Source organism: Xylaria bambusicola (genome assembly GCF_022495145.1).
Source record: "Xylaria bambusicola strain CBS 139988 unplaced genomic scaffold F5B22scaffold_68, whole genome shotgun sequence".
NCBI lineage: Eukaryota > Fungi > Ascomycota > Sordariomycetes > Xylariales > Xylariaceae > Xylaria > Xylaria bambusicola.
This window is the reverse complement of record NW_025953621.1, coordinates 1-222,581: the sequence shown is the minus strand read 5'-3', so window position 1 is coordinate 222,581 and position 222,581 is coordinate 1. Positions and strand designations below refer to the sequence as shown.

The 222,581-nt window shown below is 46.1% G+C and overlaps 61 protein-coding genes and 3 non-coding genes across 64 annotated transcripts; 33 read left to right on the top strand and 31 right to left on the bottom strand.

The window, feature by feature from the left end:
• Window positions 1-5,305: 5,305 nt before the first annotated feature.
• Window positions 5,306-5,404, top strand: F5B22DRAFT_t188. The gene has a single exon. It is a non-coding gene; the product is annotated as a tRNA-Leu (tRNA).
• Window positions 5,405-10,435: 5,031 nt separating this feature from the next.
• F5B22DRAFT_639731 (uncharacterized protein) lies at window positions 10,436-12,413 on the top strand (the record flags this gene model as incomplete). Its single annotated transcript, XM_047977756.1, has 3 exons — window positions 10,436-10,463; window positions 10,571-10,867; window positions 10,930-12,413. 3 exons carry the CDS (start codon window positions 10,436-10,438, stop codon window positions 12,411-12,413), a joined length of 1,809 nt encoding a protein of 602 aa, XP_047826014.1.
• Window positions 12,414-13,247: 834 nt separating this feature from the next.
• Window positions 13,248-14,532, top strand: F5B22DRAFT_496545 (Ser/Thr protein phosphatase superfamily). Its single transcript, XM_047972412.1, has 2 exons — window positions 13,248-14,400; window positions 14,462-14,532. The coding sequence occupies exon 1, from the start codon at window positions 13,383-13,385 to the stop codon at window positions 14,202-14,204; it is 822 nt and encodes a 273-aa protein (XP_047826013.1). The 5' UTR covers window positions 13,248-13,382; the 3' UTR covers window positions 14,205-14,400; window positions 14,462-14,532.
• On the top strand, window positions 14,533-16,261 carry F5B22DRAFT_496494 (Yip1 domain-containing protein). The gene is made up of 3 exons (XM_047972410.1): window positions 14,533-14,872; window positions 15,047-15,644; window positions 15,747-16,261. Exons 1-3 carry the CDS (start codon window positions 14,800-14,802, stop codon window positions 15,994-15,996), a joined length of 921 nt encoding a protein of 306 aa, XP_047826012.1. The 5' UTR covers window positions 14,533-14,799; the 3' UTR covers window positions 15,997-16,261.
• On the bottom strand, window positions 16,262-18,293 carry F5B22DRAFT_496767 (uncharacterized protein). Its single transcript, XM_047972414.1, has 2 exons — window positions 18,207-18,293; window positions 16,262-18,134 (listed from the first exon to the last, which is right to left on the bottom strand). The coding sequence occupies exon 2, from the start codon at window positions 18,096-18,098 to the stop codon at window positions 16,527-16,529; it is 1,572 nt and encodes a 523-aa protein (XP_047826011.1). The 5' UTR covers window positions 18,099-18,134; window positions 18,207-18,293; the 3' UTR covers window positions 16,262-16,526.
• Window positions 18,294-18,462: 169 nt separating this feature from the next.
• On the bottom strand, window positions 18,463-19,824 carry F5B22DRAFT_496536 (ETC complex I subunit conserved region-domain-containing protein). The gene is made up of 3 exons (XM_047972411.1): window positions 19,164-19,824; window positions 18,986-19,090; window positions 18,463-18,932 (listed from the first exon to the last, which is right to left on the bottom strand). Exons 1-3 carry the CDS (start codon window positions 19,724-19,726, stop codon window positions 18,866-18,868), a joined length of 735 nt encoding a protein of 244 aa, XP_047826010.1. The 5' UTR covers window positions 19,727-19,824; the 3' UTR covers window positions 18,463-18,865.
• Window positions 19,825-20,310: 486 nt separating this feature from the next.
• On the bottom strand, window positions 20,311-21,826 carry F5B22DRAFT_496578 (BAR domain-containing family protein). Its single transcript, XM_047972413.1, has 6 exons — window positions 21,678-21,826; window positions 21,503-21,584; window positions 21,357-21,439; window positions 20,688-21,288; window positions 20,493-20,624; window positions 20,311-20,432 (listed from the first exon to the last, which is right to left on the bottom strand). Exons 1-6 carry the CDS (start codon window positions 21,707-21,709, stop codon window positions 20,397-20,399), a joined length of 966 nt encoding a protein of 321 aa, XP_047826009.1. The 5' UTR covers window positions 21,710-21,826; the 3' UTR covers window positions 20,311-20,396.
• Window positions 21,827-23,148: 1,322 nt separating this feature from the next.
• On the bottom strand, window positions 23,149-27,423 carry F5B22DRAFT_496480 (uncharacterized protein). Its single transcript, XM_047972409.1, has 3 exons — window positions 27,207-27,423; window positions 26,520-27,006; window positions 23,149-26,461 (listed from the first exon to the last, which is right to left on the bottom strand). Exons 1-3 carry the CDS (start codon window positions 27,267-27,269, stop codon window positions 23,265-23,267), a joined length of 3,747 nt encoding a protein of 1,248 aa, XP_047826008.1. The 5' UTR covers window positions 27,270-27,423; the 3' UTR covers window positions 23,149-23,264.
• Window positions 27,424-27,771: 348 nt separating this feature from the next.
• F5B22DRAFT_626723 (mitochondrial F1-F0 ATP synthase subunit F of fungi-domain-containing protein) lies at window positions 27,772-29,237 on the bottom strand. Its single transcript, XM_047976270.1, has 5 exons — window positions 28,952-29,237; window positions 28,883-28,897; window positions 28,553-28,703; window positions 28,407-28,472; window positions 27,772-28,348 (listed from the first exon to the last, which is right to left on the bottom strand). Exons 1-5 carry the CDS (start codon window positions 28,997-28,999, stop codon window positions 28,323-28,325), a joined length of 306 nt encoding a protein of 101 aa, XP_047826007.1. The 5' UTR covers window positions 29,000-29,237; the 3' UTR covers window positions 27,772-28,322.
• Window positions 29,238-29,270: 33 nt separating this feature from the next.
• On the top strand, window positions 29,271-30,544 carry F5B22DRAFT_496441 (putative NADH-ubiquinone oxidoreductase 18 kDa subunit). The gene is made up of 3 exons (XM_047972408.1): window positions 29,271-29,621; window positions 29,678-29,788; window positions 29,850-30,544. The coding sequence occupies exons 1-3, from the start codon at window positions 29,416-29,418 to the stop codon at window positions 30,157-30,159; spliced, it is 627 nt and encodes a 208-aa protein (XP_047826006.1). The 5' UTR covers window positions 29,271-29,415; the 3' UTR covers window positions 30,160-30,544.
• F5B22DRAFT_626717 (ran binding protein in the microtubule-organising centre) lies at window positions 30,158-32,079 on the bottom strand. The gene is made up of 4 exons (XM_047976269.1): window positions 31,846-32,079; window positions 31,697-31,773; window positions 31,296-31,491; window positions 30,158-31,111 (listed from the first exon to the last, which is right to left on the bottom strand). Exons 1-4 carry the CDS (start codon window positions 31,885-31,887, stop codon window positions 30,632-30,634), a joined length of 795 nt encoding a protein of 264 aa, XP_047826005.1. The 5' UTR covers window positions 31,888-32,079; the 3' UTR covers window positions 30,158-30,631.
• Window positions 32,080-32,952: 873 nt separating this feature from the next.
• F5B22DRAFT_651445 (uridine kinase) lies at window positions 32,953-34,860 on the top strand (the record flags this gene model as incomplete). The annotated part of the gene is made up of 10 exons (XM_047979464.1): window positions 32,953-33,153; window positions 33,210-33,287; window positions 33,346-33,395; window positions 33,472-33,616; window positions 33,673-33,715; window positions 33,775-33,860; window positions 33,916-33,943; window positions 33,997-34,038; window positions 34,089-34,320; window positions 34,377-34,860. The coding sequence occupies 10 exons, from the start codon at window positions 32,953-32,955 to the stop codon at window positions 34,858-34,860; spliced, it is 1,389 nt and encodes a 462-aa protein (XP_047826004.1).
• A 274-nt stretch (window positions 34,861-35,134) lies between these two features.
• F5B22DRAFT_496330 (Alpha/beta hydrolase fold-1) lies at window positions 35,135-36,319 on the top strand. The gene has a single exon (XM_047972407.1). It carries the CDS (start codon window positions 35,409-35,411, stop codon window positions 36,177-36,179), a length of 771 nt encoding a protein of 256 aa, XP_047826003.1. The 5' UTR covers window positions 35,135-35,408; the 3' UTR covers window positions 36,180-36,319.
• A 5,450-nt stretch (window positions 36,320-41,769) lies between these two features.
• On the bottom strand, window positions 41,770-42,710 carry F5B22DRAFT_626705 (uncharacterized protein). The gene is made up of 2 exons (XM_047976268.1): window positions 42,682-42,710; window positions 41,770-42,611 (listed from the first exon to the last, which is right to left on the bottom strand). Exon 2 carries the CDS (start codon window positions 42,503-42,505, stop codon window positions 42,092-42,094), a length of 414 nt encoding a protein of 137 aa, XP_047826002.1. The 5' UTR covers window positions 42,506-42,611; window positions 42,682-42,710; the 3' UTR covers window positions 41,770-42,091.
• An 879-nt stretch (window positions 42,711-43,589) lies between these two features.
• F5B22DRAFT_651441 (NADH:flavin oxidoreductase/NADH oxidase) lies at window positions 43,590-44,977 on the top strand (the record flags this gene model as incomplete). Its single annotated transcript, XM_047979463.1, has 4 exons — window positions 43,590-43,761; window positions 43,817-44,481; window positions 44,539-44,889; window positions 44,936-44,977. The coding sequence occupies 4 exons, from the start codon at window positions 43,590-43,592 to the stop codon at window positions 44,975-44,977; spliced, it is 1,230 nt and encodes a 409-aa protein (XP_047826001.1).
• Window positions 44,978-46,037: 1,060 nt separating this feature from the next.
• Window positions 46,038-46,874, bottom strand: F5B22DRAFT_651440 (uncharacterized protein; the record flags this gene model as incomplete). Its single annotated transcript, XM_047979462.1, has 1 exon — window positions 46,038-46,874. One exon carries the CDS (start codon window positions 46,872-46,874, stop codon window positions 46,038-46,040), a length of 837 nt encoding a protein of 278 aa, XP_047826000.1.
• A 3,323-nt stretch (window positions 46,875-50,197) lies between these two features.
• On the top strand, window positions 50,198-50,710 carry F5B22DRAFT_639716 (uncharacterized protein; the record flags this gene model as incomplete). Its single annotated transcript, XM_047977755.1, has 2 exons — window positions 50,198-50,465; window positions 50,535-50,710. The coding sequence occupies 2 exons, from the start codon at window positions 50,198-50,200 to the stop codon at window positions 50,708-50,710; spliced, it is 444 nt and encodes a 147-aa protein (XP_047825999.1).
• A 1,174-nt stretch (window positions 50,711-51,884) lies between these two features.
• Window positions 51,885-53,350, top strand: F5B22DRAFT_496295 (uncharacterized protein). Its single transcript, XM_047972406.1, has 3 exons — window positions 51,885-52,342; window positions 52,402-53,043; window positions 53,144-53,350. The coding sequence occupies exons 1-3, from the start codon at window positions 52,065-52,067 to the stop codon at window positions 53,244-53,246; spliced, it is 1,023 nt and encodes a 340-aa protein (XP_047825998.1). The 5' UTR covers window positions 51,885-52,064; the 3' UTR covers window positions 53,247-53,350.
• Window positions 53,351-67,107: 13,757 nt separating this feature from the next.
• On the bottom strand, window positions 67,108-71,259 carry F5B22DRAFT_626700 (uncharacterized protein). Its single transcript, XM_047976267.1, has 3 exons — window positions 70,940-71,259; window positions 70,163-70,834; window positions 67,108-70,110 (listed from the first exon to the last, which is right to left on the bottom strand). Exons 1-3 carry the CDS (start codon window positions 71,213-71,215, stop codon window positions 67,252-67,254), a joined length of 3,807 nt encoding a protein of 1,268 aa, XP_047825997.1. The 5' UTR covers window positions 71,216-71,259; the 3' UTR covers window positions 67,108-67,251.
• A 149-nt stretch (window positions 71,260-71,408) lies between these two features.
• Window positions 71,409-75,184, bottom strand: F5B22DRAFT_626696 (uncharacterized protein). Its single transcript, XM_047976266.1, has 2 exons — window positions 72,164-75,184; window positions 71,409-72,081 (listed from the first exon to the last, which is right to left on the bottom strand). Exons 1-2 carry the CDS (start codon window positions 74,712-74,714, stop codon window positions 71,675-71,677), a joined length of 2,958 nt encoding a protein of 985 aa, XP_047825996.1. The 5' UTR covers window positions 74,715-75,184; the 3' UTR covers window positions 71,409-71,674.
• Window positions 75,185-78,209: 3,025 nt separating this feature from the next.
• F5B22DRAFT_661082 (WD40 repeat-like protein) lies at window positions 78,210-82,540 on the top strand. The gene is made up of 3 exons (XM_047980344.1): window positions 78,210-79,078; window positions 79,155-81,824; window positions 81,889-82,540. The coding sequence occupies exons 1-3, from the start codon at window positions 78,758-78,760 to the stop codon at window positions 81,994-81,996; spliced, it is 3,099 nt and encodes a 1,032-aa protein (XP_047825995.1). The 5' UTR covers window positions 78,210-78,757; the 3' UTR covers window positions 81,997-82,540.
• On the bottom strand, window positions 82,354-83,649 carry F5B22DRAFT_496164 (uncharacterized protein). Its single transcript, XM_047972405.1, has 2 exons — window positions 83,088-83,649; window positions 82,354-82,926 (listed from the first exon to the last, which is right to left on the bottom strand). Exons 1-2 carry the CDS (start codon window positions 83,522-83,524, stop codon window positions 82,788-82,790), a joined length of 576 nt encoding a protein of 191 aa, XP_047825994.1. The 5' UTR covers window positions 83,525-83,649; the 3' UTR covers window positions 82,354-82,787.
• Window positions 83,650-84,368: 719 nt separating this feature from the next.
• Window positions 84,369-84,979, bottom strand: F5B22DRAFT_661076 (uncharacterized protein; the record flags this gene model as incomplete). The annotated part of the gene is made up of 2 exons (XM_047980343.1): window positions 84,369-84,598; window positions 84,671-84,979. The coding sequence occupies 2 exons, from the start codon at window positions 84,977-84,979 to the stop codon at window positions 84,473-84,475; spliced, it is 435 nt and encodes a 144-aa protein (XP_047825993.1). The 3' UTR covers window positions 84,369-84,472.
• A 368-nt stretch (window positions 84,980-85,347) lies between these two features.
• F5B22DRAFT_496145 (uncharacterized protein) lies at window positions 85,348-88,204 on the bottom strand. The gene is made up of 2 exons (XM_047972404.1): window positions 87,641-88,204; window positions 85,348-87,584 (listed from the first exon to the last, which is right to left on the bottom strand). The coding sequence occupies exons 1-2, from the start codon at window positions 88,072-88,074 to the stop codon at window positions 85,403-85,405; spliced, it is 2,616 nt and encodes an 871-aa protein (XP_047825992.1). The 5' UTR covers window positions 88,075-88,204; the 3' UTR covers window positions 85,348-85,402.
• A 1,786-nt stretch (window positions 88,205-89,990) lies between these two features.
• F5B22DRAFT_496094 (uncharacterized protein) lies at window positions 89,991-93,507 on the bottom strand. Its single transcript, XM_047972402.1, has 3 exons — window positions 92,805-93,507; window positions 92,434-92,730; window positions 89,991-92,380 (listed from the first exon to the last, which is right to left on the bottom strand). Exons 1-3 carry the CDS (start codon window positions 93,207-93,209, stop codon window positions 90,167-90,169), a joined length of 2,916 nt encoding a protein of 971 aa, XP_047825991.1. The 5' UTR covers window positions 93,210-93,507; the 3' UTR covers window positions 89,991-90,166.
• A 1,405-nt stretch (window positions 93,508-94,912) lies between these two features.
• Window positions 94,913-95,005, top strand: F5B22DRAFT_t189. Its single transcript has one exon. It is a non-coding gene; the product is annotated as a tRNA-Trp (tRNA).
• A 1,705-nt stretch (window positions 95,006-96,710) lies between these two features.
• On the top strand, window positions 96,711-98,625 carry F5B22DRAFT_495813 (uncharacterized protein). Its single transcript, XM_047972400.1, has 2 exons — window positions 96,711-96,923; window positions 96,992-98,625. The coding sequence occupies exons 1-2, from the start codon at window positions 96,833-96,835 to the stop codon at window positions 98,488-98,490; spliced, it is 1,590 nt and encodes a 529-aa protein (XP_047825990.1). The 5' UTR covers window positions 96,711-96,832; the 3' UTR covers window positions 98,491-98,625.
• Window positions 98,626-99,865: 1,240 nt separating this feature from the next.
• Window positions 99,866-100,764, top strand: F5B22DRAFT_661070 (putative glutathione S-transferase; the record flags this gene model as incomplete). The annotated part of the gene is made up of 3 exons (XM_047980342.1): window positions 99,866-99,877; window positions 99,920-100,157; window positions 100,222-100,764. The coding sequence occupies 3 exons, from the start codon at window positions 99,866-99,868 to the stop codon at window positions 100,641-100,643; spliced, it is 672 nt and encodes a 223-aa protein (XP_047825989.1). The 3' UTR covers window positions 100,644-100,764.
• Window positions 100,765-101,323: 559 nt separating this feature from the next.
• Window positions 101,324-102,907, top strand: F5B22DRAFT_661066 (retinol dehydrogenase 12; the record flags this gene model as incomplete). The annotated part of the gene is made up of 2 exons (XM_047980341.1): window positions 101,324-102,234; window positions 102,303-102,907. The coding sequence occupies 2 exons, from the start codon at window positions 101,324-101,326 to the stop codon at window positions 102,421-102,423; spliced, it is 1,032 nt and encodes a 343-aa protein (XP_047825988.1). The 3' UTR covers window positions 102,424-102,907.
• A 54-nt stretch (window positions 102,908-102,961) lies between these two features.
• On the top strand, window positions 102,962-104,637 carry F5B22DRAFT_495820 (phosphoesterase family-domain-containing protein). Its single transcript, XM_047972401.1, has 3 exons — window positions 102,962-103,339; window positions 103,398-103,811; window positions 103,874-104,637. Exons 1-3 carry the CDS (start codon window positions 103,150-103,152, stop codon window positions 104,182-104,184), a joined length of 915 nt encoding a protein of 304 aa, XP_047825987.1. The 5' UTR covers window positions 102,962-103,149; the 3' UTR covers window positions 104,185-104,637.
• A 1,397-nt stretch (window positions 104,638-106,034) lies between these two features.
• On the top strand, window positions 106,035-108,178 carry F5B22DRAFT_651426 (general substrate transporter; the record flags this gene model as incomplete). The annotated part of the gene is made up of 9 exons (XM_047979461.1): window positions 106,035-106,369; window positions 106,444-106,547; window positions 106,607-106,646; window positions 106,718-106,805; window positions 106,863-106,883; window positions 106,940-107,380; window positions 107,445-107,591; window positions 107,656-107,916; window positions 107,978-108,178. 9 exons carry the CDS (start codon window positions 106,035-106,037, stop codon window positions 108,176-108,178), a joined length of 1,638 nt encoding a protein of 545 aa, XP_047825986.1.
• Window positions 108,179-109,688: 1,510 nt separating this feature from the next.
• Window positions 109,689-113,338, bottom strand: F5B22DRAFT_495743 (dynamin family protein). Its single transcript, XM_047972399.1, has 6 exons — window positions 112,958-113,338; window positions 112,258-112,908; window positions 111,435-112,094; window positions 110,919-111,365; window positions 110,232-110,817; window positions 109,689-110,084 (listed from the first exon to the last, which is right to left on the bottom strand). Exons 1-6 carry the CDS (start codon window positions 113,136-113,138, stop codon window positions 109,964-109,966), a joined length of 2,646 nt encoding a protein of 881 aa, XP_047825985.1. The 5' UTR covers window positions 113,139-113,338; the 3' UTR covers window positions 109,689-109,963.
• Window positions 113,339-114,307: 969 nt separating this feature from the next.
• F5B22DRAFT_651424 (PAP2 superfamily protein) lies at window positions 114,308-115,471 on the bottom strand (the record flags this gene model as incomplete). The annotated part of the gene is made up of 3 exons (XM_047979460.1): window positions 114,308-114,574; window positions 114,741-115,328; window positions 115,406-115,471. 3 exons carry the CDS (start codon window positions 115,469-115,471, stop codon window positions 114,308-114,310), a joined length of 921 nt encoding a protein of 306 aa, XP_047825984.1.
• A 392-nt stretch (window positions 115,472-115,863) lies between these two features.
• On the top strand, window positions 115,864-118,050 carry F5B22DRAFT_495694 (uncharacterized protein). The gene has a single exon (XM_047972398.1). The coding sequence runs from the start codon at window positions 116,079-116,081 to the stop codon at window positions 117,786-117,788; it is 1,710 nt and encodes a 569-aa protein (XP_047825983.1). The 5' UTR covers window positions 115,864-116,078; the 3' UTR covers window positions 117,789-118,050.
• F5B22DRAFT_639700 (dienelactone hydrolase) lies at window positions 117,992-118,890 on the bottom strand (the record flags this gene model as incomplete). The annotated part of the gene is made up of 3 exons (XM_047977754.1): window positions 117,992-118,312; window positions 118,382-118,766; window positions 118,841-118,890. The coding sequence occupies 3 exons, from the start codon at window positions 118,888-118,890 to the stop codon at window positions 117,992-117,994; spliced, it is 756 nt and encodes a 251-aa protein (XP_047825982.1).
• Window positions 118,891-121,523: 2,633 nt separating this feature from the next.
• On the top strand, window positions 121,524-121,901 carry F5B22DRAFT_651420 (uncharacterized protein; the record flags this gene model as incomplete). The annotated part of the gene is made up of 1 exon (XM_047979459.1): window positions 121,524-121,901. The coding sequence occupies one exon, from the start codon at window positions 121,524-121,526 to the stop codon at window positions 121,899-121,901; it is 378 nt and encodes a 125-aa protein (XP_047825981.1).
• Window positions 121,902-122,475: 574 nt separating this feature from the next.
• On the top strand, window positions 122,476-123,898 carry F5B22DRAFT_661058 (uncharacterized protein; the record flags this gene model as incomplete). The annotated part of the gene is made up of 3 exons (XM_047980340.1): window positions 122,476-123,216; window positions 123,314-123,490; window positions 123,582-123,898. The coding sequence occupies exons 1-3, from the start codon at window positions 122,931-122,933 to the stop codon at window positions 123,896-123,898; spliced, it is 780 nt and encodes a 259-aa protein (XP_047825980.1). The 5' UTR covers window positions 122,476-122,930.
• Window positions 123,899-125,652: 1,754 nt separating this feature from the next.
• On the top strand, window positions 125,653-127,833 carry F5B22DRAFT_495654 (uncharacterized protein). The gene is made up of 2 exons (XM_047972397.1): window positions 125,653-125,857; window positions 126,084-127,833. The coding sequence occupies exons 1-2, from the start codon at window positions 125,804-125,806 to the stop codon at window positions 127,719-127,721; spliced, it is 1,692 nt and encodes a 563-aa protein (XP_047825979.1). The 5' UTR covers window positions 125,653-125,803; the 3' UTR covers window positions 127,722-127,833.
• A 1,635-nt stretch (window positions 127,834-129,468) lies between these two features.
• F5B22DRAFT_626649 (Bestrophin, RFP-TM, chloride channel-domain-containing protein) lies at window positions 129,469-132,570 on the top strand. The gene is made up of 5 exons (XM_047976265.1): window positions 129,469-130,010; window positions 130,064-130,437; window positions 130,506-130,867; window positions 130,940-131,298; window positions 131,365-132,570. Exons 2-5 carry the CDS (start codon window positions 130,162-130,164, stop codon window positions 131,865-131,867), a joined length of 1,500 nt encoding a protein of 499 aa, XP_047825978.1. The 5' UTR covers window positions 129,469-130,010; window positions 130,064-130,161; the 3' UTR covers window positions 131,868-132,570.
• A 1,451-nt stretch (window positions 132,571-134,021) lies between these two features.
• On the bottom strand, window positions 134,022-135,442 carry F5B22DRAFT_495421 (uncharacterized protein). Its single transcript, XM_047972395.1, has one exon. It carries the CDS (start codon window positions 135,142-135,144, stop codon window positions 134,302-134,304), a length of 843 nt encoding a protein of 280 aa, XP_047825977.1. The 5' UTR covers window positions 135,145-135,442; the 3' UTR covers window positions 134,022-134,301.
• Window positions 135,443-135,844: 402 nt separating this feature from the next.
• On the bottom strand, window positions 135,845-137,201 carry F5B22DRAFT_495476 (uncharacterized protein). Its single transcript, XM_047972396.1, has 2 exons — window positions 136,930-137,201; window positions 135,845-136,869 (listed from the first exon to the last, which is right to left on the bottom strand). The coding sequence occupies exons 1-2, from the start codon at window positions 137,107-137,109 to the stop codon at window positions 136,048-136,050; spliced, it is 1,002 nt and encodes a 333-aa protein (XP_047825976.1). The 5' UTR covers window positions 137,110-137,201; the 3' UTR covers window positions 135,845-136,047.
• Window positions 137,202-139,631: 2,430 nt separating this feature from the next.
• Window positions 139,632-140,248, bottom strand: F5B22DRAFT_495277 (uncharacterized protein). Its single transcript, XM_047972394.1, has one exon. The coding sequence runs from the start codon at window positions 140,155-140,157 to the stop codon at window positions 139,762-139,764; it is 396 nt and encodes a 131-aa protein (XP_047825975.1). The 5' UTR covers window positions 140,158-140,248; the 3' UTR covers window positions 139,632-139,761.
• Window positions 140,249-141,478: 1,230 nt separating this feature from the next.
• F5B22DRAFT_639696 (importin beta-4) lies at window positions 141,479-145,051 on the bottom strand (the record flags this gene model as incomplete). The annotated part of the gene is made up of 4 exons (XM_047977753.1): window positions 141,479-141,621; window positions 141,682-142,418; window positions 142,632-144,903; window positions 145,006-145,051. The coding sequence occupies 4 exons, from the start codon at window positions 145,049-145,051 to the stop codon at window positions 141,479-141,481; spliced, it is 3,198 nt and encodes a 1,065-aa protein (XP_047825974.1).
• Window positions 145,052-146,123: 1,072 nt separating this feature from the next.
• Window positions 146,124-148,695, bottom strand: F5B22DRAFT_626635 (uncharacterized protein). The gene is made up of 5 exons (XM_047976264.1): window positions 148,231-148,695; window positions 147,746-148,162; window positions 147,011-147,650; window positions 146,812-146,902; window positions 146,124-146,683 (listed from the first exon to the last, which is right to left on the bottom strand). The coding sequence occupies exons 1-5, from the start codon at window positions 148,521-148,523 to the stop codon at window positions 146,409-146,411; spliced, it is 1,716 nt and encodes a 571-aa protein (XP_047825973.1). The 5' UTR covers window positions 148,524-148,695; the 3' UTR covers window positions 146,124-146,408.
• A 229-nt stretch (window positions 148,696-148,924) lies between these two features.
• Window positions 148,925-151,459, bottom strand: F5B22DRAFT_639694 (extracellular elastinolytic metallo proteinase; the record flags this gene model as incomplete). The annotated part of the gene is made up of 10 exons (XM_047977752.1): window positions 148,925-149,114; window positions 149,185-149,360; window positions 149,423-149,506; window positions 149,559-149,646; window positions 149,716-149,785; window positions 149,851-149,978; window positions 150,092-150,389; window positions 150,470-150,594; window positions 150,648-151,039; window positions 151,115-151,459. 10 exons carry the CDS (start codon window positions 151,457-151,459, stop codon window positions 148,925-148,927), a joined length of 1,896 nt encoding a protein of 631 aa, XP_047825972.1.
• Window positions 151,460-154,064: 2,605 nt separating this feature from the next.
• On the bottom strand, window positions 154,065-169,643 carry F5B22DRAFT_495112 (putative non-ribosomal peptide synthetase). The gene is made up of 7 exons (XM_047972391.1): window positions 168,342-169,643; window positions 165,553-168,288; window positions 165,121-165,500; window positions 162,936-165,064; window positions 162,810-162,880; window positions 154,439-162,749; window positions 154,065-154,387 (listed from the first exon to the last, which is right to left on the bottom strand). Exons 1-7 carry the CDS (start codon window positions 169,370-169,372, stop codon window positions 154,253-154,255), a joined length of 14,793 nt encoding a protein of 4,930 aa, XP_047825971.1. The 5' UTR covers window positions 169,373-169,643; the 3' UTR covers window positions 154,065-154,252.
• A 3,315-nt stretch (window positions 169,644-172,958) lies between these two features.
• On the top strand, window positions 172,959-174,696 carry F5B22DRAFT_651410 (L-lysine 6-monooxygenase (NADPH-requiring)-domain-containing protein; the record flags this gene model as incomplete). Its single annotated transcript, XM_047979458.1, has 3 exons — window positions 172,959-173,860; window positions 173,956-174,511; window positions 174,586-174,696. The coding sequence occupies 3 exons, from the start codon at window positions 172,959-172,961 to the stop codon at window positions 174,694-174,696; spliced, it is 1,569 nt and encodes a 522-aa protein (XP_047825970.1).
• A 1,027-nt stretch (window positions 174,697-175,723) lies between these two features.
• F5B22DRAFT_495152 (poly glycohydrolase-domain-containing protein) lies at window positions 175,724-177,870 on the bottom strand. Its single transcript, XM_047972392.1, has 2 exons — window positions 177,659-177,870; window positions 175,724-177,347 (listed from the first exon to the last, which is right to left on the bottom strand). Exon 2 carries the CDS (start codon window positions 177,241-177,243, stop codon window positions 175,855-175,857), a length of 1,389 nt encoding a protein of 462 aa, XP_047825969.1. The 5' UTR covers window positions 177,244-177,347; window positions 177,659-177,870; the 3' UTR covers window positions 175,724-175,854.
• A 1,726-nt stretch (window positions 177,871-179,596) lies between these two features.
• Window positions 179,597-181,048, top strand: F5B22DRAFT_639690 (uncharacterized protein; the record flags this gene model as incomplete). Its single annotated transcript, XM_047977751.1, has 5 exons — window positions 179,597-179,650; window positions 179,758-179,959; window positions 180,026-180,142; window positions 180,198-180,252; window positions 180,400-181,048. 5 exons carry the CDS (start codon window positions 179,597-179,599, stop codon window positions 181,046-181,048), a joined length of 1,077 nt encoding a protein of 358 aa, XP_047825968.1.
• Window positions 181,049-181,465: 417 nt separating this feature from the next.
• On the bottom strand, window positions 181,466-184,002 carry F5B22DRAFT_494797 (uncharacterized protein). Its single transcript, XM_047972389.1, has 4 exons — window positions 183,585-184,002; window positions 182,865-183,516; window positions 181,932-182,796; window positions 181,466-181,864 (listed from the first exon to the last, which is right to left on the bottom strand). The coding sequence occupies exons 1-4, from the start codon at window positions 183,838-183,840 to the stop codon at window positions 181,655-181,657; spliced, it is 1,983 nt and encodes a 660-aa protein (XP_047825967.1). The 5' UTR covers window positions 183,841-184,002; the 3' UTR covers window positions 181,466-181,654.
• Window positions 184,003-184,041: 39 nt separating this feature from the next.
• F5B22DRAFT_494677 (uncharacterized protein) lies at window positions 184,042-186,250 on the top strand. The gene is made up of 2 exons (XM_047972388.1): window positions 184,042-184,551; window positions 184,620-186,250. The coding sequence occupies exons 1-2, from the start codon at window positions 184,165-184,167 to the stop codon at window positions 186,045-186,047; spliced, it is 1,815 nt and encodes a 604-aa protein (XP_047825966.1). The 5' UTR covers window positions 184,042-184,164; the 3' UTR covers window positions 186,048-186,250.
• F5B22DRAFT_661040 (uncharacterized protein) lies at window positions 186,251-187,003 on the bottom strand (the record flags this gene model as incomplete). The annotated part of the gene is made up of 3 exons (XM_047980339.1): window positions 186,251-186,570; window positions 186,654-186,729; window positions 186,802-187,003. The coding sequence occupies 3 exons, from the start codon at window positions 187,001-187,003 to the stop codon at window positions 186,465-186,467; spliced, it is 384 nt and encodes a 127-aa protein (XP_047825965.1). The 3' UTR covers window positions 186,251-186,464.
• A 3,266-nt stretch (window positions 187,004-190,269) lies between these two features.
• F5B22DRAFT_494417 (uncharacterized protein) lies at window positions 190,270-191,494 on the top strand. Its single transcript, XM_047972387.1, has one exon. It carries the CDS (start codon window positions 190,514-190,516, stop codon window positions 191,156-191,158), a length of 645 nt encoding a protein of 214 aa, XP_047825964.1. The 5' UTR covers window positions 190,270-190,513; the 3' UTR covers window positions 191,159-191,494.
• Window positions 191,495-192,622: 1,128 nt separating this feature from the next.
• Window positions 192,623-193,606, top strand: F5B22DRAFT_639686 (peroxiredoxin; the record flags this gene model as incomplete). Its single annotated transcript, XM_047977750.1, has 1 exon — window positions 192,623-193,606. One exon carries the CDS (start codon window positions 192,623-192,625, stop codon window positions 193,604-193,606), a length of 984 nt encoding a protein of 327 aa, XP_047825963.1.
• Window positions 193,607-193,791: 185 nt separating this feature from the next.
• On the bottom strand, window positions 193,792-195,138 carry F5B22DRAFT_639685 (zinc-finger of the MIZ type in Nse subunit-domain-containing protein; the record flags this gene model as incomplete). The annotated part of the gene is made up of 2 exons (XM_047977749.1): window positions 193,792-194,037; window positions 194,143-195,138. The coding sequence occupies 2 exons, from the start codon at window positions 195,136-195,138 to the stop codon at window positions 193,792-193,794; spliced, it is 1,242 nt and encodes a 413-aa protein (XP_047825962.1).
• Window positions 195,139-196,999: 1,861 nt separating this feature from the next.
• F5B22DRAFT_494410 (uncharacterized protein) lies at window positions 197,000-198,383 on the top strand. The gene has a single exon (XM_047972386.1). The coding sequence runs from the start codon at window positions 197,106-197,108 to the stop codon at window positions 198,294-198,296; it is 1,191 nt and encodes a 396-aa protein (XP_047825961.1). The 5' UTR covers window positions 197,000-197,105; the 3' UTR covers window positions 198,297-198,383.
• Window positions 198,384-199,775: 1,392 nt separating this feature from the next.
• On the bottom strand, window positions 199,776-201,183 carry F5B22DRAFT_639683 (L-galactonate dehydratase; the record flags this gene model as incomplete). Its single annotated transcript, XM_047977748.1, has 2 exons — window positions 199,776-200,972; window positions 201,028-201,183. The coding sequence occupies 2 exons, from the start codon at window positions 201,181-201,183 to the stop codon at window positions 199,776-199,778; spliced, it is 1,353 nt and encodes a 450-aa protein (XP_047825960.1).
• Window positions 201,184-205,906: 4,723 nt separating this feature from the next.
• F5B22DRAFT_494391 (uncharacterized protein) lies at window positions 205,907-206,525 on the top strand. The gene is made up of 3 exons (XM_047972385.1): window positions 205,907-206,138; window positions 206,218-206,284; window positions 206,338-206,525. The coding sequence occupies exons 1-3, from the start codon at window positions 205,994-205,996 to the stop codon at window positions 206,453-206,455; spliced, it is 330 nt and encodes a 109-aa protein (XP_047825959.1). The 5' UTR covers window positions 205,907-205,993; the 3' UTR covers window positions 206,456-206,525.
• Window positions 206,526-206,915: 390 nt separating this feature from the next.
• F5B22DRAFT_t187 lies at window positions 206,916-207,006 on the bottom strand. Its single transcript has one exon. It is a non-coding gene; the product is annotated as a tRNA-Thr (tRNA).
• A 530-nt stretch (window positions 207,007-207,536) lies between these two features.
• Window positions 207,537-209,165, top strand: F5B22DRAFT_494384 (FAD dependent oxidoreductase). The gene is made up of 3 exons (XM_047972384.1): window positions 207,537-208,531; window positions 208,592-208,835; window positions 208,890-209,165. The coding sequence occupies exons 1-3, from the start codon at window positions 207,724-207,726 to the stop codon at window positions 209,158-209,160; spliced, it is 1,323 nt and encodes a 440-aa protein (XP_047825958.1). The 5' UTR covers window positions 207,537-207,723; the 3' UTR covers window positions 209,161-209,165.
• A 446-nt stretch (window positions 209,166-209,611) lies between these two features.
• F5B22DRAFT_639681 (Rieske [2Fe-2S] domain protein) lies at window positions 209,612-212,314 on the top strand (the record flags this gene model as incomplete). The annotated part of the gene is made up of 4 exons (XM_047977747.1): window positions 209,612-209,615; window positions 210,565-210,589; window positions 211,048-211,845; window positions 211,900-212,314. The coding sequence occupies 4 exons, from the start codon at window positions 209,612-209,614 to the stop codon at window positions 212,312-212,314; spliced, it is 1,242 nt and encodes a 413-aa protein (XP_047825957.1).
• Window positions 212,315-213,167: 853 nt separating this feature from the next.
• F5B22DRAFT_626571 (uncharacterized protein) lies at window positions 213,168-216,171 on the top strand. The gene is made up of 6 exons (XM_047976263.1): window positions 213,168-213,542; window positions 213,616-213,730; window positions 213,783-213,838; window positions 213,899-214,344; window positions 214,398-215,311; window positions 215,358-216,171. The coding sequence occupies exons 1-6, from the start codon at window positions 213,472-213,474 to the stop codon at window positions 215,892-215,894; spliced, it is 2,139 nt and encodes a 712-aa protein (XP_047825956.1). The 5' UTR covers window positions 213,168-213,471; the 3' UTR covers window positions 215,895-216,171.
• Window positions 216,172-216,948: 777 nt separating this feature from the next.
• F5B22DRAFT_626564 (Dimethylglycine oxidase) lies at window positions 216,949-219,958 on the top strand. Its single transcript, XM_047976262.1, has one exon. The coding sequence runs from the start codon at window positions 217,095-217,097 to the stop codon at window positions 219,651-219,653; it is 2,559 nt and encodes an 852-aa protein (XP_047825955.1). The 5' UTR covers window positions 216,949-217,094; the 3' UTR covers window positions 219,654-219,958.
• Window positions 219,959-220,228: 270 nt separating this feature from the next.
• On the bottom strand, window positions 220,229-221,218 carry F5B22DRAFT_626563 (S-glutathione synthase). Its single transcript, XM_047976261.1, has one exon. The coding sequence runs from the start codon at window positions 221,115-221,117 to the stop codon at window positions 220,539-220,541; it is 579 nt and encodes a 192-aa protein (XP_047825954.1). The 5' UTR covers window positions 221,118-221,218; the 3' UTR covers window positions 220,229-220,538.
• Window positions 221,219-222,581: the final 1,363 nt, after the last annotated feature.

The following is a 222,581-nucleotide window of genomic DNA, read 5'->3' as shown; positions in this document are numbered from 1 at the left end:
ATATTAAAATAACTTTTTTATATTTATTATTAAAAGGTTAAATTAAATTATATATAATATAATTAATATTATATATTATTTTATATTATTAAAAGGGAAGGTTAAAAGCTTTTATAAAGCAAATTATAAATTTAATAAATATTGCTATATAAAAAAAACTAAATTATAAAGTAAAGGATCTTTTACTATTAAAAATATTAAGGATTAAATAAAGGTATAGGGTATTTTTAAAGCAAAAAGTTGCGTTATACGTTAAGGTAATTGTTATATAAAAAGGAAGGAAACTTATACCTAGCATTGTAAGGCTTATAGTAAACCCAGCTATAATGTACGAACTTATAAAAATATTATAGAAACGTTTAATAATTTAGATTTAAATTAATTTAAATTAATTATACAAATAATTATTAAGATATTTTCAAATGCATATATAAAGGTTAAAAATGTGGCCAGGTTAATTAGGTGGCCAGGTTAAGTGGAAGATGCATTATTATAATTAACTAATATTAATAATAATGCTTTAAGGAAAATATAATAATAAATAAAGAAAACGTTATTAAATTTTATAATTATTTTAGTTTTATATTAAATTATATAGCTAATTATTCTATAAATATAACTTTTTATAAAAAAAACAATAATATTAATAAAATTAATTATATTATATTATTTATATTATAAGCTATATATAATTAATATAAAAAGCTTAATCTATTTAATATATTTAATTAAAAGTAATTATTTAAATAATTAACTTTACAGACCTTTAATTAATTAATATAATAATTAATGTTAATCACTTTTAATAATAATTAAGGTTTAATTACTTTTAATAATAATTAAGGTTTAATTGCTTTTAATAATAATTAAAGTTTAATTACTTTTAATAATAATTAAGGTTTAATTATTTTTAATAATAATTAAAGCTAAAACTTTAATTAATTTATAAAATAAATAACGTAAAATTCTAATTAACCTATAAAGTAAATAACATTAACCAATAATAATTAGGGTTAAAACTTTAACCAATTTAAAGATTAACCAGCTTTCGTTATAAAAAAGCTTAATTAAAATAAATAGTAATAATAATATACTAGCTTTATAATATATAACTTATATATAAAGAATTAATTAATTAATAATAAATAAGCTTTATATATATAATAGTTTTTATATTATAAAAATGTAATTTTTTTTTTAAAAGGGGGCATGTTGGGTTAGTAGGATAATGCTAGCAGTTACGTAATAACTCTAGTACCCTACTTCCATGCCAACTAGTACTTACCTTAGAGTAACCTTTTAGATAGAACAACCTTTACTTATTTAGATAGTTAATCCAGGTCTCTGCGTATTACACACAGAATTCAACACTCTGCTTCATTGCAACGTGTTAGGCTGTCTTGGGTGCCACCACACTGCTGGTGATTATATAACAAGGGCAGGTAAACTAGGCTTAGAACTGGGAATTCAGATTACAATGATCTACTAGGGCTGCAGTAGTCCTTGACCAACCAACTCCTTCTCAGCTGTTGGTGGCTTGACTTGACTCTATATACAATTGGTCTGCCAGCCTAGACCGCCTAGGTCTCTAAGGTCTGTTTCAAGAAGCGAAGTCTGTATAACCTCACTTTCCAATATTGCCCAATATTGCCTGCATGTCTTGAAAGGTCATGAACAGCCTGCAATGGTCCTTCGTACGGCCGAAGTGCAAGGCGAACTGCATATTTCAGCCGGTACAGAGGTTACACGTGTAACAGATTATCCCATTCCGCTGTTGTTGGATTCTGGAGTTTCTATATATATGGCCACATGGTATTGTACAGCTTTCATTTCTGTTGTTTCTATACTCTGTTCTTGCCGTGTGGGCTATCACATTCAAAAATGTCACCAGTACAAGATGAACATATCTACGTTTTGTAAGGTATCAGTCATTACGGATTCATATTCTAAACCTCATATCCATATACGCATATACAATTTTAGGAACCATCAGAGTAGTGGACTATTACGTATCTAGCGCTAACAACATCATTTCTTTTTCTTGCGTAACATGTCACCGAGTTTGGTATAAGTTATCAGATCCCTTGGATAAATCCAAACATGATAACTATATGTGGATTCCCTGTATCATTTCCGGTTTGTTATAGACCATTGACAATTTTCAAGCACTCGGAGTTTTAGCGCTGCTTGAACATCTGAATAATCTTGGAGTCTCGAGCTGAAGTCGGTGACATTTGCACAGCAGAGCTGCCATTTGCTGTCGAATGCACTGTGCTCGTTCCCAGTTATCCAGCAACAGTGAAAACCAACAGCATTGTCGCTTTGTGCTACATGGCCGATTTGCAATTCTAGAAGAAATCAAATAGGCTATTTGTCTTTAATCCAGGTAGGAGATGTAGTAGAACTACGTTTTGGGGACTAATCAAGACATACTGTCGCTAGCAACTCATGGGATGGAATTTGAGGCCCGTAAGTTCATATAGTATTAAGCACATTTGAGTGGGTATCGTGGTTGAGCTATATAATCTTCTGATAGTGGATGACTAAGGTCGCTGTGAAGGGCACGCTACATAGAAAGCTCAAGGTGATTGATTGACTTTGCAGAGAAGTGTTGAGCTATAGGAGAGCCCGTATGTCTGGACTCTATCGGCCTGGGCAAGTCTGATACAGCTCCATTGACGGTCCCGCTGAGTAACCAGCGTAAGATGGGAACTAAAGATAGGCATTCGGAGAGACAAACTCTCCGTTCTTCTTGTTGGCGGTCAGTCCAGTTCTATCATTATGCGAAGGGAGTGAGTAAGATGTATAATATTTTCTGATAGCAAGCCACTACTCCGAAGATTTTCCTCAGTAGTCTTCACCCTAGTCGAATAGTCATTTCTGTACAATTAGGAAAGGAGAATAGGAGAAAATATTACTTATCTCATTTATAAAAATAGAGATAATACGATTGGAAAGTTTTCTTAGAGGAATTAGAGCTAGTAACAATCTTGCTATGTCGATGTTATGGACAGTGGTTTAGATGAGTCTCGCATCTGACTGACTGATAAGATATAGTTTGCATTCCTATTGTGTCACTTAAATGCCGCAATTTTCAAGCTTATAGCGAGGACTATTTCTTAATATGCAAGTTTGCCGATACCTTCATCAATAAAATCCAGTTCACCGGCACCGGTGCCTGCGTTAAGCACTTTGTCGCCAATGACCAAGAAACAAGGCGGTTTTTCATGAATGAGACAATGCCAGATGACGCTTTGCAAGAGTTCCGCCTACAACCTTGTTAGACAGCATATAACCAAGTAAACGGCGAATCTTGCTTGACAGACGATCGTATACTCCAGGAAGTGCTTCGGAAGGGATGGGAATATGATGGTTTGGTCACGAGTGACTGGTTCGGTACGAACAATGATGTTCCATCACTTTCTGTAGGGTGAAGCTCTGCCAATATCATTCCATAAAATACCCGAAGTTCGAAACTAGACTAGATTTTATATGCCTAGGCCTATAAGAAGGCGAGGCAGGGTCTTGGTCGATGCGCATAGTCGGCGTCTTGTTGATACATAATTTATCGATGCTTTGGCTTCCAGAAGCTTGGGGCTGCTCATAAGATAGGAAGGTTTAAGACCCCAGGCTGGCAAGGAGGGCCGGACGCGGAATCCTGCTACAGGAGGTGAGGAATTCCGGCCTTCAGTTTGGTGAAATGTGAGCCGCGAGAGTGAACTGTTCCTCATCGAATATTGACTGAGTTCAATCCTTGTCTGCTACGATGGGTTACCCCTATGGGCTAACCAAGGAGAACGCTACTGCTACGGCGGCAAGTGCATCGTGACGCTCAAGACCATTGGCGTTTCCTAATTCTCGTCATTCACTTACGGTCCCGGTAAGCTCATCCTTGGTGGCAAAGGCGCCCATTGACGTCAAGAGAAGGTGATGGTCTTCCAAATCTGCTCTCTTCATGATCTACGATCCCCTTGAGAGGGCATCAAGGTTTACATGATAATCGTATTCGGGAGAACGTGACGTGGTGCACTATGGCGAGGAAATCTACGCTGGTTACAGGTCTACGACTACCGAAAGATCGAGTCTTTTTCCCTCTTCTTTGCCGAACTATTTACACAATGTTTAAGTACTTGAACGTACCACTCAGCATTGGTCGACGTGAAAACGCGGGCGATAGAGCTGGATTAAGATCAAGGCTGCTACGGGAGAGATGGCTATAGATGAGGCAGTGCTGGATCGTGTAGCCCACATGCTGGAACAACAACATGATTAGTTGGGTGATCGATGCGGACGCCACGTCGCGAGGGCCCCAAGGGACACCAGAATGAGATGAATAATAGCAAGATGGCTGATTAAGAGTTATCTATACTACCTCCTTTCTTACAAGCCTATATATGGACTTGTGTTCTTGGTCTTACATGCATGCGTATAGATCTGTCTGGATATTCCTGGACCCTGCTACCTAAACCACGTGGGACGAAGGCCTTACGGTATCATTCCAAGTCCATGGTTGCTATGTCGTGGGTATAATAGTGTGACAAACAACTTCGCAAGCCACGACTTGGAGTCGCCTAGAGGAGAGGCCAAAGTACTTTAGCGAATCTCACGCACGATTTATAGCATATACCTAGGGGATATTAGATATTACTGTTTATAGATCAGCTTTACATGAGACAGTGATACGAGATACCTTCATAACCAAAAGCGGGTTAATGGCCATAAGGACTCTCGCCATGGCATCCTCTTGCTTATAGGCACCTGTAGATATTCTATAAGACTAAACGAACAGAGAATCTCATGTGGTACGATGTTTCCGGCCGTTCGGCAATCTCTCAAATGACTTGGGTGCTATCTTTTCTCTAGCAGGACGAAATAGGCCAGGAGCAGAGTAGTTCATTGCTGACGCTTTTCGGATAGATCAATATCTTGTCTATTATTATGAAGACTTGCTGTAAAAATAACAAGTGTTCGCTCAGAAGGGAGGTAAGTAAAAGGATCTGGCTACTATAAGCGTTAGAAGCTGCTAACTGAGAATGCGATGGTGAATCGAAGTGTATGTAGATTTAAAGAGGATGACTTGTAAGGAACCTGTGCAATTTAGGTTCCAGGCGTTGATAAGTCGCCGGTCGTATATCTTAATGCAAGACAGCCAAGCTGGTTTTAGTATAAAGTCAAGGTTGTGTTGTTTAACTTCAGAGTTTTGATAAGTTGCTAGTTGTATAAACTGAGGCAAGATGTCTTGATTTAGTTTGCAATTTGGCGGAGCTGCATCAATAATCAATGCGCTGAGCTCAAGTTGTGTAATGGCAAGATGGCCGAGTTGGTTATGGCGTGAGGTTAAGGAGCACCTTAGCACGATTTCCTCATGGAGCAATCCGCGTGGGTTCAAGTCCCACTCTTGTCAGCTTTATCTTTTGCAAATTCAGGCAAGTGGTATATAAGTTTTCTGGTCATCTTGGTATAGGTTCCTCATGCAACGAATTCTCGTGGGGTCAAGTCCTGTCCTTCTCAAAGTTCCCTCTTCTGTTATTTTTTACATTACTCAAGGCCCTTAGCTTATATTGTTGCATATGGGCTTTATGAATGTTTCCTGGACAGGTAGATAATATTTAAGATAGCATTCAACATCTAAGCTTATAGGCATGTTGATAATGGAGTTTGAAAAGCCTATCTCTTTACTATGAACAGCCGATAATTGATGTTTTGATTGGAAGTGTACTCTGTACTGAATGTACTATTGCAAAGCTGAACTTGTAGAGTAACGGATGCCATATCTACCTAGCCTTTTAGGGCAGGTATACCCTGGACTTGTAGGCTATCTTTGTTAGGTGTACTTTGGGTTATTTCGGATGAACTGTTCAGCAACAATAAGCACGAATCTAAGCACGGACTATTTGTCCCGTCGTTCCTTATATGTAGGTAGGTAACAGAAAGAGGTATATAAGGTTACACAAGTGTAAGTTTAAACCAGCAAAGGCATTACAGCTCGCTGATAAGAAAAGCAGGGTAGCAAGCTAGTGATATATTTGAAAAAGGAAAGAAGTAACAATTAAGTAACAGTTGAGTAATATGAAAATGCAAGACGGGGACCATATCGTCTTGCTTTTTCTTGAGTACATTACTATTCATATATTGCAGCATCGGGCCGTTATAGTATGTTGGAAATGTCTGGTAAACCTGCATTGACTGTGGGCTCGGCCCCGTTTCCCTCGGGTAGTAATACTTCGTAAGCCACCCACTTCTCTCTTCTCCAAGCTATATGCGATCCCCATTCATCTTGGCAACCACTTAAATCGCCCTGGACATCGGTCAAGTTGGGGGCAGTTAGGGTTCGGATGAATGCTCAGCTTGCGTTCGCAAGGTCTACCTACTTTGGTATGCATGATGTATAATGGTGGGGATGACTATTATTATTATTATTAGAATCCTTCTCACTAGATAATCAACTCAGTTACCTACTTCGTATAGTAAACTCGAATGTTCATCCTTCACTTGTAAGTAAGTGTACTACTGTAAGGAGGTTGCTATTCTACGTGTAGTAGAAACGACCTACTTCGTATATCTAATACGAACTCTAACTCGATGCGATGCTATCCTTGAGCCAATCTGAAACGCTGTTAATGATCTACGATAGTATTATTGCCTTGGACTTATGCTAACATATATCTCCGGCTCCGGCAAGCTGTCCTCCGAGCAATACACCTTTATTGAAGTTATGATGACTATTACTACTGGAACCATCTACGATATCAAGTCCAAACGATTACCAGGAACTAGGAGAGTTATCTGATGACGGGAATCTGTACTGGCGATCAATTGTGCATAGGCAACGAATTGCAATGGCATGTCAGTAAGTACCTACATGGTCAGCACCCCTTGCTACCCGCTAGGTAGTCTAGGGCGTCTAGGGCACTGAAAACTGCCTGCGGATAATAGCTACTTACCTATACCTTACTATAGGCCCGGAACCATATGTAACCGATTGGAGCTAAGTATCAATACTACCGGGTCTGTTACTCGCTTCATACCGCGTATACATTATTTTTATACAGGTTGGTTCCGAGACCTAACGGACCTCACTCTATGCCTCTGAACTCGAAGTAACTTCCTAGTAACTTCTTAGTAACTTACTAGTAGGTACGTAGTATCTAGGGGGGTCTAATGAAGCTGCATGCAGGTAACACCCTGGCCAAAAGCAACGTATAGACGCAGTCAGTATTATCTCCAATATCCAATATACCGGTCTGCTGCTGGGGGAAGCTTGGAGGGGCTCTAACGGGAGACACATAACGGCTTTGATGGTGGGTACGAAAGCATTGACGAATGGCGTTTTTCTTCTTCTCTTTCTACCATTCTACCATGCCTCCATCCACTCCATCCATATGGGCCGGTGGACGGGGGGAGGGGTGCAGAAAGGCCGGGGGGTGGACAACGGGCAGCATGCAGTGTGCAGCGTGCATCTTTAAAACACACGTCAACACACGACAATGCGACGTTCCGATCTCTCTTGATATCCGTCTACACTCCTATCGTGGCTGGTTTCCCCCCTTCTCCTCTTGCTAGAACTATAGTACGCTGCTTTGGCGCTTTGAATCATGATATTTGGGGACCGTGTCTTGCCCATCGTTCAACTACGTCTGTCCGTCTTTTCCGTCGCGCCCGGGCTTACTGCGTGCTATCCATTCCACCCTGGACACTTGCTCTGACCATTCGTTCTTCAAGGTCGGCCGCTTACCTGCTTTTTCACAAACAACTCCCTCCCTGATACCAAGATCAGGTCTAGAACGCCGTCTCTATTTTTGAGTGGCTACCAAAGTCTGCGAATGTGGTCCTGCGCACCCACCAGTGCTAACCGTGCCACGCCCCACTGTTTTTCGGATTGCAGATTGCACACCTACTAAAGTAGGTGCTAGCCACCAAAATAACCAGTTAGCAAAATAACCACTTTTTTAACCTTTATAGCTAGAATCTACGTAAAAAGCGCCTATTTCTATCGTTAGAAATAATTAACACTAGCAATAGCCTATTAGTATACCTCTAATTGTGTACTATTTTAGCTATTTTTTTAAAGGTACGTTAAATGGTTTTTCTATAGCGTTCTTCTACAGCCTTAACAAGCCTTCGAACCTTCTTAAAGTTATTTTTAACCAATTATTTAACTATATAGCAACCTTTAGCTATAATTAGAACTCCGCTTAACTTTAAAGGGGTATTCTTTATCGATTTATGGGCTTAAAAGACCTTTTAGGCTAGTTAGGTCCTTAAAAGGTTAGCTTAAAGTTAAACCACTTTTATAACGTTTAAAATAAACCCTTTAATAAATTAGGTAATAGCACCAGTAAGGTTATAATTAAAACCTTTTATTCCCTTTAAAGCTTTAATAATATAATACATTACTTTATTAATATATCGTAAAGTTATAGGGGTTAGCGTAGGAAAACTAGATAATAGATTAGGGGTTATAAATTAAGGGGGTATTGCCTTACGGGGGATTCGTTATTCTAATAGTTAAAGGACTTCAAATAGATTAAAGGGGTAAATTCCAATTTTTTTAAAGGTTAAAAAGATTATTAAAGGTTTAAAGGCTTAAATTTTAACCTATTAAATATACCTTAGGAATTTTAACTTTATAATATTAATTATTCTATTTTAAATAATAATATTTAAAGCCTTTATATAATAATGCTTTAAAAGTTAAAAAACTGTTACATTTAATAGCTAAAGTATATAGGTTAAATAAAATAATAAGCTAAAAAGGATAATATTATAAAAGTTATAAAAAGCTATAAATTCCTTTATATAATAAAATTTATAGCTATTTAATATAAATAGCTATTTTTAATTAATTTATAATAGTATAATATACTTTTTAAAGTGTTTAATTTATTTAAAGCTTAATTAATCATTTAAATAATTTATTAAACTAATTATAATAGCTATTAATTTTAATATTTTAAAGGTTTAATATTATTAAGCTATATATATTTAGCTTATTAATATAAAAAAGCTAGGTATAACCTTTTTAATAACGGAAATAGCTTTAATATAAATAATTAACTTTTTATTTTTAAATAAAGTAAAATAATAAGCCTAAATTTATTTAGTAATAATAAATATATTATTAACTATTTTAATATAAAATCTAATTTTATTTATATTTTATATATCCTTTATAATAATATCTTTATTTTTTAATAGGTTTTATAGCTTTTAAAAGTATTTATTAATAACTTTTATATTTTTAAATGTTATATGGTTTAAATTAAGCTTTTTTTATAACCTTCGAAGGTAGCTATACCGTTAAATAAAGCGCCTTAGTTAAGATTAGTTAACTGTAGGTAGGTTAGGATTTTAAAGGTAAGCCTTTACCTTTAATACACGATTAGCAGCGTTAGAAATGAATTTAACGCGTATAGCTAGGTTTATTTAATTAAAGCGGTTAATATAATTATAAATAGCTTCTTCTTCAATAGGTTTAAGCTTTAAGTTCGAAGGTAACGGTCAATTAGGTCCGCTATAGCCTGCAAGGCGATTTCGAAAGATTATACGCATAATGCCGAAGGTTCGTACAATAACCATTATCTTTACAAATAGGAAGTCCCATAGGTAATCTAATACTTTCTAAATGTTAGATTCCATTTTAAAGCTTAAAAATCGACTGTAAGGGTGTTTTTTTAGTGTTAAAGGTGGAAAGGTTAAAAAAAGTGGTTATTTTGCTGACTGGTTATTTTGGTGGCTAGCACCTACTTTAATAGGTGTGCAATCTGCAATCCGAAAAACAGTGGGGCGTGGCACGGTTACTGCACCAAGCCGAGGGATACCTACTTACCTACTTACTTACCTACCTAACCTAACCTAACTTAAGGGAATTGCGGCCCCGCCACGACGCGCGCTGAGAAGTAGAAGCCTGCCTACCTATGTTCACACTCGCTCATTTATTCGTTCACTTGCTTGCTCGCTCACTCACTCACGCACGCTAGCTGTGACGCTCGTCATCCATACTACATAGTATAGTGCGCTCAAGCCAGCCACGTCTCTCCTCTTCCGCGTACCGGTATTCTGACGTTACACCACTTTGTGTGTGTGTGTGTGTGTGTGTGAGACTCATCACTTTCCCCGACGGCGAGAGAGGAGTGGGGGCCGTGTCCTACATTGCTCGGTTATTCAGAGACATCTCGTTCGCTCGTTTCGCCTGGCCCTTTGTGTGAACGGCCGATTCCCTGTCTCGTGCGACAAACACCACCGTCGGACTCTCCCACGCAATCGGCCCAGAATTGTCCATCTTGTTCGACGCCAAGAGACGCTTGGTGCCCTACGCTACTATAACTGTAGCTGTACGTGTATATGATTTGTAGCGGTTGGCATTTCGTCCAGATCGCACCTTGGTTTGCACTGGTTTGCCGTACAGTTGCAATAGGGCTGGACTATCAATCTCATGGAGCAGACGTTTATGACCATCCATAGTAAGTCTCAGTAGATCATCGTCTTAAGCAAACTAAGCTCCACCCGTCCGAGTCTATACCCTCTCCCCTTCAAGGGGTATCGTGGCTCGCAAGCTTACCCCTAGCAGACTTATCCTGCGACGCCAACATTCTCTTCTGTACGGAGTCGGTGGTTGATATTTTGGGCTATCAGCCTCACGAGATTCTGGGGAAATCCAGTTTCGACTATTTCCATCCCGATGAAGTGCCCTTCGCGCGCTCGGTGCATAATCGAGGTGTGCTGCTGGACAAGGCAGCAGTTCTGCATTATGCTCGCATCTTATCCAAAGATGGTCGGTGGGTAAGTTGCGAGTGCTGTTTTACGGTTGTTCACAACGTATTGGTGGCTTGCACAAGCATATATCGTCGTGGTGAGAAAAGTGAGAGTGCGTTACGAGACTATTCTGCCTTTCGCTTCTTTACCCTTACCCTGCTAATGCCCTGCTAGGACGGGCGATTGAGGCACCTCAGATACGAAGAATCTTCTCCTGTTCACCGAGGGACCCTCGCTACCATATGTTAGAACACCTATCACCCAAATTCAAAATGCAGCCTACAGAGCGGGAACCCCGCGCTGCCTTAATCTTAAATAGGTTTACCCGGACGTTGACCATCATGTTTGCGACGAATGCTGTATCCTTGATACTGGGTGTTGGGCCAGACGAACTGAAGGGCAAGAGTCTTTATGAATGTATTGCAGAGAACTGCTGGGGTGATGCCATCAGATGCCTCGAGAGCGCCAAGGCCAACGACTCTATTGCTTACCTTCGCTTCTGGTCACGAGATCCTCGAGTGCGACAGGACCCCGGAGAAAATGAGGGTGACATCGATATGGAGGATCAACAAGATACGGCATCGGAAAATGACTCTGATGGAGGTGTCTCGATACGTGACCAATCAGCCGAGTTCATCAAGAGGGAGACAACTAGCAGCCCTCAGCCTGTGGCTCCAGATCAGCTAAATGCTCAGCACCAGTTTTCAGCCGCACCTAGTAGCCGAGCTCAGGTGATAAGCCCCGAAGGCTCTCAACGACTCGAATCACAGCAGCAGCTACCAGCTCGAGGTCGCGAACCGATACCAACGCGTGAACTCGAGGCCGTCGTTTCTTGTACTTCAGATGGGTTGGTCATGGTTCTGAGAAGGGCGCGGCCACAGATACCGTCCCTTCGCCCGCCAATGCTCCCAACCAACTCTGAAAATGGGTTGTTTGCGGCACCCTGGAGCGAGCACCCGGTTCGTCCCAACTATCCGCCAGAACCACCATATAATTTCCAGCCACCTTATCTACCTCAATACATGCCTGTAAGAGAGGATGTAAAGGCAGCGGAAGGACCACCGAGCGATCAACTAATGAAATCAATTAGGGATGTAGCCGTCTTCGCATGGGGACTCGTTGGAATCAACGGGAATCTTGCTACCTACGCTCGTGGTAACCCAAGTGGCGAGTCTCAGCCTCCTGACGGGCTTCCAATTTGGGACCCTACTGCCTCCGAAAATTCCTACCTTGGACCTGAACCGCTATCTTCCTCAAGATATCGGCGCGATAGGCCCATGCAAGAGCGCCAAGCTGATACAATTCCTCCAAGGCATCTATCGGGGTTTGAACGGCAATATCGCACCCATACACACGATCCAGCCGATAGCGTGCATTCTAGCAGCTCGAATCCTTCCCAGTGGCGGGATCCAATGGTTATAAGGCCTTCACAGCAACTGCAACCTTGCTCTAGCTCCCAACAACAGCGTCAGCAACAGCAACCGTTCGCTGTGTCTGGGTACCAAAACAACTTCCACCCGCAGCAGTGGTCAGAACCGTCTGTCCCAGCCAATCGACTTGACGTGAATGAAGATCAAGGTTGCACCACACAAGCTACTGCCCATGGAAATTCGCCAGAGGATTTTAGTCAATTGGGAACAAGGAGATTGTTCGAATAGATGGTCTATGTTCGGATAATTTGAATTGTTTTTTGTGAGATGATTCGAGCAAGGCGTTCCCGGATAGGGTAATCCCAATGACGTTATTGGACTGGAAATAGCATGACTATGTCACTTTAAGAAGTCTCGTATATTGATGAGATAGGGATTTCCTTTGATTCTTTTCTCTCTTTAGAACAGGATATAAGTTGTCTGGCCGAAGGGCTAGGGGTGGAACAGCACTACATCTTCGACACCGGCTCAGAGAGAATATACTCTGTCTATACCCAAAAGTTAAGAGATATCCCAATGAATATATTATCGTTTTGTTATGCCGATGTAGGCATACGGAACTATCTGGTAATACTTTGAGACTTTATTCCTCGACTTTTCAACTTGAAAAATACTTTCGCCAGGCCGTTCATATTTATTGGGCGGAATATTGACGACCTACCATAACGGATATGAATAGATAGCTGTCTATCTACAGCCCTATGGGTAGCGGCGATGTCTCTAGACTCGTGGCTCAGGAAACTTCTAAACTAACGTTATGTGACAGTCCGGAGACTACGCCAATGCGGCTGACTTTGAATATCAGCCAAGCGATTCAAGGGGCAATTGGAGCCAGGAGGTATCTACACCAAGTCTATCAAGTTGAGATTGACCCGAAAATAACCAGTTTTGCTAGAGTACAACGAACACGAAGCCATTGTACATAAATAACCTATTAGGTATTGCAAGGGCACTAGCTTCACGCTAGATATGATGAAAGTATCAATATAGAGTTCTGTATAAACTTTTACTGAGAGTTCTCTCATGTAACTTGCACAAACTCTGGGCGGCGTGTGACTCATCCATTTTGAATGGGAGCAGTAACATTTCTGCTTCCTTATACCTGGTACTTTTCTTTCCTCGGAATAGTCCCTCCAGTTTTACATCTACCAACAATCCACTAATTCTCTGTCGATCTACGCGTACTGAAATACCACAATGGTCGCGATCCAGATTCTATCAGATTTGCACCTTGAAGGTTCCGAGACTTACAATACTTTCGATATCCCTGCCAAAGCACCCTACTTGGCGCTGCTGGGTGATATCGGCTACGCAAGCAAGCACGGCAGCGAGTACTGCGATTTCCTGAGGCGACAGCTGGCCAAGTTTCGAGTCGTATTCCTTGTACTTGGGAACCATGAACCGTGGTATTCGAACTGGGACAAGACAAGGCAGCTTATGCGTGCTTTCGAACAGACGATTCGCAGTCAGAGAGAAACGGCAGGCGCGAAACAGTGCGGCGAATTCGTTTTATTAGATCGGACGCGTTACGATATCCCAGCGTCCGAAAGCGAAGGAGAACCGGGGTTGACGATCCTCGGCTGTACGCTGTTTTCCCGTGTACCGCCCGAATCAATGAGAGATGTCAGTCGTAGCTTAGGCGACTTTGGGATCATTCGGAATTGGTTCATAGAGGATCATAGTGCACAGTTCGAAGAGGAGCTTGCATGGCTGAATAGCCAGGTCGACGCGCTCAGCAAAGAAGATAAGAAAATCGTTATTTTTACGCATTATAGCCCGACGACTGATGATCGAGCCGTTGACCCGAGACATCGAAATAGTTCAGTACAGTCGGGGTTTGTGACAGACCTTAGGGAGGAGGGGTGCTGGATGAGTCCGAATGTCAAGATGTGGGCGTTTGGTCACACCCATTTCAATTGTGACTTTGTTGATGGTCACAAACGAGTTCTGGCGCATCAGCGAGGATACTCCCTTGGCCAAGCCGATGCTTTTGAGGTTGGGAAGGTCTTTGATATCTGATCTTATACCTACCTATATAATACCATCGTCATGTTACATCACTCTTCGTTGTACTAAGCATCAATAAACCTCAACCCTTACATGATTCATCAGCGATAAACGACCAACATATAAGCTATGCTCCCATCCTTTCGTCGACAGCTAATATCAACGGTTCCAAGGAAACATATTCAAGTTGTTTGTACTTAGATACTTTGTAAGTCATCTCGTAGTCACCTGACTGATTGATGCTGGGACTGAGTTACATGTATGTAAAGCAGCGATCTGCACTAGTCCCAATATGGTAAAGTCTATAACCCAACAGGCAACCTCAATCGCCAGGTTGACATTTCCCAGCGCAACCTACCTACAGAATCGGGCGACGTACGTGTACACGGATGGATGCACGTATATACCGCCGCATGCAAGGCTTCCACAAACGAACACACGATCCGGTACGAGATTGAAGATACAGCTGTACGAGAGAGCAAGGAGTCGAGCAACACCTTCGCCAGTCGAGAGAGAGAGCGTGTGTGCCGTGGCGAGTACGAGGAAGCTTAAACAGCTAGCTATAGACGAGGACCGCTGAAGCTCCCGGCAGCTTCGTTTCATCAAGATGGCCTCTTCAAGCAATCCATACAACAACCCGCACATAGACGATGACGACGATCTCATCGACCCAGATGACGGTGAGTTTGATGATTGAAGTACTTCCAAGTAACCTTAAGATCTTGCGAGTATCGTGGCTTCTCCAGCTCCACGCAGGCAAGCTCTAAGCTAGCTAGCTGGGCCACGCGTGAAGGGTATCTAAGAAAGAAGGAGAACACCAGGCTAACGATTTGTCTTGCGCACCACTCCAACAGCCGACCTAAATGACTTCGACGACCCGTTATCCAACGCCGAATCCCAGCGTGCGCCCCTGACGGGCAACATCGGACAGAGCGGCGGCTCGTCGTCGTCGTCACGACCACTCAATGAGTCCTACCTCACGTCGCGGATCCCCGGCGACGACCGGCAGGCGCCGCAGAACACGATCGACGAGACGGTGTGGGAGACGGTGCGCCGCGACCTCCTGGCCGTGTGGTCCAAGATGCGCGAGGTGCTGTACCCACGGTATCTGTTCGGCGGCTCGATGATAGAAAGCGGCATGGCGAGCGGCGGGCTGCGGGGCGCGTACGCCAACCTCCGCGGCGCAGGGCTCTCGGGGGCCCGCGAAGAACTGCAGTCCCTTGCCGGCAGGGTCATGGACCCCGAGTCCTTGCTCAACCAGAACAACATGACACCCGGTCTCAGAGATTGGGATTTATGGGGTCCGCTTATCTTCTGTCTGGCGCTGGCCGTGCTGCTGAGTATCTGCGGCCAACCCACGCAGAAGGACGCCATCTTCTCGGGCGTCTTTGCGATTGTGTGGATTGGAGAGGCGATCGTCACGCTGCAGATCAAGCTGTTGGGCGGCAATATGTGAGTACTCTTACCACCCTTCGCGAGCTTCTTTGGAACATGGGGAAAAAACCCCGAGCTTGAGTCGTGGCCAAATTATCTGGTAGCTAACCTGGTTATTAGATCCTTTATGCAGAGCGTGTGCATCATCGGATACACCCTGTTCCCGCTCGTCATCGCCGCGCTGCTATCGGCGCTTGGGTTGCCCCCGATCCCCCGGATTCCCGTCTACCTCATACTCGTAGCCTGGGCTATGGCCGCAGGTGTTAGTATCCTCGGCGGCAGTGGAGTCGTCAGCAACCGTGTCGGAATCGCTGTGTACCCCTTATTTATATTCTACATTGGGCTGGGCTGTCTGTGTTTCATCAGTTAAGTGCTCAACTGCGCCACCCATGGGGCCTTTTTTATTGAGGGGAGCCGCTACTGTCGGGGATGGCTCCCGGCTTGAGTAATGATTAAATGGTGATCTGTAAGAGATGGACGGCGGCCATTTTGGAGGTTATCTGCCGTTTTCTCCATGTTTACCGATTGGACCTGTAATTCTAGCCGTTTCTTCACTTTCACTGCTTGACGAATGCAGGTGTAAAGGAATCAAATATTGGGATTTTGCAATCTATCTTTGTAGCACTTATCACTGAGGAACAGGAATTTACTTTTGAACGGAGCGCTCGTAGCTCTCGATGCGATGTGATGGCTTTCTGGCAAAGTGTTTATAGACGGGGTTAGAATCATTTCACAACTGCACATGCTGAGACGATCTATTCTGTTCTTAGGTATGGTAAGACGATATTAAGACGGTGACGCTGAAGGAAACGGTATCAGACCTCTCAAGCCATTGTAACAGTCACGATACAATATATTCCTCATGCTCAATCCTCTCCACCCACTCACCCCCCCCATTCTTCACTCCTCTTCCTCATCATCTTCGTCCAGGGACCGCAAAACCCAGTCTTCCAACCTCCCCTTAGCCTCCACAACACGTCTGAAGAACCCCCTGGCCCGTTCCTGCTCCTCGCCGCGTCTGGCCAGTGCCACGTGTTCCTCGGGGGTCTTGACGTGTGCCTTGAGCCGTCGCTCTGCTTGCCGCAGTGATATACCACCCGCACCACCCCCTTCATGCTGTTCGCGTCGTCGACATCGTTCAACGAAGCGCGAGGACAAGTGGAGATCTCCGATGAAAAGGGCTGCGTGGGCCCGCAGACGGAGGAGCTCTGGAAGCTTGCTGTACGGCGCGTTCTCGAGGATGGTGTCCATGCGCGATGTTATCTCGAGGGCGCCGCGCTGTGTCGCTGCGCGCAGGTCGTCGAGGGCAGCGTATCGGGTTGCCGATGCTTCTCCGTCTCCTCCTCCTTCTCGGTCTACCCCTCTCTCTTCCTCGTCGTAATCTATATCCATTCCATCGCTTTTGAAGCCATCCCTGTCGGGAGACGCAGACCGGGACGAAGAAGGGGAGGGAAAGCTGGTCTCTGTGTAGATCTGGTGCGTCGCGCTCTGCAGCTCGGCGTCGAGGTTGTACAGCTCGATCCCGAACAGCGCGGGCCAGAAGGTCACTGCCGTTGGCATCCGCGGACGGTGCGGGTCGTGCGGATACTGCTGGGCCAGGGTCTCGAAGTACAGCTTTACTTGCGCCATGTTGGCTGCGCTGCCCCAGCGTTGCGGTGGCCGAGGGGCTCTTTGTTCGGCGGAGCTTTCTTCTTCGTCTATCTCTTCTAATACTTCATCTTCCGTCTCTGCTATGGATGAATCCGAGTCGTCGTCATCGTCATCTAGAAGTTCTACATCTAAGTTCCCTCGTGATTTTCTCCGAGATGACGATGACGGCTTCTTAGCTTCGCTAGGTGGGCTTGTTCCTTCTTCATCTCTGGCTTCTTCTCCGTCGCGCATGAGAATCTCAGATCCGATAGCCCAGAGGTCATCGAGCCGTATGTCGACGTCCCTCGTTCGTAGAAGGAGCCCGAACGCTCTCTTCGCACGCGGGATGTCGCCGTCGCGGAGACAGCGGTGCATGATGGCTGCCATGGTGCTCAAGTGGCGCATGCGCTCTGTATGTCGCGCTGCATCGACAATTTTCTCCGGCTTCTTGGTTCGTTGGGAGGTGACGGTGGCATCGGTTTCCGTCCCACTTGTGGCACCGCCATCACTGTCAAATAGTGACACCGGTTCCTTGCGGTGTTTAGTTGAGCTTCTCGTTGGCAGTGGTTCATGAGGGAATCTTCTGTGTATTTGCGACGGCAGCTCATCCTCGGGTCTGAGCCCGGCTAGTGCCAGCTGACGTAGCGTATCCGGACTATGGCTGAGTGGATTTATAGTCTCTGAAGGTAGGCGTGACGTAGAAGAGATATGTGTTTCTACATCGGAGTCGGCGTGTGGCGATGGCGCCCTTGACAGTTCGTCTCGCTGTCTGGTGCCATGTAGCTGCTTGTGTGAGTGCACACCTAAACGGTTGGGCGGCACCGAGAGGGCGAATGGCCCCATTGGATCGAGAAAGATCAACGCTTCCCTATGTAATTACTATTGATGAATCAGTCCTATCGTCCTCATACCTGGCAAGGAATTGTTCAAAATGTGGTGATGTGAGCATACGATTTAGGATGAAGAAGCTATCATACAAAATTCTTTTGTAAGTTGAAAAGGTGGGTAGTGCGAGCATAACCTGACTGTCAAATACTGTACTTACCGTGTCAATGTCCTCCAAATTCACACCCCGCGTATAGCTAGATAGATAGCTATGAGAGAATTGGGAAAGGGATTGGGAATAGTCGTGGAAAATACATATCTTTACATTCTGAGAAGGTCTCACGGGCATGGCGGTTTGCATGATAGCTTCGCCCACCCCAACTAAAAAATGCTAGCTCAAGATCCAATTCTTTCATAACCGTATACACTCCTAACAAGTTAGTAGACTACTAGTTATGCTACGTCTATATGAAGTGAAAAGATTTATAGGCATGCTATACAGTTGAAATGACGGAACTTGCAAATCGACATCTTCATTCTGTGTGCCGATCATTTGTACATCAAGCTGCTCGCTCATACGCTTCAGCGCTCAAACCACTTTGAACAATTCGATGAAATTTGATGTGATGTATTACACACGCCATTTTGCGAAGACATGCGTAATGAATCCACAGTTCGTTTGTTTGTATGTACAAATGCCATCTAATGCACCCATCCTCTACTGGTACAACAGGTCTACTTTTCGGGGTTATACTCTCTTATCGTTCCGCCTGGGACGAGTATCTTTATGGTGCCACTCGCTCGAAGTACTCCCACTGACCTGCCGGCGGCTTCTCTTCTAAACTTTCCCATCTGCGTTTCGTTAGTTTCGTACCCGTACCTCCATGCACAATGGAATAACTTACACCTTTGCCTCGTACATGATATCGATGAGCTTCAATTCGCTCTCAGCCATCTGTACTACTTCTTCGATCAAGCCGGCGCCGATCTTATTCTCGATCTCCTCGACCCTAAGGGGAACCTCTTGTCAGCACCCATACGCATACATCTTTTGCTCATGGCGAAAGGGTGAGGTGAACGCACTGATCGGCAGTCATCTGGGGCTCAGCTTCCCACTCGACCTTGTCAGGAGACTCCAGTGGTTTCCTATCGTACACGGCGCTCAGACGGGGGTCTTCACGCTCCTCAGGACCACGTAGTCCCTCGTCTCCCTCAGTGATACGCTCGCCATCCCATTCCTCGTACCGTATGTCCTGGGGTTGGGGGTCGGTGCGATGGACAAAGACAGAGCCGCCGGATACGGCGGTGATAGCCCTAGCACCGTCGATTTTGGCACTGGTTGAGATGCTGAACTGGCCGGGGTTCTCCTTGACAGTCTTCTGTGCACGCTCTGCCCACTCTTGGTATCCCGGGGGTACGGCGGCCTCGACGATAGACATGCGATGTTTCGTCTGGGCCTCGACGGACTTGCGGTACAGCGACGACTCGGGGAACTTCTGCAGCTTGTCGAGTGTGTGGGAGTACAGGAACAGGAGTGACGAGCGCGGGGAGCTGTGGGTGTACAGGCCGGTCAGGCCGGTCGGGTTGCCCGCTTCGAGATAGCGAGCGGGCTTGATGTCGGCGAGGAGTCGCAGTGTCCGCCGCATTGTGGGTGACGGCGCTGTGGTGAATCAATTGCGTGGACGGGAGAGGATCGAACAGAGTCAATCAACTGCCTCAAGTTCGCTCGTCGACGACTAATGCCGGAGCTTAGGTAGAGCAGAGGTACTTCGTACCCGCTGTTCTGCGCTGTAGCTGGGGGTGCTGATCAGAGCTCAAAATCACGTGAGTGGGTCATGGACTGCGGGACCAACATGATGTAAACCAACCCATCCAGGACGTACGTGTATAAGTTGAGCAGGTATATATGGGGGTATATACCTACACGTTAAATCATTCTTATAATAGTGAAAAGGTAGTTATTTGTGAGTGTTTCTATATGCTGCGCAAGTAGTATTTACGAACACAAGGAGGTCTCGTCACCGATGATGCTGGAGCGAGACAACACAGGCATCCAAGGAAACAGGTACGACCGGCATATTTGGAGGCTTGTCCTCTCTCATCTACTATCGGCTGACTAAAATAAAACACCCTGAAGTGGGACATCAAGAAGAATCAATGAATACATATAGAAATATCCTTCACCACCTAGCCACCCACACACACTTGGACACCGCAGGAAACGGCAAGCATTATGTTCGAGGAACCGACACATTTCCCAGCATGATGACAGGTACCTTGCGTTGTCATGCTTTTCATGACGCTGAACCCCCTCGTCTACGAGGCGTTTTCGCGGCTCTTACGATAGTTTTCCTACAACACATCTAGTTAGCTAGTTGTCTCCCAACAGAGGGGATTTTCGCCATCACATACCTCTTGCTGAAGTTGGAGACCCTCGATGACAGGCGCGAGCTCATTCAGGATCTCATAAGCCTTCTTGTGGTACTCAACTTGGGCGGCGATTAGCTCGGCTAGGTTGCGGAGCGGCTCAGGAGTGTCGAGAACCTAGCAAGAATATTAGTTTAGATCATAAGCTTCCCAAACAACAACGCTGCAGATATGACGTACATTCTTCATCACACCAACTGCTTCTTCAGTCTGGGTAACAAATTCGTCCTCGGCCTTCTCAATCTCCTCTTGCGCCTCGACGGGTAGCTCCTCAGAGGTGGGATGCTCCTCGCGAGCTCCAATGCCTCCCATCTTCCAAGTTGTACCCTTGACTCGTGACTTGACAGAGTCTAGGGTTAGGCGAGCTTTCTCGACGGCTCTACGCGCGCGAGTGGCGAACGTCAAGTTGGTGTTCAAAGTGGTATTCCACCCAGCTAAAAACCTGCTCTGGATCTGCGCATCCTGTGCAAGACGAGCCTCACCGACACGCTCCTGAGCCAGCGCATACTTCTCCAGCGCGGTGGCCATGGGGTCTTCCCCAGCACCCGTATGTTGTTGGTGGAGAAGTTGGGAGCTGGCCAAACTGGCACGGGCTATAGCATGGTTGAATGTCTTTGGCTGGGGTTTGGCGGATGGGGGCGCGGTCAAAGCAGCCTGCGCTTCGGCGGGTGTCGATGCTGACGACAGGAGTTGGACCTTCTCACTGACAGTGCGTCCTAGATCCTGGAAGGTCTCCTTGATATTGGGTGGGTAGTCATAAGCTTCGTTGGAGTATTGAGAGCTAGGACGCGGCTGACATGTTAGTCCTCGGTTGCAGCCCCGTGATCTTTTTGTCGCTTCAAAACTCACGTTACAGCAAGTAATTTCTGGTGGACCTGTTTTAGGGCATCGACGCGTTTCTCAAGGTCGATGTAATCGGGGGGGAGCTGGGTCTATAAAGCACATGGCTGATTAACTACAGGCATCTGGACACAGAGCGGCCGTGAAGTGCTGACCTTATCCTCAGCCTGACCAAGCTGTTCTTTGGTATACTGAAAGGTACGAGAGATGGATGGGGTGAACTGAGACCCAAAGTTGCTACAAGGTAATGCGGATTAGCAACAAAGCGCTCTCTAACCTGATAACAAGATGATGCTCATATGATGATGAAGCCTGCTTGAAGCAACTCACCTGATGCTGTTGCCGAAAGACTTGAAGTCCATCTTGGGCAATTTGAGGCGGACTGAGGGATCGCGACAGAAGAGGAATGGCAGAGATTTGGGAGCGAGCAGAATGATGCGAGAGTTGGAACGGTTGGTGTAGAGAAACAGCTTGGGAAGAAGTTGGAATGCCTAGTTGAAGCTCTATAATCGCTCCTGTTTGGAGCCCACTCTGCACGCTGATGGTAAGTAAATGTACTGCAGGTCCAGGGCACGCTGTCAGGTGCTAGTGCGCTGCTAGTGGGCACTGGGCACTGGGCACAGTCCAACTACAGCACGTAAGGGACCTACACAGTACCTAGGTAGGTAGGCTACAGGGCTATAGGGCTCCGGGGTGAGACCACAGTGCATCATCATGCGCCAAGTGACCCCTACATGTAGGTACGTGAAGTACCTTCGTATCTCCGTATACTCTAGTAGGGGCTCAGCTCTGTTAGTCAATCCTTCCTCATGCGTAAGACCATCCAGAAGATGAAGCATGAAGCATGTAACACCTACTACAGATAGAACCCAACGGCCAGCCCTTAAGGTTTTTGTGAGTAGAAGATATACAGCACTTGAGGTGAAATTTACAGCCCAAGATTGTGGGCTACTTTATGAACGAAGCGCACGACGCTCAAAAGTCTGTTATAAGAAGATATTTGTTTGCGTTGTTCTTATTCTTGTAGTTGTTTGCTACCTGTCCGTCCCTCTGTCCAGAGTGCCACTATGGGTTCATCATTTAAACTAGCAGCATAGTCTCACAAGCTATCTGCTGCTGCTCCACTAGTCATGTTAATGTGTGGGCGCAACAAACATTGTTACTGGTGTTCCGTTGTTGTAAGGCAAAGGCGCAGAGCAAAGTGTTCGCGTCCCTACCAGGGGAGAAGAGCGTTGTCTGCGATGAATCCATCGTAATCACCAGTACCATTCCAACAATCATTACTATATCACGCACATTCGTCCGCCAAATGGGTGAAGAAAAGCTCTGCTCCCATTCGTTGTATTCCGTGCCATGGAAAAAAAGAAGTGTCCCTTTACACGTTGATTGTACGCGCCAACGTCATCCTAATCGTATTGTTAGGCGTGAATACACGTATTCGGTCGCCGCCGAGCTGGTTGTTTTCCTTTCGCCCCCTATCCTTGACCCGTCAACTCCAATTAGGACTCCGCATGACCGTCTGGAGGTTTGAGATATCACAACGGTGATGACAGAGAGCGTCTTTTCGCAAGCAGACGACAGATCAGAGCTGATTCCCTTATTCGTTACTATCGTTAAACTTGAAGGGTCAATTGGTGCGCAGGGACGGGTACAAGAATATGTAATGTGTAGCTTTGTCTGAAAATGTGCAGCACACTATACCAGGAACAAATGCTGAATGTATTACTTATACACACTGCTGATCCGAGTTTTGTTCGGATTCTATTGCAGGTAGAAAGCTGATAAGTGCCTGCGACATCATTGAATGAATAAGAAAGTAGTATATGCCGCATCGAAAAAAAAAATTACTCCTAGTGTTGTGGAAGTGTTTGCAGTCATCGGAGCTAATTCAAGCTGTGTTGTCAACTTGAGGTCCGATTAAGACTGTGCTGCAGACGTTGAAGGGGCATGTCTACCCCAGGGTTCTCCGCCACGAGGTCGGAATCTACGCTCTGTACGACTCGATACTGCGCGGCTGGAGGAAGAGGTCGTGCTATGATCACCAGCGTGATCTACTGGGTCTCGACCGCCCCGACGGCTAGGTCGAGCAGGATGGCGAGAACTTCCGGTACGGGGTCCCGCACGCCGAGGGTTGCTTCCTGACCGTGGATTGAGCAGAGGAGCATCCACAGTTTTAGCACCAGCCATGCCAGGAGCAGATATGCGAATAACACTCTTGTCTCCAACATAATCGAAACTAAACTTGAACGGCTCGCAACCACTAGGGGAGACACGTAGTTCGGTCGGGGTAGGAATCCAATTGGGCTTCACAGCTTGCCATGCTGCATCTGGTGTTTCCACTGGCAGAAGCACAGCGGGGAGAGACCCCATTTCTTGCTCCCCAAAACATTCCTCGGCCATCTCCTTCGTTGTAATCGCGCTGTCGTCTGTAGAGTCACTGCCGGCGGGGGAAAGAATAGGGACATCCATGTGATCATGTGAACGAGAGTACTCAAATGAGTCCGCCATTGAACCTATGGGTATATATTTGGCAGGAGAAGTGGACTTCTTTCCCATAAGATTATTAATCTTGCTTTGCCAATTTTCCTGCGAGGCGATCTCATGAGGCTTCTGGGGTATCCCATTAAAACCCCGCCCTCGGCTGACTGGGCGGCCAGTTACGCTCGTCTCGGATGACCTGGACAGTGTATTAGATGCAGTTGAGGCAGCCCCAGCGGCAGCTGCAGCGAATGTTACAGGCGCTGGTTTAGAAGGAGGCGCAATAGGACCGGGAGCAGCTGATTGAGCAGATGGTGGAAGCTTCACCCTCGGTCTCATGGGAGGAAGTGCAACGAGAGGCTTAGTAGCATCTCCGTCGTATACAGGGTGACCGTCGGCTGTTGGCGGAGGTGGCGTAGGCGACTTTGACCGCGGAATCGGCTGTGTAGAAAATGGTACCTCCTTTGAGGGGAAAAAGCGAGAACCAGTGCGAGTCTGTGCTGAAGGGCCTGTTGGTGGTGCAGGAGTTGAAGGAGGGCCAGCTGCCGGCCGTCCAACTTCTGACTGCGAAGCAGTTCTATCAACCTCTGGTAAATCGGCTGGAGGCTCTCTATGTGACTGGGCGTATGTTCCAACTGAGCTGCGTTTGCCCTCACCATTCAGATCTACCGAACGCCAGGTATCCGTGAATATAGGCCCCGAGGCTTTTTCAGCTAGCACCTCTCTCTGCTTAATTCTTTCCACTCGTCTTCGCTCATCATCGGCTTGGGCGTCGTAGGAATTCCAAGCATTCGCAGGATTAGGCTGTGCACGAGGGGGCCCAATAGGAGGGAGACGGTTCGATTGGGCTTCAGATTGCGATGCTTGAGTAGGTCGGGGTGGTGCTATGGGCGCGGGACGATGAATCAGATTGGTACCTGGGGCTACGTGGGAATCAGGTAGAGGTCCAATATCAGCGTTGAATGTTCCATTGCCTAGTGACCTGTCATTCCCAGGTGCACCCCACACATTTCTGGAAGTATTCTTGTGGCCACCAGTCCAGGCTGGAAACCGATCTGGTTGCTGAGACGCCTCAGACCATGATGTTGCGGATTGGCCATGCGTACTAGCTACTGACTGAGCTGAAGGCATTCGGGGTTGATCATAGTCCATGGGCGGCTTCGTAGGTCCATTTGTCACATGCGAGTCTGGTTCAGCGGCCTCCTTCGACGTACTATCGATTGCAGCAGGCTTGTCAACCTTAGCATCTGAATCGGTTCCATGAGGCATGGTATCGGTTGCGGATTTCGTGTCAGATGCAGTCTTGGATCGTACGGCAAGGGCTGCAGGGATTTCCGTTTTTTGAATAACACTAGGTATATCTTTCTTAGCACTTTTACGCTCGGGGGCTGGACCAAGAGCTTTGAGTTTCTCGGCGATACGTGCTTTTTTTGCAGCTTCCTCGCGTTCTTCCTGATCCAATCGCCGCCTTCTCGCCTCTTCTCGTTTCTGTTTCATGATCTCCTTTTGGAGTGTTTCCACGTCGGAACCAGCCTGTGGCGGCTCCTGGTTATATGTGTTTTGATATGGTACAGCGTGAGTTTGGTGAGGTGATAATAGTGGTTGATAAGGGGGTGGGTGTACGCGCTGATTCGGTGGGAGATTGTTAGCTGGAAATACTTGCGAAATGACGGGGCTTCCAACGCTGCCAGGAACCGATGCACCACTTGGCAAAGGCGCTGAACCTTGATTTAAGCCAAGTTCCACTGGAGGCGGCATGTCGTGAGGTTTCCCCCCAATTCGGTGCGCCAGATGACCACTTCCTCCGCTAACGTTAGAGGAACCCCGACGGCGACCATATGGTCCTTCTTGCACACTATTTCGGCTTGTCTGAAAAGCCGCTGACGGCTCTGCGGGCCCCTGCTGTTCGTTGTGACCCTGACGATGCAATAGAGCCGGCTGACGAGCATAAATATCATGCCGAGAACCCCTCCGGTCCGAAACAGGTTCGTAGCGGCCAGATTGAGAGTTAAAGAGCTCACGGTTAGTGTTGAACTGTGAATCACGATAGTTCCTGCTAAAATCGTCTGCTGCGATCTCTTTGGTAGGCGGCGGCGGCGTAGCGCTTTTAGCGTTTGATGCATCACGCAATGGGTATCGCGAAAGTGGCGCTTGACCCGGTAGCTCCATAACCACCGGAGACACCTTATCAACTGGTGGCAGTGTAGCCCACGGAGATTTTGCAGGACCGGTGGGTGCCGGTGGTTTCGCAACTAAAGTAGGCTTCTCTGGGGCACCTTTGAGAACAAGGCCCTTCCCCGAGGCTAGGACACCATGTTTGATGGAGGGAGATCCGGATGCGCTAGAGACAGGAGCGGGAGACTTCGATTTGGGGACAAGGATTGGATCTTTCTTGACTTTGTCAACGAGTGCTGGTTGGGCAACCGGGCTTGCTGTAACTTCATCGGCAGGCGGCAACGTAATCTTGGTGCCATCACCCCACGTTATGGTGTCTGGTGCCCATTCATCGTCATCGTCGATATCGGCCCAATTCGACTGACCCTTCAAATCCTCAGGGCCAAGGCGATCTGCCAGATGAATACCATCATGCTTCAGTTCTTCGTCGGAACGCTTCTTAGTGTCTGGTTGAACGGGTGCTAGAGGAATCATTAGATGTGGATACTTAGTATGAACAGATACAAGTGACTGGCATACCGCGATTGCGATTCCATACTAAACTAGGATCTGGTACACCAGACTTTCCGTTTACGCTCAGGGTCTTAGAAGCACCACCCAAATTACTACCGGATTTTGCAACTAGCTTCAGGCGCGAGGCAGATGACGAAACGGTAGGTTGAGGCGTCGTTGAGGTAGATCCAGCGGCAGACTCGGGGCGCGATGCTGAGCCCGTGGCACTCTTGGAGGCAAGAAATGTCCGATTTACCGAAACAGACTTGAAGCTTTGGGGCTTCTTTACGGTCGAGGAAGATCGAAGGTGACCCTTCTCGCTCGAAGATTTGGTAGGGTCGGCTTTGAATGCTTCAGTGTCCGAACCGTCACTAACGCTAGCCTCCGCAGAGTTGACAAGTTCATCAACAATTTCAGTAATCTGCTTGTTTTCGAGGTCGTCAACTGTTCGGCTGGCTGGAACATTTAATGGGCTGCCATTTTGAAGGCTCGATTCCGTTGAAGTAGGCTGGTTCTAAAGAAACCGCAAGTGTCAGCAGAGGACTCGTCTTCCCAAGGCATGCCGATGATGCCGACGCCGTTTTATCAACATTACTCAAAGGCAATCGAGGTAGCAAGACACTTAGAAAGATTGGCGCATGTGCCTATCACCTATGTGTTTTAGGCAGAACGTAGACGCAGGAAGCGAAGAGAGAATATTCGGCGGATACTCACAAGCGATGGCTCGTTCACAGATACATCGACAGGCCCTCCAACAGTGGCTTCAGTAGCCATCATCCGGGTGTAGACAGGCGTGATGCACACTTGAAATGTCCGGGGTAGATCACCAAAAGTGTGCGTGGGTGTATATGTGTCGGTACAAAACGTGTCTTTGTCGTCGAATGATCCGGAACTAACTCAGCGGAGTCAAAAATGGGTGTGTTGTAAGGTTTGTACTTGGCGTCAGTCGCGGGGGGCTAGGGTCGATGCGTCGCGCTCGCAAACAATGCGCCCGATTGACCGCGGAAAGGAAAAAACAAGCTCGCTACTCAATGTAGGAGACGTTATTGGTACAGAATGAAAATAGAAAGGGACAGCTAAAGGATTCAATGCATTTCCTTCAAAACGGGTGCAAAAGTTGCTATGTCCCAAGCTCTTGGTTGACAAGCAAAAAGTGGAGAAGAGCCTGGAAACGGGAGAGGCTGACGACAGCAGGTGCCAGCCGACCATTGTTGAGATGCCTGAGAAGTTAGTCCCACCCGAGCCACCATATTACGCCAAGTATATCTCATTGCCAGCAATGCGATTACTTATGAGTCATCCCAGTACAATCACTTAGGTATTAGATCCTCTTGGTACATATGTAATCGTGGAGGTGATTATATGTACACTTCAGGTATTTTATTGTATGTACTTTAGGCACCTTTGAGTCATACAGCATACAGCCAATTGGGTACAGTTATACCTATGTAGCACACATAACGTGAGACATGCGGTACACTTGCGTTTGTTCGTTTTACTTAAAACTGGTAGAGAGTGGCCATAGTCAAAATCAACAGATCTATATAATAATAGCAACGCAGGCAAGACATGGGAATCCAGAATGGATGACTGTAGTCAGCATATCCCAAAAATGCAGAGGTAATGCGACCAGTATCTTCAAGCTAGATCTAGATGGAACCAAGTTGGAGGGCTCGATAGCTAGTATAGACCGGAACAAAAGGAATCAATTTTGAGATGATGATATCTTAAGGGTCTTCCCGCTTTGCTAATACACGGCAACCTACAATGTGGCGCCAATCATCTTATATACAATGCCATGCTTGTACCCTTGTATTCCTTGCTCGAAATCTAGTGTGCGTTGTTCTTGTGGTGGCCTGTCTACGGTTAGCAATGGGTCTCATAATCAAGCTCGTCTCAATACTGTCGACTTACGGAGATGGAAGTAATAGGTCATGGGGTATCCCACTACCAGAATAAGAGCAATGGCATGGATAATGGCTGAGTTATTAGACGTCAGTACCAACAATATCGTCTGCCGAGATTGAAAACGGCGAAGGAGCTAAAAGTTTAGCACGTACGCTTTGCGGTTGGGTTTTTGCCGAAGTGTTTGGCCTGGTATCGGCCAAAGAGGCCTGTTGGCTTGATATCAGGAGCAGGGCCTCGCGGTAGCTTCTCGTAGAAGCTGACCACCCGCTTCATACGGACAGCATCGGGGGCAGCACCGATAGCCTAAGAAACTTGTCAGAAGCCCAACCTTGTCCCGATTCCATATCACAATGCATAGCCGAGAGTGTCGCAAGCGCGAGCCAGATAAAACTTTAGGTTTGTGCGTGCACAGTGTTCGAACCAAGGGTCAATCGGCCGGTAGGAATGATCGGGGATGAAGGGAAATATAGAGAACTACATACGCTAGGCGAGGCGACCTGAAGATATATATATTAGCACCAGGATAGACACAAGCGGCTGAGGCAACAAACCTTGGGGGGGATGAGGGTTGAAAGACCCCGACGAGCGACGAAACTCATGGTGGCGGACACTTAAGCTCGGCGCGAAACAAAGTGAAGAAAGTACAGATTCACACGGATCAATTGGCTGGCGACTACCGCACGCAATTGAAGCAGTGTGATGGGTGCGTCGTTTGATGAAGCGGACTTGGTTTGGTGGTGGTGATTCGGTCAGTAGCTCGATTTTGAGGTGAGCGCCTTGCAGAAAAGACCTCGCCCACTATTCGGCACCTACAGGCTGGTCTTGCCGTTACAGCCAATCATAGCTCCTTTTTTTGGCTTTAGTGACCCACCATCCCGACCTACCACCAAGCTTGCTCGACAATGCGTTGATGCTCAATCCACTCACCCGTACGTATCGCATCACTTTACACTTTACTTACCTCCTGTCGAAACCCGCCCATTGACACGCGAATCGAGCTGGCCGACTCGCGAACATGGCATCCCTAAGAGCGCACTCGGCTGCTCGGCTTCTGCGAGTCTCCAGCACGATGACAAGCCGATCAGCCTTTGCCACAGCCCAGGTGCGACTGAAATCCGACAACGCTTCGATCGCCCTTAGCCAAAACAATCTGCCCAGTCCCCCCGAAACCCGGCCTGCTAATGCTCCTGATTATAATGTTCACATCGACAAGGCGACCTCGTATGTTTGACTCAGCAACCAGGGGAAAGCAGACTATCGTGCTGATGAATTCGCAGGACGTATACCCCGGTACCTAAGTATGTTATGGATGGTAGCGAGGATACTGAAGTTGTTCCTGCTGCCGTTTTGTCGGGTGCGCCTATCGAGCTACAAGCAAGAACTGTCCGGTGTGTAACGCGAGACTCACATTCTTTCTTGCCTATTTCCACGTTCTGAACAGTGTTACAGCATCTATCAACCGTCCAAACCCGCTACACAGTCTGGCACCTGGGGCGCCCATCATTGGCGAATGGATTGGGATGTTTTAGCCAAGGGACACCGATGGGAGAACCCGTTAATGGGATGGCAGTCATCTGGAGATTTCATGCAAGGCACCAAACTCGAGTTCAAAACCAAGGAGGATGCCATTCGCTTTGCGGAAAAGCAAGGCTACGAATATTATGTGCAAGAGCCTAAACAGAGAGCTTTCACACCGAAGGCTTACGCCAACAACTTTTTGTATTCGCCGAAGAAGCTCAAGCTTGTCCGGGCCAAATAGTTCGAGACGCGGTTGCTCGTGACAGTACGCATAATTGTACATATATTTAGACGGTGGTTTCTTAGAAGTATCGCAAAAGGCAATGCCTGTCTCCGCTGAGTATCGTGAAGACCTTATCAAATGGTATTCGCCCCCCCCCGAACTCCATAACGAACGCCTCTTAAGCAAATACCCCGTACCAAAGAAAAGCTATCGTCTTTTCGTCAAATGCACTTTCAACGCCATACCCCCACGTTTCAAAACAAGAATAACAAGGCCATCATAATATGTAGCGAGCCATTTGACATCTACTAGACGCCAAAGTCGTAAGCCATAAACGCCATTTCATCATTCAACCCTGAAGACCTTGAGGTTGTCGAAGCGCCAGATCAAGTTTGTCCAAAGCCAAGGGGTTGAGGTGCATCCCATAATTAGAAGGGTATTTCTGCACCAAGCCATATCTTCCAAGCAATTCGTGCTTTGGAGAGATATATTAGGTTGTTATCATGGGCTCATGGCCGTTAGAAACAGCATCATGAGAACAGGAACCATCGCCATCTAGACCTAACTCGATCGTTTCAGGCAAATCCTTTTTAGTGTCTTTACGAGCAACCTCCTCACTCCAAACCCTCATCTGCACAAGCTGTCGAATGGCTGCTTCCTTGCGTTGCTGCTGATATTCAAGAATCGCTTGATTCACTTGATCAGCAACATCCCTCCTTAAGCTTGGCTGCAAGAGTGCCGACAATGATGGGTCTAAAGAATCATCCTGAGGGAAGACAAGTAAGGACATGGTTTTCTCTAGGTCTTCCAGAAACTCTGGTTTCGTTGTTGCCTTGGGCCCTAGTTTAGTTTGTGCAAATTTTAATGCAGCCGAAATATCACGATCGGGACTGTTATTACAGTCCCGAATTAGTTCTACTAGCTGCAAGCGTAGCAGTGCAAACAACAATGAGTCGTCATTATCTAGTATCTTTTCCAGAGTCAGTAGCAGGTTCTCGAGGATGAAGATGACAGCAATGCAACTAGTACGATATGCTCATAGTAAAGTGGTTGTTCCTCATCAGCGATCCGAAGACCAATATGAGTGGTGCATGTAAAACTCGTGTTCTAATCATAGCGAGATGGGTAAAGCAAGAGGATTGAGGTAGACCTACCGATGGAAATACTTGATTCAACTCCTGTAATGCATTTTCAATCTCTCCTCTATGTATGAATTTCTGAATCCTTAACCGCTGTTGTATCGCGGACGTTGGTTGTTGTGGCTGTAGGTTAGCCTCAGATGAGAATTTGGCGGCGGCATTAGGGTACCCAGCAACGGTGAGGTAGTCGAGGATGAGCGCGTTGATATCACTTGAGTGTCATTGTATGTTAGCCCAAGATATTGCTAAGAGAAAAGCGACTGAGGATTGTTGAGGGCCCAAGTTGGTTCAGAATAGAAGATAAAATCGATCTCCGCACGGTGTACTCAGAGAGATTCCCATTGATTATTTGTTACATCATGACAGGTAGGGACGCAATACCTCGAAGAAAATGAAATCAACTAGTATTTACTTACCTTTTCGGTGTCTTGACCTCTTCGACTTGCCGCGTGAATTCGTGCTTTGAAGGAGTAGCTGTAGACGTCGACGAGGTCTTCGCGCGGGGCAGAAGTCAGCACCATCCCATGCACTCAAGGTGTAGGCTCGAGGACGACGGCCAACGCACCATCATGTCAACCAGGGAGACGAGTTGCGACGCACTAAACATCCGGTAGAAGGTGGCAGGAAGAAGAGAGAAAGCAGCGAAGAAGCACGTTTATGTATGATCTAGCTGATCAGTGAAGAGATCTCGCCTTTTGCGCATCAGGTAGCGTGTGATGATTCTCGTCTCAAGACAGATGTAAGGCTGGAACGAGGACGAAGAGGAGACATAAGAGAAACAGATGATGAAGCTTAGAAGTCAAAATGGGTAGTTCCAGGGTGCAAAAAGAAAGAACTTGGATGCATATGTACCTAGTCTGGGTATGCACTGGTCCAAGCTCCTTGCATGTGGCTTTGCCCTCTATGGGGCTTGCCTGAGCACATAGTAGATACATACCTACAGTAGATAAGTACCTAGTGCAGCCCTTCAAAACACCACACATGTACGAAAACGGTGTAAGTAGATTCTGCTAATCTATTGATTAAATGAGCACAGCTTTTAGAGATGGTAAGAGAAAAGGAATATATATATATATATGTATCACAGAATGATACAAATTAGCATTTCTGGATTCTTTTTATAGTTGGGCGCGATATTTTTCTTCTCTTCTTTCCTGTACCTGGCTTGTCTACTTCGTATGTACCTAGGTATTTATTTTGACGCACTTGACCCTCCAGGGCCTAGCGTGGACCTACTGTTAAGGTTAGGTAGTGGCAGGCTCCAGCTGTGGCTGTGTTCGTCAGCAGCAAAGATCTTCCCACTTCAACTCACCCCTACACTAGATAAATCAGGACTAATTATCAAATAATGCAAATCTAGGTAGGTCGACTAATTCGGTGCGGATCAGGGAGGCATAAGCTCTTTTCTCTCTCTTTACATCGTAGTTTATTACATGCTTTTACTTAGACGTACTTTTCCTACGCTAGCTGTCATCGTTCTATGGACACTTTTTAGAGCCTTTCCTTTCTCACCTCTCTGTTTGTTCCTATCAGCTCCCATATAACCGGGCTGTCTTGGCGGGCATGTGACATTTAGCACCTGGTGGTGTGCAGATACCTATATTACCACTAGGATTGAACGCTTCATGTCTTCAAATTAGATTCTTCTCGGTTTCAGTATCAAGCAGTGACAATGGATCCTGGAAATCACCTGTTACCTGCTATAGCGGCCGATAGGAGCGCAGCCACACTGACCAAACGTGCACATTACAGCCCGCCATGGGCTGACCTTAGCATCATCGGCATTGCGGGTAGCTCCGGCTCAGGCAAATCAACACTTTCCCAGGCAATCGTAAGAAAGCTGAACCTCCCATGGGTCGTCATCTTATCAATGGTTGGTTACGTGTTCACGAGGCTACCACGGGCTGCACTTGTGCTAACCTCTGCTAGGATTCGTATTATAAACCTCTTGACGCTGAGTCGTCCAAGAAAGCCTTCATGAATGAATATGATTTTGACTCGCCCGATGTAAATACCAAATCCCGTGTTAAACCCTCTGTTCACTGTTGATGTGGCCTCTATATAGGCCATCGATTTCGATGCATTGCTTGAAACGCTCCGAGATTTAAAAGCTGGGTAGGTGCAACTACTAATGACCTTCGTCGGGATACACCCAGCCTATACCACATAACAAATACTGAGCCAACGCCAGCAAACGTGCCGAGGTTCCAGTGTACTCCTTCGAGAAGCATCAACGCCTGGAAGAAACGACAATTATCTATTCCCCCCATGTTCTAATTCTTGAAGGCATATTTGCGCTATATGACCCAAGAGTAATGGAGCTTATGGACATGAGGGTAAGAACAAGGCAGCGCAAATTTGGGCGTGAGAACTCGTGTTGATTCGATGGCAGATTTACTGTGAAGCGGACGCAGATACCTGCCTCTCTAGACGAAGTCAGTCCTCACACGATGACTGAGTATCAAGTCCTCATATTGATCGCCATCTCCTATAGTCTTGCGTGACGTTCGAGACCGTGGGCGGACGGTAGAGGGCTGTATCAAGCAGTGGTTCGGATTCGTAAAGCCGAATTACGAGAAAGTATGCTACTTTCATCTCAGACCCGGCCTCTCACTTAGCTAACCATGTCTTACAGTACGTCGTGCCCCAGCGGAACGAGGCCGGTATGTAGCGGATGAAGGGCAGCCTCCACTTCAACACGTACTAACGCATACAGATATTATCGTTCCCAGGGGAATTGAGAATCGGGTCGCTATGAGTAAGTTGGTATAATATCCGATTGTCTTGTACACCACTAATATAATCAAGCCATGGTTACCCAATACATAGAGAGGAAGTTGTTGGAGAAATCTACACATCACCGCGCAGCGCTGAAGAGCTTGGAAGCCGGCTTTGAGAGTGAACCGCTTTCGAAGCGTGTAGTAATCCTTCAGGAGACCCCTCAGCTCAAGGGAATGAACACACTAATACAGGATCTCGATACCTCTAGCGAAGACTTCATCTTCTACTTTGACAGGTTTTCCTGCCTTTTGATTGAGCAGTAAGCGCCTAATTGGAACACGTACGGTAACTTTAACCAGCTAATACTGAAGATAGGGCTCTGAATAATGTTCACTTCAAGGCATTGACGGTTGAGACTTCATCTGGAACACCATATCACGGTTTGGCCCCCAAGGGTGAAGTGAGCGCTGTATTGGTACTCAGAGGTGGCGCTGCGTTTGAAGCAGGATTGAGAAGAGTGATCCCAGATTGTCGCACTGGCCGGCTCTTGATCCAAAACAACCTGAGGACTGGGGAACCAGAATTGCACTACCTAAAGCTGCCCAAAGATATTAGCAAACATGAAAGTGTACTGCTCCTCGACTCGCAAATGTCGAGTGGCGGCTCTGGACTAATGGCTGTTCAAGTCTTGGTTGACCACGGCGTGCCACAAGACCGCATCGTCTTTGCGACATATTCTGCCGGACGTGTTGGCTTACATCGTCTAACGAAAGTGTTTCCAGAGATTGCAGTGGTGGTAGGGAACATGGTGTCAGATATGGAAGAGAGATGGGTCGAGAGCAGATACTTTCGCTGCTGACCATCTGAGTCAGCCGTCTACACCCAGCCATAGGATATACAAACACGTCACCTAACTACCTGGGTAGGTATGTAGGTCAACATCTGCATTTTCGGTAATAGCAGCATATCGCCTGGTTTCCATCGTTTATACAATTTTCCTCGTCGATTAAGGATAAATATCCGCTTATTGGTAAGCCGATGAGTCTCGGTGTCCCAGAGTTTAGAGTGAGAGGCGGGCAATTCCGTTTGGCCCCCCCAAGCTCGTATCGAATTGGCCAATCAGGATTTGGAGACTCAATGGCCCAAGCCCCTGCAGCTGAGTCGTGCAACGACAACTACTGACCAGTGACAATATGTGTAGAATCTCACAGGTAAAGTCAATTATCATGTTTGAAAGTATGAATTCAAAAGACATTATAAAGCTCAGTCTGTCTCTCTTTTCGCTCATTTCTTCTTTCTCTATATCCCACCATTCATTCTATCCCGTGTTCTCCTCGGCACTTTTTTCGCCCCACGATCCGCCTACACTCGAACAATAATTCAAAGTAAATATCACTTTCTTTCACAATGTCCGGGAAGAAACCAGTTCTAGTCTTCTGTCCTGGAGCGTGGTGTGACCCTGGATACTTCCGATTCACCATAGACATTCTCACGAAAGCTGGCTTCACTTGCTTGACGGTCTCTTTACCCAGTGTCGGCTCAGAACTAAGACCCAAAGATGCGCCCCCCATTACCCATGGCCTACAAACGGATGCGCAGGCCGTCCGAGATATCATCATCCCGCAGCTTGACGCCGGACATAACGTAGTAGCCGTCTGTCACAGCTACGGCGGCGTAGTGACGGCTGAAGCAGTCAAGGGCTTAGATGCTGCCTCGCGCGGTCCCAATGCCACCGCCGTCATTCGCATGATTTATGTCGCCGCGATCGTCTTAGATGTCGGTGGCAAGGTGTGGCCCGAAGATCCGCCACAAGAGGAATTTATCGCTGACGGTGATCTCTGCTGGCGTAACCCCGATGCTCCTGGTACCGAGGCCTGGGTCCCTGACTTCAACGAGGAGCAGACGAAGCTTCTCATGGCATCCATACGCAGCCATAGGCGGCAGTGTTTCTACGACGTCACGACGTACGTCGGCTGGCGCGACATTCCCAGCACTTATGTGAGAGCTACGAAAGATCTCATGCCTGACATGATTACCGCGGCCCCTGAAGGCCATAAGTTTGAGGAAATCCTGGAGATCGACACTGGTCACTTCTGTTTCACCAATGCGCCAGAACAGGTGGCCGACATTATCCAGAAGACCGCAGAGAAAGCAGCGGCCAGCGCGGCCGCCGAATAAAGGTGATTAATGACATTGGGGAAATCTAATTGATGCTGCTGCTATATGATTATTATGCATCCTAAGCTCTCTACTTACTATAAGATACTTGATGTATTAAAACTGTATACTATTATCTATATATACTACTGCCTGATGAGCCCGCTACTCTCCTTAAGTGATACGGCACAAGACAAGACATAGGAATATGCTCTACTATATAAAGGTTGAATGTGTCAGGACATTTCACCTAGACGTGTTAGAGTGTCTACTTTTGTAATACCGACGCATATATATCTGTGAATGGGATAAGGATGTTTGACCCCTAACTACTACCTTCCACTCATCAAACTAATGGCAATATTAGGCTAACTGCGGTTCTTGGCGCCCTTCGGCGTGTCACGTATTGCAAACTTGGCTTCGGCAGCGCCGCCCACCGACCAAGTATTATTTTGTTCGATTGCCAGATAACTTGACCAGTCAAAATAAGATAAGACCTTCTAAATTATTTTACAAACCAAAACAGATTTTTATACTTGACTCCTTCAATTGCAATTAATTGCAAGTAATCTTTTGATTTTTCTGATTTTTTTACAGGGTTTAGCCATTAGAAAGTTGTTGTTGAAGGCTTCGAAGGTTGGAAGGTTGTAGGTGACTGACCTGACCTAACCTGACCTAACCTGACCTAACCCCTGACCTGACCTGACCTGACCTAACCTACCACCTTAAGTGTAGTATGCGTTGCGTAAGGGGGCGTTAACGCGTAAGGGGGACGTTAACGCGTAAGGCGCCTGGGACATTTGGGTAGTTGGCACCGTTATCGTAAGATTAGTTATAAGGGTATACTATTTCCGTACTTTCCAAACTACTCCGTACGGGCTACTTAATGACGACCTATAAAGCTACTTCGGTTTATTTGGATTACTTGGTGACCAGTTACAGTCAAGCCAAATACAGATTCTAGCCAAGTAGGTCAAATAAGGCCAAAAATGGGCTCAAATCAGAGAAAACAAGATAAAGACAAATTGCTTAACTTGTTTTGACAGTGTTCAGCGCTGGGCTTCGGCTCATGAATCTCATCTAATGAGTCTCAACATGGCCACTTAGTGATTGCAGAGTGAGTAAATTCAACAGTTCTCTTGCATGGGCCCACAACCAGAATTAAACCAGTGTATCATAGGGGTAATAGGTAGGTACATATATATTATGTAACGGAGGAAAAACGATGCCGTTAATCCAACGTGTGGAATCAACGGTTTATATAGTACGTCACATATTACAAAAATTATTTTCCCCTTCGCGTTAGAAGAAGGCTGTTCTTGGCCTTGAGAATCAGGCTGGAATACACACGCAGTGATCAGGACACAGGGACATTTTCCTTTTCGAAAGATGTACTCCGTGTTGTATCTAGGGGTGTTCACTACGGGGCAGCAAAACCAAATTGCATTCTGGATCAGAGAAGAGTGGTCTCCTTTCACAGATAACCGAAGTATGGGCATGGGTAGGAATTGAGGTGAATCTGGGTTAACTAGTAATTATGGATAACCTGGTCACTGAAGCAGGTGCTCATGGGCATGGAATAGCTCGCATGTAGTCGAAGGTAGCTGTGTAATAGATTGCGCCCTTCTGAGCTATTCGTTTGCAGTAGATGTTTACACACGCTGAAAGCTACCAAAATATTCCTTGAGCCCATAGTACTCTCCGAATACAAAATGAATAAAAAGGAAGCAAATATAGAAATGGTAGTGACAGTTAATAGCTAGTTAGCATATATACGTGCGCATATAAATATCGAAGAGTTGGTATAGAAGCCTGCAAGATTGGAGTCGTAATGAGTGTATTGAAGTTAAATGCTGACTCTCTAGTTTTCTTGAGACACCCACAACCACATCAACAACGGCGGGGCAGACAGTGATTCCTCAATAGAGACAGCACAACTGCCCCTTTTCTCGTTCACAACCAGACGCGATACCGTAACCTGAAAAATCCAATTCTGATTCTGACAATCTGTTCGTCGCTTCTGCCGTTGGAATTCTCAGCCTGGCTTTACGCAAAGCTCCAGTGCATAACTAATCCCATGGGTCCGTAGTGCCGTTATAACCGAGATTCTGACCATGTGGGAGGTTACCGCTCGCGGTCATGTAGATGGTTTGAGTGCTCGAAGTGTCGTACTGGAAGACCTCCTCGCACCAGGCATCGTTGCCCGACTGAATATTGGCTCCAACTTTGTACAACTGCCCATCTTGGAACTCATCTTTATGGTCAGAGCTGCTGAGATCGATCATGATATGCCCGCCTATTTCCAGAACTTGTTAATCGTCTCATCCAGATATAGCGCATCAACAATTCAGCGTGCAGGGAAAAGATACGCACCGAGCAAGAGCTTCCACTTATTGCCGTTATCACGTGGGTTCCAAACAACCTTTCCTGTGGTCACATTCTGGATCATTGGCCAGCAGACGAAGCCTCCTAAATTCTTCATCTGCATAAATCGGAAGTGCTGAACCATTTTCGCCTGGGAGTCGAAGAAGCACCTTATCGAAGAGATGAACGAGTTTGATGATGATGATTGGGTAGCAAAATGCTGTACTGTTGAGAACGATGGGATATCTGGCGAGGAAAGGGGGAATTGCAGCTCTTTTATATTCCCCAAAGCTTCTGATCAACTATCTAGGCTCGGCGTATAAGTGTGATATGATGCTCGGCTTTTCTGTATTCCGGAGTAAAAGATCCGGCGAAAAGAATCCCACATGATCGTTAACTGTTTGCAAGGCAGCATTCTTGCAAGGCCTGGACTTTCAGCTCGAGCAAGGATGCGATTAAATTTTCGCCGTAACCATAACTTGATAACTGGTAGTAGCCTATTAAACTCCGATTCAGGATGAGGTGTCAGCTTCGTAGTTGGAGGATAATCATGAGTCTGGTGATAATATGCGAGCCATTGATTACGAGGATGACTACGATCCAGAGAAATTTTGTTATTATGGCGGCCATGTGATTCAATATCGTGGGCTGTGCTGGCGAGTTAGTAGCATTACCAAAGCAGCAATAGGTTGCGAGAAATAATTATATGCGCGATTACCGCTCGAAGTACTGATGCTAACAGCGAGCTTCTGTTGGGCTGAAGTAGCACGATAGGTCGGTTAAATGGTAAAGCTGAGAATGACCTTGCTATATTAGTCATGTTTTCTGTATGGCCCTAACATACACGATACGTGAATGACCCAGACAAGCGAGTGGTCTATCTGTATATTTCCTTGTAGGAACTTACTTTAAACAATATAGTAACAATAAATTTGATTTCATTTACAGCGTTCATAACCATTAAGGGGTTAAAAAAAAAAAAAAAAAAAAAAACACCTTCACTAAACAGCTTGTCATATAGTTAATTATAATTAATTATATTAAAGTTATAAATATATAACTACATATTTAATCTGCTTAGATTTTAATATTTAGTCTTTTTATAATTGAATTTATCATTAGATTATGCCCGGAGGGGTTTTTACTATTTTTTAAGTTGGAAACCTACCCCTTCGTAACTGGCAGCACTTTATAATGGTGATTAATTATATTTTTCATACCAGCTAGCCTTGGAGCAACTCTGCGTGTGTCTTACGTTAAAAATATACTAGGCTATTATAAACTCCTTCCAACTTGTAAGTTACGTGAATTCGTTGTGATATCGCGTAATGAAGGTGGGCTTTGTTTTCGACGGCTTAGTACTTTCTGATCTATTGAATAGATTTTTGCTGCAGCGTGGACACTTGAAGAGTCCCGATCTCATATCCTGGAGGGCTAAGACCAACTGAGTTTAATTACTTGATATTGCCGTTTCTCAAAAGAGAAAGTAATAATCAACAGGTCTCCAATACTCCAAACAAGAGTATCCCGCCTCAGTATGTTACGTAGCCTCCGAGTAGCCTTGGTACGCTGGCTATGTGACAACTATTCCGCCTTTTCCTATGTAGTTCGTCTATGAAGCAGGCATGTTCCAAGCCACATACGTTTGACCTTCAAGTGATCTGCAACATGACTTCCGCTGCAGGACTGCCAACCGCGCAGGTGCTACTGTACTACTTAATAGAACAAGGATTGCTATACCACTTGCAAGGCCTCGCTTAGCGCTGCTGGCTATTGAGGACCCTGGCTCCTCGCGGGGTAGCATTGTCGAGACGAAAGCGATTGGTCTGCCAGTCGCACGCGTACAGCACTTGTCAGCCAACGAAGGAATAACCAGAGAAAAGAGCCTGAGCTGAACTTTCGGCTATCGTTCCTAATGCCGGCGACTGGGGGCTTGGAGAATGATTTTTACGATGGTTAGCCCGTCAAGTGCTATGCAAATAACCAAAAGGTCCATAATACACTGAGACATGGGACACCTTTTGGTTCGGCTACTCCGAAAACGGGACGGGCTTTGCTGTCAGACTCACTATATCAATGTAGTATGCAGGTTTTTGTTTATCAAATCATCTCGAGTCAATATAATTCGTCGTAGTATCATTGCTGTAAAGTCTCCGTTGTCGCTGGTGTCTTCTAGACTTTGCCAAGCAAGCGCTTTATAGATCAGATAGGTGTCCCATCATTGACTACACTAGCCATCGGGCTCTTTATCATAGCAGGAAATTTCTTACGATGGTTTGAGGTGGTGTAGATTATTATTTTTAAATATGCAAATTTCTAGCTTTACACTCCGAGTTCTGATACCCGCCATCAATACACTCCATCTGTAATTGTAGCAAAGACCTATTTGATAGAAGCAAGGAGGTTATTTTCAGGCTCTGAATACGCTAGAATAACAAGGGCAGATGATTGGGCTTGGAACTTGATGCTATTCACAATATAATGATTAACTAGGGCTGCATGAGCCCTTGACCAACCAATTCTATCTTGGCCTTGGTGATTGAGCCTCCCATTATAAGTACTGGTGACCTAGTAGTAGAGCTGCACCGTCAGTGACCGCTAGAACCTCAGTTCAGATACGGTACTAGCTAGGCTTTAGGATTACTTGGAAGGAGGCCCTCGGGTCTGGGGACGCCCGGACTGAGGGATACCTTCCAAGAGTCCTAAGGTCGTCCGAGGTCGCACGGTGCTAGATGACGCCGGAAAGAAATACCCATGAATGCGAAAGCAGGGCGCGTTGTAGCTCAGGGACTTAGACACCTTAAGAGGCAAGGCGAATTACTTTTGTGGGTTTCCCCAGGTTTTATTCTAACTATAATTGTTCTTTCCTTCTCCTCTTCTCTTATAGAAGCTGCCTAGCTAGCCAGCTTTGATAAGGAAACCTTACTTTCAACTCGTTACTTATATTGGTAACTCTTCAGTAGTTACTTGGATTATTGGTAGGCTGATAGGTAGATGACAGTAATTTTCAGCGTATCGATATTTGATTTACCATGTTATGTAGAGGGATACAATAGGGTAAATATTTCCAACATCATATTACTTGTATCGAATGGGGTTGGGTAATGTAGCTTGAATATTCTAGGCATGTTGTTGCTATTGTCAGCCAATTGTACTGAATTCTAGGATAGCACGATCGTAAAAACACGTCTATCACAGTTGCCCCAAGATAGAGCTGCCAATTCTGTCAACTGATCACGCATAAGATCACAGATTATGTAACGAATAATTCATGCTACTGCAGATGTTGATCAATCGGGTCTGGAAAATTAACATAGAGCGACTCCATGTCATCAGTCAGGTCCGTCAACGACATACCTAGCTCAGTTCCAGTTAACCGATACCAGGACATCTCAGGTTGTTCATAATTTTCACCGTACTCGCGTTTCACCATCTCGACCCAGGCAGGTTGAATGCCCCAGGACACCTTCAGGAAGCCGCCTTCCCCCTCATCCTAGCGTGCTTGCGGTTGATCGATGATGACGAACCCACGCTGCCACTCGAGATCGCGGATTCGCGGGATGTGGAAGTCATAAGCTGTCTCTTCTGCGACAGAGTTTCGCGACGCGTTCCTCGTCGGACGCGTCGACCGGCAACGGCATACCCCAGACATCAAAGCGGTTGTACCAGCCGCCGGCGGTGTTATCCCGATCTTGGAGCGTCTCTCGGTGAAGTGTCTCAGCTAGGGCTCTGAGATGGTCACGGTTGTCTGATTGAGGGGTTGTGGCGTAGATCTGGATCGACCACATAGGCCGCTTGTCGTTAATTCTGAAGTCAGATACCTCCCATCTATCAGGAACTTGGATGATTTCGTCCCGCACCCAAGCAGTGATGCAAGGTGTGTTGTCATGGCTGGGTGCCTCCTCGACGATATAGTGCCCGATGATCTTAATTGGTGGCAGGCCGCCAGTTGATCGCCTTTGCGTTAGTATTGTCTCAGACATACCGAATATAATTGTTCCTAATATGAGTTGATTGAGTGAGAATTGCGTCAAATATGAGCTAGATCCCTGAGGGACAGAATTAAAAAACAATGTGCTATTGGTGTTTAGCGGATGCGCACATTGAGCGCAGGGGATCAAAGAACCACGTGTCTTGAACGAGTACCAATACATACCTATTTTTTTTTTTTTTTTTTTTTTTTTTTTCCAAATTATGAGTGATAATTCAGGCACAAGAAGCTATGCCTTCTTAGCGACTGTATCTAACTGCTATGTTCAGGTATATTGTGGCCTTTTGCGTCTTAGTCGTTACTGGATGAGACTCTAGACTACCTATGAGGCCACTTCACCCATCTACCTACGAAATGGAAAAGCCAAGCATGAATGGTTTCAGGTGCATGATATAATGTCAGGCATAAGTATGCGTCTATATACTAGTGGAACTAAGATCGCTAAGTATTGCGGCAGCAGGGTCGTAGATCTCGGAAATTAAGGGCACCAGCCTAGGTAGTTAAATGTATATATATCACTATAAGCGATATAATCAACTTTGTGACTTGAGGAACAGCCTGTCTAGGTGCGCGCGTTGATTTTCATTGAAGAAAAATCCGTAACAACACCCCATCTTTTCCAACATCTTTATACAAGGTTGCCTACACCCATCGCCTATGATTACGAGCAACTACCCACCTAGGGAGGTAGGGAAGGTTATTTAATCAGTGATGTTAGCCATACTCCTTCCCAAGTGATCGTGAGCCTAGCGCTCTTGGCATTGAGTAGAGCCTCTCAGCCCTACCGGGGCATTAATTCGTCCGACGGTAGAATATTTGTCGAGAGTTTTGAAAAGGGTAATTACTATCTGTCTCTATCATTAAATCTTCGTGGCCGATTACTCGACTCATGGCCTAGCGCTCTAATTTACGTAATGTTCCAACTTCCCGAGCCCGAATCAAGTTCTTCCATTTTCTCTCCGTGATTCCAGGTTGATTTGCATATAAAATGCCTGGCCTAGTCAATCTACTTGATTCTGCCACGTATGAAAGCCTCAAAAGCCAGTCGCGCAGCTCATAGTAATTATCTACACAACATGGAGCACATCTCCCAGCCACTCACCTTAAAATGTGGTCTCACGCTACCAAACCGCCTCGTCAAAGCAGCCATGTCAGAGAACATGGCAGATAAGAATAATCTTCCGGACAACAAATTTCATGTTGCATATGGCAAGTGGGCGGGCGGGGGTTGGGGTATGCTACTGACAGGTGAGACTTCAAGCCAAACGTTTTCGTTCGGAGTACACCTATTAAGATTGATCAGGTAATGTCCAAGTCGATGCGGCTTACCTAGGAAACTATAGAGAAACAGCGGTAGACCCCTCGCTTGAGACCCAATTGAAACAGGCGTGGAAAGAATGGGCTGCAGCTTGTAATCGCCACGGAACACCGACTGTTATGCAACTGAGCCATGCTGGAAGGCAATCGCCGATAGGAGCCGGAAGGCGAGGGCTATGCACCCAGACTCTGGCCCCGAGTTCCATCTCGCTGGATATGGGAGGAGGTTTGCTGGCAAAGGCTCTCACGCCACTCATTTTTGGGACACCCCGTGAGATGATGTTAGGTGACATCGACAGGGTGGTACAGCAGTTCACTTACGCCGCATGCCTGGCCGTCGACGCGGGGTTTCAAGGAATACAGATACATGCAGCACATGGCTATCTTTTATCTCAGTTTCTGTCCGCTAAGGCGAACAGAAGGACTGATGAGTACGGAGGCTCGCCTGCCAATCGTGCACGCTTAGTTGTGCGAGTTTTGCAAGCAGTTCGAGAGGCAGTCCCAGCGAGCTTTTGCGTAGGCATAAAGCTGAACTCGGTTGATCACCAGTCTTCTGATGAGCTCCAAAATTGTATTGAGCAGCTAAGATTAATTGTCACGGCCGGTGTAGACTTTGTTGAGATTAGCGGCGGAACATGGGAGGATCCAAAAGTACGTATTGAGGAAGAACGTTCTGAGGTGTTGTATAGAATTTAACCAATTCTGCAGATGATGTCAAACGCAGATCAGATGCCGAGAGAGAAATCAGATCGATCAAAGGCGCGAGAGGCTTTCTTCCTTGAGTTTGCCAAAGCGATTCGATACGAATTCCCTTCGGTGCCACTCCTGGTGACCGGCGGTTTCCGCACACGTTCAGGCATGCGGGAAGCGATAGACAGCGGAGACTGTGATTTGATTGGAATCGCTCGGCCGGCAGTCCTATCTCCTCAACTGCCTAATGATATCGTCTTTAACAAGAACATTCCTGATGAAGAGTCGACGTTGCAAACTCAATATATTAGAACCCCTCGGTTAGCTAAGATCACAGGTATTAAAGCAGTCAGCTCTGGTGCAGAAAGTGTAAGATTAACGTCCAATCAATTAGATCTGTGCTAACAGTGACTAGCGCTGGTACAGCTCGGAAATTTTGAAGATGGGTCAGAGCTAGCAGTATAACTTGAGGATTAACCGGATAATAAGAATCTATAACGATGGCAGAGATCTGTGCTTAGAACTTAATTTTATTCACAGAATAAATGATCTACTAGGGCTGCGAAAGTCCTTGAGTCAATTCCTTCTTGGCTTTGACTTGACTCTACATACAATTGCCTCATTTTAAATATTGCCTGCATATCTTCAAAGATCATGGCCAGCATCTTTGGTACGCCTGTAGCGCAAGGCGAACTGCATTTATCTTGCACGCGCGTAATAGTATGCATGGTGCAAGTATGCGTTCCTTTATAAACCAACATGCCGTCACGCTGAAGATGCTGTAGACTTTTTAAAAGCAGGCATAAGCGTCATCGGCAATCAAGCTACTCAGCACCTCCCTAATATGATATATGTTATCAGATCTCTCTAAGATTATGAAGTTTTGCTACAATGTTTAAAGAACTAGACAAGATTTTTAGATAGCAATGCTTCGGATTTATAAGGTCCTTGGTGGATGAGAGTAAAAATTGATCTGAGGCATCCACGGCTACAAAGATAAACAGAGTCTACACCCCTATAGATATTTCGGAATAGCTTCAAATACTGGGTAATATGTTGGTCAGGAGGAAAAGAACTTCATGTATTCGTTGAGAAGAGGGCGTGTCACAGCAACACGCCAAAACCATGAAGCCATCGCCATAAGGTCCTTTTTATTGTATAAGAAAGTTCCGAAACCTCAAAACTCCTAGGCCCCCTTGCTGACTACATCATCACCCCACACCCCTTTAAGGATAGACGATTGTATGGCGAAAGAAATCCTGCCACTAGTTAAATGGCAGCTATTTCTGAGAAAAGGCTTACCAACCCTCTCTACGGACAACACTGTAGGCATGTAGACGGGTCTTGGCATCTGCCGATTTTACAGTTGCCTTATGGCCTTACCACAGCGAGTAATATGGCCACAGTCTCTACGTGGACGGTAGTTCTCCCGGTGCAGCTACGAGTCGAAAGATAATTAGCAAATTTCAGTTTTCCCTTCTAATTTTGTGCATTGGGTGACAAACCTGTAGAGAATCTTATTTCGCCAGCTTCTCCTTTGGCCCAACCATTTCCGCTAAGGCAACAGATCCTCTTTGCGACTTTCCACGCCCGTGGAGCTCCCACAATCTCAACGCCGTGATAATAACCGTGGTGTTCCAGCGCTCTCCAAATGAAAGCCCACGGCCCACGAGCTTGAGATCGAAAGGGTGTTTGGGACTTGTCCAGAAAGACTTCCACTCTAGTATAGCCACGACCTCGTCCTTGGATGCGGCCGCGGAAGAAGTAGATGTACTCTGGCTACTACCACTCTCGCCCTGGTCGCTGCTATTGCGCCCACTGCCGCCTTTACCACTTGGTGTATTCTGGTCAAGTTCTGTCAAGAGAAATAGCCTGAAGCCGCCATGTTCTGTATTGTCTTCCCCCCTTTCGCTCCTATTGATATTCCTCCACTCAAATGGCTGGCGGTTCATTCTTTTGGAAGACATGATCTCAGTAGAGAATCGAAAAGCAGCATGCTTATCTTGGGTAAGATACGCACGCATAGTTTCTGTTACCAGTCCATTTGACTTGCGAGCTGGTATCCAGATTTGGCTATTATTGTTCACCGGTAAGCTGCTCAAAAGCGGAAAGTCATCACCAGCGGCAGCGAGGAGCGGGAATTTTGTTGTGGGCCCGTTATATAGGTATATACCTTGATTGACGTGTAGTGGTGCGCTCATGCTATAACCTGAGTGAACTTTTACCGCAAAAAGACGATCTCTTTGGTCTGCGCCGCATACATGGAATGTGTAGAACCCTTCCGAGTTCCACTGGTAGTAGATCTTCATTACAGGCGGAATTGGGCAGTACGGAAGGGAGGGTTCATCTGCCATGTTGAAATTGGCTCCTAGTGTCGATAAGATCAATTCAATGTCGGAAGAGGAGGATATGAGGGACAGGAGGTGGAAGCAATGGGCAACAAACAGTGGACGGCTCACGATGGTGATGGAGGCGGTGGTAGCTCGAAATATTATGTAGTCAAGAAAAGGAATAAAGCAGACATACTAAGCAAACAAGACGGACCTAAGAGAAAATTTTCATATTACGTACTTTGTTTTGAATAACATCAACCAACTTTACACGCCACCAGAATCAGTCATAATGATTATGTGTTTCAAAACATGCATTTCGCGTAATAAAAATATGCTCACTGGTAAGGTATGAAACGTTTGCTACTGGGTCGGTGGTCACATTTATGGTACTCTATGAAACATTTGCTATGCGGCTGGTGATCATATTTGTGGTACTCGGTGAATAGCAAATTAGACGATTAAGGCCATCAAGGGGGCTTCTTTTCTGGTTGTCTGCTGCTGACGACCAACAAATAGAAGTACGCCAGCTATCTGACATCATTTTCAGCTCTCTTGTTGAAGGTAGTCAACCAACAATCAAAAGTTCTTCAACTGCCTGACGTCATTTGCTGCATTATTATCGAATCAATCAACCAACAATTAGAAATCATTGCAAGCAGATGCGTACAATACAAGGTAAACAACCCTACATGACTACTGGGGCCTCCATGTTAATTCAGCTTGCAACAACCTGCTCCGTCCAGTTGGAGCCACACTTAACGAATGGTTCTGCTAGTTACCGATCTGAGAACACGTGGTCATCAAGCGAGAGTATGAAAATCGCTCGTTGTTGCTCTGTTTAGCGTTAGGGGACTAATTCCCACGTAGCAACTATCCATCTTTCGGACAGCATTAGAGACACGTTGAGTTATCAGTCTAATTGTAGTATTCAATTAATCTAACAGGGGCTGCCGTAAGGCTACTGAGTCTCCCCTGCTCCATTCTCCTGATTTACAAAGCCAATAACCGAAAATTAATTCGCAGTGGTTGATATTACCTTCTACCTCTGTTACACGCGTGCAAGCTGAACATGCAGCTCGTCTTATGCTCTGGCCGTACGAAAAACCATTGTAAGATATTCATAATCTTGAAAAATATGCATGCAATATAAAAAAGTAAGGTTCTATAGACTTCACTTTGAAATAAGCCAATGAGACCTAGGCGGTCAGATCTGCCAGACCAGTTATGTATAGAGTCGGGTCCAGCTACCAAGGCCAAAAAGGAATTGGTTGGTCAAGGATTCCTGCAGCCTTAGTTAACCATTGTAATCTGAATAGCTTCAATTCTAAGTCCAGTTGTCTGCCCTTATTATAACCTCCGCCTTTACCCTTAAAGTCTGCCACCTCCCATCTAATATTACTGTCTACTCCATCCTTCTTCTCGTTAACCCTCAGCGCATGATGATCACCATACCACGTAAAGGAGATTTTCTATAAATATCTATTGAAAATGATCATCTAGAACGGCTGCGAAACCCAGTCCTAGTGATTGTCACACTCCTGTCCACGACATGAATACTTTGAGGATCCAGTATAGGCCATCTTAGGGGCCAGATCGATTAATCCCCTATCCTGCCAAGCTATATATCAAAGGATATTGCCAGTTGGGACATAAACAGAAAAGTACAGCCAATACCCATATATATCCAAATCCTGTACTAAACCGATTCCTAGCATTAAGAAGTTGCCACCTCTTTAGCAGAGATGATTCAACCAATGTTTCCATCAAACAAATACAAAAGTTAGAGAGAAAGAAGCGAAGCTCAGATATCGTATATCCAGTGCCAAAGGTTAGCACGTTGATGGAGGTATGGCAAATTGCAGATAAGAAGAATATCCAAAGTGCCCGAAGTGCCTTCTTCTCGAAGCCTGGACGGGGTATATGATCCTTAGGTTGCCGCAATTTAATATTTGGATTTTGGTGGATCAGACAAGGAGGCATAAATAACTCAAATGAGGTGATATGAAGGCGATGCCAGAAAGTTCCCCAGAATCGTCGCAATGTATACGCTTCACCAACTTTGCCAAATAGGGGAGGCCATTCTTCTGGGGAATCCCAAGCAAGGACTGAAACAAAAATGATTGAGAAGATATTGTGGGAAGTTGCCAGGATGATGTACGTGTTCCAAACCCAACGAACAGAAAAGATCGCTCGCAAACATATCGCTTTCGTATCAAGGGGTGGCAGAAACCCTTGGCTGGCTGGCCCGAAGTCAGAAATATCAGTCCCAAGGGCTATGAGACTAGCCGTGACTAGCCTAGATGTAATTGTGTATGCTGAAACCAGGCAAAGGGCCCAGGACGATTTGATGATGGCATATCTGAACCTATTGTGGATGTGGGGAACATGGGTTTCATCGTCTAACAATTTTATGTTCCGAATGTTGATCCATAGTCTGGTAACAGCTCTCAGACGCTCACTGAGGGCCAAGGATTCATCTATTCGAACAACAGAACGCTTGATGAAGAGTACGGACGACGTGTACAGGGTGGCCCATACTATGAATTCTACCGATAAGAATGATCCAGAGTCTGGGAGATATAATTTATCAGTCAAGCATCCAATCATGCTTATCATGTAAGAAACACTGAAAAATATTCGTATAGGGCCGAATGGCTGTTGGACTGCAAAGAAGAATAATGCATAAGAGAGGGGAAATAGGACTAGTGAACACATGTTGGCTGTGAATGGCGTTTGAAGTGATGGCCATGAACTGTAGCATCTGATGGCATAGACAAATGTTTTTAATTACTGTCAGAAGGGCTGTACAAGGGATGAAGTAAGACTGTCATTATGACACAAGGTCTAAGAGATCAGAAATCTGAAGACATTCAGACTTCTCTGGCTATATACAGTGTATCTCTTTATTCCTCCATCCCAAGACCCCTGAAAATTATTTCATTTTATCAGCTATCGTTGTCGATGTTTTGAACCTTCAGGGTATATTGCCCAACTACTGAATTTTACCAGCCTCCCTGGCTAATTTGAACACATTAAAGGACCAAGCAAGCACCTAGGCAAACATCTTGCTTTTCCCTGTCCAAGCTGATCCTGTCTACATGGTGCATCTATCGATAAGTATTCCAAATTGGAGAGAACTGCATCAGAGATAATGAGCAGGTTCCGAATATATAAGTTTGGATATTTCCTTGAAGTTAAATCATTCTATCCTTTCTAAATAACCCAAACATTTAGTCACCATCTCGACTCCCCATTAACCTTTTGCACCCATTGTAAGCGATCAACACGATCCCTTTCTGCCCGGTTGTCATATTTGCATACATATTCTATCTCACCCTATCAATATGCCTATCGCAATTTTCGCAGACGTTGCCGTCCTTGGCATCCTCGGCGGTGCCGCCGGTGGCACTATTGGGAGCTGGTGCAGCGCCCACCCCAAGAACAAGGGTTGCGTTGGCAAGAAACGCGATATCCTCGGTACCGAAGCCGTTCCCAAAATGCGCATCGAGCGTCAAGATGTTGGTCCTTGCAACGTGGCCCAGTTCAACTTTGACCGCTGCCATGAACAGCTAGCCACTGTCACAGTGACCAGCTCACTTCCTGCTGCCGGAGGTAAGTACTCAACTTCCTGGAATCCTGCCCCAAGAAATATAAATTCGTGGTCTGACGATATCATTACAGAAGTCAAGTTTGACGGTGTTCCACCAGCTTGCATGGACCTCGCTGGTGTTTTGACGGGATCCTGCCCAGGTGGGAACGGCCCTATGATCACTGTTTGTGGTTCGGACTGCCTTCACTACACCGGCTTGACTGATGATCAGCTCGGAGCACTTTCCAAGGCACTCTCCACTTCATAAACAGACGGTGCCTTCGTTGAATACACCGGCCTTTTGTATGGTAGAGTGGAAGATATATAATTTGGTAATCGAAGCCTGGTGCTTCTGATTTATCGGTCTTCTTCATTCGTTTAGTCCCCTGTGCAGTTCTGGCCAGACTGTCACACAAACTATCATTATGAACTCATTGTTCAAAAATTTATCCAGTTCGTTCCCAGTACTTTTTACTCATGTTCTATGTGCTATAAACCTAAATGTGATAATTATAATGGAGCTCGTAATCTTGTGTTACACGTACGTACAGCTGAGTGTGCAGTTCGTCTGCGGCTACGGGCGTAATGAAGTCTCCTCATGACATTCGAGAGACCTGCAGGCAATACTGAAAGTTAGGGTATTATATTATAGACTTCACTTTATTGAGGAAAAATCTGAGATTTAGTCGGCTAGGATTGGCAGTCCAAGTGTTTATAAGAGTTAAAGTATACGTAGGTTGTGGTCGCAGATTTCCATCAGGCTTGGCACTATAAGCCAATACTAACGGTGATGGATATTTTGGACCCCAACCTACGTAATAAGGGCAGATAAACTGGGCTTAGAACTGAGGATTCTGATTACAATGATCTACTAGGGCTGCAGTAGTCCTTAACCAATAAACTCCTTTTCGCCTATTGGTAGCTTAAGATAATTCTATTGATAAAAACGAATGGGAAGTAATGGCGGAGTATATAATGGGCACTACTACTAACGACTTTAATAATAAGATCGTAGCTAATCCAGCTGCTTTCGTCCTGAAATAGCTGACGGCACATCGTAAGACTGTGAATGTATTGCGTACTCCTATGGGCTACATCTGCATAGGCTACGAAATGGAAAGCATAGATTTTCTGGGAGATGCTAACGGCGGTGCGGATGAAGCTGATGAAGCGGAATTGGTGTAGAGTACAGTGTTTCGTTAAAAGATGAAGGAGTGAGTAAGGCGCTAAAAGATGCTGCAATGCACAATGTAAATTGTCTCGGAGGTTATTAAGGATAAAGCTTAATAACTGCATATAGCATGCGCATAAGTGTAAGTGTAATGGATTAGTAGATAACGTAATAAGATAAGTACTTAAATCAATATTGATTAATGCTTTTATATATAGAAGGCTATATCATTAAGTGCATATGCATATGTATATATAAACTAACAAATTGACCATGGTTGACTTTGTTTTGTAGCCTAGTCTAAATCACTTAACCACCACCCAATACGCGTATTAAACTTGAATACGAGAACATATTCCAAGTTCTAAGTCTTGAAGTGTGGAAGCCTGTTACTTGTGATTGCGCAGCTTGAAATTACACCTAGGTATATAGGTACTACATTATTTATATCATGGGGCCTAGAACCACGCCAGCGGACAAGGAAAAACTAGTGCAAATGGACTCAATCTTTCGTGAGATCCAGACTATATACGATGCCGGTACCCCAATTTTCGCAAAAGAGAATATACGTCAAGTTGGCGAAGAGCTGCGCCGTTTTCAGGATGGTAAGCACAACGACGGCGGAAACATCACGATGAGGGGGGTTAATGGGGTCGATTATGAAGTATTTGTCCATCCCCCACGCCGCGGACCTCCGAGAGAGAATGAGGTTCCTGGCGGCTTAACCTGGTAAGATAACGTCGTTTAAAAGATATTATGCTATATATTTCCTAACATGTCGAGATAAGGATTATTCACTACCACGCCCTCGAATACCTTACCAGCTTTAAGTTATCGGATATAGCTGTATTTGATCTCCAGTCGGCCTACCTTCCCATGAAGATTGGAGCTATCATCAGGACACGGAACGAAAATGTTAAAGATACTCCTTTGCGTCCCGCTCCGCCGGAAGAGGACCTAACCACATATTGGGCCATCGAGCGAGAGTGGAAAACGAGCGAGCACTACGCGCAACTTCAGGAAGTGCTAGCTAACGTCGAGATACCCATTCCCTTAACCAAGGTTATCGCTGTTGCATCGGGCAGACCAGTCGTCCAGACGCAAGTGAATAAGCGCCGGGTTCTTCACCACTCGCTCATCTCCGACCTTCATTCAACCCTAGTTCGACGCGGCCTTTTTCTTCCTGCAGCGTCATCCACCAAGCCGTATATCCAGGATCCGGCCTATACGCAACGAGACAGAGATATTTTGCGCTCGGCCGAGTTCACCATCCTAGACGATCCGCAAGCATGGCTAGAGCTGGACGACTCTAGCGTGCTCGTGTGCATCAACGCTGACTTTCCAGTCGCCGACATCGTGGCCGATATATGCCGTCCGGCTTTAATAATTTGGGACAAGAAGCGAGGTCCTCATCCTTATTGGACTGTAACGTAAGCCTAAACGTGCTCTTATAAACTAGATATCATATCCCCCAGGCCCACGCCGTGATATCTCGATTCAAAATCTAACGTTGCTACCATTTATGTGTAGTCCAAGAGTAAAGGCGATGATTGAAAATGAGTATATCGAAACCAAGTTTCCCGATCATGAGTGTTTTGGAAATCTGGTCGTACTCGTCAGGAAGACCAGCTGATATCTAACGCCTCATTTAATGCCAAATGTCTTAGGATTAAGCAGACTGAGAGGGTTACAGAGGTAGGCAAGTTCAAAGCGGCCAGTGGGCGTTAGGACTTTCAGGGATTCAAGAGCATAAAGGCTGGGGAGAGGTTAGACAGCGATACGAGGATATTGCCAAGTACAGGAACACTCTGTGTAAGAACCCCGATGGTTGAGGAATCTATATGCCCTTCATTCGGCCCCTATCGACATACTACTATATCTACCAACCAGCCCCCGCTGATTCCGTGGTACTACCTGGCACACTAAACACCTGGACACCCGCGGGCTCTAATGTAGAAACGGCGACAAGACGCTTAACCCCCTATTGGGTTGTGGCAGCAGTACCAGAGCCTCACAAAAGGGAAGTTTCCCTCACGCCAGGCCCTCGTGTCAAACTGCCACAGGAGTAGAACACTACGAAGACCATATATGCCGATGATGGCGAAATGAGTGAGTATTCTAAGCGAGTGACTATCCTGTTCTATCTAAATAGAAAATGATCTTGCATCAGAGTATGCAACTATTTCAGGTGCTAGCTAGCAGCTTGCTGCCTATTAAGCACCAGCATGACATTCTGCCTGCCATCCTTGTGTATAGTCTCGATCCACGAGGAGCTAAACCGTAGAAATATCTGGGTTTCTGAACCCTAACGAAAATCAAATGAGTGACATGAGTTAACTCTAAGACTGTTCTCCTAGCTGACTAAGCTCCTTCCTCCGCCCCCTTCATAACTATCCTGCTTCTTCAAATTTAGACGCACATACGGCGAGAAGCTTAGAACATCTCATATGCCCTATAATCGCGAGTAGGAGGAAAGACAGCTTATGTTAGATGGCTCTCATCCCAATCATCTCCTTGCCCGAAATCCGTACTAGCTGTTTGGTGGTGGAGTCGTGTGCTCAAAACAAGGACGATGAATTTCGATGATTATGATGTCGACTTCGTCGCAAGGTGGATCACAGTGTCATGGAGGTATGTCCCGGAGTGAGTAGAAGGTCAGTCACAGTCAAGTAGGTAGGTAGAAGGGATAGTATAGGCGTCAATATTCATTGAATCCTGAACCCTCCAACCCTCGAAGGGGGGGCCAACACCCCTTTATATAGCCGGTAGGTCTAATACAGCCACCCCTAGGGTCTATGTGACTATATCACCTGACACACAGGTAGATACCCGTTCGGTATACGTGCATTAACACGTGTAATAATACTCGTTGGCAGTACACATAATTGATTGTTGCTTACTTGGTTACAAGGTGTCATGGGGGTTTGTTCCGGAGTGAGGCTAGATCACCAGTAGGTAGTACGTAGGAAGTAGATAGGTTAAAGGTATGGGTAAGGGTTTAATATTATTAATTCCTAACTCCCTAAATATAAAGAGGAAGCTTAAATACCTTTATATAGTTAACTTTTATACTATTTCTACCCTTTGGGGTAACTTTTACCCTAATGCTATAATGTTCCTTAATAAAGTACCCCCTCCTATAAATACCTTACTCTTAAGGTACTAATAAAAAGTAGCCTATAAAGAATACCGTTTAATATAGCTTAATAATAGGATTATAAATATATAAAAGATAGGTAATAGTTAAAAAAATATCCCTATTTATATATTTAAGTATTTAATAACTTTAAAGCTATTTATTTATTATATACCTTTTAATATATTATTAATCTTTTTAATGTTAATTTTTTCCTTTTTTTTTTCTTTTCCTTCTTTAGCTTTAACTTTACCTATTATTATAAATCCTATACTTTTATTAAAAGGCTTTTAATATTAATTATTTATTTTTTAAGTTTTTTAACTTTTATTCCTATAAATAAATATATTCTTTTATTTTTATTTTTAAATTAATTATTAATAATAGGTATATAATAGCTACTTTATTATAAATTTAATATTATATTTAAAGTTTAAACCTTTTATTAACTTTAAATAAAATAATAATAATAATAATAATAACTATAATAATAATAATGTTATATATTTTATTTAACTATTATATAATTATTACTTTATTATAAAGCTAATTTAAAGTAATTTAATATTTATATTATCCTTTATTATTATTACTTTAATACCTTAATAAAATAAAATATCCTTAAAGGAAAAAAAGAAAAGCCTATTTATATTAATAATAAATATAAATAAACTTATTACTTTATTATTAAATAATTAATATTAAAAATCTATATAATAATATTAATTAAATATATTTAATATAAATATAAATAAAAGCTATATATTTTTATATATTATTATACCTTTCCTTTTTTATAATTACTTTATAATTATTATATAATTATATTATAAGTTTTAACCTTTTTTAATTTATTAGCTTTTTTAAAATTTATAACTTTAAATTTATATACCTTTATTTTATTATTATTACCCTTATTAATATAAATATTAACTATTTATTAATTATTTATATATCTTCTTTTAAAAAATTATAAAATATTAAAAAGGTATAGTTAATTATTCTTTAAACTTTTTAAATTAAAAAAAATTATACTACCTTTCCTTCTATTATTACTATTATTACTATTATTAAAGCTATTATTAAATAATAGGAATATAAACTTTTAACCTTTAAATATATTATTACTATTATTAAAGCTATTATTAAAACCTTTACCAGGTTTTATAAAGAATATATAAAGGTTATAAATAAAAAAAAAATTTACCCTTAATTATATAACTATTAACCTCCTTTTATATAAAACTTTACTACTTTATAAGCCCCTTCTATTATTAATAATAATAAAAATAAAAATAAAGATAAAGATATTTAAACTCTAGCTTTTTTTTTTCTTTTATATAACTATTATTATACTATTATTATACCTTTTAACCATTATACCTTATTTTTTTAATTTTTTTTTTTAAATTATTAAATTAAACTTTATTTTTTCCCTTTTTATAATTATCCCTTATTCCTTTACCTATATCTTTTTATAATATTTAAAAATTATTTTTATTATTATACCTTTATTATTTAATTAAATATTATTTATTCTATAAGGACCCTTTATATATTAAAATTTCTTTAATTATAAAAATATTATCCCTTTATAATGCTATTAACTTTTAGCTTAATAATAATAAGGTTTTTTTTTTATATTTATAAAGCTTTAATATATTTATTAAAAAAGTATTATATATTTTATAAATTAAAGGTAGTTTTAATTAATAAATTAAAAAATAGGACTTTATTATTATAATTACTTTAAAAGGCCCTAAAAACTTATTAATTAATTTAAAACTTAACTATTATTAATTAATATTTTTTATTAATAGTATTATTAAATCTTTAACTTTAAATTTATAAAGGATTTACTTTTTATTATACTACTTTATATAAGCTTAATTACTATTATTTAATAGCTTTATTACTTTTTTATAGCTTTATTAAATTTATTATATATATTTCTTTATATTTTAAAAATTATATTATAGTTAAGTTTTAATTTAATTAAATAAGCCCTTTAATAAATAATTATATAATAGCTTTATAAATGCTTTATAATATATTATATAATTTAATATATTATAAACTTATTTAATTAAAATAAGCTTTTCCGTTTAATTATTTTATTTAAAATAGTTAAAGGTTTATAAATAATACTTTATTATTTAATTTTACCTTTTTATTTATTTATTAATTTATAAGTAAAAAGCTATATTTAACTTTTTTTTAATAATTAATTAATAATGTAATATTATTTAAAAGTAATTTATAAATAGAAACCTTTTATTCAATATAATACCTTTTAATAAATTATATTTAATAAATATTTTTTAAAATAATAAATCTATTAATTTCTTTATAATAAAAATATTTATAATAAGGAAATATATAAAATATTTAATTAATTAATCTATTATTATTAATATATTATTATATTTTTTATTAGATTATACTTTTAATTTTAATAACCTAATAATAAAGTTATATAAGATTTCTTTAAATAGGTATATTAATATTAATAATAAATTAAGCTTATTATAAGGTTAATATATTTTTACTTTTATTCTTTAATATATTATATAGGTTTTTATATACTCTTTAATATTTTTTATTAAACTATTTTAAAAGTAAATAGCTATTATTTTTTTTATTATTTTAAATACCCTTTAATATTTTAATAAAGCTATATTATAATAACTATTAAATAGCTTTTAAATTAATTAATATTTTTTAAGGATATATACCTTTATTTTATATTTTAATAATTTATCCTTTTTTATATACTATATTAACCTAATAATAAATTTTTTAATCTTTTATTACTTTTATATATTAAAGATAATAAGCTTATTAATTTATTAAGCTTTTTTAATAATATTTTCCAATATTGGATTTAAAGTTTTCTATATTATTATTATTAATAATAATAATATAGGGGGTTACAATTAACTATTTATTAACCTAATAAGTTTAGCGTAATAGTTTATTTATTTATTACCTTATATATCCTTAAAATTAGGTTTAAGCTTAATTTAATTTCCTTTATTTGGTAAATTAATATTAATTAACTATTTTTACCTAACTTTTTTAAAATTACCCCTTTAGCCTTTTTTAATTATTTTAATAGGTATTATATTTAAAGGCTTCCGTATAAATAAAGTTCTATACCCCTTAAACTATTAATAACCTTATATCCTTTTTATATTTACCCCCTTTCCTTTTTCTTTAATATTTTCTTTTTCCTTTAACCCTTAATAGCTTTAAACTTTTTTAAAAACTACAGTATTAATTTTTAACTTACCTTTTATTTAGCCCCTTTTATATAATAATTAGGTTATTAAAATAACCTATTTATTAAATTCCATTTCTTTAACCTATATTTTATTTTAAAATTAAATTCTATTAAAATTTATAATTAAAATACTTAATAGATATTTAACTATAGCTTTATAATTAAATAGTTATAATTTAAATAATTTATTAATATTAAAATTTAATATTAAAAATAATATAAGTAATATTATTAATAGTTTAATATTTAAAGTATTATAATATAATTTTACCCTTTATAACTTTTCAAAGTAATATATAATAAAATATTAATTTTTATTATATAATTATAAAATAATAGCTTTTATTATAAAGTTTAATATATTTATTTTAACTTTAAATAATAATAAAGGATTAAAGTACTTTAAAATAAAAGCCTTAATAAATAAAAGCTATAGTTTTTTAAAGGATAATTATTCTTCCTTTATAGGGTTAAAGGTACTTTATAATACTTCCTTTATTTTATTAATTAAAAGGGTTATAATCTTTATATACCCTTTAATAAACCTTTAATAAAACCTTATAAACTTTAAAAATATTTATATAATATAAATAATAATAGGTATTATTTATTATTTAATTATTTTTACTTTATTATAGTTTATATTAATACCCTTTAAAGTAATTATAAATTTAAAGAATAAAATATAATTAATAAATTAATTATACTTCTTTAAATTTATATAAAAGCTTTACTTTTTAAGCTTAATTAAGATATTATAAATATATTATAAATACTTTTTATAATTATTATTATAAATAATAATATTATTTAAATAAACTATATAAATATAATTTATTAATTTAATAAATATATAATTAATATATTATTAAAAAGTAATAAGTATATTAATAAAATTAAAAAGTATAATTAAATATTCAAAATAGTTATATTTTATTTAAAATATAATCTTTTATTTATTTCTTTTATAAATATATAATTAATAATAAATATCCTTTAAGTTTATTTTAATAAAGATTTTAATATAAATAAGCTTATTTAATATTTTTTTAATTAGGGGTAATAATATATAGTTCTTCTTAGTTAACTAGTTTAACCTTCTATAATTAATATAAAGTTATAACTTACCCCTTACCTTAAGTATAAAAAGGATAAAGGTATTAATTAAGCTATTTAAATAATAAATTTACCCCTTTATTAAAGTTTATTTAATATACTTTTATAATATTTCTTACTTTTTATTATTTAATAAATAAATAGGTTTAAATAGTAACTTTTTACTATTTTTTAATTTAATAAAATATTTTAAAAAATAGTATTTTAATAAAAGGCTAACTTATTTAAGGTCTTTTAAGTTTTTAAATTCTTTTAACTCCTTTAATATAACTATCCTATTATTAATTATTAATTATCCTTTTAAAATTATTATATTAACTATTATTAATATAATAGTTACTTTATAATCCTTTATAGCCTTTTATTATTCCTTTATATTTAATATAAAGGTAATATCCTTTTTTTATAAATAATATACCTATTTCTTTATAATTTAATTTAAGTTTAAATTTATTTATTTTTTTTTAAATTAATTTAAAGATTATATTATATAAAAAGTTTATTATAACTTTAAAGTTAATTAATATCCTTTTATTTATTTTAAAATTATTATATACTTTTATAAAAAAGTTAACTTATCCTTTTAATTATTTTTTTTTAAATATTCCTTTAATAAGTATATTACTATTATATAATTATAATTTAATTCTTTAAGGTAAGATTTATAGGTTAATTATATTATAATTCATTTTAAAATTAATTAATTTATTTAATATAACTTATTTCTCTTTTATTCTTAATTTTATTTAAACTTTAAAATAAATATAAAAGGTTAGGTTTTTTTAATAATTAAGGTTTAATAAAATTATTAATATATTTATAATATAATAAACGTATTAGATATATACTATACCGGAACATCGTACGCATTATGGAGGGACATTGTAGAAATATACGAAACCTATACCAATAAGGTCATATAACCCACAATAGCCGTTAATACGTATATATCTTTACATACGCTTATATTCTAATTTTATCTTTCCTTCCTTTTTTCCTTAGCTTAAAATCTTTATTTATAACATTAATATAGCTATGCTTTAAATTTCCAATTATAATACTATTTTAAGCTCCTTTTTTTCATTAATAAGCGTTATATAAATATATTACCTATATTTAATCGTTATTATCTATAATTTATAAATTAAACCTTTCCCTTTTATTATTATATTTTATATTTAATAATAAATAAATATAACTTTATAATAAACCTAATTAATAAAATTAAACCCTATACCCCTTAAAATTAAAAAAACCCCAATTAAAATAAATAACCTAAAATGATTTTAATAATTATTATTATATACTATATTTAATATTCCTATAATTAATAAATAATCGATTTAGAACTTTATCCTTTTTATTAAAAAAGAAAAAACCAATATTAAGTCCAAAAATAGCTTTTAAGACTTTTTAAATTTCGAATTAAAAGATATAACGCTTTTATTATTAAACCTTAATTTAAATAAAGGATTAATAAAACTACTTTAATTAATAAATAAGATAAATGTTATTAATTAAGCTACTTTAATTTAATAATTATAAAAATAGATTACTATTTTTTAAACTTAAATAAAAAGAAATAGTTTAACCTTAATATTATAAAAAAGTATAATTAAAAGTATCTTTAATAAAATTAACTTTAAATTAATTAATATAATTATTTAAACTATTTTCGAAATAATTAGCTTAATGGGTAACCCTATAAGCTTAAACTTAAAATATATAAAAAAAGTTAAAACCTATAAAGCTAATCCAGGTACCTTTTCCGAAAATAAAGATTTATTTAATAACTGGTTAAGAAAGTTAACTAATAAACTTAAAGAAGATATAATAATATACTATATAAAAAAAAGCTAAATATATTATATTATATCCCTTTTAAAGGAGGATATTAAAAAAGCGGTTAAAATTTACTTCCGTTCTATTACTTAACCGTATAGCAGTTTAGCTAAAATGGTATAAATGTTAGAAATAGCTTATTATAATTTAAATTAAACTATCTAAGTATAAAATACCTTAAATAAGTTTTACTTTAAGCTAGGTTTTAATATTTATTAATTTATTTTTTAATTTAATAACTTAATATTAAAGTTAAAGTTATTTAAGTTTAAATAGTTTTAATTTTTATAAAAATATATTAGCTTTAACTTTAAAATTAAAGTATTTAAAGCTAGTATTAATCTATTAATGCTATATAAATGCTTTTATAATAAAGTAATAAAAGTAATATATAATTATAATTATTATTATAATTATTAAAAGAAGAAATAAACTATTAATATTATTAATTATAATTTTAATAATAAAAGGAATATAAATAAAAGGAATATTATAATAAAGCTTAAAGGGATAAAGCTTTTAAAGAAAAAGAAAAAAACTTATTAGGAAAACGATACTTACTTTAATTATAGTAAAATAGGATACTATATTATAGATTACTTTAAAAAGAGTAAAAATATAGCTTAAATATAAAACGAAAAAAATAAAGAAGAGTTTATTAATTCCTTTTTTATTAAATTTAAGTTAAAAAATTAATTAAATTACTAAAAGACTTTTTAATAATTTATAAATTATCCTTAATTTATATAAAAAGTAATTAAAATATTATTCAATTTATATACCCCATTTAAATATAAATAAATAATTTTGGAATAAAAATTATTACACTATATAATATTAAAACTTAAATATATTTAATAATTAGTTATAAATTAACTTACTATATTAATTACTAATTAAAAGTTAAATTAATTATTTTAAAACGATTATAACAATTAAATAATTATTAAAGATAATTTATTAATATAGTTAATTAATACCTTATTATTACTTTAAAAGTAAATAGATAAAGGTTTAAAGATTAAACCTTTTAAATTATTAATATTAAATATAATATTATAATTAATTTAAAGTAGTTAATTAAAAATAAAGTTACTTTAAATTATACCTATTAAATATTATATTAATTAAAAGATTTATTTCCTTTTGCACTATTTTTATTTATAATTAAAATTGTATAGAAGTTTTTTAATAATTAATAAATTAACCCCACTATTTAATAGAATGTTAATCGGAAGGATATTATTTTAAAAAAGAAATATATTATTTTAAAGCGATTAGTTATATACCTTTAAGAAAATATTTAACCGGAAAGCTTAAAAATAAAGCAATTTCGAAATAAAAGGATTATTTAATAATTTATTAAAAAGATTAAATTAAACTTTAAATAAAAACAATAGAAGAAAAGGGTACTTTTAAATAAATTAATACTTATTAAATTTGTTAAAGTAACCTTAAAGGTAATTATAATAATATTAAAAAAGATTTAAAAAACCTTTAATAATAAATATATTTCTTTTTTATAAAACGAAGACTTTAAATATATTAAGCTAATCTATTACTTAATTCCTAAAAAGCTAACCTATTTAAAAGGGTTTTTTTTAAAAGTGGAAGTTAATAAGTTATTCCTATTATAACCGGAATATAATATAATCCTTAAAATTATTACTAATAACCTTTTAAATAGCCCCCTTTAATATTAAACTTTAATTTAATATTTATTATTAAAAAAAGAAGTAATAGATAAATTATTAATTTATAGCTTTATTAAACTTTATATAAAAGTAAATACTTCCTTTATCCTTTTTACCTTTAAACTAAATTTAATTAAAAAATAGTTTTATATTAATTATTAATAGAAAAATAAATATTTAAAAGATTATATTATTTTAACGCTAGATTTAAATAGTATTATATATAATAACTGGAAGGCTAAATGTTATATTAAGCTTAATATTATTAAAGCCTTTTATAGATTAAAAATAGCTTTAAAATCCTAATATTTAATAATATTCCGGATTTAATAAAAAGTGTTTTAATAGTTAGTCCTACCCTTTAAATTAAAAATTAGCTCCATTTAATAATAAAACTTTATTAATTCTTAATTATATAAATTATTTAACCTTTTTATTAATACTTATATTAATAATGTCCTAATATTTATAGATAATAAAAAAAAGCATTAGGAATAATATAAAAAGATAATATGTCGCTTTTATAATGCTAGGCTTTAAGGAGATATAAAAAAATCCCGCTTTAATATAACCTTTATAAATTACTTAAGTATAATTTTAAAAGCTAAATAAAATATCTAAATAAACTTTAAAAAGATAAATACTATTATTAATTAAAAATTTTAAGATTTAATTAATATTTAAGCTATCCGTTTATTTTTAAGGTTAAATAATTTTATTTAAATATTTATATATTATATTAACAATATAATTAAACCTTTAAACTATTTATTTAAAAAGGATATATTATTTAAAATAAATAATAAATAATAAAGAGCTTTTAAATTTATAAAGAAGTTAGCTTATAAAGTATTAATGTTAGCCTTTTTTTATTTTAGCTAATTTATTAAAATTAAAACCAATACTTTTTAAAATGCTATTAATAAAGCTATTTAATAATAATAAAAAGATAGCATTTAAAAGCCTATAGGATATTTTTTAAAAATTATATTATTAATTAAATAAACTTATCCTATATAAAATAAAAAATTATTAATTATAGTTTAAATTATAGAGTATAATTATTTAAAGCTATTAAATATAAAGTTCTTTATAATTATTAATTATTAAGCCTTATTATATTTTATTATTAAAAAAGTCCTTTTTATAAAATAAATAAAATAGGTAAACTTTTTATTTAATTTTAATATTACCTTTTAATATTAATTTAATTAAAAAAATATAGTAATAAATATATTATTTTAAAAGATAGTTAATCTATTAACCATTAAAGCTTATAAAGCTAAAGAATATAATATAGCTTTAATCTTATTTAAAGCTTTAGGAAGGCTAATAGTTATTATAGAAAAAGAGGTAATAATATTATATAGTTTTAACTTAGTAGACTTAATTTAATAAAAAAACGAAAAATAAAGTTTAGGATATAAAGATTATTAATTAATTATTTTAAAGTAAACCTTTAATTTAAAAGTTTATTTCTAAATAGCTTTAATTAAAAAAGCTTATTATTTAATAATTATTACTTATTTTAAATAAAATAAATATATTAAAATAATTAAATAGGATTATTATTAACCCTTATTAAAATAAAATATTTAAATATATATTTATAATTATTATAATTATTAATAAAATAAAATTCCTTAAAATAAAATATTTAAATTATTATACTTATTATTAATTCCTATAGCTATTTAGCATTATATTATAATTAATAGGAAGGATATACTTTTAAATAAATATAATTATAATTATATATAAGTATTTATTAATAAATTTAACTATTTATTAATTATAATACCTAATAAGAAAAATAATATAATAAAAAATATAATATATTAATATTATAAATATACTTATTATTTTTTAAGTTTTTTAAAGGTATAGATTTTAAATAATATAAAACCCTTTATTTTACGCTTTTTAATAAAGATTAATAAATTAACCTATATTAAATACCAATATAGAAATACCTTTTACCCTTAAATATAAAAAATTATAAAGTTTATAAATTAAAAGTTAAATTAATAATTATACTTTTATATTAATAAATATAAAAATAATTAAAGCTTTTATTTATTTATATTAAATTTTATATATAATACTTTTTAATATTTAGCTATTAATATAGTATTATTAAAGGTTTTAATAGGAATTAATATAAGGAACCCTTTATTATTACTTTTATTAAATATTATTAAAAAAATAATATTTAAAAGGCTAGCTTAATAATTAATATAATAAACCTATAAAGTATAAAAGGTAACTTATAAAGTAATAAAGGCTATATAAAAGAAATAAAAAGTATAGGTAAATAAGAAGTAATGCTTAATAAATTTTTATATAAAAGATAAAGTTTTCTTAAAAAAGAAAAGCTTTATAATTAATAGCTTAATTACTTAATTAAATTCCTAATAGGTTAAACCCTTTAAAATATTTAAAGAAAAAGGATATAGCTATATATTAAACTTTTTAAAATTAATAAAGATAATTAACCTTTTTTATATAAATCAATTATATAAAGTAAGTAAAAACCTATTATTTTAATAAACTTAACTATTATTAAAATTTAAAAATATTAAAGGAGAATTAAAGTAAAAAGTTAAATAGCTATTTAAGTTATAAGTAATAGGGTATAATAAAATATTATAATAACAAATTGCTTAAAAAGGTTATAATCCTAATAATACTTAATACCTAGTAAAGAATTTTAAAAATTTAATAATTAAAATATAAAAGTTTTATAAAAAATAACTTAATATATTAAAACTATTTAAACAGTTAAACAAATGGATAAGAGCTATAATAATTAATAAATTTATTATTAACTACCCTAACAATAACGTTACTATACAAAATAGCATTATAACTAAAACTAAACGCTATAAGTAATTTTTTAACCTATTTTACACTCGTATTTTAATTTTAATAGGGGAAAGTATAACAAATATATTAAATATATATTATACCGGAATATTATATATATTATAAAGGGACATTATAGAAATATATAAAACCTATATTAATAAGGTTACGTAACCTACAATAGCTATTAATATATATATATTTCTATATATACTTATATTTTAATTTTATCTTTCCTTCCTTTCTTCTTTAGCTTAAAATCTTCGTTTATAACATTAATATAGCTATGCTTTAAATTCCCGATCATAATATATAATATTATAATAAAGCTTTAATAATATAATATTAATAATATAGCTATAGTTTAAATATCCTTTAAAAAAGTATTTTATTTTTTTATAAATATAATAGGACCTTATTTTTTAAGGAAGCTTTTATAGGTATATAGTTATAATATAGCCCTTTTTTTTATAGGTATAATAAATAATAGGTTTTTAATTCCTTATCCTTATATTAATATAAGAGGTATTACTTTTCCTATATCCTTTATTCTTATAGGATAATTATTACTTAATAGTTAGGCTAAGCCTAACTTTAATAATAGGATAACTTTAACTAATTTTGTCCAATAAGGGTTAAAAGAGGGTTATTAAGGTATAAATCCTTATAGCTTTTATTAATAGCTTAATTTTCCTTATTATAATAATTAATTTATTATAGGTTTAAAGGATAGGTTCTTTAATAATTTTTATTTATAATTTATTATTTAACTTTATTAAAAGGTATATTATTTATATCCTATTTAATAAATTATTAAGGTCTTTTATTTTTACCTTTTTAAATTTTTTTAAAAAGTTATTAAAGGATTTATTATTTCCTTATATAAAAGTTTATAATATTAATATTATAATTAAACTATTAATAGTATTATTTAAAACATTAATATAAAATTATTATTAAAATACTTTTTAAAAAACCTAGGTAGGATTACTTTTATAATATATAAAAAGGAAGTTAATCCATTTCCTTTTAGTTAAATTTTTAAAGTTACTATTTATATAAAGTACTTTAGCTATTTTATCCTTTAACTTTACTTTAATAAAATAAATATAAAATTATAATATAATAAGGAAGGAAGAAAGTTTAACTTTAATCTTTCCTTTATATTTAAAAGTAAATAAGTTAATTTTAATAAAAACTTTACTTTATAATTTCTTTACAACTTATTTATTAATACTTTTTTTAAAAAAGGTAATAATTAAAACATTAACTTCCCTTTATAGGTTTTAAAGCTATTTTTATTTTTTTTTTTAAAATTAGCTTCTTTTTTATTATTATAATCTTAATATTTAATTATTAATTTAAAAAGGTATTAATATTTAATTTAGCATTTATAATTTTATTAAAGAAATTATTGGAGATATAGGAAAATATTATATTATCCAACTTTAATATAGCTATTTATAATAATTTAATAACGGTTAAGGAATAAAAGAAAAAATTAACTTATTATAGAAGTTTATCCTAAAGTAAAGCTAAATTACTAATAAGTAATATATAAAAAGTAAATAAGTTAAAAGTATAGGTAAAGGCTTAATATTATTAATTCCTAGCTCCTTAAATATAAAGAGGGAGCTTGGATACCTTTATATAGCTAACTTCTACGTTATCCCCACCCTTCGGGGTAACTTCTACCCTAGTGCTATAATGTTCCCTGACATATCCATTCTACTTGTTCGTTCAAAGCTATAGAGGCGTAGAGCCTAATCAGCGCGTCTGAATTTGCGGTAAGACTTTTAAGAGATGTTCTTATTTGAGGCAATATACTTGACTGTATGGCGATAGTTGTAGCGGCCTTCTGTCGAGTACAAGGGTCTGGTGCATTTTCCAACATCTGTACGAGAATTTCAACAATCCGCACTGGCAAGTTTGTATGTTTATGCAAAGCGTCAAGGGCACACCAACGCGACTTCTGATCATGATTGACTTGGAGCGTTCTTATAATATATGCGGCAAATTCGTCTGAAAAATGGGATCCCCTCGCTAGAATTGTTACGGCATCATCCGAAACGTCGTAGTCTGCGGATCCGAGTAATCTGTGAAGAATAATAATGGATTCTTTTGGAAAGCTTGATGTGCCATTCAAGGCAAAAAAGATGGCATCGTAAAGCTGTCTGTCGCTGCACTGTCCACTGCTTATCTTCTCAAGAAAAGTTAGCAGTATTGTGACATTCCCCCTTAAGTCTGATCGATGACTCAGGGCACGAGAAGCGAGTTTCCTCCTAAACATATCACCACCTTGGACTAACTCCATTAACTCTTTGGTAATTTTTGGGCGCAAGGTCAACTGCATCCCTATGGTATCGGCAATTAGAGACGAAATTTTCCTGTACTGAGGCTCTCTTCTCATTCGCTTGGACTCTTCTTCTTGGGTCACATCCCAATATGACAAAATATAGTCGAGAATATCTTGTGGTAGATTCGATTGATTTTTTAGGGTGCAAAAGATAAAGTATCTCTCACCATACCTATTGTATCTTAATAGCCCTTTCACATCTTTGATTTTGACTCCCGATAGGTATGTTCCATGAAACTGAAGCGCTTTAAGGATATCCATCCGCTGAATGATGGTACCTTTCTTCAGAGCTTCTGATAGAGACCTTTCAGGAAATGATTCAGTGATCAGTGGCGAATAATGTAGAGGATTGAACAACCCGGATGCTGGTGCAGGGCGTGAAAGCAATCGCAACACACGTATCAAGTCACATTCAAGAAGTAGCCACTCTGATAGTTTGGCTTCCAAATCTTGTCTGATATCTTGGCATTTACTGGTATTCGCCTCACTCAAGCAATTCATAACCAATCTTTGGTGTACTGGCCCCACAAGATCGAGAGGACTTTTGTCCATTTCTTCAAAGAAATCGGATACCCTTGGAGAATCAAGCAAGCCCGCAGTAAAGCGCCATACCATATCGTAGTGTGCACTGTATTTGTGTTCTCGAAATAGGCCCACAGCCCTCAGACCGTTGGTATTCTCATCGCCTTCGTAAGTTTGGCCTCCGCAGTACATCCAATTATTCCCATTGACATACTGCCGTACGAAATACTTTGCTGCAAAGTATTCTTGATAGGTTAGATGTATGAAATGATACTTTCTGTTATTGGCACTTTGAGATGGGTCTGAGGTGCGTAGGAAAGATAGATGCGGAACAGTCCTATCGAACAAGAGGCCTGAATGTTTCAGGGCATCATTTAGATGCCTCTTGTTGAATTCAATAATACCATGGTAAAGTCCAGCAGAGGCCAGGCGCTCAAGGAATAACTCTTCTTCCTCAATGTAAGGCTCAAGTTCTTGCCAGCCAGATGACTCTAGATGGCCAGGAGCTACGAGCTCACCTTCGTGCCTCTTTCCCAGTCGTAGAATATCTCTTTTCCACAGACCCAGTTCAATGGCCTGGTATACATCTGTCATAGTTTTGACGGTCTTCAAATTTGAGTTGTCTTTTGCCCAGAGGAAGCAGAAAGCATCGAGTTGAATTGGGATCCTCATAAGACTGTGCATGAGTGGATGGCTTCGAAAGAATAGCTGCATCTGGTTGGCTTCCTGTTCGCCCAGACTTGCTTGCATATACTGAGTTATTTGATTTGGATAAAATCCAATGGTTTCTAACTCAAGATGTATGTTGTCAGGCAGACGTGGATATGGCCGCGATGTGATTATTACATTCGGCATCTTTAACAGCTGTTCGCGAAGCATAGTGCTCATAGCATCGTTGCTACTCAAGTCTTGAGCCACCTCATCTAAACCGTCAAGGAGAAACAAAGTCTTTCCAGCCGCGAGAGAGTCGATTAATGCTTCAGCAAGGTCCTCTCTGGCCCCTTTCGAGAAAAACTCATCATAAAAGAGATCTTTTAAACCGTATCCCCTTACTCGACGCTCTGAGAGTTTCAGATTACGCAGCGGTATCCAAAGAACGCGGTCAAATAACTGGTTCCATTCAGGCCATTGACCATCCCGAAATTCGGACACAATCTTCTTGCATAACGTAGTCTTCCCTATGCCGGCGCGCCCATGAATGAGTATTCGTTTCGGCATGATATTCGTACCGTCTGTAAATTCATGGGGGCTGAAGAGAGTCGCCAAGTCAGCCTGGTTACCTTTTTCCGGCGTTTCGACCTCGAGGCGACTCTGACGTGTGAATTGGGATATTTGGAATAGTGTGTCACGATTGTTGCCTCTATCTGGGAAGGCACTTTCGGCGTGGCTAGGTCTTTCCACGATAGCCAGATTGATATAACAGTCCTTCATTGGGAGTAAATCTCCAGAGAGCCGCTCAATCTGAAGCTTCTCGTCGTTGTAGTGCCGACTATTGAGCCATTTATCCACCTGCTGCAGGGGCGTACCTGCTCGGATGGCGGCAAGTATGCAACGGATTCGATGAACAACAGCTCTGTAATCTTTACAATTGTGATTCTCGAACTTATTCATATCTCTATGCTTACGACGTAGCTCCAAAGGTTCGGGAACAAAGTCTAAGCTTGCTGAAGACTTAGTGACCAGCTGCCAAGAGTTAGCTTATCCTTGACTTCAAAGCTCTTTTTCAGTTCCTTACCACCTCGTTGACAGAGAGCAACCTGGGAAGCCATCTGGAATACCATCTCCCCGAAGGGAGCATGGTTTTCTTCGTTTCGTAGCATGTTGATATAATGTAGGGGAAATCTCGGTCTTGACAGATTCCCGTAAACTTCCATAGAAGTTCCTCTAAGCTGGATTTCTTGACATTGTTGAAAAGATTGTTGACGCGTTTACTTTGAAAATTAGCCAAGGCCTCTAGACACGGCATGGCCCAAGGAGCTATTTTCCCAAATGATGTTCCTCTGAAGGGCGTTGCTAAAAAAATAATTCCGCGAGTAGCTTCTCGAATATGACGGTAGTTACTTCCGATATCATTCGCATCCACGAGAGCCTGCGCCAGGATGATACCGCCTAAACACGATGCGATGAAGAAAAGGGGCCGACTAGTTTTTCTTGTGTCGTCTGCATGCGAGAGATGCTGTTGAATACCATCCAAAAGACGTCGGCCGTGGACCTGAAGTGTAGCTTGAACTATATCAGATGGTTCAAATCGGTCGGCGGGCCAGTCACATGTGAAGATCCGGGCTGGACCTACTTGACTCGGAAGCATCTCCACCTCCTTTAGCCAGTTGGTCCCATCTTTCCAGGTCCACGTGGTAGCCGATGTTGTATCGAGACCATGGATGGCGATGATATCAATGTCGGTGTTCTGTAACATATTAGAGTCAATAATTTCCAGATAGGAAAGGGGTTTAGCCCATGTTGTGAGAGTATGCAGAAGCAATGAGGCCTGGGGCAGCCCAAGGGAACTAACCTCTTCCGTCATTTCCGGATTCACCTGAACAAGGTTAACGCCTCCTTTTTGAGAAATTCGTTTTATGGGTCGTATGTTAATATCTTGTTTCATGGGGGACCTGGGTCGGTATAGGTGAAATACCCATAACACCCCAAGCACAATGGAACAGAGTGTGAGGAATACGATCCAGATCATAGTAAGACTAGGCGAGGTAAATGTGTTTTGTGCGACTGCTGGCGATGTTTTCATTACAATGTGCTGATTAGTTACAGACAACCATGAATTAACTGTCATTAATCATGCGTAGAGCAGTTCAGACGTGGAGAAGAATAGCCCAGAGTAGTGTGTTGTCATATCGGGGTTACACAACCTGCAGGCTGTGCTGATACGTATGGATGAAGAGGGGGTGGCTTGGGCTACATCTGCCGCGAATGTCGCTGCGAATAATAATAGCCTTTTCCCTCTTTCTCCTTCTGAGGCGTGGCAGCTAGTGTAGCACAGCGTGTGGAAAGGGGCTTAGCAGACTCTGCTCATCGGTTTAATTCGTTATCGCAGTTTAGCATTTTACTGTCTGCCCGTCATTCACAAGTCGTACACACCTTTAACAAAGCTGCTAAGCAAGCACATCTTAGCCTTTCTGCATAAAGACATATACGCTCCTCAGCTTAACCACACTTTAAAGGGGTTACTGAACTGATTTATACACTTTAAACAACTACACGTAGCATCGAACTCTATAAACCCTCTCTCAATCTACTCTACTGCCCTCCATCGCTGCTCTAGTTGCTGAACAGTATTATTATACCCACCATTCAGGATTCCCATCATGACGGCCGTGGCCTGCTGCCCATACTGCGCACCCTGCAATAAGTCGCGGTTCGCATAGCCGTATCCGACGCCTGGCGCGCCGTGCGTAGTCCCGTAGTTGATCTGGTTGATGGACCCCATGAAGTTGTGGTGGCTGCTGAGGACGTTCAGCATCTTCTGCTGCTCGAGCGCTCTGTTCGCCTCGGCTAGGAGATGGCGTATCTGTGGCACCGTCTCGATGTACACTTGTCGCCGCTGTGCTGAGAATTCTAGTAGGTTTTGCAGTTTGGGAGGGCTGGCGTTGCCGCATTCTGTGTATAGGTTGCGCATTCGTGTGCTGTACATTTCGCACACTTGGGGGGAAAGGTTAGTCAAGTCCTGGGATTGATCGAGTCAAGGGGTGTAAAAGAAGAGAAGGTATCAAGAACTACTCACCCGTGTTTCCTGCTATTTCTGTATTACGGTATTCCATCAATTTATCCAGCGGGCTATCTCGCGCAAAGTCCTGATAACACTCCGGACAAATAGTACAATCTCCCCAGCCATACCAGCGCAGGTTCGGCTTATCTTCATCGCGCATACACGGCGCAATCGACGCGTAAACAGATGCATATTCGTCGAGCGGCCTCGGGTTCTTCGTGTACCACATCTCGAGCAAGCCCGGGATGAAGTTCTTGAATCTCGGATGATTGAAATTAAAGCAACAAAGCAACTTCGCGCCGGGCGGGACATCCGTCCTGCGCTTCCAGAAGCGCGCAATATCCAACGGCTCGAGGATCCCGACGCAGCAGGCGCCGCAGACGCCGAATTCCTTCGGGTTTGAGGCGAGCGTGTACCAAACGCCGTCTACGATACCGTCGCCTTCGCACGGCTTCTCGGCATAGAGGCGATGGACAGTATCCCAAAACATAGCGTAGTCTTTCGTCTCTGCGGCCTTCGCCATCAGGATCCGGCAATTGAACCGGCCGCGTGCGCAGCGCACGTCTGCGCCGATCGGGAAGTCGGGCGCGGCTTCCCATTTGCTGTCCTCGCCTGTGCCGATGACCTGGTCGCAGTAGCACGCAAAACATAAGATGAGATCTTGTGGTCCGGCCCTGGGAACGAACCATTTCCGCCCATAGCCTCTGATACTGGCGCTCCCGGGACAAGGCCGTCCCGTGAGCCGGGCTTGCGCTTCGGCTACGAAGCCCTCCCAGTCGTTCTGCTTGGCCTTCTGCTCGTATTCCCTCTCGATAAACGGCACGGCAATATCGCAGGACCAGACATCGTCCGCTCCTTGGGAATCGGTGTGCACGCTGAGATTATGCGCGAATTGGTTCGTCAGGACCATGTCCTCGTAGCAAGCCTCGCAGGACAGGAACCCGGGGAGATCGCGCGCCATGTACCATACGATGCCATCTGCGGATTTCCCTTTGACGCCTTCGACGCCCTTGCAGTCGACAATCGAAGACCGCTTCTGCATCCACTCTACGGCTTTTCGTAGAAATCCTGAGGCGAGCGCCTCTTTGAAGATGTGGTCTTTCATCCGTGGCTTGTTGAAGCGGCATAAGCGCGGCTTGCCGTCGTCGAATCGGCTGCGGTGAAAAGTATCCTGGAATTTGGTGCCGTGGATGTGGTCTACGTAGCATCTGGAACAGATGAGATATTTGGATGCTTCCGGGTGGTAGTACCAATCTGTGGTGAACGTCACGAGCGTGTCGATACATGATGCGACTGCTTTAGGCTTTGGGAGTGCTAATGGCGGCGGTGAATATGGCTTTGGCTGAGCATTGGGCGGTGATGGAGCGGGTTTGGCAGAGTAATCTTGAGGTGGATTTGTCTGGGGTGAATAGACGTATGGCCTGTAACCTGAGAATGTGGCTGAGGAAGAAGCAGCTTGTTCGCCAGGTTGATTCTGAGTCGAGCTCGGAGCTGGAGGGACGTACGGCCTATAGCCTGAGAATGTCGCCGAAGAAGAAGCGGCTTGTCCACCGAGTTGATTCTCAGCGGAGCTTGGAGCTAGAGGAGCCTTGGGAGGGACAGGTGGTCCTGAGTTCAAGTGTAGAGACTGAAACGATGCTTCAAGGGGCTCTTGCGTAGATTGAGGTATCTGCGAAGGAGCTACGCTGGGAATAACCCCAGAGGACTCGGCAGTGGAGTTGGAACTCTCCGTTGAAGGCGCTTCCGAAGAAATTGGATTGGCGTATTCATTCCGTGAAGCTTTTTCCTGGGGGTATAAAACTGAAGCCCCATGAGATGATCCTGCATTGCTGCTAGACGACTGATATATAGGAGGATTTTCATCCGAAGACGTGGAGATGTGAAAGCCATTAGACGGTGGGGTGTAGAAGTCATTAGATGATGGAGTGTGGAAGTTATTAGACGGGGGGACGTGAAAGTCATTGCTGGGAGTCTGACCAGAGTCGGGTGTAATGTTATGGTGCTGAGCGGGCTGGATAGGGGACTGTGAGGATGGGTATCCAGCTGCAGGTCCCGCTGCACTTAGAGGGCGAGAGGGAGCAGGCGAATATTGAGGAATGCCAGGGGAAGGGTGAGGGCTTGGCTGGGGAGGGGGCCCAGGGGGCGGTGGTGGGAACGTTGTCAACACACTCGGACTCGTGGCTCCCGGAACCGGCCCTGGATGTAATGCGTGTTGAGGTGTAGAGGCATCTACCGGAAAAGCCGAGTAGGGGGGCGGTGGCGGCAGTGGAAAAGGAGGGCCGGCCTGGCTATGAGGACTAGGCGGAGCATGGCCAGCGGAGGGCGAGTAGGTGAGCGGAGTGCTAGGGTTACTTGGAGTTCTGATCTCATAACCCGCTGGTCTTGGCGGAAGCGGTGGAGGGGGACCAACGGGGCTCGACACGTAACCCGAATGCCCTGACGGCAGACGCCGCGGGGGAGGTGGGAAACTCGGGCCGGGATGTTGAGGCGAGGGGGCAAATCCAGTGACCGGAGGTCTTGGGCTCCGAGGCGGGAGCGGAGGCGGTTGCTGGTTAGAATACGACATGACGAATATTGTGCTAGTCTAACCTCAGCTGCCTACCTCTGACAACAAATTTCAAATATAACCCAAGAGTTTAGAAAAGGGTCGATTCTATCTAATTCGATGCTGACACGGTGAGCCTTCACTAGGTACTATCAAAACGACGGCGTCCAGTTGTCATACCTGTTTGGGCAATTCAGGAGCGTAATGACATGAAATCAGAAAATGCAACTAGATAGGTAGTTTCTCGGTCATGGCTTGGCGTTGTCGTAGCGTATCTACATAATGGATGATGCCTACGATGGTGCCGGATTAGGTATTACTTAAGAATTCGAGTGGCGTTTGGCTGCGCATCAATCCTGCTCGGGTCTCCATACCCGAGCTGAACAAAGGGGTGCCATGACCAAGCCCTAATGAAGCTAAGCGAACGAATCCGGTAGCAATTTACATTCGACGAGCAGAGGCTCCGTTTATATGAGAAGACGCGTTCCTCGTTTTAAAGCGATGACTTCTTATATGCTTGATTATTGAGGCATTAGACATTTGTATTGTCGCGATGCTGATGACAAATATCATCACGTGCCAAGAAGGCGAGTAAGTACACTAGACTTCATACCCACCAGGCTTCGTCTGACCTGATTGCTCGGTGTTGCAAGATGTGCGGTAGGGGTAGGTCTCCGAATAGAAACCACTTGAGTCTCTTTTAGGATGGTTTAGGGAGATCCCTACAGTACTGCGTATGATCATCCAAACTCTTGTGCGCAGCATTCGAAATCTGCTCGAAAACCACAACCTTGGCACGCCTGCGTCTTCCTTTCCCTAGTACACACGAATGCAGGTGAAATAGATGCGATTGGTAGGATGGACCTTAGGGGTGGCTTGTGAGGCTAGCGAGTTGTCCAACCATCCATACGTGGCTTGGATTGGCATCTGATTTGTGTTGGGGACTTGGGGAATTCACCTGCTGGAGCAAGCGAACCAACGATTAGTAAGGGCGAAAACGATTAACGCAACCGCGTGACTGTTCTACTTAGCAAGGTGGACACAGCACAGGAAAGCCGTGCAAGTTGTCAGCCTACCTACAGTAGGGAAGGTTGCTTTGATTGGCGCATCGGCTGTGGTGCGACGTTTGAGCAGCCCGGAGCATGGTCAAATCTATCCTCATTCCCGTTGCCGACTGCATAATAAGTACCTATCCATTCTCTCTGGCTCGATGGCCGTGTTTGCAAGCTCACTTCTGGAAATGACGGACATGTGATGGTGATGAACTTTGGGTCGAGCATGCTTCGGTGACCGAAGGATCGGCTCCCAGGCAATAAACCTTCTATGGCGGCGGCTTTTGGCGTTTTCCACAAACAAACTCCAAATGACAATATTCAGGTACTGCGTGGTGGCCTGGTAGCTTGATAGCCTGGACATCTGCCAACGCAAGTACCTACCTATTCCATGTGTGCGTCATCGTGACTCTCTATATGGCCCATAGCTAGGTATCTATCAAACGGCTGGAGTTTGCCGTTTGCTAAACAGATGCCGCCTCCCTACTTCGTAGATGCTCAGTAGGCTGTTTAGGTAGTAAACGGTTGGCTTACAGACGTGCGGCGGCATTGTCTGGGATTGATAACTCGTCTGTCATCCGGCATTGGTTGGAGCGCGCACCCAATCTGGCATGGACGGTGGTTCAGAAAAACCTCGACCTCGCCCGCGCCCCTCGGGACCGTGTGCCAATGCCAATGTCTCTGCATACACCCCGCATGCGCATATATTGTGTACGACGGCGCGTGAACTGCGGCACCAGGAGAATCCTATGAGGACTGGCCTAGGCAGCTACGGCATCTACGGCATCTACGGTACAGCCGTGTCATCTTCACCATGATTATCGTCATCTGATGGAAAATTCTCATCATGGTGGCCTATGCCCCCAACAAGACAGACCTCTGCCCCCGCCTCTACCAACTCTACCAGAGCATCGGTACCTACCTATGCTAGGATCAATAACCTTTCCGCTCGGGTTCCTGATAGATCTGCCTAGACCAATGCCCAAACCTCACGGTTCGCTCAAGATGATGACCGTTATTCACATTGAGGGGGGACCTCGACATTCATGGCTGGAAAGTGCGAGACATGGGCTCCTATGTGCGGATCACGAAGCCTTGTGCTCCTCACAGATGAAGATGAGAATATGACAGCGGTACTGTAAGAACACACACCACTTTTGCTTAAGTGCAAGTGCTTACATGCGCATGTTAGTTGGCGATACCTATAGGTATGTAGGTACAGATCAGAATGGTGATGCAACGTTGGGTGGCATAGGCATACTACCTACATGCTGTATGTTTGTAGGTACCTCTGGGTATGTACGGTATGTACAGCGTAAGTATAGCAGACGGTAGATACGTGATGTTGAACAGCCAGCGACTTCCTAGGAAGTCGGTGGCGCGCGCTATCACGTCTTTACTGCCGTGTAGATACCTACTCAGGTACCTACATACACATGGTTTACGTAGGTAGGTAGGTTGATACCTACAGAGGAGCACTACGTTGCTAGCACCAACTATTTAACTTGCTGAGTAAATGCAGCAGCCTCAATGGTATCACCGATCGCAAAAGCGTGCTAAAAGTAGAATCTACAGTACCGCGCGAGTGTAGTATTTAGGTACGGTACTTACCTAGGTTAGGTACTTACTTACTCACCAAGCCAACAGCCGCGGGTAGTGCGCTCCTCCCGCAAACCACAAACTACTGGCGCTAGCCGCAAGTCTTGAGAGTCAAAACAGAGACTCTAGTGCCCAGTTCACACTTACTAGCCATCTGCCAGCCTCTGTTAACTATGACATAAGCCCACTCACTTCCTTATTAAGTACCTACAGTACCGGTATATAGTTCTCTAGATGCCAAAGGCCCCTTATCCCGAAAGCCTTGCCAGTCAGGATAGCGCCTACCAAGTATACTGTTTGTTTCTATGGCTCAGGTTTGGGTGTTGGGACCTACAGTACGATGGAGCTGGTGTAGATATCCTAGGTAAAGTTCTGCCTATCTGTGCATACCTTAGTGGAAGGGCTCCTAAACACGTAATTAAGTACGTAGTATGTAAGTACAAGTAGGGATGTGTGTTGCCGTTACAGTGTGTATTTACAGTCAGTTCACTGTATTATCACGAAAGATTTGAATGATGAATGGCCAGAGCCTGAGGAGGTACAATATACTAGACGGTACTTACTCCCTACCCTCCTGCGATGTGAATAGGCGTGCACTGCCTTCGTCTATGCTGGTATGGGCAAGTATCGACTAGGTCCTGCCTACATGCAGCACGTACTTACCAAGTACCTATGTAGGTATCGCCCATATGCAGTTAGCCTGCGTGGCCATGCCTTGATACATGTTGCAATGGGGCCTGCTTACCCACTACCTACCTGATTTATAGTGGGTGGTAGGGGATAGGCTCGATAGGTAAGTATGTGCTCAGTGCCCACGCTCACTTAATGGGTACACTAACTCGTAGTAATTGAACCGCTTGTATGGGCCACATACAGTGCGCCCTCCTTCTGCCACACCAGGCGAGGTACTTGGGCTTTTCCCTCGCCTCTTCGAGTCGACCTCCTCCGTTTTTCCCTGCCCGCCCAGTCACCGCACTCATCATCACCACCTTCGTTCACAACCCCCAGCCTCTTGCCTGCCTGGTTCTGACTGTTAGTCCTTGGTTTTAACTCGCAGCTCGTGCATCCTCCTCGGTAGGCGCTTCCTCTGGTTCAAGGTCACTACAAAAGTACGAGCATTGTTTGGTATTTTGCTGTTATCTGTCGCCACGACTGAACCCTGGGCTGGCCTCGTGTGGCCTCGTCTTCCCCCAGTCTTCCTCCTGCTCAGTTAAAGGAGGTTCCTGACTACACGTTCCACGATCTCACCATTTCGCTCCAAGGCCCGACCGACGAGACTGTTACACGACAACCTTATCATTTTCATATCGCGTTACGCACCGCCTCGATTTTCACGAAACCTGTCATTTTTGCGTGCATAGATGATTTCTTTGCAGTAGCCGTGTCGTGAACCTGCGGATTTCAGCCGCCGGCATGGAAACCAAACGCCCTCGTTCGAGCCAGACCACCGTGTCGGTTAAGTACGATGATCCCGACTCTCTTTCACCACATCCCAGGATAAAATTTAGCGCCGAGTGCATAGAGACAAAGATAGTCACCACCACCACAACTACCAAACGAACCTATCCGCCGCTCCAAGTCCACGAGTCGAGACCGCTATTTTCACTCGATGCCAAGGAATACCCCCTCGCCCGAAAGCCAACACCTCCTGAACTCGCCCACTTCGCCTTTAGTGTCGAGAACCATGACCCCCTTCTCTTGTCCACTGAGGACGACAGTCTAACCCATCAAGAAGTATGTTAAGCCTCCCTCTCGTCGACTCCCTCGACTGGCCCTCCCTCCCTATGCCTTTGTCTTACACACATTCCAGTCCCAGCAAACCACCGGCGATGACTCTACACAGACAACCAAGGCAAGTACTGCTTTGGACGATTCATTTACGGAACTGCATTCGCCCTCGTCCAAACCTCAATCTCCATCTTCACAGGTATCATCACGGAAACCTCTTGGAACAGCTGCCAGATCAGTCTCACCTACCACAGTAGGCCCTGTGAAGAAGAACTCAGGGCGTTTATCCGTTCGATCACAAACTACATCCTATTCGAATGCCATGACTAGCAAGCTGCGACGTGGTTTATCCCGCAGCTCCCGAAACCTCGAGACTGATGGCGAGGCAAACACAAGTGAATTTAGCAGCGTTTTCCCAGTCACGCCTAACACCACTGATCCTCCTTCGAGCATTCTTAGCCAGCCACCCAAGCTTCGGCGCACGAATCTTGACTCGTTCGAGACCCCCCAGTCCGAACCAAGCCAGCAGCCGTCCTTTTTTGACATCTCTAGTCCGACCGGTAGTGATACTCACACCGCCTTCGGTAACGTGGCTACTCCCCCGGTTACCGACGCGGATGTGGAAGCCGAGCCATTTGTTGATGCCGACGAATCTCTCCAGCGATCCATCCGAGCTCTGCATCATCCACGGCCGATCAACACCATTGTAGCCCAAGATGCCAGCCTACCTAGTCCACGGCTGTCTCCGACTCTTCAAGCAGCTCAGTTACATACCTTGGGTCACGACGAAGACGGCATCCATGCTGAAGATGAGCCATCTGCCACTTTGAGTGAGGAGAGTCAGATCCCAAACGCATTAGATGATGATTCCGACCCCTCATCTATACTAGCTGAAAATGAGTCCATGGCCATAACTCGTTATGATGGGTCCCAGGGGAGCCAGGCGACGTTTATGAACAGCCGCTCCATGCTTGAATCATTCGACGCGATGCCACCAGAAATGCAGTCCTTCATGATGTATCAGTTTCTTAGACGATGTTCCAGGAAAACTCTACATGTCGTTGCTAATGCTGTCAATCCCGCATTGAATTGCGACATTCTGCAGTTCCTCCCCTTGGAACTAACTCTTCATGTTCTCTCCTATCTTGACCACCGAGACCTTTGCCGTGCTGCACAAGTTTCCAAGTGCTGGCGAGGCATCATCGACAGTAATGAAACTGGTTGGAAGGAATTATTCGACCGCGACGGATTTGTTTTGGGTATCGGTGAACTGGATAGAGCCATCCGTGAGGGCTGGGGTTGGCAAGATCCTGTTGGGCCTGAGGGCTGCGAACGAGATTTCAGTCTACAAAACCGATTAACCTCAACGGAAAACGAACTTCGTTCATCCAAACCCGACCCTCCATTACAGAAACTACGATCTTCGAAGCGAAAGAGAGCATTGAATAACTTCAGTTCCGACCGATCGAAACGCCGGGCTAGTAACCAAGATAATGTCAAAGATGATAGGACATATACAGGCAGCAAAATCAATAAGTCTGAAGGTCCCATTTCCGCCGCCAATGCTGCCGCGATTGCGGTACCTGATCCGCATGTTGGTCTACCAAGCTTGAGGAAACTCCATTTGTTCAAGTCTTTGTATAGGCGTCATTACATGATCCGTAAGAGTTGGACAAGTGGAAAAGTCAGACCTGGACATGTTGCCTTTGCAGCCCATCCGCGACATGTCATTACCTGCTTGCAGTTTGACGATGACAAGATCATTACCGGTAGCGACGACATGTTAATACACGTCTATGATACCAAAACCGGAAAGCTACGAAAGCGACTGGAGGGCCATGAGGGTGGTGTCTGGGCTCTGCAATATGAAGGCAACGTTTTGGTATCTGGCTCGACCGATCGTTCAGTTCGCGTATGGGATATCGAGAAAGGTCTCTGCACACAGGTCTTTTATGGACACACCAGCACTGTCCGATGTCTACAAATATTGATGCCTACCAAAACCGGCAAGGTGGAAAACGGCCAGGATGTGATGATGCCCCAGAAGCCATTAATAATAACTGGCTCCCGTGATAGCCAACTGCGCGTGTGGCGTCTACCCGAGGCGGGCTCTAGAAGATATATACAAACTGGCCCGCCTGCCAACGACGCCGATTGCCCCTATTTCATTCGCACGCTACAAGGTCACACCCATTCCGTACGTGCGATTGCTGCCCATACAGACACTTTGGTGAGTGGGAGCTACGATAATACTGTCCGTGTGTGGCGCATCAGCACAGGAGAGACTGTCCATGTCCTACAAGGACATACCCAGAAAGTGTACAGCGTTGTACTGGACGTTAAACGCAATCGCTGCATATCAGGGAGTATGGATAGCTTTGTGAAGATTTGGGATCTGGAAACGGGTTCCTGCCTGCATACACTAGAAGGCCACTCTCTACTTGTTGGCTTACTCGATCTCCGGGATGAGCGACTAGTGTCTGCCGCTGCTGATAGCACCCTCCGTATCTGGGATCCGGAACAAGGCCGTTGTCAAGCTACCTTGACAGCGCATACGGGTGCCATCACATGCTTTCAGCATGATGGGCGCAAAGTTATAAGTGGCAGTGATCGGAATCTGAAGATGTGGGACACACGTACGGGCGAATGTCTTCAAGATCTCCTCACAGACCTTAGTGGGGTCTGGCAGGTCAGATTTGATGAACGTCGCTGTGTTGCAGCTGTCCAGAGGGACCACTTGACATACGTCGAGGTAGGTGATCATGTTTCCTCGATTATGTCAACGATAATAAGGCTAACACTTATCTCACGTCTAGGTCCTCGATTTTGGCGCTATTCGGGACGGTAAAAAACCTGAGGAACTCGGTAAACGCATTCTTCTCAACGCACCCGAAGTACAGCGCATTATGGAAGAAGAAGCTTAGAAACTCTATCACACATCGATCGAATAGCATTCAACTGAAAGATATCTCCGGACAACCATGAATGGGCTTTGTGGACTTTGGCCGCTTTCGTTAACGGTACCCCACAATTCCACCGATGTAAACAGCCATATAAAAGCCTGCAAGAGTCCTGTCCAAAATTAGCTAGGAGCGGCTGCTCCTAGTACACAAGAAAGAAAAACGAGGGAAGAAAACCACACCATCCAAAGTTGAATACTAGCCACAACCGGCTAGTTCAGGCTGGACATATTGTTACTACGACAAAAGACGTGGCACCCTTACCATCTCTGTTCAGCTTCTCAGCAAAGGGGAGCTAACAATTGCATTGTTTGCCTCTATTCAACATGCTTCGCATATATGCTCGCATCATCGTTTTTTTGAGCTAGGAGAGTTACCTCGAGCTTATGGTCCTATCTGCCACCAAAACTTTCTAATACAGAGGGAAGCATGTCGCTTGTTTTGTTGAAGCATCCATTTGTTAGTCTGGCATCATTCATGGCGAGCATTAATGACGCTCATGAAAGGCGTTCCTGGTGGCTTTAGTCCAGAGAAACAGAAAAAAGCATATTCAAGGCGTAATTGTCATTTCTGGGGGGGTCAGAGCCGCCTAGGCAGGGGCGCGGCGTTATATTCGTGTTTACTTAGCTTTTGAAAGTAGCTGATGGGTATTGACACGACATTCTGCCTACGCCAAGGCATATATACCAAGGCATTCTAGCCGATCTCATATTTCCTATTTTGTAATTCTGATATCAATCCATTGTGCCAATGTCCTACAATATTGTGCTCTCGTGTGACGTTGTCGAAACGACAACATCGGGTGCCTCACATGACTTGATGTTTTGCCAGCTTGTTGTAGTCACGCTGCAGGTTGGCGTCAGCGTCAAGGCGGCAAATTGACTGACCGTTGTACTGTGCATTGCATGCATTAGCCTCGAACTCGTCGGCGATATGCCAGAGGACGTTCTTTGTTTTGACTCTTCTTGTCTTTACTACGTTCTAGATGTCTGGAGCCTCTCGCCTCTCTCCCTCCTTTTCTATGCATGTTCCCCCTTTCGTCCCCGCTCACTTACCTATCATCACAAGCCCACGTCTGGTTCACAGCGACCCGCCACTCGTCCCAGATCACATGGGCGCGCGTCCTCACGGCCCGCTGGACGCCGTCCGCACCCGTCACCGCGCGATCCACGCACTGGTACCACACACGGCTGTCGTCGGCCCAGTTCCCGTCGCCGTCCATCATGTTCTGGATCGCGCACCCCGTGCTCACGCCCGTGCTCGCGTTCTCGAGGACGAAGACGAGCTGGGTTGTGTTGGGCTGTGGGGCCGGGGGCATCGGGTTGTCGCTGGTTGTGTACCGGAGGTACGCGAAGGAGCTGAATGTGAAGGAGTTAGGGGCCGATGGGTCTGGACATTGGGATGGTGAGAGGTTGGGAGCTTGGTGTACGGGGTGAGGTTTTGCGATCGTGAGGGGGATGAGGGCGATGATGAGGGATGTGAGAATATGCATTTTCACGATCGAGAGGGAGGATTTTCTAAGATGAGGAGATTGTTGGATCTTGGGGAATAGCACAGCAGCGCTTCATAACTGTTCGAGACCTTGTATTTATTTCGTTTCTACTGCTTTAGAAACCAAAGGTGCTGCTTACTCACCTACTGGAGCCGGATAAAGTCCACGAAAGAATCACCCATGCTTTTCCTGAACTTGGGTCTCCGTGTTGCATTCAGACTACGTGACGTGTTTACTAGGACGAAAGTGTATGGCAGAGGTGGGATTAAGCTTTCCATCGGTCGGGTTGAGTAGTATCCCGTGTTCTTTATCCATATCGCTACACCACAATGCTCAACTAGCATTACTGTTCATGAGACATGCTAGCTCGGTTGGTTGTGTGCGCACGGTTCTTCTCACTTTTAGTAGTTTTAGGATACCTCCTCAGTACAAATCTATTCGACTAGGTCGCGTTGGCTATTTTTGGGTCAACACGTGGTAATATAATGTATTTGTAGACACGTAAGGTAAGTAGGATACCATATGTTGCCATTTTCATACCCATTTACAATCATGCTACCTGTTCAGTTTTGTACATTTCGGCAGCCAATATTCATTTTCCTCAAGTATGAAACCTTATGTAAAGATCCCAGTGGTGACCTGTAATGGTGTCAACCTTAGTTTTATCAAGTGCCAAAGACATAGCCAGACGATGAGACACATCTGTTCTCTAACTTGACTACAACCTCCTAGCACAGTCTATAAGCAACTGCTAGTGTGTTTTCTCAGACCAGTGACACAAATTCTCTATATAGTTCATATAGTGAGAGTACTGCGATTCTAGAGAAGAACAACATTGGGAACAGCAGCACCCAGAAGGAGAGATATCGTTCGAATTCCAAGTTACTGGAAAGAAGAAGCATGGCAATGATAATGTTCCCAAAGGTTGAGAAAAGGAACATGAAGAGCTCAGCCACGTATTTCAATCCCCGCCGCTTTGAGAAATTCTCTTCTCTGGTCAAGCTGCAACTGGGCTGCGACGCGCCATTGTGAGTTGGAGGGTCGCGGGCCCTCAGTCTTAGCAGGTTCAATATCCTGTCATGCTATATCGGTAGTCTCCATTAGCAGGTCGACTCGTTTAGCAAAGGTTACAACGGTCATCCTCACCCTCAAGGTATTCTCTCTACTACCTAAAGTGGGGCAATAGATGGCCTCTCGAGTGAACGGGGATTGACACATCGGATAACGCGTCAAGGTCTCTAGACACTGCAGAAGGTCAAGAGTCAGCCAGCCCTCATCCTGGACAAGGGACGCTTCATGAGTTGTTAAAGATACCTTCTTGCAAAAAGTATGTCCCCATGGGCAACCTGTGCGAGGCTCATCCATAACATCAAGACAGATGGCACACGTGAACTCGTCGACCAGAGCGTCGAGGATGACAGAGTCTGTCATGACGAGCTGCTTGCTTGGTTCCATGATGTAGCATCTCTTCCGGCGCCCATCAATCAGGGATTTCAGTCGATCTTAAATTATTCGGAATTTGCGAAGACGGGGCAAGTTGAGCCAGAGTCTGCCAGATACTATCTCTGCCGTCTCAGAATAGCCCTGCTTCAAGTATACTCGTTCGGAGACCGGCCCAAGGCAGTTTGGTCACTTCGATGGTATGTCTAATAATGAGAACTTGATCCTTCTATCAGTGCGATTATTCTTTAAACCCCTAGACCTTGCAGTAGCTGCGATTCATGCCATTGATAAGTTTCTCTACACCATGTATCTAGGGCTGTACGGCAACATTCATGGTATGAGAAACAATTTAACTATATTTCTTTAACTTTAAAAGACACCGTTGATTCTTGCTAGTTAAGGTTCAAGTACTATTACTCATGTGTAGTTAGTAAGCTATAGCCTATCGAACACTCTAGCCAACTTTGATAGAATCCCCCGTATGCGATATGTAGGGGGTGAAGGCAGCGCGGGAGACATATCGTGTGTTCCCACATCCACTGGAGTATCTTCTTCAAATGAGCCAGCACATCCTACCAGACGGCCAACCCGCCAATCGTCCTCTTCATTGCACAAGAGCTGTCGCACACCAACTTCAAAGTCTGAATCTCGTCTAATCTCCAACAAATCCTTCCATTTAGGGGCGAGTGTGTCCAATTCACGCTTGGTACACTGCGGGACTTTGTGGCCAATATACGCCGCAAGGTCACATTTGCATGCCAGCTCTAAAAAGGAGGTGATCCCTGCAATATCCAAGACGCAATCTACAGCATGGGAAAAGTCCCACCTACTAAAGGCTTTCGTGATAATAGACTCGAGCTCGTCTAATACGTCGACTTCAGCGTTTCCAGAAAGTGTCTCGCTCTGGTGAGCATAATACAGAGTTCCTAGCACCCACTGCTTAAGATATGGTTTTATATATGTATAGCGATGGAGGTGCATCAAAGACCGTGCCTGACCCAGGTTCGCTCTAAGTAGAATCCTCACAGGATCGAAGTCGCCACCAGCGATTCCCAGCAGCTTTTGTTTGATTTTAGATGTTTGAAGAAAGTCAACGACCGTACGGTGGAGGAAGCCTACTCGCTCTGCGAATAGAACCGGCGCGTCGGGATCAGGTGTAATGCATATCAGATCCTTACAACGTGCAATCAATTGTCTTTTCTTCGTGCCGAAAGCTTCTGCCTCATCAAAGTTCACATAAGGCCACGTCCTCAGGAACGGGAGCGGCTCCGCAGAGAGCGGCTCGTCTCCGAAATCCAGGAAGTAGAACGTGATCACTGGGAACGAGGTTCGGGCATAACTCATCGTAAGGAACAGACGCAATACCCTCTTAATGTATACCCCTTCGATGGTGCTGAGCATTCGGTCGAAATAATCATGCAAATCGCTCGGAAGTTCTCGAAGTCGACGTTGGAGGTCCAAAATTGTGTCCTCGTTACCCAGCCCGCGTAGGATAGACTGCACGACCAAGAAGACCCAGAGGAACACGCCATCAGCTCGCTTAGTTATTTCGAGGACCAGCTCACCCGCTTCACGCCTGTTGCGCTGTTGGAGGTTATTAAATCTCGTGCTTTGCTGTAGGTTATCTTGAATAAATTGCCGAATATCCCCATAGGTAAGATCCTGCAAACAAAGCTTCGAGGGGTTAACCTCGAACGCATCCGAGAAGTCAAGCCAGGGCCGACTAGATGCGCAGATCTTGATGCTTTTCAAAGCACCTATTCTGCGGATCACGGTGACTAGCTCTGCGTGGTCCCCATCATATTCGTCAAGCCCATCGATGAAGAGGCAAATTTTGCAACCTGTTTGTCCCGAAGCGCCTACAGCATCCTCAAGAGTTCTTACCAGCTCGGCGTGACTCCAGGGGCTGAAGCTGTCTGAGTATTGGGCATTCCACCGATTGGCACAGGCAACTTGAACCAAGTCCGTCCGCTGAGTTAGAATTTGGAGAAGAAGGGCTCGGAATAGGCCCTCCTGGGACTTCTGAAGATAGGTACCAGAGCTCCAGAAAAAGTGTTTGGCAATGACAAGTGAATTTTGGCCTGCCCATTCTTTTAAGTAGCGAATTGTTAATGGATGAGTCGCCAGAAACTTCATAAGGGTCGACTTCCCCGATCCTGCCTTGCCGGAAATCCAATATATGCTGTTGTCCTCGCGTAGCCATTCGACAAAATTCGCACTCTCCTGCTTGAAGACCCATTCCATCGTGTTCTTGTGTGTCTCGGCGATAGCAAACTCGCGATCTTTTAGCTGACTAAAGTACAAACTCTTTAGTATAGAGTTATGCTTCTTTTCAGCCCAATCTTCTACGCGCCGTACGTAGTCGATGAAATGATCCCACTCAGGTCTTCGTTTAGTCAATTTTCGATGCTTGGCAGTCTGCTGCACTTTAGCCTTATTACGTTTGTCCTTTCGAGAGCGCTTAACACGACCTATGGTCTGTTCCTCGTCTACATGCTTAGATATTCTTTCCAGGTAGTCGATTATTTGTTGGAGGTCGTTTTCTGTCGTTATTCGGAGTTCCTCGCCAGCGGCGGTAAGGGTTCTCAACGTCACATGGATCTCTTGTTGTTGCTGTCTGTAAACAGTCAGAAATAGAATTACTAACCGGAAGTCACCTATGAACAACCTGACCTTATTAGTATAATTAGGTGCGCGGAGACCTGGCCGCGAAGGTCGTATAGCCTCTCGGAAAGTTGTTTTAACTTGGATGATTTCAGTAGGGTTCTGGACACCATCTCGATGGCTTGGATAATAGTAATCCCAGAAGTGTTAACCTGGAGACTGTTGGTGATGGTCATGATCTCATCAGATACCGCTAGGCATCTTTTTGTAAGGCCATCAAGTGTCTTGTCCGACGCAGCTCCATCCTGAGCCTTCGGGTTTGATATGGAGATGCTACAAAATGACTGTTGCACATCGAGAACAATGGTTTCCAGCTCGTTCGTCTCCATGAAAGTGTGGTTGGGACTGTTAAGAATTTCCGGTATTCTCGTCACTAGAATAATGGCGTATTCGAGAAACTGAGCAACATTGCCTGCAAGCGCCACTGCTGCCAACGCCTCCATTGCAAAATGGGCAGAGAGCGCACCCCGCAGACCTCACGTAGAGACGGGTCAACCTGTAGACGGTTCATAGGACATCAATCTCATACCTGACATGAAATAGCCTTGCGAACTTTGAGGTAGTTATTGCATGGTAGAAACTATGGACCCCACTGCTATTGTAGAAGAGAATGCGCCTGGCTGATATATTAGCGTGAATAAGGCGACGAGGCAACTAGACAGACCGGCTGGCAGTCGCCTATCTTTGCTGCTGAGAGATTTGGATCAATAGAGTGTGCTATTAGCGGGCGGCGGGGGGTTTGGAGAAAAAAGGTGTTGCAACAGTTGGAGTACTGTAGGTGATACGAGAGGAGGCTTATATGGACAAAGAGGGTGGGTGTAATTGGGGGCCGACTTTTGGGTAAGGGGCAAGAGCTGGCAGTGAGACCGCAGCAATAAAGTGAAAACCCGCAATGGGTTGTATTTTATTGCCCCTCGCTTAATCACGTGAAGCTGTCGAGGATTATAGAGATTTGAGTCTTTTTCCTCTTCAAGGTGAAATAATAACTCGTCCAGCAAAGCCAGATGAGTTGGCATACTGGCTGCTGATCGGAACACAAAGTGGATGGATGCATACATAATAAGCCTGTCTGGTGGGTGACATGGATGTCGCTGTTACTCTACCCATTCTATATGCCTGGGATGAAATCTTCGAACTTCTGTTTTCCGAGAGAGTGAGAAAGAGGCAAAGAGGCTTGTTCAACTTCTGCTAGGCGGTATCGAGCTCATCGGCAACTTAATGGGAACTTTGCGCAGTTCTCCGTTATCAGTCAGGTTGTCTATTACTCACCCTTCATGTTAACGGATTGCCTAATCCGATAAAATATTACATTCATTTATCACACTTGCCGGTTACCTTTTATAGTATTTATTAGGATATATATGCAATTACCTAAGCAAACCTGTATGACCTCCGAGATTCGGAACTGAGTAATTATGTGGAAAGACTGAAGGCCTCCGGCTTGTTACGGAGCGTGTAGGCATGTTGGAACCTGTCAGCTTATTGGGGCGAAGCCCATGCTTGTGAATGGTAGGGCCGAGGCGGCATGGCATATTTGTCTTCATGCCCCTCCATTATGTTTAAAGCGTTTTACGATCAAACTTCACACCGTATCTCCAACGATGGTGTGCGAGATCAAGTGAAAGACAGTGCAGCATAATGTACATTTGCAAGCCAGGCCTACGCTCGCCGCAGCGATTATTTGATGGTCGTCTGGGCTCAGATCCTTCAAGTGTATACTATTAGTTTGAAAGCTGTCTGGCTATTCGTCGCAGACAGTCTAACGGCGTAGCATTTTACGTGCACGTTCATTAAGTCTTTCTAGCTAGCAACATGAATCCACCTGCCCATGGCACAACATCCTTGGTCGTGTTTCGGACCCATTCGTTCTGCCGTGCTAACACTTCTTCCAAATGCCTTTCTCTTTCATTCAGTCGTGGAAAGGGAAGGTCGGGGACGTCTTTTCCTAAAAACGCACACAATGGAGTGGAGATAGTTCAAATAGTCGAGTATATAAGGAGAGGAAGGCCCCCTCTTAGTATGAGAAAAGGCAGGAATCAATATCATTGAGTCCTTACCCCTACATTCTACCTATCTGCTATCTACTTGCTACCTACTTGCTACCCAGCTTCACTGAAGGGGTACTAACTCCTGACACTAACACAATCATTCGCATTTGCGTAAACGCGGTCTTGGAGAGTTGAAAATAATGGCTTAATGCACAGGCATTAATTCAAGCCATATTTTCCTCACACTAAGTTAGGATCTAGCCAGGGATTCGAGATCATGTAAGTACTTCATTCCTCAGGTGTCCCTACTCTACAAACGGAGCTTATATGCATGCTGCTAAATCGCTTCATCTCAGGAATCGAAAGAATAGCTAACTCATTCATATCTTAAAGTTCACCTAATTAAATATATCTAATATAATAAAAAATAATTAAGAGACCGTTGAGGTATTTATGTTCAAGATAGCGCCACTCTCAGAAAACATGGGTAAAGAATAAAATATTCAATCCGTCGCTAGCTTTACTCTGTTCACCCCTCAATATCTTGTTATCTACGTGGCGTATGCAAATGATCACTGAAAACATTGTAGTCGATGGACACAAAGCCAGATTTATCGACACTAAGCGGAAAATGGTGATTGGGCCGTGCGGTCGGATTGGCCCCCGATACATATCGAGTATTTCGGTCGTCCTGCGAGTTTAAATCTATTAGTTTTTGCCTAGGCATGTTAATTGCGCGGCCGATGGCGTTATGCCCCTCGTCGTCATCCAGATCCTGGATCTCGTCAAAATCATGATCATATTCCTCATCACTTTCTAACGTGAAGCGCCGCGGTTCAAGGTGGTACATTTTGATGAAAAAGTCCTGTATCTCGTCATCGTTCATGCCGACGGTAGGAAAAGGGTTGTTTTTATCATGCCAGCCCAGCCTAGTCCAGACACTGAACCCTGGAAACTTGGGGTGGCACAGGTTGTGGTAATAGGGAATATTATGCGGGTCGATATGATCGGCGACCACAACGAAGTGGACGAACCATGCCGTGGATACGTACTCGATGAGTACGCCCTCATCATTAGACAAGACGTGGTTTTGGGAGGCTACCTGCCCCATCAGATACAAGTAAGTCACACAAAGGTCGAGGAGAAGGGCGTGGCATGACTGGTGAGAAAAAGTATATTGCCAATCACAGCTTGTTGGACCTTGGATGACGTTCCAGTCATTATCGGCAGGCGCTATCTCCTCTGAATGGAGACCTTTCACTTCTTCTTCCAGCAGGAACTCCCGGGCCGTCTCATGGACAAAATATACTTCGTTGCAAATTATTCGGACGAAATGGCCGCCAAGAGATCGTATGTTATTCTCGAATGGATATACGATGTCATTTGCTAACTTCTTGATGCTTTGCAGCCCAGGTCGAAACGGCTTGGTTGGCTTGCTTAGGGCACTATGTTCTGCCGTCAATGCCAGGGCGACACTCAGCTCTCCGACCGTCAAAGGACGTGCGGCAGCGAGCAGAATACTGAACATTTTTCTTGTCTTCGGGTAATCTGGTCGTTTCCTGAGTATCTCGGCGAAGATCTGGTCGACCGTTCGACTTTGCAGAATTCTATCCAGTTCGCTTTTAGATGCTCCAGACTCAACCTTTTCTTTAAGTAGATCGATTATCAGAGTAATCCAGATGAAGGTTCTGTCAGCACGTGCAATGAGTTGCTTCTGTATATCGTAAAGAAGAAGCTCCGGAAACCCCTGATCTACCAGATCGGCTATTGCGGCTCGGACAACCAGAGAGATATCGGCGCTAATCAAGTCAGACTCGTCTTCACCCTTTAGGCGGATAGCACAATATTGAGTAGCTGGTTCATCCTGATTCAGCTGTTGCCGGCCAGTATTATGCACAGACGGGTTGAGTCGGTCGAAGACGACTTTAATCCAGTTCTCCGGTCGACTGGCAATGAGAATCTTCATAAACCCTCGTTTCAGAGTTATAGGTTTGGATTCTCGATCAAGTCGTTCAAGTTCTCGAAAATACGAACGAAAGAGCAATAGTAACTCTTCCTTTGCATCAGCCTCACATTCGTCTAGACCATCGATTAGACAGATTGTTGTATGGCGAACAGGAGGTGTATAGCTTCGGTCATCATCATCTTCTGCCGACGGCGCCTGCACGGCGTGTATCAGGAGTTCCCAGACGTCCTGAAGCGTATCCATGCTTTTGTCTTTTGCTGCGGCTTGAACTGTCGGTATAATACTACGACGCGTCACGAGCAGTTGGCGTAGTATTCCACGAAGAGCGAAAATTGCGCCCCTCTGCCGCTGATTGTCGGATTTAAAGAACCAATAACATAGGTGGACATGTTTCGACACGACAGTTGATTGAAAGTGGTCAATCAGAAAAGACATCATGACAGACTTGCCGCATCCTGGATTAGCTGATAACCACAGCAGTGCTGGCCCCTTTGATTCGTGCCAGCGTAGGAACTCGGGGTGGCTTAGAGCCCAAGAACATGTCCCCTGCGTTGGAGATGGGTTCCGATCTTTATGTAATAGATAGTCCGGTGCCCCTAGGCCTTCAAGCAACTCCCGTTCTCCAAATTCTTGATTGAGCCCTTTCCAGTGCTTCAGCATTCGTCTGAGATTCTCCAGTACAACGGGCATGCGGGAATCACTGCTTGTGAACCTGCATATCGAGCGATGGTTGCCGTTAATGGGAACCACTGTCTCTCCTTCAATACCCAGAACAGCAGAATGGCGATCTACGACCTATCTCGTCATTAGATAAGTTCTGTCGAGTGATTCGCTCCGATATTTCTTACCACTGAGCTCATAAAGTCCATCTTGTCGGTTTCATAGAAGCTACATATTTTAAAATCATATTTACGATTCGCATAAGTGGTTGTTATGTCGTCGAGTACTGGTGAACCTCTCTCAAGCTCTTTCAGTAGTTGTGTGTTTGTGTTAGTGCCGAATGAAGCAGCCTTTAACACGCGACTCAACACAGTCCCCAGAGATGCAATGCTAGATCCTCGATGAGGGGTTCCGAAAAATGCCACACCTGCGACGGCCACGAGCAAACGGTTGTAACAGTCCTTCTGGTAGGCTCGGTTACATGCCTAGAGAGAGACACAATTGTTATGAGCGGTGTTTGCTTAGTACCAGCATCGATCATGATACGATAGTGACTTACCTGCTTAAATACAATGCCGCCCAGGCTATGACAGACGAAGAGCATTGGCCTATCTTGCTCTACTTCACTGATCCGTTTCGCCGCAAGGCTCTCCAATAGCTGCCCGGCGAAATCTGCGACGCTGGAAACCGATTTACTGAACTGAACGGATGAGTTATAAGAAAAAGACATAACACGTGCGGTCTTCAGATGCTTGGGGATGTAATCCCGCAGCCAGTTGGTCCCCGTTGCTTCATCTGTCCATGTCGTTTTCCAATGGCCGTTGAGACCATGGATCGCTATGATGTCAATAGCCTCAGTATCGTGCGCCTCTTTATCAACTAGAATGTGCATGCCCCATTCTGAAGGATCTGCGGGCTCAAACACCTTCGCCCAGGATAGGCCAAAGCGAGACCCACGACTCATGGTATCATCGCTTCGCGTTCTCAATTGTTCGAATCTTCTACACTTCGATCAAAGACACTAATTAGCGGGTTAAGCAAGGTTTTTGGAGATGCCGCAACTGGCTGACGGCGTTCAACGATGAAAATAACTGATACAAGATGATTTCATGACAAGCGACAAACCGCATTGCTGCGCCCCGCTCGACATCTAAGCCTACCTACGCACCAACCAATGCACAGCCCGTATGTACGCCACATAGTCTTCAGCTTACCTCTGACATACGTTCTAATTCGTTAAGCGATTGGGGGCCAAGGACGCGTCGGTTGTGAAGATGACAGAGCTTTCTTCGCTTCAATTTCCACTTAAGCTTGTCGCATATCACCGGTTCCTAATACCAATCAGAGTCCACCGGCAAATGGCGGACCCCCTCTTGATCACTGCTAGTATCGCCGGCTTGGCATCTTGAATAGTCGCATACATGCTATATTCATCGAGATGAACTAACAGTTGATGCTGGTGATGCGAACATGAGATACGGTATGCATTATGCTTTGTTGGCTAGGTAGGTAGGTCAAGCCGATCCAGGGTCAGGCAATTTCTGTCTGTCGTAGGAATGGATGCGTCGATGCCAGATACATCGCTCGCTTTTGCCTCGAGATCGGACTCAAAATATTCTTCGAACATGGCTGGTAGATTCTCGAGATTATATTGGCAAGAGAGCTGAATACGGTGCGCTGCAGCGTTTCGTCTATTTCCATCATCAAGGCTGCTCGACTTTGGGACCGACATCGAGGTCGGGGGATCCTCACGCTGTTCATGCGGCTAGACGCCCAGATCCCGTGCGCCGACCGAGACGGCGCGCAGCGGAGCGCGCTGACGGCGGCATGGGCATCTCGGTGTGTCGTGCACTAGGTACCTGATCGCCTCACGGTTCTGCGACGGACATCCGCTTGCCAGCGGGCCCACAAGTACGTAGATTCGTGTGGCTGAGTACTATGCGTCCTCGGCGGACCGGTCGGCCTGGAGCGGTTACGAAGTTTTGAGAATGTGAAAAGACTAATTCGCGAAGCCATGATTGATCTACGAGTCCAAATGACTCACCTTATGGGTTGAGACACGGTGATGCGGAAACCGGCTCAGAGGTTGTCCGAGCCCTTATAGCAGCGGATGATGATGAGGTCCGTGACGAGAGATTCCTTGGAATCATGAGATTACCGAGGATTTCTTCAAGCTTGCGAAGCCAAAGACTATGCAACTGGAACATTTAGAGAGGAAAGTCAAGCTAGTAACCTGCGCTATGCTCAATTAAACTAATAGTTATGACAGTATCCATAACCATAAGCGTAGTAGTGGTGTAGAACGGCTAAGTGCCACCTTGACTATAACCAAGGGGTGAGCTTGAATTCAATGCTACCAATCTGCCTATTAACAAGATCTCAACTGCTGTTTTTGGGATGTATCAAGGTATTGAGATTGAGAATCTGCCATGGTGAATATGTGTGACTCAGCCAGCGGTTCAACTTGAAGCTAAATGGTTTCGATCTGCTGACTTATCGCGACAGTTCAACGGATCTGCCGCTTCTGACCGCCTTTTCAGAGGAAAGTCTAAGCGAGTCTAGGTAACCTAAACCCCATTTCCCTAGCGAACTAAGTTTTTTCTCCCCTTCACTAAGCTGCGTGGCGTAGGATGTTAAGAAATCATAATTAGCCAACCTGTCATCACTGGACCCATAGCTCAGCGGTAGAGCATCTGATTCCAGCTTGCAAGTTCATCAACTGCCTCCAGAAGGTCATCCGTTCAAATCGGGTTGGGTTCAATTCCTAATAATGACTATCTTTCCTTCGATGGAATGTTATCTTTTGTGTGTTTTGTTTTATTGATTCCCTTTCCCTAGAAGCGAATGCCATCTTTTTTGTTTGTCAGCCAGTGCAATGTTAGCGCGTCGTACTCTGGTCCGGAGGTCAATCATGAATCGGGCCAGCTTCATTTCCCCCCTATTTGTCACTATACATACATGTAGTAATCGACGGAAAAAAGATCTCAAGGTGATTGCTGTACACTAGTTATCGTATAGCGCACTACATCCCTTACGCCAGAAGGAAGAATAACTTCATCGGTTGAGGTCTGGTTACATCTGCGGGCTTAGGGTGTGTAGGACTAAGTAGCAGTATATATCGCAAACCCTCATCTTGCCGACGTAAACACTAGGTTTCAGAAGCCTATGCATCAGCGCTTTTGTGCAAGACGCGGGGTTCGTAAGAAACGCAACCAAGTGATAAGGAAGTTGAGGACCAACTCCGAGGAAGAGCTCCGACCTTGGTATACTTCGCAACATGAATACCTATAATAAGTAATACAGCCAGCCTACGAATGCCAATGGAGTACAGTTCTTTATATGTAATAGGCAATACAGTGATATACTTTATATAGTTGCTCCGCCTTTATCTCTCAATGCCGTCAATTGATTAGCCTCTTTTGGTTTATATCTAGTTGCGGAAGGCTTCTGGCATATGCTCCCACTTTGAACTTTTGATGGAACCTCATGTAATAGTTTATTTGTAGTTTTTCTACTAGTAAATCCTTAACCCAGGTGTTACACGCACAACCGCTGTGCCTGCTGAATATGCAGTACGCCTTACGCTTCGGCCGTACGGAGGATCATTGCAGGCTGTTCATGATCTAACAGAGACATGCAGGCAATATTGGGCAATATTGGAAAGTGAGGTTGTACAGACTTCGCTTCTTGAAACAGACCCCAGAGACCTAGGTGGTCTAGGCTGGCAGACCAGTTGTATATAGAGTCGAGTCAAGGACTTGTGCAGCCCTAGTTGATCATTGTAATCTGAATTCTCAGTTCCAAGCCCAGTATCTACTGCCCTTGTTATACCAGGCTTGGGTGTACACTTTGAGCTTGCCTCTCTAGTAGTCAGTATTTATCAATAGTCTTACTTTTGTATATACTCCCTGGCATGCTGTGATGAGTGAGAAAAACATATATCTATCTTCCTATCTAGGAACTTACTCATTAGGTACGGCCTTCTCCTTGAGTTACCAGCAATTGTATGACAAGTCTCTTCAGAATACCGGGCTTTGAGTTTCGGTACCTCGTGCCTCTTATTTTAGTTTATTAGTTATCGGTGCTCTAATATTCCCCTATCTAATTTTCCTGATGACCATCAATTCGCTGTCCGCCCTGCAGTCCTTCAGGTGCTCGTTGATATCAGCCTCCCTTTCAAAAGTATACAATCATTCAGTTTCATACTTCTTCTCAGAATTCTCGCTTACACTGCTACACCGTTTCTGCTCCCTTTACCCCTTCCCCCACAATCACACTATGCTACGCGTTTAACATTGATACCACTCAAGCATCGTATATCGCTAAAGGTTTCCCAAACCGCTGTGTGTCACGGACGGGCTCCACATTAAGCCTAGCTCCCGTGTAGTTGGTGCCACCCGGTATATCACGGGTACATCCCTAGGTACACAAGGCAAACAACCTGCCATCAACATTGTCATTGATAGCCAATCGCTCCTAACCGCCAGTGCGATATATGACCCGCGTTCTGTCTTACAATTCGATCAGCAAATACACTCAACTCTTCCTGTTCAACCGCTATCTCTCTATAGATAGGTACCCACGACCATGGACGGAAGAGTCTCTAAGTCTCGTCGAACTCGTGTAAAGCTATCCAGGGCTTTACAAGAGCAGCTACTAGACGCTATCGCGAAGAAAGGTATGGGTATACCCATCTATAACTTCCGTCGACATGAGCAAGGATAGCTCGCCTAACAGTCTCTCTAGATACTGAGGTTTCAAAGGCACCCATCCAAAAAGACTCCATCAGTGAAGGTTGCCTACGAAACCCACCTAAACGACGGTTTGACCAGATTTCTGAGACTGATGATCTTGGACCGGTACCCACGAAGCGAGCTCGGCTCGCAGAGATAGAAGTTCAACAGCCCCGGCCCCTGCGAGCGAAGAGCCCATACGTTTCATTTCTTCAAGACTTCATAGATCCCATCCCTAATATCCATACGGGATCTGTCTTTGTATCTGAATGGTTGGAGTCAGTTGGATCAGATCGACAGACACATTGTAGATCAGATAGCCAACTCTATTATTCCGCCAAATCATCCATCTCGCCAAGGTCCACAAGCTCAGTGCCAGATATGGGCACTAAGCGGGATGCAGATGGGTTCGTCGTTCCACCCACACCAGACTCTACCATATCCCCATATTCTCAAGAAGACGAAGGAGAGAACAACTATGCGTCATGCAATGAGCCATCTCTTGATGCATACACATCGTCACGCATTACTAGAGACAGCCAGATCTCAAAAACATCATCTGGAAGGGGTCTCATAGAGAGTCCGTCATATCGTTGGCAGAATCTAGCTGACAACAACATCTATCTACACCACCCATGCGATCCACTGCCTGAACACATTGTCAAATTGATCAAGATGATCCGTCAAGACCATGGATCGACAAGTCTGTCGTTAGACGATTTGAAAAAAGATCGGGGCCTATATGATCTCCAGTTGGGTGCGACAGAACCGGAAGTAGAATTGTATCTTCGTCAGAATATGTTCCCTAGGCCCGGACCCCGAGACATCTTGATGCGCGCTCTCAGGCAGCCCATGGTCAGGCAACTTGTCCCAAACGCAGGTTTCAAATCGAAAGTTAGCACTCCGGTGCCTGATATACTCTACGGATACAACTTCGCAAAGGCATTCGTTAACAAACGATCTCAGCTTCTTGCTTCAGGGGTTGCAGTAATACCAGCTAATCACCAAGGTGTGATATACCCGTTCTTTGTTGTCGAGTTCAAAGGCGAAACCTGTGGATCTGGAAGCTTATGGGCAGCAACGAACCAATGTCTCGGAGGATCGGCATCTTGTGTCAACTGTTCCGAATTCCTGAACCGTCAGCTAAGAGAGTCTCGAAGCATTAGCGACAAGTGCGAGCCCATGGACACGGCAGCATTCAGTGTTGCTACAAACGGAACAGAAGCGCGACTTCATGTGTCGTGGAAGGACAACGAGCAGGGATATTCTATGGCAATTGTCGATAGCTTCTTGCTTCAGAGACCTGAAGATTTTCTGGAGCTGCGCAAGTGCGTTTTGAATATCATAGACTGGGGCATGGGAAAGAGACTGGAACACATCCGGGCTCACTTAGATACTCTCATCGAAGGCAGCAGACAGCGAACTCCGGAGACAGCTCAGTCACACTCACCACTAATGCCGACTGGTACTCCTGCTTCCACAGGCAGTCGCAAGAAGCGCAGGACTTCGTAGCGATAAGACAACATAGCCATGGTTAGGTTGAGCATATCTGTTGGCTAGGCACATATTCTCTCTGCTGCCAACATCTTCTTTTGGCGTTTTTCTTTACTTTTTGTTTGCTGTTAAACTTTCACTCCTACTCTTCGCCCGGCACCTTCCCATTTGTATTCTTGTCCTTTCATTTCCTTGTTCTTCAGTATTTCCATTGATTTCATTTTTCAAACTCTTCTCGCATTATTACTACACATAATATGGGGCCCTTATAGCTTTCGTGAAAGCTTATGGGATTAACAAGGTTATTGATTGCTGAAAGGGAATCCCCCCTTTGTCAACGCCCTGGGGATGTTGAGTTCAAGGGCCAGCTATGTTACTCCATGTCTTATCGATACTCACTGGCGTCTCAGCCCATTGGTTATCTTATACTGGCAATTGATTCATTTTCATTTTCTTGGAATGGTGTTGTGGTAGAGGCTTGCTGGCGTGCAAAGGGTTAGACTATCTAGACTGACATGCCTTCTTCTCCCTCACAAGATGCGGGCACCAATCATCAATTCATTGTCTTTTCGCCCTTACTTGTAAAGCTTCTTGGACCTCCAATGTGAAATTTTACCTACCTGCGACTAGGTATGGCTGAGCTACCTATACGTAACGGGGCTGGTTGCTGGTTTATAGTCGGAGCCGAGTGGTTCGCTTGGCACTGGGATGCAAGCCGGAGAATATAAGGTGTGTCTGCGTAGCATGACGTTGCTTTTGCAATGAATTACTACCAAAAAGGTCGCATGATTTTTATTTTCTTCGGCTATTACTTACCTTCTGACAGGTATGTGCCCGTCTAAATTCGCTAAGGAAGCCTGTAATGATGATCATCTACTTTACTCTAACCAGTCCAGAGCAGGGGTCCGGTTACGTTGACCGCTTGTCAAAGAGTCATAGGTCCAAAAAGACCCTAGAAGTACCTATTGGGAGTCATAGTAAGATGTATCAAATGAGACATTGTGGCTGGCATCCCCATCCCTAGTGTAGTCCCGACACAGTGGTGATGGATGAGTCACCGGACTTATCGGGCTATCAGATCCGGCGGATGCCAACGGCGTTCTATTCAATTCAACTACTACATGCTCATCCGATTGCTAGCCTCATGTTGTTGGGGAATGGGATTGCGCTGCACTAAAGTCCGAGTGCTTCCAAGAACCGGCCCCCTGTGATCTTCGGCAGCCTCGGTACGTAGCTTTAAAAAAGGGTCCGACGAGTGTATATAGGTGTGAGGCATCACCTGTCTTCCAAGGTGTCATTCGTCAACATCGCTCATGATTAGTTGATCAAACTTTCACATCGAAAGACCACAATAGCACCGTCTCCAAGATTTACAACTAGGGAGGTCTTCGCTATGACGCTTATCGTGCACCACCTCGGCATCTCCCAATCGGATCGCGTTGTTTAGCTCTGTGAGGAGCTAGGCATCGAGTACGATTTGAGGAAATACAACAGATCCCCATTACTCGCTCCTCCCGAGTTCAAGACGCTGCATCCCTTAGGGTCTGCCCCTGTGATCGAAGATGGGGAGGTGAAACTAGCCGAGTCAGGCGCCTGCGTTGAGTACATTGCTCAGACACATGGTAAAGGGCGACTTGTCATCGCGCCGGGCCACAAAGACTACGCGCAGTATCTATACTGGTTTCGTAAGACAGGCTTGAGACTTTTTCCGCTATCAGGGTGATGAACGAACACTAACTCATGGGTTAGACTTTGCGAACGCTAGCTTGCAATCCGCATTGATGAGAGACCTAGCGCTGAAGATAGCTGGTGGCACCAGCGATGGAACGGGGAGGAGCAGTGACATATCAAAGCGGTTCAAAGAGAAGCTATCCATTATGCTGACCATGATGGACGATCGATTAGCGACAGTACCCTGGCTCGCAGGTGACCAATTCAGTGCCGCTGATATCATGGTGGTGTGCTGTCTCACAACGATGCGCTGCTTCAATCCATACGACCTAGGCGAATATGAAAACATTTTGGCGTATCTTGCACGTGTGTCAGCACGAGATGGCTACCGCCAGGCCAGACAAAAGGGGGATCCCGAACTTGATATCGGCCTTTTGGCGGGGGCTGCACCACCTCCAAGTCCGCAACCCACGCTGGTTCATGCGACACAGGACCAATAAGATGAAGACCGATGAAACGAAACTGGATTGATGACATTCCCGGCACACCTTGACGGCTGGAAGTCTAGACCTACCCGACTTTACTCGGCTGCACTTGATACAGAAGTGATGCCACTCTATCTTGACCTATACACTCAACTCAGTCCTATCAATTAGCCTCATTCATCATTCAATTAGATACATAAGTCATGAAATAAGGAGTTGAGAAATATTAGTAATAGCAATGGTTTTCTTTAATTGCAATGCGTCATCTCTCGCCCTGTGCGCCGCCTATGCTTACCATCACACAACTCGACTTTCCTTGTACGCCAATAAGCGATCGTCTGATCTTCTACACTATCCATTCGGGGCCCGCGCTCCTGTTTAAACGAAAGGTAGAGTTGGCGCTAAGAAGAAAAAGAAAAGATGATTAAAGACGTCGTGTCCCTCGACCGTGATTCGGCCGATTTGGTGCGCGAAATCGCACAGGCAGTATGTAATGTGAATTTGGAGGTCCGAGGCACGAGCATGGGTTTCGTAGCCTATATCAGCTGTGATTTCATGTATAATATGGGAACGCTGAAAGCGTGTTGGACAGAGAGTCATCATAGTTGACCTGGCCTGCTCCCTCACAGTCACATGTTCAGACGCGTTGTCTAGATCTTGAGTTTGTCAGATTCTCTCCTCTACTTTATCAGATTATGTCTTCGCAGCTCGCAAACGAGGCGCCCTTCGAGGAGAGCGTCCTGGCCTTCTTTTACAGGCAGTGGCTGGTGCGACGTAAGCCCGTACCAGCCGGGACAGACCTGTCATCTCAAGTAGCCATCGTCACCGGCTCCAACAGCGGACTTGGTCTTGAGGCAGGACGGCAGTTATTACAACTTGGCTTATCTCATTTAATCCTCGCGGTCAGGTCGCAGTCCCGGGGAGACAAGGCAGCCGAGGGTCTGAGAAAGGAGTTCCCTAATGCCGATGTGTCCGTCTGGCTCCTCGACATGAGCTCATATGATTCCATCACCACTTTCGTTGAACGGTGCAAGTCGCTCCCTAAGATCAACATGGTAATATTGAATGCTGGACTCAAAGGTGCCGCCGTCTTCACAACAGTAGAGAGCACTGGCCACGAGTATAGCTTCCAAGTCAACTACATCTCGACGGCACTCCTCACGATACTTCTGCTACCTGTTCTCAAGTCGAAGCGCGTCGCGGAATCGAAACAGCCAACCCTCACTGTCGTCACATCAGACTCAGCATTCTGGACCTCCATCGAAACGCCGGGGCCGATACTAGCACAACTAGACAAGGCCGAAGACTACACGGCGATGTCGTGGTATCAGAAAGCGAAGCTACTCCAATACTTCTTCATCTCGAAGCTTGCCGCGGAGGTTAACAGTGACGACGTCATCGTCAATTTGGCCAATCCGGGCCTATGCCGAGGCACAGCATTCGAGAACGCAGGCGACTGGTCAGTGATTACAACGTTGATGTTTGATACTTTTAAAAGGATGAATGGGAGGAGTGTGGCCACGGGTGCAAGCACGTATGTTGATGCGGCGGTGGTCAAGGGTGTAGAAAGTCACGGGAGCTATGTCAGCGAATGGGCAATTCGGCCGTACGTATATACCAACCCCATATTTCTCTCCTAGTGTGTATCCATCATGTGCTAACTAGATCGCCTAGTTATCCTAAGATCCTGTACACGGATGTCGGTGCTCAGATACGAGAAAGGTTGTGGGAAGAGACGATGGAGGATCTCAGCTTTGCTGGTGTATCCAAGGTCATTGAGCAGCTGAAGAGATAACGTTCGAGTTCAATTCCTCAAGGCGAGTCCATCGAGCAATACACACATGGATTCGAAATGAGGTACTTAAATATTAGCTGTCTTCAATCTAGCACCGGAGATTTCAATAAGTTGGATGATCCATTTGCTTGGGTTGCAGATTGAATCTCGAGATACCTAGATGTTCTCAATATTCCCAAAAGATGAATGAATGCAAAATTATTATTAATAGCAGCACCCCTATTGCAAGGAGGGTCATCCATTCATTAACCAGTTTAGGGCAAGCCTTAGTGGCGCTGACACCACTCACGTTCCCTGTTCTTCTGTTTCTACTGGCTCGCCCCCAGTGCGGCTCGACCGTTCCTCTGTAGCACCGACTGATTTCCTGTAGCACCACGCAAGGAGAAAAGTGCTTGTTTAGGAAGCTCGAGGTCGCCGCGTTCTTGTGCACCTACCTCTTTCAAGATTCTAGGCTCTAGCGAGGCGAATCCTCGCCGTTGACAATGCCGTTAGCTTTCGTAGATTCATTCACGGGGTTAGACCATCGAAGATCGATTGGGTGAGATTGAGCCTGGGTCGTTCAGGATGCCAATCTCTTACTGGGGGGAACCCTAGTGTAAACAATGATATAAAAGGCTTGATGTGCTCCCCTGGATGAGGTCTGACCCGGCTCAAGTGTATGGAAGCAAACCGCTTTATACATGTGATTCTCGCTAGGATTAGCTTGAGACGCGGAATCAGTTCAAGATGGGCAACGCTCCATCCACCAGTGTCGATCCTGGCACCATGTATACCGCGACGGCGAGTGCGTCGATCGCGGCTGCACGCGCTACAGCCCTGACATTAAGTCCGACCAGCAACGTCAAAGGGAGGACTTTCGACCGTTTCGTCCAGGTATTTCTCGAGAACCAAGACTTTCCCATCGCAGCCGGAGATCGTCAGTCTTCCTCTCACCGCGACAGGGAGGAGCGTTCATTGCTGATTCAAGTAAATAGCTAACTTGGCATATCTCGCGACCAAGGGCATCTTGCTAAACAACTACTATGCCGTCACTCACCCATCGCAGCCAAACTACATCGCAGCCGGCGGTGCAAGCACACACGGCATCATCGGTGATGGTTTCAATCGAATCGATGCCGACACCGAGTCCGTCGTTGATTTGCTCGAGGCGGCGCAGGTGAGCTGGTCAATCTACCAGGAAGATATGCCCTACAGTGGGTTTCAGGGGACCTACGTAAACCAACAGAACGGGCGTAACGACTACGTTCGCAAGCATAACCCGTTGGTGAGTTACGACTCTGTCGGGACGGACGTGAACCGCTTGGCCAAGACCAAGAACTTCACCATGTTCGACCGCGACCTGGCCAACGACTCACTACCCCAGTGGATGTTCATTACCCCTAACATGAGTAAGGTTCCCTCCTCTACATGCTGGGCTTGGGCACGGTCAACTGACTATTACCTTCCCCAGCCAATGACGGTCACGATTCGTCCGTGACAGTCGCAGGGAACTGGGCGCGCAACTTCCTCGACCCCCTGCTCTCTAACCCTAGGTTCAACAAGGACCGCACCCTGATCATCCTGACATTCGACGAGAGCGAGAGCTATCTCAAGGAGAACAGGGTTTTCACGGTGCTTCTAGGGAACGCCATCCCGAGCAGCAAGGTCGGCACGACTGACTCTAAACGATACAACCACTATAGCTTAATCAAGACGGTAGAGGACAACTGGGGGTTGGGCAACCTCGGCCAAAATGACGTAAATGCCGTATCATTCTTCTAAGGGGCTTTTATATATGAAGGGGCTGGCGAGCACGAAGCATGCGGCGTATACTCGGTCTCAAGCATGCTTCATATACAGACCATGCATATCGCTTGGATATGAATATAATCAATCTCCATACCAGGGCTCATGATGTTCGCAGTGGTCCTCTATTGTTTGATTGGCAGTCTTCAGTCACGGCTACCCACGGCTACTAGTATAGAAGCTCAGCAGCTTCTCAAGCCATATTATGGTGGCACCGTTAAGATGAGGCGAAATGGCCAGACTCATCTCTCGGTTCCTCAATGCAACTGGCCTAACCCCTATACGACACCAGGTTAACATCATGTCTGTCAGCTAGGGCCGTGCAGCTTGCCGAGATATACCTCGAGGTTATTTTCTGATAGAACTAAAGACCAATCAGTGCCGTGCAGAGAATATCCATGCCTCGGTATATACTTACTCTATTCAGATGGTTCACGCCGGCAAGCGTAGCAGCAGAAGCCGGGTTCGTAGACGATACCAACTATCCAGTCGAAAAGTCCCTTTGACCACAAAGCCTATAGTAATTTAGGTCCTAAGCAAGATCGCGATTGGCTGAGGTTCAGGGTCGCAGTTACAACACTGTCCTTATGCGCTTTTCATTGGACGAGTTGTTTCTTCCGGATTTATCCAGATCACTTGAGCCAAATCAAGGACACCCTGGTCTCCTCCCCCTCATTTGATCTCTCAACCATCTCACGACCACCCCTCACCCCTCGCCGCAGACACAGCGAGTTCTCTGGTTCGCCCCGACACACTCGATGCCCTCCCCAATCCTGCTGCGTGGCTGGACACCCGATCGATGCTACGGCTACTTTCGGTTAGACTAGCTGCAGCCGTGGAAGACGTCGTCCCGAACATTCTGTATAGGAATGTGAACCCAGTCAAACGGACCTTTGGATCCTCGTGAGCCGCAGAAAAAAGTGCAAAGGGCACTTGCAGTCGTCCTCTATAACTCGTCGGCACGCAGAGGTCGATCTGCGTAGCCTTTGTCTTGCGTTTCGGCCTGCTAGCACGTCGCTGCCGTGGAGGTTGTCAAGATGCCACCTCTGCCAGGATCTGGGTTTCACCCGTCTCATGTGAAATCCGGGGAAATGGCCCAGATAAGTCGCAAACAAGCAGGGAATTGTTGGTCATCGCAGACCCTGTTAAGAGCTTCTGACCCATTTCCGCGGACTGCTAGCAAGGAAGCCAGCTTTCTCATTGGGGGTCTATTCTGTCATAAGTAAGACATTCGCATTTCTTGAAAATGCCTTCAAAAGATGCTCTGCTGCTCGCTTGCAAAGCTCCGCATCGGCTCAGACCAAGCATAACGTACAACATGTGCTATAAGTAAGGTTGTACGATGCCCCGTAACCACAGCTCTCTCCCGTCATGCGCGTTCGCTTGTGACGGGAACGGGCTCCGCTAGTGTGCGTATGCCGGCTCTGCATGTCTACGCCTAAGTGTGCCCCAACCCCGGGATCGAGGTACCACCTCTTCCGAACATGAGAAGGAGGAGGTTTCCCATCGTGAACAAACCTGCGAACTATATTTTGGGCCTTGATTGGCTGGCTGCACGTTGCCCAGCCCATCCCTACCCGCAACATCAGACCAGCATGACTGGATATATTACACATCCCCCGCCGTGGCCAGCACCAGATGGTGCTGGTATAGCAGCCTGAATAATACTCCTGTATACGTTTCTATTCATAAATGCTGAATATATGCACATTTTTGCTGCGAACGCCCTATCTAGGTGCTTGAGACTGCATCCTTCAAGCAACACGTCGTCTCCCCCTAGGTGAACAGTTTTATCTAAGAGGAACCAGCGCTCATCAGTACCGACAATGGTGGGCCGCAACACCATCAGGTCGCGGGGCCGTAAGGATAGGGAAGAGATAGAAGTAGCTCTTGTAGAAGGGCCGCAGTTTGAGAGAGTATCTTGGACGAAGGAGCCGCACTTGAGAAAGCTTTACGCTTGGGCCGTGATCTTGATATTGGGCAGCGTAACGACAGGGTACGATGGCATGTTGGTCAACACATCGCAGCAAATCGATCGTTGGAAGGAGTTCTTCCCCCGGACCCAGGTCGGACCTAACAACCCGCAGGCTGTTGCCGACAGTTGGTTGGGACTTCTGGTGAACATATTCAACATTGGAAGTGTCATCAGCTTCTTCATAACGTGAGTCATTGGCTCTTCTTATTGTGTGATGTTCTTTTTTTCGGTTCGATTTAGTTTAACATGTTCATATCAAGTCCATATGTCGCCGATCACTGGGGCCGCAAGACTGCCATAGCTATCGGGTGCGCCATTATGATTTCAGGCGGCGTCGTATCTGCATTTTGTACACAATACGAAAGTACGTCCGGTTGCCTGCATGGCTCATTAGAAGCGTCCTTTAACTTACTGTATCGCTAGTGTACGTCGCGGGACGATTTCTGCTCGGTTTTGGGAATAGGTAAGCATTCAATAAATGGCATGCCTCGTGCTACTACAAGCGCAGTAATTCATACTGATCACTGGGAACAGTCTTGCGCAGATGGCATCCCCTCTGCTTCTAACGGAGATATGTCACCCCCAACATCGTGGGCCAGTCACAGCAGTATACAATTGTTTGGTGAGACCATATCACTTTCTTGCTTCAACTGAGAAAAAACTAACCTATCAACGATAGTGGAATCTAGGAGCGCTCATGGTAATTAAGATTCACTAGTTCAACCCCCTTTATGTATGGCACTTACACTCTTATAGGTAGCATGGATAGGCTGGGGCACAGCGCGAATGAGCAATGACTGGGCATGGCGTTCTATCACACTCGTACAAATCTTACCATCCCTCATTCAGATCATGTTCATCTACTGGATCCCAGAGAGTCCACGGTACCTCATGTCCAAGGACCGACACCGTGAGGCCCTCGACATACTGGCAAAGTATCACGCGGGTGGGCGGAGACACGACCTCCTCGTGCAATTTGAATATCGCGAGATCAAGGAGACACTTAAGATCGAACAGCAATTAGAACGCTCGGCGGGTTACCTCGATTTCGTCCGCACTAAGGGAAACCGATGGCGTCTCGCCATCCTCATCTCTCTTGGCGTCATATCGCAGTACAGCGGTAACGCTCTGTTCTCCAACTACATTGACACCGTCTATGAGGGAGCCGGTATCACCGACCAAAACAAGAAGCTCGCGGTAGGTTACAAATTCCAATGAAAGTTGTCTACAATGGAAATAAGAGACTGATATCTCAGTTTAGATAAGCGGAGGCAAGACGATCTTGGACTTGTTCGTCACGGTAATAGCCGCCCTCAATGTTGACAGGTTCGGTCGTCGTCCGCTGTTCCTTGTTTCCATATCAGGCATGGTTATCTCATTCGCAAGCTGGACGGTTTGCGGTGCCATTGTACGTCCCTTTGCTCACCAAGGGTCCGTTTGAAAGAGCATTCACTGACCCCAGCGAGCTATAGTATGAAAACTCTGCGATGCACAATGCCACGGCGGGTTGGGCCCAACTCGTCTTTATTTGGCTTTTCGGTATCTCGTATGATATTGGCTTCTCAGGCATGCTTATTGCCTACGCCCTCGAAGTCTTGCCGTTCAAGTTACGTGCCAAGGGTATGATGCTCATGAACATCACTGTGCAGGCTGTACTAGCACTCAGCAATCAGACGAACAAGATCGCCTGGAATAGGTTGCCAAAACACTGGTACTTTATGTTATTCTATACCGTAAGTCTCTGATCGAAACATATCTCTGAAAATTCCCTTGCGTACTAACTAGCGTCTACAGGCATGGGATTTCCTCGAGCTATGCTTCGTGTACTTCTTCTACGTGGAGACCAAGGGGCCCACGCTCGAAGAAATTGCCCGCATATTTGACGGCAGGGACGCAGTCGCTAACATTAACATTCAACAAGTACAAAAGGAAATCCAGCATGCCGAGAAGGAGGAAGACGTCCCGGATGACCGGCCATACCCGGGTGCATTTTAGGAAAAGGGGAATGGAATAGTAATGTAACTCATGATTTAATGGAAAAGAAGCTGGGTGGCGTTATAGCGCAGTTGCATTTAAATACCTACACTCACTAGACTTAGTTAATATACCAAATAATGTCATGGTCTTCATATCTAACAGTAGGCTATAGAGTTGCCCGTTAATAGACACTCAAGGAAAGTTGGACATGATGAGAGATCACCGCCCGGTATCTCTGGCACTACCCTGGAAACCCACAGAGAAGCTCTGCATTCTCAGCGCAGATGCTCGATGTGTATTAGACATGATTACAACCTTCACATAATCGCGTTTACCGGCCTCGTAAGGGAAACACCTTTCATGCCGATGTAGTTCTAACTACATTGCTCTGAACACTATCAAATATTTTATCATCGACATGACGGTTGGCGGGCCTCTCTATCCCGACTTTTTACTCCCCATTTTCTCTCTCTCCGCTACGAATGTCTCAAAGTCCGCCTCCGCATATGGTCTCTATCAAGTGCGTACAGTCACCACGCACCTCTCCCAAAACTCTTATCACGAATACTAACTGATATCAGCCTCCTACATCACACGCTCAATGTCACGGAACGACATAAGGAGTGCAGTACTATGCCACTACGCCACCAAAAGGTAACGACGAGTTATCAAGTCGAGAGCTTGACGTCTCTGCACTCACTATATAGTACTTTACTGTGACACTCAACATCCTCCTCCACCGTCCAGAGTTGAACTCTCCCAATGCCAATATCCGAGAAAGGTCCTCGAACATATGCATGTCTCATTCCAAGAACGCCCACGACATATCCTGTCTGTACAGCAAAACATCCCCTCATCGAATAATGACGTACCAGGTCAGTTATTGTATCTTTATAGCGGCCACCGCCGAGGTAATATGAAACGACACGAGCCGATGCCGCAGCAGCCTAGAGATTGGGAATAACGATTCGTGCCCTCGGTGATGAGACCAAACACACGCCAGTAATCGTAAGAAGCCTGCATACTATATGACGACAGCTAGCAACCCAGCATGCCATTGCCAAGCCAGCTGAACCTTCGCAACCAATTTCTCCGATGGCTTCGGAGCCTGCCGACATACCTGAACCCTGTAGTTTCGTAGATACTGTACTACCTCGGGAAGGGGGCGCGCAACCAACAAATCTGTTTAACACATCAAGCCCCTGGAGACTGTTTGTCGTTTTGATGGGATCAATACTAATGCCGGTTTCCATCCAGATGCTTCTCCTCGAGGGTATGGGATAAATTAACTACGACCAGTTTTAGAATCTTGAAAGGGATTAGAAGCAGGATGTACAAAATTCATCACCGTAGAGGAGTTCGGAGAGAATATTAGCGGTACTATGGACAAAAACACACTGTCATTTGCTTTTGACTGATCTCCAGCTCAATCCTATATAGCTATCATAACAGCTAGTTGCACAAATCCTCTTTTGCTCACTCCTAAGTTCTCGATCATTCAAGCTCTGCCAGTCAGAGGTCCCAGGGGGTTAAACGAGGGCTGTAGTCGGTACACACAAGTTCCAAGATTTCGCAAGCAAGAAACAACCAGAGTACTCAAGGAATGCAATTCAAAAACCGTCATCTGCCATGTCATCAGAATCAACAACCGTCATAGAACGAGCTGGGCTTTGCAGCCCGTTGATGCTGTTCATAGCTTGTGTGAGTTTCTCCAACTCGCCCTTGAGTCTTTCACGCAAGCTCGCCGTTTTATCGTCCTCTTCCATGAGGTGTGTATACACGCTCGGTCCTGTTGAAGTACCACTATAAGACAAAGCTTTCAGATGCTTTATTAGGGCTAAACTTACCAGATTGGCTAAAAAAACCAAGTTTGCGATCCATAAACATGTCTAATGCGGTACTGCCAATTTTTCGAAACAAGAAACTGTTGCACGTAACGTTAGTTTTGTCATTTCGAGCGTGGTTGATAGTTCTTCGAGCAACTAGTACAGCAAAACCGCAACCCATGTAGGAACCTCTGTACCCTAAGATTCGGCCCAGAAGATAGATATATGTGACTTGGAGTACTTACGAATTCACATTCATTGTTACTCCTTCGACAAAACGGGCGGCAGCAGTTCTATAATACCCCCTGACGAAGGCCGCGACCTCAATTTCGGTATCGTATGGATCACGCCCTAACTTAGGAAGTTGATGACTCAATATCTTGGCTTCCCTATCCTTCTCCTCGTTCGTCATCTCTTCCAGCTTCTTAATGACGTACGTCCACTCTATTAACGCGGCACCTTTGAGCCGAAAGATGGCCCTTGCTCGTCGGAGCTGCTCAAGTTCTTGTGCCCGGTATCGAGTAAACGTATCTTCGTTCAGAACATACATTTGGTATGTTTCTGAATCATAGATCTCCGACAGTCGTCCTCTTTGATCGGCAACCAGTTCATCGATGAACTCTTTGAGGTTGCCCTCGCATTCTCTGAATATTAGGCGGCGTCGTAGGACACCAAGCGAGTCTTCAAGTGCTTCATGGGCCATGGTTTCAAGCAGCTCCGCTGTCTTATCTATGTACTTTTCCAGTGGCCCATACCATTTTTTTACTGCATCAAGGCAAAGACTTTCCCGTACTTCGTCAGGAACCAAATCCCGAGGCATTCCAGGACGTTCTATAGTAGGGTTAGTCAATCATTACTGATCCAAACAGGGGTTTGGTGATCGTAGATGTAGCCGAAGCTTATGGGTTTACAGGAGGATATTTCACACTTACGCTTTTTTGCCACTTGACTTCGAATATCGCGTATGTCCATCGCCAACCTACCAAGGTTACGGAAGCTCGTAAATGGACCAAGGTCCACCGTAGGCCCAGTGCTAATGACTGGTGACGCATGAAACACACCACTACCAGTAAAGCTTTCATTCTTCACCGGCGTAGCCGGCACCTCGTCAAGTCGAGGTCTTTTACTAGGCGTACCCCGCATCGTCGAATCAGATGGCCGGGGTCTGCGAGATGGGGTTACCGCAGAAACTTCTGTGTCAGCATCAGACAGATCAATGGTCTGTGTTGTGGGCTCTTTGACACGACACGTCGGCTTGATCTGAAAAATGATGTCTCTAAACTGATTGTTCAATGTGTTCCATTGAGACGAGAATTCTGAGTCTTTGATGGCGGTTTTCATCCGACCAAGGAAGTGATATAGGGAGCTTTTTACTTCGTCTAGATCGGAATTAGTATGCATAGATACAGAATCCTTATGGAAAATTGAGGGCAGGTACTACTACTTACGTTCAACGTTATAAGGGATTTCCGGAAGGCCTTCGAGTTGCTGTTCAATTTCTCTCAATCGCGTATATAATTTGCCTTTGATTGTGGGGAGACTTTTAGCAAATGCATTGCCGAGCTGAACTGAAATATACTCAGATAGCAGATTTACACCACACCGATCTTTGAACTTATCAAACTCAATCGGCCATGTGTCTCCCGTCGCCCCTTCACGAGCGAAGAATAGCCGCTCCCACGTACTTGCGGATTCAAGTGTTTCGCCTGGTGGTCGAGACGTTGCAAAAAAGCCGTGCCCGACAGACTGCTTCTCGCCATAAAACATTTGAAGCCATTGTGTCTTATTCTCCGGTGCCAGTTTGTCAGCCTTGGTCATTATTCCAATAGTTCTTTGGGCCGCTTTGGCCTCTCTGATAATGCCCAAGGAAATGGAGTTTTCAGGATCGTGGTTCATGGGCAAAGCCCACATTATTATTGCACCTTCCCGCTTGATATAATGACTGGTCAAGTTGCGGACGACTCTGACTATATATTCATCTTCCTCCTGATCCGGAGAGAGGAACACTCCTGGGAGATCATAGAATGATAGTCCGGGCAGCTCTGGTCCCTTGATTTCAAGGGAAATAATATTAGGAGAGAACTGTGCGCCTGAATTCCGTGCCGCTTCTGTAAATTTGAGTTTGTCAACCACTACAAGTCTCACTAAATTTCAGGATGTAATGAAAACTGGATTTCGAAACTGGAGCTCTCCAGTGATGATTGCCTCACCAGGGGCACATTCGTCGCAGTCAAGGTAAAAAATATGTATATAAGAAAAGGTAGGGCTTACCCGCAAGGTCTTCTGTCTTGGCAATCGCTCCCTCACCAGGTATGTATAATTCATGATCCGTTCCCGGGTTGAGAATGGCAACCTGTGCCCATCTTAAGACATCTTCAATCTCAGACGGATCAAAGATCGTTTTGAAGATTTTATTGTCTCGATGTGATTTCTTAACCCAGGGAGGAAATGGGTTATTTGCTGTAACATCTGACTTCTTGATCTTGCCTTTTGGTTCGAAGTCATAATCAACTTGTAAAGCCACTGTGCAAGACCAATGGCCATTACTGGCATCAATCAGTCTAATGTGGATTGGGCATCGCGTGCCTACACCTGCACTGCAGGGTAGATCTACTCTTGCCAGTCCAGACATAAGGCTCGACTTGCCAGCTGATTGGTCACCCACGAGCACGAGTTCTGGTAGTTCTGCTACGTGAGATACGCCGAGTTGCTGGAGACTCCCCACTGTATTGTTGAACTCCCTCAGTTTTACACCAATGTTAGTGAATGTAGGGTGTGAGAAACTTGTGTGGGCAAAGCTCGTGTCCGCAGCTTGAGATGCCAGAGGGCTTCCGCCCAGATCATTACCCCCACGCAATCTGCGTTCAAGGTAGATAGGCTCCCCATCGTCGTCATTTGTACGATGACGGGTTTCTGCTGAAGCTTAAAAGGTGTCAGCAGCATCCTGTAGAAGATGACGGGGTGCACTCACGCGCATGCGATCTGATGAACGAAACAGTGACGGACTGCGTGTCAATTGTGTCTTCAATTCGAGTCATCTTGGAAGGTGGGCCCATGTTGTTTGAAGGCAAAGACGCTGGTGCTGGTACAGATGTCGAGGTTGACGATGGTGATCGATCGCAAGGTTCCTTTTTGATACCACGCCGAGTCATCCTGACCTCTAAAAACAATGCAGGCTGTGAGTATCGTGACAGAATTACTGCATATACCTGGAAACAAGCAACGGGAAAGGGGAGTGAGGCAAGATTAGATGGTGTAACAGGCAACGCCGTCGAGAACAAGATGCGGAGATGACAATATGCTTGTGTGTACAGACAAAGTTGTGAGGAAGGATAAGAGGAGGGCTAATTAGCTTGAAACGGACATTGGGAGAGGTGGGTAATCAAACCTAAGAAGTAGGAGGGATGAGAGTGTAGATATGGAGGGAAGCTGGAGCTGAAGGTGGTAGGTGATGTAGATGGAGATGTTGTAGGGAAAGCAAAGGTGGGAGGAAAGGAAGTGAGTGAGTGAGTGAGTGAGTGTACCAAAGTCTCGACCAATTCTCAGGCAAGTGTTAGTTGAATGCCCGTACCTGCCGCTTGATCACTATCTGAATCTCGAGGGGAAGGCGCGGGACCTGGAGTGGCTTCGGGGCAAGTGGCATCGTCCAAGGGGGGGCTGGCGTTGACGAGTGGGGCGTGGATTTGGTGTGAGATGATTGGCTGGCATCGCCTAAACAGGAATTCACATCATCCCATACAAATTGTGTGTAGTTCTGTGAAGATCGCGTGCACTTGTGCATGTCTGCGCAAACTGCCTCCATGTGGTCACAGTGGTGCCACGATACAATGCGTACCTGCTAAGTATTCCTAGGTATATGTACACTGTGTGCCTCTGAACTAAACAGTACCTCGGTACATAATAGTTATGTACCCGGTGTATGTAGGTTGTCAGTTAACCATGGGCCAGGACTTGAAGTTAAAGTTGAAGTTGTTATTCAGGTAGGTATTTTCCAAAAACATCATTCCATGTATGTATGTATGTACCTTGGGTCCTAGACCCTTTGACGGTCGAATTAGTAAAACACCACTCCACAGTCACTACCGTATGTGTATGTGCAGCGAAATGTGCATGATGATTAGGTAAGCATGCAGGGAAAGAGACAAGTATGGGATATCCCAACAAGGCACATGTTCAATATACAAAACCCAGTGCCATCACTATCGTGGTCGAAATATTTCAAGCCAAAATGTGCGCAAATTGAAGCACCATTATATTTCCAGTAGAATCAGTAATGGAAGGGTGAACAAGGCTCATGTCGGCAGTCATCTGGGGGTCTATGTTAGCCATGAACTCTTCCTAAGTTGACCATTTCGTACCCAGCACTGCGACCCAAGATAGGACCACCACCCTCCTCCTCGTCTCGCACCCGCTGCCAGCCTTCTCCATCTTCGTGTTCTATCGCTGGCGTAGGATAGGGTTCATGGCAATCGCGGCTGTTTAGCCTCGGCCAGTATCGACGATAACTCCACAATGCCACAGTAATGCCCAAAAATGAACCCACACACACATCATAGACATCGTGACGATAGTCCTGGCATCGGCTTATCTGCATTGTTCTGGATTAGATTCCACTAATTTGAGCTCATCCTGTAGTGTCCATAGAAAGCTGCCAGAATGACTACTACTTGAAAAGAAACGGCCAATGGAAAGTCCCGAATTATCTAGGAACAAACAACAGGAAAACAAAAGCGTCGCGTAAGAGCATCACTCACAGCAATCATTGCCGCTCCAACCAACGGTGCTAAGCACACCAAAGACCGTCCAAGTCCCTTCTTATCGCGGAATATCCTCAACTGGCCGGCCAGGAAAAAAGATAAGTACCCGAGTCCACTGAATGAAAAGCTAGAGTGACCTGACGGGAACGAGCGCCATCCGTCGTGCAGGGTGTGATGATTGGTCTCGGTACAGACGTCAATACTGACAAGCATGTCTGGTTTAGTGCTGGGCGCCGGCTTGCAACGAGCGATAAGATCAGGGCGCGGCCGTCCAACCGCATTTTTTACAATATCGGTAAGAAATGAAGTCATGATCAAGGCAATGGCAAGGCCGAGGACGGCATTGTGGTGTTTATGAAACGAAGCGCGAGTCACGCTGTTGTAGACAATGACGAGAACCAAAGGGACGCATGCAGCATATACGATGTTAAGCCAAACAGGCACCCGCTCTATCTCAGCATGAGGAAAGGCAATGTTGAGGTTGTTGATATAGAACATGCGATGGAAGGGTTCGACGAAAAACACCAGGACCAGGTATGCTGCTAGAAGAGCGCCGAATCCTAAGTAGTCGGGCGCATAGGAATGCTGCCGCATACAAAAATCACAATTAGCTAAGGGGTATTCCAGATTAAGCAGGAGACATCAATAGGTAAGGCCCTTACTGTCCAAAATCTAGCCAGGGGCGTCGCAATGCCCGCATCGCGAGAATCGGGATTGCGCGGAGCCATTGTCACGAGTCACCTTCTGCGTACAGCCCTGAAGAGATTCCACAGCATGGTTAGCCGGTGCGAGGCTGGTGTAGGCAGTCAATAGGCTCCCAGAGCGCGTCAATAGAATATTCCTCTTCCTCGATGACGACAGCAACCAAGCTCAGACTGAAGTTCAGGCTGTGCGACCTACCAAAGCAGGCGAATTGCCGATGGAGAGGGCACGCGACAGTGGCAACCAAGCCAGGTCGTTGGTTGAATGCTGCACTCCATACATAGATACTCTTGGCACTGCTGAAGGCGACCGTGGAGTGGCTGCCAGCTGTCAACAGATGAGCCGGCGCATGGTGCGAAATGCTGAATGTAGTCATTTCTTTACTTTAGGTAACCTGCCACTCGCTCAGTGCGAGAAACCTCAGTCTTATTTCTTAAATAAAATAATTACCAACTTTTATTTTTCCATAACCATACAACAAAAAAGTCCGAGTCATGTACTCTCTTTAATCTGCCGATAGCTAATATTTCCCTATCATACGCTGCGTCGGATCATTTTTGAGATAACCGCGTCATTCCCAATCCTCACCCAAATGGACTTGCCCGTCCCGTCCCGAAACCATCATCAATAAAGATGCTGAAATCTACATACAAACCATCCGCCAACTCGGCGCTACCGCCATTACCCCCTGGTTGGACAGCGCACAAAGCTCCCACAGGTCACACATATTATTACAATGAGTCCACGAAGGAATCGACTTATAAACGTCCCGGCGCCGACGCGTCACTCGCACCGCAAACTCAAAATCCACACACGAGCTTCTTCCAGTACTCAACGGTACCTCAGCTCTCCGATCCAGCTACTGCCAACGCCTTCCTAGCTCAGTACGATCCCGCGCGGCAACGCGACGCGCAAACCGCCAGCCAAAGTAGAAGAGGGGGTAACCGCGGGCACAATGATGGAAGAGACCGCCCACGACCTCAACCTATTGACAAGCCCAAGTCCAAGGTTGCTATACCAGGATGCGAGCCTTGGATTCTTGTATATACCAAGTATGGCCGTCGTTTCGCGTACAATCCCGTCAAAAACGCCAGCTACTGGCGCATCCCCGAGAAGATCATGCCAGGTGTACTTGAACTAGACATTAAAGGAATCAAGAGAAAGGCCGGGGAACCTGACACAATAGATGATCCGGCACCGGTCGAGGTGACCTCTCAAGAGCCAGAGCGTAGTGAAAGAGAAGAACTCGAGGAGCAAGCCGATTTTGGTTCTGACTATGAAGAAGTGGAGGTTACGGACGATGAAGATGCTGGAGAAGATGGTAATGATGACGAAGAAAACTCCCGCGCGCCTAAACGCCAAAGGACCGAAGAGCCTGCCGATGATATGCCCGTCGAATTTAACGAGAGCGATATCGCCTTCCAACTGCAGGCAATGGGTGAGGAGTACGGGTTAGACCCTGGAGAATATGACGATGGCGATCCAGAGAACTGGCCTGAAGGCGCTGAAGGCATCACCTTTTCCGAGTCCGACGCAATAGAGCTCTTCAAAGATCTCCTCAATGACTTCGGTATTAACCCATACTCATCATGGGACAAACTAATTGAGGATGGCCGCATTTTTGATGATTCCCGATATACAGCCCTTTCCACGATGAAAGCGCGCAAGGAGGTGTGGGAAGAATGGAGTCGAGAGCGCATTCAAGTGCTCAAGGAACAGCGTGCCAAAGAAGAGAAGAAGGATCCCAGAATACCCTACATGGCCTTCCTTCAACAAAAGGCTACACCAAAGCTGTACTGGGTAGAATTTCGAAGGAAATATAAGCGCGAGGCCGCTATGCAGGACGCCTCACTGGGCGACCGCGATAGGGAAAATCTATATCGCGAGTACATAAAAAGGCTGAAGCTCCCACAAGAAACCCTCAAGAAGGAACTAATCAGCCTCTTGAAAGAGATTCCCGCGCGTGATCTGAACAATAAAACCCTCATGGAAAACCTCCCACGCCAATTACTTGCAGATGTGCGCTACATCAGCTTAGATCCCAAGACCCGCGACCCCATGTTGGACGCCTACATACAAAGTTTAGGTCCGCCCCCAGAAGCCAACGAGACTGATGAAGACGAAGCCGCGAAAAAGGCGAGAGACGAGCGTCGTAAACGGGAAAAGGCACTGGCCGAACGCGAGCGTATCGTGGCCGAGGAGAAGCGCAAGCAGAAGCGACAGCTGGAATACGGCAAAGCAATGTTACGGGAAGAAGAGAGGGAACTCGAGAGAGCCAATCAGGTGGGGAAGAAAGGTCTGCAGAGTCAACTTATAGCAGCTCAGAAGGATGCCGCACTCTGAAGCCCCTGACTATTTTACACCCAATTTTAGGAGAGCGGCAGGGTCACGATCATATTTAGCGCAGTAACTATATTATAATACTAGTCTGCACTACGGTCCCTCGTGGTCGCGATAAACCGTCCTTTCAGGCCTCGCCCAACCGCAAGCTGCTCGAGACGTGTTTCACTTTATAATCTTTTTCGGATGGCAGTCTCATCGTCCAGTCATAGGAGGAAGTAGTCGAACCATTGGACAGCCTGTAAAAAGGCCTGTTCCTTGGCGAATTTCTCGTCCTTCTTAGTGATATCACTGCGCACGGCGAAGCCGTGCACGACACCCGAGTACAGGTTGATCTGGTAAGGCTGGCCGACTTCCTTGAGGATCTCCTCGCTGCGATGACGCTTCTCGGCGGGGAAGATCTGGTCGGTCTCGGCAGCAGCAATGGAAAGCGGTCCCTTGAAACCACGGAGCTCGTCCTCGTCGACGAAAGAAGGGTGGGCCATGTAGCCGACGTTAATGCCTTTGTCGAAGTGGCGCGCAACGTACTACTCAGAAACAATGGTTAGATAAAATCTTACTTCATTTGACTTGGAACCGCAGAGAATGTTACATGCCTTGGCGCCAAAGCAGTAGCCGACGGAACCCAGCTTCTTGATGCCCTTCTCGGTCTGAAGCCACTTGATAGCCTCGACAACAATGGGGTCGACGTGCTCCTTGGTGTGCGGGTTTTTCCCGTCTGACCCGTTCTCGAGCCACTTGAAGATCTCGAAACCGGCGGGCGGGTTCAAGGACACGGGGTCGCCGTTAAACAGATCGATGATGAGAGTAAGGTAGCCGTTTGCGGCGAACTGGTCAGCTATCAACTTGCTGTTCTGCCACAGCCCGATGACGTCTGGGAGGTAGAGAATGGCGGTGTCTTTGTGCGCCTTGGCCGGGTCGGGGGTCGCGAGGTACGCATCGTGCTTGCCGACCTTGATATCGGCGCCAGTTGGCTCGCCGCTGTCGGAAAAGATTGCATTAGGAAAAGAAACATTCAAAGCTAGCTGAAGAACAAAAGAGCTGACTTGACTTACTCATGCTTGACGCCAACAGTGCAGCACTTTCCGGGTGGGTTAGAAGCCATTTTGCTTGAAGTGATATGATGATGATGGTGATGATATGTTACAGTAGATACGATGCAATTCAACAGGCCGAGAGGTCCGGTCAGATTATATACTAGAACTATCTATAACTATAGCTACTGCTACACTAAGAAGCCTATCGGCAATTGTTACACCTGGATATTGAGGGGTCCTTCGACGCCGTCCTGGTCATCGGCCGCATAGGTTTAGAGTTCACCCCGCGCGTGGTGATTACTCACCCAATGGGACGGATGAATTGTGTCATGCCGCACTTAGGGAGGCAATTTTTTCCCTTCCTAGCAGTTTAGTACAGGCTCGTTTACCATTGTCGGTTAGGTCGTCGAGCCCCTCAAGGGAAGGGCCCCAGGCAGAAAGCTTGTTCTCGTAGTGTACTGAGCAGTCTTGTAGTAGTAAGGTTACACGTTGGTATGAGCTTACTTTATCTTGCATGGTGGCTGCAGATATACCTGCATAATTGTCACTTCTCAGAGTAGGCGTCAACGGTGTTGCCTCACTCCGTAGCAATATCCCGCAGTAATAATCGGACATAGGACTCTTGAGACTCCTGTTGATGGCTCTCACAAAATGGCATGGTAGGACAAGAAAGCCGGCAAAGAGTCACTTTCTACATCCTTCTGCCTCTTTCTGCCTCTGGCTCGGTCGAAGGTCTGCACTCCGGGGAACATAGCTTGCGAAGAGCGCATCTGGGCCAATCGTTTGGGATGCCCAAGCATGACTGATAATGCATTGTATTATAAAACTGCTGCAGTAAGATAGCCTACCTCATTAAGCTGAATTTTGATAGGTAGGCAGGGCTGTTAAAATGTAAAAGGTGACGACGGGCTAGCAAGAGACGTTCCGCGATCGCACGCCATGTTCCGAGGAGGTGGCCGGCACCTGAATTAATGAACAAGCCACTTGGCAGGAACAGCTGTGCATCACTCCTCCAATCTTCTGAATCATATCTTAATTCTTGAACGGGTCGTGCGATGCCGACCGGTGTTACTATGCCGTCTGAACATCTTCCGTGCGAAAGATTTGATCTTGGTCGATAGCGTCCTCGGACTCTTTGCAGCGGGCCGGGCCGTCTTTGGCAATGGCAGATCCTGTGCTTGTACTTTAGAATTGGTGCATCTTATATGTATAGTCGGCTTATCGCAGTCGGAGGGAGTTGCATTTCGCGATCGAGGGAGAGGGGATTTCTTAGGGCTGGTTAAGTGTCGCAGGAGTTGCACCGGGGTCCTTGGGGTTTCTGGCCGCGGCTCCTCCTTGATCAGAGAGATCTTTGGAGGTACGGGCTAGAAGTAGTTCACAAGTCAAATAATCAGCCTCCACCCGCCGCAGTTAACTATAATTATTTTGATCTCTTGTTCCCTACCGTCGGTGGAGATGCGGCTTGCGGTGTGCGATTGAACAACTTCAAACATTTCTGGTCCTCTCGGGTCAATGCAGGTCTGACTATTGTCGAATCGGATCTCGAATTGCTCTCTGGTTCCCCAAGACCGGTGTCGTAGGGATGCGTGCTCTTCCCAGGTTCCGGGGCCGACCTTCTTTTGAGCCGCTGCAACAATCTGGTGCGGGACTTCCATCGCCACTTGAACCTTGGGATCCGCAGAGTCGCTCGAGACTCGACCAATGTCTGCTGAGTCGGCCAACGATGTCGATAGTCGATTTTCGACTTTGTCTTCATCCGCTTTCCCATACCGCCGTTACGCTACGGGTCGGGTTTGACATGACGCTTTGTATGTTTAGGATAGTTATCATCACGAGTTGCTTTATTAAATGTATCAAATCTGTGCTGGTGTTGTCTGCTTTACTACCTCAGGCAAGGCGATCGTGGCTGCCGCAGCCCCTCTGAAAGAATCGTAATTGCCATTTCTACGCACTCCCTACGTACATAGTAATCGCTACCTACCCAGATACATCATGAACAGCCGGAAGGTACCTAGCTTCTGCATGTGGTAGATAGTACCTAGGTATACCGAATAATGGAAGTCACAAGATGTCTAGATTATCTGAGGATCAATTGAGGATTTCCATCTCAGGCCTTGGACTCTGTTACACTACTAGCGAGTCGAAGGCATCAAAGTGCGAACCTATAATTGATAAATTGACAATGAGAGCAGCGATTTGGTCTGAATAGGATAGATTCTCAGGCGGCTAACCCAGCCAGCCAGGAAACAGTCCGTGGTTCATTCGTATGCACCTTACATTCAACCAGTAACACAAGGTAGTCGGCGTTATGAGGTCTTATCTAACTGTCGGTGCTACTACTGCAATCCAGATGTTCAGCATTGACTATGTTCTGGTATGAATAGCTATCAAGTCCTAACTGGAGGGAATATAAGGCGGTGACGGTCGCCGGTGATGAGTCTGGCTTGCCGTGTGAGTCAAGCCCGATATTACTTCCAACAACTTCAATACATCGTGTAATGACTCGCCTTATGTCAACGGGAATTCTATCAACATCCATTCTGTCTTGTGAGCTGATGGTAATCATGCATTATCGTGGCGGCCAGGATTGAGGATTAGAACTCCGGACATCATCTAACATCAGCAGTACACAATAATCGTTCTCACGACGAGGTTACGCTCGCGACCTAATCTCCTTAAAGCTGTCAGCAACCCTGGCAAGATGGCAGTTGAGGTGTCTGCAGAATATGATCTGCTGATCATAATCGACGCGACAGCGTCAATGCACCGGTTCTTAACCGCACTGACCAAATCCCTTCCAAAAATCATCGCCATATCAGCCCTCACCAGGTCCTTTTCTCGAATTGGGGTCCTAGCATACTGCAGTAGTAAACCTATCGAGTGGTCGGGGTGGTATGGTAAAGATGGGGCAATTGATCGTGACACCTTGATGCAATTCGCAAAGAGTCTCCAGGCAACCAAGACAGCCTTCGCGTATGCATACTCTGTTATGCGTTCAGAAGCAAAGACAATCATCCTGTTCTACACCGATGCGCCTCTCCACATGCTCTGGACAAGAGGTTGCAACCCTGAGGGGTGAACAGAAGTCCCTCTCGGCCGGGGAATATGGGAGAGATAGTGCTCTCTTTGCGGATTGGCAGGTCTTGTGATTATCGTATCCTTCGGAAGCTAGGCCGGGCGCTCACATATCCAACCTATGTCGACTCCGAGGGTGAACTGCCTGCCCACATCAGAGCCGCGAGTAGACGAGTCCCAATGTTACCACTGGCGCTGGCACAACCAGAATACAAACGAGTATTCTGCCAGTTGGGAGCTTGGCTGCAGATTACCCCGGGTGGTTATCTTTTTACTCTACTCTGGCGAATTCTGTTACACCTCGTTTGCCCGAGAACTAAACTCGCGGCGCGGCATTGATTGCCGCATTTAGCATTCGAATGGGCATGAAACCGTTGAGGGCGGCGGCAGAGGCTGAAATGCTTGCTTGGTGCGAGAAGTGGAATAATTTTGAAATACCAGAGACGTAGAATGTCAATTGCCTATCCCTTATCCTTGATGCTGACAGGGACCCCGAAGGACGCCGTGCACGAGGCGAACTACAAGACGGCGCCGGATAATTCCTTAGCGAAGACGATTGCCAGCTTTTCCAGCGCTTGGTTGACTACAGTCTACTTAAATTCAAAATGGCCACAACACACCAAGCTCGCATCAGTTAGCAGCCTAAGAAGAGTAAAGTCTCCATAGGGCCATTGATAGTTTGCAAAGAATGTCGATATCCTCGTTCCGTTACAATTATGGCGCCGGGGGTATTTGTGGCTTCTGTATCGGAGATCCAGACGCATATTCCGCAAAGCCCGGAGAAGAGAGTATCCGATCAAATGTGACCATGGATAATACGGAAAACAGCGAGGCTACCTGGGTCGAGTGTAGCATCTCAGATTGCCATGCACAATACGTTGTCTAGAACCCAGAGTTAAATAACCGTCCAAAGTGCCATTGCTGTCGAGTTTCAGGAAAACTCAAGGAATCTACATGTACAGAGTCCATTGCGGGAGAAGGGACGTCTGCTCAAGTAGCACCCTGGATAGAATGTACGATCTGCCTGAGTCGGATGATTTGGCCGCACGAGTATCGCCCTACAAATCTATCAACAGCAAAGCTCCGGTGTCCAGCGTGTTTGTCAGGCCGTGATACCATCATCGCCGTCGAAACAACAACCAGCCAATTAGCTTGTGAAAACGGCACGGCATGGCTTCTACGAAATACGGACAACAAAATCCCAGATGCTCTCGTCGACCGCTCATTATACAAGACAGTGATGGCATCTGGAACAGAAGATTTTGTCACACTAGTTGAGATAATACCACCGTCGGATACAACTGAGCTCAAATATGGCGGTAAGCTCGTCCACAACACGACAGAAATTAAATCTGCCCTTTGGGGCTAGGTTTGTGCCCGGCGCACCGAAGGCTGAACGTGTAGTCTCTGCTTCAGGGCATTCAACAAACGGAACCTACGCTCAGCCTGTGGCCGCTCTGGATGCCAGCAACCGACATGTGAGAAGTGTCGGCAGGAATGGTATGGGATTAATCGACGAGGAAAAACCATTAATGTCGCTGCTCTTTGCTGCCCTTTTGCCGGCGCCAACCAGCTTCTCGAGCGGTGTCCGGGGTTGCAAGAGGCCTTGCATCTCTCGGGAACCTACGCTGTGTTGTCGACGGAGCAGGCACGTGGATCTACGGTACCGCTAAGCGATTCATAGAACGCACGTGTGCACAGGGTCCGCCGCCTGAGCTGGATGAGTGGAAGTGCGAGGCATACGAGGCGTCCGACGTGCATACTGTGCAACACGTCCGCAGCTGTCCCGTGTGTGGGGTGAGGACGGAGCGGACGGGAGGATGCGGTCATATTGCTTGTCCGGTGCCAGACTGTGAAACCCACTGGTGCTACTTCTGTGGAATCGCGGTTCATCCAACGCAAATCTATGACCACATGGCCGACGAGCATGGTGGCTGGTACGGAGCCGAGTACGAGTATTCCGACTCCGACTATGATGACGACAGGGAGCTCGGCTTATAGGAATTCAGAGCTCACAATCTTCACGCTTAGACTAATGACTATCATATAATATTACGCAACATTATGATTGTCTACCCCAGGTCGGTGACGGCCCCTATCTCACAGGCGTAAATACCTACTTAGACATACATATGAATATGTATGTCTCTGCCTGTTACGTTCATGCCTATCTGCGTTTCAATATTCACTACCCTCTCCCTCTCCCTACAATGACGATACGGAGTAGGTTTGGCTCAGGTGAAAGACAACCAACCACCAACCGGGGAGCTTAGCGCTTGCTGTGAGCGACCTGTCACCCGCTACGCTAGACCATGCTCGGCGGTTCCCAGTAACGCTGTTGGACGATATTCACGGAACGATCAGTAATTGTCCCCGCTGACAGATACGTGTAACCGCATCAGCATTGAGTGGTTCTCTGAGGCGCCACATGTCTCCATTCAAAACCCTGCGCCCATCACTGGTTTGGGGAGAGACTGGCAATCAAGCCAACTTCCATATCCGCTCCGTCCGATTACCCGGGTTAATAGTCTGTAGTTGGCCTCCCTCCTGCAGCTGGTTGTTTGTCTACCTACATAAACATATATGGTGCTATGCTATGTCGGTTAAGGTCTGGTTAGGGCTCTGTGTAGATGATGTATTTCCCGACCAGGCCAGGTCGGTGTCAATCGTGCCCAATGTTGCCCGACGATCTGGCTACAATACTCTGATCTCTTCATAACAAGCTCGGCCCGTCCGCCTGTACTACAGTTGGTATTCATTGCGGATAGTATTACTCGGATAGCATGGCGATAACAGCTGATGATCACAGGCTCCCTCGCCTCGGCTCTCAGCGTATGGGCTTCGGTGGTCAGTTTACAAATCGATGTATGGTCGGCGGATAGACACAGTCCCCCACCTTTCCGAAAGACCACAGGATCTGGTCTATCTAGAGAGAGATAGGCATCAACACTGAAACAATAGTAGCAATTGCCCAGAAGTGTGCATTATATTTATAATTCACTGTAATCGTGATCTCTCTTCTGCTCTCTGCAGAATGCCTGGGGGCGGAGGATGAGCAGACTTAAGGCATCAAATTGTAGTCGGCTGGATTTCGCCTCATCCACGCTGCAACCAGATTTTCGGCGTTCTATGCATCAAACCATACGACACAATTGCATCGGGGGGTGCATCCCGTTGCTCCAATTCGACGACAATGGTGACGCATTGGAGCAATGAGCAATCACGCCCATGCACCCGCGCCTGATCTTCACCGTCGGGGCGGCCAATCACGAACACCGATATTGAAACAGCTCAGCGCCTCTGTTTTGTTCATCCAATACCTGGGCACCTCGGCGGCGGACGGATACATATATCTTGGTCCAACATCCTGCATCCTGCATTAGTCACGCAGTAACGCATAGCTACTACTACTACTTACTTACGTCGTGCGTACTTTTTTGAACCTGAGTACGTAGATGGCTGGCATTGCGCAAGCACAACCGTTACCTTAGTTTACAAAACACCTTCCAGCCCCCAATCCATAAATCTTCAATTTGGGCTGCCTATCCTTACCTCACCTCACCTCACCTTACCTCATCCCGCGCTGGCCCCGTGCCTAGCCTAATTAATACAATTGCCTATTAAGACTCACACAGTAATACTTTATAGTGCTGTACACGTCGCCTTGCTCACCGCCGGACAAGACTCCAAGAAACCTCATTCACTCCTGCTACCAACCTCCCGAACCCTGAACCAGGAGCCCCAATTTTGGAACCAATTCCGCGGGGCATCGCTAAGGTGCGGATCCCAGGGCTCTAATCAGTCGAGGCGGTCAGCGAGACGGCCTTCTCTTTTATCGCATCCCTCCCCATTGCTGCTCTTCATTCGTCGTAGGACTCTCTACAGGTCATAGAGAGCTTGGTAGAAATGCCTGTTGAAATTGTTACAATTGTCAACCAGTCCGGTAAAATTATAAGTAATGTAAGCTCTAACAGTCCATTTACACTTATCTGCCGTCTCGTTATCCGACTGCCTAGTCGCTCCCTAAGCAGTAGCACAAGACATCTTCCCTGTTCACTTTGCCCCGCTTGGAGATCTCCCTCTAGTCGGGCGTTTACAGTGCTGACAGCCCTTCGTATTCTCTTGATGCGGACTTTACCAATACAGTCTGTCATCAATCAAACTAACTTTCCCTGCCACATCATAGGGCAAACACCTAGTCGCTGCATTTAAAGAGGCCAAAGCTGCCTACGACGAGAAGAAGGCCGCCGTAAGAGCGGAACGTGCTGTACGGCGGAGCCAAACCTACGACATACCAGCCGCGCCTCGTTATCAACCAGAACCGAACTATGACTACGAGTATGGCGGGTATGACCGTCGACATTCGCACGACGATGGCGTTTCACAGACCTCATCGCGTAGGAGTCATCGCTCAAAGCATAGCCGGGCCAGTCGCCACCGGTCTGCTTCACAATCGCGACCGGCACTGACAGAGGGAAATCTGAAGACACATTCTGAAGTGTCCTCCGTCACACCTTCGCGACCACCAATAGCTTACCGCTCGCCATATGCGGAAACGGCCCCCAGAGATATGACCTTGAGTCGACCTACGCTTCCCCGCGCTCCTACAGCGCCTTATACGCCAACTGAAGTAATGGCACCTGTGCCGATGGGGAATACATATATGCAGCGGTCGGTATCGGACCCAGCGCTCCCAGAGACAGGCAAAAAGAAAAAGGAGATCGATATGAATTTAGCATATGGAAACATCCCGCCGGATCTCGCAGAACGAGTTGATCTAGATCCGGCGTATCAAGCGGTTGAGAAAGAGCACAAGGCGCGCACTCTGATGGAGAAGATCGAGGACCTTCTGGTAGAAGCGCAATGTCTACACCACACCGCCACACACATCATAGAACATCTGCAAGGCAAACCAGAAGCTGCAGCTGCAGTGGCGCTTACGCTTGCTGAATTATCTGCGCTATTGGGCAAAATGTCACCGTCATTCCTAGGGGTAATCAAGGGAGGCAGTCCAGCCATATTTGCACTACTCTCGAGCCCGCAATTCCTAATTGCAGCCGGACTAACGGTCGGCGTGACCGTGGTTATGTTTGGAGGGTGGAAGATTATCAAACGTATCAAAGAGGCAAAGGAAGCTGAAACAGCGGCCCGCATGCAACCGATGGCCTTTGAGGCGGACCCCGGTCAACCTGTCGAACAACAACCGGCGGTTCAACCTCCGTATCCCCCGTCCGAGGCGAGTCAAGAATTTGACGAAGCTTTGGTCGTTGAGGAAGAGCTAAGCACCATCGAGACTTGGCGACGAGGCATTACACCCTTCGGCGAAGACGAGAGTGCCGATCTCGAATTAATCAGTCCGGAAGCGGATCGCGCTATACGCAGTCAGTACGGTGGTGATGATGCGCGAACCGAACGAAGTGTCCGGACGAGCCGGTCACACAAGTCAAGCAAGTCACACAAATCGCACAAGTCGCATCGCAGCAGTCGAGCTCACGATGACAGCGATATACCCGAGCGAAGGAGCAGCCGTCTAAATCAGGAGGTTAGCGATGAAGTAAGTGAGTTGGGCAGCCATCGAAGCCACCGCAGTCACCACAGTCACCGTAGCCATGACAGCCGCAAGAGTGAGAAGACAGAACGATCCTCACGGACCAAGCGTTCTAGTAGGACCGAGGTTAAGGCCATTGAAGATGGAAGCCGGGACAAGGACAACACTATCGAAGCTGTCCTTAGACCGAAGAAAGACAATATGCTCAAGACGCTATTCAAGAAAAAGAAGAAGGAAGACGAAGACCATAAGCGTACTTCATCGCTTCGGGTGTAATGAGAGAGAGTCAATTAACATATCGCATAAATTTTCATGACAGAGCTAATCTGTCATCAGCATTATCATACCTATTGGTTTGAGTACGGGTATAGGTTTGGTTGAATTCAGCGCACGATTGTAACATAGTGAGGTTAAATCCATACACTCACAATACAATACACATACACAACTGGGTATGTGACTATCCAACATGATCTCCCGATGCTTTGCCTTGGTCATTCATGCTTGCCAAACTTGATACACGCCCCATTAAGAACTTGGCGAAGCGCGCTGTGAAGGATGAACCCACGAGTAAGAGACGAATAGCATTGACGAGCAGCAGACCATCGCACATGGCGGCGGAGTTCTGGCCCCATTCTCACAAATGGCCCCTCTCATGCTACGGTGTAGCATCGTGAACGAGAATAAATAGACATAACCATGCAATGCAGCTTACCTACTTAGATGCACTATTTATTACCTAACCACTGCACTATACTAGGATAGCGCAGTAGGCAGCGTATACTAATAGTGAGTAGGACTTTTTCATACTATTTATACACGTACAGATGCACTATTCGGCATAGTTTAGGGCTGAAAATTTCTTGTGAATGAGCACTACTGTAGATAAGACAGCCTGGTTTCCTAGGATTTATTTTTTCGTGATACTCTTTTCATCAACCTCATGCTCCAAGGAGGGCTGTAATTGGTAGATAGTCTAATAGAGCGCATCTTCGGCTCAGCTCACTTTCATCCTCCTCTTACGAATAGGTAGTACGTTGAAATTTCACCGAAAAAGTCCTACTTACAGCCCCAATAACCCAATCACACCTCGGCGGTGAACAAGCTTAGTCATTACGTGCTACACGTGAAAGTACTTAGTACAGGTAATATTAAAATTGAACCGAATCCTCAGGTAACAGCCTGTGTTTCAAGTTGCGACCTGCCCGTTGGCCATCAACGCCACCAATCATAGGTAGTATCGAGCAAGTCTCCCCTTAACCCCTGCAGCGGCAAGGGGCTGTTTTGCGCCTGCGCTGCACCCTTTGCAGAGTAGTGTGTGCACACTACCGAGGTCTCGTCTATGGTTACAGTACGAATTACTTTGTCTGCAGTGATTGCGTATGTGTACCTGTCTAGACGTCTGTTCTGCTTGATACGAGGACGGATGGGCCCCTACCTGGAGTTTTCTGTGATGATTCTGCACTGGCTGAACCTGGTTGGCTTGAATGACGGTCAGCATCTGAGATTACCCGGGAAAACTGGCGTGGTGCGTCGAGTGTGTTGTGCTTGTGCGTATATCGGTATGACAAAATAGGACGAATACATATGCACGCCGAGACATAGAGAGGGAATGAGTGTAAAATGTCACTGCGATGGGTGCTCATTGAGAAGCTGACTTACACATCTAGGTAGAGACCGCTTACGTACGTGTAAGTATACTGAGCACATCTACTGATCTTAACCCAAGTTGGCCGGCTATATTCCGCCATTTCTCTTCCCTCGGTAGCAATGTTTCTCGCTTCCAGCCTCCACGCTTCCGTTTATTGGCCACTCGATGTGAATAAGAAAAGCCACAAATCCCCCAAACCTAAATTCAGATGCGACCGTCCCATCTTACTGTACAGTGTGGGATGAACGAGGAATACACACTGGATATACCGAAAGACAGCTCGTCCTGGTGTTTCCGTTTGCTATTTTGAGCGCTGCAACAGTCTAGAACTGGGTGCTGGCACCATCTCATTCGCTCTACCCCGGGACCACCCGCTAAATCAACTTGGCGTTTCCACAGTGTAGCCCTGTGCCTTTTGACGCCTGTCTCACTGGCTTGGCCTGGGGCAAATGAAGGAAAAAAAAGCAGGCTAATGTGCGCCAAGCATCTCACTGCATGTCTCTTCCCCCTTACGAGCTGGAGTATCAACGTCCTTCCTTTTGGTTCTCAGCACCCCTGGAAGCGCGTCATCAAGGGGTTCGATGTTCGCCGAGCTTTGGGCAGGGCAGGTAGGATAGACACAGTCTAGCGTTGACTAATTATGCTAGACATCTGTAGGTATGAGACGTTGTTTGCAAGGCAAGGCCCTCATCACACTAGACCCTGTTGGGGACAAAGATCCGGCAGAGAAGAATAGGAAAAAGATGCTTCGCCCCGGGAATGGGACCATTGGGCCCCCAGTCTCATTAAAGTAGACGAGATCGAGTCCTCCCCTAGGCTGGGTTAACCTTGAGAACTCTCTCTCTCTTGATCTTGAACTATTTCACTATAGATGAACCAGCAGGCCGGTTCCTTTCTATTTTACTAATTAGAACGTGAGTTCCAGTTCCTGGTCCTACGAAGTTTCCGCCAACTTACAACCATCTAGCCTAGATAGCTTTACTTCTCACCCGAAGCCAACCTTCGCCCTTATTTTCTCTCACTCTCATTGATCTCTTTCATAAAGCTAGCGATACCTAATTCACAATGGGCGAAGACGGCGGCGGCAACGGTTCAGGTGGAGGTGGACATGGAGGTGCGTCGGGTGGTGCTGGTGTAGCCCATGCTGGCAACGGCGAAGTGGGCGCTCCTCATGCTCCCGCTGGTGGTTACGGAGAAAAGAGCCACGGCAACAACAGCAACACCGATGGTGGAAACTATTCAACGGAGATCACGAGGCCCGTATCTCCTCCTAGTCGAGGCACCGAGACTCCTAACCCATTCAGTCGCAAAAACACGAGCTTAGATCTAGATGACTACTTCGTGAGTTTGTCCTTGGCCAAAACTGTGTGGGATTCGCTGATCGTGCTAACTCCCGTTCTTCTCCCCAGTCCGGCCCTCGAGATATTTCCAAACATTCAAAATGGCCACTCTTTTTACAATTACACGGCAGCATAACCCCCAAGATGATCGTCCCGCTCCTTGCCATCGGCGCTTGGGCCACCTTGATCACCGTTCTTTCCAAGGAGTTCTACCACATTGAGCTCTCCATCGAGCCGGTTCTTTTGACCATTACCGGTTTCGTTGTTAGTATGGGTCTGTCGCTCCGTAGCTCTACCGCCTATGAGCGTTACGCCGAGGGGAGGAGATGCTGGAGTCAGCTCATATTGGCGTCACAAAGTCTTGGTCGGGTGTTCTGGGTCCATGCCATCGAGCGCCCTGAGACAGCGAAGGAGGATCTGCTAGGCAAGCTGTATGTCCACCACATTCATAATTTTGCGATGACCTAGAGGTGACTGTTAATAAGCTAACCCGTCATGATTAGAACAGCTATGAACCTCATTATCGCCTACGCTGTGGCTCTCAAACACAAGCTACGATTTGAACCCTACACACACTACGAAGACCTCATTGACCTTGTCGGGCATATTGATACGCTAGCGAAGGAAGCCACGGCGGACGAAGAGGTGCAACAGGCCAGGTCTAAGAAGTACACGATCTTCAAGGCTGTGGGCGAAAATCTGGGCTTGTCTTTTGCTACGTCAAATCCTCGCAAGCAGCTCAAGCGCATTAAGAAGCCCGTTGGCAACCTTCCTCTGGAAATCCTCTGCTACCTGACAGCCTACTCAGACGAACTTGTCGCCAACGGCCAGCTCCCTGTCGGCATGCAGCAAACTACTGTTTGTAAGTGATGTCTTGAACCCCGCCTCCGGCATTCATATGGTTCCGTAACTAATACACACTGACCAGACAACAACTTGGGCTTGCTTAACGATGTAATGGTGAACACCGAGCGAGTATTGAACACGCCCCTCCCCATCGCCTACGCCATCGTCATCTCTCAAATCACCTGGCTCTACGTGGTCCTACTTCCCTTCCAGCTCTACGCCGCGCTCGATTGGATCACGATCCCCGCAACCATCTTCGCCTCCTACATCATCCTCGGCATCTTCTTCATCGGCCACGAGATCGAGAACCCCTTCGGCAACGACGTCAACGATCTACCCCTCGACTCCTTCTGCCAACAAATCGTCGACGACATGGAAACCATCTCCTCCCGCACCAAGATCTCCACCCAGCAGCTGGTTCAGAACTCGAGGAACAAGGTCCTGTACCCTTACAGCAACAGCAGCTATTACTCATGGGCGGCGCAGTCCGAGGGCGCCATCCGCACGGCGCTGAAGAACCGCCCGAACGCGTACTTTGAGAAGGCGGGAGCCCCGAGCCTCGCGAGCGGTCCCGATAATGTCTAGGACGATGCCCTCTCCAGAACTAAAAACAGTATCGATTTGATAACGAAGAATACAAGAAAGCATAACAGACGTCAAAAACATAACGGGGCTTGGCTTTTTGAAGCATTAGGGTTTTATTTTCGTGCTTTTTAAGGATACATTTTCACAGCGACGGCAAGGGTAAAAAAGCGTATAACTTTGTCATTTGGAATTTGCATTTATCTTTTCTGTACTAAGGATATAAGCACAGACGAGTCTATTTTTTAAAAACTGTAAATACAGAATACGGGAGTACCTATCTTGACTTGATTATTCCACTGGTGAATTACGCTTTGACCGGCTTACTCCGACGATGAATACAGGGACTCAGGGGCAAGAAATGAAAAGATATCAATATAAGGCGCGGGAAATATTAAAGGGTGAATGAAACCTTGAGATTTCAAAGTCCGAGCCCGGTGTACCATGATTCAAATCATCTAATTTATCTAGACGTGACTTGCGGCTGAGCCACCTCATTGTTTCAAACTTACGAGTCTCAATTAAATAAAACGGGTAAATATGAGTCAGTTTCATGAAAGGCTGTTGTAAGTACTTCAGCTCGAAGACATAATCTTAAGGATATGCTATTATTTCTCTCTACATTGTATATAAAACACTCCGATACTAAGGCGCGAAGATGATCTAGGCTGCCTAATTCCCGGAGTGCAAATTGGGTATTTCAGACAGACCTAATGGTATAAAAGTTGTATCGATGGTACATGAAGTATTGCACTACAGATCTATGAAAGTAATCGTATCTACCAAACTTAAGCATCTCGAATCGCTCAGTCCATGCAGTAATCAGTCATACCGGTTTACAAAAAAAAAACCCCCCGTTCTTGCTTGCTAGCTTACAACATAACATCTAAACCAAGAATACGCATTACGTTTTCAAAGTATAATGTCTAAGGGAGAAATATTAGTCTCACATAAGCTCTACATAGCTCTTGGTTATTGATCTCCGCCACAACACAGCTAGTTACCTGCTTTAACAATGCTGTATAGCATGCCAGGTAGATGTTAGAATTGAGTATCACATTTAACTTAAGGATAAGTATGATCAACATGGGTCTTATGTCTGCATCAATCTCAAAACCAGCCGAGGTTATTATTGTATATGACTCTAGTCAAGATGCCTAGACTCTGCCTAGATTCTAGGAACTTTGACCTGGCTCAATAAGTTGATATATTCGTCTTGCTGTAACAGTCGGCAATAACCGCGCCCTTCGTTCTGAAGTCTCCTAAGTAAAGGGCTTGGAATTGCTAATTGACTGGTAACTATTTGGTGAAACCATCCGCAGAGATTGCATCAAGCAATAATTACCTGAGATTCTCAAGAAACTAACGGTATGATAAATAGATGCCAGCTTGCCCGGAGTGGGACAGATGTCAATTATAGGCATTCCATCGAAGATCCAATGCAGAATTAGTGCCTAACGTTGTGATGGGATTGCATCTCAGTGAGCTTGAACAACGTAGGTTAGGGACGGACACTCTGAGCGCGCCTTTGTAGGGATTAAGGGTGCTCGCAGGGTTTAGTAAGAGCCCCCATTAAGACATCAGCGTCCAAATGTTACCCGAACACTAGCAACATGACTCTGACAACTGAGGTTTACAGTTACGATGTAACCAGTAGGGCTGTCGAGACGTAACTCTACCCCCACCCCATGCGAGTAGTCCTGAGTAGGCGCAAGACTGATAATAGACCAGGTGTTATAGGCTTCCCCTGATCTTAGCAGGAGGAATAGCTCGGGTAGCAACGCGTCACAAAGTGACGAGGGGGCCAGTGCGCATTGTGACAGCGGATGTATGTTGAAGTCCAAAAGTATAAAGGGCTGAGATGTTGAGGCTAGCATCTCTTAGAAATACAAGCCCTGCTGGAAATGACAACTCTCCGAGTGTATATGCTTGCATTGTTTATGCTTCGTCGTTGCCACCCCGTAGGCAACCAAGCCAAACCTAAGTTCTTTATAGAATGTGAATCAAAGCGCTTCATTGACCATATAGGTACTGGTTTGCTGACATGTTGGTGCTGCAGGCGTGCCACGGATCTCTAATGTCAGGATGACGAGCTAATCAAGACTAAGCGGCGTCGAACAAGCTATTAGAATGGCCGATATTGCATGATCGGCGGCACAGACAGGGTGATACTTTTGCAGCTGCAAGACAAGAGTGTTATGTCTCATTGTATATGTCCATCGAAATTGACCGATTCGGACATGATTTAGTGGTCTTGACACCTGTTTTGTCAAAATAGATCGCAGGGCAACGCTGATGTTCATGCCGGAAAAGATCCCATATGGAATGGCCAAGGGGGTTCACGGGACATCATGATGCCTCTGTTGACGTAGGACTGAGAGTTCTCCTACCAACCAGACGCGCCTAATCAAAATCGGTAGTATCAACAAGAAACTCATCATTTCTGGCGAATGTTCTTCGGTTTCCTCTTCTTGAAGACCACGACAGGCTCTGAGGATTCTTTATCAGGCTCTTCTTTTACAGCCACTCCTCCAGACTGCTCCCCATCAGGCGGCGCAACAGCTGAGGTCAATACCCCATCAGATTCGGACTCCTCTTTCTTGATCTTAGGACGTGATTCTTCCTTGACATCTGACTGTTCGGCCGGCTCTTCCTTCTTAAGCGGTTTCATAAGTGGTGTGCTAAGCAGCGCGTCAAGCTCAGCATCATTCTCAGCAGAGTTTTTCGAATCGCGACCCCATCTCCTCGGCTTCTTAAACAGATTCTTCACATGGTTTTCCGCCTCTTTTTCATCTTCGCTTTCTTCTTTCGGCCGTTTGTGCACGCCAGTCGCGACGGCATCGACGTTCGCAGGTTTCGAATCGTCGTCGTCCGGTTCGGGATCGTCTATGATGCGCGTACTTGTGACGGACCATTCCCCGGCGAGAGCCATATCCCGACGCAGCTCTGTCGGGACATTGATCCCCATCTCGGCGAGCTGTTCCCATTGTTGCTGGCGCTGCGCAGGTGTGGCGGCAGCGTTGGCGGAGGACGAAGAGGAGGTGGAGGTGGAGGGCTTGCTGGTAGTGATGCCATTTAGACGATCTATCTCACGTTTGGCCCTGTCTTTTTCACGCTCCTCGTTCTCGTGGCTACGGTGAAGATCGCGCAGAAAGCGCTTGAGTGCGGATTGGTGCTTTGCGGTAGCTTCATGGTTGGTGCGCTCGAGCTTGGTGTCACGGACATAGGTGCTGCAGTGTTTGCACCAGTATTTTGGTGTCGACTTCCAATATTCTGACATGGTCACCACTTCTATGGCTAGGGATTGTATCTGGCATGCGGTGGACAAGCAATAAGAGGTGAGAAGAGGCGCGTTTTTATAGTAGCAGACGATGCGCAAGACAGTTACAATAGGTAGAGATGTAGAAAAAAATCAAGGTTTAGGTAAGGTACACACACACCTGCCTGTACGGTAGATGCGGATAGGTGCGGATGGGTTCCGGCGCAGTGGATTGTAATGGGGCTGACAGGCTGTCTTGGCGACCTATTCTGTACCTAGAAGGCGCTGGGGTAGTGGGTGTCACTACCTACATAGTAGAGTCTAGAACAAGCACCTAAGATTTGCTTGCATCTTCATTCTCATCTCATCGACTAGGCTATCTAGGTGCTTACGAGCATGATTTGATAAATGTTCTCTGGATCCTAATGATTCCTCTGTCGTTACAGAGTTTGAATATCTTATTCCATCATTAGAGTACATGGTATCGATACGACGACTTTGTGCACTCAGCCTACACATAACCTGCCGTGACACGTTACCGCGCCTTTCGAGTACGAGGTAATCTTTGATGATAATATAATGTGAGTATATCAATATCGGGACAACTGAGTGTCACTTGTGCATGAAGCAAGTATTACACGATACCCTCGGCCAAACGACCGCGATACAGATCCTGTACCCTATCTTTCCAAGCCTAGTTCCAGCCCTTAAAACTTTCGAACTTGCCACGGGAATTCGAGATTACATCCTTCTTTTGCCTTATTAAATCCCGGTCCGTTGCATGTGTTATTCCTCGCATTGCCATTAGCCTCAGAAGCCAACTCTCATAAATATTTCTTTCATTACGTATCGTTCTGAGCCAATGCAGAGGAGACGGACCCTCTGTCTCCCATTGTTTTGCTGACATCCAACCTTCAAATGTGCTTACAAGCAGAGGAAAGCGACCACGACGCCAAAGACTAGAGCACCCATCGAGCCTTCCGCAACGTGCGACGAGCCACCAGTTGACGGGGCCGAGGTCGTGGCAGGGGGTGCCGAAGAAGATGAGGCCGGAGCACTGGAGGTCTCTGCGGGGGTGGTAACTGATGGGGTCTCTACCGAAGAGCTGGCGGCACTCGACGATGACTCGGCGCTGGTCACAGGAACAGAAACCGAGGTCTCAGGAGGAGTGACGATGGGCGTCGTCTCAGGTGGCGGCGGAGGGGGAGCCGTTTCCGTCTCCGTTGGTGTCGGAGTCGATACTGGCACACTCACAGTACCAGTAGGTGTCACTTGGATCTGACCGTCGGTGTACTCGCTCACAGGCACGTAGGTGCTATAGACAGGAACGGGCACCGACGTCGTGACCACCTGGGGCTGCCCATCAGACAGCGCCGTGATTATCGTTGTCTGTACAACCGTTGTTCCGACAATCTGGCCGTCAGGAGACTGGTCGGCAGAACCTTTAGAACCACAAGGGATAGCGATGAGGGAGACGGGCTCGCATTGCTCGGCCCATGTGCGATCGTAGAGGTTGTAAAAGTCTCCAGACAGGCATTGGTAGAAAGTCTTCGAAGAGCCCAGCGCCATAATGTTGTTGTCGCAGAGCGAGAAGCCGCTGGTGAAGAGAGCGCCAGCTTGAGCCGGGGCGTCAAACTGGAACTGGTAGTTGGACGCGATGTATCCAGTGCGGCCCTGAGCATCATAAGTCGAGCCATCCTTCAGTTTGAGAACAAGGACGCCCTCGGCGCCGCATTCTGCCCTTTTCTGCGTTACATCGTTAGCCAGTTTATATGGTTTGAGAATCTCGCCCAACTGGAGTCCTACCTCAGGAAGGCTTCGTTTTTCTTCCGTTACTCTAGCGACTGTAATTTCGAATTTGCCATCGACGCTTGCTGTGCAGCCGGCGGGAGCGGCGCCGGTGGGTGTCAACTTCTCAGTCACTCCCTGAGGTGCGGCCACGGCAAGGCCCAAGAGCGCCGAGGCGAGTGCGAGTGTGAGCTGCATCTTCGATACTGTTATTGTCAAAGCGAGGGGTTGGCTTTATTAACCGAGCGTGCAGTAAACAGTGTGGTGAACGGCAGTCTCAGTATATAGTGAGCGATCAAGCGAATGACACTTCACCCCAACTGATCTATTCCCTCTCTCTTCAGGCAGATATGCACTATCCAAGATAGACCAGTAGCGAGCGATGTGGAAAGAAAGGGGAGGGGGAGAGCCCGAAAGACTTTGGTGCCAACGATGGGCAGTAGATATACGTTTTTTTCTGATATGTATCCGTGTTATTCCACCCAACCGGGATTCCTTGCCTGTGTGTTGTCCTTCTTCCTCATTCGACGGCCATGCCTGTATTCCTAGCGGATCGCTGCCGTCCACCACCACATCAAGACAACCAGGCGGCAGAGTACAAGCGCACATCCCAGCCCACTCTTCTCAGAACATGGTTGGCCGGGAAGTGTGCAGCTACTTGCCATATGGGGAGATAGGCCATGGCCTGCTATTATGGAACTGGTGACGTTGCACCTAGTGTACTGCTAGGTAACTTGATAGACAAGGGAGAGGCGAAGGAAAAGCCCAACACACTAGAGTGGTGGCCTCACTCACAATGCAGCTAACTGGTTAGCCACCTCGTCACTTGATTTCACTCGGTGCTAAGCAAGCCCAGGACATAACATCCTACTAGTAGTACAAAGTGAGACATATCGGTCTCAAACAGCCAACTACCTGCTACTTACCTACTTACCCAACTAAGCTTTTTTTGCAGGAGGCGGACAAGAGCTTAGCGTTCGGCACCTGTACAAGCTGGCACCACTCATAAAACAGTCGGCCGAGGCCGACTCCTACCCGTTGTTGCCCGGCAGCCTGGGCCATGGCTAGTAAGACACGACGACACCATGGCATACGATGACGCTGCTACGCCGCTGAAGGATGGGGGTGGTTGGCTGGGATCGTTTGGCGGTGATGTATCGATGACAAGGCAGCTAGGAAACGGATTGTAGTGTGTATAGTGTTCTGACGAGCGGCCGAAGCGGCAGAACAGGATAACTTCCTCCCCAGCCATCTAAGTGTTACCTTAGCTGTGTTTGATAGGAGGTCGACTATGGTTGGAGGGGAGACGATCGGCCGAGAGGAACATGATTTACTTACTTCCCAATGATAAACCATCCCTGTTCCTTTTTTACTTGGAAAGAAGGCAGAGACTAGCGGGCACTTACAGGGAACTTGTCTGCTTGTTTCAGACAACGGCGCCGCCTGTGCCTGGCAGCGCCGGTGGAGATGTGCATACTTACAATGGCAGACTAAAGGGCAGACTAAGGCAGAGCACATCGACAACTAACAGGTCATGGATGGACGAGTCTGGACGAGGGACGGGATTCCCAGCTATCTCAGCTATCCACGTCCATCTAGCCGTCCTTAATGTATGTACGATTGTGGAGCAGCCCACATCCCGCTCGGCTGCCGGCGTTGATTTGGCATATCCATAGACATGATCTGGACATGTTATGTTACCCCTCGCAGGTCTGCGTGTCTACTGCATTCTGCTACATCTTGTACTAAGCATTGGGGTACTGATACTGTACCTAGCTGTATCTTGTATTGGAGCTCAGTTACCTAGCTGTGCCTTTATCTAGGTACATACCTTACTCAGTAAGTGAAAGAGAGAAAAGGAGAGACAGACAGAGAGAGAGAGATCTCTCCAACCCCTCCCTTTTCTCGACAGGGATATGAACCTCTCCCCCTCAATCCCGCCCAGTCCTACAGTACTATCTGTACCATAGCAAATACGTCACTGCTGACCAGGGCAGAGGATAAAGGTGACCTGGGATGTTGGTTATTTAGGTCGGCATCTCGTTCCTACTAACCTAGTATGTATATACATACATACGATAGGTAGTACTTACTTAGAGTATAGGTATGCTGCAGGCGGACTCGACGCATGCGAGGATACATAATATTTCACGCAGAGTCTTACCAACAGCAGCGCATTGTGCATTTCTGACCAGAAAGAAAACGCCTGACTCGACCACATAGGTAGACGCCGTACTTGTGCACGCACGTTTGAGGGTAAGACAGCATCTGGATAGGTGCTACCGATGGCGCTCGTCCTGTGAGAATCCTCGCCCGACAGCTGCATCGCGTGTGTTGTCACACACACGTACAGGATGTAGGCAGGCAGTGCAAGGTGTAAGTAAGTACATTGTAGAACGAGAGAGGACGAGAGAGGCTGGTGACACCGGTGCAGGCGTAACACATGTAACGGCTATTATTTCATCTTCACTACATGCTATCTATGCGTGCGTTTTTATACTTAGTCAGGTCATTGCGATGTCCCTGTAATATCGCTTCGGCCGGTTCTTTTATACTAAGTAGATATCTCTACTGTACTATCTACAAGTAGGCACAAGCAACAGGATCATGGCCATCCCTTGCTTGCTCGCTCGCTCGCGGTCAATCCGCGCCCACAGGAATCAGAAGACTGCCCTCGTGCCGGTCAGTTACGTGACCGCTATCCAGCGCGCATTCATCTCCAGCAGGGCATATACGATAGCTGGATACCTAGACATACTCTAGCTGTGATACCTTCGCCGATCGATGGTGGTTGCCCATCAACACTTACGGGTGTGTCTTGTTTATCAGAGGCACAGTTAGTACACTAACCTAGAATCTGCAATGTCGACCCGCCTGTTTCTCGTTCAGACAAACAGGTTGTCCATCCTTGTAGCCTCTCTTCCATGGGTAGGCGACAATCGAGCCACTGGTGTCTAGATCGGAGATATCCCTCCTCCCCCCGGTTCTGCTGATCCCCTCAGTATCATACGTTGGTGCGTATGTAAGTGTACGTACATGTATGTATATTACATGATTGTAAGTAGTAGCCGTCGTAGAGTAGGTATGTGACGTGAATACGAAGGCAGCGTTTATGCGATCCCCATCACGTCTATATGTTGGCTCATGGCTACCGTTACATCGCCCCAAGTATACAATATACCCCATCGAGGCATACATCACGATGCACCACAGAACGATATTGCGACAGCAGTTGACGCCTGTCATGTCGGCAGCAATCCCATCTCAGTCCATGATACCTACCCCGTGAGCTTGGGAGGAGTGTGTCAAGCAATCAATGTTCCAAATCGCATTCCCGCCGGGTTCCGCTCCGAGGTCCCGCGTGTTCCATAAGTAGCAGTAAGTAAGTAGAAACAACAAAAATAGCACCAGATATCGTCAGCAACAGCATGCTCGTTTCCCATCTCAACGGCGCAGAGAAAGTTTTCCTCGCCCCAGCCAACAAACCAACGCACACAGCAAACTCGAAACGCTGGGCCCGACACCTGCATTCCAACCCACCCATCCAATCCGCGGAGCTGCATATTGTTTCCTCCAAACCCATTCAGCCTATTGGCCGGGTCCCGGCGCAATGTACATCATCATCATCACCACCACCACCAATAATCATGATTATCATACAGAATACAATAATGTAGTACCTACGTACCCAGGGCGTTGAAGCAAACAGGCAACGGAATTCGCATACAAACCATATCATCGATGGGAGCAACAGCCAAGCAGGACAACGAACTTTAAAAAAGACTGTATCGAGTTTAAAGACATGATGTGTTCATCTATCTAAGCAGGTGAATAGGCAGACCGGCAAGTACGCTGGTAGGACGCAGATAAAGGTACTGAGTAGATACTACATCAGGCACGTAAGGAACACACCTTTTCCAAAGCCAGCTCCAAAACCAACATTGGAACTGCATATACGATCCCAATCCCCATGACCAATCGCCATGGTAATGACCAACCAGAGAGACGGCTTTAAGAGAAAAGCCACAATACCCACAGCAAGACTTACTTACATCAGTTGAAACCCGGAAAGGCGCATCTCATTCCCATCGTTCATCTTGCCACATGCATACAGAATCCATAGATCCTACGAAACATACATATGACCATGTATTTATGTTCGTGATTGGCTAGCTACATACCTCAGGCACCCTATTCCGTGAGAGTCACCAGTCAACTACTTAAATATTAAACGACCTGCGGCTTTCACTATTATCATAGCTCCCATAAAAGCAAAGTAAAAGGAAGAACGCTGATCAAAAGTTGGAACAACAATATATTCGTTGTCCTAGCATCAATGGACGCTAAGTGTATGTCTCGTGCGTTTATATCGACTCTATCGACATGGGAATCATCTATGCATCAAAGTCAAATTTTAACCTCCCCTTTCAAAGCCTACCCGCTCGTTCATTCATACAATTCATGCGCTCATTTGATTTTCCAGTTCCAATCCCAATCCGATTCCACCATAAACCCTGCGCCGCCTGTCCACATACGGATGGTAGGTTTGCCGACTCCTACCGTCGCCTTACTTCTGGAGATTTTGCACTAGCTCTGCCACGAGCTGTCTAGTCTCATCCTCAAGCTGGTCCTCCGGAGGGCCCAAGACTTGTTGGAAAACGGGTATCAAGCGAGGTGTTAATTCCTGTACGGTAGGATTGCCCGCGACGTCTAAGAATTTGATTATTAGCTCGCGTATTAGATAGGATATGGGTATCGGAGACAACTTACAAAGCTTGTGCAAGCATTGGTAGACGGGCTTGTTTTCCTCGTAATCCTCCTTAAGGGGCAGTAAGTCAACAAGCGCTGGTAAGACATCTGAGATAGGGACTTGGTCTGGGTTAGATAGAATCATGCGGCAAAGGCAACCTGCTGCATTATCCTGCAGACGTTGGGCCTGGATTTGTAGCAATGGCTCCAGGCTACGCAGGATTTGCGGAAAGCTAGGCAAGTAGGTTGCTTGATCCTCGGAGTGGTACACAAGTTGTCCGATGGCGTAGGCTGTGTTCGACTTGGTCTCCTGGTCTTCGTCCGATAAGCGGTGAAGTAGCGGAGGTAATAGAGTAGACGTATAAGGAGTCACAGCAGAACCCATGTACGCGACACACTCTGCCACGACGCCAACAGCGGTCGACCGCTCAATGTGTTCGTTTGAGCTGATGAATTTGAGTATTGGCTTCTGGAAGACCTTCCAGATTTCGGCGAACTGGGATCCTAAGGCGGCAGCCAATCCGATCAAGACATCTAGTGCGGTATCAATGATAAGCCAGTCCCACTCAGAGCTGCCCTGGACATCATCTTGGTTCTCATCTTCGTCCCCAAGATCCTGTTGGCAAGGGTGGCATCTGGTCGTAATGGTACCCAGGACTGTGATGATTTGTTCCATCATAGCCTTCTGACCCAAGACAGATGGGCCAGTAGCTTTTAGGGTGGAGGCCACGCTGCGGTTGATTTCCGTTACGACATCCCTAACAAATGTTAGCATCCGAGTTCGATGCAATAGACTCGTTCAGGGGCAAAAGATATTGAAGAGCTGTATCAGATTTTGTTCATGTACGTGTTCTCAGCAACCGCATATAGCGTCTGAGTGAGCTGGGTATAACGTAAAGTAATCATCATTGTAGCTCGAGGGTAATGAAAAGGTGTGAAACAAAAAGCGACTTAGAAATATCAAAACTCACCGGTCAGCTTCGTCTTGCCAGATGTGCATTGTGGCGGTTGTCACAATTTCACCAAGCTTAACGATATTGGGAATTGGCTCGAAGTTCAGGGGCAGACCAGGTGCCCACTTTTGGCCAGTCTGCTTCTCCATTACTTCCCAAACGCACGCGTATGTACGCCACAATGTCCCGATAGCTGTCTTGCGGCAACCTTCATACGAGTGTTCCGCGAAGGGAGCGACAAGCTCTACAGCCTTCTCGATATACGCAGCGCTCTTCTCCTTGGAAGCATAGATGACATCACCGAGAACTTCAAGGGCAATTTCTTTTTCCAATGCCTGTGCAGAGACGCCGACTAGATCATCCCAGTCGTCATCATCGTCATCGTCGTCCATATCTTCTTCATCGTCATCCAGTTCAACTGCGTCTTTCTTATCCTTCTTATCAGCAACGAGGCCCTCTTCTGAAAGATCAAAGTCAACTTCTTCTTCTTCCAGCTCAAGACTTTCGAAGAGACCGTTGAATATGCCTGTCAAAGAATCGCCTAGATCGCCCTCGTAGACGGTGGCGAGCTGACTCCAGAGAATGAAAGTGGTCTCACGCAGACGGGCGTTACCCAGATGCAGAGCCTTTTCACTAGCCACTAATAGCGGCATGACATAAGGGTGAAACTCCTGGGCGCCAACACCTACCGCAATTCGGCCCATGGCATCACAGACGGCGCTTCGGAGTGCTAGCTCTTCCTCACCGCTCTCGGCCATGATGTAAGTGGACATCGCCTCCATTGTCTCCTTCAAGAATGGATTGAACGAGCTCTTGACAGCTGAAGCAATAGCGCCGAGAGCGCCAGCTGCGGCGGCCTTGACGGTAAAGTCGGAATGAGATAGGAAAGACCCAACGCGGTGGATCATTGTCTCGCCATACTTGGCCATCACATCAGAGCCGAGGCCCTCGGCTAGCGAATCGATCACACCACACACTGAACGGATAATCTCTACATTTTGCTTGCTGTTCTGGTCATTGCCAGCGGCGTCTAGATTGAGGAGCAGGGCCTGTATGATGGCATCGTGATGAGCGGCCATGCTATCGGCAAGGTCTTCGCCAATGCGAATGAGACCTACGAGTGCCGAGTATCGTACAGCTCGTGCCTGATCCTGTAGGAGTTGAAGAACGGCAGGCATCAGTGAGCCAATCTGTGTCGAAACAAATTCAGGCGCACCTTCAGCGCAAGTACCAAGCGCCAAGATACAAGCTCTGCGATGGCCAGAGTTCTCTGAGGTGGCATATTTGGGGAAATCATCTAGTAGGGGTACAATAACTTGACGAGGAGGTAGGTCGCTCGAGAGCTGCTCAATCAAGGCTAAGGCCGCCCTTGCAGGCGAAGTGTCGTCTTCCTCATCATCATCCTCTAGTTCGGAGAGGATCATCAAACTCTTCCTCATCAGCTGGGCACCCATTTCAGGGACACCTTGGATCTTCATACGGCGGTACCTGACGCATTGAGCCAAGAAGGCTAGAGCCTGGCAGCGTACATCCTCTTCAGCAGCAGAATTTGAGGCTAGCTCAAGCATGAACTGGACGAGATCCTTGAAGTAGCGGGAAATCAAAGCAGACTCATAAGCGAGGAAGGACTGGAAGACCTCGAATGATTGCTGGATGCGCTCATCGTCTTGGTTCTGCACAGCGTCCTTAAGCACGTCAACCATGGCAGGAATGAACTCCTGAACGGCGTTTAATGCTTGCTCATCTTCATCAACATCGATTAGCATGAGGGCAGCACTGATAGACAACATAGTGTTGACACGGACATCTCGGCTCTGGGGGTCTCGAATTGTCTTGGTGAACAGTTCGAAGAGCTTGGCCAGATGACTCTCGAAGTAGGTGGGGTTAGCCTCGAGGAGACTGAAGATGATGTAGGAGCCGACCTCACGATGGGCGACGCTGTCCGAGGTAGCCAACTGGGTGACGTTGGGGATCAGGTCGGCCCACTCGTTGTTGTCGAAGTCGAGGGTAGCAATGGCAGCGATAACACGGGATTGGCCATGGCGGCACTTCCCATCTTGCTCGTTGATAATGGTTTGGAGCAGCTGGTTGCGGACCTCGGGCTTCTGAGAAGCGTTTATTTTCTTCCAGTGCTTGGGCACGAGTCGCAGGGCCTGGACAGCAGCGAGCATACGCACTGTGGGCTCGGGGTGGGAGACAATCACATGGAGCAGGCCCAACAATGAGTCTGGGTGAGGGTAGAAGTTTTTGCGCAGTTCGGCGGTGGCAGCCTTAACCATCTGGGTATCAGCTGTGAAGAAAAGAGGTCAAAGTCAGTTTGGGCAATGTAATGGAGATAAAAAGGACGGCGAAAGCGAGGAACTGAAATAGTGAGTAGGGTGATGGCACTCACGGATCTGGCACGCCTGAAGCAGCGCGACAAGCTTTTGTTGATCCATGATGGACGAACTGTACCGCGTCCCTCGAGCGAGACACACAAGCGCCTGGGAGAATAGAAAATAGAGAAGAGGATAAGAAAAGGAAAAGGAGAGAAGAAAAACTCTGGCTGCCCGAGCAAATGTGCACGGGTCACATCACCTCCAGGGGGAAGGGGGAGGAGGAGGAGAAGAGAGCTAGAGAGAAAAAAAATATTTATTGTAATTTCATGGTGGGGTTCCTTGAGAAGCTCAGGGTCCTGTTTTACTGCCTAACCTAATCGCTGTAAGCTTTGCATAAAGGACAAATCAGATCCTACAGCGCCTGGCTAGTTCTATGATAAGATAAGCCCCTCGATCCCGGTACCCTGCAACTCCTCCCAAGAACCCAAAGCCCCTCTTTTCTCCGTCTCGATCAGGTAGCGGACGCAAAATAGACTCGAACTTCCTTGTACTATGTAGGAGGAGTACGGATGGAACCTTGTGTGCGTCCGAAACATGTATTCGGGTTCCTAATACATAGGCATGGTCATCATGACATTGCAGCCGTATGTTGAGGCGGAAGGATTGCGAAGCCGCCTGCTAAGCGTTGGGATATCGTGCTTGCGTAGCCAATGACGTGGAGGTGCTTGGTATCAGCAAATATTCATGTGTAGTACACGGCTTGGTCGGGCGGCTACAAATATGCGTATGAGATGCTTGAATTTACAGATGAAGCAGGCAAACATGTACTACTAAGTTCAGGCGCATTTCTCATTAGATGCACCCTTTCTCGACTCTGGAATTAGCATCTCAATCTGTAAGTTGCCAAGGTGGGGTTTATATAGGTACCGTAGGTATGCTTCCTCTATTTCCAACTTGTAGCCAGGATTCATCTGTCATTATATCAAGAATACGCAAGGGCGACGGCGAATACAACGTATGAAAATGGTATACAGTTTGATCACATCAAGGCAAACATTGTTTTTGGATCAGCTCATAGTTGTAGGGTTTTCGTAACCTCCGGAAAAGCCTGCCAACGAAGCAGCCGCATATTGCAATGGATTGACCTTACTCAATCTTTGACTATACAAGTGCACGATATTAGAGATATGGAAGACTAGGTAGTTAACATAATATGAAGCAAGAATATGGAAAGTGACAATTATCAACACGTTGTAGTAGTAAACTGGTGCCTTATAGAGCACATGAGGCATACCTCTAGTCTCTCTCAAGACATGACTACTCCAGCCAAGCATCGCTCATTCTACCTAGATATTTGCAGCCAACGCGAAAAAAATACATGAACACAAACAAGCCGATTTCAGAAACTGGCACTAAGTATACATACTTGGACACACATAAGCTAATTCTCAAGATCACTGAAGCGAGCGTGCCATTCTCATAATCCATTAAAATACTGATCGAACTCATACCCAATCCACTGCGACCGCTGCTGAACCTGCTGCTCGAGCCAATCACCTTCCTCAGTGAGATAAAAGTCGACGAACTCGGCAGGAACCCATTCGAAGTAGGCGTTCTTGACAGCAATCCTCGGGTCATCCCGAGACAATGCGTCTTCGATAACCTGAGCGCCTTCGACAGCCCCTTTCCAGGTACTGCTTAGTTCTACATGTGAGTTTTCCTCTGCACTGTGTTCCTCCATGGCACCTGGACCTATTACACACGCTGGAGTCAGTAATTGCCGGATAGAGAAGGGGTTTAGCTCATATATCGGGAGTATACAGGAGTAATGAGGTCCGAAAGCTGCCTGAAGGGTAAAAATATAACTCTACAGAACTAACCTGCTATCTTTTCCGTGTCACTCAGCACGGCGACAAATGCGTCTGGAGCGGCACAATTAGCGCTCAGCACCATTGAGAATGAGCCGATTTTCTGCAATCATCAGTAAAACGTCCGGGGAAGACTGCAGCGAGGTTTATAGGGAGAGAGGCTGAGGCACGACTTTTGGTAGGATATGGTTAGGGGCTGGTAGACACGTACATTATTCACATCACCAGCCGAGCTAATGCGATCGGCTCCGAGAAGAATAAGAGCGGTGTTTTCAGCGGCAAGGGCAGCTGAGGCATCTGAGTAGAGCGTGACTTTGAAATTTGAGTGCTGTGATGAATCCTTCAATATTCTGGAAGCGAACGTCACCCCCTCAAAGAGCGGACGCGATTCCAAGATACGGAGGTCAAATTTAATATTCACAGTCGATATAGCGTGCGACAGACAGCTGGACATCGTGGAGCTCGAGGACAGCGTGAGGATAGAGAGTGTATACTCAGGATTCTCACCCCGTGGTAGCAAGTCGCGTATGAATTTGGAGAAAGTCTGGCAAATTCGGTCGGTTGTGGCATTTCTATGGGCAAGCTGCTGCTCTAGTGCCTGGATAACTTGTTCGGCCTTGTTTGCTGGGACCATATCGGAAACGTAAGCAGCTTTAATAGCATCTAAGGCTTTCAATATTGCGGTCGTAATGGCAGCACCCATGGCAGGGCGAGCTTGACAGAGATGCCACGCAGCCATGCGCACTTTTGCCCAGCTGCTCTCATCTACGGCGTGGGAAAGCAACATCTGTCGAACTACATCTCGGAGAGTCAAGACAGCCACCCCTGCAAGTTCTCTGGCACCATGCTCGCTATGAGACGTGTTGAGTCAGTAATGACCATACACAGTACCACGATCACTAAGCTTCAGGTGATACGCGAGAAGAAAAGAGTCTTGGGCACATACCGATCATCACGTAGTCTCTGCAGACCCTCCGTCAAAATTCGGCCCGCGTCCGAACCCAGATCATACTCAGGCCATACTCGTCTTAAACTATCGATTAATCTCGGTACGCCCCCAAACTCCTCCGACCCGCTGACTTGCAACGGGTCAAACCACTCGATGCCTTCGTGCTCCCAATCAAGAGTGATGCCCTCCTCACCCTTCCCGCCTTCTGCTACGTCTTTAAGACGGAACGCGAAGGGATTGATATTCCATTTACGGCCAATCGACTCGTCTACAAAGGAGTAAGGCTTGCCGACGCGCAACAAGTCCAGCGACGAAGCCGGAAGAGTGGTCTCTTCCCGGATCTCGCGCAGCGCAGCGTCAAGCGGGCTCGCGTCGGACTCTTCCACACTTCCGGAACAAGGGGCTAGTTTGTGCCTGGATGCCTCCATCAGCCTCGACTGCGCGAAAAGCCGGCGTGGCTGGTTATACGTCCGTCTACCTACTGGTATGTGCGCACTTTGCTGCTTCGTCTGAACAGTGCCACTTTTGCCTGCTTGTCATCCCCATTCGGGATCTTGAACAGAAAAGAGCCAGCTACCGTCCTCTCCTCCAGGGGGGCTTTCTGCTCATCAGACGCAGTCGCCATTGCCCTTGTGCTCACTTGTCTTGTGCTCGTTTGATGGGCATAGCTGAGACGTATTGTCCGCTGCGGAGAGAGGCGAGAAAGGCGACACAGACACAACCGCTGATGGCTCTGTCTGAGCCACGCCAGCGGGAAGGCACTGCCATGCCACATTACAGAAGACACAGCAAGGTTTGGGTAGGGGCCGCCGGGTTGGTTGGAGATAAGAGCAGGCGCATCCAGTGACGGGTCATGACGCCACGGCAGGACGGCAGGTGCTGGTGGACTGAAAAGGGCAATTAAGGGGATAACGGCCGGACCGTGCACCGGAGATAAGGCATGCACTGTGAGAGCGCCTCTCCTGCAAATGGCAGTCCATATCAGAACACACAACTCTTTTAGACAATTCCAGACTGTATCAATCAAAGATAAATGAATTGCTTTATTCATCGATGGACATCGTAGACGCTCATGTCGTCGCATTACATACTATATCGTAAATTACTATCCGAATGACCCATGCTCCTAAATTCCTACCCGAATCTCCATTTCCTCCGCCCTATGCTCCGCATCGTCTAGCAGACACCACTTGGGATTGTGTTGCTTCCCTTGCGGGTAGATCCGGATCCGTAAGCAGCGCCCTGGCCGAGGCCACGCTTAGCAAAGGCCGTCCAGATCTCGCACTGGTTGTCACCACCGGTGAGGTTCTTGTCGGCATCCAAGATGGCGTCACGGGCCTGGATGAAGTTGGGGTTGCAGGGTTGGCTGTTTCGCTGATTAGCACGGCCACTTTTTTCTGGAATTACCTCGCGACAAGCAGAGAGAAATTACTTACAGAGCCATGCCGTCGGTGACGAGCTTCATGGTGAGGAACTTTCCGTCGGTAGGAACACCGTCGGTATCGAAAGTAGGCTTCTGCGCCGTGCTGAGGCCGTGCTTGTCGATCAGGTTCCACATGACCTCGTAAAGCATCGTGGCCCAGATCTCGCCGATATCGTGGACCTCGTTGTACTACAGCGCTCAATGTTAATAAATTACAACCTGGTGCTTAGTCTATAAGAGGAAATACGCACGGTATTGGCAGTCGTGTACATGTAAGGGTTCACGGTGAGACTAGTCGAGTACAGGTAGTTACGGATACCCTCGGGGTTGTTGTACTACAATCGGTGTCAGCATCTTATTTTGACCGTGGTCCGGAAGGCTACATACCACCCATGCACCGAGACTGTAGTCGGTGTTGCGGGTATCGGTCTCCTTTAGACGGATGGCAGTTGCCATGAAGTCACCCCAACCTTCACTGTTCCGGCGTCAGTAAAAAGATTTCTTGCTCGGGATCTTCGAGAAAACAGAACCGAAAGTAACTCACCCCATACCACCAGCTTCAGTAGTCTGGAGACAGTTGGTGTTGGAAGGTCCACCAGTAAGGCGGTTCGACACTATGTACACGGAATTAGCAAGCTCTCCCTTACACTGGGCCTGGATGTGCAGGCGAGGTACTTACATCCGTGGGTGTATTCGTGTAGAATGACACCTGCCTCGAAGGCACAATCCCTCTGGGGGTTTGAGTATGTCCATCGGTACATACGCATGCGGCCATTCTGTCCATCTGGAGGTGTCGCGAAGTTGGCGCTAAAACCAAGAGTTAGCACATTATCACGTGTAAAAATAACGCCCTGTGTTCAGGAGTTGCGGTCTGCGGAAAGGAGATAGGTCCAGTAGATAGATGTCTCTGGGATACGTACTTGTTGGTTCCTGAGCCATCCTGAGAGTTGAGAATGACGAAGTCATTGCCTAGACCACCCTTGCCGTTGTTGTTGGCCTCGAAGTTTCCGGCGGCCTCGGTGAAGCCAAGGTCGTACAGAACATCGTGGTACACGTTAGCCGTGTAGAAGAGCTGTGTGACGGACGCGTTGGCGTATGATGAAGGGGGAGACCAGCTAGGACTCCAGTCATAGTCAAAGTCAAGGTCGGCCTCAGATGGTCGGTAGTTGTTTTGCCACGAGCTACCACCATTGGGGTTTGTCTGAGCTGCGGCGTTGTCTGAAGATAGAAGTTAATTCTTATTCACACTGGCGCCGCAACACTAGCTGCTAGGATAGGTCAAGTGCTTGTCTACTTACTGCCGCGAGTAGACGTATACGATGTGGTTCCGTCGCCAAACCAAGTGAACTCCGAGTTCTCGGGGTCCCAGGGATCCTCCAAGACCGTACGAGAGCCGACGTCAGGGTCGTTGATACCCCAAGGACTATCCCGGTTAGCTATTCCGTGCGTAAACACAGTTTAGATAGTGAAACCTACTAGACTCTCATCTGGGCGTCCTGAACCCAGTCTACGACACCGTGAATTTTCTCATTGGTCTTGGCATCAACGTACGAGAGCAGCCAGTTGTCAAGTATGTCGGTCTCTACTCGCCATGTCAGGGCAAGCTCGCCATCCGGCTTGACGAAGTACATCAACTTCGCCTCAGGATCCTTCTGGGCACCGGAGGTGCCTTTGAGGGTGTAGGTCTCTGCTTCACTAGTGGCCTCGGCAGTAGCCTTCCCCGTGACTGGGAGATCTAGCATGGTCTTGGCTTTCTCAAAAGCTTGCGTAGAGTCTGAGAAATCACGCTTGCTTAGAGGGCTCTCCTCAGGGACCTTGCCCTCGAAGAAAGAGTTTCCGTATGAGAAGACGGTGCCGTCAGCCGCAATCTAAGTTATGTGTCAGCCCTGCTCGAATCACAATAGAGGCATGAGCCGATCTGCTACGGCATATGGAGATCTTACGTTGACATTGAAGTCGGCATTATCGATATCTAGGCCGTGGACCGTCTGCTTGAAGTTGACATGAGCAATGCCGTTATTTCCAACGTAGTGGTCCTTGACAAGTCGGAATTCAGCGTTGGGGGCTACGCTTTTGACAAGTGCGGTGGCGGTCTCTACGTAAGTATCGCGCTTGACCGTGAGTATCTTAGGGTCTGCCTTGGTAGCGGCTTCATTGTGGTACTGGGCAGACTGTGTGATTCTATAGGCGTTCAAGTCGACAGCACGTCGGCGGACACCTGGCTTAGCAGCAGGAGCTGGGTGGGCAGAGGCGGCCCCAAGGAGACCGAGCAGAACGAGTGACCGCATAATGAATTTTCTCAGGCAATTGGCGTTCTGAATTCAGGGCAGACTTGTGTGGAAACTAACGCGCGTTCCCTGAGGCCTCGAGATTAGACTGGAGGCCATGGTGAGAGACTTATCTTTTTATATGAGATTCCATCCTTTATGAAGCCAAGAACTATGCTCACGACATACAACGTCTAGCTTCCTGTTTCGAACGAAGGTGCGATATTAATTGACCGACATCTATATCATATCTGACCTGTTTGTTATTGGCCCCCCATTGAATGGTTCCGACTGTGGAGATACACGACGCCATTCTCGTAGAACGCACTAGGCACATAACATAAAGAATAACTTCGGTAGCAAGGCGACTGGTTGGGCAAGTCTGCTTCGCGCGATACCAGCCCCAAAAGGAAAGTGACTATGTTCGTGATAACGATGTTGCGCTACACGAACCTGGACGATTATACTTGCATGCTGGTTGGCCAGTAGCTCCCAGCCTGACCGAAGGACCCGGCACGCGACAACCTTGAACGTGCCCAAGTAGCGAAGAGAGCCAATCACACGCTGACTAGGTATAGCACCCAACCTCAACTCATATCTCCGGTCCCACGCCGGGCGAGCTGACCTATGATGGTAGAGATGAAAGACATCTTCAACGATTCCATGACGAGGCATATTTCCAGCTTTAACCCTCGCAACAGGAACAAGTCTGTATTAACATTCACAGCGACGTGGTCTTGAGGAGTTGGGTTACGGCGACAGCTTCGAAGTATAACCTACCTCAAGATACTTGCAGTCTCTCATTCCCGTGGTTCGTACGACAACGACGGTAACTTTGCAGGTCGGAGAGCGGAGTCTTCATGGCACATTCTACTCAGGGCCTAGCTCGGGATAAGCTACCTGAGCACCCATCGTGCCAAGGGTTTCTCACCCGCTATCTGGAACCCTGACTCAGAAGAGAGAGGACCGATAATGGCGGGAGGGGCTGCTGTGCGAGCGGTGCCGATTCTGGGAATAAGAACGAGACGGCATCGTGGGCTCACTAAGTGCTAGAGCCGGCATTGGTTCAGCCACGCGCAGCTGCCGTATACCGTATATACCGTATAATACAACCTCAAAAGCTTGGGAGCGACAGCTTCTACATCGCATGTCGGCCTGTTCCACCCAGTCGGCAACGAAGCACTGGATGTAACCTTGGCAAGATATACTGCGACTGTTAACACGGCTCGAGCACTTTGTCAGCTTTAGTTGTCTGTCGTGAGGACAAACAGACCTTCCTAGAAAAGAAGGACGCAGGCCTCACTAATTCGTATTGATCAATCTAATTACCTTACCTACCGTAACCAGAATCCCCACTCCGTGATGGTGAAATCCCCAGGCTCCTGCTTGGTTCTACTAAGCGCCAACACTAAATCCTCTAAAAGCCCCGACTGCCGTTTGCCGAAGGATTGCGACCCAGACTCTTACAGGGGGTCCTCAGAGGGTCCTGTCGACGCCTCCCCAGATGACGAAATCCGTATCCCGCTCAGTACATGTAGTAGTGCGGCCAACTCTCGTCGCATCGCGTTCAACCGCTGAATTGATAGCCGGGAACGCGATGTGTCACAAAATCTCCTGTATCATCCGTCACCGCCTGCCTTGCTTCTCGTTGCCTACTGAAACGTTCTCACTTAGAAAAGGCACTTCGAGAATCTAGCCAGGTTTGCACGCAGCTCGTAAGTAATCATGAGACCACGGCATCGGCAACGAGCCAATGAAACAGTTCACGGGCCTGACCCTTGAGCTTATCAATGATTTACAATAGGCGATGAAGTCTTATTGTCGGCTTGGCAAACTACGATCTGTAGCATATGCTCTACGGAATTACACCTCAAAGCATCGTAAGCGAGCGTGGACACCCGGTCAATATGAAAACGGAAAATACCTATCTAATACTGTAGGTAAGTCTACCAGGTAAATTTAGGTACCTAGTGTGAAAGGGATGATAGACGCCGCAAGCTCTGCCGATCAGTCTCCAATCCTCACCCTCCAAACCTCACCATCTACAATACACTCAAGACACTTTTATGTGCATTGAAGCCTCACTCTACCTCATTTCCTTTTGTCCTTTTCTGTCCTTTGTTTACGGCTAGTCAAGCCGGCAGTATTAGCGTGTCCGATCTGCAGAGCTAAATAACAGACGACTACATTAGTACATATAGTACAGAGTAAGTGCCTAGGTTAGGCAGTCTGTGGGCAAGTCTCATCTTGATCGGAACTTAACGCGGGCCAACGAACGTCAGGACAAAACCGGGCACCTTGGACGTTACCTAATAGAGTCTGTAGAGTGTCAAAGGAAGGTGACTGGCGGGATGGGTAGCGTCTCTTCACGAATACCCAGCTCGTAACGTCTCCTGAATGACGGGGATTGCCGGTCCAGGCTGGGTCTGTGCTTTTCATTTTGGAGCCTCCTCTCCCTTCTGGGCTGCATCTCGTGCGTCTTCAATAACCCCCACCCCCAAGAGGAGCCTCTACCCTGCTCCAGGACAGGCACTCATATGCGCGTACCGTCTAAAGGGCAAACAAAACACCCCTTTTAATGACTTTCTCATCATTGCATTTTGATTGACAGATATTCGATCGTTTAACCGAGGCGTGAAAGGCAGGAGTGGAGTCTCTTATATGACGATATGAAGCCCATAACTAAATAAAAGGAGAAGGAGAAAAACAGATGCATGAGAAGGAAAGAATATCTACTATCTTCTCTAAGCTGCCCGCCCAACCATGTAATATCAACCCATCAATCTCGAAAAATCTAGTCTCACGGAATGCACATCACAAAGCCTCAATCTCCGCTAATATAGCCGCAACCATATCCTTTGCTTGCGACTCCGACAAGATGCTAGAGGGACCAAAGATGCCGAGGTCTAACTCGTTTCCACATGTCGCAATTTCAATATCTACTGCCTCCTATAGATCGTTAGATTTAAGCAAGGAAGAACAGCTTCGCCTGTTGCTTACCGGGTATGCATGTCTGACTACATTACTGGCGATACTCTCGTGATCTGGAGTAACACAATGCATCGACATGTCGACGCCTCCAGCAGGTGACGACTCCTCGTTCGTGATTTCTTGGATAGTAACAGGATTGCCAGTTTGCGATGTAACATCAGGACGAGAGAGGATATTCACAAACGTGTCGATGCGCATGCCGGTCCAGTCGTGTATCTCCCATAAGCTAGCTGTGGAGTTCTCGAATCTACTGATCTCGGCGATGTCCTTCTGAATATCAGTAGCTATAGCAACGATCGTTCTACTTAAAGGAGTCTTGACTCTGAGTGGAAGAATATTGAGCGTGGGAAATGGGGCATCCTCGAGACCAGGGTAGCTGGAACGGTTGGCTAGATAAATCCCGAAAACACAATCGACATCATCGTTTATATGCTGATATTGACGACGTCGCTGCGCAAAGGCCTTTGCGTATGCAGCGAATAAGAACGCCTGAGTGGATACCCCATATGTTGAACTTTGAAGCCCGAGTCCAGAACTGTTGATCGTAGTACGCCGAAACTCACTGACTCTCAGGCTTTTGGTGTTCGTTAAATCCCCCTGTGTCATATACATCTGCACAGCTGTGCTTCCGTGAAGATACATTGTCCAAAATGACCTCCTTTGATCTTGGATGGTCGAGGCATAGTGTTCAAGGACGAATTTATACCAAGGCGTTTTGGGAACCGGAGGGCCAGCTGCGCTCACATCACTGCAGAATCTAGCAAAGCGGTCCAGTATGATGGGTAAGCTAACTCCATCATACAATCCATGGTGTAGATAGAGGTTGAGAACCGCTTTGTCTGACCCTGCCACAAGGACCTGCGCAACGGCAAATGGTGTAGCCGCATACACAAACCCCATATCACCTGAGGTGGTCATGATATTCGTGGCATGCTTGTCGGTGAAAGTCGATTTCATGACGACCTGAAGAAATGGTAGACTTGACGAACCCGTTCTGATCAGATGAGTCCGTAGCATGGCAGTTTCGCTCACGAGATGGACCCAAGCCCTATGCAGAGCCAGGACATCGATAGGACCGGTTATTCTGAAGGTAAATTTAGGGAAGAAGGTAGCGCCATGACTGTTTTGCCACACACTCAGCATGTGAACTTGCATTGGTAAAGCTGGGAGAATGGTCTCGGTCGAGTTCTCTTCAATCCCATACTGCTGTAGCAGTGTACGAATCTCCTCAATTGAGATGATTGAGTTGAGTCTCAATGATTCTTTTACAGAAACTTCCGAGTTTCCATCAGCCACCTGATTTGCTTGCTCCAAAATACCACGAATCGAGGGGATAGTGACTAGGTCTCTAGTGGATATGTTTAACCCACGTTTTCGAAGTATTGAACTTGCTTTTATCGCACTAATAGAGTCAAGCCCAATATGAAATATTGAGAGACTGAGATCAATCGCTTGCCGATCAACTTTACATAGGTCAGATAAAACTTCCAGTATCGTATCGTAGCTGTGAAGTTGTGAATCCGTTTCTTGCGAAGAAAGTCTCTCTTTGATCGAATTACTTTGTTGTCCCTCCACGTCAGTCTGAAGTGTAACTGGTGCAAGACCGCAAATGGACACTGTTTGAGTATCACGAGTGCTTATTTCAAGGACTTGTTTGCTAAAATCTCGAGCGAAGTACTCTAGAGCCTTTTCTAAGCTCACGCCGAGGTTTTCTACGCCTTGCGAGTTCATGTAATTCTCATCGCACGCGATTCTCCATACAACACTCTCTCCGGTAAGTTCCAGTTCGGCGCATAACGGGTATTCGACTGCAGACACGGAGTGGGCAGATCTAAAGAAGGGTTTTCTGCTCGTATCTCTATCGCTGGAGTTTTGCAATAGGAAAATTGTGTTGAAAAGCTGGCCGTCATGGCTTGGAGAAAGCTTTTGAATATCTCGAAGCGGAGTTTGTTGGAATTCGATCACGCCAGATATAATATCTTGGCAGTATTCAATAAATTCGATAACAGTTCCGTGGAGCGCCAACCTCAAAGGGACGGTATTCATGGTAGGAAACATCAGTCCTTGAGCGTCCTCGGTATCCCTCCCTGATAAGACTACGCCAAATACAACATCCAAAGACTTGGTCAACGAAGCAACCACAGCAGCCCAGCATGCTTGGCCAATTACTTGTGGTGTAGCGTGGAGAGCTTTACATAGTGCCCTGATATCTGCAGCACTCATCTTTGATTGCTTTTCGATTCGATACACGGTGTCACCCCCCGATTTCGTGTTGGCTTTAGGCACCAGGGTGGCATGAACCCCATGTAGGAGATCAGTCCAAAATTCCTCAGATGAAGACTTGGGCCGAGAAACCATATCCAAGAGGTAATGCCTGTATGGCTGCCGGGGCGTATAATGTCCCTCATATGCGGCTCGGATGTCTTCATGAAGCATACCGAGCGACGAACCATCATACAATGCGTGGGCAATAGACAAGATCATCAATTTTCTCGTTCCCAATTCAGCAAAACGCACTTGGAATAGTCCCGATGCGCCGTTATTCGCCGCGGCATATATTCTTGCCATATCTGTAAGTTTACAGGTGTCACCCAAATTAGAGACCTGCGTAACTGGACTGAACTCAAGCTCGTGCTTCCTAATAACCTGGTAATAAGCAGAATCAATCCGAGAATCGTCTACTTCAATGAACACAGTTCGCAGGATAGGAGAATTCGCATATACTGTCGATACGGCTGTTTTCAATCGCTCAATATCAATGTCTTCCGGAAGTTCAATGATATCATGGTTGAAGTAGGTATGAAAACCTGAGTGTAACATCGCTGCTACCATAGAGTCTTGAAGCGGCGTTGGCGGCAGAACAGCCTCGATATCTGAGAGTTCGCGGTTCGTTCGTTGATAGCACTCTTCTAGAACTGAAACAATATTATTCATCTCCGAGATACTGGATGGGCTAGTTGTGGCAAACTGTGGTTTCACGAGACTATTTATAATTCTCTCTAGCGTCGGTTGCTTCATCAGCGCGGCTACAGACACTTGATATCCCAGTTTTGACAGCCGTCCGGCCAGCTTGATTACGTCGATACTATCAAGACCGAGTGCGAATAAGTTAGTCTTTTCCGAGATTTCTTTTTCATCAACCTCGGCAAGTAATGCTAGTTCGTGGAGTATATTATGAGCTTCCTGGTTCCACTCAAACGGGTTTTGTGGCGGAACCATGTGACTATCTGTTGGCTTCTCTGGTTCTGAGGCGGGCTCTGAATCACCCTTAGTGAAATCGGGTAGAGTTTCCTGGGTGCCGTAAGAGAGAATAACATTGCTATCTGCTGTGATGATCGACCTCAGTGAGTCGGTGAACCGGTCCAACAGGGCGCTTAAGCTTTGTTCATCGGCAATGCTGCCTTGAGCTGCAAGGGTAACACGGAGCATGTCGTCTGCGACCATAATGAGCTCGATAGCCAGAGGGTAATCTGGGTGACCAGGGGAATCAGCCATCGACCAAAGCGCTCGCTTATCTTCTGAAAAAGCCTTGTAATCGATGTCAAAAGTGAAAAGAGTATCAAAAAGAGGCTGCCCATTTGCGCAAAGCTTCTGTATGTCGCGGAGAGGCGTGTGTACGAAAGCAAGGATACTGTTGTTGAGCTCCTGGATCTTACGTGCTACTGACGCCCAGGACGACTCGGTGGCGAAGTCGACGCGAAGTGGGAGCGTGTTGAATAGTGGCCCGACGACAAGATCAAGGTCATTGATGGCGAGGGATCTCCCTGAGAGAATAACTCCTATGGTAGGAGGATCAACAAAGTATGGGCGTAAGGTGTATAACCATGCTGCTTGCAGCAATGTTTGGTGGGTGACCTGCAGTTTCTTCCGTGTGTTTTCCAGGCCATCAAATTGTATGCACTTATTGACGACGCTACTGATCGCAGCAGGTGTATTTATAAGTCTCGGCATAGGCTGGAAGCGATGGTGTTTTAAGAGGGACTTCCAAAACTGATGAGACCCTTGGTGGCTGCGTAGCGGTCCATCAGGCAATACAGATATAAAAGCTGGGCCTGGTAGTCTTGACGTCCCTTCATATTCAGCCTTCAAGCTCTCAAGGATAACGTTCAGACTGCGGGCATCGTATACGCCGTGAAAGAGCCTCAGAAGTAGGTGGTTTTGCCCATTAGTTCGTATGTGATCAACTTCCACAGGCCATTTCAGAACTTCACGATTGGATTCTACCCAAAGTCGTTGCCGTGTTGAAACTGTATCGTTAAATGTTTCTATAGCTGTCTCAACTTCAAACCATCGAAGCGGCCGATTCTTGATAGCTACTTGCAGGACGCCTTCAGACGTATCGATAAATCCAGTTCGCAAAATGGAACAAGAAGTTATGATGCGACTGAAAGCGGCCTTCAAGCGACCAATAGACACACTTGGGTCAAGGTGCAGATGGAATTGGTTGAAATACGCGGACTGCGTTTCTCGGACCCTGGATCTGGCTATGATGCCTTGCTGCAGCGGCGTGCATGGTGCTATATATTCCACTTCAGACTTTTTCGCTTCTAAAGACTCACATGCTAAACCGAGATATCGGTGGCGAAGAGCTTTGATTGACTGATTAAATTGCAAAGAGTTGTTACTTGGAACACTACTTCTAGCCCGGTCCAGGGCTTGAGAGAGTTGGCCGATTTGCGGGTGCCGTAGTATCATGGATGGCGTTGCGGACGCGAAACCTACGGCTCTTAGCCGCTTGGCTAGTCTTGAAGCCGTGATGGAGTCTATACCGAGTTGAAAGACCGTGGTGGTTGGGGTTAGATTGCTCTCCTTGACACGGACCACTTCCTCAATTGCTTTCAATACCTCTCTCTCAACATTGTTGAATGCCCGATGACTAGAAACCGAAGATACTGAGAGAGTTTGAAGCTGCTCATGGGATAGTTCTGAGAAGATTTTCTTCAACTGATTGACGTCGACTTTATTGTTGCTAGATAGGGGAATCCGTGACACACAGATGATGAAGGATGGAACCATGTACATCGCGAGGCAGGATCTGCAGGCTTCGTGAGCTCGCTCTGCAAACTTGATGTGAGTCGCATCGTAATAAACGTCCACTTCTTGAGTAGTATTGGAGTTAGAAGATTCGGCAACGAATGACACAAGAAGATCTACATCTTGAGCTCTTCGCTTGGTCACAATAGTGGCAACATCGCCTGCTTTGTCAGCTAATCCTTCACGAATGGCATGATTAATTTCGCCAATCTCTAGTCTTTGGCCGCGAAGCTTCACTTGGTCATCCGCTCGTCCAATAAAATCAAGGGAATCATCGTGAAGTACTCTGACGAGATCCCCTGTACGGTAGACACGCTCGCCTGAAGCTTGAAGCACGGGGAAACGTTCTTGAGTAAGCGCTTCCCTATTTAGGTATCCAATACCAACGAGCTTGCCGGAGACACAGAGCTCCCCAACACCGCCCCGAAGTACCGGCATCTCAGAGCCTCGTTCTAGAACATATGCTCCAACATTGGGGAAGAGGTTTCCGATGTTGGAGGGTCGCCCATTCTGAGGCACGCCTCGATACATGGTTACACCAATTGTAGCTTCTGTTGGTCCATAGGCATTATGAATCACCCGCTCAGATCCCCATACTTCTAAGATATCTGAGCGAAGCTTTTCCCCTCCCGTGATAAAGACACCTTTACATAGGGTTGGACACTCATCGGGGGTGATGAGTCTCGCCAAACTTGGCGTCAAATCGATGTGCGTTATTCCAAGCTTGGAAATAGTCATGGCCAGGTCACTCAGAATCACATCCTTAGGCGCTGCTACGACCGTGATTCCAACGTACCAAGACCAATACTGTTCCAAAACCGAGACGTCAAAATGGAATGCGGCAAACTGTAGCCATCTCGAATCACTATTCCAACGCCCATCGAAGAGATACTTGAAAGCCGCCATTGCCTGAGTAGCATTCTCATGACTTATCAAACACCCCTTCGGGGTCCCTGTTGTACCACTTGTATAAAGGCAGTAGCAAGGATCAGATGGTAGTATCTGGCGTTGCAACGGAGGACCTGAACTCGGGAGTGACGCTACCAGATTCTCACTCACCATATGAACTGGCAAGGAAACCTCAGCCGTCCAATCAAAGCTCTCTGCCAGCATTAACATAACCGCATTCGAGTCGCCAAGAATGAAAGCTTGACGGGTCGCAGGCGCCGATGGATCTAAGCAGAGGAATGCGCAGCCCGCTTTGAGTATACCAAGGAGCGTAAAATAAGCGATGGGGCACTTATTGAAGCATGTGGCAATGATGCTTCCAGGACGAATACCACGGTTAACGATGAAGTGGGCAATTTGATTGCCCAAGATATCCATTTCTTGGTACGTCCACCTTCGAGGATTGTTCAAACGGCCAATATCATCTACGAATTCAAGAGCAACGGCAGAGGGAATCAGCTGGGCAGAGTTCTCTAACAGTTCATGGAGGAGGTAGGTGTGAATGGGGAGCATCTCAGAAATCGGAGGAAGTATGGAAAATAAATCAGGTCGGTTGATCGTGAGCGATGCATCGTTTTTGGTAGGGAAAAGCAGTTCTGTGAGAATCGACTCAAACTGGCTAAGGAGGAGCGTGGCTTGTTTCCTTGGCAGCAAGCTGGCTCTATAACTCAAGGTTAACCGAGTTGTGTTTGATGGTAATTCTTCAACTTCTAGAGAGATTGGATATTCGACCGACGCAATTTCGTCAACAACATGCACTGGTAATGGCTTCGAGCTCCTATCTATGGCCTGGTAGATCAGAATGGTGTCAAAAATTGCATCAGCCGTTCCCAGGCAGCGTTGGATCTGAGCCATGGGCATAAACTGAAAACGACGCAACTCGCTGTTGTACTGCATCATTTGTTTGATTAGATCGTCATTCGAAGCTATGTTGTCAGCTATTACGGGCACAGTTGTGATCATAGGAAGAGTGGTCTTTCGAGCAAGATCTGTAGTGCGGCCGTCCAGAACAATCCCGAATGCGACTCGAGATTCTCCAGTATATGCGCTAAGGAGACGCGTCCAGGCAGCTTGCAGCGCGGCTTGTAGCGTAATGCCTACTTCAGAAGCAGCCCGGCGGAAATCCGAAGAAGACACCTCACACAGAGAAGAAGTTGTCAAGGTATCAGGACGACTTTCATGAAGCGGTGTCATGGTAGGAAATTTATGAGAGGCAAAACTGTCTACCTTCTCTTTCCAGAATACCTCCCCTGTCGCTTGACTCAACCCCACGAGGCTAAGATGATGGGATAGGGCTTGGCCTATATCCGTCACTGTCGGTTTGATATCATGAGAGATGAGCTCACTTAGATCCTGCAGAAGAGTCCTCAGTGTGAAGGCATCGTAAAGGGCATGGTGCATTGCAAGATGGATCGTTGGTGCTTCTTCACTACTGGTGGTCCCGGGCATCTCGAGGATGAGTTGCCAAGGTGGGAGTGCCATTGTGTTCAGAGAATTGTTTATAGTATCCGAAAGCCATTGCTCACGTTGAAATGTGCCGGACTCACAAATTTTCACTGGGACTTTGAAGTGATCGACTGTGTACACGATCATTGCGAAGGTGCTGTCTGAATGGTTGACCGGAATAAAACCAGTTCGAAGGATCTGATGACAGTTGGAGAGTTGTGACCATGCCTGGACGATGGTCTCTGAATCTATGGCCATGTTTAGCACCCAGGAAGAATAATTAAAGTAGTATCGGCCCTTCGAATCGAGAAATTGCGATAACAGGCCTTGCTGTGTCGCTGTGCAGGGCAAAGCGACTTCGATAGTTTCAGGATCAATCCCAAATTCCAATATATCTCGTTCGGTCTCCTTGTGGAAGGTACTAAAATCGCGAATGTCATCGATGTCCTCCTTCACAGAGTTCTCGATAGCGGCTGCTATTCCGGCGCAAGTAGGCTTCTCAATTACGTCGATTGCTGATATAGAAAGACTCTGCTGGCGGAGCAGGTTTGCTAGTTGAATCGCAGCTATACTATCAAGGCCGTATTGATAGATAGGGGCGAGGCGTTGGACAAGATGCTCCGGTACTTGTGCCAGCTTGGCGAGCGTTTGGCGCACCCTCAACTCCAACTCTGACCAATCTTGCTCGTAATTAGGCGCTGGACTAGGAAGACTGCTATCGGGTGTGTGGGAGTGCTCTGGGCAGTGGAACAACTTCGGAATCGCTTCCCGGTAATCCCCCGGCAATGCTTCTCTCATGAAGATGTGCGATGAGGGATATCTTATGCAAGTGTCAAGTACATGGCTGAAAATGTTGACAATGAGCTGCAAAGCTTCATATGAGAATTTAGATCTGTGATTGATTTAGTGAGCGGCGCATATCAAAATTCGTTAAGGGTAAATAACTGCCTACTTATCTCGGTGAAGTTGAATAGTGAATGTGTTTTGCAGCTTGTCGGGAATAACTTCACAAACGATGGGAACCTGGCGAGTATATGAGTAGCCGACCCAACTTTTTGACATAACTTCGGAGACTTACATCCATAAAACCATCTTCGTATTCTAACGACCATATCTTGTCATCGAGAGGGTCTGTTGATGGCTGAAGGATGACTAGAGTGTCAAACAAACGCGTTTGTGCGCCAACTTCTTTCTGGATATGTCGTAATTTCGTGAATTGATATAGCATCATCTTGGCGTTGAGACTTTGGAACTTCTTCATGACTTCTATCAGGAACTTCGAAGTAGATAAATCCATGCGAATTGGCAGAGTATTAAAGCACGGGGCTACGAGCTTATCTACCTCGTCTAAAGCGATAGAACGGCCGGCGGTGACACTACCGAATGAAATATCTTTCTTTTGACTTAGTATGGATAATGTGATTGCCCAAATAGTATGAACAAATGCAAGCATCGAAACCCCGTCACTTTGAAGTTGAGACTCGATAGACTGCAAAGATGTCTGAGAGGCAGTTGCAGATAGAGTCCTAGGCATCGTGTCTTTCGTAAGTCTTGGGCATGTAAGTGAAATGGGCTGAAAATCTAGAAACAGCTGTCTCCAAAAAGTATCCTGGCTTGGGCGTGACGAAATTATTTGACGAAGGAAAGGCTCGATAGATGGTGGATCGGGAAGATGCTTGCCATAGTATAATGTCTCTATTTCTGACAGTATGAGTCTCATGGAAATGCCGTCGTACATTGCATGATGACAGACAAATGACAAGTAGTCTCCGGTATCATCAGTACGAATTATTGCTAATGCCATAGGGGGCGCATTGGTATCTGCAGTAATTGAAGAAGAGGTAACATGCTGGGAAGCATGCTCCTGTAGCGAAACATCTTTGGTATTCAAGACTTTCCATTCGGAGACATAGCTGTCTAGGACTACTTGGACAGCCGGGTACTTTATATCTTCAGTGGTAACAAATAAAGTCCGCAATATTTCGTGGCGCTGGACAATATCATTCCAAAGCCCGATCATAACTTCATATGGTATGCGGAGATGGAACAGCATCTGATTATAGTAAGCCACCCCGTTACTACTTGTTGCAGATGAAGGTTTTAATGATGACATGATCATGGCTTCTTGTAGCGGTGTGCAGGGAAGTATCTTTGCGACTGAATTTCCTGTGGTTGAAAATCGCTTTCGTAATGTTTCTATAAGATCGTCTGGGAGTAAAGGGTCCTGAGAAGGTGATGATTCTCTGGAAGTTGCAAGGCCGTCTATGGCGGATGCGAGCCGACTGATGTTCGGATTTTGTAGGAGTAGTGACAAAGGAATTCGCTTTTGTAATGTAGATTGAAGCTTACGAGCAATGGGCATGGCGGATATTGAGTCAAGACCCAGCATAGAGAATGTGGTCCAGCGCCCAAGCTTTTTCCTATCCTGAGGCAAGAAATCCGTGATCACATCTGCGATCAGCAGTTCCGTTGTAGACCAGTCTGGGTGTATGTCGGCTTCATCATCGTCAGGGCTATATGATTCGAGGGCGCTATTTGAAAGCTCCGAGACAGCCGTATGCAATGCCCTTTCGTCCACTTTACCTGAAGAGGTCAAAGGCAGTGTAGATATAGGAAATATGAACGAAGGTATCATATAATCGGGTAGCGTGGATTGAAGTGCATGCCGCAGAGCCCTGATTCGGTCTTTAGATGTATCAGTCGTTACAGATAACAACTTGAAACTGTTTATTTCAGTGCCGGATGGTACATAAAATAGTGCCAACTGGTGTGACTCTTTTTCCTTATGTGTAATAAGGATACTCCTGCAGACTTTCGTAAGGCCCGTATTCAAAGCGATCGTTTGGATCTCCTGAAGTTCTATTCTCAGGCCGCGAAGTTTTACTTGTGTATCCATTCTCCCATGGATGATAAGAGAGCCGTCAGGGAGCATACGACCTAAATCTCCAGATCGGTACAACCGGCCGTAACTAGGATGATTAATAAATCTTGTAGCAGTTTCTTCGAGGAGTCTCAAGTAACCCGATGCTACTTGGTCGCCTCCAAAACATAGCTCACCTTTACAACCCAATGGGGCAAGGTTCGTAGAACCCGGATATAGAACGAATGTCGAGGTATTCTCGAAGGACCATCCAAGAAATTGTGACGAGTCCCCGCGAGAAACCTTACGGACTGTGCAGATATTGGTCGTCTCAGAAGGGCCATATCCTTTCCAAATCAGCTACCATAACGGCGTAGGAGACATTAGGAACATTAGGTTTTACCTTGATAAAGATACTGTGCCCACCTATTGAGCACTTCATCGGTCATTGGTTCACCCGAAGTGACCAGGAAGTTGACAGAAGGGACATTTTCGGGGTCCAATAATGATGCCACTGTCACAGTCAAACTGAGATGGGTAATTTTGAATTCTCGTACGGCGTGCTCGAAGTCTTCGAACAGCGTGTCATTCGTAGCAGCACATAAGCACATGCCGTTAGCCCAGGCGAAGAATATTTCGAATACAGAAACATCAAATGCTTGAGAGCAAGCTTGTAACATCCTATCAGACGGATCGTGCGGGTAGAGACTGGAAAGAACATTGATGTTACTCAAAATGTTCCTATTAGTAACTGCGACACCTTTTGGCGTACCAGTAGTGCCACTGGAAGTCATCAGCAAATAAGCGCCAAGGATAGTAGAGAGAACACACGTACCTAGTATATATAACATATGCCAGGTCTAATGGTCCGCCGCGCCTAGCGACATTGGCATCTGAATATGATGAGAGCGTCACGGTTTCAATATTGATCACCTTGGGAGAGTCTCGACCAAACACAAGTGGCGATGATACCGCATCTACAATACACATATACGGTTCGGCTTGATCAAGAATAACCTTCACTCTTCCAGATGGTGTGGTAGGAAGGATAGGAAGATATGCGCATCCGGTCTTCAATATACCCAGTATACTGCAATATAATAAGGGCGACTTTTCCATGATGATAGCTATGACGCCGCCAGAGACCAGTCCGCACTGTTGGAGGTGGCGAGCAATTTGGTTGGCCTTGGAGTTAAGCTCCTGGTATGTAAATGATACCGAGCTCACAGCCGGTGGCCGTAGTGATTCTGCGAAATACAACGCAGTTTTCGAGGGATATCTCAAGGCGGAGGTCTCTACCATTTCTGACAAACTGGAATATGTTTCTATGGCCTTCGGGTTGCTGTTAAAATGAGACAAGCTATCAAGAGAGAAACACTCGAAGATGGATGCAACTGGAGCGTCGACATGACTGATGAAGTGACTAACGAGGCTGCCGAAATGATGTGTGAAAGTTTCAACTAGGACCTGTGGAAGCACGCCTGCCTGGGACGTTGTTTGACATATGAAGTGATCTCCTCTAGGTTGAATCTCAACCACGAGGTTCGCTTCTGTCGCATCGCGGTGCCACATCTCTCGCACAACATTTGAAGTGTGTTTGCGGCTAGCGAGAGATTCCTGATACGCGAAGATAACATCGAACAATTTTGAGCTCCTAGAGAGACCGGCAGCTGTGTTAATCTGAGATAATGGAACATTGCCATAACGTAAAACTTCCCGATTGAATGAATGAATGCTCTGGAGTAGCTCGATTATGGTCCTGTACTTCGAGATGTTGATTCGGAGGGGTAGTGTCGTCATGCACGGTCCCATAAGTTTGTCAATCCCAGCAACAGGAAGACTTCGACCAGATGAGACACACCCGATTGTGATGTCTTCAGTGCCGTGGACTGTAGCCCATAACCACAAGAGACATGCTTGGAAGAGCACCTGAGGCCCTACCGAGATTTTAAGCATAAGATTCTTTAGATCTTTAGGATGAACGGATATCTGCGTCACATTGACGATCCGCTGCTGCTGGGGTGTAGTTATAGTCCTGAAGTTCGGCACGGGCGCAGCACCAACCCCGCGAAGATGTTCCGTCCAGAACTCCATTGAGTCCACGCTATTGACTTGCGAGACATGATGTAACGGTCCCATAACCTGAGAGAATTGGGGTCTGCGGATTAGTTGCTCATTGCTCAGGAGAAGTGACAGGTCCTCGATTATGAGGTCAACCGTCCATCCATCATATATCGCATGATGTAAGGTTAAGAATAACGTCAAGGCGCTTCTTTCGGGACTGGGAGGTCGGACCTCTATCCTTAAGGGACGAAGAAGGAAAAACTCCGCATCTTCAATTTGAGCTGTTGAATTGCCTCCATCCTCAACGTAATAAACCTGGGATTCATCTAGCCGCTTCCAAATCACCTGGCATAATTGGTTTTCTACAAAGGTGAAACCAGTTCGGAGAATTTCATTGCATTCTGCCAACTTTCTAAGGCTCGACTGTAGTACATCTAACGTGGCGTCCGAGATCACCTCAAGTTCGATTTGATTGATGTACAAATGGCCATCCTTCAAAGTCTCAGCAACCATTGATTGTTGTAAGGGTGTAGGCCTTTCTAAACGATCAATCTCTTCGATTTGATCACCCAAAACAGGTCTTAATCTGACTTTTTCCCGAAAAGGATCAGACAATTGGTGCGTTTTCAAGTCGGATTCTGATACTAGGGAAATGGTTGGCCTTCCCATGTCTCCCACTCGTAGTCTGAGCTCTCGCGGCGATTTAGCACTCAGAATATCAACCGGTGTGATACAAACACCATTTTCTCTCAAAGCTGAGGCATATTCGATAGCAGCTAGAGAATCCATATTCGCCGCAGAAAAGTCTGTCAGTGGACCAATTTGCTCACTAAGGACAGCGGCAGCTACCTCACAGAGAAGGCGTTCGAAGTCATCGATGGGTACTTCATTCCCCCTGACATTTTTTGTTCGCACGCTGTAGTCATGAATTAGTCGCTTTCTGTCGATCTTGCCGGAAGGCAACTGTGGGAGTTGTTCCGTGGTTATTATATCTGTAGGTACCATGAAAGATGGCAACCAAGACCGACATTGAGCCCAGAGCTGTGCATTAGAATCAGAGCTTTGATCCATAGCAGCAAATGCAACCAGGACATTCGATATCACCGCTGCAACGGCACCGTGGCATCCTGGTGTCCTTAAAAGGGCTTGTTCCACTTCGCCCAGCTCCAGTCTTTGACCATTAAGCTTTACTTGGCTGTCGTCAATTCTGCCTAGACACTCGATAGTCCCGTCTGGCCTGATTCTTGCCTTATCCCCGGTTCTGTATACTCGTCCCCACGGTGTATCCACGAACGAATTAGTCGTTTGTTGGGGCCTGTTCAAGTAACAGCTGGCTAGTTGCAGGCCACCGAGAGCTAGTTCGCCCGTCTCTCCTGTAGGAAGGACCCCGAATTTGAAATTCACATTAGGGTCAGTGGATATGCGGATAACAAACGCCGAGACAGTATCAAGAGGTATGCCTATGGTACCCCTATCTGAAGTAGTTGCAAATGCATTTTGAACAGTGCTGCGTGGGTTGTGAGCCAGAATTCATTAATTCCCAAGAGCAGCAGGCCTTACCAGTGAATTGCTGCCTCTGTAGGACCATACATCCCCCATAGCATGCTCTTCTTGAGTTCGTTGCCTCCAAATTCTTGGATAACTGGCTCTGTGAGCATCTCTCCGATGGTAAGGAGAAGTCTTAATAATGGCGCCCGGGAACGTTGTTTTAGAAGACTGTTCGCTACAGACGGCGTTAATTCACATGCATCTACTTCCATTTTGGTCAAAATGCCAACGAGATTAGTCAACATTTCTGCGCGGTTACAGCCCACTAATGTCGCGCCTCGAAAAAGTGGGAAGAATATTTCAAACACAGACACGTCAAATGTTGGAGCTGCAAACTGAAGAAATCTGGAGAAAGATGGTATATGTCGATCGTGAGCTAGGATAGATTGGGTCGCAGCTAAGTGAGAGACGGCGACACCCTTCGGCGTGCCTGTCGAGCCTGAAGTGTACATGACATATGCGAGATCTTGGGGAGTCAGCTCCCGGATGCAATGCAGATCTTCGCCGTCAGTTTCCAAGGTATCAATGACATCATCGATGAATATGGCTGTGTAGGTACCGTCGCCTGTGGGAAGTTTGGAAGCAAGAGCTCGGTTCACCAAGACAATTTTGGCTTTTACGTCGTCGAGAATAAATCTCACTCTTTCAGGTGGGGCATCAGTATTCAGGGGGCAAAAGGCACCCCCGGCCTTGAGTACAGCTAGTATAGCAACATAAAGCTGAGGAGACTGAGAGGAAAGTATAGGGATGATTAGGGGACCTGAATGCTCAAGCGTCGAGGCGGACTGGGCCAAAGTTGATCTCAAAATGCATAGTATGCGAGAAGCTAATGCGAGAGATGCTGCATGCAGCTGTGGGTAGGACAGGACGACGCGTCGATCATTTTCAGCCAGGAAGTCGATGGCACAAGACAGAACGTTATTAGCCGCCTGTGGGACAAGTTCATGGAGGAAACGCGGCCCAGGCAGCTTAGCCGGGTTGGCATTCAGGACGGAGAGGCCGTCAGCATGCAGGGGTCCTGGATGGTTCAGAGACATGGCCATACAGGAGACAGAGCCCTCGCCTCACAGCGGGCTCGGCGGCTGCGACAATATATAAGCTGTCAAGGAAAGCGACGCATCATATGCAGCATCGTATTGAGCTCGATGAGACGGTAGGGCTGATGGAAACAGATCTGAATGCAGTATATCTGGTGTTCTGAAAGCAGCCAGACGTGGCAAAGATAGCCAAGAATATATACCAAAGATGTATATCAAATTGAGACAAATCGTAAGAATTTCCAACTTGCTTAGTAGAATGAAATGCTTCAAAAGAAAAAGAAGACGCACAGGGAGAGGAGTTGATTGTAAGGGGACTTACTTCGTAGGCATATGGGTTACATAAGCAGCAGCTCCAATGTTACAAACGTTGGAGAACCTGGCAGTACATCGATCTCAGTTGCCTAGAACGAGCTAGCCAAGTATCGATGACGCAAACGATGTATCCTCCACCAAAAATCAGCACCATTTTCCTATCTGAGTACTATGAGATACACGGCGGGTACTTCCTACCCACCAGTACTGAGGTACCCATGTAGTAGCGAGGGGCTTGGGGAGCTTGGGCGAGGGGGTCGCGGGGGTAGCTCGAGCGATATTCTGAAGTGCCCAGGTGCTCCTGAACTCAACTCAACATACGACAACTGAAGGGCTTTCAAACCTGCATTTTGTTATATATGAGATTATGTAATGGTTGTTGAAAAGAAATAGTAATAATAGTTTTTTATATAGTACCTAATAATGGCTATGATTCGGAACGCCGTCCGCCCTACTTCAGGGGTTAAGCTAAGCTGGGTGGATATCTCTCAGCCTAGATAGGTGAATTGGACAACTCCCACAAGAGAATGACATGATACTATGTACTTACAAGGCATCTATGCTACTTTTCTAAATTCCTTACTGTAAGTTTTCCACTAGTGGCTATAGCTGCGGGATCGGCCTCTTCTGGCTTCTTTCTTGCCCAGAGTTGACCCTACAAGCGAATATTAGTGTACTTCGTAAGTGAAGTGTCAAGACTCAACGCTGAATAGTAAAACGAAAGAGGTTATGACTAGGTGTTACTCGAAGCATAGAATGTTCAATGGCCCAAGTAGATATTGAAGCCCGAGGTATGGAACAGCCGTGAAATGATTTATGCTCTATCTATAGATGTGAGTCGGTCAGTAGCCGAATGATAGACCCGCCAGCATCTACCTAGCATAAGTGAGGAGGAACTGGCCTAAGCTGTCCAGACCGAGGTAGGCTAAAGACTACCTAGGTAGTATATCTAGATAGGTCTGCGAGTTTCAGGTGGCATTTTGCGACTGACGATTATTCGGGCCTCGCATGAGGTAGGTACACGTGTATTTGAACATGGGTTCCAATGCATCCACATCACGACTCCGAATCGGCTACAACAACCCGTAGCTCGAAATCGTGGCGCAAACATCTCGACTAACTCTCCTTAATTTCCCGCTTTTCGCTTGTAACTACCTTCCTCGTTGGAAAAACCTGCGTCGACTGCCACAAACAACCACGGCAACCGTCGGGTGTGTCATACCTAGTTCCATACCAAGAAACATGGCCCCATTTGGTGTCCCGATTTGATCTTATCTGATCATCAGATAAAAAATTTTCATTACACCAAGGGCCAATATCGCCAGATTAATATGGGCCAGTCTGGCAAGGGTAGGCAACTACCGCAGGATCTGATAACTCGGTAGCCGAAAGTCGGCTTTTCCTGGACCGTAGTTGTTGGGCCCCGCTACACCGTCGGTTAAGCTCTTTGGAAGACGAGCGCACTCATTGTCTCTGCATGAACTCGGGGTCTTCTGCCATATCAGCCACCAGGTAAGGGAAGATTCATGGTGGGCTCATACAAACAACGCACAATCATTGCCCATGTAGGTTAGGTTTGTATGTATTATGTATGAGCGTCTTGAACTACTGTACATGTACTTGAAGAGTGTGCTCATCACGTGGGATGGTGGCAGAAATAGCTAGATATTCCAAACCATTCTACACGTAGTCTAGCCCATCCCCCACTTCGTATTCAGTTTCCATTACAATTCCGTTCTCGAGATGAAGCCGTCGATTGACCTTGGAGCCAACGCCGCGCATGTCTCGTCCACAGCATGGTGCACAGTCTCTGCAAGTCGTTGGAAGTCAGTCGCCCAAATACCAACCGTAACCTCTTTCAATCCGCGGCCGGGCTTGTCAGGCATGGAAGCTGGATCACAGCAAACTGGAACTTTCCAATGGCTCTAGCTCGGGTACACACCTCACCCTGGACCGTGGGGCCGAGCGAGATTGCTTATTTTTACCAGTTGAGTCTTCCGCCCTAGTATCCTTTCTCAAGCAAAATTCCGTCTACCCGTGGGGGCAGGCCAACCGTGATTGACCCTGAATGCGCGATTTGCTTGCTTGATGGTGGAGATGGCGGCAGAATTGGATGATGAAAATTCACATGCCACCAATAGCACGGCCAGACTCGTCGTCGTCGCTACGGCGGCTTGTCTTAGTCCCATGCAGGCGCATCTTATCTGATCCGATGATAATGCCGATGTCGCCATCAGCCGTTGACACGCCAGTCTTGGCTGCATCATGATGATATGCATCGTCATTACTGCACAAGTACGCCCTTTTTTTTTCTTCTTCCCTCTCCTCCAGCTCAGGGCGCCTCACTCATGAAGATATCGAATTGCTAGGCGCTATCTGATAGACAGAAGAGGAATCTATTGAAAACAGAGACTCATCTGCATGAAACTTGTGCGTTTCCTAGGCCTGTAGACAAACTAGGAATAAAAAGATGATCCGCCCACTCGAATCTAGCCATCGACTTATACTTGGGATTTAATGCTTGTACACAGTAATGATCGCATCCACCTACGAATATAGTATTCCATTTGCGCTAAAGTGGGTAGAGCGCTTGCCTACTGTAGCGGACTAGGTACGATGAAGGATGGATTTCCGTTCCCAAGACGTCTACCCATACCATTGCCTCAGACGCGCCTTGCAAGACGCAGCACGCCACAGCGGTCAACCTCGTTGCACTTGTCCATGTCCCAATTCTGCCCTGGCGCTAGAACGAGGCCCATGATACATACTACAGATCTGTAATAAAGCAGCATATTCATCTCCACCCGAGTGCCTTCGCTATACCCAAGTCTCACCTTGACACTTGCCCGGCCGGTACTAGGCCGCACCACGATTCTGGAAGAGTACATGTCGGTAGCGACGGAATATGGGTCTTTCAACTGTCTTCGGGGTATAATAAGATCTGCCTCCTTCACTGGCCAGCAAATTTGAAGTCCCGGCAAGTCTTCCACATCCCCGGGTTTCCCATCTGCTATATTGGTATGTTTGCTCAGTCTCCGGCCGTGTCACTTACTAGGTGTCACTTATAACATCACCAAGAGCCTAACTTGCCATTTACCCACCTGTCTCTCTAACTTAACCCAACATCACGACTGAGATCATTACCGTCTTAGATCTGGACTCACTTTCAATCCGATTTATCACAACATAGTTAGCTAACTTGCATGATAGCTTTACAACTGCGGACTGCCAGACGACGCGAGCAATATCGTACGTAACGAAAGTGGCCCTCAGAACCATGGCTCCTCATAGTCTTGTGGACGACGATCGCCATGTCGTCTCCATTGTCGAGCGAAGCTATCCTATTCAGAACACTGTGAAAAAACCCGTCGCAAACAGCACGCGGCGAAGTATTGTTTCCAAGCTAAAACCCACTCCCTCCAACGAAGTTCATGACCTCATCTGTGTTGGCTTTGGCCCAGCTAGTCTGGCTGTCGCTGTGGCCCTTCACGACTCAATCAATTCGGGAAAGCTGCCCGGGAACAGCGCTTCAGGGTCACCCAAGGTTCTCTTCTTAGAGAAACAACAACAGTTCGCCTGGCATGCCGGAATGCTCTTACCTGGAGCTAAGATGCAGATCTCTTTCATCAAAGACATGGCATCATTGAGAGACCCGACCTCCAAATTCACCTTCTTGAACTACCTACACGAGAACGGACGGCTCGTTGAGTTCACCAACTTAAGCACATTTCTTCCTGCGCGAGTCGAGTACGAAGATTATCTTCGCTGGTGTGCTAGCTCGTTCGATGACGTCGTGCGATACGGTAGTGAGGTCATCTCGGTTTCTCCAAAGCAGAGGTCCTCGGGACCGGTATCTACCTTCACTGTCACCTCCAGGAACGTCAAGACGGGTACCATAGTGACACATACAGCCAAGAACGTGCTATTTGCCATTGGCGGCCAAGCGTCGATACCCAAGTGCCTGCCCTCCAACAACCCCCGAGTCATCCATTCTTCCCAATACGCATACTTAGTGCCCCGGATACTCAAGCAGCGAGATGCGCCATATCGCGTGGCTGTTGTTGGCGCTGGGCAAAGCGCGGCAGAAATATTTAGCAACATACAGAACTTATACCCAAATTCGAAAACGACTCTGATCATGCGCTCCGAGTTCCTGAAGCCTAGCGATGATTCTCCATTGTAAGCCAGACCCTATATGCACGAAACAGTCCAGCGCTAGATATCACGCGCATCCGGCATGAATGGGATTGAATGCATGACTGATATTTGAACAGTGTGAATTCGATATTTAACCCCTCCTACGTCGACGAACTGTATCAAAGATCCAGCGAGCTCCGCCACTCTCTCCTGGGAGATGCCCGTGCCACGAATTACGGAGTTGTTCGACTTGAGCTGATTGAGCATTTGTACGAGCGCATGTATGACCAGCAGCGAGAATTAGGGAAAGACAGCAAGAAGTGGCCACACCGCATCTTGGGATCAAGCGCCATCGCAGGGGTTGAGGCAGAAGGTGACAAATTAAGGCTGAGAGTGCGACCTATCAGCGAAGTCACCGACCGCGAAGACGAAATCTTCGATTGCGATCTCGTCGTGGCCGCCACGGGTTACCAGAGGCAAGCCCATCTGACCATGATGGAAGACGTCGCCGACCTTCTCCCCAAAGCCCCTGAGACAGCAAGCGCGGTGGGATCACAGCCGGGCAAGTACGATGCTCAGATCAGGGGGCGGCCGGTCAAGGTTGGTCGCGACTACGGCATACAATTCGCTCCCGGTAAGGTTTCGCCGGGCTCGGGTGTCTGGCTGCAAGGATGCTGCGAGGGAACCCACGGAGTAAGTTTCACCTGCCTGCATTCGCCCTCGCCATCAACACGAGCCCAAAAGAAATCTAACGACTGGTTATGTAGCTAAGCGACACATTGCTATCGATCCTCGCCGTTCGATCCCAGGAGATTGTCGACTCGGTGTTCGTAGGCCACGAGAAGCAACGAGAGAACGTATACCAAGCAAAACTGTGATAGTAAAATTAGGGGGGAAAGCGGGCTTCAAGTTTGGAGGGAAAAAAAAATACTTGGGGAAAATTTCAGCGAAATTTTGGAATTGCAGTAGAGAAAAGAGGTTTATATCATTTTCATGAAGAAGACTCCCGGGAGGATTGATATTCTTTGACGGGACGAGATATATCATGATTCATACCTATTCTACCTACCTACCTAGTCATACACTGCTTACATTTTAAACTCGGTCAATGCTTGCTGTTTTTTTCTGCTATTGCATGAGCGATATGCCATGCCGCGAACTTTATCCAACTTCTACTACCAGTACGGAGATGGCGGGTGCTGGTAGGAATAGAATCCAACTCACTATATAGGCTATCCTGCGTACATACCTAGCTACGCTCGTCGCTTCTAATACGAGACGGACATTCCTTACGGCACACCTCTGCGTCCGGACAAAGCATCACGGGTTCCTCAACTTGGTGTACGGCGCTGGTAATCTTGATACTGTACTCATCGTACGATACCTCTCTTGATATTCACCGCCACGTCTCGTATGATGCCGACGGTTAGAGACCGTTTACTAACTTCTTTGGTAGCGCTATTCATCTGCACAGCTGCGCAGTTCGAATGCTTGATCTGAGATCTCGCAGACTCAATGGTATCATGATTTAATTGGTCGTTCCTCTCATGATGGAATGCTATCCTTGTGTCTATCCGAGCCGCAACCGACGCACGAAAGACGAGAGTAGCGGTGTGGAAGAGGCTTCTAGCACTTCGTTGAGACCATGAAGGTCCAGTGAGGCCACATAGGACAAAACTTGGAAGATAAACCATGGGCAATAGCCATCCTAGTACAGCCGCTATAATCATAGCAGGTAAACCATTACGTCCGCAATGACTACAGTGCTTATTCATTATAAATATAACAGCTATTATGAGGGCTATTATAACGAAGGGTCAGCCTTACATATAAATAGCCTCGCACATAAACATGTAACTTCATGCTAATACTTGTATGATTAGCCCTTCTATAAGTATACCTAGTGCATAGGCGTTAAGTCATAGTAGGCTTAGTGGCTTAACCTGCTATGATTATGGCAGTCTATCGTCTTTGGTTTAATCTTCTACGTTTTCAGGTGGCAATATGCCAGACTCGAGTAAGTCCATAGCATGACATCACGCGCCCAATCGCTCTACCATCCAGTCAAGCGTCTGCAGTCTCGCAGTATTTCTAGGTATAGACCGAAGGAGTCCCATCAAGTCCTGCGCCGTCACCAATCGGCCTCTCACAGCCGTAACAAGACGAGTCAACGACGAGACGATCTCGCGAGCCTCGCGATCACAGATGATCTTCAAAGACGTATGAGCCGCAGAAGCAGCGCACCACAACAGCGCGACTTTAACATAGGGGTCGCCGCCAAAGGCACCGCAGCCCCAGAGCGGACTACAAATAACCTCGTACATCCCTGATGAGAACGCAATGGCGGCTTTATTGACTTCTCGCGTGAGATTCTCTGGTACTAAATCCGGAAGACCGCTCGCGTCGCTTTCGACGTCGAGTTCCAGCGCGTCCATGAATAACATTGTGCGAGCGCGCCATTCTGTAGATATAATCGTATCTTGCGGTATTGCGGTGATATTCCGTCGCTGTCCGGTGATGCTCAACACGGCTTCTGCGCCTCTTACTACGAGGACTTGGTTCTTCGCTAGCGGAGGCGTGATTAGAACGGCTGGACATGATGCTGGCGAGCTCCCGACGTGGACTTCTTCTTGTGTTGCGGATTGTCCGAAGCCGATGAATCGGTTTGCGGAGACTACGGCTGCGCCGGAGGGCAGGCCGAGTTGGGCGGGAGATGTCTCGTAGTTGTCTACAAGCGTAATCTCGATTGGACTAAGAGGCGCCTGTGACGAACCTACTGTCGTGAAGTCTGCCTCAGCGGTTACCAGGGTGTAAGTCACGTGGCAATCGTCTTGTTGTTGATCAGACGTAGAGAGGAACGTCCCCAGGTATGTTAATAGGCAGGTTAGATATATCCTGCACGCTTGCTCATGGCGTTGGCCCGAGGCATACCATATGCTGAAGTCGAAGTACTCCTCCCGCCACGCCGGCGGACATAAGGTACACAGGAATTGATGGACCACGAGGCATGCTGTTTGACGTCTGCTTAGCTCCAAAGTAGATGTGGTACCTTCGGCGCCGAGAACCGGAAGGATTCCGCTGGGAAAGTGCTCCGGGAGCTCGAGGGCGAATTGGACTATTAAGGGCCAGTATGTGCCGAAGAATGCGGGCTCCAATGTACTTATGAAAGACTTGAGGAATCCGTAGTCGCCTGCTGGTCCGGAGCTCCCGCGCAGGGTGACGGCGATGGTGTCTAGGAGCTCGGCCAGCTGTGTTGGTGTTTCTATCGGGGTGGATCTGAGCAAGGAAGTGAGGATCGGCCAAAACGGTACTTGTCCGTCTGGGTCCTCGAGATCTTCTGTGTCATCTATGATGCTGAAGCGGTCGAAGCATTTGAAGGATGCGGAGCAGGGGAGAAGATATCCCGCATCGTTACTACTGGTCATGATGGGTAATGAAGACTAGAAGGGAATAGCCTGCACATGGTACGCCGGGTCGCAGGAAGCGTTATCCTGACAAGTGATTTATTCAAGTCGTTCGGAATCGGGTTCTAGCATCTAATTTCAGTCTCCTGTGTGGTTTACAACCAAGCTAGTAGCGAGAAGAGGCTGAGGGATTCTATCCACTCAGCCGAGCTCAGCTAAGTTCAGCTAAGCCCTTTCCATCTTATTAGCATTTATCCCAACGACAATGTTCATCTGCGCTCCATTGAATATATTCTGAGTATCTTTTCTATGATTGCTTCCGAGGCTTGGTTGTCGTCTTGATTTAGGCATGTACGTAACTAACTACCAGTATTTAACTTGTTCCATACGCGCTATTCCGCAAAGAAAAGTACGGAAAGTCGAAAGAGATACTAACCTCGATTGTGATCAGTCTCGACGCAGGTTGGGGGCCGTACAAACGCGGCAACTTCAGGAAATGCTTCGGCAACTGGTAAGTAGGTATGCTACATTAAGCATAGCGTGTATTCTTATCGATGTTCTCCAGCTCCCGAGGTCTGGGGAACCTATACACTACTGCATGCCAACACCCAACAAGGTGTAGACCGGAACATCGTCAACGACGTGGGAGCTAGGTATCAAGATCAGTTGAACCGAGATCGTGAATGTCCGGGAGACTTCGGGTGCAGGCCGCGATGGATCCTCGGCAGAAGACGTTCATGCAGGGTGGGTAGGAGGCAGAGTCGGCCGCCTCATTGTGATTCTACAGCTGATTGGTTCAGCCTATGAAACGGCGACAGCAACGGCGACGATAGCCGCTATTATTCTCGTGATCCCATGACTTTTATATTTTTTTCAATAGTCCATGTAAGGAAGCTCTTGGTTCCCCATGGGGATTGGGAAAACGCTTGGCATGGGTGGCATTGACTCTGACAGCCAAGCTGACTCATGTATACGTGTAGTCTCTCACCAGCTTCGCATACAGCCTCACGTATCTAGAACCGTGGGTATTGGGAATTAGACCAGTGGTCACGCATATAGCTGATAATGACGCTGTACTATTACGGGCGGCGAGTAGAGTCAATTGACAGCAGGGTGACATCGGTTTGGATGGGGTATCCGAGAATTCATCGTTGGCAGCCAATCTGTCGGCAAATGGGTTACAATTTGGGGAGTTCGTGTACGGAGTAATCTGAAGAGGTGGGATAATCCGGAACGGGCATCGAGATGGAGGTTCGGTTCTCGTGACGACAACGGCAAACACGACACCGGACGACGGAGCTCGAGAGCTATCCATTGATGGATGAGCGAGTTGCGCTAGGTGCTACGGAAAACCTACTGTCGTGCTGGGGCGGGGCAGTGGACGAGATGCCGCCAATCATTTGGCAATTGAAATAATAGCCCCTCAGTACATCGGCGATCGCATATTTTTGCAAGCAGACAAAGTACCGCATCAGTACTGCATGCAGGTCCCGCCGAAAGAGGGGCTGCCAGGGCTGCCAAGCGGCCGCTCGGCGGACTCCTAGTGGACTTGTAGCGGGCTCGAACCACCAAGCCGGTGTCCACTGATGTGATCATATGCAGTCATAGAGCATAGGTACCTACCTACCGTACCTACCTTATGTACCTAGGTACTTAGAGGCCCCAGCTCTCTCTCTGCCCCTCCTCCTACCCCTCCCCCTCCCCCTCCTACGCCAGAGACGACCTGATCTGACAGCTACGCAGGCTATGTAGGCGCTGACCTCAGATACTTACCTATGTGTGGTGTTCGCGGTGCACAACCACTGTAATATAGGTACCTAGGTAGGTACCTATCCAATAAGTACATGTCGAGAAAAGCTGTCGTGATAATAAACCTCATACATCTCTCTCACTTTCTTCCCTTCTCAGCAAATACAATACGGCACCTAGTCAGTAGGTAATCAGTCAGTAATCGACAAGTAGGTGATGATTCCACTCTTTCTCAGTCATTCTACAGAGTATCTAGTCAGGCACCGTGCTCCCTAAGGTACTTACCTCTCGCCTACCCATCTTTTACGGAGGTCCCGTCGTAAAGATCAAAGCCCATAGCCCATAATTCGAACCACCTACAGTACCAAACTAAATTCGTCCGGCTTCACCTTGCTTCTCCTGTCCTACAATCTGCTCCTCTTCTCCCTGCTCCAGACCCCCTCTCTCGTCCGCTTAATACCTCATTGCTATTCTTACTTTTTCTTCTTGCCCTTTCTTTCTTCCCTTTCACTCTCCATACATACCAGACCAGACCATACCAGCTAACTTCCTGCTACTACGCAAAGCTTGTTCTTGTCGCTCATACCCCACCTCACCTCCGAATACCACATCCGAAATGGCTGTCATGGACAAGCTCGGACTCAAGCCCGGCGTCGTCTACGGCGAGAACGTCTACAAGGTACGTCTACTGCTGTCCCGGGGCCTCTTTCTGCCTCTTGATCACGCCCTTTGCGCTTCCTCAAGTACATGACGCATCGGCTGACTTGAAACCTCGTCTGTGAACAGCTCCTCAGCTACGCGAAGGAGCAAGGTTTCGCTCTGCCTGCCGTTAACTGTACCTCTTCTTCTACAGTCGTCGCAACTCTGGAGGCTGCTCGCGACGCCAAGTCTCCTATCATACTCCAGGTCTCCAATGGCGGCGCTGCCTTCTTTGCTGGCAAGGGCATCTCCAACACCAACCAGGAGGCTTCCATTGCCGGTGCCGTTGGTAATTACAACCAATTCCCTCTAGTTTTACTGACTACTGGCTGACATGACACTCTTTGTTTTCTAGCCGCCGCTCACTTCATCCGCTCCATCGCACCTCTATACGGAATCCCAGTGATCATTCACTCCGATCACTGTGCCAAGAAGCTTCTTCCTTGGCTAGATGGCATGCTTGATGCCGATGGTTAGTGCTGACGGCATATTTTTGAGTCAATGGACGGAATTCTGACATGATACAGAGGAATTCTTCAAGAACAACGGAACTCCCCTATTCAGTAGCCACATGATTGATCTGTAAGTGTGATATCTATGTCGCTCCAATTGTTCAAGATTCATGACGGCCACACTACCCGTCTATACATCATATACTCTGTTCTTCTCATCTACCACGGAAAAATTCGAGCTCCTTAAGTACAGAAGGGCTAACATCTGGCTGTTTAGGTCTGAGGAGGATTTGCAATCCAACATCGAAACCACTGCCAAGTACCTAAAGAGATCCGCCGCCGTCAACTTATGGCTAGAGATGGAGGTCGGTATCACCGGTGGAGAGGAAGACGGCGTTAACAACGAGGACGTCGACAACAACTCCTTATACACGCAGCCTGAGGACATCTGGGCCATTCACCAGGCCTTGAGCCCTATCTCAAAGATGTTCAGCATTGCTGCTGGTTTCGGTAATGTCCACGGTGTTTACCAGCCAGGCAATGTCAAGCTTCGACCCGATATCCTGGGCAAGCACCAAGAATATGCTGCTGAGAAGCTGGGCGTGTCCAAGGACAGCAAGCCTATTTTCTTTGTCTTCCACGGTGGTTCTGGATCAAGCAAGGATGAGTTCAAGAAGGCCATCGGCTACGGTGTCTGCAAGGTCAACTTGGATACCGATCTGCAATGGGCGTACCTGTGTGGTCACCGTGACTTCATTACCAGTAACATTGAGTACCTCAAGACACAAGTTGGTAACCCCGAGGGCGCCAACAAGCCCAACAAGAAGAAGTACGATCCCCGTGTCTGGGTTCGTGAGGGTGAGAAGACCATGAAGGCCCGAGTCGTGGAGGCGCTTGAGGACTTCTTTGCCGCTGGCAAGTTGTAAAATGTATATCGCAACGAAATAATAGGTGGTATGGACTGTATGGCAAGGTAGAAGAGATATCCTTGACTAGATTATGAATTGTACCTTTTTGAATGAATCTTCTACACTGCATTTGCTCTTTGGGGGGAAATGATTTGTCTCGTGCCATGTTGATACATATTTCTGTGTATAATAAGGCGACATGAGGGTAGCATCAAGAAAGTGAATACTAAAACAACAAACTGTCATAGCATTGACGATTAACCTCCATCTGACCCTTTACATCCTTTCCTCACTTCACCCTTTGATTGAATTGTATGTACTAAAACTAGCGACCAAGTGATGTGATATCAGCATGCCAATTGTAAAAGCACCCTGTCCCGCGTTCGCGCGAAGTAATTAGCTCCACGTTACTATCGTTATACTGGGTACTATTGTGGATAACGCGTGTCTAGAATTTTTTTTTTTTTTTTGCGGCCCGATGATATTTCAGGGACATGACATATTTATGACGTTGACCGCTTGTCGCTGGTTCCACCTCGCGCTGTGCTCTGGAGCGGCGTGGTGGGTTTGAGGATCTGCGATAATGGTGCTAGGAAAGGAGGGGCGGGGGGTTAACTATGTATTTCAGTTACGGGACGGGAAGTTAAACCTCCTCCTGAGAGCGTCTACCTCGTCCTTGGACGGTACGCCATCACCAGTTCTGTACGTCTCTTTATTACCTTCACCAAACGGCCTCACCGACTCACCTCGGGAGGCAGCTCTTGCCTTTTGCTCTTCATCCGCACAGTACTTGCGATAGCCTTCTTCCAATTTCGAGAAATCATGGCAGTTACACTGCGCCTGGTTAGAATAGTCGTGTCCAGATGAACTTTAATATGTTCCCGAATTCATTAAAACTTACCGATACCCTTTTTGCGCGATGAAATGCGCAAGTAAGCTTGAATTTTCTTTTGAAAGCAGTTTTAGTTCGTGTTTCCAACTCTATTGGACCTCTCCTCCTACCGCGAATGGCACTCGCTATCTTGGGTTCTAATGGAAGGATATCTTCTATGTGGGGTTCAAGGCGCTGTCTATCCATTTCGCGCCTGTTCTGATTGTAAAACCGTTGAGATTCCTCAGTGGGCTCGATCACAATGGTGGATGGAGTGAGATTCTGGCTATTGCGGGTAGGCGTTTTGGAGCTCGTTTTCCGGTTTTCCTCTTCCACCTTCGCTCTTGCTTCCTCGTGGGCTAGTCTCGCATCCTCGACCGCTCTAAAAAAAACGTTACCTGAAGCCACAAATTTGACATTGTCATATTCGTCTTCTACATCATCTTCGCCTTCTGTATCGTCTTCATCTTCTACTTCATCTTCTACTTTTAGGAGATCTTCTTCATCGTCTTCATTGCGCGGAAGGGCGAATAGAGCCAGTTCGGTCTGGTGCCGGCCGACATGGCGAGCATATTCTCCCTTCGAATATAGAGTGTGTTGGCAGAGTGGACATTTGGCCTCTTCCGGCCAAGGCATAGACCGCTCGCATAAACTAATCATAAAGCTGAGATCTTTTTGAGACGACATTTGTTGGTGAAGGCTCCGTAGATGACGTTCAAGCTGACTACGTGTGTCGAACTCTGCTTCCTGGCAAGAATAGGGGCATCTGAAGACTCGGCAATGCTTCTGGTCCAGGTGTTCCAGCCAGTCTCGGCGTCTGGTGTACTGCTGCTCTGGAGTCAAGCAATCTAACTCGACACAGGTGTATGGCCGCAAGTCCGCAATTACGTGGTTCCTATCGAAATGATCAGTAGTGTAATTATTCGCCGTTTCTCAAACATTGTCATAATAAGCGCAACGTACTTCCATTGGATTGTAGTGCTAACTGATATTATCATGTAGCAAAATGGACATTCGAAAGGACCATCACTTGCTTGTTTTGGTAGCGAAGGGATCTTGAGCCGACCCGATTCCGGACCAGAAGTCGCGTAAGATGTCTGAGAAGCACCGGAATTCGATTCTTCCTCTTCATCGAGTCGACTGAATGCCGGGTGGCTGTTTTCGTTATCCTTGAGTGCGGTTGGTATAGACGATGCGATTGTGCTTTGAGCTCCGGCTTCGGATCTTCCCAAGTCGAGATCTAACCCTGCATTGAGCTTTTCATGATGAGCCTTGCGATACTTGAAGTACTGTCGTCTTTGAGATATTGCCTTTCCTAGGCGAATTGCTAATGCTAGTTCTATATGCGGAAACTTGGCTTTGACGTGTTCCACGTCGTATTCCTCAAAATAGGAGGTATCGATGAACTTCGATGACATGAAATGGTCATGCGGAGCGGGATTTCTGATCGAGACTGAAAGTCTTAGCAAGCAACCTATTATATCATTTATATCTGTAATAATTTCGAGGAACTCGGTATCATCATTGGTTTCGATATCATCAGTTCCGAGAGAGCCTTCTGGGATTAGCGCTTCATTTTGATCAGTTTTGAGATCATTATGAAGCAGTGACTGAGCTTTTTACTCATTAGCGTAAATTGATTCCAACGAGCATATCTCCAATCATCCGATATTTATAACATACTGTCATGGAGACTACTCTTCAAATCCGTGAGTAGATTGATAACCAATTCTCGGAGATGTGATGCGTCGCGAAGGCGCCAATCTAGTGAACTGCGACCCCTGCGGTGAGCCCCCAAATTACCCGCCCAGATCTTGAACCGTGCAAACTCATCAAGGAACTTCTGACGTGCCGCATCGTTCAGCTTATCACACTCCGATGAAGCGGCTTGAAACTTTTGTATGCATTGTACTACGTATTCAGAAATTGAAGTCGCCATTAGGAGGTGAGGTAAAGCTCCATCGTATCCCAGATGCAGAAAGCTAGCAAACTGAAGATCATCTCAAGTTAGTGCCATTGGAGAGCTGAGAGATTACTGTGACATCGGATTCGGGAAAAGGATGCCCCGATCAGAATTGTATTCATTTACTCATGCAGGCTGTGCCCGATGTCCAATAAGGAACTGCATAAGAAGGCGCGGACTATCTGATCTGGCTTTGCCATATCATACCGACCACCTGAAATACAGCGCCTGCGTCACCATTTGAGTCGTGTCTCCGATAAGTTACGCTTTTCCAGGGAAACAGCGCAGTTTATATGCAGAATGTCAGGTGTTGAGGCCGTTGGCCTTGTGTTGGGAGTGATCCCTCTAATTATTTCCGCCCTTGAACACTACCATGACGGTAAAAGTGCCGTGTCCACGTGGCGCGGGCATGTGAGAGTTGTTCAAAGCCTCATTCGAAATCTGAAAACGGAACATGGTAAATTATATAACACATGCGAAACTCTACTGGGAGGCATCGTGTCTCCAGCTAAGCTAGAGCCAATGCTCAACGAGCCTTTTGGCCCGTTATGGCAAGACGAAGATGCGAAGAAACGCATTGAAACAAGGCTTGACCACATGTACAACACCTTTCAAGACACTGTTAAGGATATGCTCACCATCATGGAAGAGCTAAAATCGAATCTGGGGCTCAGTCCCGAAGGACAAGTTAGTACTTTCTAGTTACATCCTCCTTCTGGCAACTGCCATCAACTAATACGAATCATTCTCAATAGCCGGAACGTTACGCAGGAGGAACCGTCAAACGGTACATTATGCGGGTGTCTCTAGTCATCAAACGTTCGTCATATGATGAGGCGCTTCAGGGACTAATTGCCAAGAACCAAACTCTAGAGACCATAGTCATTGGTAGTTTACGACTTGAGCCTAGCCGCGGCAAGCGATCCCAGGGAAAATATCTGGAGCTGTTCAGATGGGTCATCCGCAGTCTATACAAGGCCTTACAACTAGGTCTATGCGAAGCTTGCCCGCTAAAGCATGGGCTATGCCTGCAACTTCTCACTCCGCGATTGAGTCTGCGAGGGGAAGAAGAAAACATAGTCGGGAAACTAGACTTTCGAGCGATCTTGTCACATTACGATGCATTGGGGCTCAAGAACCCGAATCCCAAGACTTGGGATTGGAAATCAGTCAGATTACAGGTTGATATATCATCAAAGAATTCAACTGGGGAATTGAATCTTCCTACGCGTCCTTCGATTGGGGATGCGAGTGGGAAAAGGGTGGTGAAGCGGGTGAAGTTTACAACTAGAGGACATCTCAATACCCAGGTGGTAAACAACGGACAGCCAGCGCCCGAATACCCTATGTCCCCAATACCGCCACAGCTGATGACAGACAAGTTATGCCACTCCTTGAGCATAGACGTCTTTAAATCAAAAGCTTGCGGGTACGCGACGGACCCATCGGCTCAAGAGTATGGGCGGTTCAGTGTTATACCCCTCGATGAGAATTGCGAGAGCTCTGTACTGAACTTCGTTTCTATCTGGGATATACTGAAAGCACCGGCTCATTGGCGCCAGCGGAGTACTCCGTCACTGCCACAGAAGCTTGCCCTTGCCGCCGCAATCTCGTCGGGTATCATTCAACTGCATGAAACGCCATGGTTGTCGACGATAATGACCAGTCAAATGTTGTGTCTTAGCAGTTTCAACGACGTTATCAATTTCGACCGAGCTTACATATCGAAAAAGGCACCGGAAGATCTGTGCCGCCATGGCTCCAACTGTACTGTACCCTGTGGTAGCAACACCTGCATCATACCAAGACCTGAAGGTTTTACAAATGAGCTCATATGGGGTCTATTTGTACTTCTGATTGAGGTGATTCTTTGGAGGTCCATGGATGACGTGCTTTCTGAGAAGTCTGGCGCAATTAACTCGAATGCGTCTCCCAAAGAGATATTTGACTGCACAACAGAACGGGGGTTCGAGATAGTACGAAGCCTCTTGAGCAAGGTCGCGCTGGTTGGGGGTCAGGAATATTGTAATTCTGTAGAATGCTGTTTGAAACTTGCATTTGGTTATCCAAACCTTGATCTGGGTCAGGAAGAAATGCGACACCAGGTATATGGTAACATCATAACGCCGATTGAAGAAAGCTTGAAGAGTACAACAAAGACAGGCAACTGGGCTTGGTATTGAAGCTATTCAGATGGCAATGATCAACAGGGGCTACAGGAGTCCTTGACCAACTTACGCTGTGGAGAGTTACAGTCACACAGGAGTCTCTGACCAATTCGATGATAGCATAACCTGAGTATAGGAATCCGATAGCTATAGTCTCTAAGAAAGGCCCCTTCTCAACTGTAACTTTCAGTCATGTCACTACGATATCATCGAAAGAGGGGAAATACACGTTAAACTGTGTTCTTTTTCATGAGTTGATAAAGGAAATAACTAAATATGAATATTTTCAGCGCGCTGTATTTAAAAGAGCGTAGAGAAGCTCCAACCAATGAACCTCCATGCTTCCATAATAGGGGCAACAAGAACATCGCTGCCCAACTTAAGCCTACAGCATAGGGACCCCCAAAATACTGCGCCAACTTCACCTATTGACTAGAAGCAGGCAATCGAGCTTGCGCGGTCGTTCCAACCATAGGCGCTCAGGTCTGAAATGCCGGGGTAGGTGAACGAGAGATAGGTACCTCCACAGGCCGCGTCACTTGAGTAATAGAAGTTAGTGTTAGGTCATTTGCGTAGAGCTCCACTGCTATAATGAGAATTTGTTCATGAATATTGACATACTCGAAAATGGCGCAAGTGGTGCCGGGATCAGGTTGAGCAGACGAGATAGTATTATCATAGCCATTGATGAAGTAGTCTATACAATTGCACAGTGTGTTAGCTAGCGTAATGGTAGTATATCTAGGGTCAAGCAGGCAACAGCGCTTACAGCAGTAACCAGTGTAAAGGGACTCAAGAGAGCATGGAGCTCCGTATCCAGGTCCCTGGCAGAGGTAGACATGAGTGATCGCTTCGGTATGGACATCTCCTTCGTCCTTGAGAGCGACAGCACTCTTGCTGTTGTCGCGAGGCAGTGTGAGTGCACTCGCCAGGGAAGCGGCGAAGCTGACAATCGCAAGTGCGGAACGCATTCTGAATGGTGAAGCTAGACTTTGATGAGCTTTTGAGAGATAGGGAGTATAGTAGAGGATGATCGTTCCCTACTATCGAGGGGATTTTACGGCTATTTATAATGATTCAGGATACAGGATAGAAGAGGGCCGTCTCTCTATCCCAAGGCTTTCCGCAGGTATGCCCTCGTCTCGCTTCTTACTCAGAATCTCCGAACCGAAGTGCCTAGATCAGTCGACTCGAAGGATGGTAAGACGCTTCATAGCTTCTGCAGAAAAGGAATAAGCACCACGATACCGTGCCATATCATAGGATTTTCAAATCAGGCTGCTTGAATGCCTCCTCCTGCTTACATGTGTGCTTATGGTCGAAACCGTAACAACGGCATCGTGATGCTGAGCTAGTATTGGCCTGAGCATTAGAATTCACTGAAATTGTCCATATTGGCATATGGTAACTAAGTAGCTTCCTGGAATGCGTGAAGGTATTGACGAGATATGTGATCCCGCGCTCATCGTGCATACTTGACCTTGATGAGTAGCTTACAGCCTTGACGTTTTATGTATGCTACAGAGCTGCACTAATAATATGTAGTTGTATAAAAGTGAATCGAAAGTTTTCTAAGTGTCTAACTCAGAACCATAATTTTATTAAACCCGCACCGTTTCTGCCTTTGAAGCCAGCTTGACATGTTAATTACTAGACAAGTGTATCTTGCAACGGCGCAGCTATTCACTATATATACTTCAGTACAACTCAGATATACCACGTATGATATAGCAAAACCTGATTAATGAATGTGAATATTATATGTTGTGATATGTTGTGTAACAGAATGTGTTCCTCAGCTATAAGTCATTTGGTCCACCGTCAGAAGCGACAACCATATCAGCATCGTAATACAAGCTTTGTACCATTTCTTGAATACTACATTGCGGGAAGTTATTACGCCGACTCTATCACGGAAATTTGTAAGAGCTATTAGAACCAGAGAATACTAGCATAGAGTATTATGCATACGTTACGTATGGGTATTCCAAGCAGGTCAGAGCGTGCAAGTACTTGTAGCTCAGGTGCTGCTTTGCCAAGCTGTAATTCCAATTATCTTGTGATGAGTTCCGAATCTGCTTCATCACACAGAAACGGGATTCCGATCACCTAAGAACAAGCTGTATATCATGGCTGTTGTGTTATTCTCGCTTCTTTATCCTGTTCGGCTTGACCTGTTAGCATTTTATAGCACGATACATTCCACCAGGTGCCTCACTCATTGTTACTCTAGAAAGCTGAACTGCGTTGACGGAACACCGTGTCTTGATCAGAGTTTGAAGTACTTCTATGTGAGTATTTGTGACAATAGTTCTGCAAATCAGCGAATGTCGCTTCAAACAACCATCATCAACGTTTGGCTAATATACAGAGGAGTGCACTGTTAGGCACAGACTTCCATTGTTCGCGTGATAGTGTAACCGTGATATCGAACGTTGTAATAGTGGGTTATATTCCCAGTGTTGTATTCAGCCCTGAGAATATTGTAAAACGAAATGCTTTTATTCTGGTAAGAGGTTTCCCACGTGTGAATGCTACGTAGCTTGCATGTGCGGAAAGTCGGTGAAGCTACCCGTCCAGTGAGCTTTAGAGCACCTGATCAATGAGATATTCCTCCTGAATGATGAATCGGAGTTCATGTGCGAGAACAGGTAGGCCGAATACAAATGTGATTACTCTATAGCCTCTATTAATAAACCATTAAGTTCGTATTCTGCAGAAAGCAGTCTCGTTAGCACTTAGCTCCCTTTCTCTTAGATGCAGTGCAGATACATTATGCGAGCTCTTATAAACAGAGGAAGTCACAGCTGAAGAGATGTATTAAGTAATACTCTAGATCGAGGCACGTCAAGGCCAATTTGGTCACAACGACGAAGTTTCTATTAGTCAACTCGTCTATAATTGCCTGCTTTAGATCACAGTCCCTGCATATGCTTACATTGACAAAGATCTCTGCATCTGCATACATGAACGTATTTGCCACTGCTATACTCTTCTTACGGTCTCTTGGCGTTCAGCTAGCTGTGCTTGCTGCGACCTGGCACATGATCAGAGGCTGCAGCCGTGTCCGGGGTAGACTTGCTGAGTTATAGCCTGCCTACTAACTCTAAGTTGGGCCATCAAGTGACAGGCCTCAAAAGTCGTGAAACTATTTGCGACTATCATAACACAAGAGGCTGTATGATAAGGGTTCCCTTGATGGTAAGTATGGCACGTATGACAGGATAAGCAACGTCAGCGCGGCTAGTTCTGCCAGCTGGCATGATCTTGTCCTCTTCGTGTAACAGTATGTCTACTTGGGCTGGAATAACCGCGATTGGCAGGAATAGGGTAGCAACATGAGAGAAGAGATGCATGCATCTTAGAGATTCCGGCAGCCCAACTATAAGATGAAGGTAACTTCAGAAAATCGCCGAGGACCGTCGTTTGTTCTAAGTGAATGTCGAATTGTGCATCGACATGCTTGGGAAAGCATGACAACAAACTTTTGATACCTTCAATTGAAGGAAAAGGGGCAATACAACCGAATCAAGTGCAGTTTCGTAACCCTCAGATACGTGATGGTCGTTGTGGTAAGGTTAATCGAGAGTGTATTAGGAAGAATCGAGGTTATTCGGGCCGATATCGGCGCATGAAGACAGCACTACTTCGTACGCGGAATTCGACCCCAAGCTACAGTTGCTGTAGATTCGCAAACAGGCAATGTGGAGAAGAAGAAGAAGGGGAAAGTTCACTTTGAGCCGAACATAATCTGAGCATAGGAGAATTCTTTATGTATGGTGCCTGAGGTAGTCTTCTTTACCCGACGCGCGGAGAAATATGATCCCATAAAGGACTACCTAGCCGTCAAAACGTACACGTACGCGCTCAAGGAGCGGGAATGCAAGGCGCACGGATGGTGGGCGTTCTTGCGTGAGTAACGTTGTATGAACATTCACTTATGTAAGAGTAACGAGATGCGAACAGTACAGTGTCGAGAAACAATAGCGCTGAAGCGATCGTGTCGGCTTAGACTTCGTTGAGCGAGTTGTTGTTGCTGATTTCTACTGCATCTCGCTACTATTGTCTAGCTTGGTATGCGTTATGGTAGATATTTTCACTCGAATGTAACGCTGATGCGCAACAGCGCATGTGGAGGACGCCTCTCATTCGTTCACCGATTCTCCATGACCCTGCGATTGAGGCACGACGCCGGGGCCCTGGGTCTAGATGTTCAATATTAATATGCACCAATAGCCGGAATCCTACAACAGGAATGGATCGAATCCTTATACGAAGTTCACACGTGGGTTTTGGTTTTACCGTGCTAGTATTCGGAGAGGGAAATGTCTGCTATGGATCCTGTGAGTTTTGGTATAAAAGCAATAGAGGTGTAACCAGAAATATAATCAGCTGTGACTTCGACAGCACGCCTATCAACCCGTACATATGTCAAACGTCTCTTATTCCGTGTACATACGATAGATCTCGATAATTAGAATATGAGGCTCCTACATTTCGGGTTGTTGTTCGCGGCGACCTCCTCGCGGATTGTATTGGCATCATCAAACGAGCTTCCTGTCCCACCACTTCCGCCTTGGTATCCGCTACAGGCATGGCAAATCAGCTCGTTGTCGACATATAACCCTCACGAAAGCCCGTACAGCGCCAATGCAAGCGGCCTGTTGTTGACGATTTCGAACGTGCAGCAAATTGCAGCAGCGCCGGCACCACACGCATCTGGCGGAGGCTACGTGGTGTTCCGAAAGAGCACAACGCAATGTGAACTCCATTGGAAAACGGACCAGTTCACTCCGTACGGCCACAGCAGCAACAGCTGTGTGACGGACGTAGTACCGAGCGATTATTCGAACCCGCGCTGGCAGGTGACGCTCAACGAGCTGCACACAGATCTCTCGGCGCCCGGCGACTATTACTTTAGTCTTGGATTCCAGCTGACGTACAATGGCACCATCTACGCTACTCAAGCGTACAAGCTTATGACGGGGTCCGCGACCTTCAGGGCGAGCACGAACTTGGAGGGCGAATGTGGTGACGATGGATTGTGTGAATACCGCGTGAGGAACGAGAGCTTGCCAGTTTTACTTCAACCCACACTGCAAGAATGCAAGAGCGCTTGCGGATAGGCGATCGGAACACATTGTATCTATTTATTCCTGCATTGGCGTATAGGACCAAAAAAAAAAAAGTCGATGCTCTCGTTAAAAGAAAAAGTTCTCGTGATGATTGGCTGTCTCATACTAGATGCCAAATCTCTTGAATGATTTCGTAACAAGCTCGACAAAGCGTCGGGAGGCCCTATTCCATGGCATCCACAGTCCCGTCGCCTAAACTCGCTGCTTGATCAGTCTGGTCATCATCGCACTGCGTTACATCGTCCACTCTTTAAACCATCAATTGGACGCAAAATCTAATAAAGGTTGAGAGGCACACACAGAGCGATGATATCCTACGACGGCAATTTGGGCGCTAAACCAACGGCCCGGGCCTAGCGCTGCTTATCCTTACCATTGAACCAGTTGTGCTGTCAGCACCTATCCAGTGAGTCGTGGCTGTCTGTCCTGAGGAACATGAGCGGGATGAGGCACGTCTACGGTACTGCTATGGCTCTGGGAAACGACTGAGAAAGGCAACTGTAACAGAGACAAATAGAAAAAATCCCCTAGAGCAAGCAAATCCGACCTAGCGCAAGCTCCCTCTACTTCTCGACAGCAAAGATGAATAATGCGGATGTGTTACACAGTTTCCCAGCGACGTCATCTGAACAACATTGCTCATAAGGAGTCGTTGCTAATGAGATGAGGTGTTCTAAGCTGCAGAGCAAACACGAGCCGCTCGACTTTCCGACGACAACGCGTTATTATAAATACAGCACAGCAGGTAGCTGGTATCAACTACACCTAGGAGATGGCGTAACCGGCCTCGCTATTCCTAAGGTGTTCCGGACAATGCCGAGACATCATACGCCTTGCCGAGTCGAAGATTCTCTTCAACTCAGTGCGAGAGAACTCGACGATACGCGTCCGGATGGGATCTATCTATATAACTATCAGACGCGAAGTCAATAACACCAAGATACTTACCAGCCTAGACTGCCGCGGCAACGGTACCGCCAGACCCTCAACGCGCTAATAAAGCTCTTGACGGGAGTTTTCTCCTGCAGTAGACTAAGTAAGTGGGCTACACTACGCGTCAGCTACATCCCTCCAGACTTTCACGTGAAAAGGGACGAAAAAAAAAAAAAAAAAGATGAGAAGACGGCGTCCACACTAAGACGAGGGCAAATGGAGACTTGGTCCCGTTATTATTCACATAGTGCCTGTGGATACCTACGCGTGAGCATGAACTAAGAAAGAAAGCCGAGGTTGATAAAATACCGATGACCGCGTTGCTTAGTCGTGTATTCTTACCGACTATTGTATTATTATCAATGCTTGATTCCAGGAGGCAAAAAGCGTCACTATCTTTTTCACAATTTTTTTCCAGCGTAAAGATCTCCTTGACTGTAAAATTCTCCTAATCTTAATATCTACATGAGATCGCGTCCCCTTAATCATCGTCTTCCAACCTAGTCCATGAGAGAAAGACCGATGGCGCCATCAATAACTCGCGGTGTAGCCACCGTCCCGCCTCAACCCTCGGCAGAACAACTTGACGCCGTCCGCGCCTCGATCCGCGACCTCCTGCATCAGCCCGACTACGACGATGGCTCAGCCGGCCCGGTCCTCGTGCGCCTAGCGTGGCACAGCGCAGGCACATACGACGCCGCGAGCGGAACGGGGGGTTCCAACGGCGCGGGAATGCGGTACGAGGCCGAGGGCGGCGATCCCGCGAACGCGGGGCTCCAGCACGCGCGGGCATTCCTCGAGCCCATCAAGAAGGCGCATCCGTGGATTACATATGCGGACTTATGGACGCTCGCTGCGATCGTCGCGATCGAGGAGATGGGTGGGCCGCGGATCGCGTGGAAAGGCGGGCGTACGGACTTCGACGAGACGGAGGCGCATCAGGCGAAGATCCCGCCGCACGGGAGATTGCCTGATGGCGCGCAGGGCGCCGATCACTTGCGCTTCATCTTCAATCGTATGGGGTTCAACGACCAGGAGATCGTGGCGCTCAGCGGGGCACACAATTTAGGGAGATGTCATATCGACCGTTCGGGTTTCGAGGGCAAGTGGGTGAACAACCCGACGCGCTTCTCGAACCAGTACTTCCGCGTCTTGCTTGCGAACGAGAAGGCGTGGAAGCCGAAGACGCTCGACAACGGAGTCGCCCAGTTCGTGTACGTGGAGGAGCCGGTCGAGGAAGAAGAGAGTGACGAAGAGGTGGTAGAAGGGCTTATGATGTTGCCCACGGACATGAGTCTTTTATCCGACCCGTCGTTCCGCAAATGGGTCGAGACGTATGCTACCGACAAGGATCGCTTCTTCGCGGACTTCGCGGCCGTCTTCGCCAAGCTTATGGAGCTGGGCATTCGACGTGATGTTCATGGGAACGTCGTGAATGACGCGAATGTGGAGAGCGGGTATCGTAGCGCACCCAAGAAAAGCGATGAGCCTCGGGCGAAATTGTAAAGGAGCAATGTTATAAAGATATAGAAATGCGCCCACGGCGCCCGGGAACCATATAGAATAGATGGCGGGACGACATACTTAGACAGCCCTCACTATAGACTTGCTTAGAATATAGACAAGACAAAGATACCTGTTTTACGACCAAAAAGCAGTGGAACGCGAACCATGATTTGCAGTAATGCGCCCTACTCATCGGTAAACTTGTCATCGTCCTCGTCTGGGTTAACCCCTAAGCTTGCGAGCAGTTGGCTTCCCCGATCCCTAGCACGCTCAGCCTTGACGTTACGTGGGTCGAGCATCGATGAGTCGCCATCCACGTCGACTCCATCGTCATCCTCATCATCCACATCTCGTCTTTCTTTTTCGGCTTGCGCGCGTTGAATTCTGCGGAGCATGACTTGATCATCGTAGAAGTCTTTGATTGATATCTCCTATGGGCATAATTAGCATCTTATGAGAGCAAGTTTGGGGCTATGACAGAGGTAGGATATGACCGACTAAAGTCTGGGGAAGGAGGGGAGAAGCGGTAGCCATACCTTGCTACAACCGGTTTGCGGACACTGGGCTTTGTGGCTTGGTTGTGAGCGGAGAAACTGTACGATGGCCGGTTTATTAAAGGTGTGCTTGCAAACACTACTGGTATAAGGCTCTTCCATGACAACCATAGACAACGGGCAGTATATACTGATGTGTTCCTCGGCAATAACCAAATCTTCTTCCTCATCGTCTTCGTCGTCATTGCCGTCAACATTATTACCGGCAAACCATCTAGAAGCGTCGGGCAGTGGCTTGCCATCTACACTGTGCACAGCATCCCACCAAAGGCGCTTGAAACCAATATAGTCATTATCAGCAGCATACCGCTGCTCCAGTGACCTTGTAGCATAGTCGGCAGCTGCCTTTTCTTGTTCCTTTTTCAAGATCTTTAGAGGGCCACGGATTCTAGGCTTTGCATTTCGCATAACTGTATCTTCGTCTTCAGTTTTGGCTTCATCCTCAGGGTTTTCTTGAGCTTCGTCTGCGGCACTGGCACTCTCGGCTTCGACCTTGCGGACCGTGTCTTGTATCGCTTGTTTGCCGTCTTCGAGCTCGACACGGAGATCTATGACCTCACGCACAGCAGTGTCACACTCGACCGTCAGATCGGGCACCATATCACGGAGACGCGCAACTGCAGCTTCTCCGGCATGGCCACGTTGTTTTATTTCTGGATCTTCCCCGACATCTTCGCTTTGGTTCCTTTTCTGCCTCTTCAGCTTGTCTAACTCGTGCTTCTTCTTGACGTAACGGTCGTTGATGTCGCGCACATTGTCGGTTAGCAGTGTGATGGACTGCTTGAGTTGCTCTTCGTATCTTCGCGTGTCTGTGTTGTTGGAGAGTTCGGCTAATTCCCTCTGCGAGGTGCGGTCTAGCGGGAAGGACGGAGGCTCGTAGTCTGGTAGGCGGGTGGTGCGTCTGTTCTGCTGTGGGCGCGATGGCGAGGAGGGCCGTGGACGGCCGCGATTGCGCTGGGCGCCGGAGACGAGCGGCATGTTTGGGCTGTTTCAAAGCAGCCAATTGAGGACGGCTGATGCGACAAAATCAGGAGCTGGGTATACAAGAGCATGTAGCAGTGGAAATTGCTATCTCATTTCGGAAGCGCAAAAGAACGAAAGTGGAGGAGTGTTTCTGTCGTGGTTGTTGATCTTCTCCTGCTCGGCAACGCAGCAAGCGGTGATTCGCGGGGCACGCGTCGCTTCGCATTGTGAAACCGCGTTGAGTAGCAGTGCTAAGCTGGATGCAATTTAAATAAATTGCCGTATGAATACTGTGCTATGTACTGTCCTATACTTCCAACCGTGGCGGGGAGAAGATGTCCTAAACTGCCCCAAATGTTGCTAGCTGTGCTAAGACAGCGCCGATGACAGTGAGACTGATTAGTGATTGTGACTCTGCCTATCGTTACTGTATACCTACCTTAGCTGCCCAGCCTCGCCAGCACTCTGAACATACCTATCCATTACCACCAGTATCACCACCAGTATCGCGAGATTCGCTCATTACGACTTGCACAGATCAGCAACTTACTTGGAGTGACATGGATTTCTATACTTTCCCCAGTGGCATCCAGGGCATCCAGGGCATCCAGGGCCCAAGCCGGTACCTGCTCAGCACTTCATTAAAAAAGTACCTAAGGCTACCCAGGCTCGCCAGGCTGATCTGCCGCTTGACTAGACAGGCCATTCCTTGTCATATAAAGGGTCCTATAACGGCTTTGCATTGTGATATATCTTGCGGGGTGTAGACCGCTTGAAAGTGAACACCAGGTGTCCCTCAATCAAACAGAGCGCGCAGATAATAACGTGGTAATTAAATGGCCGCGCTGATGCCCAAAAGCAACCCTTTTCCCAAAGCACATTCAGTTCGCTGCAGTTGCGAGACATGAGGCGGTCGGTGCTCAGACAACAATCGGCCCATCATGGGCTTACGTGATGTGGTCGGTCTGGCGGTCACATCGAGGCTTTTTCTTACCTACTGAGTACACCACTACCGAGCTCGAGGTACTGAATAACTGCGCTCGCTCCTCCTGTCTGCTAACAAAGGTGGTGATCATCATATAGAACAGCCTTGTCTTTTGCGTCCTTTTCCGTTTGCCTATTAATATCATGCCACCTGAAACTCGACGTTACCACTGCATTGGCTCAGCCAATGGCAGATTGTAAGGCTGTGAGGCACCTTATTTCCAACCCTTCAGTGTTCTTCTCCCTGCGTCGTGCAGCGGGTAGGCAAAAAAAAAAAACTTCGCTACGAAGTAAGTATGCAGTCTGGAATATTGGAGATACGATTAGTAGCATGCAGCTGGAGGCTAGCAAGGATTTTGGGGGGGTCTAATCCCACCCATCTGGTGATGGCTGTCGAGGCTGTCTCGATACCATTGGACTAGAGCTGGCGATGTGCAAGGATCCCACGGCCGCCAGTTCGTCCTGCATGTCACGGCAGGGGGGAATACGATGACAAGCGCATGCCGACCATGACTGCTGGCACGTCAGAACGTGTGTATCCGTGTGTATCTGGGTGTATCTGGTGTGTATCTGGTGTGTCTGGTGTGCCATTTACCGGCTTGGTCCAGGCTGATGTAGCGCTTCCTTCGGCGTCCGCCTCCACTCTTTCATGGTTCATGGGCTGAGAGGGGAAAATCCGGTTTTCGTATTGGGCTGAGTCGTGTCCACCCGGCTGCATGACGATGCTTGCACGCTGCATCCTACCATGTCCTAACGTCATTCGTTTTGCGCTATGGCAAGCAGGCATGCTCCCTTACAATATCGGGATTGAAGCTGGCGGTCAGACGAGATATAATCTATCGATTCCCTAAACGAGCCTCGTCCCTAGTTTGGTGTCTCGATTTTTGTTCTTCATAGCATCGTCAAACCAATTCGCTCCAGCATTTACCCTCCCTGTTTTCATACCGTGATCGGATGAATACCCAAACTCGTGGAGATAGACATCTATTTAGAACACAATGGATCGGTATCTAGGCCAGCTTTGGTCAGCGCCATCAATGGTGAAGCCTGAAGGCAAGAAACTGAAGAGGAAGCTTCAAAAAATCGGTACTCAATCTCAGCAACGACCATTTTCAATCAACTACAGTGATACCAAGACAAATTCACCAGAAGCAAAACCACACCGTGCCTCTTTATCATTCAACCTGTTCAATGGTTCTAAGCCGAGTGTTCCGCAACGGCACGCCCTGCCCGTCCCTATCAATTCAGAAGACAGCAACTGGCTCGAGGATTTTCGAAAGAACGGCTACACTTCTCGTGACGGCCGCCGTCCACGACAGTTGGATAGCGAGAAGACTCGGGAGCGTCCTGCGAGTATTGCCGTACCCGAGTTTGCACATCTCGCTGCTGCCGCTCCTGTGAGCCCAACGCCACGTGAGGAGAAAACAGCTGCTCCCCCAATCAAACCTGGACCGCCTCGCATGACGAGGCGATATGCAAAGACGCCCGTCTCACATGTTGGCCAACTAGAGACTCACCCTCTACTACGTACTCAAGGCACGTCACAAGACGTGCCAACCATTGAGAGTATTGCCGAATCATACAGGGCGCTTCTTGAATCCCGCGCCTCTTTTGTGAATGAGGGAGGTATTGAGCACTCTCCAATCACAGAGAAGCAGGACCACTGCTTCAACCCCCAAGACCCCAGTCTCGTCCCTCCGCCCCTTGAGCCTGTGACGGAACTACCTGAGCCTTCACCTTTAAGGGGAAGAGGGTCGCCACGATCCGACGACGGGACACTAGTTGGGGAAGATTCGATAGACTTTAAACGAAGCACTATCTCATCGGTGCCCAGCTCTCCATCCTGGACGAGCTACGAGACGGCATCGCCGGGCTTGGGACGGAAGCCAACGATACCTTCGGGACATTCAGATCTACAAAGATGCTTAGATCTCTTGACGAAGGAGCTGTCCTCAGTGCTTCGTAGATCACCAGCTCAGCATCATACGGATACTACAGCTCTACAGATATGGATCATGATCGAGGCGTATGAAAATTTACGCAATGAGATGCTAAGGAGACATGAAGGAGACGATCAGCACGGCCCTCTGAAGCTCGTGTTCGACACATGGCTCAAGGCACTACACTCAATACATGATGATATCACAGGGGGCGACGGAAAGCGCAGTGAGAGTAACTACGGCGACTAAGATACTGAACTTTTATTATGTAACCCTAGTACTTAATGATTCACTATAAATATTAATGCTCACGCTTCATTTTGACTCCCAGATTATCTAAGGTCACCGGCCTTCTTTTGAAATCGTGTTATCGATGTTCATCATAAACTATGAGCCTACCCAACCAATCTTCACCGGAAGACACGGCTTGCTCCAAGACTTCTCTCTTCCACGCCCATGAGGCAGGGAGTCTTCAGTGCCTCGTGGCCACGTTGTACGATGCTACGATGCGATGCATGCAAGAAGATTTCTGCTCTTCTAACACTCACACGACTTCCATAATTAGCCATCAGATAATTCCCAAAGGGTGCTACGATGCAGAGATAACAACATAGGTACCCATGAAGGATTTCGAGGAGGTATTGGGGGCTAGCCTGTCTTATATGTAGTATTTCACCGGCTCCATCGGAATCGAATAGCGGTCAGTCAAAACGGCACTTTTCACGTGGGTGAGATGCAACGATGCAAGCTATTTATTATACATGGATGTGATCGAGCTATAGGTTCACCGAGATGACTGACTGCCTGCCTGCCAGGTACCACGGCGTCTGACATGCAGTTTGCTCTCGCGCGCCGACAAGGCCCCATTGTCTCTTGGGTTTACCCAGATCATGATCTCTTGGCCGCCGTGTCCAACCGAGTTGAATATACTGGCGAGAATGTCTCAAGTTTCTTCGGTACGTATGTGAGAGCCTTTGCAGTATCCTAAAATAGCCATCCCACAAGCTCGCAGAAGCATCCCCACACCGTCTCCAACATCCTCATCGTGACGCCCTTGCAACGCCAAAGACGTCTCGGCGCTTCGACGCCGACTGCACGTAAGACTGCAACGAAACCATCCCAGAGATTCCTCAGAATGGCATTCTCAAGGCAAATCCCAACAGCTACTATACTAATATGCGGGAACGAAAATAGCCCGTTGAAAGTGTTACCAACCGCCCCTGCATCCCTTCCACTTCCACAAGGCCATACCTAATCTTCGTAGCCTTAGATAGTAGGCATTCCTTGAACAACAGCAGGACGCAAAGTCCTCTCCAACTCTGTCAGCACACCTCTCGCATCATCCTATGCCCGCCCCGGGTAATCCTTCTATATCCTCCCCACAGCCGCACCCACAAGCCGTGGGAGTTCTCCCCTGTCCCGATGCGCCCACTCAATGCGCCTCGCGACAGGGAGTACAACCACGTGCTTCGGTATAGTGTAGACGCAGAACCTAGGTAAGTGAAGTCCCACCGCCTCGGTGACTTCCCGTGTCTCGCATGCCTCATGGGAGCACTATGCTTGGTCTACCATTGGCGGAAACCGCCTGTCGCGGTGCGTCGGTAGATACGTCACGGTGATTGCGCTTCACGATCGGTCATAATGAAGGGATATTCGGATTGCTCAAGCCCGGAAAAGCAGCAAGATATGTATTACTGAGTCTAAGTAAGAGTGTTCTTATGGTACAATTTAAATCTTCTCTCCTTCTAGAATCGGCTTCGCCTCGTCACTCCTCCACCAACTGACGCCCTCCTCTCCAGGATACGTGAACTTGTCCATGCTATCCGGCTTCATCTCCACGCTGTACCCCGGGTTCATGGGCGTCTGGTAGTACCCGTCTTTCACGGCCGAGGGGTGCAGGAAGTGCTCGTGCAGGTGGTCTACGTACTCTAGCACCGAGAGCTTGCCGCTGACGACGACGTAGTCGATCGTGCTCAAGTGCTGCGTGTACTCGGGCAGGCCGACGCCGCCGGAGTGCGGGACGATCGGCACGCCGAATTTCTTGGCCATGAGGAGGACCGCTAGGACCTCGTTCACGCCGCCGAGTCGGCACGCGTCGATCTGGCATACGTCGATGGCGCCTGCCATCAGTAGCTGCTTGAAGACGACGCGGTTCTGGCACATCTCGCCCGTGGCGACGCCGATGCCGAGTGGTCGCAGCGCGTCGCGGATCGCCTTGTGGCCGAGGATATCATCGGGCGATGTAGGCTCCTCGATGAACCAGGGCTTGAATTCCGCCAGCTTGTTCATGTAGTCAATGGCCTCGGGTACGCTCCAAACTTGGTTCGCATCTACCATCAGGATATTACCGCGGTCGAATCCAATCACATCACGCGCGATACCCAACCGCCGTCGATCCTCCTCAACGCTGCCGCCGACCTTCAGCTTGAAATGCCTGTATCCCTGATTTAGGGTCTCATTAAGTAGGGCCTTCATCTTGTCTTCGCCATAGCCGAGCCAACCAGCACTCGTCGTGTAGGCTGGTACGGCGCGGCTCTGCATCGCCTCTTGGAAGCGTTCCGCCTTGCCCTTTTCGCTCTCCTTCAGCATGGCAATGGCCTCCTCTGGCGTTATGGCGTCTGTGATGTAACGGAAGTCAATGCATCGCACAAACTCCTCGGGAGTCATCTCGGCCACGATCTGCCAAACCGGCTTTCCGAGAGTCTTGGCCCATAGATCCCAGATAGCGTTGACGACGGCGCCCAGCGCGAGGTGGATGACGCCCTTTTCGGGGCCGATCCAGCGCAGCTGCGAGTCGTTGACTAGATACCGCCAGGTCTTTCCCCAGTCTGCTACTAGAGAGGAGAGGGTGCGACCCTTCAGTCTGTCGCCAAGGTGGTTGATGGCTGCGCATACTATGTCGTTGCCACGTCCGATTGTAAATGTCTGTGCTCGGTTATTAGATGACTTCATGCGAGAATTGAAGTAGTCAGAGACCTACCATTCCGTGGCCTGTGAACTCCGAATCTGTCTCAAGGATGCAGTATGCAGAAGAGTAGTCTCCAGCGGCATTCATAGCATCCGAGCCGGTCTTATCGAGAGATGTAGGGAATCGGACATCCCTCGTCCTCCAGCCAGTGATTGTTACTTCACCCATTGTGGCTTATTTGAGGAAGTATTAAAGGGAAGATGATAGTATTAGAATAGTAGAACAAGACCAGCTGAGAAGGGAACGGGGTGATAGAAGATTAGGGGAACGGAGACGATGAAAAAACCTGGTCGTTTATAAACTATTCCTCGTCGTTATCCTCTGCCTCTCGTGTAATTAATACAACTTCATCCCACTCCATTGCTTTCCCATTATCCCCCGGATAGTGTCCTCTTCCGTGGGGTATGGAGGGGTTAGAATTGGTGGATCCGTCTCATCATCGCTCCGAGGCGCCTCGAGGCGCGTGTTCTGATTGATGGAAAATTTGAGTGGAAATCCCACTTAGTTGGATTAACTTAGTTAGATGGGGGTATCCTCGAGGAAGAGAAGCTCGTGACGCGACTAAGGCTGCGGAGGAACCTTCGACGCGTACCTTAGCAACTGGCATTTCCGAAAAAGCTCACGAAGTACGGCGGACTGGCAACCTTGAGCAAAATGTTTGGTGTCGCACGATTGGGGGGTCGTGATTCGTGCTATTTTCCAGACGCTAATTAGTATTTCCAGCTTGGAAATCTCTCCATTATTACGCGGGCTACGGAACTACATTCTAAAAAGAAGACCCCACGAGACTGAGATTATGTCCGCAATTTCATCTTTCAAGTCTCTCGCTAATATTTATTTTAGCATTCAAGTTTGTCATTTGATTTAGGTCATCAATGATATGCGTGAAGTATAGGAACTCAAATGCAGTGATTGTTCAGTTTGTAGCTATCTAAGCTAGAAAGACGGCGGATCCTACAATTCCCCAACACAATTCGCGTAAACAAGCGACTGTCAAACTTCCTATGAGCTTCTTGTGCAGGTATCCGTAACCACCATTGTCCAGTTACTCAAGTATGTTGATGAAAAAGCTCCTCCTCGTTGGGTCAGGATACCATATACTCCTTTAACCAGTTGGAACGATTCTTTACCACCACTAGTACACAAGAGCGTCCAGAATGAGTACGGAAATTGGAATGTTGCCTAAAATATCCTCGAAAAAGTGGATGGAGCGGTCTGGGTACTCGCAACCTGAGTCTCGGTAGCATTCGAGAACTATGATACTTGAGTCAGCTATCTTCATATTAAGTGAAGACTCGATTATTTCATAAGTGTAGACAGATTACGAAGCAGTAGTCTAGCTCACATAGAAGCTTCTGTGCTCCTTGAGTGACTAAGCAGAAGTGAATGTTCCAGAATGACTTACCGATACCCTGAACGTGCTTCGCGATCACCTCTTTCCATTCACGTGTCATGCCGGAGTACCTCATGTCTAGACCCTGCTTTGCAGCGATATTCTCTATAGATATCACGCTCGCCCAGAATCTCTCATTTTTAGCTTCCCATGCTTCGCAAAGATAGCATGTGTCGCAGTCAACATCGACATTGTGTGGCCGTGGCGTCTCGAAATCTAGAAAGACTCCCCATCGTTCCCATCCACTGGAATAATCGTGGTATTGTGCAACATGGTAGTCGAACACGCCAGGGCAGCAGAAATAAGCCCAGTTCAGAGCATACACGAGCATTTCCTCAGGTTCCTCATCGGGAAACTGATCGTGGTCCTTGATGTGCTGCTTAGTGCTTTCCCCTATATGAAGTACTCGAAAAGGTAAGTCGTCTGCTTCAGCATAATGTATGCAGTGGGTGAAAGAATTGCGTGATTGATTATTGTTCGTACTTGCTCCTTCAATTCAAACACCTCAAGGAATACTCACATGTATGGCCCGATTCCTCTAACCATTCTACGAATGCTAGGGGGAGGCCATTGGAATCCAACGGCACAGAATCTGGCAGGGGCGGCATGTCGCAAAAGGAAGGACTATCTGGACCTAGGTCAGGAATCAGGGATTAGCAACCCAGGGTATAATAGTGAGCAGATCTGAGGTGACTAGTTGGGCTGATCATCCTTACTGTGGGTGATAATACGTAAATAACCGTGTACATAGACGTTCCAAGATCAAAGCCCTCAGAAGGATGACGGCGAGGTGGCTGCGCGTTGGATGGGGATCTTACCTGATGGCCTTGTCTAGTGCCAATAGCTTGATATGTTGATAGAGCTTGTGCTCTAAGATTGAATGGTGAAGGCAGAAAGTAACTTGATGTTTTTGAGCATACAGTTGGGGGAAGCTTTTGAATCTTGAAAGAGGTGGTGTCAACAGTAGCACCAAATGGTGATAGAAAGGTAAAGAAGGATTGTACAAAAATTTTCAAGAAAGGACTAGATATCAGGCAAACTTTCTGTTATTAGTTATCCAACCCATTCACTTAGGAAAGGGTTCTAACTATGATGTCGTCGATGATGTCGTCGATGATGTCGTTAGTGGTGGTCCTGACTGCTCATATCAAGGGAAGTGAGAGGAAGACACTGCAGCACAAGAACAAGGATTCTACATCCTTCATTGTAGAGCACCTAGGAATGCCATTACCGGAGGTAAAAGATGATTGCTTCTTGCTGCTTATCTACAAGCTCTTCCAGACGTCTGGTTTAAGGCAGCTTCCCCAATCATTCTCTATAATCTAAGGGTCTGTAGGGGAGATGCTACACAACAAGCGCAGGGCATGTGTCCAGTTGTGTCACGATCCTAAGGCTCCTACAGACAAAGAGACTCGCTACATGTATCCCTAGCCTAGTCAAAAGACTTCGATACCTTCATAGAACAATAATAATCATCTAGTGCCCCCATGATTGAACCGTTCACAAGTTGAAATTGTTTGAGTCAGTAGCGCTCGCAGAGACTTAAATAAGATTTTATTCTATGTAGCCTGAAGATAAGGCTTTTGAACATATATATTGTATCAACGGCCATTGATTGTACTGGATTTAATGGTCTACTGTACAAGGTGGAAACCTTCCTCGGGGTTAAATCACCCATACTCTTCTACCCAGGGCGTTAAACGCTCCTCCTCCTCATTTTCGTATGTATTCAAGTGTACCAACCGGTTCTACTTCGATCAGTTGTCGTCTACAAATTAATCCGAAGCCGTCCTTTCTTCGCTACACGGGGGTTATGGTATGTCCCACAGCTAACTAAAGTGCTTCGGTGGTCGTATGGGTACCCTTCACTTCGCCCAAAGCAAGCCGCTTACGAGCAGGAAGGAGTATGTATCGTACACCGATCGGCATTACATCTTATCTTTGCCTATCGTGCGGTAGTCTGTGTGGCGTAAGGTACATAGGTCCTATCGTTACTGGGGATAAACAAGAGCTTCCCAGGTGTGTATTTGGTTACTAGGGTAATAGGGCAAGTCGTCCTTATACCTAGTAACTGATATAGTTGGGCAGGACTACTACGCCTCACTAGCGGAGGGGCTTATGAATATATTCCAACGAACCTAGTCATTTTATTTAAACCCCATATAGTCTTGTGGATTGCAATCACACTGCTGTGTGAGGGCAGAATACGCACTAATAACAGGATACCTCCCCTATGAGACAGCTCACCCGCAGTACGTTTGGATACCTGAGTAGCTTAAGATTTGTTTTGTGTATCCCTATGTATCCCCATGCCCCTACTCTCCTGACCACAAACAATAGTTACAGATTGCAGTGGACTTTGAAAATTCTTTGCCAGTTCAATTAATATATTTGCTCATGAAGTCCCGTTACCCGATTTGACCTATCCTTACAAAGTGTGAGTAATCTGGGACGGAACAGATGTGCAGAACTATGCCGCTGCACTACGCAAATGTATAACGTTACCAGGTCGGGATCCTCACCATCTGCACATGCTATCGTGATATAATCAACTAATTCCCTCCTACCTCGGGATCTAGTGAAGAGATCACAGGCCCTAGTAACTTGATCGTTGTATCCGTAGGAGTACTTACATATACCTTTCCCTTATCTTATGGAACTTAGTTCGAACGATACATGGGAGATAGGGGGATTTTCATAGTACAACAATGGCGATCAGTTCTGTCGACGTTCTTTATGGCTATCCTAAATAGCCTCACGAGTCGCCAGAAGTATAATACACCGTGTACACATTCAGCTCTTGCGTTCTTATCAAGGTCGTATTCCATGACTAATTTATCAACATGAGGCTCAATTCAAGCCAATCATTATACGTCATAGCTGAAGCTGTCGGTGAGCTTCTACCTAATCGGTACGGCCGTTTGGCCTGCATAATTTTTTAAAGTCTTGGCGTATATTGCGACTCGCTATCCCGCTTCCTCCAGCTTTCAGCTCGCCACATCTACAGTCGAGCCAAAGTCAAGACTTAACCCCAACAAATTTCACAGAATTCATGATAATAACTCGGTATACGTAGTACCTCAATGTGAGAAGCAATTGATCTCAACAGTAGAGAATCTGCTCTGCATAGCTAAATAATGTTATACATTCTGGTTGAAGTATAGAAGCTCTTGAGTGCCTCCGTTTAGTGAAGTAGTATCACATGAGCCGGAATGTAAGACACTGTCTTTTGCCTCTATTCTTGACATGATTTTCGGCACTAGTTCTTATATAGAGTCACCCCTTCAGCTTATATATGCATAACATCAATATTCATGTATATTGTAAGCAGGCGTCGTCTGCAGTGCTACGAAAGCTGCCGCAAGCTGAGTGAGCTCTATAATATAGACAAATTGAATTGTAATTCGAGACTAGAGGTATTGTCGATGAAGATACGCTCCCATCATCAAGTATAAAGCCCGGCTTTCGCCCTAGCACCCTGCATTGATTACTTGCCTACCTAAATCTCAATATTCCATCTCAAACTGCACCAGTGTCCCCCAGATCAGAAACCTTGTCCAAACTCAAAAATTATCGGACAACGCAATGGTTTCCTTTAAACAAGCAGCGTTCTTTGCTGCTAGCTTTGGCTCTCTAGCAGCGCCTGCTCATGCAACTTTCATCTTTCAATATTGTGTAGATCAGAACTTCCAGAACTGCCACGACATCTGTGGAAGTCCTGGCCAGTGCAGTATGTTGCTGTTCCAACACCACTCGTAAGGCTTCTATCGGGCATTTGTCAGGCGCTGATGCAGGCTGGGGTATTCTAGTTCCCGTTCCTACTGGTCTTAGCTCCGCGAGGGCCGCTCCTGGCTACAACTGCTACATCTTCAATGAGTAAGAACTTCGCTTTAGTGCTGAAGATGAGATTGGGCTAATCATTCACATAGGAATACTGGTTGTGTTGGAAACCGTGGTGGGCCAGTCACCAATGATGACCGCCATTACAACTTGGGGATCTATGGTTGGAACGAGATTACCATGAGCATTAAGTGTGAGCTGGCTTAATAGCGAAGTCTCAATAAACTATTGTGGTATCTAGGAAGGTCCAGTCATATGAGATTGCTTGACATTACCATAGCTTCTTAGTACTATAGTTTTTATCAATGAATGACCATCTTTCATTGCAGCTTATTATCACTATACATCGTAAACAACTTCTAGTTTATTGACGATATACAATTGATGTAGACATATTATATACCTGTATATACATACCTAGGTACATGGAAGGAGAAAGGGGTATTGGTCGGTTGGGTTATACACCGATAAGTATTTAATTGATTTACAAGTTTAAATATAATAGAATCTTAAGGAGAGGAGCCACTCACTCATTGTATGTACATTTATTACATACATAGTTAGTTAGTTGGTGCAATGCTATAAAGATTGAACATAAAAAGAGGAAAAAAGAAATTTATCTAGAGCGAACATTGTTGCTTCTCGTATGAGACAAAAACAGAATCATTGCCCCCATCCCGGATCGAACGAGAGACCTTGTCATTATCTTGCAACCTTATTAGTACAAGTGACACGCGCTACCACTACGCCATAGGGGCTATTATTCGGACTTTTCGTGATTGGTGACCAATGCCAGGCACTATTGGAATATCAATTAAAATTGAAATCAATTTAAGACTTCCCGACGTTCAGCTACCGGTATCGCAGGAAATATCTCGAAAGCAGTGTACCGACTTTTCTCCCCGTAATCACATTATCTTAAATTCCGACACACTTCCTTGCTAATTGAACAAGATGTTTCTTGAAGCGAAATAGGTATGATTAGTGCATCTTCTTCCAAGTTTACAGTCGGCACCTTATCTGTTCCTAATATCGAGGTATCTATCTATCTACGGCCATGACGATCCCAAGATATAAATCGTTCCATTTTCTATCAATATCTGGGACTTATTTCATCACGTGAGGATTCCAAATGGCCTAGAATTACTATGGTTTTATCCCAATGAATCGCCACGATAAAACATACCAATAGCATACACGGTGACAGTGGTCACGTGAGCGGAGTAAGGAACACGAACTCCGCGCTGACATACACAGCCGATTATCTGGGTCTCCATTGGGCGATACCGGCACCAAGTGTCTAAATGCCAAGGTTATACACAAACCGGAAAGGCGCGGGCTCGTGAGTCGGCGGTGGAAGGGGGGATAGATAGATCGAAGAATGTATATATCTGATTGTTGTTCGGATAGGTAATTGAGGGTGTTCTTTCGCATTGGCTGTTTGTCATCGTTGTCGTCGCTAATTTCTATTCAATATGTCGTCCGGCACGGAGTCTTATATCATCGTTGGAGCTGGTATCTTCGGCGTATCGACAGCTTACCATCTCATCACAAAATACCCCAACGCATCAATCACCCTCGTTGATCGGGATGCGTTTGACGCTGAGTCACGCGTAGCTGCTTCATGGGACTGGAACAAGGTCGTGCGGGCAGACTATGATGACATTGTCTACTGTGAGCTCGCTCTCGAGGCTCAAGATATCTTCAAATCCGATCCCTTATGGAAGCCATATTTCCATGAGACTGGTCTTTTGTGGACATGTCGCGATGACTATGCCAAGGAGGTCATTGAGAACTATAAGCGTCTTGGGCGCAAAGCTGATATCAAGGCTGTATCCATCGAGGAGGCGAAGAAGTTGTATGGCGGACTCCTCGACAACGCTGACTACACGGGGGTTAAGGAGGTGCTCGTGAACCCAACCGGTGGTTGGGGCGCTGCTGGAGATTCTTTGCGCGCAATTACTCGCAAGGCAATGGACCTAGGTGTTAAGTATGAGGTAGCTGAAGTTGCTACATTGCTCCTCAGTAAAAGTGGAAAATGTTCTGGCATCCGGACAAAGGGCGGGAAGGACTTGACAGCAACACATACCATCATCGCCGCTGGCGCTTTCACCCCAACGTTGCTAGAGTACAGTGCCGTCAGCAGTGGCCTGCCCAACATCGCAGCCGGATTCAGACTAGTTGCTGGTGGTATCACGACTGGAATGCACAAGTTAGATGACAAGTCACATGCGATATACGGTTCCATGCCGGTGGCTTTTCAGGGGTACAATCTTGAGTTAGGTAAGTTGGTCTTTAAATCGCACCTTATCTCGTATATGAAATCTAATTATATTCGAACAGGACCCTTCCTCGGTTCTCTGCCGCCCACCCCAGATGGCAGGGAGATGAAGTGGTGGGGACAGACAATCTTCAAAAATACCAGGGAAATTTTGCCTGGTCACTTTGTCTCATCTCCACCTCCAAAGCCTGACTACGCTCAGTGGGAGGTGTCTCCGAGACTCAAGGACGACATCAAGCATGCAAACTACGCATTTTATGGCAAGAAGACTGCGCATTGGGATTTAACAAAACATCGCATTTGCTGGTGAGTCTGTCGTTCCTTCTGTTTGCTAATGGTTTGTGATTAACAACTTGATAGGGATGCCTTCACCACAAGCGGAGACTTCATCATTTCTCCACACTCTGCTGCGAAGGGATTATACATCGCAACTGGTGGCTCGTTCCACGGTTACAAATTCTTCCCCGTGATAGGGAAGTATATTGTTCAGATGCTCGAGGGCCAACTGTCTCCCCAATTGACAGAGAAGTGGGCTTGGGATAGACAGCGCCCCTTCCCACCTACTTCTCCGGACTGGCCCAGGTTCGAAATGAGGGATTTGGTGGATCCTGTTAGGACTTCTAAGTTGTAAATAATGATAATTAATTCTTTTTTTCAAGCGCAATGTACATCACAGTCTCTCTAAGGGACTCGTTAATCTCACTACCACCTTGATACGTACTTCCTCTCAGCCCGTACCGCCTGCATATCCTGTGATACATAAATGAATGTCACCATGTAGCAACGTAAGTTCTAGTTATTCTAATTTTGTATATTCTTTTCCAATTAGACGTTTATATAAGCTAAGCACGCACGCTTTGCAGGGATTAGAATAGTGCATACGAGCCTCAATATCCAACCTATCAGCTTAGACAAAAAAAGTATAGTCAGCAGTTTCCCGCGTGATTGATCCATGTAAGTCTGGTTATGTAATTTGGATCTCGGAAGGGTTAGTATCTGCAGTAATTACCAACCACCGGACAAACATAGTCCGGTAACTCTTCCGCCTTTCTAAAAGTGTAGAGTAATCGGGCGCTTCAAACATGGGTAATGATTGGTTGGCATGTCTCAATGGAACCATAGCCTAGACCGCCGAGGTGTAACCACGTGAACGACGTTGGGCAGAAACATCGTGACTTTTGATCCGGGCTAGGCCTTTCTCTTGACACGTATGTTGAGAGAAGCGCCGAGCTGGCCAGGAAACCTGCAGACTGCAACGACCGAGGTGCGTTGCCGTCCCGGACTACAACCCCGGTGCCGGCGACCTAGTAAGTCTTCGAACTTGTGTAAGCTTATAGGAGACGGAAATATTTGGAAATCACATGTACGCGTCACTCAGCATCACTCGTGCATCCCGAGACAATTCAATGTTAGTTAGATATCATTTTTCGTGTAATAATTGAGTAAGTAAAAATCCAGCGACCGCACAAACCAGGAAGTTCAACTGGAGATATTCCTCACCACCCCAAAGGGACGTTTGAGATCTCGATTGGGGCTAGCCTGAACCCGGGGTTTCAAATCTCATGGCCGAACCGAGAAAGAATCTGGGGAATATTCTTTAAGCGACGTTGCCGTGTCTTCAATTGCCACACACCCTTGCAAACATGCCAAGACGGGAGGAAATATCACTGGTACAACTGAAGAGGCAAGTAATCATAACAAGTTATGTTATCAGGCATGAGAGGAGGCGGCAATGCAGATATGCAATCCTCTGCTTCCCGGGTCCGTGTTCGGCAAACAACCTTGGGCCGAGACGGCCATCTTATGTGAAGTAATCTCAATAACATTAGTTAAGCACAATGAACGGCTTTCTCTTGGCTAACACGTATTCCATCTTGCTGGGATCACAACATTCGTGAGACCTCATTACGCTCCTCGATTTGCCGATCGTAGAATCTAGGGGTCTCTGGTGACGCATCATTATGCAGTCTTCATTGCCACATCGTGATTATCCATTTTCTCAGGAGCACAAGCTCCCATGTGCCCAACCTTGCAGTGTTGTATGTGCAGTTCCACACAAAGTAGTGGAATGGATGGCAGCCGTCCTTCTGAATGCCGATCACGTGATCGTATCTCGGAGTACCTCCACCGCAGCTTTTCAATCGATCGAGACCCGGTCATGTGACCGATGTCTCGACCGCGTCTAGATATGCTATCAGAGATTGTACATCGTCACAATCGTGTTTAGTATGGTCCGGGACGGTGGGATCAGATAGGACCGGCCATAATGTATAGTAGCCCGACGCTGATAGCAATGAGAGGGGGGAGGTCGTATAATAAAAAAGAGAATGACCGCCATGATGTAGTGTATCACACATCCCTTGTGTATGCTTCCATTCTACAACCACTTACACATAAGTGATCAAGCATAATTCACTATGGCTGAACTCTCGATTTACTACTCGCCTCAAATTCTCCTTCTGACGCTATCGGCGTCATTAGTTGCCATAGCCCTTTCATACTTGTCAAGATTCGCTAGTCTAGGATGGATTTCCAAGACCAAGGATGAAAAGAACAAGACCGTAAGGGCTCTGCCGAGCTCATGGTATCAATCACAAGAGATGTTTGATCTCGAGAGACGAGCAATCTTCTCAAAGAAATGGCTTCTTACGACACACAAAACAAGACTTCCCAACCCTGGAGACTGGTTACGATACCAGGTAGCCGGCTTCGACTTTGTTATCGCCAAGGACCGCCACGGAGTGATTAATGCATTCCACAACATCTGCAGACACCGAGCGTTCCCAGTCGTCACAACTGAGGGAGGCAACAACAGTGTCCTCGCTTGCAAGTACCACAACTGGTCCTATGCTCTCAACGGCAAACTCACTAAGGCGCCATCGTATCAAGACATGGAAGGTTTTGACAAGAGCAAGAACAGTCTCTTTCCTATCCATGTCCACGTTGATACCAACGGATTCGTCTGGGTGAACATGGAGGCCACAGAGAAGCCTACGATCCCATGGGAGAAGGACTACAAGAACATCGACAAGCAGGCCAGATTCGAGGCTTACAACTTTGAAAATTATGTTTTCGACCACACCTGGCAGATGGAGGGTGAATATAACTGGAAACTTCTGGGAGACAACTACAACGAGTGCTACCACTGCCCGACTACGCACCCCGATATTCCCACCGTTGCCAATCTCGATGCTTACGGTGTGGTCACGGAGAACTCATATGTTCAGCATCTTGGCAATCCAACACCTGAGCAAATCAAAGCGGGTTTCAATTTGGCAGCTACATTCTACTTCCCCAATGCCTCAATGAACGTCTCGTAAGTATAATAATTGTTGCATTGGGATAGACCACATCACTAACCCATATCTAGGCCTCACTTCTTCTTCATCCAAAGATTTATCCCCAAGAGCCCAACCACATCGATCATGTACTACGAGGTCTACCGAAACAAGGATTCATCCGATGAAGACTTCACAGTGATCAGTGACATTTACAAGCGGGTAATGTCGGAAGACAAGTACCTATGTGCCAACGCGAACAAGAATATCCAAGCCGGTGTATTCGTCAACGGTGAGATGCACCCGAAGATGGAACAAGGCCCTCTCTTCTTCCAGAAGTTGGTCCGTGATCTCGTCACAGACCATCACAAGCAAGAGAAGAAGGCCGGTAAGAAGATCTGGCCTGCGCAACAGAAGCTCCCAGGCGATGCCAAGGTCAGCGAGCAAGATATGGAGTTCTGCGCATCAATTGATTGCGCAAGCTCGAAAAAGGAGCTCGACTGGTGATTACCAGTCGCCTAATGATCGCCCGCGGGTCCTTAGTGCACCCATGGTCTTTTCCTTGCATAACGGGAGTCTAAGGTAGTACTGTATCTACTCAGGGAGGAAAATATTGCATTAATGGGAATGATCTAATGTGTTGTTGTTTTATCTTGTATTCTTGTTACGATTTCTGGTATGGCGCATTGTTTAGGGCATTCATAGCATTGAATTGAAACTTGTCTCCAAAATATGTGTATTTCCTACCTCTCGTAAAAGTCACAATGTGAGGATTGGTGGGATGAATAGATACGTCACCTTACCCACCACATAATATTGCAAGCCTATCATAATTATAACCGTCTTCGAAGCCGGTCACTTCATGTGTGTACGAAAGCTTGCCTATTATCGGATCGGCGTCAGCCAACCCCTCCCTATATCGGAGCATATTGATGGGCAAGATAACATCGATCGCGTTTGACAGCATCTGTTGTGACACGTAACTAGCTTTCCCGACATGATGGGTTTGCCGAAGCGGGTATAAAGTACTTATCAAGGGTCCAGAGCTTGGTATGTACAGTGAACGATAACGCGGTCCTAAAGCAGCGTTAGAGGCGATCGTTAAGATGCTTGCAACGCTATACATAGTATACCTATATCTCGAATACCTGGGCCATTTCCCTCCTGGGACGCCTTATCACCGGCTTCGGCGATAGTCTACGCTGCATCTGAATATGGGAAAAGAGAAAGAGATAGAGAGGCGCATAGTTAATGTAAGCAGGACGTAATAGCTGCTAGTGTCGGCGCTATGTTCTAGCGCGAGCGTGGTCAGGGGTAGACCATGGCCTTGCTATAAGTGCCCACGTGAATGCGGCCGCATCTCAAAACGGGCAGTGTTCAAGCTCATATTTCTGGTTTCGAACGCCCGGAGAGCGATGTTACCCGACGCCAGTCACAAGACCGGCCAATCCTCCGCTCGATAATAAAGCAGCGCTCTTGGTCTAGACCATAAGATGGATCCGTGTAGAGACTAAATCGCCCCGCACACGCCAAATGACACAGTTATAGTCTACAATCATCTATTTGTAGCTAACGTCAGTTCCTCTGCAAGGCCGCGAACATCGTATCATATCACAGGTGGTTTCATACTGCTACCGACCTCTTCAGAGAGTTGTCTTGGCTTGATGACGCCGCCGGGCGAAAGCACGAGTTCTCGTGGCAGACGACGTTCACACCATGCCTGCCTTCCGTGCAGGTCTGTGCTGAGTTGCCCTTCTTGTTCCCTTGTTACTGCCCTCTAAGCGCTTCACTTGCTGATTCTGATGAAGGCGGAAAAAGACGCGATGTCCCGGCGAAAAGCCAGCTTGTTCCAGTTGCTCTCGCCTCAAGCAAACCTGTTCTTATTCCCCATTGATGAAGTCTTCCCCACGTGGCGGCCCATCGGTATTACATGCGGCACTACCCTACTTGATGAACCTCCCTTGACACTTGGCAGGAGGAAAGACTAGCAACCTTGGAAGAGAAACTAGATTTAATTCTGAAAGGACGATTGTATAGATTTCCAGTGTTTGAACGCCTGTTCGGGTCTCAGCTCTCTAACTACTTATCCAGGCCGGAATACCCACAACGAACACCCCAAGAACAACAAACAGAAAACGACGTTGAAGATTCGGATGCGGGTGATACTCCAGCCTCAGCACCTGAGCGTCGGAGTTACCCTGACGGTAATGTTACAACTGCTCTGTCCGATTCCGAAAGTTCAGATACGCGCCCCGGCACGGCGGATATCGCCACCGGGGTTCACCTTTACTTCAGATATTGTCACAGACAACCAATTTGGTGCTTCGAGCGCGATGAGATTAATAACTATAGCTCGCTTCCACACGAACTTGTCTGCAGCATAATCTGTTTGACTGCACGCTTCTCCAACAAGCGTGAGCAGTTACAGCTCTATGGTCATAATGTCAGGCCGCTGATCATGCTTCGCATTGCCAATGGCACAGTGGTCCTAGAGACGATCGAGAGCCTGTGCTTACTTTCCTATTCTTTTTTCTTAGGCATGGCTTAACTTTGAGAATCTAACAAGGCTATAATCTAACATGAAATACAGATGGTAATATTGATCTCGGCCAGTTCCACGTTGGTCTGGCCCTCCAACTGTGTCGCTCAGCTATGCTTGATCTCGAATCGGCTTACACTACTGAAGATCCGACCACGGAGAGGAAGAGGAGGCTTTTCTGGAGTCTCCAGCTTCTGGAGCAGTTTTACGGTCGTCAAACCGGTCTCCCCAGTGTTCCCACTGATGTTAGGCCATCTTCTTATTCATCAGCTAGCGGGGGCCAGATGCTGCTTTCAGAACTACACTCGACAAAGCCCTCACTACCAACCGAGAAGCATAGGTCTTCAGACTCTTCGGAACCTGGTATATGGAACACAGGTATCCATCTAGGATGGGTTTGGAGCCGCGTGAGGAAGTTTGTATCCGATTGTGCCCACAACATATTGAAAGAGCCTTGGAGACATGATTCAACATACGCTGTGGTGCAGTCTGATTTTATGGAAACTGAAAACAGGATCCCTATGTGCCACAGATATGACTCGGTCAAGTTCTATGCGCGCACAGTTGAGGAATTGAGACGAAACCACGACTACTGGGCTCCGTGGCTGAAGGAGCAGTTCACTTACCATGTCATACCTACAGTGTTGAACCACCCGTTTCTTTATATCGTCGGGGCCCAGCACAATCCGAACTTGGCGATTCCAAACACCTTTTGGAAGCGATCATCTGAGCTTGCACTACTTCATGCTACTTGGATTGTCCGCATGATTGACATGATTGTAGACAAGCAAGTACAATTGGTTGATCCTTTTTTAGGGCACGTAGCAGCAATCGCTGCGACTGTACACCTGTACTACTGTTGCGCTGCCGCTGCTGGGCTCAAGCAGAAGTCCAAGGCGGACTTTGCGAAATGCAGGCGATTTCTCAAGGGATTCTTACCCTTTTCGCCAGCTTGTGCTGCTTTGGTATGTCATCTGAAAGAGCCAAAGGGCACGCGCTAATAGCTCCCAGGACCGCAACTTAGATACATTGACACGGATCGCCGGTGGGTATCAGAACATGGACATGGACGAGTGGATTCCATCCAAGCTCTATCTCAGCGTGCCCCTGATGTGGGATATTCTTCAATTCAACTGTGTTGCAGACTGTAAGGGCATTCCCACCGTAGACTTGTTACACCCCTCTATCGCCCCCAGCATCCCAGAGGAGGATCTAGGCGAGAACTCTACGCTAGAGATCGACGTCGCCACATCACCAGAGATTAAGATAGATACTGCTAGCGGTGGACAGGATGCGCCTTCGATATCCCGCCGGGCTCACGTCAATTCAAATCAACCTGAAGCCTCGGGGCAGCCCGTCTGGAACGAGGCACCTCTTGAGCCAAGCGACAATCTCACATTCAATACTACACCATGGCTGTATGCAGACCCCTCACAGTTCGTTGGCTTAGGAGACTTAGGTTGGCTCGATACTCAATCTGCCGATACAGGAGGTACACCTTGGTGGGAGGGGGGGGCTCTGAGTAATGTACAATTTAGTCAATTCTAGCGTTAGCGTTCGTATTTCATTGAATGGATAAGACTGTTGCAGGCTCGATGCCTGATCGCCAACAACCACGATGAATCTCTTGGGAGCCCATTGGTTCATGTCCAGCACCTACATATACTCCAATACACTAATCGGCAATGCGATGGTCTCAACTGTGAAATCAGAGTCGCGATTCGGCATTCGCCAAGACAGCCGGGACAACATACGCGTGAGAGACACGGAGTTCTTCCCCGGCCTACCAGCTGTATACCAGGTTCAGGATAAACACAACGCCGCCCTAACGATTGATATCTCCTGACTTCTGTCCTGACTACTACAGCTAACCTTGAACAGTGGAGTATGCAGGATACCGAATGCCGATCATGTACCCATAACAGAGAAGTGTCTCGGCACCGTTGCGTTTCGTCCTACGCTATCCGCCAGCCAACCAACATTGGAGTAATGAGTTGATCGTTTGTAATCATCCGAAAGAGGCAACCCTAACCCTGGCATCCCGATAAGCCAGTTAACTCCGCCCCTTTCTCCAGACTTTGTGTGAGGCAACTAGACCCTGCATGTTCTATGTCTTGGCGTGAGGTGAAAGTGTACGTTGCATCGTATCCAGCCGCTGACTAGAGAGGCATCCTGACGGTTACCAGAAATCGGAGAACCATCACTAGAGTTCCTGCAGCCATTCGTAAAACAAGGCGCAACGCATTTGAAATCCTGTTAGCACATGTGCCACGATGCGACCTCGTTCTCCGCGACGATGGGACGATCTCTCCCGAAGTATGTGACTAAGGAAGACCTGTCAAAGCATGGCCCTCTGCCTGATCGAGGTCGTGATACCACTATCGTGCTCCAGATACCCCGTAGATACCCGTAGATATTCATATTATGACGCACCATTATCTAAAGCGCCACATAGTCATTGACCTAAAAACAGAAACTACGTCGTCCACACGAGAATGGCCAAGGGAATTGTGGTCCTGGGCCGATCACGTGATCGGCTTCCACGGTCTCCTATCTCTCAACTACTGGATCTAGATTGCTTAGGTACAACCATCTCGTGATCACATGTGGTGGCCGATGAAGGAGAAGCAATCTGATATTGTGTTGATAGATGATCATGATGAAGTATATAGAAGATAGCTCAGTAGCACAAATGGACATTCATTGTATTCCGACAACACCGACTGCATTGAAGGACAAACCTCCATCATGACCTCCAAACCCCGTGTTGTCATCATCGGCGCTGGCATCGTCGGCACCAATGTCGCTGACGAGCTTGTCTCGCGCGGCTGGTCCGACATCACCATTGTCGAGCAAGGCCCTCTAGACATGCCCGGCGGCTCTACATCCCATGCCCCGGGTCTGGTATTCCAGACAAACCCCTCAAAGACAATGACCCTATTTGCCCGCTACACCGTGGAGAAGCTCCTATCTCTGAAAAGTGGCGGGCAAAGTTGCTTCAACCAAGTTGGAGGTCTCGAAGTCGCCACAACGCCAGAAAGACTCGAGGAACTCAAGCGGAAGCAAGGCTATGCCCATTCATATGGAATCGACGCGAGAATAATCAGTGCGGAGGAGTGCTTGAGTCTTTACCCTGCTTTAACCACCAATGGGTTAATTATCGGTGGTCTACACATCCCCAGTGATGGCCTTGCGCTAGCCGCTCGCGCAGTCCAGGTACTCATCAAGCGTACGAAAGATGCCGGTGTCCGCTACCTTGAATTGACTCCTGTCACCGGAATTGAAAAGGTGAATAACCGCGTCACTGGAGTCGTGACACCAAGCGGTACTATTCCCGCCGATATCGTCATCTCCTGTGCCGGCTTCTGGGGAGTCGAGGTCGGTGCCATGGTTGGCGTGCCCATCCCCTTATTGCCAATGGCACACCAATACGTCAAGACCACGCCCATAACTCCCGAAACCCCTCCCAGTGAGCAAACAAATGGTGAACCCTTGACAAATGGGAACTTGACGAATGGTCACACAACGAACGGAGATGCTCCGGTCGATCCGAACGCAGCGACGTTGCCAATCTTAAGATATCAGGATCAAGACCTGTATTACCGTGAGCACGGCACACAATATGGTATCGGCTACTACGGCCACCGTCCTATGCCGGTCGTCGCAGCCTCGCTAGGCGCAACCCCTAGCAAAGTAGACGAAAAGAACATGCCATCCCGTCTCGAATTCAGCACAGAGGACTTCGCACCAGCTTGGAAGCTATCCCAAGAGATCTTGCCCGCTTTGCAAAAATGCGAGATCGCCGACGGCTTCGACGGTATCTTCTCATTCACACCCGACGGCGGACCACTCGTCGGCCAGGCGCCTAACGTCGACGGATTCTATGTCGCAGAGGCCGTATGGGTGACACATTCAGCAGGTGTAGCCCGTGCCCTAGCCGAGGTGCTCACAGAGGGCAAGTCCAAGATTGACTTGGGAGAGTGCGAGCTGGCACGCTTCGAAGATGTCCAGCTCACCCCTGATTTCGTTAGCGAGACATCACAGCAAAACTTTGTAGAGATTTACGACATCCTTCACCCCTTGCAACCGCGCGACTCCCCTCGCTGCATGCGGGTTAGCCCCTTTTACATGCGTCAGCGCGAGCTCGGCGCTTACTTCCTTGAAGGCGGCGGTTGGGAGCGCCCGTTCTGGTACGAGGAGAACGCGAAGCTCCTTAATGACTTGCCTCCTGAGTGGCAACCTGTCGAGCGAGATGCCTGGTCTGCGAAGTATTATTCACCCATCGCAGCTGCTGAGGCTTGGAAGACACGCACAGCCGTGGCCATGTACGATATGACGCCGCTTCGGCGCCTTGAGATCACCGGTCCGGGCGCTGTCGATCTGCTCATGCGGTTGACCACAGGTACCGTCGCTAGGAAGCCGGGTGCTGTTACTTACACGTTGCTCCTGGACGACCAAGGTGGTGTCCGCAGTGACATAACAGTCGCCAGAATCGCCGAGGAAATATACCAGGTTGGTGTGAACGGACCTGTCGATACTGCATACTTCACTCGAGAGGCTCGCCTCCAAACTAAGCGAACCCCTGAAAGAGGTGTGCATGTCCGCGACATAACAGGTGGCACATGCTGTATCGGTCTCTGGGGCCCTCTCGCAAGGGAAGTCATCACCGCAGTGACCGCTGACGACTTTTCCAACAAGGGACTCACGTACTTCCGCTGCAAGTATGCCAGTATAGCCGGCATCCCAGTCCGAGCTCTGAGATTGTCATACGTCGGAGAGCTAGGTTGGGAACTCTACACGAGCGCCGACAATGGCCAACGCCTATGGGATGCGATCTGGAAAGCCGGACAGCCCCACGGCATCATTGCCGCCGGACGCACCGCGTTCAACTCCCTGCGACTGGAAAAGGGGTTCCGGCTTTGGGGTACCGACATGACCACCGAGCACGACCCATATGAGTCTGGTCTTGACTTCGCGCTCAAGCTAGATAAGTCCTTCGTGGGAAAGACTGCGCTCTTTGGACGTTCCAAGAAGACAGTTACTCGGAAACTGCGCTGTCTCACCGTCGATGATGGAAAGTCCGTTGTGCTAGGCAAGGAGCCGGTGTTTGTTGATGGCCAGGCCAAGGGGTACGTCACCAGTGCAGCATTCGGGTTCACAATTGGAAAACCCATTGCTTATGCCTGGCTTCCTGCCACCGTCAACGAGGGAGATGCTGTTGAGATTGAGTACTTCGGTCAGCGAGTCAAGGCTACTGTTACTCCAGAGCCGCTCTATGATCCCAAGATGACTCGCCTCCGTGGGTAGTTCATACGCGATCCTCTTTCATGAAGACAAGGCTTTAATGGTTTGATATTGAAATGGATTGGATTTTGGGTACGGCATTTTGGGAGTTACTTCTCAACGCATACTGGTCTCTATAGCATTGCATGTTGATTATGATGTTTCATAACGGATGGAGGAGTCTTGCTTTCAGGTTTTTAATTGCGCTGGTATAAACTATGATAATGACAGTATATTATTATACTTCAAACGATTATTTTTTGAGCTTCATGTGCAATCACCTAATGACATGTACTATTACCCGCCAAATGATCAAGCCTTTAGCATGGAGCGTCTACAGAGATAAATTCAAAGTCTGACAATGAACCTGTTACCCTTTTTACAGACTACCGTGAACTTTACTCTTATAACGAGGGCAGAGATCTGGGCTTGGAACTTGATGCTATTCACAATATAATGATCAACTAAGGCTGCAGGAGTCCTTCCAACCAGTTCCATCTTGGCCTTGATGGCTTTACTTGACTCTATACACCATTAGTCTACCAATCTTGACCGCCTAGGTCTTGTTAGCTTGCTTTATGAAGCGGAGTCTGTATAACCTCATTTTCAATATTGGCTGTATGTCTCTAAAGATTACTAACAGCCTGCAATGGCCTTTCAAGGCGAACTGCATATTCAGCTAGTACAACTTGTAAGCGTGTAACAACTCTCTCCTCAGGATAGAGACAATCAATGATTTACTAATAATCATAGACCTCATTCCCACTCTGCTGATAACAAAGCCGTTCAGAATATCCTAACCTAACACATAAAATAAGGAAAGAACTTTTTTTTGAATTATTTTACTCCTTTCTGCACTAACCATTGATTAAATAGTTGAAAAAAGCTATCATTCCGTGTTTTCCTATTTTACATTTTTGCCTTGTAGGTTCCAAGTTTCTTAGCCGTGAAAGTAGCGATGAGGTCCATTAACGCTGGTGATAGGCAATCGTAGGTCTCAAGTCCCGCTTTCTTGAATCCGTCTCTCACTTCGGACATCTTGTCCGGATCAACGCCTTGCTCAATGATGCTGCTCACAAATCCGGCAAACTGAGGCTCTTGCCATCCATCCTTGCCAGCCCCTTTGCTGAGTTCCGTGTGGACGAAGTCGAGACCTTTGAATGGGTGATCGACCACGATGCGACCGAACAAGTGGACTCCGCACTCCTTGCAGGCGTTTCGTTGGATAGCGGCGTTAGGGTCGATGATGTGTAGCTTCGATTCGTTGGCGGTGATAGCCAACTTCTCAACGGGGACGACGCCGACAACGCTGAACAGAGCGTCTGCGGGCTTCCAGCACTTGGAACAGCCACAGGCGTGGTTGAAGGCTACGTCTGATGATAGGGTAACCTCGACGGGGTTCTGCTTACAGTGGCAATAGAGCTTGCCACCCGCGTGATTGGGGCTGCCCTTGTAGCCCGAGCCAATAAGAGGATGAAGAGACGACATTGTATTAAGGTTATCGAGTTACTAGATTTATGCGCTGACTACAAGAAACGACAATCAAGAACCCTTTAGGTCACAGTGTTATATATAAAAGATTAACCTATCCTACAAGAGAATTACTATTCAGCTCCGACACGGCATAAACGCCGTGTCCCCTCCGGCAGATACTCCACTGGTGATAAGCATCTTGGATGGGGTCCCGGTGTATCTGCCGTTACCTATCATCAAACACTGCCTTCCATCGGCTAAACCGGGTTACTTATGCAAGCGTTGCGTAAGAAATAACGCCATCGTGGGTGGTACTGCGGGGAAGATATCTTGGTACTGAGTTGGCCCGTGTGTAATCGAGGGCCTGGCCGTGCAGTGGGGAAAGATCTCCGGGCTTGTCCCGGGCTGGTAGGACTTGCTTGAATCAATGGCTACCTAGGTACGGAGCATTGTCTTCAAACATTACTCGTGTAACGGGCTAGTTAGTTCAAAGTTATGTGTAAAACTGATTTATCAACTATCATGAGCCTAAAAAGGGAAGGGTTCTCACTTCCTATCGGTACCCTAGCCGTTGTTGCTACTAGTGCTCAGTTAGTTACCCAGCCTAGCACAGAGATTCCGGCTCTCGTCCGAAATATCTCGATAGGTCAAGTTCAATCAGTAAGGCCGTTTACTCAATTAAATCAGCCTGACCTGTAACAGCTCGATAGCATCTATGCTATGTACAAACAATTTCTCATACATGTAAATTAGGGGTGTAGGATAGGCACTGTCAGATAGTTTAGAATCTTGTCAAATGCAGAGTTGCTTCCAAAAAGAGCACACGCGTGATCCCTAGCCTGTCCCTGATCCTTGGTACAGATGTGTTGCGTTGAAGATGAATATAAAGCAAAAAGTAACAGATAAAGAGTGAGAAATCTGTTTCACTCCCTTGTTCAGTCTGATGCACCCCTTACATCTTGTATGATATAACAAGGGCTAGCCGCAATGCTTAAAGGCTTTTTAGAATATAAACATATGATATTATGGCTGCCGAGGTCTATGTTGTCTATTCGGACCCTTTCATTCTTACCTTAGTGGCCGACCTTAACTCTATAATTATACATTTGGCTAATCCTTCGCAAACCCGCAAAGACCAGCAATATTGTTACACACGTACAAACTGAACATGCAGTACGCCTTGCGCTTCGGCCGTACGAAAAGCCATTGCAGGCTGTTGATAATCTTCAGAGACATACAGCCAATATTGAAAATGAGGTTATAGAGACTCCGCTTCATAAAACAAGCTAATAAGACCTAGGCGGTTAAGATTGGTAGACTAATTGTATATAGAGTCAAGTAAAGCCACCAAGGCCAAGAAGGAACCGGTTGGTCAAGGACTCCTGTTGTTACACGTGTAACCTCTGTACCGGTTGAAGCATGCAGTTCGCCTTGCACTTCGGCCGTACGAAGGACCATTGCAGGCTGTTCATGACCTTC

What these genes read in the sequence shown, in the direction of transcription:
- F5B22DRAFT_496494 (XM_047972410.1), top strand. Translation starts at nt 14,800, where the DNA reads ATGGCCTCTTCAAGCAATCCATACAACAACCCGCACATAGACGATGAC. An exon ending in TCTCATCGACCCAGATGACG is followed by an intron (nt 14,873 to 15,046) that starts GTGAGTTTGATG and finishes CCACTCCAACAG; the next exon opens with CCGACCTAAATGACTTCGAC. An exon ending in AAGCTGTTGGGCGGCAATAT is followed by an intron (nt 15,645 to 15,746) that starts GTGAGTACTCTT and finishes CCTGGTTATTAG; the next exon opens with ATCCTTTATGCAGAGCGTGT.
- F5B22DRAFT_496295 (XM_047972406.1), top strand. Translation starts at nt 52,065, where the DNA reads ATGGGGCCTAGAACCACGCCAGCGGACAAGGAAAAACTAGTGCAAATG. An exon ending in GTTCCTGGCGGCTTAACCTG is followed by an intron (nt 52,343 to 52,401) that starts GTAAGATAACGT and finishes TGTCGAGATAAG; the next exon opens with GATTATTCACTACCACGCCC. An exon ending in CATCCTTATTGGACTGTAAC is followed by an intron (nt 53,044 to 53,143) that starts GTAAGCCTAAAC and finishes ATTTATGTGTAG; the next exon opens with TCCAAGAGTAAAGGCGATGA.
- F5B22DRAFT_494417 (XM_047972387.1), top strand. Translation starts at nt 190,514, where the DNA reads ATGAGGCTCCTACATTTCGGGTTGTTGTTCGCGGCGACCTCCTCGCGG.
- F5B22DRAFT_626705 (XM_047976268.1), bottom strand. Translation starts at nt 42,505, where the DNA reads ATGTCTGAGACAATACTAACGCAAAGGCGATCAACTGGCGGCCTGCCA.
- F5B22DRAFT_496164 (XM_047972405.1), bottom strand. Translation starts at nt 83,524, where the DNA reads ATGCATATTCTCACATCCCTCATCATCGCCCTCATCCCCCTCACGATC. An exon ending in ACGTGGGCTTGTGATGATAG is followed by an intron (nt 82,927 to 83,087) that starts GTAAGTGAGCGG and finishes TGCAATGCACAG; the next exon opens with TACAACGGTCAGTCAATTTG.
- F5B22DRAFT_495743 (XM_047972399.1), bottom strand. Translation starts at nt 113,138, where the DNA reads ATGACTCGGCGTGGTATCAAAAAGGAACCTTGCGATCGATCACCATCG. An exon ending in AATCCCTTATAACGTTGAAC is followed by an intron (nt 111,366 to 111,434) that starts GTAAGTAGTAGT and finishes ATTCCGATCTAG; the next exon opens with ACGAAGTAAAAAGCTCCCTA. An exon ending in AAGTCAAGTGGCAAAAAAGC is followed by an intron (nt 110,818 to 110,918) that starts GTAAGTGTGAAA and finishes ACCCTACTATAG; the next exon opens with AACGTCCTGGAATGCCTCGG.
- F5B22DRAFT_494384 (XM_047972384.1), top strand. Translation starts at nt 207,724, where the DNA reads ATGTCGTCCGGCACGGAGTCTTATATCATCGTTGGAGCTGGTATCTTC. An exon ending in GGGGTACAATCTTGAGTTAG is followed by an intron (nt 208,532 to 208,591) that starts GTAAGTTGGTCT and finishes ATATTCGAACAG; the next exon opens with GACCCTTCCTCGGTTCTCTG. An exon ending in ACAAAACATCGCATTTGCTG is followed by an intron (nt 208,836 to 208,889) that starts GTGAGTCTGTCG and finishes ACAACTTGATAG; the next exon opens with GGATGCCTTCACCACAAGCG.
- F5B22DRAFT_495277 (XM_047972394.1), bottom strand. Translation starts at nt 140,157, where the DNA reads ATGACAGGCGTCAACTGCTGTCGCAATATCGTTCTGTGGTGCATCGTG.
- F5B22DRAFT_496441 (XM_047972408.1), top strand. Translation starts at nt 29,416, where the DNA reads ATGGCATCCCTAAGAGCGCACTCGGCTGCTCGGCTTCTGCGAGTCTCC. An exon ending in CACATCGACAAGGCGACCTC is followed by an intron (nt 29,622 to 29,677) that starts GTATGTTTGACT and finishes ATGAATTCGCAG; the next exon opens with GACGTATACCCCGGTACCTA. An exon ending in CTACAAGCAAGAACTGTCCG is followed by an intron (nt 29,789 to 29,849) that starts GTGTGTAACGCG and finishes ACAGTGTTACAG; the next exon opens with CATCTATCAACCGTCCAAAC.
- F5B22DRAFT_495421 (XM_047972395.1), bottom strand. Translation starts at nt 135,144, where the DNA reads ATGTCAGAATATTGGAAGTCGACACCAAAATACTGGTGCAAACACTGC.
- F5B22DRAFT_661082 (XM_047980344.1), top strand. Translation starts at nt 78,758, where the DNA reads ATGGAAACCAAACGCCCTCGTTCGAGCCAGACCACCGTGTCGGTTAAG. An exon ending in ACAGTCTAACCCATCAAGAA is followed by an intron (nt 79,079 to 79,154) that starts GTATGTTAAGCC and finishes CACACATTCCAG; the next exon opens with TCCCAGCAAACCACCGGCGA. An exon ending in ACCACTTGACATACGTCGAG is followed by an intron (nt 81,825 to 81,888) that starts GTAGGTGATCAT and finishes TCTCACGTCTAG; the next exon opens with GTCCTCGATTTTGGCGCTAT.
- F5B22DRAFT_494677 (XM_047972388.1), top strand. Translation starts at nt 184,165, where the DNA reads ATGTCAGGTGTTGAGGCCGTTGGCCTTGTGTTGGGAGTGATCCCTCTA. An exon ending in GGCTCAGTCCCGAAGGACAA is followed by an intron (nt 184,552 to 184,619) that starts GTTAGTACTTTC and finishes CATTCTCAATAG; the next exon opens with CCGGAACGTTACGCAGGAGG.
- F5B22DRAFT_494797 (XM_047972389.1), bottom strand. Translation starts at nt 183,840, where the DNA reads ATGGCGACTTCAATTTCTGAATACGTAGTACAATGCATACAAAAGTTT. An exon ending in GAAGAGTAGTCTCCATGACA is followed by an intron (nt 183,517 to 183,584) that starts GTATGTTATAAA and finishes ATGAGTAAAAAG; the next exon opens with CTCAGTCACTGCTTCATAAT. An exon ending in AGCACTACAATCCAATGGAA is followed by an intron (nt 182,797 to 182,864) that starts GTACGTTGCGCT and finishes TCATTTCGATAG; the next exon opens with GAACCACGTAATTGCGGACT.
- F5B22DRAFT_495654 (XM_047972397.1), top strand. Translation starts at nt 125,804, where the DNA reads ATGCCTGTTGAAATTGTTACAATTGTCAACCAGTCCGGTAAAATTATA. An exon ending in CCGGTAAAATTATAAGTAAT is followed by an intron (nt 125,858 to 126,083) that starts GTAAGCTCTAAC and finishes GCCACATCATAG; the next exon opens with GGCAAACACCTAGTCGCTGC.
- F5B22DRAFT_496330 (XM_047972407.1), top strand. Translation starts at nt 35,409, where the DNA reads ATGTCCGGGAAGAAACCAGTTCTAGTCTTCTGTCCTGGAGCGTGGTGT.
- F5B22DRAFT_626717 (XM_047976269.1), bottom strand. Translation starts at nt 31,887, where the DNA reads ATGTTTAGTGCGTCGCAACTCGTCTCCCTGGTTGACATGATG. An exon ending in TCTCCCTGGTTGACATGATG is followed by an intron (nt 31,774 to 31,845) that starts GTGCGTTGGCCG and finishes CCCCGCGCGAAG; the next exon opens with ACCTCGTCGACGTCTACAGC. An exon ending in GAGGTCAAGACACCGAAAAG is followed by an intron (nt 31,492 to 31,696) that starts GTAAGTAAATAC and finishes ATGACACTCAAG; the next exon opens with TGATATCAACGCGCTCATCC.
- F5B22DRAFT_495112 (XM_047972391.1), bottom strand. Translation starts at nt 169,372, where the DNA reads ATGGCCATGTCTCTGAACCATCCAGGACCCCTGCATGCTGACGGCCTC. An exon ending in GCATATGTTATATATACTAG is followed by an intron (nt 165,501 to 165,552) that starts GTACGTGTGTTC and finishes GATGACTTCCAG; the next exon opens with TGGCACTACTGGTACGCCAA. An exon ending in TAGTCAGACATGCATACCCG is followed by an intron (nt 154,388 to 154,438) that starts GTAAGCAACAGG and finishes AACGATCTATAG; the next exon opens with GAGGCAGTAGATATTGAAAT.
- F5B22DRAFT_495476 (XM_047972396.1), bottom strand. Translation starts at nt 137,109, where the DNA reads ATGCAGCTCACACTCGCACTCGCCTCGGCGCTCTTGGGCCTTGCCGTG. An exon ending in AAAAACGAAGCCTTCCTGAG is followed by an intron (nt 136,870 to 136,929) that starts GTAGGACTCCAG and finishes GATGTAACGCAG; the next exon opens with AAAAGGGCAGAATGCGGCGC.
- F5B22DRAFT_496578 (XM_047972413.1), bottom strand. Translation starts at nt 21,709, where the DNA reads ATGGACTTCAAGTCTTTCGGCAACAGCATCAG. An exon ending in TCTTTCGGCAACAGCATCAG is followed by an intron (nt 21,585 to 21,677) that starts GTGAGTTGCTTC and finishes ATTACCTTGTAG; the next exon opens with CAACTTTGGGTCTCAGTTCA. An exon ending in TTGGTCAGGCTGAGGATAAG is followed by an intron (nt 21,440 to 21,502) that starts GTCAGCACTTCA and finishes TGTGCTTTATAG; the next exon opens with ACCCAGCTCCCCCCCGATTA.
- F5B22DRAFT_496767 (XM_047972414.1), bottom strand. Translation starts at nt 18,098, where the DNA reads ATGGGGCCATTCGCCCTCTCGGTGCCGCCCAACCGTTTAGGTGTGCAC.
- F5B22DRAFT_496536 (XM_047972411.1), bottom strand. Translation starts at nt 19,726, where the DNA reads ATGCGGCGGACACTGCGACTCCTCGCCGACATCAAGCCCGCTCGCTAT. An exon ending in CCCCAGATGACTGCCGATCA is followed by an intron (nt 19,091 to 19,163) that starts GTGCGTTCACCT and finishes GGTTCCCCTTAG; the next exon opens with GGTCGAGGAGATCGAGAATA. An exon ending in ATCATGTACGAGGCAAAGGT is followed by an intron (nt 18,933 to 18,985) that starts GTAAGTTATTCC and finishes AACGAAACGCAG; the next exon opens with ATGGGAAAGTTTAGAAGAGA.
- F5B22DRAFT_626571 (XM_047976263.1), top strand. Translation starts at nt 213,472, where the DNA reads ATGACGCCGCCGGGCGAAAGCACGAGTTCTCGTGGCAGACGACGTTCA. An exon ending in CATGCCTGCCTTCCGTGCAG is followed by an intron (nt 213,543 to 213,615) that starts GTCTGTGCTGAG and finishes ATTCTGATGAAG; the next exon opens with GCGGAAAAAGACGCGATGTC. An exon ending in TTAATTCTGAAAGGACGATT is followed by an intron (nt 213,839 to 213,898) that starts GTATAGATTTCC and finishes CTACTTATCCAG; the next exon opens with GCCGGAATACCCACAACGAA.
- F5B22DRAFT_626635 (XM_047976264.1), bottom strand. Translation starts at nt 148,523, where the DNA reads ATGTGGCATGGCAGTGCCTTCCCGCTGGCGTGGCTCAGACAGAGCCAT. An exon ending in AGCAAAGTGCGCACATACCA is followed by an intron (nt 148,163 to 148,230) that starts GTAGGTAGACGG and finishes GGAGGCATCCAG; the next exon opens with GCACAAACTAGCCCCTTGTT. An exon ending in CAGAGACTACGTGATGATCG is followed by an intron (nt 147,651 to 147,745) that starts GTATGTGCCCAA and finishes CACGTCTCATAG; the next exon opens with CGAGCATGGTGCCAGAGAAC.
- F5B22DRAFT_626723 (XM_047976270.1), bottom strand. Translation starts at nt 28,999, where the DNA reads ATGAGTTTCGTCGCTCGTCGGGGTCTTTCAACCCTCATCCCCCCCAAG. An exon ending in CAAAAACCCAACCGCAAAGC is followed by an intron (nt 28,473 to 28,552) that starts GTACGTGCTAAA and finishes CTAATAACTCAG; the next exon opens with CCATTATCCATGCCATTGCT. An exon ending in GACCTATTACTTCCATCTCC is followed by an intron (nt 28,349 to 28,406) that starts GTAAGTCGACAG and finishes AACCGTAGACAG; the next exon opens with GCCACCACAAGAACAACGCA.
- F5B22DRAFT_496480 (XM_047972409.1), bottom strand. Translation starts at nt 27,269, where the DNA reads ATGATGGCTACTGAAGCCACTGTTGGAGGGCCTGTCGATGTATCTGTG. An exon ending in CTGTGAACGAGCCATCGCTT is followed by an intron (nt 27,007 to 27,206) that starts GTGAGTATCCGC and finishes CGGTTTCTTTAG; the next exon opens with AACCAGCCTACTTCAACGGA. An exon ending in AGTATGGAATCGCAATCGCG is followed by an intron (nt 26,462 to 26,519) that starts GTATGCCAGTCA and finishes TGATTCCTCTAG; the next exon opens with CACCCGTTCAACCAGACACT.
- F5B22DRAFT_495820 (XM_047972401.1), top strand. Translation starts at nt 103,150, where the DNA reads ATGGGCAACGCTCCATCCACCAGTGTCGATCCTGGCACCATGTATACC. An exon ending in TCCCATCGCAGCCGGAGATC is followed by an intron (nt 103,340 to 103,397) that starts GTCAGTCTTCCT and finishes TCAAGTAAATAG; the next exon opens with CTAACTTGGCATATCTCGCG. An exon ending in GTTCATTACCCCTAACATGA is followed by an intron (nt 103,812 to 103,873) that starts GTAAGGTTCCCT and finishes TACCTTCCCCAG; the next exon opens with CCAATGACGGTCACGATTCG.
- F5B22DRAFT_495813 (XM_047972400.1), top strand. Translation starts at nt 96,833, where the DNA reads ATGGACGGAAGAGTCTCTAAGTCTCGTCGAACTCGTGTAAAGCTATCC. An exon ending in AGACGCTATCGCGAAGAAAG is followed by an intron (nt 96,924 to 96,991) that starts GTATGGGTATAC and finishes CAGTCTCTCTAG; the next exon opens with ATACTGAGGTTTCAAAGGCA.
- F5B22DRAFT_626700 (XM_047976267.1), bottom strand. Translation starts at nt 71,215, where the DNA reads ATGACAGTTAATTCATGGTTGTCTGTAACTAATCAGCACATTGTAATG. An exon ending in ATCCGGAAATGACGGAAGAG is followed by an intron (nt 70,835 to 70,939) that starts GTTAGTTCCCTT and finishes AATATGTTACAG; the next exon opens with AACACCGACATTGATATCAT. An exon ending in TGCTCTCTGTCAACGAGGTG is followed by an intron (nt 70,111 to 70,162) that starts GTAAGGAACTGA and finishes AACTCTTGGCAG; the next exon opens with CTGGTCACTAAGTCTTCAGC.
- F5B22DRAFT_626696 (XM_047976266.1), bottom strand. Translation starts at nt 74,714, where the DNA reads ATGTCGTATTCTAACCAGCAACCGCCTCCGCTCCCGCCTCGGAGCCCA. An exon ending in AGAAATAGCAGGAAACACGG is followed by an intron (nt 72,082 to 72,163) that starts GTGAGTAGTTCT and finishes TTTCCCCCCAAG; the next exon opens with TGTGCGAAATGTACAGCACA.
- F5B22DRAFT_494391 (XM_047972385.1), top strand. Translation starts at nt 205,994, where the DNA reads ATGGTTTCCTTTAAACAAGCAGCGTTCTTTGCTGCTAGCTTTGGCTCT. An exon ending in TGGAAGTCCTGGCCAGTGCA is followed by an intron (nt 206,139 to 206,217) that starts GTATGTTGCTGT and finishes GGGGTATTCTAG; the next exon opens with TTCCCGTTCCTACTGGTCTT. An exon ending in AACTGCTACATCTTCAATGA is followed by an intron (nt 206,285 to 206,337) that starts GTAAGAACTTCG and finishes TCATTCACATAG; the next exon opens with GAATACTGGTTGTGTTGGAA.
- F5B22DRAFT_496145 (XM_047972404.1), bottom strand. Translation starts at nt 88,074, where the DNA reads ATGGAGGCGTTGGCAGCAGTGGCGCTTGCAGGCAATGTTGCTCAGTTT. An exon ending in CACCTAATTATACTAATAAG is followed by an intron (nt 87,585 to 87,640) that starts GTCAGGTTGTTC and finishes GACTGTTTACAG; the next exon opens with ACAGCAACAACAAGAGATCC.
- F5B22DRAFT_626564 (XM_047976262.1), top strand. Translation starts at nt 217,095, where the DNA reads ATGACCTCCAAACCCCGTGTTGTCATCATCGGCGCTGGCATCGTCGGC.
- F5B22DRAFT_496094 (XM_047972402.1), bottom strand. Translation starts at nt 93,209, where the DNA reads ATGAGTCGTGGGTCTCGCTTTGGCCTATCCTGGGCGAAGGTGTTTGAG. An exon ending in GCGGCATTGTATTTAAGCAG is followed by an intron (nt 92,731 to 92,804) that starts GTAAGTCACTAT and finishes GTCTCTCTCTAG; the next exon opens with GCATGTAACCGAGCCTACCA. An exon ending in TGGACTTTATGAGCTCAGTG is followed by an intron (nt 92,381 to 92,433) that starts GTAAGAAATATC and finishes ATGACGAGATAG; the next exon opens with GTCGTAGATCGCCATTCTGC.
- F5B22DRAFT_494410 (XM_047972386.1), top strand. Translation starts at nt 197,106, where the DNA reads ATGGATCGGTATCTAGGCCAGCTTTGGTCAGCGCCATCAATGGTGAAG.
- F5B22DRAFT_495152 (XM_047972392.1), bottom strand. Translation starts at nt 177,243, where the DNA reads ATGACCAGTAGTAACGATGCGGGATATCTTCTCCCCTGCTCCGCATCC.
- F5B22DRAFT_496545 (XM_047972412.1), top strand. Translation starts at nt 13,383, where the DNA reads ATGGTCGCGATCCAGATTCTATCAGATTTGCACCTTGAAGGTTCCGAG.
- F5B22DRAFT_626649 (XM_047976265.1), top strand. Translation starts at nt 130,162, where the DNA reads ATGGGCGAAGACGGCGGCGGCAACGGTTCAGGTGGAGGTGGACATGGA. An exon ending in TAGATCTAGATGACTACTTC is followed by an intron (nt 130,438 to 130,505) that starts GTGAGTTTGTCC and finishes TCTTCTCCCCAG; the next exon opens with TCCGGCCCTCGAGATATTTC. An exon ending in CATGCAGCAAACTACTGTTT is followed by an intron (nt 131,299 to 131,364) that starts GTAAGTGATGTC and finishes CACACTGACCAG; the next exon opens with ACAACAACTTGGGCTTGCTT.
- F5B22DRAFT_495694 (XM_047972398.1), top strand. Translation starts at nt 116,079, where the DNA reads ATGCTGAAATCTACATACAAACCATCCGCCAACTCGGCGCTACCGCCA.
- F5B22DRAFT_626563 (XM_047976261.1), bottom strand. Translation starts at nt 221,117, where the DNA reads ATGTCGTCTCTTCATCCTCTTATTGGCTCGGGCTACAAGGGCAGCCCC.